General features: G+C 40.4%; 8 protein-coding genes across 12 annotated transcripts; 4 read left to right on the top strand and 4 right to left on the bottom strand.

Annotated features, from left to right (window-relative positions):
* Positions 1-21,801: 21,801 nt before the first annotated feature.
* On the bottom strand, positions 21,802-50,854 carry CAPN8 (calpain 8). Its single transcript, XM_005015488.6, has 21 exons — positions 50,549-50,854; positions 48,434-48,503; positions 40,629-40,747; positions 39,455-39,588; positions 39,124-39,292; positions 37,978-38,061; positions 37,283-37,368; positions 35,816-35,890; positions 34,633-34,793; positions 33,741-33,916; positions 31,653-31,664; positions 29,729-29,940; positions 29,092-29,128; positions 28,347-28,412; positions 27,375-27,432; positions 26,878-26,942; positions 25,702-25,770; positions 24,588-24,666; positions 23,565-23,681; positions 22,900-22,958; positions 21,802-22,037 (listed from the first exon to the last, which is right to left on the bottom strand). Exons 1-21 carry the CDS (start codon positions 50,783-50,785, stop codon positions 22,014-22,016), a joined length of 2,109 nt encoding a protein of 702 aa, XP_005015545.2. The 5' UTR covers positions 50,786-50,854; the 3' UTR covers positions 21,802-22,013.
* A 4,260-nt stretch (positions 50,855-55,114) lies between these two features.
* LOC101799042 (calpain-2 catalytic subunit) lies at positions 55,115-76,901 on the top strand. The gene is made up of 21 exons (XM_038176430.2): positions 55,115-55,509; positions 55,598-55,667; positions 60,709-60,827; positions 61,167-61,300; positions 61,537-61,705; positions 63,493-63,576; positions 65,151-65,236; positions 65,619-65,693; positions 65,876-66,036; positions 66,525-66,694; positions 67,548-67,559; positions 68,892-69,103; positions 69,730-69,766; positions 70,561-70,626; positions 70,883-70,940; positions 71,575-71,639; positions 72,794-72,862; positions 73,538-73,616; positions 73,762-73,878; positions 74,397-74,455; positions 76,172-76,901. The coding sequence occupies exons 1-21, from the start codon at positions 55,273-55,275 to the stop codon at positions 76,193-76,195; spliced, it is 2,103 nt and encodes a 700-aa protein (XP_038032358.1). The 5' UTR covers positions 55,115-55,272; the 3' UTR covers positions 76,196-76,901.
* Positions 76,902-77,688: 787 nt separating this feature from the next.
* On the bottom strand, positions 77,689-124,355 carry TP53BP2 (tumor protein p53 binding protein 2). 4 transcript variants are annotated; one of them, XM_038176428.2, is made up of 18 exons: positions 123,857-124,355; positions 104,873-105,020; positions 100,356-100,469; positions 98,367-98,446; positions 97,331-97,432; positions 94,677-94,851; positions 93,121-93,302; positions 92,564-92,728; positions 91,920-92,157; positions 90,127-90,249; positions 89,607-89,743; positions 88,291-88,780; positions 87,201-87,982; positions 85,252-85,389; positions 84,513-84,646; positions 83,175-83,341; positions 80,862-81,061; positions 77,689-78,471 (listed from the first exon to the last, which is right to left on the bottom strand). In XM_038176428.2, exons 1-18 carry the CDS (start codon positions 123,881-123,883, stop codon positions 78,430-78,432), a joined length of 3,444 nt encoding a protein of 1,147 aa, XP_038032356.1. In that variant the 5' UTR covers positions 123,884-124,355; the 3' UTR covers positions 77,689-78,429. The 4 variants fall into 4 exon arrangements, with proteins under 4 accessions (XP_038032356.1, XP_038032355.1, XP_071891641.1 ...); XM_038176427.2 differs by having other exon boundaries at positions 90,121-90,249; XM_072035540.1 differs by lacking the exon at positions 123,857-124,355 and adding an exon at positions 123,201-123,351 and having other exon boundaries at positions 90,121-90,249.
* A 7,973-nt stretch (positions 124,356-132,328) lies between these two features.
* FBXO28 (F-box protein 28) lies at positions 132,329-146,034 on the top strand. Its single transcript, XM_027453067.3, has 5 exons — positions 132,329-132,587; positions 138,527-138,636; positions 139,614-139,752; positions 142,144-142,339; positions 144,302-146,034. Exons 1-5 carry the CDS (start codon positions 132,375-132,377, stop codon positions 144,694-144,696), a joined length of 1,053 nt encoding a protein of 350 aa, XP_027308868.1. The 5' UTR covers positions 132,329-132,374; the 3' UTR covers positions 144,697-146,034.
* Positions 146,035-150,992: 4,958 nt separating this feature from the next.
* DEGS1 (delta 4-desaturase, sphingolipid 1) lies at positions 150,993-156,451 on the top strand. The gene is made up of 3 exons (XM_027453068.3): positions 150,993-151,213; positions 151,831-152,573; positions 154,640-156,451. The coding sequence occupies exons 1-3, from the start codon at positions 151,132-151,134 to the stop codon at positions 154,784-154,786; spliced, it is 972 nt and encodes a 323-aa protein (XP_027308869.1). The 5' UTR covers positions 150,993-151,131; the 3' UTR covers positions 154,787-156,451.
* Positions 156,389-194,829, bottom strand: NVL (nuclear VCP like). 2 transcript variants are annotated; one of them, XM_027453066.3, is made up of 23 exons: positions 194,688-194,829; positions 194,165-194,238; positions 192,982-193,034; positions 192,797-192,896; positions 191,813-191,876; positions 191,008-191,274; positions 190,042-190,165; positions 189,679-189,755; positions 189,234-189,368; positions 187,518-187,619; positions 185,418-185,535; positions 184,834-184,978; positions 183,820-184,090; positions 181,525-181,743; positions 180,834-180,938; positions 180,030-180,092; positions 178,475-178,594; positions 176,994-177,093; positions 169,288-169,394; positions 166,986-167,062; positions 165,400-165,488; positions 161,320-161,390; positions 156,389-160,207 (listed from the first exon to the last, which is right to left on the bottom strand). In XM_027453066.3, the coding sequence occupies exons 1-23, from the start codon at positions 194,745-194,747 to the stop codon at positions 160,163-160,165; spliced, it is 2,586 nt and encodes an 861-aa protein (XP_027308867.1). In that variant the 5' UTR covers positions 194,748-194,829; the 3' UTR covers positions 156,389-160,162. The 2 variants fall into 2 exon arrangements, with proteins under 2 accessions (XP_027308867.1, XP_021125156.1); XM_021269481.4 differs by lacking the exons at positions 192,982-193,034; positions 194,165-194,238; positions 194,688-194,829 and having other exon boundaries at positions 191,008-191,207; positions 192,797-192,861.
* Positions 194,830-202,096, top strand: CNIH4 (cornichon family member 4). Its single transcript, XM_027453070.3, has 5 exons — positions 194,830-194,971; positions 196,092-196,160; positions 197,189-197,301; positions 201,192-201,332; positions 201,895-202,096. Exons 1-5 carry the CDS (start codon positions 194,903-194,905, stop codon positions 201,920-201,922), a joined length of 420 nt encoding a protein of 139 aa, XP_027308871.1. The 5' UTR covers positions 194,830-194,902; the 3' UTR covers positions 201,923-202,096.
* Positions 202,097-205,629: 3,533 nt separating this feature from the next.
* On the bottom strand, positions 205,630-238,853 carry WDR26 (WD repeat domain 26). Its single transcript, XM_038176704.2, has 14 exons — positions 238,344-238,853; positions 237,017-237,116; positions 236,831-236,887; positions 229,869-230,005; positions 229,165-229,262; positions 228,206-228,362; positions 223,824-223,962; positions 219,640-219,780; positions 218,122-218,241; positions 217,180-217,325; positions 216,560-216,638; positions 215,870-215,999; positions 212,087-212,272; positions 205,630-210,698 (listed from the first exon to the last, which is right to left on the bottom strand). The coding sequence occupies exons 1-14, from the start codon at positions 238,709-238,711 to the stop codon at positions 210,673-210,675; spliced, it is 1,884 nt and encodes a 627-aa protein (XP_038032632.2). The 5' UTR covers positions 238,712-238,853; the 3' UTR covers positions 205,630-210,672.
* Between the last annotated feature and the right edge of the window lie 27,643 nt (positions 238,854-266,496).

Genomic DNA, 266,496 nt, shown 5'->3' on the forward strand with positions numbered 1-266,496 from the left:
AGACCCCCTGATGTGAAGACAAAACCAAACCAAAACAAAACCTTAGATCTAACAGAAAGAGAAACACAACCCTGTCTCCCTTTTCGCCATGTCTTCACACGCATTTTGCAAAATGCTGCTGTGAAGGTCTTCTCCCACTGCAGCTGTTCTACCCATCACTGGTTCCCCCATCTTATTCAATCAAATTCTCACATACCTCTCATTTAATTTTGGGTACCCATCTCCTAATGATCTACCAGATAAAGCCTTATGATTGTTTGCCATAGGCAAAATTAATTTTTTCTTTCACAAGGGAAAGCCTTATTCACAAAACAATTCCTCACCTTCATGCTAGAAAATCTCTTGCTTCTTGTTTTCAAAGTCTATCTCTCCACTGGTGGTCTCTGTTAGGGCCTGGTTCTCCACTGCTGTGGACACTCATTTCATTCATACAAGGCATATAAAGGGTAAAAAAAATAACAGAAAATCAGAACACATGCTTTTTGTATTCATCCAGTACTAGCCTGAGGACTGTGTGAAAGCACAAGCCTGGTGATTTGAGGTTCCCAGCTCCAAGCATCATCATAGCTCTACTCCTGTTACATGCTTTTTTTTCCCCTTGCCATGTCTAGATTTGACTGTATATTCCCAGAGGAAAGAAAGCAGTGATATTTACTGGGTGTTTTCTGTTATTGCTGGTGTCTGGGACAAGGAACAATTAAGTGCATACTGGTATTGGTTCACTTTGAGTCTGGAGCATTACCTTCCCATCAAGGGGAAAGAACATAATGCAGCTCCCAAGAAATATATGTATATATTTAAGATCCCACTTAAAATAGCATTTCTGTAAACAACAAGGTATTTAGTTTAGTCATTCTGTGCAAACTGAATGAAATCTTCCTATTGCAGCTCTCTCTGTAATCGATAGGGACTGCATCATTTCAGGAAAGAGGAATGTGACCTTTTCCCTGCCAGGCAGTAGTATTTAGCACTTCTGTGAATGTAGCCTTCCATTTTCTTATCAAATATAGTAATAAATTCAGGGCACCTGTCACATCTAAAATTGTTATGGAAATGCTTGTTTGCTTGGCTCTAATTTGGGGAGCTCTTTGTCAAGCTTTTCCAAGAATGTGACTATGAACACTACAAAAAACATTTAACAAGACATGCGGACTCTGTCCTCATTAGTCTAAACAATAGAGGAGAAGCACCAGATGCATGCAGAGCAGGCTTCTCTGAACAACATGAACTTAATTTGAGCTTGGATGAAGGGAGTCTTTGACCAGCAGCCAGACCTACATACTAAAGGGCACTGATGTGAACCAGCATGTGTGAGCCCTCAAACACATTGCATTGCATATTCCTGCAGTGTCCTTCATTGGAATCTGATTTTCAAACACCCTAAAAAGCCAGAAGCAATTGGATCAGGAATTTTAGATCAACCTAATTTTGTAGCCATTTTAAACCTGAATTCACCAGAGAAGATATTTACATAAGATACATTCACAGCTCTCACTATCATAATGTTCTCCAATGCATTTTTTTTCCTTGCAGGCTTATTGTATTATTGCCTACATTTTACAGAAAGGGGACAGAGATGCAGGGGGAGATTTTCTCAAGGTCTCACTAGGCTTGTGTTGTGGAAATGGCAAAAGGACAGAAACAATGAGGTAGAAGTGGGTCTAATCTAAACAGGAGGTACTCAGATAACAGTGATATTACAAGCGTTTATACCAAGACTGAAATGAAAATAGACTGCCGAGACTATTTGCATTATCTCTTCATTTTATTCTTACTACTAACAATGATGTGGCCTGAAAACAGAATTACTCTGACCCTAAACATTGTGCTATACTTCACATACACTATAATTTGTATTTTCCTTGGGGATTTTCACCTTCTGATTATTATTCCTTACACTTTCTTTTCTCATTTTTCTTCTTCTCAATTTAACTGTCATTTATTTGTGACACTAACCACTTCTGAGCAGCCATGATGTATCCTCTGAACAATACTCCCAAAATAAATTCCACCAAGTTTTAGGAGAACAACTCTACCTTCATCTGGCATCAGCTGCCTCTCTTTACTTCAGTAAGATCCAGATACAGACCTAGTTTTAAGACAAGCTCATGAAACCCAAGAGGTTGCATGCAGCATTTTGTACAGTGTCTTTAAAATAGGCACCCTCTTCCACCCATGTGTTGTTTTGCCTAGAGGCAGATTGTTAAGACAGTCCAAGACACAAGCCTCTGAGACATGCCACAATTCTCTTCAGGACAACAGGTCTTCACAAGGAGTGCCCAGAGTTAGTGAGAGCTGTTGCACTGATAGTATGGTAGATGGTGGAGAAAGAAATCCTGTTTTGCTGTTAAGAAACACAGATGCATTAATGAATGGGCAGTATTTGGAGTCCCCCTGAGAGGCATTATGTCTGTCTCAGCACAGGCTGATATAGAAAAAATCCTATTTGGAAAAAGTAAATAAATATAAAATAAAATAAAAATTATAAAAATTTAAAAAATATGAAACCTATATGGTCTACAGAAGAGAACAATGAGAAAGTGCCTCTGTAATGCTATAGCCAAAGCTACTCTCCCTCTGTGGAAAGGCTGAGTAAAACCATACATTTTAAATTGGTTCCTTGACAAATGCATTGTCTTTGTTCACCCCTCTGACAGGACACAAAGCATCAGACTGGGTCATGTAGTACCTCAATGTACTGTGAAATAGAGCCATTTGGGGGATGTCCCAAACATATGTTAGCAACTAGAGAGTAGAAATGAGAGCTGAGGGTTACAATACCTCTCTTTCATCTCTTTTCCTGACACAGGAAGCTGTGGGATTATGTGAGCTAGAACACAAGTTAGAACAGCTCCTAGTACTGTTGCAGTTTCTACTTTGGACAGCCCAGGCCTCCTATGTACTCAAAATCAAGGTGATATAAGAGTTGAGAAATTCTTGATTTACTAACAGCATTGTGTAACTTCAGGGGCTTTGATAAAAGCATATTATCTTGAAAATGTTTCCCCAACCTCAATGTAAAAGTAGCCTCTACTACAGTCTGGACTTCAATGCCTCTGTGGATGTGCCTCTTAACTAATACAAAACACAGAGACGGAATGAGTAAAGTGTGCAGTAACCTTGCCTGGAGAAAGTCAGTCTTATTAAAAAGAAACCCAAAAGCAAACACTTCCTTTTGCCAGCATTTCCTTGCTGTAGGCCACGTATCTCTCTATTATGTCTGTGTAACACGGTGATTTTTCATACTTGGTCTAGGCAATAAAGATAGCAATTTAATTCTGATGGCAAATAACCATTTTCCCTCCTGTAAGCCATCTTTGTTCTTTGTCAGCTGTTATACATCCATGACCACATTAATCATAACCAAATTCCTTCAGGGGAGACAATGAAACATATTCCCATCAACTAGAGACTCAATTCTATAATTCAGTCTTGCTACTATCAACCTTGAATTCAGATCAAACTTTTTGAGAACATCTAATGGCAGGTGCCAATTAAATCATTAGGCTCGGTTATCTTAAACAGATGCAAATTTTACTGGAAGGAACTATAAAGTAAACAGCAGTTGAGAGGGGAGATCTCTTGTACTACAAGCGATAAAATAGTGCTAATCAGATGTTTCATTTTCCTAAAGTAAAAATGTAACTGTTGGGAAGTTACACGTCACGAGGAATCTGATGATTCCTGCAACTCCTTCAGAGTGACTGTGTGTCCTGAGCTTTGCTTATCCCTTTTCTTCTTCAAAGTATCTGCAAGAAGACATATTAGTTACCGTTATGTTTCCCTTGAAGCCCCTCATTGAATGCAGCTAACAATCTGAAGAGAGAAAATCTGTCTTAGCATTGATCCAAAGAATGACCAAAAGGATTGTTGTAATATGGTGTTTCACAAGTAGTCTGTGATGGCATCTACTTGCCTCCATTGGTACCACTAGTTTCAACACTAGCTTACAACTGATCATATTTATTTCATAATAACATACTTCAGCACCTTGCAGAGCACATAGAAATTGTCTTTTCTTCTTAACTGAATGCAGGACACAGTATCTTAGAGAACACTGTATATTTGGTGAGAAAATCCTGTATATTGTATCTGTTGCTGAGTGACGGTCTATACACACTTCAGAGAAGGCAAATGCTCCTCTACCTCAGGCTTAGCCTTGTCATCCTAGCTAGACAACTGCTGGGAGTAGGAAGTGCTGGTACACACATTCTTCAGCTCCCACCAAACAACAACTGAATTCTCAGTTTAGCTTTTTTTTTTTTTTGGTACATGGGATTCCTGGGCTTGTCTTTTCCTTCATCATAGAAAAGTGCTTCTAACTCATTTAGAATCATAAAATCATTTAGGTTGGAAAGACCTCTGAGATCAAGTCTAACTGTTAACCTAGCACTGCCAAGCCTAATACTAAAGCCAAGCAGCACATCTAAATATCTTTTAAATACCTCCAGGTAGGTATTTAACAGTGGAGGGTCCTGCCCCGGTCTTGCTTTCTCCCTTTTCTCCCTTTACGCTTGCCCCCTTTATTTGGCATCCTTAATTCATGCAGAGTCTCATTGCCAGAATATTAGTTCTTCTGTAGCTTGAGTTCCAGTGCCCCGGGAGTGGATGCAACCCTCCAAGTTTCAGTAGTTACTGGTCCTTTTATTCTGGATGCGTGGGTCCAACCCCTTTCTGCTGTGAGGTAGTAAGGAAAACAAGGTACGATCCCTCCCGTCGGGGGTTCAATGATTCTTCCCTCCAGGTGTTTATTAAGACCTTGTCTCCTGGTTGTATTTTACAAATGGCAAATCCTCAAGGTGGTGTTTGAGCCATCATTCCAATTTCTCTTAGCTCTTGTAGTCTCCTTCCAATAGTAATTATACATTTCTGGATGCTACGATCCTCAGCTACATTGTTCCCTAGAGTCATCCCTTGAGAATAAGGCATACCATATAACATTTCATACGGTGATAATTCAGTCTCACTGTGTGGTTTAGTTCTTATGTTTAAAAGTGCCAATGGTAAGCATCTCATCCAGGGCATTTGTGTCTCGATCGTTAGTTTAGCCAATTGTTGTTTTATTGTTTGATTCAGTCTTTCTACTTTCCCTGAACTTTGTGGGTGCTACGGAGTATAGTATTCCCACTGAATACCTAATGATTGACATAATAATTTTATTATTTTAGTAGTAAGGTGTGTGCCCTGATCAGAATCAATGTACTGGATTATCCCATATCTAGGTATCAGGTGTCCTAATAGAATTTTTACCACCATTTGTGCCGTAGCTCGTGCTACGGGATAAGCTTCTACCCATTGTGTTAAATGATCTACTATTACCAACAGATATTTTATCCTCCCTACCTTAGGCAATTCAGTTAAATCAACTTGTACTTTCTCAAAAGGCCTATAAGCTGTTTTTTCTCCCTCCCGTGGCTGCTTGTCGAAACACTTCCTTATTTATCTTCTGACAAGTTAAGCAACTTTGTACAATTTGCTTTGCTATTTCAAAATCCCAATGCAACCAAATTGTTTAAGTAAATGATCACTTAATGCCTTTGTACCCCAATGTGTTTGTGCATGTAAACGTCCCAATATTTGCTTTGCATACGCTTTTGGCAATATCTCTTGCCTGTCTGGCAGTGTCCATTTTCCCTGTTCTAACTTAGCCCCTATTTTCTCCATTTTGTTTGCTTTGTTTTGTTTTCCATTGCATTTCAGAGTCGGTCCAAAAATTCCATAGGGGTTTCTTTTGGATCTTGTTGGAACAGATTCTCAATTCCCAATTTAACCAGATTTTGGTACTTACCGTTCATTATTTCCGGGGTGGCTATAGTCTCAGTGTGGGGTCGGTCAGGGGAATGGAATTGTCAACAGTTCTCTGAGCGGTCCCATTGGCTATCTGATCTCGCTCATAAACTCAGGTTGTTTTAAGAGTTCGTTGCTTTTCTGTGTCCATGACAACTCTCTCACACCCATCATGGTCCCTCTGCCCCAAAGGGCTCACACCGGTGATTTTGAGATCACAGCCTCCTGTGGAGGCAGAACTATTAACACTCCTACATCCTCTTTCCCTGTTCATTCAACTTCAAACAGCTCTGTCAAATACTACTTGCCACACCTTTAACACCTTCAACAACTCTTTAAACCCTTCCTTTATCTTTCTCCAGCCTGTACTTTTCTCATGCCAACACCAAAGGCTCAGTCAGGGGCCAACTTAATTCCACTCCTTTTCCCTCTAAGATGCTGGAACAACATATCAGTATAATACATTTCATCCTATTTTCCTTCTCCTCAAAAACAACATTAATTGCAAGATAGTGTTATAGTCGATTGATCCATAAAGTGGCCATTTAGTTTATACATTGGCCACCATTGATTGCAATACTTAGGGAAAGTCCTCTTGCTTTCTGTGCCCCCAGTTCTAACAATATCCTTCCAATGTACCAACGTGCACCCAAGGAGGCTTTCTTTAAAACATCTTTGTTTTGGATATTACTCATTTCCTTGATTTCCCATTCCCTTTTATTTATTTATTACTATTCCTTACTAGTTACTGTCCTTTGTTTCAGATTCCATGCAAGCCTTTTTACTATGGGTTTTTACTATCTTTTCCTAATCTTCTTCCCAGATGTCCCAATTCTCTGGGATTAAACGCTTCTTCCCACATACAAACTTTACTATTTCAGATTATTAATGAGCACCATTCAAATCGAAAATCCACGGAACTTCAGGAAAACAGCTGAAGCACTCAGCCTTCCATCTTCTGCACGGACATTACCACCTTTTCCACAAAAATCCCCCCAGATATCAGAGACTTCAAGGAAAAGCCTACAAATACATTTCCCTTCAAACTCTCTATTGACACGAATTGCTAAAACATTCCTTTGCAAGGTACAAGAACTACATACATGTACATTAACCACTCTGTTTTTCTTAGACTTGTGCTTATAGAAGAGTCTGTAGGACAGAAGGTCACATTCATCATACCATGCAGCCCTAGCATTGTTCCATACTGCCATAGATCAGATGAACACATTTGACACCACTGCCACTGTTGAAGACAGGGAAAAACTTCTGAGCTCTTCCATAGGATTGTCTGAGGGCTCCTCAGAGAAGGTAGCATTCCCAATCCCACGTCCAGTATCCTCTTCTTGCATGCCCCTGGGGTAACAGTACCTTGTTGCTTCCCTAAAGTGCCTGGACACCTTGCACAGAGGAGGGGACCCAGGAACTGGGGACCCAGGAACTGGGGACCCAGGAAGTGGCCCATCTACAAGAAGGGCCAAAGGGCAGACCTGGGGAACTATAGGCCTGTCAGTTTGACCTCAGTGCCAGGGAAGCTCATGGAGCAGATCATCTTGAGAGTCATCACGTGGCACTTGCAGGGCAAGCAGGCGATCAGGCCCAGTCAGCATGGGTTTATGAAAGGCAGGTCCTGCTTGACGAACCTGATCTCCTTCTATGACAAAGTGACGTGCTGGGTGGACGAGGGAAAGGCTGTGGATGTGGTCTACCTTGATTTCAGCAAGGCTTTTGACACCGTTTCCCACAGCATTCTCCTCAAGAAACTGGCTGCTCTTGGCTTGGACTGGCGCACGCCTCGTTGGGTTAGAAACTGGCTGGATAGCCGGGCCCAAAGAGTCGTGGTGAATGGAGTCAAATCCAGCTGGATGCCAGTCACTAGTGGCGTTCCCCAGGGCTTGGTGCTGGGGCTGGTCCTCTTTAATATCTTCATCGATGATCTGGACGAGGGCATTGAGTGCACCCTCAGTAAGTTCACAGATGACGACACCAAGTTAGGTGCGTGTGTCGATCTGCTTGAGGGTAGGAAGGCTCTGCAGGAGGATCTGGATAGGCTGCACCGATGGGCTGAGGGCAACTGCATGAAGTTCAACAAGGCCAAGTGCCGGGTCCTGCACCTGGGGTGCAATAACCCCAAGCAGAGCTACAGACTGTGAGGGGAATGGTTGGAAAGCTGCCAGGTGGAGAAGGGCCTCGGAGTATTGGTTGACAGTCGGCTGAATATGAGCCAGCAGTGTGCTCAGGTGGCCAAGAAGGCCAACAGCATCCTGGCTTGCATAAGAAGCAGTATGGCCAGCAGGGCTAGGGAGGTGATCGTCCCCCTGTACTCAGCTCTGGTGAGGCCGCACCTCGAGTACTGTGTTCAGTTTTGGGCCCCTCTCTACAAGAAGGACATCGAGGTGCTTGAGTGAGTCCAGAGAAGGGCGATGAAGCTGGTGAGGGGCCTGGAGAACAAGTCCTACGAGGAGCGGCTGAGGGAGCTGGGCTTGTTCAGACTGGAGAAGAGGAGGCTCAGGGGCGACCTTATTGCTCTTTACAGATACCTTAAAGGAGGCTGTAGTGAGGTGGGGGTTGGCCTGTTCTCCCACGTGCCTGGTGACAGGACGAGGGGGAATGGGCTAAAGTTGCCCCAGGGGAGTTTTAGGTTGGATCTTAGGAAGAATTTCTTTACCGAAAGGGTTGTTAGACACTGGAATGGGCTGCCCAGGGACGTGGTGGAGTCACCATCCCTGGAGATCTTTAAAAGACGTTTAGATGTAGAGCTTAGGGATATGGTTTAGTGGAGGACTGTTAGTGTTAGGTCAGAGGTTGGACTCGATGATCTTGAGGTCTCTTCCAACCTAGAAATTCTGTGATTCTGTGATTCTGTGAATTCCACCTTGCTACAACCTACTTTGAGGTAGTTGTAAGAGTGCTAAGGTCTCCCCTGAGCCTCCTTTCATCCAGGCTAAACAACCCCAGTTCCCTCTGCCACTCCTCATAACACTTGTTCTCTAGACCCTTCACCAGCTTCATTGTTTTTCTTTGGACATGTTCTAGCACCTCAGTGTCCTTCTTGTAGTCAAGGTCCCAAAACTGGACACAATGTTTGAGACGAGGCCTCACCAGAGCTGAGTACTCCTTTTAAGTAGTAAAAAGCTGTGATTAGGTCTTACTGGAGTCTCCTCTTCTCAAGACTGAACAGCGCCAGCTCTCTCAGCTTTTCTTCACAGGAGAGGTGCTCCAGCCCTCCGATCATCTTCGTGGCCCTCCCCAGGACCTGCTCTAACAGTTCCACATCCTTCTTTTACTGGGGACCCCAGACTTGGATGCAGTACTCCAGTGGGACCTCACAAGGGCAGAGCAAAGGTGGACAATCACCTCCCTCAACCTGCTAGCCACTCCTCTTTTAAAGTAGTGGAATGGATTTACAGATTTGTTTCAACACAGAGGCACTGTTGGCCAAAGGGAAAAAATAATAATAAAAATAATAATAAATAAACGAATTAATAAAACATTTTGAGGAAATGTTTCTCAAGTAGCTATTACAGAGGTAGGCTGAGAGCCTTTTACTCCAACCCTCCTATCTGGAACTTGTCAGTGCCATTTATATCAATGGAAAATTAAAATAAAGGGACTGCTTTGTCAACCAGCAGACTCCAGGCTTACTGAAATAGTCAAGGGAACTGCTTTGGAGCATAACTGCATAGAGGTGACATAGACTGTGTCATGATATAAACACAGTTGCAGGCACCCTTCTTTTTCTGCCCTAGAAAGACACTCAGCATCAGCTGTTGTACAAGCACACCCAGCTTTCACTGTAAAATAAATCTATTCAATCCTGACAAAATAATTCAAGAGAAATGAGGAGTCAAACAGAGCTGGTCTTATGAGGATGTAATATAATTAATTTAAAATTACTTATTTAGTGAAACTGTAATAATCTGTGTTACGTTATCTCTCCAGATGACAGGGTTATTAGCTTCAGGATGCCTGAGGGTATGGAATAGGAAAGAACTGAGGTTAAATAGTGGACACGTACATTCCACAAGTAACACATAAATACCCTCTCCCTCTTTCCTCCCCCTCACACCCCTTGGCCATACCTCCTTGGTCTTTTACCTGTTTGGCTCATGGTATGTATTGAAAAACTACCAACAATCAAAGTTCAGTACAATCACTTATTACTGTCTGTGAACAATATTAATCAGAACTTAATTTCAGCTGCCACAACACAGTGTAAAATACAAGTACTGTCTTCAAATACTTCCTGAGTTTGTCTTCCAACCGCCCAGGCTTTCATTAAAATTACCCAACTGAACTGCATCTTGTGTTGTTTAGGTCAGACACATTCGATGTTTATCAAATAAGCAAAATAAATAAGTAAGTAAATAAATAAATAAATAAAAACAGACTAAGAAATGAATATGCTAATGATATTAAATGTTGGCCTTGGGGCACAGCAAAGGCATAGGATTCAAAACAGCAATAAAAAAAAAAAAAAAAAGATTTTGTTTATCCTTCAAAATGTAAACATTTTTCATTGTGACATTTAGCTGCTTATAAAACACAACACTATAATCCTTAGACACTAATAACACTCCTCAGTACCTTGCACCTGAATTTCTAGCAGCTCATCTGCTTTCACATCCCATGCTGCTCTGCCCATAGGACCACAGGTCCTTCTGGGAAGGGGCCTGGATGACATCTCTCCAGCTCAGGTTCCTTGCCATGGAGTGCAGAACTGGAGGACTTGGCTAGGGATGCTTATGTCACCTTATCCTTGCCTGGGATCATTATTATGCTGACAGCTCCATACTGCACTGAAGAGCCTCTGTATAAAGCTCGAGCAAGCAGGCATGGGTAGAAGACACTGGCAGCATGGCTGTAGTGAATCCAAAGTCAGGGGCACTCTTAGCCATGGGCAATACTTTATTCTAAACATCTTTTTAGGCATCTTTAATCCCTCTATCATTTTGCATGCTTTTTTTTTTTTTTTTTTTCCTGAAGAGAAAAATAGATGCATACCTACTGTACTCAAATTCAGTTATCATAAGCTTTATGTTATTATCTGAAAAGTCACCTATAATTTCAGTAAGTTTCAAATTCTATTTTAAAACAAATTCACTGAATTATTTGCAAGAGGCTCAGAAATTAGCTCTAATTTAGCATTCAACATCAACAAAATCAGTACCCTGTACCTTTAGCAATCTGTCCATGTCAGTTTAGAGAGAGGAAGTACTGCATCCAGAATAGAAATAGACATGTATTCCACACGTATGAAAGAAACAGAGGTAATTAGAATTTGAACAACAAAAACAAGAATATTTCAGCAAGAATAGATCAGACTGAATCACTCAGAAGTATCTCTGGGAAAAGAAATACTTATAATGCCCCTCCATCATTCATATGTCTTTGGCTCTTTCTGGCCACATTCCTCGTATCTCAGCACAGAAACTTTAAACATAGGGTGGACGTTCCTGCAAAGGTCTCTCACATCAATTCTCCTCTGGTACTCACACCTAGCTTGTTCTGAACTCTGAGGCAGCCCATCTCTCTCCAGTGCCACCGTGCAGCTGGGTCCTCGTGCAGGCTCCCAGACAGCAGGAAGCACTCAGCAGCATGTTACAGCAGAGCCCCAGGGGAGCTGGAGCTTTCCTCTGTTTGTGAGCAACTCAGCAGGAAAGAAAACTTCCAGAAAAGAACTCTACTGAGAAATGTCCAGTCCCTGCCAAAAGGAGCTGGCACATTACCATTTTAATAGTCCTGCCATGCACGAGTACTCACTGGATCTCTGCAATTAAACACTTCTAGCCTTGAAATTGCTTTTGAAACAAGTCATACTTACTCCTTCATCTGGGTATGAACTGGTGATATCCCCTTGACTTTATCCCATTCAGTGAGTCATGGTCCTTGTAGTTCAACTCATGTCCAAAGCAGAAATGAATCATTCTTACTGTTTCTAGAGCTAACCATGGGCACTGGCACATATGAGTAAATTCAGCAAGGATGCTTTTAGGATTAAAGCATCCTTCTAATCAGAACTGGAAAGGATGAACTGTTTTATCAGCTGATCTGGCCTTTAAAGTCAAACTTATGACTTCGGTGATAACTCACATTTTATTGCCTTTTATTCCTCTCACTCCTATAAACCCAGAAAAGTATGCTCCAGATTTTATTGCCCTTCTCTAACACCAGGGGAGTCATTTACTGAGTTTCCAAACATTTATACTTTGCAAATTAACTTAAGGCAAAGATGCCACTCATGGTCTAGGCTGAAAAATAAAACCAGTACCTCTTTTGTTTGGTGGAACCCCAATTCATCGTGGTATCCTGAGATACCTGACCAGTTTGATGGGTGTCAATGAGAAAATTAACAACTCTTGCTTAGAAAATAAGCATATAATTTCATATGGGTATTATGGGCAACAGAAAACATGGGGATCTGCCAGTCTGCATGCACAGGAACTTTTCATTTTTAAGAGTGCTTGCAGGGTTGGCATCGGTTGCATTTCCAGTATGTCAGCCTCTGTTACATCAACAAAGTAGTTGAATCTAGTGCAGTAATGTAGACTGAGCAGCAGTTTAGGCCTAGATCAAGTAGAAGGGAGTGCCAAACTGTAGAAGAAAGGACAGAAAATATGGAAAATAATGAATTCAGAAGAGATTAAATGACTTCTTCTCAAAATCATGCAAGTCATTTGCAATAGAACAGAGAGACGAGCCCAAGTCTCCCAAGTCCTAATTTAATAGCAACCATCCTTTTCTTTTGCAGCCTGCCTTCCTCCATTTACACTCTCAGAAAGTACAATGGTGGGCAAGCCACTGGCAATGCGATCTGAAGTGCACTGCAGAGAGCAAGACCAATCCTCAGGCTTGGGCAGACCTTGCTGCTGTTTTATACTAGTGCTAATCAGACAATGCTGAAAGGCAATTTTTGGATTTCATTGTTTGTGCAGTGTTCATGGATGCGGCACCTGGTACATGTCATATGCAATTTGAAAGCTGATCCGTCACACAGATCTTGGTTGCTAGAATGGACAACAGAAAAAACTCAGGCTGAAGCTATGTGCTAATGTGATTGTGTTAAAAAGGTTAGATGAAAAGGAAGCATTATAGCTCTTATTATTATCATCACTAAGAAACATGCTTACAGACAGAAATATTTGTCCCTTTGGGCACCCAGATGCTTCCCTTTTGGGACTGATCTCTACCAGGACACCTATTTCAAATTCTACAGGAAGGTTATTCCATCCCACAAGTAATTTTGTAGAGCTGCTGGAAAAGAGGACTTATAAAGGGATTTTTTTTCAGGTAATCTGGGAACTACAGTCACCATTATCATCACTGTAATCAGATCTGGAAATTAGAGCTGTGGCTTGTCCAAGTGCTGCACTTTGTGAGGGAGGTCTTGGGACAGAGTCTGAGACCCAGAGAGGTTTTTCATAACTGACAGAGATTGAGGCTATACAAAATATTTTTAATACATATCTTAGTGCCTTCAAGCCTGTACATTGTAAGTGATTTTAATTTTATAGAAAAGGACAATTACTCTTTTATAGGTTGTCCTCTTAGACTAGTTGTTACTGTTCAAGCATATTTTAGCCAATTCAACATCTGGCCAGAACAGGGCTTTGAAAGTACAATTCATGGTCTCTGTTGCCTTATAAGTCCATTCATAAGGAATAAACATATTATTTACTACTCAGCTGCTTTTATTTAGCATGCAGTGAGAGCAGAAAAGGAAGGTGGAAGAGAAGTGAAATCTTTCTGAGAGGGTGCAAGTTTTTCCTGATCTATGACATGTCAACTCCTCTCCGCTCAGCAAAGCAGCAGCTTACATTGGGCTCCTAGCAATGGCAAAAGGAGAACAGCAAAGCACCAGTGGTAAGTGCACAACAGGTGAGTATGAGTCCAGTTGATATGTGAAGGAGACACCAGTCTCCTGGAATTCACCTGTGGTCCATCCAATGGACCATTCTGTCTCAGAGTATCCAAGACCAAGTGTTTCAGAGTAAGCGCACTGATAGAGGGATACTTTAAACCTCACAGTAGATCTGCTCTCTATCTCTAATATTAGAAGTCAGCTCAAAGCCTGAAATCATGAGGTTTCATAATTTTCCAAAAGCTGTTTTAGCAATAATTATTAAAACACTGAATATCCTTTTTTTAACCATACATACCATATACGTATATATGAGCTCTTTTTGTGTCTTGCCTGATAGTTTAGACCAACAAGATCCAGTGACAATAAGCTCCACTGTTTAGTTAGCATTCTGTAAGATAGATTTCCTTTGATTAGGTTTAAATTTATTACTGCAATATTATATTGAACATCTGCTTCTCCTTGTGTGAAGCAGATGTTTTTAGGAGAGCTCCTAATAAAGCCATTGGCTAAGAAGTCACGTCTTACAACACTTGAAAATAAAGGAGGAAAAGAGTTACAAAACTTACCAAATATTATCATGAAATTTTTAGAAGTTTTCAATAAAATCTGAGGATAGGACAAAAAGGATACAGACTTCAGCTACTTTCCAGTAGTGATGGAAACCCAGAGGCACCAAGGCTCTTTTAAAGCACGTTGGTTCCATTAAAAAACAAGGAATTCATTGTAAGCGTTTAACCTCAGTCTTATGCATAGCCAGGCAAAACAAAGCACACTACTGCCCAGCCAATTTATTTGGCAGTGCCGTGGCATATGTTCCTTCAAAAAACAAAAGCAGACTCTTCACTCTGGGATTTTGGATTGCCTGTTGTGTACATGTATGTCTGTCACAATAGCTGGATAGTTGTGGAGGTGTCTGGGGACATGGAGCTGCTCGTTTCTGTCAGCATCACATGGGAATGACTAATTTTGGTACTGATTGTGCTCAGTGTTTCAGGAGCACGCCATCTGTTGATAAGAACTTAGTTACTCCCCAAATTAGACGGCACTCAAGAAGCCATAGTCTAGCTCCTGGGTATTGTAGGACCAATAAAACTGTGCTTGTGCACTGTGAATGAACAGCCTCCTCTGGCTGTTCTTTGTATGAGCTCTTCACAAAGCCCTTACATCGTGCAGTAAGTGTTTCCGCAGTAGTGTCACTGATTTCAATGGCACTTACTCAAGTAGTAACACAGTGTGAATAAGGGCATCCATCTGGTCCTTGGAGATGTAGCTGCATCAGCTGAAGGATCTGTCAAGCATTCCCCAAGCAGTTTGCTCGTAGACATAAAGGCTAGCACAAAATTAGGCCGGGGAGTATGCCGATAAAGCAACAGACAGAACAATCTGAGCAATAGATAAAGACCCTTTTACAATCCAAGAGTGGTTCCCCAGTGTAATTAGGAAGTGCACTGTTATGCAATTAAGAAAATTAATTAGAAGTAAATGTTTAGGGAGTGCAGGTTGAAGACATGTTGCAGCACAGTCTTGTCTAGCTTTGTAATACTCTTAAGATCTTCTGGTGGTGTAATTGGTGTTACAGTGTCTCTGAATGGACTGCATTCCCAGACTTCTGTATTGACCACTCCAGTGGCAGGTTGCATGATTTACTACATATATCAGAATACTCTTTCTTACCAAAACCAATACTGAAACATGCAGCTCTCTTTTTGCTCAGTGCAGTAAACCCTTTTGGTCTGACAAGGTTCTGAATAGTTCAAACTGGACACCCTCAAAAAGGTCTCTATTCTAATTTAATTGCCTCCATCCATCAATGGTTTTGAGTTTAAGGATGGGAACATTTCCTCTTCAAGCATCCTCAAGCCAATTATCATTATGTTGTCATATACTTTTAAATGAAATAAAGATGTCTGGGCAACAATATTCTATGTACTTCCCCCTCTCCTCTCCCCCCAAAGGAATCCCAAAACTGAAGTGTTCATTCAGAGTAAAATAAAATTGCAACAGAAGAATAATACTCCTGGCATTTGTGAAAATTTTGTCTGTTCCATGTGTATGAATTCAGAGAAGCAATGTCCCAGCTTGACAACTATCTCATTTTCAAGATATGCTTTTGTGTATGCTGTTTACAAAATGAACCTTGTCTTCATATATGTACATCCCATTTGACAATAAGGCATCACAATTATGTATCACCTTTACATCACAGAATGGTGATAGGACATCAGGTAGTGATGAGAGCAAGAGCCTTAAAACTTGAATAATATTAGCAGTCCTATGGACAAAGCTGGCTAAAGGTTTATTATGAGAATGAGCAAAATACATTATATCAGTGACAGTGTTTCTGGCACCCCCTGAGGTGCAAGACCCACAGACCTTTGCCAGTGAGTCATTTGTGTTAAGCTCCTGCCCTTGGTTGGCCCTTCTTTTGGGGTCAAACCTCAGGCTACACTGCTGAGCCTCCCAGTGGGGCTCCTTCTTACTCTGGCTTTCTGTTTTTGTGGTAGGTGAATATTTGCATTTGCTTAGTGCAGTGGCATTGCTTCCAGGGAAAGAATGGAGAAGAGCCTCTGCTGCAATATCACTGCTGGGCTACATGGTAGACCCCAGCCTGGAGACTGGAGATGCTGACTAGAATCATCTGCAGAGAGAAGGGCTTGAACCAAAGTTTCTCACATCCATCTTAGTCAAATGCTTAAACCACTATACCACCGTGTAGGGGAAGAGAGTGAAAGTGGCAGGGAAATAACTTCTCCATAGACAGGTTTCAGATGAAAGCAGTGCTGTCACTATATTTCGATAGGAACTGGATTCTCCTTATGTACTTCAGGCATACTCTGATATGTCTCTTGGACTGGGTCTCTCAGGGGACGTCTTTCTAGAAAAACACCTCATACTTGGAACCTGGTTGGCCTTGAGTTTGAGCTAGATGCCAGAAACTAAAAACTGTCAAAACTGATAAATTTTTGCACATGTAGAAAAACACAGCCTTCAGGGATGTCAGCAGCTCCAGCACAAAATCTGCAGCACATTCAAGCTGAGACATCTCCACAGGCAAGTGGCAGCTGAGCACAGGCAAGTCTGAGCAATGCAGCTGTGGAGATAAGGTCTAAATTCAGGTGATGGGAAATTTAAGTGAGTGGAGCAAAGATACCCCTGAAGCCACTAGCGAAAAGGAGAACAGGACCTCAAACTCCTAATTCAGAAGGCTACACTTCTTTCTGCTAACTTTCTGCTAACTTGGCAGAACACAAGGAAATCCCTCGTGTGACCCAAACCATTTTTAAAGTCCTGATTTTTTACTCATTACTGGTATCACCATATGAAGCTTCTTTTTTGCTTGTGCACTTGTCAGCTCGGAAACTAAAATTTGATTAGGTAATTCCTCTTTCAAGTTCTCATACACCAGACCAGCTTGTCTAAAATTCAAATGTTATCAGTCTGTGTAAAAACACACAAAAAAAATTCCAACCCCAAACCAAGATGAGTTCAAATTATATTAACTTGTAGAAGGTTGGCACTCTCTGTTGGAATCAACTGCACATTCATTATTGGCAAGCTCACAACTGCTTCTTCCTATAGCTTGTTCTCTCAGGACTTTCACTAAAGGTGTGCTACAGATTAGAGGCCAGATTGGTACTTCATCATTTCCTCATTTTCCTTTAATTTCCTTTCTTCTGTTTCATTAATTCCTTCCTGATTCATTCTGAAATTGGTCATATTTTCCTCTTCTCCTGTATTGACAGTTCCATGTCCCAGACAAGGATTCCCCAGCAGAAGAGGCCACACAACACAGTGTCCTTCAGAGTCTTTGTGTGACAGGATCTGCCCACCAGAACACCAGAGAAGTGGCCATTGCAGCCACAGATGCTGTTGCTCCCTTGCACGGAGCTGCCTGGAGATGCTGCAGTGGCTCACATAGCCTGGCTCCAGCACAGAATGAGAATAATTCTTTGTTGTATGAGCACTGTTTTTCTTCATCTCTAACTCACCAAAAATTAATGGAAAAACCTGATGAGCTTTTAAAACACAATTTAGCTTAAACTGTGTTGATCATAGAGCCCCTTAGACTCCCAAGAGATCCTACCTGCTTTGGCATGTGTGCTGTGTAAATTTACACAGCAGTCTAAGAGTATGATTACGGCTTGTGAAAATATGCACAGCTTTACAAATACATGCAGTTTTAAGCTAGCTAGCTTAGTGAGTGTGCCAGGTATCTTGCTGATATTGATGATCAAATAAAAGGTTTTCTTTCTTGGTCAAGCCTACATGGATGGCATTAAAGATGGATGATGTTAAAACCCAGGTGTCCAGAGAGCTGTGCACACAAGCTGGCCAAGGAGTGCAGGCTTAATTAGGCAGTTATGTTGTACAGAGCCAATAAGACACAGGAGTGAAAAATCTCAGGAAATCCCAAATTCTATGCTATCTGTATCTAGTAGGTTTTTTTCACATTTAGAGGAGGGTAAATAGATGTAGACAGTAACGCTTGCAGAGTTTTCCAAATAAAAGAAGACCATTTGCTTTTCTGAGTCAGAGCTGTGTATAATGAAGACAGCGCATGTGCCTTCTTCCTTGTAAGAAGCAAGAGTCAAAGAACAGTTTTCTCCAGCTCCTGCCATCATTTTGCTCCTGCACTGCTGAACACCTGATTCATTCAGCTTCTTGGCTGTCCTCCCAGCACTTGCTCAGGTGCTTCTTTCATCCATCTCCCAGAACTGTTCCTACGGATTATTTTTTCTGCCACACTCTTTTGCTGGCACACCCATCCCTCCGAAGGAACCATACCAGCAAGCCCTTCTGTTCACAACAGCAGGTGATTTAGTGATATTATTATTTTTTTTTGGGGGGGGGCAGTGTTTCAGGTGAGACCTGCAAAAATTTTTCAAAGACAGAGGAAGGAGTTAATGAGCGGCCAACAGTAACAACTGGAGTAATTTGCTCTATTAAAGAATGAGAGGATTTTTATGCTGTATGTGCCAGTTACACAGAGAGATACAGACACCATGGCAACAAGCTTGTCAGGCAGCAGCAGGGCACTACTTTAAGATTAACTATCACTAGGGACATCATTAGTGGTGGAGAAACTTCAAAAGCTTTGGAATTTTGGTTCCTTTTGCAACCACAATCTCACTTGCTTTTATGAACTTCATTTGAATTTCCAGTCTGTAAACTTAAGATGGGATAACAATATCAGCAGACTGGGATTTTGGATGCATCCTCAATAAGATGGAAAAGAAAATCATGTTCATAATATCTCAGCATTTCCAAGCCCGCCCAGTTGTTTGAACTATACAGAAAAGAAGAACCAAAACATACAGTTGAGTCAGATTCAGCAGGATTGTCTGAAGTAAAGGAATGAAAAGGAGTTTGAAGAGGACTGTACCTTCTGTGCGTATTCATTAGCCACGAATCTAACCATTACCTTGTAGTGATGTGAAAGGAGAGATCCCTCCGCAGATCTCCCATTCTGGGAATATGAGCAGGTAACAAATAGCTGCCTATACAAGGTGGATTCCTTTTATACTTCTAGCTCACAGGCAGAATTCCAAATCCCAGTGAGTGTCTTGCACCTCGTACAAATATTTACAGTGGTGCAAAGCTGGTGTCAGTTGCTGATGTGGTAAGAGTTACACCAACGGAAAGTTCTTCTGTCAGGAACCACAAGATGATTAATATCGGTCTAATATAAATTATGTTTTAGAGGAGCGATGTAGAGACTTCGAGTTTTCAGTTTAGTAGGTTGCAGTGCACATGAAAACATTTCTACAGGGAAGTGGAGAGTGAAAGAAAAGCTTTGAAAAACCATCAAAGAATTTCTGTGGGGTCTCTTCTGCCCCCACCTCATTTATAAGGTGTTGATCATGCCACTTAGCAAGGTTTTCATTGTGACAGAGAATGTATCACAAATAGGTGAGCCTTTGTGTTTTACCTGCATTATAATTCCCCATAACTGAGCTACTCAAATCTAACAGGAGCAACCAGCGCTTCTCAGATGTGATAACAAAATATGGCCAAGCACCAAGGCACAGAAGTGCAGGGAGTCCAGACACCCACACCCTGGCTCAGCCCACCAAAACCCACTGCTTCCACAGAAGCTGCTAGAGGCACTTCAGTCAATAGGCATTACAGCCCCATCAGGACTAACTGGGAGATTTAATGAGCACAGACACTTGTTCCTCTTGCTGCACAAGCAAGGAAAATAGGGGGACTTTAATCATCTTTTTGCAGATGCATCAAGTGAAAAAGGGAAGTGTATTCAATCCCTTGAAAGGGCTTATTTTTGAGCAATTGTTGTCTGAAACCTGATACTCAAACGCTGTCCTCAAAGAATAAATGAAAGAGGAGGTGGCTCCTCTGGAGCTGCCTGCTTCCCAAAGATAAAGGAAGATGGAGTGCAGCACTCTGCCCATCCTGTACAGGAGGGTGAGAGTCATTGAGATAACTGTGAGAATTACTGTGGTGGGGGCATCTTGTTTGATGCAAGGGGAGAACTGGGATCATGCAGTGGGTTTCTGTGTATATGAGAGTTTTCCCAGTCCTGTTTAGAGAGGCTTCTCTGTGATCATAATTGGAATGAACTCATGAATAGTGCATGTGAGCAGAAAGCAAATCCGAAGCTGCAAGCTGTTAGCTCACCCTGCTGCATGGTAAGTAAGGAGACGTGTTGCATACTCAAGATATAGGGCAGGGAAGGACAAGTTCATCTTACCAAACAGGCAGAGCACTCACTAGAAAATTCTCAAGGTTTTTGAGACCTCAGCTTGCCCCAGGCTGCTCTGTTTTCCAGGCAGGTGGAGGTATGTAGTTGTCTATTGTTGCTCAGGAGGCAAATATCTACCCCAAGAAACTGGTGGCAACCCAAGACAGCTGTGTGCATGTCATAGCTGGTGATAAATGGACAGCAACGGCAAGGTAAAACCTACAGTTCCCCACTGGCTGATTTTATCCTGCATCCTGAACTAAAAGGTATTTATTTCTCTTTTACTGGGAGAGGGCTTCCAAATGACAGAAGTGAATACCGTCGATCAGGAAGGTAGAGGGACACACTGCTACAGGCCGTGCTCCCCTTTTAGTCAGACAGCTGTAGCCAGTACTAGCAAGAAATGCTCAGAGATGCCAAACTGAGGCTTGGGGGCTGTCACAAGGCATTTCTTCCTGCTTGAAGAAAGAACTCAGGAACAAGTGGGTGTGGAGAAAGGCAACTCTTAAGCACACTCTTGGAGGAGAGGTAGACAGAGCCTTAGCCCCACGTCTGCCCTGGGGACACAACCCTTTGCCTGCACTCCTCAACTCCCAGGGAGAAGTGTCAAAGATATGTCACCTTGTCAGATCATTACTCGAAGTTACAGAAATACTTTTCTGATTGCTAAAAAGACTCCTAGATTATCTTGATTGCATTGCTGTGCTATTATCTGCTCTTCATAATACCATGAAATTAAACACAGAGAATTTTATACTTTTAAAGGTTTTACAAGATTTTAGGAAAGCATAGCACTGTTATCCAGTGACTATTAGCTTCTTCTCTGAATCATGACCCACATCAGTACATCCTTCATACACTCGAGCTCGACAGCTCTCTACATGCACCTGTCAGATTCCTCCCCCTATGCTTGCCTTTATGAGCTTCTGGGCTTCCATCCTCTTCTCCTAAAACTCCAGACCCCACCTCTGGACACCAAAATACAACTATGGGCAAGAATTCAAAGGAGAAAATGTCAATTGAAGTAACTGTGGTAACTTGTGGAGGAATTGCAATATGTTTACCTAATTCCCTGCTCGGGTTTGGGGCTGTGTCCACACCCAATTTCCCTGGGCTCTCAGCAGCTCATCTGAGGCTGAGCTCTTAACCCCCAGCTTCTGCGGGCACTTGGCATAGCCAAAGAGGACAACTGGCTAGTAAGGGAGTTAGTCAGAGCAGCAACACAAATTTTTGGCCACACTCCGAGTGTGGGCTTCTCTCTGTGAAGCACATGCTGGATATTGCTGTCAGCAGAGATCCCTTTCTGGATTTTGAACTCTGCTGAATTTCATTGCATAGTTAGAAGTCAAATCAAAGCCATCTGGGTCAATCTGTGGTATCTGTGGTAAGTCAGAATTTGCGACAGTTCAGCATAAAAAAAAAAAAAAAAAAAAAAAAAAAAAAAAGGAGGTTAGGATTAGGTTTGTTTTATTTATTGGTTTGGGTTTTCGTTCAAGAGTGTATTTACTTTCTAACTGACAGGAGATCACTTCATTTTTAATGGGCTTAGAAATAACTTGCCAGTAATAAAAAACAAGTTTCTGTCTCTGCTTTCCATAACAAGAAGAAGTCAAAGTAGCGATGTTGCATTCAGAGGTCTCTGCTGAATTCATTGATCGTAGTTCAAACCAAAGTGCAGCACAGCCACTGCGGGAGAAGCAGAACAAGAAGTCAGACCATCTGGAATGTCCATAGGGTGCCACCAGGGCACTCCACGATGGCTCTGGGAGAAAAAGCTTGGAAAGACCGTCACCGTGTTGTAATCTGCTTTATGTTAAGGGTCCATCTGCTCTCAAACTTCATGGAAATTCTTTGCCAGGATTGGCTTCAGACAATGCAAGTGGGGCCTCTTTCAAGGCAGGACCTGTTCTGCAGGGCAAGCTGCGTGGTCTTTGAAAAATTTGAGATTATGCAACATACACTTTCAGCTAGATTTAACTAACTGTGACTGAAGGTCATGGGGCTTCCTAGCCATCGTCTTCCCTTTCAGTCAGTCCTCATCTGGAAGGATTAATTGGATAGACCTCTTGGGGTCTCTTCCAGCTGTTTCCTGAGATATATTTGTATTCTGCAAAGGGAAGACTCAAGCTGATTGCTTTTATAAAAGCTTCAACAGGAGAAATTTGCATGAAAAATAATAGGAAAAAAAAGAGACCTGGCATTTTAAAAGGCCTCTTCTAGTTCTGGCAGATTGTTCAGTTCATTCTCTGCCAGACAAGAATATTTTCTTGCTGTGTGTTTTCTGATGAGGTGACCACTGCCTTCCAAAGCAGACAGTGAAACACACTGTGTAAGCACCTTCCCAAGAAACCTTAGGTATTTTGAGTATATAAGGTAAACATTCATTCTACTACTTCAGACAAGTCTTCTGAGCTGAAGAGCCTTGCAATATAAGAGATGTTTCCCTTTGAATCATTGTCATGTTTACTACTTTATGTTAAAGAAATATTCTACTCCAGTCCATTACTGTATCTTAAAAAACATGGTATTTTAATCCAACCAACCTCACCTCTGCTAAAGAGAGCTGGACAACACCACTCTTTTCTTTATCTAGGAGACGGAAGAGTTCTGAAAAGGAGAAGAGATTAAAAAAAAAAAAAAAAAATAGATGTAAACCACAGAGTTTGGCATGTCTGACAAAATGTAGAGGACTGGCCTTTTGCCACAATCTAGACGGGTTCTGTGAGAGAATACTACAGCTGTTCTTTCCCCTTATAAGTAATTTGTATACCACTTCATAGGGTAGAACAGTTAGATTTACAGCGGCAAACTGAGAGTTTGGCAGCAGGACAAGGACAGCATCCGACGCAGTAGCATCTGATATGATACAGTAACAAACCTGTAAATCAGATCTGAATGAGGACTGTAAGTGATAAATGGTACCATCTGTAGGAGATGCGAAAACTTGGTGGGCAGAGCACTGAACATAAAGTGGAGGTAACTGTAAGGCAGAAGATCATGGTAGGTTATGAAAACACATATCCTCACACTCCATGATCATTCAGCCAGTAAAGCTTTTGCTATTTCTCTTCTGATTTCTCAGACAAATGCATTTTTGCTGGCACTCTCCCATTTCTGTGCAATCTGTTACATTCACAGTTAAAAAAATCAAAAATTTAATGAAAACCCAAAATTGTCAGGAATCCCCCTTGACTGACAAACAGATGCACTTACTGAACAGGGTCTCTAAGCGGATCATACAGGCCACAAAACCATCAAAGTCAATGGTCAGCTTGCTGCAGGCATAGCGGATGGCAATGCTGTGCTGCACCTGACTGTTGAGTGTGAAACCTGAAGACATGAGAAGAACAAAAATCACTGCCACAGCAGATTAATATGCTGTCTTTGATGCGACTTATCCATGAACTACTGCAGCTGCGGGCAGAGCTGGATTGAGGACTGTTCCTCCCAGAAGGTCTGCTGGACTCCATCACTCACCTCTGCTGTGGGTCCTTTCCAAAGCCCATTGTGCTGGGTGAAGAGAGTCATGAATTTCTTCCACAGCATTTTGTCAGACTGCATATTTCACATTGTTTCACAGCATAAGCAGTCCTATGTTCCCCAGATAAACCCCTAATTAGTCAGTCTTGGTGCAGCATCTGAATAGCAGTGATTGCAGTAGAGCCAATTGCTCACATAGCACATTGGGTTGTATTCAGGCCCATGGTAGTGATATTTCTGTCTCTGGATCTTTCACATAGACTCCACTGAGCATGAAAGATCAAAAAATAGTGGTTCTGTAGATACCACTGAGCTGGCTAGCACTGCTCCGAAAAAAGAGGATCTGGCTTGGTCATGACTTTATCACACTTGCACCTTCTCTACGGTAGAGAAAGATGGTGGGAGGAAATAAAGAAAAAGGAAGGCTTGGACATAGTTCTGAAAAGGAACAATTATGTTAGGAAATAATGAGGCCAAATATAGAACAAGCAATAATCAGATGCATAAGCAATGATCGCAGCATGGACAAAAATATCAATGGTTCCAAATGCAGAACAGAGGGTGGGTTTTGATGTCTATTACAGCAAAAGGACATGGCAGTGTGTGACTGTCTGGACAAGAGAATGGCAGTTGCAGTGCTGTGATCTAGGAGATGGGAGAGAAGTAAAGCCGTGAAAAGTCTCTACTGTTCTGCTGGTGCTTGTTTTTAGTGGAGGACAGCATCAATCTGATGGTGTCCCTAAGCAGTGCACTCACCCGCCTCTCTGAGGGCATTTTGCATCTCGTGGGCATCGATGGTACCGGAGTAGTCACTGTCCACCTTCTTATAGATTGCCTGCAGCAGAGGAATGAGGGAACTTGGAAATAGGTCTTCAATTACTTGCAGATACAACCTCAGGTTCCTGATGTCTGGGGCCAGGGGCTGCCCCTACCAGTCAAAGCTCTTTGAAATGTTAATGAGCAAAGGAAACATTTCAAGTAGCTACTGGCAAGTAACGCAGACTGGGAAACACATCCCCATGGGCTGGCAGTCTGCCTGCCTCCATGTTACATGGTGGCAGGCTGTTGAGGAAAATATCCTATCATTTGGCAAACACTGCAACAGACAAAGTCCATTTTGCTTAATATTTCAGACAAGATGACAGATGCTTCCCACTGCCAGCAGGTTTATTATCCAGAATTAGAAACCACCCAGACCTACAGCTCAGATTGGAATTGGCTCTCAGGGCTCACTCTGCAAACACCAGCCCCAGAACAAAGGAGAAATGAATGTCTCTTTGTGAGCCTCCAGGACAGATGCTCTCTGCTGACCACCATCAAGCATGATAGCAGCAGACTTGTCTGAAAAGGATGTTATTAAACAAAGCAGGTCCAAATTTGATGTTCCTTTAGACTGCTTGATTCTGGGTGAACTTCTTGGGATATTATATATTTAGTCAGAAAAATAAATAAATAAATAAATAATTCTGCATTTGTGCAAGGTTTTAAAAATACAAAGACAAGTTTTTGATAGGTCCTAAAAATATGTTTCTTGTGCATGCTAGGGCTCAGCTGGCAATGTAACATACCTCAGCAGCAGAGACATGTTCATATGAGCTTTAATACAGCAGGCAGCAGAGAGCTGTCTATGCCAACAACAAAAGAGCATTAATCTGGTTTTCCAGAAGGTACTGTGGATTATGGAGAACCGTAAGGAAGTGAAAGAAGATCTGCTGGTGCCCTCTTAAATCAGAGATGCTTCTGAGCCCTGGAACAAACTTCAGCTCTGAGAAGGAAAACTTCCATATACATATCTTAACCCTTCTCATTGTTCTGCATCTGCACTTCAGAGTTGCAAGAGAAGAGGGAAAAGTCAGAAATGTTATGTTACCAAATACTTTTGAATCTTCATCCAAAGAGTCTTGAATTCTATAAGTCCCAAGGAGCCAGTCCCATTAGTCTGGGTATGTTAAGGAATGGTTCAAAAGTCAGGATTTGTCTATCCGTAGCAAAACATGAGAGCAACCAGTTCAGATAAAAGTAGATCACCCATGCCCACAGCTTTATATTTCCTTAACTACAGGTATGCCTAGAATTTCAAGGCTATATGCAGTCTCAATTAATGATATATGGATTGATAAATATACAAGCACAATTTTATATAGTTAACAGTAGGTTTAGGTCCTCTGGAAAACAAAGGACTTTGGAAAAAAAAAAAAAAAAAAAGGATTGGTTTTGTAGTGGACAAGTGTTAGAAACCAGGGAGAGGAAGGAACCGCAGAGAGAGTCAACAGTAGGCTACACAGTGCTTCCCCATGTCTCTGAACTTCCCTTACTATGGGAAACCATGCAGAAACAGCGAGTTGGCCCCCATGATGCTGTACTTTTTGAGCTGCTCTTTTGGTTTGGGAAACTGTAGAGTGCAGGGCAGAGGCATCAGTTCTCCTAATAGCCAGTGCTCCACAGCTGATCCCTTCTGACCTCAGCACAAACACATCACGAAAACAACACTAGTACAATCCTGGCAGCACAACTCTTGACCCTCCTACTGCACTAACTGCCCTCCCCATGCATCAAAGTAGAACTGTTCAGACAGGCTGACCTCCCCTTTCCCTCTGACTACTCATAGATCATTAGCTCCCATGTGTCCCACAAACTTTAAAGAAGGGGAAGAGCTCTCCAGCCTGTCTCTGCTGCTTTGAGCTCTGTGGTCTGTAAGCAGTACCTGATTTAGAGATAGAAGCTGGGGGTGTGCTTGAAACCTATCTCCTGCCAAGCAAGCTGTGTACATATCTGAAACTGTACCAGTGGTGCATCCAGGCAGAAGGTTCCTGCTTCTCTTCCTCTATTTTTTGGAAAAAGTTTAAGCAATGAGAGACACAGAGCAGGTGAGAGAAACAGCTGAGGATTAAATGGTTCAGGTTTCTGACACCCTAAGCATACAGCTGCTTGGCTCAATTTTATGTTCCCAGACAATAGAAGTATAAACTTAGCCTTATCTTGTTAAGAAGTTCTGCTAAGGAATTCCAGAAACTTTAAAGAAGACGAAATGACGTTCAAAGGATACATCTAAAAGGCTGATCATCTCCCTGCAAGTATTAATGTTGAATCCATCACTTTTAATATCCTTTCCTGTACAAAACAGAAGTCAAAGTCAGAAATACTTTTAGACAAATACTTTTCTGCAGGCCATCCAGGTGCCAGCTGCCTTAAAATCTTGATAGTAAAGCAAGTGCTCTGCCATTTCTTCCACTATTTCCTTCCAACTGATTTACATGGATTTTTAAACAAAGAAGCAGGAGATGATCTTGGTTTTGGGAGTGGTAAAAGTCTATCACCCATATTAGAAGTTCAACAAGCAAGGAAAAGCCCAGCTGGGATGAAAACCTCATTTTTTTTCATTGTCCTTAGCTGACAAAGCTGGGTTTTGTAAGCATAGATCCCATTTGTGTGCTAAAATACTGACATGAAGATGTTCACTCTGGAGAAAAGAACAACTTTGTCTCATCACTTCAGCCCCTGCCTTTGAGCTCCATTCAGTGCAAAGCACATAACAATACTCACTCTTCGCCAAAACTCTATTTAGAATAGTTTGAAGTTCAATTGCAGTCACTTCGCAGTCCTGGACAGAAAACAAGTTTTAGGTGTTAGCATGAAAAGCATTTGAAGCAAACTAAACTCATTCACTGTCAGACATCAGCATTATTTTACTTCCATCCCTACCTGAGGGCAAAACCTTCTATTCTTTTTTTAACACCACCATTGCCAGCTGATATCACATAGATGTTCCTCAGAAGCCATGAATATTTCCTACCCTTTCAAATGGGAAATACAAGGTTTTTTAGGTGCCATAGGGACATGACTGAGTAAATGTTAACTTTTTAGCAGGTTTGACTGAGTTGAGGATTTTTTCAGCTATAAAAGTTCAGAAGAGTATTTGAGATTTTCCAGGCTTAAGGAAACTACAATCAAAAAATAAAATTCCCCTCTCAAAACTCACAAAAGCCTTCCTAACTAATAAGGTGTTTTCCCTCTTCATTGCCACTGGCCACTTGTTCATTAAGAGCAAATCTGAAGTGGTAGCCACAGGTTAGCATACCAGCCAGCAGATACTGAGGTTTATAAAACACAGTAGGGAGCGAACATTCAGCCAACAGCTTTCTGATTCCTGGACTTCTAAACCAAAAGGAAGAAATTGGCCAAATAGCCAATTGTCAGAATTATATGCTAGCTCCAAGAGCAATTTATTTCACTATGCAATAATATTTTCACAGTCCTCACTCCCATCACCCATATTTTCAGTCATTGCATGCCAGAATTACTATGGGAACAAATCACATTTTGCACCAATAAGAGGGAAAATGTAATAGAGCTGTTCTATTGTAAAATAAATTGAACTGAAGCTGTGAGTTAATAAAAGGGGAGAACGGCCTGGTTTTTGAAGACCAGACAGTAGGAGGAATTGGCAGGCCAAATATTTGCATAATCATAACAGTGAGAGGTCCCATTTTTTTAATTCCATTTTAATCCACTTACCTCTCCAGAGAGTTTTTGAAACAGAGTCTTGAACTCATCATCTATATCTTTGTTATCGACATGAGGCTACAGGAAGAAGATGACCAAGAGTCTAATTTACAACATGGTTCTAGAAAGCAAGACGGGCATGTGGTAAAGCACCTTTACAGGGAACAATCTATGACAAGGGAAAATGAGCACTTGCTTTACAGAAATAGCAAGACAGAAGCAAAATCAAGAAGAGTCAGGGACTGGCTTTGTTTGGGAGTAAATACTTTCTAAAGTTGATGAAATTTTTTTCTTCTGTTACCAAGATAGTCTTATAAAATAGCTGCAGATAAAATGTTCCTGCACATGGCCAGGGCAATAATGTGACTGTCTTAATTCAGTACTTTCTTGGAAGTCTGCATTTGCAGTTTCTCTCAGGCTTTGGGAATACTATTTATTTCTATGAAAAAGATCACTCAATTCCCTCCTCACCTTATTCTACTTGTACAGGATGAAAGGACAGTTTAATGTATTTCAACCAAGTCTACAAGGGTGCAGTTTCTGTGCCATGTGATCCTAGGTACATGAAAATACATGTGAAACTAAGCCATAGAGATAAGTAAAGAATCAATGGAACCAAAATATATTTTTCCTGAGCATAAACACCTACTGTGATCTCAGCTCAGGAGAGAAATAAAAATCCTGCATTAATTTTTCTTTCAGATAGTGGAGCAAAGTCCATTACAAAAAAAACAGTCTGCCCAGTTAAGGTGTTTACCTCATATGGTTTTGCAGCCACCGTATCACCAATCATCCTAAGAAAAAAAGAATAATAAAAAAAAAAAAAAACACAGGAATGATGACTGTACCTTTTGCACTTAAAATCACCATTAAAACAAGCTGTTTTAATAGAAGTTGTTAGCAAACGCACAAAACAAGCCTCCAGGTTCCCTGTTCCCTGCATTCCCCATCCTTCCTCTGTCTCCGACTTTTTTGACAATATTTTCCTTGACAAATCCAGTCTTGTTGTTCTTATCTTGGATCCTGGCTCCTGTTTTTTTCACTCAGCGGCTGCTGTTGAAACAACCCTTCTTAAAAACATTATCCTACTCCCAGGTCTTTCCTCTGCACTCTTTAGCTGTGGGAACTTCTATTACATAGACCTGAGGTATCTAGTTACCACATCAGTATATGCTGTAGGCCACTTAAAGGTCCATGACTTTGCAACATGGATGTGTGTGTCACATATGGTAGGCCACAGAAGAAAACAGGTCCTAGAAATGGGCCTATTTTGCTGCTTACTGGCTGGTAGATAGAGCACAGGATGTGGGTCTCTCACACAGAGTGCAACATCTGACCTTTGCATTCATGTGTCTCACCAACAGAAGAGGAGGCTTTACAAAGAAGATACTCACTGAGTTTTAGCCTGTTTCTCAGAAAAAACTCGAAGGCAGAACTCTCCATTTTTGTAAGGTTCAAATGTGGATGGCACAATGAGGTACTCCCCCTTGGGCAATTTAATACGGCTGGAGACCTCACGTAGGTTGACATAAGTCCCAGACTGGGCTATTGGTTGGTTCCTTGCGAAGAAAGCACGGTTCAGATGAATATCTGTGCTATTTTCCAGCTGTGGGAAATGCGTTTATGTTAGAAACCATTTGACAATTCACTTGCAAGCCAGACACCCTATTTAAATTTCAATGCTTAAAAGCTATCTCAAGTTTTTCTTAGCATAAAATAATAAACCCTCAAGTGATGGTATAAAAGATAACCACCAGGGTTCTGTCATGGGAAACAGTCAGGCAGATAATTAGAAGAGATATGTATCTTTCTCTATAAAGATTATCTTTTCATGTGTCTTTGTAATGTGTGATATAGAATAACTAAAAAAATCATAATGTGCACTCAAACCTGGTCAAACCAATACCTATTCTTACTGAAGTTGTTCGTCTATTGAGCATTTTTTGCTTCCAAAGGCTTCATGTAAAAAAGTTTAAATTGTTGAATGTATTTAAACCATTTATGGTAAGGGGTAGATGTTCTAATTGCATAGGAGTTGTAGTCTCTAATTTCTTTAAACAGACAGAAAAGAACAGTAAACAGGACAAAGTAGAAATCATAAGGGTGAGACTTTTGGAGCTAAATTAGATGATTTACCCTACTTCTGTTAGCAATACTAAAGTTATTGCTTTGGATTATGTGGAAAATAGTACTGAACTTCTCCTTGATATCAATATATTATTAAATGTGAAACACTAATAGCTCACAAAAGAGAAAACTGATATAGCAAGAAACAGTAGTGTATGAATAACATCTTTGCTTTAAATCTCCTATTCATTACTTTAGCTCCACGGGGATGTCTTTCAAAAAGTGTGATTCAGTGATCCACAATAACTGCTACATTGTTGACACAGAACATAAAACATTACACACAGATAAGATTTCTGGCTGTGTAAGATCAGAGCATAGAAAGATGTTATCAAACATTTTAAAATAAATCAGTATTTCTGTTGTAAACTGTAGAGTAATATGCCCTTTTCCCCTCTTTTGTTCCATATATAAGATTGGATTTGGTATTTATTCAACTTTCCACTCTACCATAAGCTAAGTGGGAACTGCAAAGATTAAGAAGTCAGATCCCATATCTTTTTCAACATGTAAAGCTCATTTTCTCTTTGCATCTGCAAGGCTGTTAAAAGAACATACTTAATTGCTACAAAACCACACATTCATTAACTGAGAGGGAAGAATAGGGTTGAAAAGCCTAGGAGAAATTGGCAGTACAGAGTGCTGGACCTCAGTAATGAGTACAGACTATTCCTACTGCCAGACATCCCTGGGGTCTCTTTCTTCAGGAATGAAAAGTCTCTTTAACTTGGTATTGACATTTGGGAGGATTAGGGAAGGTTGAGCTGGTTTGGTTTTTGTTTTTTCATTACTAGGAGCCCCAACTCAGAACTATAAAAGGAATGAGTCCACAGAGTCTGGCAGTTCTTCTAAACAACATCAGCTGCATTTTCTCAGTTTTGGAGTGCAAAGACTGTGCCTTCACCTCTCCTAAACAGGCAAATTCTGACCTCTGTTGTACACAATTAGTGGAAGCCAAATTTCAACAGGTATAAATGAGATCAGGATTAGGACTTGGATGTGTGTAATAAAGCCTCATGCCCCACAGTCCCTTGGAAAAGGTTATTCAGAACATGAAATAGTTATCCTGTGATAGAAGAACAAAGCTCTCCAGAAGAACTGTCATTAGTAAGGAAGAAATCCTCCAGGTAGCTAAATTGACACAGGAGGTGCTCATCCGTAGGCTAGAAGTCTTCCACAGCGATTACATACCTCCTGAGGAATCTGAAAGGAAGAGAATTAGTTGATGTTAAAGGGTTGGTACACAGGCACTTCTGTCATTAGAAATAAAATATCATATAAAGTCTCCTTCAGACACTTACTTTTCATTTCCACTTACAAACAGGTTGTATAGTATTAGTTATACGTGAAGTTCTGGCTTGCACTAACTAGAACTGTTCCAAAAGAAAATGTGATTTTCATCCAGAGGATTCTACACAATTGCTTTTCTCCAGATACGGTATTGTGAATGATACTATCAGTTGGATATATTTTGGTAAGCCTTGAAATGTTCAGTCAGGAGTGTCAACAGGTTAGCCCTACTTTGCTAAATGAAGACAAACAGAATTTATTACAGCAGACTCTGCTAGCCTGCTGTTACTGGAATGCTGATGAAAATATAAGGTTACTGTCACCAGCAGTTAGCCTGAGGATGACTAGATTGTTGTAAGGCAAATAAAACAAGTGACAAATTTCAAGATTTGTCCCTTCCTATATTAACTAAATATGTACAAATTTGCACCTTCGAATATGTTAACTTTTTCAAAATCAGTTAGTGGTCTTGGAAGCAGAGATTCCATTGAAAGCCAAAGAGAGTGTGCTCCTAAATCCCAGAAGAATTTTTGGAAATATCACTCACACAGTGCTTCCAAACTGCCTGAGACGGCCTCTGGGGACCATGGATCTTGTTCCTTTTATCCAACACACTAGAAGGCCAGAAGCTCATGGATGGGAACTTTTACAGTAATTGTCACTACATAGTTTGAGCTACATAGCTTACAAAATCTTTGCAGGACAGGTAGGTTTAAGCACACGCATTTTCACCTTCTCTTATACAGATATCTGCTTTAGATCACCATCCAAGTTGTTCTAACTGGACCTTCTCAGACACAGCATCAACTGCAATGATATAAATCTGCAGCAGCACATGGCCTGAGGAACTTGGATGATATCTGCGTGTCTACATGAGATGATCTAGTAGCTATTTCTTTCAAAAGAAATCCTTCATCTTGTTAAGCGTCACTTAGGTCTATCTAAGTTCTATCTATCTTAGGTCTATGGAAAAGGTCCCAGAGGAGGCAGATGGGATGAAATAGATGTAAATAGAAAGAAATAGATGCTCTGCTATCTTCTCCAGAGGTGTACTCAGTGGTATGAGCAGGCAAACATCCTTAATGTGAAAATCCTAGGATGCCAATAGCCTGAGGTGCTTGACGTCATGCAGATAGCAACTCAGAAACGTACACAGTGAGAACCATTTACTTCAGAAACTAGGAAAAACCCTTCAGAGTTTAGAACCATCCTTCACAAGATTTATTAATAAAAGTCAGCCATTCCCATCTGCGCCCACCTGTGATGTTTAATAATTTCTATCCCTTTATCCAGAGGAATCTATACAACATTTAATTGCTTTTCTCCAGATATGATGTTGGGAATGATAATACTGTTTGGAAATTCTTCCATTTATTTCTCTGCCCTCACATCACAGAAGTTAGAGGTGGCACTGTAGATTTTTTCCCTACATTATATTTATGGAGACAGAAGAAACACTGTGAAAATCAAAATAGGAAAAAAAAAAAAAAAAAAAAAAAAAAAAAAAGAAAGAAAGAAAGAAAGAAAGAAAACCAAAAACCCACTGAAACAGAACAATAGCATCATAGACAATGAATCAAAACAATTTTCAAATAAAAGGGGAAAGAAATAAAGAAAGCAACTACTGAGCACTAATGATAAGCTGTAATCAGAACCACTTATCTGGAATTGCCAGGCACCCTGAGCCTGTTCCCATTCAGATGCTGAAAAGAGAAGTCTCTCAATGAGACTGTTGCTAAATTAATTGCCTCCAGTTTTACACCTCTCTCCTGTTAAAATGGGACAAAAATTGAACCAATTTTTTTCTGAATCTTCCCATATTATGTGAGTCAGGAAGAAATGAGAGGTGTTCAACCATCTTGTAAAACCCAGTTCTTATTGCATTGTAGTGCTGAATGTCAAGATGTAGCACATGGCTAATTTTTTCCAGGGTAACAAAACAGAGAATAAAACCTTAAATGAGGAGGAAAAAAAAACCCAAAACTATACCTGATAGAGTGAATAACCAATACTAAGTAGACCTTCTCCCATTTTCTTCTGCCTCCTGCGGTTCTTCTGCATCAAGCCCACCAGTATAGTACAGCATGGCTCATTCAAACTCCCGTCATGGTCATCATCTGGTTCATCCAGACGGATTTTAAACTGGGGATTGATCCAGTATGTTGCTAAAAATACCCAAGACAAGACAAAAAGGGTAAGATTTTGTTATTGTAGCCAAAGTGGTTGTCACTAGAATTACAGATACTGTTTGGAAAGACTTTTGCCTGGATTATATCCAAACCTTTCCAGTACATACGTAACATATGGTTTTATAGTTCTACAGCTATGTTGAATATCAATTGGAGCCATGGCAAATCAAAGCACCGTGGTGTTTCCTGGGGTGTAATGACAAAGAAGGAGGAACTGATACCATTAATTCTAGCCAGCCATTTATCTACAGGAAATATCCTTGGCTAAGGCTGATATTGCAAGAGGACCAAATGCCAGGCAGCCTCTCTAGAGGTCTAACCCAAAAATGAACATGAAACAACACTACAACACTGCCACAAATCTGTGCCACTTTCCTGGCCTTGCTTTCTCTTTGGAGGATTGCTCCAGTCAGTAGCAAAAGCTATGTAAGCAAAGAAAGCACACAAAGAAAAAGAAGAAAAAAAAAAAAAAGAATTCTGCCATGAAGCTCAGTGAGCTGACAACCCCTGATGAGGAAATAAGTGTGAATTAGATCTTGGTTTAGATTGCCAAACTTCTGCTTGCTATCTAAACCCCACAGAAAGCACTGAACCTCCAAACCTTTCCCACCTACGGCAACCCCCTGGTTCACAAGCAGTAATTTTCATGGGTTTGTTGGTTGTTTCACCAAATTACTAAGCTGGGTCTCCACCTGGGTAGTTCTGGCAACCCCCAGCAGTTGAACCCCGTCTCCACTGTCCATTGAACATGGTCAGGTCCCATTTGTTGACTTGGTTGCCTGTTAGTGTGTCGGGAGTCAAATTACAGATCTCCAGTCGTGTGAACTGCCTTTGAAAATCAGAAAACGCCATCCTGGTGCACAAAAAGATCAGGGTTAGTTCATCAGCCTGTTACGGTCAAAACAACTGCAGATGGATGTCTCTCCCAGTGGAACAGCAAGCATTGGCCCTACAGAGCTGCCCAAATCCCCATTTAATTGAACTGTTAAACTTATAATAGGCTTTTGGGAAGCAAAATTTCCCACTCCCTGAATGAACTGTATCTTGTGAAGACAACCGTTCTCAACAGCTGTTACACATTATGTGCTCAGTTGTACCATTTTCCATCATCCCTGGTCATGGGCAATACCTCGTGGATTTGTAAGTAAACTTAAACTCACTAAAACTGGTAGATCAAAACATGCAGTAAGATGCTACTTAGTGTGAGCAAGATTTGGTCCTTAAGAGTTACTCTGCAGAAAAATCAGCTCAGTTTGGTATTTTGTTTTAATTCACTTGTTGATGTTTGTTTTTACCATTCCTAGTAGGTCTGCATGAGTGATAGACATTGATCACCCCATGCTGCAGGGAGAGGTTTGTTTGCTTTTGCTACCTTGTGTCTCACACTGCTGATTGCCCTGAAAGATGATGAGCAATTACCTTTCTGGTCTAGGACAGAGTGACGTGGGCTCAGTGCTGACCCACAATAATCATCTAGCTCGGACGGGCTTTCCATTAGGTCTGGGTAAACAGACTCTTCCCCTGCTGCCAATCTAAACCTTTTCATTAGTGTGTAGCATTTAGGGAAAAAAAAAAAAAAAAAAAAAAAAAAAAGCCTCAAAATATAGAGCATCTGAGGTTCATTCTTGCCACATCATTAATTTTATTACCATCTGGTCTCTATATTTTGGGTAAGCACTGAGTTATGCAAGCTCTAACAAAAGGTAATGTTTGAATGGGAAGGGAGATAAACAAGAGGCTAACAAACAACTCAAGCATGACACTATTAACTCTTCTGGTGCTGGCAGTTTCCCTCCATACAACTGAAAGGACTGCTTAAAAACTATACACGCACATAAAATGTCCAAAAGAATAAGCTAACTGAATGATTCTCACCAAAACTCTCCATCATCTATTTGCTTATCCAGAGCCTGCTTTTGTTTGGGATCAATATAGTTCCATTCAGGAGCACTGCAGACAAAAGACAAAAGCAGTATTGCTCAGCTGTATTTCATTTTGCAACAAGATCAGACAGTTTCTGCTTTCAGTCACACCTGACAAAGGACTATGTATTTCTGCAACAACTAGACCTTCTGCCCCTTCCAGGGGAGGTACACACTGCAACATACCAAACAGGGCTGGAATCAGACTGCAACCATATTTTCAACAAATAAGCCTTGAATTGAATCATCATTGTCAGGTGCCAAAACGTACGTATCACAGACTGTCTGGATTAAGTAACATGCAGCCTGAAAGTTGGGCAGAGCTTCTCAATTGTAAGAGCTATTGGGTTGCCTCATATTCTCCCTAGGGAAATGATAAAAATCTTCACTGCTGGGGTCACCAATGAACAAGAACACAAAAAGACGGAATTAGAAAATATGATAAAAAAAAAAAAAAAAAGTATTGCCTCTTTCCCACTCCAATACTGTGCAACAAGCCAGATTCTGATTCAATCTGCTCCCACGTGGCTGTGCAGTTTGGTACCTGTCTCATCAGGGTTGTCCCATGGTTAAACAGGTGCAGCAAAATCAGGATATGGCATGTGTGTGCTGGAGGCACATTATCTTGGAACCATAGAATGGTTCAGGTTGGAGGAGACCTTAAAGATCTTCTAATTCCAACCCCTCCTTGCCATGGGCAGGGGCTGAGCAAAGCATATCTGATAAAGATATGAATAATTCTGATGTTTATCTGTATTTTCTACATCAGCACCTGCACTGTGGTTAGGAAGGGAATATGAGATCTCAAAACAAGTGCTTGCAAAAAATACATCTTAGCCCAAATAATAGTAAAATCCATGCCATTCTAAAAATAAAAATAAATGAGGGGTTGTCACTGTCACTCCCAAGAGATTCCAAGCCCTGACAGCTTTCAATAGCTATTCAAACTTCTGGTCCTTAGCTGAGTCAACATCCCCATTTCTTTCATGATTCTCCTGTAGAATTCAAATATTTGCCAGATTTAGAGCCCAGCAAACTCAGAGCTGAAGCAGAGGCACAATGTTGTAGCCCTGCTGTATTTTTCAGCAATGGAATTAGTTTGCCTGTCCTGTTAAGGTCTTGGCAGTATCAATCGGATCAGTCCGAGAAAAGTCATCTTGCAAAATGACATGGGTATAGCTTGCATTAGACTGCTTGCAGTTAAAACTTGGACTGTTCTCTCTTATTAGAAAGCTCTGCCTGAGGCAGAATGGATCAATACCTAACTTTCCTAACAAATTAATAATGTTTTATTCCAACTGATTTACTATCTTTCCTAAACATGCTTTGTGATTTGATTAAACTGCATACTCCTAATTTAATTTTTAAAAGATACCAAAATATACTGAAGAGGGAGAGGCATGAGCATATAAACACCTACTTATCGCTCCAGGCTCCAGTCCATTCCACTTCACCCCAGGGATTTCTAAGCCTCACAAGTTTCTCTGGCCATCCTCGGTAATGTACCTAAAAGATCCACAACAAACAGAACCTGAGCACTCCCATTATTCCAATCATCGTGGAGCAATTGCTTTTCAGAAAGGATAAAACATGATTTGTCCTTGAGTGATGCAGTCCATTACAGTTTGCAATAGTTAGATGTCTTCCACCCTAATTTTTACATTATCCTGTGCCACCAAGTGAGCCATTAACTGCAGCATTCACCATTTCATATAATGACAGCAACCTGCAAGGAAAAATATCAGCTACAAAACAGTAGAATATCTACATCCTTAAAAGATACTGTACAACATAGCAAGGTTAGAAAGAGATTACTTGGCACAGACATCTCTGTAATGACTCCAGTTTCAGAGAAATGTGAATATCTGTGGCAGGCTGGGCAGGTGAGACTGATGGAGTTGTTCACTAGAAGCTTTGACTCTTTTCCCATTAGAGTTGATTGGCAAAGTACACGCTCCCACCTTATGCAGCATGAATACATGAAGCATTTTTAATTGGTCAGTCACAGAAAGACATCCGAAAGTTGAAGTCACCACACCGTTGCAAGCTGTTTTGTATAATGGCTGGTACAAACACTTCAGCCAGTCTGGATGAGCTGCAGAAAAGCTGGCTTACCTCCTCTGCTCCAGTGACAGAATAAGCGTGTCCCTTTATCAGCTTCAGACTTGTGATTGCTTCTGTTTCAGATGCACGAGTTACCTTGGGCATTAAAAATATTCACACTTAAGGCCATATATTGTGTACTAACACAGCTTTCATTAGCAGGTTAATATGGGGGAAGATATACGAAGTGGTATTCACAACAAGTATAAATATTCCTGATGCAATGTATATTAAATAGAAGTGAGATTCACAGCAAGAGTTCACCTCCGGAGTTTCATGCCCTCAAATATGCAGTCAGAGAGTCTGAACAGCAGAGACTTAATTAAATTTAAATCTAGAACCAATTCCGCTTTCAGGTAACAGATCCAGTCACCTGCAGAGATATGCACATGTGAACTCAGCTCAAACCCACCTTGGTTAGGATCCAGCATATCAAAATCAGAGCTCTGGTAATCCTACATGCCATAAGCCAGGATTCAAAACAAGATTATGAAACAGCATATGAAAAGCATGGAGTTTCCAAAACACATACAGACATCGTCTGTAACTTGAGAGAGTTTGTAGGTATCAATTATTTTTTTGATTGAAAATAAAAGCCAGAGTCAGAGTACAAGCTATAGCAAAGTACCCAAGTCAGGTACACACCAAGGAGTGTATGGAGCTGACATTACGCATAATTTGAATGGGAAAAGATACTCAGAGAATGAGAACAGAGTTCAGGAAGACCAGTCCCTTGCTCATTATTCTAAGCATTATAACAGACTGTCTTATAAAAAGGGAGGCATGATGGGAGCTCTTTTTTTGGACCTTGTCCAAAATTTTTATAACTGAAATCAATTAAGTCTGCCACTGATTTCTGTTTGCTTTTAATTCAGACCTTCCTCCTTATGCCTAACATTGGTACAAGCCTTCATTACAAAGAGAAGGGAAGGGAAGGGAAGGGAAGGGAAGGGAAGGGAAGGGAAGGGAAGGGAAGGGAAGGGAAGGGAAGGGAAGGGAAGGGAAGGGAAGGGAAGGGAAGGGAAGGGAAGGGAAGGGAAGGGAAGGGAAGGGAAGGGAAGGGAAGGGAAGGGAAGGGAAGGGAAGGGAAGGGAAGGGAAGGGAAGGGAAGGGAAGGGAAGGGAAGGGAAGGGAAGGGAAGGGAAATGGCAGTCTCACATCAATGGAACAGCCGAGAAGTGACCCAGCTCTCAGAGCCTTCTGGATGATTTGGTACAAGTTTGAAGGAGCCCTCTGCAGATTATAGGACTCAGAGATGCCTCCAGTAAAATCCTCAAACCCTTCTATAGTGGACCCTCCAGTGAGAGCTTCGTAAGAGCCGTTTAGCCTGTGTGAGGAAATGACAGAGATATGTATGGGGCCATCTCCACTTGTAAGCATGTGCACTGCAGAAAGAAATAATTGATTATCTGTAGGTCTGTCTGATCATCAGTGTGATCAGACAACTTTTGAACACCCAGGAGTGCTACCTCCCAGCCAGCCACCATACTTGGCATAGGCCTTCTCCAGCAGTGCACTCCAGAATTCGTTGCCTTCCTCCGAGTGCACAAAGAGCAGCTTCCCATTCTTCGTAGGCAGCCGGTCATCCACCACAACATCCACCCACTCCCCGTACTGCCAGAACTAACAAAAAGAAGAGAGGAAGAGATGGTTAGGGCTGATGTATAAATAATGACTCTGCACTACCACCTTCCTCTTCCTTGAAATTGAGGCAAATCCCTGTGAAATGCTGAGTAGGCTCCTTAAACACTATTAAAGAGTTGCTGATAGGTACCATTAACAGTAACTTCTTCCACATAACATCTGGAATAGCCCATTCTCTATGCAGAGATTACATAGTGAAGGGTCCAGAAAGCTAGTGAGTTGACAGGAGTCTCAAAAGTCCTATTTTCTTGTCTAGTCTTCTAAGGCCCAATCCACGGTGAAAAAAAAAAAAAAAAATCATGCCTCTAAAAATGCTGCAAGGAAATGTCACCCAAAAGGGGAAGCACTCAATAGTGCCAGTGCCTTCTGAAAATATTGGGAAATGTGTGAAACACTGCTAAGACTAATTTTTTGCACTAGCACTTGAACCATTTACAGTTCATTTACAGAATCTGACACAGTCCTGGAGGGAAAAGAAAGAGGATAATAAACACAATAACCCCTCTATTGAGATGAGCAGGAGGAAGGTATAGGTATGTGCTCTATAACATCTGTCCTCACCCAAACACCTCCTTTAGTTTTGCAGGGTGAATCCACACTGCTCATGCTTGAGTCTAACTTCTATGGTCTGCAGGCAAGGAAATGTAGACAAAGCAGTGGAGAGGGAAGGGAAGAAGTAACCTCATCAGCCTAGATTCCCTCTCAACAGTCAGCAAGACAGATGTTGGCATGGCTCTCATGGTATGATAGTTTGGCTCAGTTTACAAAAACTGTGTAACTTGCTACAGCCCTATCAGCTGTAAGACAGCAGAGCCTACCCAGTGAGTAAATGTCGATTAACATTATACAGCATTTAATTCTGTTCTTTTCTTCACCCCATCAATTTCACTTACACACTAATTCTTGAATATTCAGCCTGTGTCTATGATAAAAAAAAAAAAAAAAAAAAAAAAAAAATGGTCTCAGCTAAACACTACGGTTTTCCTCTTTTATTCTCAGTACCCTAATGAGAGAGATACCTGGAAATGAAAGATGCCAGCATAGTCCTCCTGGAAACTTTGAGCTTTGGGAACAACACGGTACAGAACATCTGGATTCAAAGTCAGAGATGCAATGGCAGCCAGGAGCCAGCAATCACCTAAAAACATACACAATCCAAGGTGGAAAAGTTCATTAAAAAATAACATTTCACTGAGCTGGTCCTTTCACCACTATATCACACTCCTACATAGACTAAAATGCCAGCATTACATGTTTTGCAAGATCCTGTCAGATTCTATATTGGTTCAGCAAATAATTCTTGTTTTGTTGTGTATTGTAGGGTCTCTGAGGATGAACACGGTGGTAATTTTAATGGTCTAATTAGGCTTTTGCTATTTTGATTTTTTGATGAAGCTGTGAAAGCAGGCAGTTTTAGCTAAGCTTTCTAATACCTTCAGGAAACAAAGAGTATAGCCAGAGAGAGCAAGCATTAGGGTTTGTGGGTTGCAAAGCCCAGCTGGGTGGTGCAGAGTAGATAACCTGTGCTACCTTAACTAGTCCCAAACCAGTGCAGCTAGGAGAGGCAGCGGCTTAGAAGGTGAGCAGAGGGTAAATGCTCAGTGTTGCTTGAAGGGGGGTGCTGGGTTCTTCATTCCTTTTTTTTTTTTTTTTAAGCTGTTTGCTGGGTTGCTAGCTTGTTGTGGATCAAAGGTTGGGTAGGTGGAAGCCTTTGCTTGCTACTGGGAAATTCAGAGACTCGTGGATTTCTTGGTGTATTTGCATATTGCAAAAAGTAGGAAGCGTTTCTGTGGCTCTGTGTTACTTTCTGAGGTGTGCACAAAGTCTAGGAAAAAAATTTGCTCGAAAAGTGCTAAAATTATCCTGGTTCCCTGTGGATTATTTGTGCCCAGACATAGTTTCTTTGTGTAGGTGCATATACTGCAGAATGAAGTGGCACAACTCTTGCTTCATTGGAAATAAGATAATGGAGAAATCAAGGAAAGAGTTCAATACGTAGCATGATTTAATATCTTAGAGCAGTAGATAACAATTTATATTGACTTAGGCTTTATGTTTCAGTACCATGATTGTAAATATAAGATACTGGGACTTTTATAGTGCTTTCTGTTACCTGTACTTCCTGGGAGGTACCTGGATGCCTCCTATGAGCTGACCCAGAAACAGCTGATCCCAGACAGGCATGCAAAAACTTGTGAAACACCTGAAAAAAGTGCCCCTGGTGTGATGGCCTGTAACCACCTGAGCTGGCTGATCTGATTGATAGAGGTGACCCACCCAATGTTCATAGAACAGGCATTCCCAATGGGGAGAGAAAATGTGCATGTATCACCAGCCTTCCCCAGCACTTCTCTGTGCCATCCTGGCTGCTACATTCAGGGAATAGCATTCAAACTGGAAGGGCATAGAAGATGTCGAGGTTACCTTTTTATCCCCATCTATCTGCATTTCTTATTAAAAAAAATAATAATAATAATAAATTAAAAAAAAAAAAATCTTGCTCCTCCTATTCAAGTTTAAAGAGGAAGTGTGAGACAGGACCTTGCAAAAAAGCTGTTTCAGCCAAGAGCTCTTACTTGAAAGGTAAGGTTCCCCTTGCAGAAAAGAGGGTAAACCACAATAAAAGCATCATGAAATGTTTAAATTAGAAATAGGAAAAAAGTTGCTGCTGTACATATAGAAGAGAGGATCAAAAAGCTTCAGCCTCTAGAGCAGCTATGACCAAAAACCTTCTCAAGCTCACCTTCAACCTAATTATTTTTGACATTACTATGCATTCAGTGGGACAGGACCTAAGTCACTGGCTTGGAAGGTTCCTCTTAGCCCTAGACATCTGTGTGTGAAGTAAGTAAAACTGGAGAATTTAAGGTGGTGTGAAAAAAATATAAAAATAAAAGAACCTTCTCTCCCAAGAAAACATAGATGCAGGGAAAAAATGAGAGTGAGAATGCTCAGACTTGTTTTGTAACTATTTCTTTGAGTCTTTTCTTGGTACAGGTGTATGCCTTATGCTGTTATAATTTCTGCCTTTTCCTTGTAGATGTAGAAATAATGGTGGTAAGTTTGGGAAGTGGCCCTTTAGAGGAAGAGGGAAAGTTTTATAGGGTTAGACTGGAAGACCTATTTTTTCCAGCTTCTCCAGGCATTCTTGTTGTTCCTGAGTGAAGCACAGAAAGCTGTTTCTGGGGACCTGGCAGAGCAGGACTCCTGGTGTCCCTGCCATGTCCTCCATACCATGGTGAAGCCAGAGGTCTGTAGCAGTGAGGAGTTGGTGCTTTCTCAACAAGCAACATCTGTAAGGGGTTCCTCTTTCCTGTTTCAGGCCCAGTTTTTACAACTGGTGAAAGGGAAATTGCTCTGGGCTTTGCAGAGGATAGCACATGTTTGATGCACAATTAGGCAGAAGAGTCAGTGAAATGAGAGGGGTATACTTAGATGTGCTATTTACTTCTCTGACTCAGGACTAAGCAATTTCAGAATCTCATCCTTGCAAGATGCCAAATGCAGCATGAAATCCTTTACAGCTCTTTTATGGTATGAATTAACATCTTAGCATCTGGGAGAGTGAATGACATTGGCACTTCGGTCTCCTAAAAACTCATCGTGCAATCCAACTTCCTGCAGAAGCACTAGGGGCAAATCTGTTTAACATGTGCTTGGGAAGAATTGTATTGGAAGAGTTGCAGCAGTGAGCTTGTCCTTAAAAATATCATTGCCTGCCTTGAGCAATGCAGAGCACTGTCTCTAAACCTTACTTGGGGGTGTAATATCTTTGGCTAAGCTTGTGTTTGAGCAGCTATTAACCTTCCCTCTGACAGGAATCAGCTGAGAATTGGCTGCTCTGCAGTAACTTGGTAAAATAAGATGCTTCACATGGGGTGCCTAGATGTGAATGGATTGGGGCCACCTTTATATACAAGTAATGCATTATGTTCAGGTTCCTGTGATGCCAGCATTAACACAAATCGAAGAAGATACAGTAAGCTGTCCATATCAAGGAGCTCCCAGGGTGGAGCCTGAATTGTGCAGGTTGCCTCTTCTCATAAATCACAACGGGATCCTGGCTTAATAATAAGGCTTCTCAACCCGTGATAATGATAAATCCTTATGGCTTTTTTTTTTTTTTTTTTTTTTTTTTTTTTTTAATAAAAAGGCGGGGGGGGGGGGATATCTACTGACATCTCATCGTGTTTGGTTTGTTTTGTTTTCTCAAAGTTCACCATTGCTTTGCTGGCAGCAGCTATTACTGTTTTGTTTAGCACTAATAGTGCTCTGCCTGGAGTAGAGTGTGGCAACATAAGCTCTCTGGAAAGGCAGCTGATGTAGGACCCCTAAAACTTGTCACAGTACAGCTAAAGGTTATAAGTCAATTTCCAAATTGTGAGGAAATGATTCGATTTCCTTCCTAAATGAGTGAATTTTGGAGGGAGAGGAAATGAGGCCAACTGGCCAATGAATTATATGTATAATTAGACTATATTTCCCACACAATTATAGTCAGAAAAATGACAAGTTTCTGCTCACAACATACATTTTAAGTTGTACCCTTTTAGCTTTTAGAAATGAAAAAAAGTCTTCTCAGTATTAGACCTGTGAGGCTAAATCACCTACAGGCACATATGCTACTTCCTGCTCAGTCTCATATTTCATGAAGTATTAGACAAGTGCTAATTACAATGTTTACTGCTGTTACTGCTGAATGTGCTAAAAAGAAGCCAGACCGATTCCTGGATCCAAAGTAATTTGTAATGTTGGTGATACCCTTTATTATTATTTTTTTGAAATGGACAGTTATGACCTTGAGTTTGAGCTAGAGAAGGTAAATGTGAAACCTAGCTGTGGATACACATAGATACACATACCTGTATACACATACTATTTTGAAACACTGTTTTGACTATTAGCCTGCTTGAAATACTCTCTCTGCCTGCACACAAACGCAGTGAAATGACCTTCATTCTCAGCGTTATGTAGGTGCTTCCTGGTTCAGTGACAATCACGTTGCTGTAATGGATACACAGTCTTTGGTGATGTTGGAGCTGTGTGGCTCATCTGTGTTGATGATGTTTACCCAAGTACACTGCTTGCACAGGAGCCATAAATTTAATGAGAAATTTGATTAGTTTCAGTTGCTATAAAGCAGCACTTGGTTTCTGTTTAGCTGCTATCAAAGTGTCTATGCTCAGAACATCTGCACTTTTCAATGACATAGTAATGGAGGAGTTTAAACCAAACGTCCAAGTGTTGAGTTCCACGATCTAAACAGACAGCATAGGAACACTTCTGTACTGCATCCTCGCTTGTTGCCGGGTGCAGCAACAATGCTAGGTGTTTGGAAGGGATCAGAATGCAATACTATTGCTCTTGCTTCCTGCTTTGTCAAGCAGATTTAACTCTTGACTTTACTCTCTGCTGGAAGGGCTTGTTGAGAGCCCCTAGTACCTGGAGCATGCTACCAGGCACCACCCTCTTTGTAATTTCTGGCAGTGGAGGCTTTATCTGATTTGAGGTTTCAAAGAAAGGCTTCCTGTAGTGTTTTACGGAAATTAAGATCTGCAGCTGTGTACTGAACAGCAAGGGACCACCCAGCAAAGGAACAGGTTTTATTCTCTTTGGGACCTATAGTTAGCTGTGAGTGTATTTTGTAGATCCAGGCAATCAACCCAGTAGAACAAGAATACAAAATACCCCTGGACTTGTGGAGCTGAACTTCAGAAGGTACATACGCAAATGTTTATAGCAAAATTAGTGAACAAATCCAGTACTATAAAGCACTTTGCTGCCTACAGGAGCTCCAAAGACTCCGTTAATAAGTATCAGATCTATTGTAGAGCTGCTAAGCTTTGGATTGGTCTCCAGTCTACCTGGAATCTCCTCAAATCTGCCTTTGAGATAAGAGTAAGACAAAGCATATGGGTTGGGGTCCTCAGCTGAGGTGCACTGGCTGCAGCTGCATTGGCTTCAGAGGACTTGTGGTAGCAGCCTAGGTCAAGGGAGCTGCTTCTTGAGCCTTCAAAACAAAGGTGCTCCATGAACATAACTTGTGTGGATCTGAAAAACTATATCAATCTGAGAGGCTTTTGAGTATGTTTTCTATTCTTTAAATTAAATTTATACCACTTCCTTCCTGAGACCCCCTGCAAACAATTCTGCAGCTAACTTATTCAGATAGCTGCAAGGAAACTTTCTAAGTCACCTTTAATAATGAAGACTGTGACTGCATTTCAAGTTGTTACTAGGCTATCAAAAAGATATGGTTCAAAGCACTTTTAAAATATTTCAGGTCTTTCAAGTTCCCATGAAACTTCCCAAGCTGATACTCATCTAGCCTATACTGTTGTCAAAGAACTAAGTTTAATGGAGTGAGACTGACTATGGGGTTTTTTGTTCCTTTTGTTCATATAAACCCTGACCTGCAGTGTTATTTTTAAAAGAAATGAAATATGTCACAGAAGATTATTAAAAATAGGCTCTGTTTCCCTAAAGGACTAGTTAAGAGGTCACACACATGGCTTATGTACATATGTAATCAGGGTCTGTTTCAACAGAAGTGTTTCACATGACAGCTTTAATAACAAGTCCTTTGATATTTGAGGTACTGGATCAAATAACAGAAAAGCATAGTATACACCTCTGAGATGTAAAGCAAACACCTAAACACTAAAAGGGAAGTCCCGTGCCTCTATTCTGAAGTTTATTTTGTAAAGGATCAGTTTCTGTAAAAGCGATTGTAAACTGCCCTTCAGAAACAAAAGTAGATTATATTTGTCCCCTCTTTTTTGGTCTTTCTGCCTGTGTGAAAATATATATAATATTCTTTTTCCACTTTTAGTGACAAAGGGAAGCTTGTAATAGAAGCAGAAGCAAATTATTGGGCTTTTCCTCCAGACCTGGGGGTATTTTTCAGAACCAGCATTTGGGCTGCAGCCCACCAAAGGCTGGTTGGAGAAATCCCAGGAGCAGGCACCCTCCCCAGCTGCGTAGGAGCCATTTGGGCCCAGATCTGTTGCCACCACTACTTGGTGCCTTTGGGCACTGCCCTGTGAAATGAAAGCCTGTTTAGCACAAAGGCCTGGGACTCCAAAGAGATGTTCAGGAAGTGACAGAATTGAAAAGGGGCTGAGGGTATTTGCATTCAGCTTCTAGGCTTAACACAAATAGTGCATTAACCTCTTCTAGTTGGAGAGCATGTAGCATTCTTCAGTCCTTTAGCTTGTAAGCTGTCAAGGAAAATGAGGTTGGTTTTTTTTTTTAATATTGTTATAGAAAAATTGTGAATTGGAGATGACGAGAAATGTTACTTTTATTACTTATCTGAACAATTCTCCTAGAATACAGTAAGTGATTCCCTGTATTCTGTTCCAGCATCCACCAAATAAATATCCTGGAGCTAGCAGATTGGGCGTCTTATTTTTAGCAGCTAGCATACAGGCCCACACACCAGGGAATTTCTTGGTGATTGCTTTAATGGTGCTGTGTTTACAGGAACAGCACTGGTATTATTTATTGTCAATAACTTGCTGAAATTGTTTGAATCTCATTTTCACAACAGATGGGATGGAGAAGCGGTAAGGTCAGGAGTACCATGGTAAGCAACGCAGAAGGGAGAAAGGCTGATTTCTCCCTGTCTCATCTATTGAATTCTCATTACAAGAGTTTCAGCCTTTTTGGCTCTGTATGCAGTCAGGAGAGGGTGCTGCCGCTGTCTTCTGCAGCTGGATTTTATCAATGAGGCAGGCAGGAAAGAGGCCAATGCATCAGCTCTTGGGAGGCAGTGGGAGGAGGTGGATAAAAACCGTTTGCATAGGAGCTTTGTTTAGGTGATAGCAAGCACTAGAGAAAAACGGGTAAGAAAGATGGTTTTGCTATGGTGGGTCCAGGAGAGGGTGACTGCTGTCTGAGAGACATCTTGTCAGCATCAGGCCCCAATTCATAGAGCTGGGCAGCATTGCTTTTTTTTGTTGTTGTTGTATTTTTCCACAGCATGCATGGTTGTTCCTTCCTTGTTCCTTCCTGTGTTTGCTCACAGCTCTACCCAAAACACTGTACAAACAGTAGGAGCATTCAACATAAAGGGCTTGGAAAAATTTGCTTGTTATGGATGACATTACAAACCTGATGTACTCCATTCTTTTTTTTTATTATTATTATTTTTTATGATGTGGTCCATGTTCCTAACTCATGGGCCATCCTGCTTGGCTTGAAATGGCACATCATAGCTCCAGCCCCTGTACTAAACCAGTTCCTACTCTGTTTCCTGGTGATTGTGTATTTTTTCCTTGTGTGAAACTGTGGCTGGATCTTGTTCTGCCTCCCATATAAAAATCCTCAATGACTAGGCTAAAGGGTGAAACTTCATTGGTGTCCCTTGGGTTTCTGGAGACTGCCTTCCTGGGACAGGTATGAAACCAAGTCTCTTGCTTCAGGGCAAGTGTTATAAGGTTAGTGTCCAGCTCTGTCTTAAAAGGTTAAAAAAGCAAGGAAGTCTTGCAGTCCACCAGGGATAATCTGCTTACTACCTGCAGGAGACAGTTTGGTGAGTGCCAGCTTTGACACAGCTCTTAAAAACCTATGTGCACCCTGTCCTAGGCAGCAGTGCTGGTTGTTTAAGCGCCTTGATGGGAAATGAGCACCCTCGTTGGGTGTCTGCCTTCTTTCATACTACAGCCAGGGTGCCTGACTCAGGGCTGTGAACTAGATGCTGGGACGCTCAGCCTTAACCTGTCTATAAGTAGACAAGAAAATCATCTGTCAATGAGGAATTTTTAAAATAAGCTTCATGTTTTGGAAGAAGAAAGGGGGGGAAAAAAAGTGCTGTACGTACCCAGCTCTCCTTGGCAGACATCTGTTCGAGTAGCTCCTCCAACTATAAACTGAGGGTTTGAGCATAACTCCTGAAAAGACACATTTTCAAAGTATGCATTACCCCTTCTGGTCTGAAAAGTTCCTACTTCTTGTTCATTGTTTCTGTGTAAAGGTTCAATAAATATTAATCAGTTTTATCATTCCTGAAAGTATTTATATAACTTTTGTCCTCAGGAAAAAAAAAAGCCTCCCCTTCCTCCTAGGCATTCCCTGTGAGTCTCTTTCTAGATGGCAGAAATGGTCAGTCCTCAGGAAGCTTAACTTGGTGCCTCACGTTGAGAGCAGCTCAGGCAGCCACTTGAACTTGCAGAAAGCAAGAGTTGTCAGCTATGAGCACAGCTGTCTCGTATGTGCCCCATGTGTCTGGGCTGTGGAGGCAGGAACAACACAGGGCTTCTTTTTGCACGTGTGTCAGATCATGAATCTCTCTTCATGGTAGGTGTGATCTCAGCAACATCCTGCTTGCTTCTGAGGTTATCCAGCTGGTCAGCTGCCTCACAGATGTCTTGGCTAGGAGGCAGCAGTAGGTTACCTACCACACAGAAAAGATTCTTTTTTTTTTTTTTTTTCCTCCTCCTTTCCTCCCTCCAGACTGGTGATCTGTCACAGCACCTGGAGACAGTCATCTGTATATATGACATAGGATATGGCATATCACTCACTTAGACACCTGTTCCTTCTGAGCCACTGCCAAGTGCCACATACACCTTTCTCACAACTGCATCACCAGCTCTTCCTCTTGTATTACCCAGTAAGTCTACAACAGTGGAGTGTTTGGCACTTGCTGTCTGCAAACCAGCAGGCACAACCCACTGGGAGATGACCTTGGCAGTAGATGTTTATTTTGCAGGGGGCCATTTCTTCAGCAGGTCTCCTCCAGGCCCCCCACAACTGAACAGCGATCCCACCAGCCTGCAGCCACACGCACTGTTTGCAGAGGGAGGGCTGGGATTCGTAACCCTGCCAGAGTTCAGCCCTCAGTCATTGCTAGCCATGCTGCATTTGTAATGGCCTCCACCTGCAGCAGACACAGTTTTCTTGCATGGGAAGCAAAATAGAATTTAGTGAGCTATCTGAGGTTTCCATTTGCCCAAGACAGGCAAAATCAAGGGGTACATTCACACTGCTTGTTGCTGAATCACCTGGTGATGTGTTGAAGCGGGTTTGCAAGGGCAGAAACTCAGAGTTACTGAATCTGCAAATTTCTTTTTCTAATTTTTAGGTAGGGAAAAAATTAGGGCATGAACTTTTCCTGCATACTCCTACCTCCTACCCCCCATCAGAGGAAGGTAAATTAATTTTGTTGTTATTTTTTCCTTCTTCCTTCTCTTCTTACTTTTTCTTGATGTTGCCGGGAGGGGAAAAATGATGGAGGAGTAGCAAAGTATGTACAGAAACAAATGATTGAAAAATGAAAGTGCATAAAAATCTTTGAAGTCCAGATTTTGTGGCTTAAAAATAAATAAATAAATAAAAACACAGTGTCTTAAAAATTCAATGCATTTTTTTTCCTGATGAAAATGACTATTTTAAATGAAAAGCCATTTAAGGGATGTGTCTGGGCAATAACAGTTTCAGTCAGCTGCCTTTCATCTCTTATAGGTAGACTGAAATGGGGCAGATAGCTTTTTGGAAATATTAGCTTAATTTCCTGGGGTGCCCAGCAGACCATGGTGTCGGTACTGTTGCAACTGACGGTCAGTGGCTCTTGGGCTGCCCTGCTCTGCCTAGATATGCAGAGGGAGTTTGTGTCCTTCCTGGATTGCACTCTGAACGTGTGGCTCTGAGGATCAAAAGGGAGAAATCAGATTCCCAAGAGGTGGTTATAGGATTACTTGGTTTATGAAGGGCTTAGAAAATGCTGATTTTGGTGTTTTGTTTGTTTGCTTTCCCCCTTTTCAACCCTGCTTCTGTTTAAAACCATGAAGATAAGGCAGGATAGAATAGAACATAGAAACAAAACATACAGGAGCAGCAGGCATTCAGCATCAGCACTGTTCTAGCGTGGATGTGTCCAGGTGAGTGTTGATTAGACCTGACCCCAACCAAACATGCCATGACTAAGCACTCTTACCGTGGGGCGCTTCCAGATTATCCCCTGGGTCTTGAAGGAGTAGGGTCCCAGGTCACAGTAGCCCAGCGCAGAGGGACAGGCTGGGAACTCCTCATCCTTGAAGAGAGCACCAGCCTGAAGGCACCGCTGCTTCAGGACCTCGTAGTCCTGGTTCAAATACCTGACTGCCTTCCCGTAGGAGCCCAGCCCCTCTGGGGCTGCTCTGTCTTGGCACAGCCTTGCTGCCACCCTGGCCATGTCTGCCTGGCAGGGCTCCCTCCTCAGTCTCTGCTGGGCAGGAGGAGGAGGATGGAAGCAGGTCGCAGGCTGGGGTGGAGCTGGGGCTGCCCCAGGGGAGGAGGCTTAAGAAGTGTAAATATGTACCTGAGGCAAGCAGGCAGCCAGCCTGTGTTGCTGGGGGAGCGGGCACTGATTTGTGTGACTGCTCAATGGTTTGCTTAAAAGCTTGTGAACTCCCGGCTCGTTTCTAAAGCATGTTTTTAACAAGGAGCAAGAGAAAATTGTGTTCTTGCAGGCACACCTGTTTGCACATTGAGATAATTGTACACTGAATGTCAAGCTCCAGGACCAGGTCTTTAAGTGCCCAGGTAAGGATGCTTCAGACCTCCTTTCCTTCCTTCCAACATCTGTCTCTATGCTGTTGGAGGGCAGAACAACCACAAAACCTAGGGCTGGATGTCATCTGCATGGCTACGGAGATGACAGTGTGTTTTAAAAAACTGAGTAGCAGCAGCACTAGGAACTAGTTTCTTGCTTAGGTGATCTTATTCTAGACAACTGTCTTCGGCACTCTGAAAGTAAAGCATTGGTATGAATGAATTTATTGGCAGCAATAGGTACAAAAGGCTTTTGGGACCTTAAAGAGAAGCGATTCCTGTTTGTGTCATTCATCTCACGCTGATACATGGGTGCACACCTCCTTGCTAAGTTGGCTTGAAACGTTTGTAGGCTCGAGAACTGAAGCAGGAGCAACTTTCTGCAGGGCAGAGCACAGCTGCACTCTGCTTTCCTATTCCATGGTCAGTTTTCCCTAGGAAAGCCCACTGCTTGTACAGCTGGGAGCTGGGTAAACTGTTGCTTTGTTTGCAGGAGGACATGGCTGATGACTACACCTTGGTACATTTAAACAGAAGGTGTGGGAAAGGGAAGAGCGAATTTTTAAGGCAAGAAACTTGTTGAGATAAGAAATCCAAACATAGGCTAGCCGAGTTTCTTGTCTGCAAATATTTGAAGAGCATGAATGCAAGAAAGGAAATGAAATGACTCGGTCAGTCCCAAGTGGGCACTGGTAGGAAAGACTGGGCTGGGGGAATTATGCTGGATATCTAAAAACTAAACGAGATGCTGTTGAACTAGAGTAAAGAAGAGTGGTCAGTATTTCATTTCTATTACATTTCAGTATTTCTACATCTGTTTGTGTATGGAATCAGAATGAAATGTCGATTAAGAAAGGGCTGAAAAGGGTGGGTTTTTTTCCTCTATGGATTTTTTTTTCCTGAAAAACAGACTCATTTGGAGTTACCCCCTTTCTCTGATCATGGGGCAGAATACTTGTCTCACTCACTCCCTGCACCAAATTCTTACTCTATTTCCTATGTTTTTGTGGCCCAGAGAAAAGCTTCCATTTTGCTGTGATTGCTGCAAGCCTTGGCAATGTTGTACATGGAAAAGCAAGGTGCTCTGGTATTTTAAAATTGCCATTTTGGTCAAGAATTCTTTGTTTCCCATGTATGGTTTTGGACATACAGAGCATGCAGCGTATCAAATGTAACTCCAGTTGCCACTGGATGTGAGTGGCCCAGAACGGGTGAAACCTACAGCATCATTAGCACACTGAAGTGTGATATGATGCAAATATAATCAAATTTTAATCTTCAGAAATGGCAGTAAAATATGCCATAGGATTTTTCCCATTCTGCATCTCACATCTGGGAAGAGGCTGAGGACAATTATTTTCTCTGATGGAGGCTTGAACTGGGTAGCCACCCAGTATGTCCACCACAAACCACTGCTCCCAGTAATCTGTAGGAGTGCATTTTAAATCCATTTCCAAGCTTGATTAGCAGCAGCATGACCTACATATGATACACAAGCACCATCTAGAGGACATAAAGAAGAAGAAAAGGTGATGACACTACACTTGGCTTCTCTTAACTAACATATGTGCTATAGCAGGGGAAAGGTTTTAGGTTTTCCATGACTCAAAATTGCTGCTAGAGTGGTATTAACCCCTACGGGGAAAAAAAAAAAAAAAAGAAAAAAAAAAAAAAAAGATTAAAAAATTATTCTAATGTGTTACCTCTGGGACTTACATATTTTTGTCCAGCTCATCATGCTTTTCTTCACCTTTCTCCCTTTTTTGATAATAGCAAGAGGGTGAGATAATAGGGAAGAACAGAATGAACCAGGAAAAGGCATCATCTTGGTTTCAAAGAAGAATCTGTGAATTATATTAAATCAAAACTGTTCCATATCTGTGGAAATCCTTAGAAGAAAATAACTGCCACTTATCTAATGGTTCTAGACATTTTTGCTGTAGTGCATTAGAGGGAAATGTCATAGCCCTCCTGCACTGCAGCACTCCGCTAATGAGAATTAAAGCAGCTTAGCAGTATTGTAGACCTTACACTGTGAAAAGGGATTAGCTTGACTTAAAGAGCTCATATCCTCGTGTTCTGGATATATGGGCTCCTATGCATCATTTTACTCTGGAAATAGAGTGACTATTAATAGGCAGACCAATGTCAGCTATGAAACAGCCTAAACGTGTATCTATAAGGTTATTCTTTTACAGTCGTTGCCCAAGATATGAAGTTCCACAACACAGAGGGGCTGATCCAAGGGTGGAGTTACAGCCCTGCAGGGAGCTGGGAAGTGCATTACACATGACCCAGGCCGTGCCACCACCTCTTGCTCTCTTGGCTGGTGCTGCAGTCTTGCACTGATGAAAAAACCTCTAGCTCCAGAGGAGAAAGCAATTCTCTTTGTTGTGAAACATCACTGCTGCAAGCCTCCTCCTTTGGGACACCACCCTCATGCTACTGTGCTCCTAGGGGAGGACAGCAGGAGCCCAGTAGGTGCGTAGCCCCATTTTCCCCTTCCCTGGACCATTGGCCATATTTTCTCCTCTATCCTCACAATACTGGACTGACTCAAGTAGTACTCAAAAACACTTCTCTCTCCCGAATTGTGGACTCACATATCCACACCTGCTGCCAGGCTGGAAGCAGCTGACTTGCCAACATAGCTGGTTGCGGAGGGCTTGGTGGGTAGGCTGTTCAGTTGGCTACTTACACAGTCAGCTTCCCACAGAGTGAGTGAAATTCTGCATTATACCAACATATCCTTGTCTGTCATCAAACCACCTGGGATAGTACAGTCCCTGAATGTTTGCGGCCACCCTAACAAGCCTTGGTGGCTAATGTCCTTTTCTGCACCATCTCAGAAACCTCTCCCACTGCCTCCTGGTTGAGTTCTTGCTGGCTCAGTTTCCTTCTGCCTTTGCTTCTTTCTGTTCTCCTCTCTTTGGCTCTGTCTTAGCCCCTGTCCCACTGCAGAGATTCTAAGAAAACTCTGGTAACTTGACTGCACAGAGAGACCATGTAAGTTTCTTGTACACACTTGATCTTCTTGATCATTGTCCAAGCAAAGGCATTGGGCATGCTGTAGCAGACCCCAGAATGGTCTGTGAATGTCACCTATGGGGTGCAGAGTAGATGACTAAGAAAAAGAGCTATTATGTGACAAATCTTAACCTCACTGAAACTTCTGCATCTACTGGAAACTGGCCAGAGGAGTTCACAAACCAAAACTGGTTTTGTAGGCCAGTGAAAACCACTGCTTTAAACTGACCCTCGTTTGCTTTTACTGCAGCTCTGGAAAAAGAGGTCTGATCTGTGGCAGCTGTACAGATTTGAGCCACTGTGTGGAGCCAAACAAATGCCTTTTGCGCAGCACTACGGTTACTGTATCCCTCACAGTAGGATGCAACTGGCTCATTGGTTAAATTATAAAGCAGTGAGTTATTATTGTCTCTTTTTTTTTCCTGATTAAGTAAGTGGCCTTCTTGCTTATGAAATCCAAAAAGTCCAAAGCCACCAAGCAAGCAGACAGAAAGTGGCCCTTGGTGCATCGATGAAGAAAAACAACCACTTTGCAGTTTTCAAGGAACAATTCCCACCACATCTCAGCACACGGTATTTTATGATTCTTTACACATTTTTCAATCAATAGCATTAATTTTAGTCCACTAGAATGGCTCTGAACAGTTCTTCGGTGCGTAGAGGCCTCAGGACATGCCTCACCAAATGCCGTGCCTGTCCTTCGGAGGCAGCCAGCCGCCGAGTGCAGGTGGTGGGTGCAGCTACCAAGTGCTCTTAGCCTCCCCACCACCGCCTGGGGAGCGCTCTGAAGGCATGAGTCAGACCTGAAACATGCAGCAAACACTCTGAACCCTCCCTGCGAGGAATGCAGCGCTGTGCCGGTGCCAGCAGCAGCAGCACAGCCCGAGCTGAAGCCCCTCTCGCCCAGCACCAGCTGGGGACGGACGAGCACTGACAGAAAACCGGGACGGCACGGCAAGCCGTAACCGCTCAGTGTGATAGCAGCAGTTATCACTTCAGCACCGGTTTGGTTTGGTGTGGTTTGGTTTGGTGTGGTGTGGTGTGGTGTGGTTTGGTTTCCCCCTCCCCGTGACGCGGGGCAGGGCGGGGCAGGCCGCGGCCATGGCGGGCATGGCGGAGGCGCTGGCGAAGGAGCGGGCGGCGGCGCTGGGCGCGGGGCGGCACGGCCACGCCGTCCCCTACCTGGGCCAGCGCTTCGGGGAGCTGCGGCAGGAGTGCCTGCAGGCGGGGCGCCTCTTCCACGACCCCTCCTTCCCCGCCGGCCCCGCCGCGCTGGGATACAACGAGCTGGGACCCAGCTCCTTCAAGACGCGGGGCGTGGAGTGGCGCAGACCCACGGTAGGTGCCGGCCCCGGGTGGGTGCCCGCCGGGTGGGTGCCCCCCGGTGCTGCGGGTGCAGTGATGCCGGGCTTGCTGTCGTCCCCAGGAGCTGTGTGCCAGCCCGCAGTTCATAGCCGGCGGAGCCACGCGAACGGACATCTGCCAAGGGGCCCTAGGTAAGGGAGGACACGCAGAAATCTGAGTTTTCCGCGCCAGTGCTTCCTACATCTCTGTGCATCCTGCCGGATTTCTTCATGTCTGGTTGAGCAGAGATGATGCAGACTGGTTTTCTGGCGCGTCTCTGAATGCGGCCAGCTCTTGCAGCCCTGCAAACCTGGCGAGTCGCAGAATGCAGACAAGAAGGGACTCCCTGCTGCTTGCCAGCGCTCAGGAACAGCAAACATGGGCTATCTGGAGAGGAACGGGTGTACACGCCCAGCCCCACCTGCAAGCTCTCTGCTTTTGCCATGCATGCTACTGAGTTTGTACGGCAGCGCTTTATTCCTATAAAAGCAGCAGGGAGAGCTTTCAGGATTCTGGATTCGACTGATAGTGCAGTTGAGGAAAGCTCTTGGTCTCAGTGTGAGGAAACGTGAGTAGTATGTTCCGTTCATTGAGCTTTCTCAGTGAGAGTGGCAAAATAATGAAGGTGACGGGTCTGCCTGTTTGCTTTTCGTCAGCGTAAAGTTAGGGATGTCGTGGCTAGTTGGTTTCTAGTCCTACTTCCAGTTTTTGATGCAGCTATTTGTGTTTTATTGTAAAAAACTAGGATAGGGAAGCGTATTTCTAACGCTTTGTGCTCATGTTTCCTTTCAGAAGTTATTCAGGTTGGTACTTTAACAGTAAGATACAATTTGCATAAAAAGCACTGAGACTTAAATAAACCCTTATGTTGTCAATTCAATTCTCATACCTCAGTATCACCAGTTGCATGGATGAGGCTGCATTGTGTGTCTCAGGTCCTTAGCATGTCACTGGCATTGCTATGTCAGAAGAGCAAGCTGTGAGCTTTCTGTCAGCCTCCTTCGTGTGTTCTCCTTCTGCTTGGTAACACGATGACTGCTTTGGCATAACACACGTTCAAGTGTGTAGCACACATGCCAGATACCTGTCCTCTATTTTTGATGTGAAACTTTACAGCTAAGTTACTGTTCAACTTGACATTGCGGTCTATTGTCATTCCATTTCAGCAGCTACCATTTTGCAGAGATGAGTGTTTCCAAAGGCACTTAGTTGCTTTCTGCGTTCTGCAGGCTTCCAGCTTTTCTATTCCAATGCTGTCAAGCAGCAGTACTGCGGGGGGGGGGGGGGGGGGGGCGGGATTGGGGGGAAGGTAATTTAGTTTGCAAATATTGGAGGTGCTGTTGCTAATGCTGAGCCTTGCTGTAAGTTGAAGAAAGCATTTGTTGCCATAGTGGACCAGTCAGATGTTTTCATGTGGTTGTATAGTACCACCAAAGATCATGAACTGAGTCACAGATGGTATTCCTTTATGTCCTGAAATAATATTTGAATAGGAGAGTATTAGTGTTCATGTGTGTGTTCCTGTTTGCAATGTGACTAACTATTGCTGTGACTCACCTCACTATCTTCATATAAATCTAGGCAGAGGAGTTGTCTTCTGTGTCAGCTGTTGATTAAAAATCGGATGCTATTGATCTTTTCCTCTGCATAGCCATCGAGTTACTAAGACCTTGTGTTGAGCCTGTGCTTTTTCACACGGTGAGACTAACAACTGTCCCATGCAAATGCATTTTTTTTGCCACTGCTTCACTCAACAATCACACTTGTACTGAGACATTTGCTTAAGCGTCCATTTGCTTGAACTTCGTGTGTTGACACTGATGTCCCATCGCGCTTGGGGATATTCTGGAGGGCATTGTACTGGAAAACGTCAGGTGCTCTTAGAACACCATACTTGGTGTTGTTATGCTGCTTTTTTCATAGAAAACTTTTGTAGTCTATTTATCACCCAGAAGGCTTGACCACAGAGCAACAGACCTGTGCTCACAAGGAGCACTGTAGCTGTTGCTGAGCCATTCGGAGCATCTGAGAATATTGAAGGGTCAGATCAGGTGTCCAAAGCACATGTGCACATCCCTGCTGTGACAGGCTTCTTGGCACAGGCCATGTAACCAAACAGTTTTATCAGTGAGCAGAAGTTTTTTTTTACCCAAGAGCCTTTGGTCTGTGGGCCAGGTGTAGCTGACAGATTTGTTTCATGGGTTTCGATGGGTGCTGGATGATGCTCTGACACAAAAGGTGTCCTGGGTTGCTAACGCAGAGCAATAAGCTCATTACTTTCACTAGATACCAAAGTTCTTCCCCTTCAGCTTTGGGTTATCCTTTATTCTGTTCCTGTTTGTTCGTTTTTATAAGAAGCTCTTTAAGACAGTTTTGGAATCAGTTTTGCAGTATCAGGTCTGAAGTCAATTATGCTATTTGGCCAAGAACAGCAGCAAATGGAATTGGTGACTCACTACAGCAGAGGAAAGAAACCAAAGTCACTGCAGAGAGGAAGCTTATTCACCCTTTACCCTGTTCTTTGGAGGGGATGTCACCATGGTATCACAACACTGGGGCATACAGAGCACGGTATCTCTTAGATACTGTTAGACACAGATGTCTCCTCCTTCAATACAAATGTGGAAAAGATAGTAAATTCAGTAGGTTGAATTTAGAAAATTATATGCATGTTTTTCCAACACTGGGAACCACTGTACTGTTGGTGTGTTGCCACAGCCTATTGTTTCTAGCCAGACAGCTTCCTGGAGTCCCAGGGTGTTAATATAAATACATTCAGATTTTAAATCAAACACCTTGTGGCTATGTACATGTATGCTTGCCTTGCAGTAGCATTTTTTTGTTAACATTGTTTATAGCTGGAGATTAGGTAAATAAACAGTTGAATGTATAGAAATAAGAAAAAAAATATTGACGGCAACACACAGGAAGCAAGCAAGAAAAAAAAAAAAAAGGAAAAAGAAAAAAAAATAAAATTATTCCTAAATTGGGTTTAAGGGCTTAGAGATCCTCTGTGACTTTTCTGAGATTAGTAACACCAGTGTCAGCCTCTTGTAGTGGCCAAGTTGAGCAAAGCTCTGCAGTATGTAAAATTCAGGTTTATGCTGCAGATTGAGCAACTGGGAGGAAAGACACCCCCAACAGGAGGAGCAGCAGCATCTTTGTTCTGCTGTGTAGGTGTACTCTGGAGGTTGCTTATAAAGTTTAGAACTGTCAGCTCAGATAAAGACGTTTAGCTCCTATATATAGTCCTGCTGATAAACTTTAATCCAGGGACTTGTAACTCTGAGACTGGTAGGTTATTTGGCATCTGTGCTGAGGTGAGACCAATTAATCTATCAGTTTATGGTTTTTGTGTGTGGTTTTTTTTGTTTTGTTTTGTTTTTGTTTTTTGAGGTGTTTCATGAATGTTCCTAGTGTTCAGGGTGCTTTGAGATTGCCTATTTGTTATAAATTAAATGTTGCACTGAGGCTTGCTAACTTTCCCCAGGTATGAATGTGTGTCCGTGCTTGAGGGGCAGTGGCACAAATGAGAGGATGAAGATCCCAGCTCTCTTTCTTCTCTTAGGATTATGTTAGTCTTAAAAACACCCTAATTTGTAGTTGTTCCTGCAGCATTTTGCTGTGCTTAGGCAGCTGATCTGGTGTACATGTATATGTGTACATCCAACCCCTTCTCCCACTGCCCACAGTGTCTCTGGTGTATAACAATTCTACTGTAAGTCCATAATAACCCGCTGTTCTCTTGTGGTAACCTCCTTTAACTCAGTAAGCCAACAGAAGGACTTTTTTGTCTGGGTTAATGAATTGACTTGTTGTGTAGTGAGTGCCAGTGGTAGGAAAAAAAATGTTAAGGAGGAAGGGGAGGAGGCAATAAGGTATTAATTCAGAGGTGGTAAGGTGTTCATTCAGTTCAGCCACGCAAGGGCCCCAAAGCGCCAGGGCTGTTCTCTGGCAGGGAGCTGTCTCTAGGACTCTCTTTCTGTAAAAGTACTGAAGTTCACAATCTGTTTCGGAGATTTGAAAACAGGGATCCTTGGTACCAAACAGGTCTCTGGGCATCATCTCCCAAGTGCTTACTGTGTTGCCAGGTTTGTTTGAAAACAACTTTGTTGAAACAAACAAACAAAACCCAGCAATCCTTCACTCCGCGGGCAGGCTGTGCATGGGAGAGCACAGGTCTGGGCTGCAGTTGAAGTCCCGTTGCCTTTTGATCCAAGAGTTTGCTTGCAGAGCCCTGCAGGGTCCTCCTCTGTAAGGAGAACTGCCGCCAAGGGTCACTACTGAGGCCCTCATGCAGCTGCAGGAAAGAGGGTCATGCCCATGGTAAATGAAAGGTAGCCACTTTGTTAAAATAACATCTGTTTCTGAAAATAATTGCAGAAAAACAGAGGTAATGTTTATACAGTTGCAGCCTCCTGCTCCATAAGAGATGGTGTGGAAAAATACTGTCCAGACAACCGGGACCCCGGGGTTCTGGCCTGCGGGCTTGGTGTATGTTGGCTCCATCCCAAGAAGGATGAAGAGGTGTGTAAGACTGGCAAACAGTGCCTGCCTTCAGACCTCTCCTGATTCTCTGGTGGCCAGCGCCAGAGTTGGATGTTGGACTAGACAAAGAGGTCTCTAGCAAGAGCCTCCAGAGGTGTATAAAATCAAAGGAGCTCCTGTTTGGTAGGAGGCTGGCAAGCTCATCCCTAGGGTAGACCTCTAGATGGCAAGTGAATAAGCATTTATGAAGCATGGAGAAGGGAAAGGAAAGCAGCCTATCCTTCAGAAAACACTGGTCTTTTGAGGAAAAAAATGCACCTCAGAGTACCTGTGTGTGCCCACAGGCCCTGTGCTTTGCCTTTTCACCATGCTGCTTCCTAACCTGCAGGTACTCTATTGAATATTAAATCTTCTTTTGAATAGTCCCAGCATGGGTGCCTGTTTGTTTTGGTCTTGAGGAAATACCACATTTGCCTGTAAATGGCATGTATTTGTGTACATACACTTGATCTGTTTCAGAGGTAAACTGATGGAAAGGATCATCTCATCACAGCTGCAGTGATTCATCTTCTGAGTGGCGATCAATTGCTTCAGCAGTCATGGTGATCCTCATGCTAGTTACAATGATCAATCCCTAGGCAATACGTAAGTTAGAGAATAATTTTGGATAATGAGTTGTCAATTCTGTTGTTTTTTTTCTTACAGGGGACTGCTGGCTCTTAGCAGCTATTGCCTCTCTCACCCTGAATGAAGAAATTCTGGCCCGTGTTGTTCCCAATGACCAAAGCTTCCAGGATGAATATGCAGGAATCTTCCACTTCCAGGTATGAGGAAAACGGTCTTGCCTTCCCCCGGGTGCTGTTGGCTAGGAACCTGCGTGGTTGGCCAGGTCTATGTGTGGGACACCTCTTGCAACATCTTAAGGAATGTTGAAAAGACAGGCTGAAAACACAGAGAAACCCTAGGAGAGTGACAGTGATGGAAGGAAAAAGGCCACTGATCACAGAGCCACAGGAGCAGAGGCTCTGTCTGGGGTGTTTGTGTATTTGCAGATCCAGCTTTTAGGACATTGGCAAAGTTACTGCCCCAAGGCTTGCATTTCCTCTCAGAAATTGGTGTTGGTGGGCATGGGACAGTGACAAGGAGTTTGTGCTCTCTTCCAGTTCTGGCAGTACGGGGAGTGGGTGGATGTCGTGGTGGATGACCGGCTGCCCACCAAGAACGGGGAGCTGCTCTTCGTACACTCAGCAGAGGGCAGTGAGTTCTGGAGCGCCCTGCTGGAGAAGGCCTATGCCAAGTGAGTAAGGGCCAGGGTGGACATCTTTGGGCAAGGGAGGCTGCTGTGCTCTGCTCAAGAACTCCTTGTGCCTCTGTTTCACCATAGCATCTGCCACTGTGCAGATACTACGCATTTGTAGCTGCCATGGTGCTGCTGGAAGCAGAAATGCTGTGACAGTTCACACAGCAGAATGCCTGTCTCCAAAAGAAAAGGAGAATAGAGAACCTGATGTGTGTGCACGTGTTTTCACGCAGGCTGAACGGATCATATGAGGCTCTCTCTGGTGGCACCACCACTGAAGGCTTTGAGGACTTCACTGGTGGAATTGCAGAATGGTATGAGCTGCAGAAGGCACCACCCAACCTCTTCAAAATCATTCAGAAAGCACTGGAGAAAGGCTCTCTCCTGGGCTGCTCCATCGATGTGAGTTAGTGGGCTTATTGCTGGACATTTGGCTGCTATGTGGGTGGTTGGCTGGAAGGTGGACCTGTGCTCCATCTGCAGGTGCACAGAGGATGTTCTCGTCTGCGTCTTGAAGACCAGTTCTCTGCTCCCTTATGCCTGGAGAATTTGACCCATTATGCATGACACATGTCAAAAGTTGAACAGAGATTAGGTTGAATCATAGATTTCATTAGTTTGTATTTCATTAGTTTGTATCCTTGCCTCACTTGTTGTTCTTCCTTGAGACCTAAAGTTTCTGCTGTTTCATAGGTTCATGGTGAAAAACCGTATAAGTAACTCATTAGGGATCCTGATCTAAGTCTTTGTTCTCAAGAAAGACTGTTGGCAGCAGGCTATCGCAGGCTAAGTGGCTTTGGATGGAAAGCTGCTGCTAATGGTTCCTCCAGTTGTGCTCAGATGGAGCAACCTCAGTCCATCTCACAACCTGCTTGTTGCAAAGATTGCACCAGAAGGTTCCAAAAAAAACAGCCTGGGGTATTCTCCAAGCAGGGAGGCTAGGGCTGTTGCCAGTCGTTTAAAAGGCTTTGTCAGAAAACATGTTGCCAAAATCTGAATCTGCAGTGTAAGAGGAGCTTTGGCTATGCTTACAGCAATTGAGCATCACTTTTAGCTCCAGTGAGATGAATTTGAGTATTGTTATGGTAACCAACATACTCAAAGGAGATTAGATCTTAGTTATGGCTAAAGGGAAGGTAAACTGTTGACAAGAACTCAATTCATAATGCAGACTCAAGTGTTTTTTCCTATTTTTTTATGTAGAATCCAAGTCACAAGAGAGGAAAACTTCACAGTAGGACAAGTACTTTGTTAATGTCAACATGTGACTTTACAGGACCTTCCAGACCTGTTTTACTAGTCTGCATTTATACAAGAATGTGACATCTGGGTTTTTGCCCCAGAATGATATAAATCTCTTGTTGGGGGTGGCAGGAAGTAAACATATTCCTTTGTTGGTGAGTGCTGCTGCTTTACGTATTGTAAACTGATTGTTGGTGACTTTAGTCTCTGAAAAATCCTCTAAAATCTTTTCTTGTCTGTCAGAGAAACAGGAAAACACAAATTAAGCTCTGTGGATCAGTAATAGGGCAGGAATTGGCAGCAGGAATCCTGTCTGCTAGATCCCACCCTCTTTTTTATTTTTTTAAGCATCAAGCTTGTTCAAGCATTAAGCTGTGCTTGTTTAAAGATCATATGCTTTCTGAAAAGGTAGAAGGAGAATTGCAAACATGTTTAATAGAGGCTGAAGCGGCTTTAGAGCAGGATATCAAGCAGTCACTTTCTAGCAAGAAGCGATTTTTTTCTGCAGTGTTCATAGGCCAGACTGCACAATTATTGCAATAGTCACGAAAAGAAGAGACAGTGATGTACCTTCAGGTATGAGTGGCATTGAAAGTGCAGCCTTCTCCCTTGTTGCTGTGCGTGGCAGGCCCTAGGATACTGGGGAAGGGAAGGGGAGCCTCCCACTCCACTGTGGAGCTGAAGGAGGTGTTTTGGCCTAGAAGCAAAGCACTGGGGCTTACTGGATCTGGGTGCGATCCCTGGTGACACCTTGGCAGCCTCAGACTGGTTATCCCCTGTGTTCCTGCTGGTCCCTTGACAACACTCTGGATTGCTCTCATTGCTGCTGTGCAGCAGCCGAACCACCCCTGACACATCCCAGTGAGATGAAAGCTCCTGTAGAGGCTGGAGTTTCACCTCATTGAGTCCCCCGGCACCAGGCATGCTGAGTTTCTTTGCTCTTCCAGATCACCAGTGCGGCCGAAACGGAGGCAGTCACATCCCAGAAGCTGGTGAAGGGACACGCGTACTCTGTCACCGGGGCAGAAGAGGTAGGTGTCCTGCCCTGACAGGGTCAAACGTGGCAAGCCCTGAGCATAGTCCTCCCTGGGCTGTAGCAGCAACAGATTTGCCTTCAAAGACACAAATTCTTCAGTCTAACCCTTTTTGCAGAAACAGGTTTTTGAGTCTCTTTCTGAAGAAATACTGAGTTAATCCATGTGTTTTTGAAAAACACAAACTTGACTTCTTGGAGTTTTTGACCAAAAAAAAAAATACGTGTATTATATTAAATATTATATACATGCACACACATATATGTATACTCTCTGCTGATTCCTAGTAAGCAGGGAGGTGAGAAGCTGTCTGCAGAGGGCACACTACCCTCTGATGGCAATGTGGCCCTCAACACGTCTTTGCAGTGGGCGGCCTTAAATATACAGCAAGGTGTGTGAGACAGGTGCCAAGCAAAAAATAATAATAATAATTGAATTATTGTTGTCCCTTAAATAATAGCAAGCAGTGGCTTTCAGCAGAGCACAGTGTTTGAAAGGCAGGTGCTTATCCATGAGTAGGTGACTGGTGAAGCTAAGGTGAGCAAAACCAGGAGAAAGCAGACAGGTCGTGGCATCCTTCGTATGTGTAAAGGACTTCTGGTCACCTCAGTCATTATTTGTAAAGTCCCTGAAACAGTGAGATGCATTGAGTCAGCAGCCACAATGCTGCATGGGGGTGACCAGCATTAACAGGCAGGTTGGTGTGCTTATACTTGGTCCTCCTCTCACAGCAGCAGCAGTGAAGAGGGAATTTGGCCTTAATTCACAAATGGACATGACTTATGCAAGCTTTTCCTTTGGAGATATTTGCAGGCTTTGTAAGGAGACTTCATCTTGGACACTGGAGCCCCATCCCTGGACTTCTGTGCTCTGCCTATTCTCTGCTGTTTGCTTTGCTTCAAGCTCTAGCGGTGCCCCAGCTCCTGCCGCCAGTTGGTGCTGTGTGTTCCCAAAAATAATGGCTGTTCCTATTGAAACTCATAACGCTTTGTTTGGCCCGGGCTCTGTGTGCACAGCGATCAGCAGATAACACGCCAGGGCCTCTTCAAAGAGCAAGAAGGTACTGCTGCACTGCGGGGCGCATGAGTGGTCAGAGGGCTTGTGGCTGACAGCACCAGGGCCACGCTGAGTACCCCATCCCTTGTAATTGATTAGTTCAGGTCGGGGGGGAACATTTCAATGTGAGCGGGCAGTTTTTAGAAAGATGATGATTATTGAGAAATATCCCCTTGCACGTGCTTTTTGCCAGTCTTGGAGTAACTTTACATTATTTCTGCTTGAAATCCTCTAAGAGGTATTTCCTTAGCAGCACAAAATGGATATTTTGGTTGACTTGAGCTTTGATTTGTGCATGCTGTAAACTTTCTCTGGACATGCTTGGGGGCTCATTCAAAATCAGTTTAATTCAGGGCTTATGTCTGTGGACTAGCTGAGTGTGTGCTTGTGCATATACGTTATCGTGTGTAGCACTGAAATATTTACTCTGCCATGTCCTTTAACTCCTGTTAAAAAGATGGAGAGGAGCACAGTGCTGAGTCACTGGGTAACTCTACATACATTTCTACCCTCAGGTGAACTTCAGAGGAAGTGTCCAAAAGCTGATCAGAATCCGAAATCCCTGGGGGGAAGTGGAGTGGACTGGAAAATGGAATGACAAGTGAGTCAGAGGTTTGCATGTTGCCTACTAGTGTTGGCTGCAGGGATGTGGCTCTATTTCTGCTGTCCTCTGTTTTCTCCCTACCTAAAACTCCTCTTAAAGTCATGTCTGGTTGTGGTGATCACTTAGAGCTATTTAAAAGAAGCATCCCACTACTGTATCTCCCACCAGTCCAGCACCCTCTGTGCAAACACCTGCTTTTGTCCTAGCTGCAGTGATTTGGTTGGTGATTCCTGCAAGCATTTGTGTAGTTTCTGCTTCTTTAACAGCCCAAACAAATTCAGTGGTGAACTTCTGACAACTTGAGAATATGTTGAGCCAGATCAGCTACATTAGGATTTATCCTTTACTAATCTGTAGCTAATGCGGGTTTGTCTCTCAGCTGCCCAAACTGGAGTGGTGTTGACCCGGAGGTGCGGGAGCGGCTGACAAGGAGACACGAAGATGGGGAGTTCTGGTAAGTAAGCCTTTTTTCCACACATAGTACCTTCTCCCACCACACTCTCAAAAATGAGTGAGCAAATTCATCCAAAATCTTAGTGCTAAGTTGCAGCAGGAGAGGGGGGAGATGGACAAGGTGGCTAGCCGGAAAAACTGTCCATGCTAAGGAGAGGCTCTCTGTGGCATTGCCTCCCACAGGATGGCGTTCAACGACTTCTTGAGGCATTACTCCCGCCTGGAGATCTGCAATTTGACTCCAGATACCCTGGCAAGTGACAGGTACAAGAAGTGGAGCCTACTGAAGCTGGATGGGAACTGGAGGCGAGGAGCTACTGCAGGGGGCTGCAGGAATTACCCGAGTAAGAGTGCGGAGACACTGCTCTCCTGGAGAAATGCTTGCTCACCTGCTTGTTCTTGCTCTGGGAGCTTCAGTCTCCGGGTGGTTGTTCTCCCAGTGCAAGGGGCTGGGTTAAAGCCATGGTCCTGGTGAAGCAGTGAGAGACCTTTCTGCATCTGACCTGGTGCCGGCTTTGTGGCATGGTCAGCCCTGCATGCCTGACATATCCCTCCTGCCCAGTTGCTGCAAATTCCTGTCCTTCATATTCACTGGTTTGGGGTGTACTGTGGATGTGACTGTGAGGTAGTGGGGACTGATGTCCAAAAAGTGTACGTTCATGGAAGACATAGCTCCCTGATAAGGGTCTAGTTGTGGTTGCAAGGCTGGGAGGAGAGTGTTAGTCAGAGCTTGATTTGGAAGCCAGAGCTGCATCTGTCCTAGCTGAGATCTTTGAAAGCAGCCGTGTTGATAAACAAAGCTCTGAGCAGTTTGTATAAATCCACTTCCCAGACACTTTCTGGACAAATCCACAGTATTTAATCAAGCTGGAGGAAGAAGATGAGGATCCTGACGATCCTGAGAGGGGCTGCACTTTCCTCATTGGCCTGATTCAGAAGCATCGGAGGAAACAGAGGAAGATGGGAGAGGATATGCACACTATCGGCTTTGCAATTTATGAGGCAAGTAAGGTACACGGGGAGGAAAAGGAAAAAAAACTGGGCTTTTGGCCCAAACTCAGCAGGGCTGAGTCAGACACCAGCAGACGCGAGGAAAATTCCACTTATATGTTTAGAAAATTAACCTCCACCAAAATACTGGTCAAGCACAGGGGTTTGTAGGGGTTTGAACCAGATGATACACAGAGACCCCTTCCCACCTATTGTTCTGTGCTTCCACATGGAGGAGCAGAAAATTAATTTAAAAATGGAAAAAAGAAAAAAAAAAACACCTGTAAAGTACAGAAATACAGTTTGAGCTTTGTTTGTCAGGCTGTGGTAAAGAGAGGCTGAAGAAGAGCAGTTGTAACAGGGATGTGACGCTAACTGGGACACCTGCACAGCTTGCGAAGTGTGAACCCAACAGTAGAACCAGCCAAAACACCTGCAAAACCCTTTCTGCTGAATAAACGTTCAGGGGTGTGTCTGTGATAGCTCCTTACCCAGGACATTTTGTTCAGAAATACAAAGCAGCACTTACCTGCCACTGGAAGTAGGAATAATGGTCTTGCCTGGGGTTTGCTCTGTAGCTGTAGGTGATATAAGTAATTGCTTGCTTTCTCAGTATCCCAGATTAGGAAAAGGTTTGCCAAAGAATCTGGTACCCAGAGGCAAATAAGGTTTAATGCAGAAATAGGTTCCCTGGTCCTGTAAGGAAGCAGAAAACTGCAAAGAAACACAGGGGCTCAGTACTCACCTTCACTCTCAAGCTTTTTTTTTTTTTCTTGTGTGGATGTAGCTGGTAACCAGCAATGAAAAGCAGTAGCCCTGGAGCCCTGTTCAATACACAACTAACACCATTCTTTTCTCCTTGCAGGTGCCCCCAGAGGTACGTAGTGTACATTGGTGTTCAAGGTGCAGAATTGGGGCTGAATGACTTGTGGGAAGAAACAGTTAAGAGGATCCTCCTTCACTGAAGGACCATATTGGCTATGCAGAGCCTAAAGTTAGTGGCCTTTTATTCTGGTAGTGGGCTTGAGCCCATGTTGCATTTTCAAAATGTCCTGGGTTGAGGTAAGCACTCTCTGTACAGCGGAAACTCACAAAAGCTCCTCTTTCATGGGTTTTCTCCCAACTAAGACCCACACTTGTTCCTGGTTTGCACAGAGTTCATGCCTGACACAAAATTAATGTTCCACAGAGGTGTTTATTCCCGTTTCCCTAAGCACTGTCCTTCTTTTCTCTCAGGTTGTACCTTCAGGTGGTTAATAGCATGCCCCAGAGATCAAAGAGGGGTTGTATAGCTGTGCAATATGAGGCAGGGCTGTAGACACCTCTGAGTCATTGCTCCTCAAAAGAATGAATGAGGTTGAGCAAAATGGCAGGGTGACCTTAGGCCATGGCTTCCTGCACCTGTGTGGGTGCACACAAATCCCTCTTGAGGCACAGGAACGGCATGTGGCATAAGTGGCTGCTATGTAAAACATGGTTTCACCAGAAAGGAAATGCTGTGCTTTTGAATCCTTTAGCAATATTCTGTCAGCCCCTCAATTCTTGACATAATGGTCCAAAAATCCGATTCGCATTTAAAAAAAAAAAAAAAGACTTGAACTACAGTCCCTTAACTCTCCTCTCCCAACATCACCACAAACAGGTTTGAGGGGTTTTGCATTCTTAAAAATCTGGGCAAAGGGGAAGGGGATGTTTCTGAGCTGTGCGCATTGCTAGTGATTACTTCTAGATCTGAGACAGCCAGACATTAAAACCCTGCGTATTCTGCATGTCACACTCCAAATACACTTTTATAAGATGCAACTTTTATTTGATTCCCAGAGCCCTGCATAACTGGGCTCTCTGTCAGAAGGCAGCCTGACTTTGCAGGCGGAGCAGAGCTGCGGTACCCTCGTGGCACCAGCTTTGGGGCTTGGAGAGATATCAGCCGTAAGACATCCAGCCTTCAAGATGTGCTGTGGAAGAGTTTGCCAAATGTCTTCACAATCTGCAAAATAAAAGCATGGCCTGAATATCTTACATGAGATAGTTTGCACCTACAGCTCAGGAGTGTTGTGGTGTGAGACACCCACCCTCTTCCTCTTTCCTCTTTCATTTTGGAGGAATGGACATCTTTCTTTTCAGACCTAGCTGTCATCTTTATTTTGTCATTTATAAATGCAAATACATGCAAACAGTGGGTTTTCTCTGTTTCTTTGCTTTTTGTAAGTTTTCTGGCCAGACGAATATTCATCTGAGCAAAAACTTCTTCCTGACAAACAAAGCAAGAGAAAAATCCAATACCTTTATCAACCTCCGAGAAGTGCTGAACCGGTTCAAGCTCCCTGCAGGAGAATATATTATTGTGCCATCTACCTTCGAACCCAACAAAAACGGAGATTTCTGCCTCCGAGTCTTCTCTGAGAAAAATGCAGACTCAAAGTATGTAGCTTTTTACTTTGGATTATTTACTAGGAATGGGATGATTTGTTGGTTGTTTTGGTTTTTTTTTGGTGGTAATTCTTGTCTGGGCAGATGCTTTTTGTTGTTGGACTATAGCCAGCTGGGTCCCAGAGCACAGGTTACAAACAAAAAAGCCCCAGGGAGAGGGAGCAACACGTGTGCTTTCTGTTGTTTGTGAGCACACTGACCACAAGAAACAGCTCACACCTTTGAAATCATGCTGGAAAAAAATTCAAATGAATTGCTCAGTCAGATGCTATCTTTGATAACACTAAACTGGGTTTCAGTAGGGCTGGTTCAGAGCACACTGTTAGCTGTAGATGTGTCTTGTCCTAGAGAGCATGTGGGCTGAGGCCTTGGGAAGGAGTATGGGATCCCCCGTAGCAACTTCCCAGCAAGCACAAATCTTTCTACTATTCTGTAATCTCTCCTTGCATATTTTCCGTAGCAGTGAAAAAAATGGGATGCCAGCTCTGTGTCTGTGGTTCAACACTCCAGCTTTGAACATGCATTATTATTACCATAATTAAGAGTTTAAATATTGAAGCAAAAGTATCAGAAAAGTGACTTTTCTGTTTTTAATGTCAATTTCTTTATCTTTCTAGGGTTATAGATGATGAAATTGAGGCCAATTTTGACGAGGTATATCTTAAATATTTTAAATTGAGATATCTTTGCCATAAATAAATGGGTTTGGCTTGTCTTGTTCCCTGCATGGCTTAGTCAGGTGACATTTTTTTGCAGGCATGGTCAAGAACTGTTTTCCCACTTTGGAAACAAATCTTTGGATATGCATAGTTCTATGTCTAAAAAAGAGAGTTGTAAGCAATAATGGAAACAACTGTTGTCCCTTTTCTGTGCTGGTGAACTTCCAGGTGCCCAGGATCAGGTGCTGTCTGCAGATGCAACTGAAGCCGTGGGAAATTCCCTTTGCTCTCAGGGAATCTGGAAGCACAGGCCTTTAGCCATAGGTGTGATTTTGCATGGGATTTTGTTTTCATGAATAAGAATTGGATCACCGTTTTTTCAGTCATGCCAGGGCTGAGAATGTCTTCCCTCCAGTACTGTGTCTCTGTATGTCTATAGGATTTCTTTTTTTTAATCAGAGCTTAATTTTTGCAATCTTTTCTTAAAACGAGGACAGCTAGTCCAACCGTAGTAGCAGCAATAGTAAACTTCTGTAGTTGGTTGTATGTCTTTTAACTTTTTTTTTTTTAATTAAAGCTATTGCAAAAGTTCTTAGTTCCTGCAGTGTTTGCAATACCAACATTTTGAAGAAACCCTAAAAAAATTGATTAAAATCAAAGTACATGCACTCCATACCTTCAACTTTGCCATTTAAGTTGTGTTTTACTGGGGGCAAGGAAATGTGTCAAGTCCTTCTCAGGCAGAAAAGTTCCTCCTTGCCATATTCCGAGTTTGTCTCTCTCTTCTAGACTGAGATCAGTGAAGATGACATTGAACCTAGCTTCAAAAAGCTTTTTGGACAGCTAGCAGGAAGTGTGAGTATTTTGTTATGTCTTACTGGGGGCACAGCTGAGTGGGTAAGAGGAACAGCTCTCAGCCACTTGAGGGCTGGTGGGGTCCAAACTGTCCAATGCACATGGTGCAGGGTTTCATGGGAGGTAAAGGTAGACCCACATTACTGACAGAAACTCCAAGAGATGCTAATCTTGACCAGCAAACCCAACGATGTAGGATGCTTTTGAGATGGTGTCCACAGCTCCTAGTGAAGGCTTCTTTTCTTCTGTTCCACAGGATGCAGAGATCTCCGCCTTCGAGCTGCGCAGTATCTTGAATAAAATCATGGCTAAACGTAAGTACCTTGCTCCAATAGTGACTTCAGCTGGATACCAGTAGGTCCATGTTGTAGCCATGAGATCAACACATGAGCAGAGATTGTCTATATGGCCAGGGCCACATGTTCTGCTCCTTCAGGGGGTTGCAGAGAAATTTGGACTGTGCCTGAACTGTTTCACAGGTTGTGTGTGCACTTCAGTGAGGTGTGTTTGGGTACCTGGTGCATATGGGTGCCTTTTATCCCAGTGCCTGCTACAGGGAATTGACCGCCAGCAAGAGGGACTGATTAAGTGATGGGACTTGGTAGGCCAAGCTGATGGTTGGACTTCAGGATCTTGGAGGTCTTTTCCTACCTAGATGATTCTATGATTAGAGCTTGATAGTAATCAAGAGATGCTATTGTTGGTACTTGGCATTGAATCGTGCAAGATCTTTACATCCTTGCAGAATCCTGCCATGAGAGCACTGTGCAGTGATGGCCATAAGGGCACCTCCTGCTGCTAGTGCCTCAGTGACTGTAGTTACAATCCCAGTTTGTGTAGTTGCAGAGTCCATCTATGCCTCTGCATACGGGGTGGGCGGGGGAGGGGGGGAGAAAGAAGAAACAATATTAAGAAACATTAATCCTGTCTCTCGCTCTTTCTTTACAGGCCAAGATATTAAATCTGATGGCTTTAGTATCGAGACATGCAAAATAATGGTTGACATGTTAGATGTATCCTTTCAGGCTGTTTCTAGATGCTGTTTTTCTGCCTGAAGTAGGTGAGCTGCTGCCTTTGCAGCGAGAGGTCCATACTATCATATCAGTGCCTCCTGAGGCAACAAAGTATGTTTCCTCTGATTCCCCCAAATAAAAATGGTAGCCCTTGTTTTAGCTGCTGACCATGACGAGTGAATCCTTTCGGGTGATGGGGAAAGTCCATTTCCAGACAGGGCCACCTGCTTTGAAGTCTTCCTAGCTGTTGCGTGTTACGGTTTATCTGGTGACAGAGTTTGTGCTGGGAAAAGGCACTGGCTTTCAGCATGGTGCAAACAGCCTTGGCTGGTAGAGTTTGAACATGCACTTAACTGCTTTTTTATCTGGCTGGGGTTGGTAAGGGCGTTATAACATCAAAAGGACCTAGCAAATAGAAAATGAGGCAAACAAATACCAGGAGCCAGAGAACGTGCTGGCTTTTAGGAGCTTCTGCATCTAAGAATAAGTGTGAAAGTGTAGGATGAAGGTCTCAAGCCTAAGAATAGTTGTGTCCAGCTTCTCTGCGCAGTGGGAGTTGAACTGTGTACTCAGGAAAGAAAGGAAAATTACCAAAACAAAGTGATGCCCTGCTATAATCTGGTGTAAAATACAGCAGTCAGGGACTCTTTAGTGGTTTTAGGGAGAGAATCAATGAGTGCCCAAGTTCTTTTGTTAGCTGTTTGTACAAGAAATCTCAAAATAGAAGGCTTGATTGTGGCTTTTCCTGTTTATAATCCAGACTTGTAAGTCGTACACCTACAACTGTAGATGTTGACCAGCTATGCAGAGCAAAATGGCATCATCTTTGCTTCTTTATATGTATATTGAAAAGATAGAAAATTGCTAGAGGAGGAGCAGGAAGGGCTTTTGAACTGATTGTAGTTTAAATGAATCAGTCACTTTATTGGTTTAGAAAGACTAGAAGCCTTGGGGAACAGCTGTGTAGTTACAGGATGAGTTTGTTCAAACAAAGCAAACAAACAAAAAACTGCACACTTCAGAGAGGACTTGCATCCTTTTCTTAATTGCAGGGTTTTTTTTTAAATTAAGTCACGTGTGTCCCTGTAAAACCCAGCACAGAGAAGGAAAATCCTTTTCCTTCCTTCCAAAGAGATTACCTTGACTCAAACAAGAATGATGGGAGTGGAAAACTGGGACTGAAGGAGTTCCACACACTCTGGACAAAGATTCAGAAGTATCAGGTAAGACACAACTTCTTGGGGTGAACATACAATAAAATGTATAGGTGGTTGTAGATTGCTTTGTCTCTTATGATATATAGGTATTAGAGAGTTTAACTGTGAGTTTCTGTATGCTGCACCTTTGTGTATGGTCAGTGCAAGCTGCGTTTTACTCTATCAAAGAGTCAGTAAACGTCTTTCAGTCTGAGAGATGAAGCCTCTCCCCTGCCAGTGATGTTAGTTTCAGAGGATCAGGGCAGAATGGACAAGGAAACAAGAACAGCATTTAAATGGATATAGTAAACCCAGAGTTATTTAATCCCCACATCTGTCCTACTAATTGACCAAGTCAATTACTTAGCAAAACCACAAGTGCAACCAAAAACTCCCCCCAAACAAAGTCTACCAGAACATAAGGCAGTAGGAAATAAAAATTGAGTTTTCTTGGGGCGTTTTCCTTGGCAGCCTGCTGTCTGCTTGAGGCCAGAAGTTGGGTGCCTGTCACAGTTCTCAAGGCAGGGACACTGCTGGGCAGGTTCATAACTCACCTCCCACCATTCACCCACCATGCATTGTGTGTCCTCAGCTCCCAAGGTTTTAGCCCTCAGTGCCCATGGCTATGTCAGCCTTGCCTTCAGACTTCTGACTAAAGCCAAAACACACTCTGAATTTTTGACAACATTTTGTGTCCTGCAGAAAATTTACAGGGAAATTGATGTGGATAAATCCGGTACCATGAATTCGTATGAGATGAGGAGAGCGCTGGAAGCAGCAGGTATTTGTATTCATAGTATCATAGAATGGATCGGGTTGGAGGGTAACCCAGAGCAGCTCACTGAATTTCTGGCAGCATATAATATTTTTTTTTCCTGTGGTTGTCTTTGTTTGTTTTGTTTTAAATCCTTGTCATCGCATTTCAGGGTTCAAGCTGAACTGCCAGTTACATCAAATAATCGTGGCTCGTTTTGCTGACGAAGATCTCATCATTGACTTTGATAACTTTGTCCGGTGTTTGATTCGTCTGGAAACCTTGTTCAGTGAGTACAGGTTTAATAACTAAACAGACTCTGTTGCTCTGCATTTTCAAGTCCAGGTTATTTTATACAGAAAGCTTTCTACTGGCAGCTTTAAGCCGAGATACAAATCCTGCAGCCCATCCCACATGCTACTTCTAGAACCGGGCATCAGTATTTTAGGCCAGGCTGCAGAATCAGGGTCAGTCTTCTGCGCAGACAAGTAAATGGTGATTTTAAAAATATAAATATGCTTCTTAACAGCTTTATGTTGACAAAGAGTGTTAATATTACAGACTGAACCATGAAAAACATTCAGTCTCCTTTTCTGCCTGTTTGGCAGGTAGCTCACATACGCTGTCTGCAGTTCTAATATTTCTGTCTGAAGTGAGATGACTTCACAGTGGCCCTTTGTGGCTTGGGTTATAGGCTGTTGTCATAAACTTGTAATCTGGGAAAACATTCCTCACAGGGAAGAGAAAATCTTCCCAGTTATTGTTCCTGTATTCATTCTTGTCTGTCATCTCTCTCTACTACCACAGAAATGTTTAGAAAATTGGATACTGAGAAAACTGGAACAATAGAACTGAACCTTGTGACTGTAAGTTCATTTAGCTCTAAATCGTGGGTGGTGGGGATTAACAGTAGAGACCGTTTTACTCTATTCTGACTGGTTATGGTTGGTTATGTGTTCACGTGTATGATGGATTTATATAGCTTGTGTATTTATGAGCAGCCTGAAGAAAGATGAGCCTTATTTAAACCGTACCTACATCACGTCATGTTCAGGATGGGTTATTTTAACCAGAAGTCACTCATGATTTACTGGAAGTAATTTTGGCTGAAACTTATGCATGTCTCTTCCCTGTTTTTTCTGCCAGTAACACAGTAAAAATGTAGGCATAATAGTGACTCATGGTATTGACCACATAGGCTTTCTTCACCATGTGTGACCTGCAGAGGACTGTGCTAGAAGAAAACTACCCTCCTGCATGTGTTTGACTTGCTTATTACCTGAACCTAATTTAGTTCTGGACCTAAGTGAGGAATGTGCACATCATTCCAAAATCCCTCTGCCTTAACTGAGATATATAATCAAATCATTCAGGCAATATCCTAAAATTACTCCTGTGATAATATTTATTATTAGGTCAGCTTGGCTGAACAGGGTTCTTCTAGTGCTTAGTCAGGAAAAAAAAGTGTGAGGCCCCCCTGGAACTGAGGCTGCACAACATGGGAGGACTACAGAGAGTATTTGCTATTGTAAGGAGAAAATTTGTGTGGCCAAAGTTCAATTTGCTGAAGCTGGCCAGTACTATGGGGGTCAATAAAAAGGGTGGGTTTTAAATATGTTAACAGCAAAAAGTAGGATCAGAGATAATATTAGTTTGTTACTTCATGGGGATGGTCACCTCACAAGTAGGACAAAGACAAAGCAGAGAAGTTTAGTACCATTTTTGCCTCTGTTGTCTTCAACACTGACGATAGACTGTGGGACCCCTGAGCTTGAGGACTGTGACTGTGGTAATGATAAAACTCCCAACCAACCCCAAAGTTGTGCAAGATTCTGCTGCTCCAGCTGGATGGGTTTGTGTCACTGGTCACAGCCAAGATGGGTTCACTAGGGGAAACTCCTATTTAACTTATTTTCCTTTTATGACAAGGTCACCCTTCTTGGTTGATCGAGAAGCCAGTTGTGATCTTCTGGATTTCAGCAAAGCTTTCGATACCATTTCTCACAGTCTCCTCCTGGACAACATGTGTAGCATACAGCTAGATAAACACATACATAATACAATAGGTGAACAAGTGGCTGATGTGATGGGTTGGGCTCAAAACATTATAGTAAATGCGGTTACACTGGGCTGTTAGCCCATTACTAGTAGGGTTCTGCGGGACTAGAGAAGAGGAGACCTCATCGTGGCCAACAGCTTCCTCAGGAGGGCAAGCAGAAGGGCACGCACTCTTCTCAATGACAGCATAAAGCTATGGCAGGGAAGGCTCAGACTGGATGTTATGAATAGGTTCTTCACTGAAAGGGTGGTTGGGCACTGGACTAGGCTCCTCAGGGAGCCTGCCAGAGTTCAAGAAGTGTCTGGACAACGTTTTCAGACATATGGTTTGCTTTTTGGGTGATCCTTTGTGGAGCCAGGAGTTGGACTTGATGAGCCCTGTGGGTCCCATCCAATTCAGGCTATTTTATGATTCTCTGACTTAAGACTTTCCTCATTATTCTAGAGGTGGAAACATGCATACATAGTACATTTTTGTTTGTTTGTTTGTTTTTTTAACTCCATGTCATTTTCCTCTCTCATAGTGGCTGTGCTTCACTGTCATTTGAGCTACTGCCATAAGCCCAAGATGCTTCAAAAAGATCAGGTGAAGATAATCAAGCAACATACAACACAAAAACAATAATATCCTAAAGTGAATGTGCCTTAACTTACAAATATGAATTTTGCATATCATTAGAAAGAAGAAAAAGGGCTAGTGCAAGAGCAGAAGAATCTGCAACCTCATTTTATAGGCTTAACAGTCTTTATTTGCTACTATATATCCTCTGTACAGCTTTAATTCAGTATAAATTCTCAGTCTACCTTTTAAAAATATTGCTTTGCTAATATATTTAAGATGTTTTACATGAATTCTGGAAGAAAGCTCAGACTAATGGGCTGGTTGAGTAAGTTCTTTTTGCATAGCAGCACCGCAAGGTCCCACCTATCTGAAGTTAGAAAAGGGATGGTGTTGCATTATCTCAGCATACAGATGGTTGGACAAGATCTGGGTCCCCTGGGTGTTTTCTATTACGGTCTAGCATTATTTGGGTTAAATATCCTTTGAAGGATTTGACTAACAAGTACACATTTTAACAAACTGAAGACAGGACTTTATATCCTGACTCCTTATGTCGCTGTAGCAGGAGGCTGTTGGCAACCAGACTCTTGCAAGATAAAGCACGTGCTCTCAGGTTTTGAGTTCCTGTATCTTATTTATCTTCCTCTGAAATACAAGAAAGAACTTAAATAAAAAGATAACAGTGGAAATAAGGCTTGCAAGACCATTATTCCTTTTGAAAAATAAGCGTTTTCCTAAGGGGCTTACAGAGCATATGCAGAGCTTCAGTTGTCCAGGACACTAAGTTTCCCTTTTAAGAGGGAAAAACAGCATTCCAGAGCTGATGAGGCACTATCAGACACTGAATGTGTATCAGTTAATGCAGTCTTAGCCTGACATGTGATCAATGCACAAAAGGTCAATGCTCAAAAAAATGTTTCCAGGAAAGATTATAACTAATACATACCCCATTCCTGAGCTATCAAAATTATAAAGTTGTGAACATGACCAGAGGTCTCACTACAGCTGATGTAATTTCATCCACTTGAGGAATTATATCCTCCTTCATACGATTTCTTGTAATTCCATTTCAGAAAGTAGTAAACTTATTAAGAAAACACAAGCCTGAAGGTGAGTAAATTCCTTACCTTTAAGGAAAGATTTGATCTTCTGTGTTAAATAATATTTATTACCAAATGGTTATTTCTGAAGAGATAGCTATGAACATTTTTTTCTTTCATTTGGAAAATATTTGTACCATGTTTTTTTGTTGTTTTTTCTTCAAATGTGTCCTTTAGAAGCTAAGGTTAACAACAGTTATATGCGAGTATCAGCTATGGCTTAATTTCAGATGCAGAAATATCATTTTAATGAATGGGAAAGGAGGGATTCAATTTAATACAGAAAGTAGTCAAATGTTAGCATAATGTAGAACAGCAGTATGACATTGTTAACAGCTTCAGATAGTCTAATAAAAACTTGACAGGAAAACACACAGAGTTAAAGTTCAAGAGGAGACAAAAGTTTAATGGTATCACGGTAAAATAAAAACGAGTTGTCAAGGACTACAGAAAATTTCTACATTTAGTTTTAAAAGTAAAAAAAAGTAATAAATACATGAGTCTCTGTAAAAAGAGGAATCTAAAACTACATTGTTATAATATTTTGAATACATGGAATTACTAAGATACTACAGTATTTTAAAAGTTATTGCTTAATGGATAGGTCACGTTTTTCACTATTCAAATGCACTTCAATCTTAGCTTCTGTAGCAAATGTTCTGCTTCCAGCAATAAGCATTTGGGTGCTGTGCACGTACACTTGCATTTCTCCCATCTGGAAAAAAGCCTCAGGATAGATTTGCACAAAGCTAGTTGTCTGTCTTATGACGATCCCTCCAACAGTAAACTGAAAGGATCCTTGTATTTAATGCAGAAAAATGTGAAATTCTTTTCTGCCATGTTTGAAGAAATCAGAGTGGGTACTTGAACATTAGGTTTGCTTAGGCCAAAGGCAGAAGAATTTCATTTGCCTGTAAAAGCATTATTTCAGCTTGTAGAATGCCCTCATCCATTTGCTAATATATCAATCCTTCATTTGTTTTCAAAGCACATTCTTCATAGCTTTCAAATTACATTGTCATTGAAATAAGTCTCATGATACTGGAGCCAACACAAAATGAATTTTTTCATTGTAAGTCATCCATGATTAGTACTTCAAGAATCTGGCTTCTGTACTATTTCATGCCAAGCTTCTTTGTCTAGGCTTAATCCTCGGATACAGCTGAGGGTAAAACAGAAATGAGATAAAAAAATTAGTGCTTTAAAAGGTTACTTTTTTTTAAACCTCTCTTTGGCAATACACTTCTATAATATAATCTTTAGTGGCAAAAGCATGCTTATAAAAAACACCCAGAGCACTAACAAAAGTAAATTTAGTATTCTTGGGCAAGCGTAAAGAAATACTTACCTTGTCAGTACAAATGAAGGCACTGAAAAGTACATATACTTCAGAACCTTCCTCTCTACACAGATGGGTGGTCTAGTAAAAGTGTGTGACTTTGTAAGTTAAGAGACTTTTGTGTTCAATCAAGTATGGGATTTTATCCTGCTCTATAAATGGAAATAGAGAGGTATTAAAGTGTTTTGTTTTCTCTCTCTGTGCATATCAGCTTTTATTGATCTAGCTTTGGGCAAGCTGGACACAGCTGTCTGCACACAGACCCTGAAAATGTAGATGCCATGCTTTAATGGGTGGCCAGTTGCATTCACTTTGCTGCCTGGCTGTAGATCACTATCAGCCACTCTGTGGCCCTTAAGCTGTGTGCCATTTACATGTTCTGGCTGCACACAGAGGTATGGAGGCTGCCCCTGCTTCAGCTGCAGGATGATGACGGATGGAAGATGGCTTGACACAGCACACAGCAGTGTCAGGTGCTTGGGAAGCTCTTAGATCTCAGCAGCAAAGGGCTTTGGGAACAATACCTGCTCTGTAAAACATAGTTACTGGCATACAAAAATAGAAGGATGAACTTCATACAAGTAGGAAGGATGCATCCTCCATGCTCTAAGCTGTGTTAAGTGTCTACATTACATCTTGCTGTTTTTCAGGTAAAGTTCTCCTTAAAGATACCCTCTTCCCTATACAACCAGAATTTAGCTTTCTCCTTTCTCCAAGTTAGCTACTGATGATTAATGGAAGACCAACAACTTCACCTAGCAAAGACTTATCTCAGCCAGTTCAGAGACTGACTTCAGAGATGAAGTCAGTAAGTTAACAGTAGTGTAAAACCTGATAGTCTTCAAAAGATTTCATTTAGTATTTAGAATTCAGTATTTTGACAGTATTTTCCTATTTGCATTTGGTTTTAGAGCTCTTGCATAGTTTACGGAGCTAGTGAGTCACTAAGGGCAGAGTACAGAGGCAGATTAATTCATCTTTGTTTTTCTTCAGTGCACCTAACTGCAAAAGGATAAAAAATGCTGTGATAAAAGTACAGCTTAATATAAGAATATAGTGAATGACTAACTGTTTTTCTCTGGGCTGAACAGCTTTTCCTATATTTCAGGTGCAACATGAAGAGTCCAGTAGTTAACAACTGAACAGACACAGGAACATAATAATTAACACTGGGTTTGGGCAGTGCTCCCAAAGGTTCTGTTGGGATTGTGTTGTGCAAGGAAGATCCTCGGTCTGAGCTCTGCTGCCTTGTGCTTTTCAGTACAGAAGCACAGGGGTGCCTCATGCACTCCATGCACACCTGCACTAAAGGCTGAGTGCATGAGTTCATGAAGAAGCTGCATTTGCACAATTTACCCTGGGGCAGAAAAAAAAAAGGACAAAGCTTGTGTTTCTGACCTGATTATGCAGGGCTGATGACTGCTCTCAGTTTAGAAATGTTTACATTTACATGGAAAACTAAGCAGAAGTACTATGTTAGGGCAAATTTAAGAGTACATCGTGGGTAAGTATGACCTGAAAGTGATACAGAAACGAAAACTGATTTCGCATTAGATAGAGTAGCCCTGCAAAATCTAACCAGCTTAGGAGTACAAATTATCTGCATGAGGAGAGAGGTTCAGCCTCCTTCAACCATCATACATCAATCAGCTGAAATTCACGGTAGTTAATCCTTAGCATCAGCAGAACCCCTCGTCTCCTGGAGCAGGGCTAGTGGATATGTCAAAAAAAATCTTAATGGAATTTTTATACATGTCCATCCACTGCAGTTTTCTAGCACCACAAGGAGATATATGGGGAGATAACTGTAAATACCTATTATCTGTACACTGTTTTTTTTCAAAAAAAAAGGTAGCACAGAAAAGGGTGAGGAAACAAAAGGCCACTAACTCAAGGCTTTTGACATACAGTAAAAATATTATTTAGGACAAAACCCAGACTATGATCTGTATTTGACCATCTGGTTGCTTTTTCAACACTACAGAAAAGATAACCATAGAACTTTGCAGCACATTTCTTTTAAATCTCCTAGCACAAGATGCACCCTGAATACAGACAGGGATGGACTCAAGACTCAATACAAGTGGCAGTTCTGAAGGTCCTTTGTACCCATGTATAACTTCTGAAAAGCAAAGAAACCCATTTCGCATACTCAACAAAACCTTACGTACACATCATGTTCAGGTAAAACTCCAGAAATGCCAAGCACTCACCCCAAGCAGGTTGCGGGGAACGTAGCCTTCCTTGTCATTCAGCCGTGCCCACCACCACTCAATTTCATCTTCATCTTCCCGGCGCAGGATTGTCATGCAGTCTCCCTCTTTCATGGAGAGCTCATCATCGTTCTGAGCCTCATAATCCCACAGTCCATAAATCACTCCTTTGTTCATTATTCCCATTTTCTCCTGGACTCCTGAAAAATGATAAAAACACAACAGCTCAATCTAAAAACAAGACAGTTGGAAAGACTGCTGTACTCTTATGGGACAGCAGTTCAGGAAAAAATACCTCAACATCTATCACGCTTAGCTCCTTGCTGTCATCAGTCTACTGGAAGTTAGTCCTGGAACAGGGGGTACTGCAGTTAGCCACTGAACACTGCAGACATTCCTTCCTTACATCGTGTTCAGAGAACACAAGGTAAACAGGGAGGAAGCATGAGAGGAGCACTGATTGGTAAGAGGTAAAATTTTCATGCCGGTGTTCACATTTCCTACATATAAGTGATGAGCAAGAAACACTTGTCTGCACTCTTAGCTCATCAGTCATCTCTTTCTGCCAGAAAGAGCGATACCTGCATATGCTGACCACCATTTTCATTTTGTTTCTTGGGTGTCATTTTCTGCCAGTGTCACTTTTATTTCTCAACTTCAAAACAAGTTGCACCTCAGACCTATGCCTGAAAGGTCTGCCTGCTTTTGGTTAAGTCAAACACTTAACTCACCAGTTCTTATTTTCTGCCACTGTATCAATGATTTTTTAAACACTGACATCAGAAACACAAGTCTGTTAAATTACTGCTAGACCAAGATAATTCATAGTTACATGCACAGATGTTTTTTAGAATTTTCTCATTTTCCAGCTGTAAACAAAGGTGAAAAATTACTCTGTACACATTCATCAGCTTATAAGCAGAAAACAGAAAAAGGTATTTTAATCAACTGTTATATGAAATCCTTTTAGCTAATTATTCCATTTTAAAGCAGTGAATCCTGTGGTTTTTTGTTTGTTTGGTATTGACAGGAGCAAATACATTGTACATGGTATCACAAAACCTGTCATTTCCCTTTCTGTCATTTTGTACAGATTTTTACCAGTGTCTGATAAAGAAAGTATCTGTTCAATTGAAGTTCTTCATTTCTGCTAATACCAGCTAATTATGTAAAATTAAATCAGTCCCCATAACGTTTTGTGAGCTCTTAACCTGAATTTGAGAATTAGTAAAATTCACAAAAGAAGTATCTCAAGGCCTACTGAACACAAAGACAATATCTCTTAACTCATTTCAGAGTTAAAACCAGTACGAAATATTGGATAACTGTTATGATTGTTAATTTAGTCCTATAACCTTCCTTGGGCATTTATCGTTGATGAGAACCCATTGGAATCTGGATACATAATTACCATATTTTTGTTTAACACACAGATTTTACTGCTAGTTAGATAAGCTTCTTCCTTTCATAGGGAAAACTGTATATTTGGCACCAAGCCATGTGAGAACAGCTTGGGCTGTTTTGAAATACACTGTCTGAGCAGCTTACACAAACTCAGACTTCTCCTGTTACACAAAAACAAAAAGCTGGTATTTTCACTGCTATTACTCTAACCTCTTACCTACAGATGATACTCTAGCTGGTGAGTGACAAGGTGGGGGGAGGACACAAGAACTACATACAAAACACAGAAAAGTAATCTAAAACCTCACTGACTCATCATCATACTTGTTCACTCTCTCCAATTAAAAGGTTTCCCTGTATTCTTGAATAAAACCTAAATTTAATATGGGATTATTTTTTTCAATGTAAGAAAAGAAAAGCAGCAGAAAATCAAATTCAGTGTTTATTATCCTCAGTTTAGGCAGAAATTTGGCAATACTTTTCCTGGTTCTGAAGTTCACTTTAGGAAGTACTTCTCATGTAAAAGACACTAGGCAGCACATACGAACTGCCTACCAAGTGATCTATATCACTTTTTTTTGTATGTAAAAATATTTACATGCTGGAGTTCACCTAACCATCATCTCATATCAATGCATTTGTTGATACACATACTTAACCCATTTCAAGGTTGTATTAAAATAGGAGAATGTTGTTACTCAGATGTTCTTCACAGGCCCAATGTTATGAAGCTAGTCTCAGTGGGCCTCGTTCTGTCACGGTAAGATGGCCAAAACTTCTCTTTCCCAGGGGAATTTTAGGCATGGGTACACAACCCAAGTATGTGCAACTTTCCACTTCTCATCCAAAAACATACCAACAAGTGCCAAGTCCCTGATAAGCTCCAGTACTCAGCTGTCATCAACATACCGTATAAGAACTGGGAGCACTGTGTGTAGCCTTCCTCCATTTCCTCACACTTGTCTGCTGCTGTCTGCATGTCACTGTAGGTCATAGCAAATACAGCCGCACCCGACTCCACCAGGAACTTGCACACCTGCACGTTATTGCAAGATGCTGCACAGTGCAATGGGGTCCTGCAAGCCAAGAAGAAAAAGATGACACAATTACTTTTATTGCTCATAGCAGTGTTTACAGGCTCCCTTGGGCAAAGCACCCTCATGTGTGACCTCCAGCAACTGGTACTCTATCACTGAAAGCTTCCTACCCAAACTACTTACACCAGGATTGTCAAGAGCAATTGCTTTTCACAGGTAACAGGGGTTACTAAGAGCTGCCTGAGCCTTAAAGCTGGGTTTCCAAATGGATCTCTAGTTATTCTATCCTCTTCTAATCCGTCAACATTTTAAGAATATTCCCCAGGGCAAGAAAGGAGAAAAAAAAACTTCAAACAAACAAAACCAAAACCCCACACTCAGAAATCCTTCTGAAATCAAGCCTATTACAGTCTAGACAATGATTTCAAAACCTGACTTGGTGACAAGTACAGGTAACTGGAGTAACTACTGAGGTGGAGGAACAACAAGCATCTGTATTCAGCCTCAGACCTTAGATGCTTTTGTTATAGGTAAAAATAGTAATAAATCACCGCCATAACCTTTTAATTGATAAGCTATCTAATACCCTTTAGAACACGTTTGTAACTCATTAACAGTTAACAGGCCTGGCTTGTAGGCTGTAGGCTTTCTGCTTTCTTTCACTTTTAAGTTGTTTGAGTATTGGACAGAAAACTAAGGAAAGTTTGTGGGGCTGTACACTACTGCCCATAGCCTACAGCTTACATGGTTATCACACAGAGAGGACGCTGGGAATTTCAGCAAATGGCTCATTATGCATAATTTGCCTTCAATATTTAAAATAAATTGTTATGTCTATTTCCTGAAAACTGGGCCTCAAACACGTACTTTTTTCATATCAGAAGTATCAGTATAATTTACCTATTTTCCTCTATGTGCATTTTCATATAATACACCACAGAAAATTGCTGTTGCTCTACTGTGGAAAGTTGTTCCTACCTCTGTAGAAGCAAACTGAAAGCAAAAGCTCAATTTTTTTCCACTAAATCCTCTTTTGATGTTGTAGCAGTCAAGTCCCTTTTCCCAGGAAAGGGGAAAATGTTGTCTTTTATGACAGGCAAAAAGCTAGCCAGACAATCCTCAGCACCACTACCTTCAGAGGGAGCTATGGTAGCCCCGAGCTGCAGCTCTGTTGCAGACAGGATTCATAAGGAAGCACTAAAAGCCTTACCATCCATCACTGTCTGCAGCATTCACATTCACTCCGAATTGTACCAGGAACTTCACGATCTCTGTGTGCCCAGCACACACAGCATTGTGCAGCGCAGTAATCCCTTCATCGTTGGGCATGCTAGGATCTTCAACCTATTCAGCCAGAGAAAGGAACCATTTGCGTTCTGGTGAAATTATAATAAAAATAATATCCTTGTACAAAAATCAGTTGGCCTATTCTGAAATAGGATTTTGAACCGTAATTCTCTTAAGTGTTTGAGCTACAGAAAGAAAACTACAGCAGTAACCAATCCCACAGGAAGATTCATGTATAAGTTTGTAGGCTCCCTTAAACAGCAAGAAGCTAAAATGGTTCAGAAAAATAGTATCCTGATAACTTAGTAAAAACATTTATAACAAATTTCAGACACTTGCCTACCTAAGCAAAACCCATGTGAATTTTGTTTATCAAATGATTTGATAACATGACAGATAGGGGACAGAACACTACATAAGAAAATGAGGAGAAGAAATTGTCCTGCAAATTTACTGTCCTGGTGCTAAATTTCCATTTCTGATTTAACACATATAAAAAACAGCCTTCAAATGGCCATGTCATGCTGGGATTGCTTATCATCTCAAGGGCAAACCTCCATCGTGCACTATTATTTTAGCTTCCCAGCCCAGTCCAGAAGAGCTACTGCTTTCCAGTTTGAACTGGGATTGCTGTTCCTTCTGTTATAAGACAACATTTGTACCTCATAAATGATTCTCTGCACAAGATCAAACTCCCCCTCCAAAGACGAATCCAGAAGCAACGCAAGGGGGTTGAACTTCACTCTCATCCCATGCGCGATTCTCTCAGAGCCAGTTTTACGCAAGTTCGTCCTCTTCCCCTGTGAAAAGGGTAACAATTACAGGACATTTTTTCCAGGTTGAGCAAGAATACAAAATTGTGTATGTGAGAATGACAGCAGAAACAACCAATTAAGACAGTGAAATTAATGAAATTTAGACTATTTTTAACCACTTCCCCAATACATTACAAATAGAGGAAGTTATGAACATTACAAAAAGATCTCTGCCTTCATCTCCAGGCAAAGACTTTGAAATCATCAATATCATAAAATTCCCAAATACCTGATGGTCAGGAAAACAATGCATATTTTTTGTATTCAAATTTTTTTAGCGTTAACTCTCAGGTATGTTACACAAACCAAAAAACTTGAAAGGCTCTACAAAGCACGCTTTTTCCTTAAGCACGGATGCTTAGTTCCTAACCTTCTGCGAAGCTTAGCAGAGGTTAACAGGAACAAAACCAGGGAAAATGGTTAGGGAAAGAATGTAGAACTAAGTGTAGAACAGCTTTAGATGCTCCCAATGATACTGGAAAGAAATTATGTCTATATAGCTGAATTTGTCCTCTTTCCTATAGAGAATACGCATACATTAGATCAGCGCTCTCCCCAGCTGGCTGTGCAGCAGCAATAAACACTATTCACAAGGCTATGCAAATTTCCAACAGATGTCCGAGCAAAGATGAATAGAAATGAGTCATGTTTTGCAAAAGCAAACATGTGAAGCTAAGTTTTATAAGAAATTCCTAGAAAATACTCTTTTGCCTGTTGGTTTATACGCATATCAGAAGTACAGGCTTTTTAAAGAAAGACCCCGTCAGCACAACCCAAGTCTTTAAATACGAAATTAAGAAATTGGTCTGCTTTCTTATCATCACAGAATTATTACAAAACCAACCAGAACAGAGTTCTTACAATTTAAGAAATCCTACCACTCGAGTTTCCTTGTAAAAGGCAGCAAGGACACAGTCTTAAAAGCATGAAACTTGCAATGACTATTCCAAGGCTAAAAAAGCATGCTAAAGCTTTCAGCTCCTCTGCACTGAAATGATGGAGGAATAAGCACTTTCATGTACCTGGTTATTAAAATTACACTCATGATAGGTTTTAAAGAAACTATGAGGAACCAAAAGCATTAAGCATTTCGGATGTACAACCGTGAGATAACACCATACCACACATGTATACACAAACTTCCAAAACCAAACAAGACTAAGATGCCGCCTACACTTAGCCCAAAGGGCTCCATTTTGATGCAACCTGAGAATTAATTGGTGTCAAATTCAAGTTCCAAACAAACAAAAAATAATCAGAAAACATTTGAAAAGTTTGCACTTGAGAAAGTGCAAGCAGCTGATGTCTACAAAGAGCTAGTTGAGCAGAAACTAAATAAGTCAGTTTCCCAGTTTCCCCATACTTTTCAAGGAATGCACTTTCAAATAAACAAGTGCAATCCAGGATTAAGATAATTAATTTCCATCCCAGCAATAGAGGGAAACACTCTGAAATCTGTATGGCTCAGAAAAAAAAAAAAAAAAAGTTTTGACTTTGTATAATAGGTAAACTTCTATAAGGGATACTTTTTACAGCCCAGAAGTGCTTGCACATAAAATTTCGTTTTAAACTTTTCATCATGTCATTCACTTTAGAGTCAGAGCTTTTCATTAGTGGCATTCATTTTGGAGATAACAAGTATCACACAGACAGAGCAGACACCGAAAGAGAGACTTCCAGCCTGTTTACAGACCTGTTCTCCCACATACGCTTCATCTCTGCAATAGACCCAGGATATATGGCAAAGCTTGAGCTGACTTACAGAGCACTGAAGTTGTAGGTTAACTAATACTCACAGGAGGCAAGGAAAACTGTCCAGTAACTTCAGGAGGCCGCATATTGAATGAGTCCTCTCCCAAACTCTCTGGTTCCCCTGACGGATATGGGGGCGGTGGGTACGGAGGATACTCCTCTATGTATACTTCCAGCGGCAGTGAAGCCTCCAGGCTTGGTTCTTCTGTTTTTGGCTGTGCGGGTTCGTCAACATCCGAAACTGCCTCAGGTACCGTCTCCAAAGCTGAGGAGGGAAGAACAGCTTCGCTCTCATCCACTGGTGTGTTTTCTGCTTCCTCAGCAATGGCTGGTTCTGGCATTGAAGAAACCATTTCTTTCTCTGATTCTGTACTTGCATAGGGGTTTGGGATTTCCACTGGGCTTTCAGGACTGACAGCTGATGCCATCTGTTTGGAGGGATGTGATGGAGCTGAGATAGTCTCCATAGCAGCCAGAGTTGTCCTCTGATACAACAGCTTCTGAATGTTTGGGCCATTAGGTCCTTCTGGCTCGGTGATGGAGCTACGTTTCTTCAGTGGTCTGGGTGCGTTGGAAAGCTTTTTCCGTAGTGCTTCCAAATCAGCATCGCTCTGGTTGCGGTACGGGTTGGACAGGAAAGGCAGCAGTTTGGTTGGGCTCAGGGGACGGGGTATTCGCTCAGTTTCATGATTCTCATGAGCAGACGTTGTTGTTTCTGTCTCGGGCTCTGGGCTGCCTGGCTTGCCTTGGAGGTTTGAGTAGACATTCTCCGACAGCGGCAGCTGATTCTGCACACCAGCTCCTGCCATCACAGGCTTTCCATACACTAGAGAGCAGTTCAGAGAGGGGTAGAAAAAAAAAAAACAAACAACTGTGAGTATCTGATCAACGAATATAACAAGAACACACAACCTGATTCACCTACCTAAGGCAGAGAAGCACAACAGCAGAATCAACCAAACAGAACTAAACCGTTAACAAGGTTTACTGTTAGTATTTAAATAATTTGCAAACAGACTACAGATGCTCTGCACTCCTTGTTAATGCTTACATACAACAGACAAGATCCACCTAAGATTCTTACAGCTGCACTAACCTGCTTAATTCCCCCAAGAAAGAAAACTACAGGCTTACCACTCGGGAAGTGTGGTCCTCTGGTCTGTGCTCTCGTCAAAGCACTTTGCACTGCCTGCTGGAAGTTCTTCCCAGGAGTCTGCTGTTGTGTGTACATGCTATAAATTGAACTTGCAGCCACAGTTTGCGGCTTTCGAAACGGTGGCAGTGAGGTCTCTTTGGATGGCTGAGGGGTGAAAGGTCTCACAGCTGCTGCTGGGGGACTTTCCTGTTTGGAGGAGGGAAGGATTTGTTCCTGGCTAGAAGAAGGACCTACAAGTGGTACTGAAATTCTTTGCTGTATCTGCTGGGAAGGATGAGAGGGCTGCTGTGCCGCTGGTTTTTGTTTGTTCCCCATAGTTACGGCAGCCAAAGGCAGCTTCTGTGCGTTTCCATCCAGCTTAGTATCAGGAAGTTGCAGATGACTGGCTTGACCAAAATAAGGCAAGTTTATCTGTTTTGGTTTAGTAGGAACAGGTGGTGGTACCTTTGTTACATTTTTATTGGCTGTCTGAAAGAAGAAAGAAGTTAATTAAGATTAAATTGGAAAAAATAGAAAAAAAAAAAACAAAAAAACACTTGTTTTAAGAGATCTGCCAGAAAGAACCAAAGATCTCCAAAGAACGACATGGTATCTAGCACTTGTACTCTTTCTGCAAAACTGTTTACAACCTCATGGGAATCAAAGAGGCTTCTCAAAACATTTCATCACAGTTATCACAGTTATTTATACTTTGGAACCTGTTCTCCTGTAGCAGCCATGCTTAGAACATCAAACGATGACTGGGCACACTAACTTCTCTAAAAGCAGAGGTAGACAAGAATCTGTAGGCAAGAAGCTTGCTCTACAATGGAGCACCCGACATCCCCAGTTCTCCCATGTTACTTTACCCCTACGCAATCAAATCACACCCTTGAGTCAAGATTTAGGGGGGAAATCTTGCTGTAATCAAACATCTGAAGGACTCTGCTGAATTAAACAGTACATAACTGATTAAAAAGGCCTCATGCAAATGCCTCTGTACATAAAATCTTCGGAAAAAATATTTGCACTCACACTAGCACAAGTAACACAGCTTTTTTTTTTTTTTATGTGATCAAATTATAGATTTTCATCACAGTATGGAAAGACTGAGTTACTGGCTGACATTAAAAGCCTAAAATACATTGTTCCTTAGAAGTTGTCTTTTAAAAGAAGACCTAGTTACTTTTCAAAGAGCTTCCTGATAGCAGTATTTGTAAAGCTATGTAGTAATCTCTATCAGATGAAATACAGAAAAAAACAGGAAAGCTCAAAGCTGAGCAGAGTAGCTGAGTAGCTTGTGCTCCCTGCATACCTGTGCTTCTCGCAAGAGATCTTCGCTGCTCTGGTTCTTCCTCAGTGAGCCCAGCCCAGCAGACTGATCCACAGAATCAAACATTGAAAACGGCCGCACTTTCTTCTCTTTGTCTCGCAAGAAAGCTTCTCCTTCAGCTGTTAGAGAGGGAGGAATTTTTTTTTAAATAACAACACAATTATAAGAATTAGAATCCTGTTCTGTGCAAAAATCAAGACTGCGTTCTTAAGGGATGCTTATTGCCCTGTGCTAAGCACCCAATGGCATGCCAAATGCTCTGTCTTGCAAATTGAACTGTAGCAGTTTTGAAGGCATTAGTATCTACTTTACCACCTGAAATAAGGTATTAAAAAAAAAATCCCTGCAACACCACACTACAGTTTGCATTGCAATAGTATTTGACTTTTTTGTGCTCTAAAATTAATTTTACTTTTTACTGAGGCATTTAGGAAAAACAGATGTCGTTAACTTGGTTGTTCATATTTTAAGATTAGCCGAGCACATAAGAGAATACCTTGACCTTCACCAGCCACAATTCCTTTTCCTGAAGTTAAGGCTGATCCTTGAGTAACATGATTGTCTGTATTTAAGCTATTCCAGTCAGCAGCAGACAGGGAAGGTTTTGAACTGGGGACCACAGAACCTAGGAGAGAACAAATGAAACAGGTTTGCTCAGTCAGATAATGACAGGAAAAGGGGGAAGGGTTTTAAACTAAAAGAGGGATTTCGATTAGAGGCTAGGAGGAAATTTTTCACTAAGAAGCCAGTGAAGAACTGGCACAGGTTGCCCAGAGAAGCTGTGGATGCCCCATCCATGGAGGTGCTCAAGGCGAGGTTGGATGGGGCTTTGGGCAACCTGATTTAGTGGGAGGTGTCCCTGCCCATGGCAGGGGTGTTGGAACTAGGTGAGATCTTCAAGGTCTCATCCAACCCAAGCCATTATGTGAGGTTATGCTAAGATACTGCTTTGTTGACTTATTAATTACAGGATTTTGTTTTGTTCGTGTTTTTTTTTTTGGTAGTACTCAGGTCTAGACAGTATACAAGTATCACACCCAGGTTAACTGCTACAAAACCTATCACTTAAGGTTTTAGTTCATTTCAGAGAATCATTCAGGTTGGAAAAGACTCAAGATCACCAAGACCAAACATTCACCTAACTTGCCAAATCCACCACTAAATCATGTCCCTGAGCACCACAAACACACATCTCAAACACCTCCAGGGATGGCGACTTCACCACTTCCACGGGCAGCCCATTCCAATGCCTAATTTCCCTTACCATGAAGAAATTCTTCCTGACATTCAATCTAAACCTGCTGCAGCGCAACTTGATGCTATTTCCTCACATCCTATTGCTTGTCACTTGAGAAAAGAGGCCAAGAAACCTCTATACTGCTTGGACCAGAGCTAAAATCCATTCCAGTAGTTTTATAATCTAAACCTAGATAAAACAAAATTGTTCCCCATCCTCCAGCAGAGCAAAAGAAACCTGATAGTTCATAAACATTTGCTGACACTGGAGAGAGGGGAGGAAGAGAAAGGAACAAAACTGCTCTACCAGCACAGCCTCCATTTTTCCTTTTGGGAAGATTTGAGTTTCTCCTATCTCCCTGTTGAAAAGCAAATCTGAAAGATATCACAGAAGAGATATCTGCATCTCTCCAGCTTCTTCTGACTTTCACTGAGCTGAACTTTATCTCATAGGAGAAAGATAGAGAAGCCAGGTAAACCTCTATCAATGTTCACAGCAACGGAGGCCAAGCCTCACGTCACTTGTTGGATTTATGTCTCTTTATACTCCTGTGTCACCAACATGTCAGTAAGCTTATTGCTATTTCTGTGCTGCAATCAACTACAAGAAATGCTGTAAAGAAGGCAAAGTTTGTTAATCTTTTACATGTCATTTCAAAAATGCATGATCAGAAAACTTGGCGTTGTCAGTTTATAAGCCCACTCTACATGTTGTTAATCATGTCTGCCATAAGACTGTCTAGGAAGTCGAACAAACACTATTATACAGTTTTTAGGAGAGTAAGAAAAACACAAGGGATCACTAATTTACAGAAGAAGCCCCCTATGTTCTGTGCAGTATAACAACTCTAATTATTCACTGGGACGATTACTTAATTTATAACACATTGAATCCTATAGCCTCAGTGTTTATAAAATATATTCACTGGATCAGGGAAATTGCAAGGAGACCTCCACATAAAATAGTATTTTGTTTTAAAAGAAAAAAAAAATCAGGGCTGGTAAATTAGAAGAAAATGAAACAGTTCTGGAGAAGAAATCTTAATTTCAAACTATTACCTGCAAGAGCTTTAGCTTGTGAACTGCTCCCAGCTCGCATGTTTGGCAGAGTTTGTGTTTTTAGCGGACCATCAGGCGCCTGCAAAGTTTGTGTCCCATCTGAAAATGCTGGCTTCACCAGAAGTTCAGGTCTGGAAGCAATACGTGGCATAGTAGAGGACTGGATGTAAGGACCAACTGCTGCCACTCGACTTGGAGCAGAAGCCACTGGCTGGGGTAAGTTCCCATCTGAAGAAACCTTAAAATGTTTAAGAAAAAAAAAAAATAAAGAATTTTATGCTGCAGCTTCCATGCATCAGAAAGTTAGAGCTAGAAGTCAAGAAGGATAAAGCAAGTGAAAAAATATATTCCAGTATAAAAAATTAAGCTTTTTTTAAAACTTTAACAGATATAAATATGATGCAGTAATAAAAACAACAAAAAAGATTCCATGACAGCATAAAAAAACTTGTCTGTAAACAGTAAGTAGGTTAACATCTATGTACCATGAAAAGTACTTTAATAATACAAGACTTCCACCACAAACAGATAAAAATCACAATTCTAGCATCTGAACAGCCCTCCCCACAAGCAAGTTGTTACTTCAGTCCATACGTGCCACAAATAATACGCACATATTTTTAATTAAAACAGCCAGCACTTACTGGTACATTCTCTTTCTGTTGCAGAGCTGCCTTTTTCTTCCAGAGGCGCTCCCGCAGCTCATTAACACGCTTATCCATGACTGCCACCTCCGAGTTGCGCTTGTTCAAACACTCCCTCTGTTGCTGCAGCTTGGCATTCTGCTCCTGGTTCAGTTTGTTCCTCAGCTGAATAAATTCGGGGGGGGGGGGGATGGGGAGAGGACAACAAAACCAAAACAAATTAACTAAATTAACTTTCAGGATGAAGGACAGGAAACAGCTACAAAGGGAAAACCCTTCTAAAAAGTCAAGCCTTGCTTGCAAACTCCTGAGATTATAATCCCCTGAGAAAATGCTGGGTAGTCTCCAAACTGTGCTCAGGAAAGAGGTGCAGACTGAAAACCCCATCCCCTGACTGCCTCGAGCACAGTGCCTCCAGTCCTCCATCTGCAGCACCTGGGCGACTGCGTGGCTCTGCCCAGAGCAAGAGCGTCGGGATCTTTTCCCAGCAAGGCAAGAAGCGACCCAACCAACTTTCCACCCTTCAAGCTGTGGGTCAGCCACAAGCCCTGCGTTACCTGCAGCTCCTTGTACAGGCGGTCGAGCTCGGCTACGGCTGACTGGTTGTCGTGGTAGCCATCAATCCGGCCGTTCTTCAGCATCTCCAGCTGCCTGGTGAGTTCCTCTACCTTTGACACGGCCAGCACTAGCTCACGCTGCTTTTGCTGGAACAGGCTGTTCATCTGTTCAATCTCCTCCACTGAAGAGGGCGAGAGAGCACAATAGTCGCCCTGAGAAACAGCTGAGCGTGGGCTGCTTCCCAAGCAGCACGGCGGGGGCAGAGAGCGCCCTGTCGTCCCCTGGAGCAGCGCAGCACAAAGGCTGTGGCCGGCTGCTGCAAGCCCAGGGCCTCTGGCAAACCAGCTCTTCCTTGTGGGAGCTGCACATGCAAACTTGGTAGTGAGATTATGGAAATCCCAGCTACTTAAAGTACTCATTGGGGGGGTGTTGCTAAAATTTATGTAATGCTCAGATTCCACAAGAGGACACTCACTCAGCCACAAGGCATATTTATGATGCTTATAACTCTGAATTTCAGTCATAGGGAAGACAAACGACATAATGATAAAACACTCAAGCTGTTACATTAAACGAAGCCTTTTTAGAGTTTACTACACACAGCTGTCATCAGCTGTTCTTACTGTCCAAAACTGTTGTATCTCAGAACAAAACCCAAAGCAGTAGCTGTTCAAGCAAGTGCCACGACCAGACCTTCTGGGATGGCACAGGGAAGCAAGATCACACATGCTCTCAGATCTCAGCTCGTGTCTTTTGTGTTACACTGTGGTGGTCTTCCTTCAAACTGAGTTGTATCGAACAAAATAAATATCAAACAGATAATGCATTCTCCCCACAGAAAATCTTTTGGTTTTATCTGGAAAGCACTACACCATTTTTATCTTTTTACTCTAATAAAGCAGTATTTTCATTTCAATGCACATGAAAATGTCAAGTTCAGTATGACACAGACACAGAGGTAGGAAGAAAAGAGAGGCAAAAGAACGTATGTTGTCATGAAGTCTGAAATCAAATATTTAATACTGCACCAACTTGCTGAACTGCAATCACCCAACTAGTACTGTAGAAACACAAACACCAGTCTAATTTTTGTGACTAAAAAGAAAATACACAGCCACTTTGGTCATTAAGTTACCTCCTGCATAAGAGGCAACACAGGTAACATGCCAATCACATCTTTTTTTTTTTTTCAGGCCAAGAAGAAAATAACAGTCTAAATATATGTGTAGTTTTAACATAAAGAGTGGAAAAAGTTACTGTGGTACACAAAGGTATTCAAGTAAGGAAATAACCTACACTGAAATTAAAGAGCAGAAACACTAGGCTCAAAACAGGCTACAAATGCACTTATGGGATATTTTGAAATATGATAAGAGAACACTTTTTGTTCTTGGTCATTCAGGAGTGCTCTTGGTAAATGTGAGATGTGAAAACAAAGATTAATTTTTCTTGGAATACTGCAAATACCTCATCTAAATCACTGAAATCACCACAGATTTTAGACTTCCAAGAGCCATGCTCCATGAAAAATCATAGCCTACTTTCTCCAACTCACCTAACTTTCCATTGCTGAGTCTTTTTTGCTCCACGTGCCCTTTCAGTGCTCTCACTTTCTTCAGTTTGGCTTCCTGATTCTCAGCAATTTCCTTTAATCGCTTAAGTTTTTCCTGTTCAGCAGCTTGCTGTTGCTGTCGCTGATCTTGCTGTTTGAGGAATTTCAGACGCTGTTCCTATAGACGAGATAAGGAATTTATTTACTTACTTATTTTTAAAAAGAAATTATGGTAAGGTATTGACAGCAACAGTGTCAAAACTTGTATACAATTGCCATTGCAGCTCAGATCATCAGTTGCTACAGCCCAGTATCCTGACTTCCCAGAGTGACAAGGAGAGCCTGTGAGAACAGGGCAAGCACCTCCTGATACCCCCATACATGTGCCCCAATACCATCCTCCATTCAGTAATGCAAGAGCCTCCTGAAACCAAGCCATGTCTAACAGCCCTTAGTACATTCTTCTTCCATGAAATTGCTCAAATCCTTTTAAGCTAAGAAAAAAAAATAGCATTTATGTTCCATGATGTTTGTGAGTTTCATTTAATCACTACTTTGTTCTTCAGCTGCAAGAACTAGTGGTTATTTCCTCTCTACCTTCTCCATGCTGTATGTTACGCTTCTCTATCATATGCTACATTTCGGTAGTTTCCAACATGACCTATGGTCATTTAGATATTGTATATATATATAAGGTATTCCATAAATTATTGATCACTTGTCTCACTCTTTCTACTTTTTCCAGTTCAGTTAGAACTTCCTTGAGCTTGGGAATGACTGCACAGCAAAGCTCTGAAATTTTACCATTTCCAGGTAATAATCACCAACATCACAAAACAGAATTCAAGACATAGGAAAACCTTTATAGTGACCTAGCCCCACTTACACAACAGACATCATCTCAATGGAGAGGATTCTTCTCTCCAAGAGTGTACGAGTAGGGTAGTGCACTATTAGTCTCCATATATATAGAAGTCTATAGTTCAGAGCTAAAAGAAACCACTAGATCACCTGTAGATGATCCTGTAAGTACTAGCTGTATTTTAAGTTACTGGCTGCTAGGTATGACTGTCAGTTCTGGAGATTATAGGTTATTCCAATTGTAGGAGAACTACTAAGACTTTCCCAAGCATCCAGCCAAAGACCAACAGCCACAACTTTCAGCGGCTACTAACATTAGAACATTTCCTCCAAAAGAAAATATAAAAACTAATTTGTGGGGGGAAAAAAAAAAGAAAACAAAACACATACCAGTCATATTTAGAAACATGGATTCTTGTGCATTTTGAATAAAAAAGAAAGAAAAGCATGCTTGCTTTCCAGAGAAAACCAGGCAGCACCTGCAGTATCTGCACTTTATACAGTATACGCTATATTTTCCAATACAGGAAAGAGTCAAAAAAATATATTACAGCCCACGTCTAAAAAGAAAGTGTCTTTTTCCTTCTGAATCTATTTTTAATACTGCATCTGATTTCAGAAGGCAGGAAAGTGGCAATGGAAAGCCTCCCTTTAGAACAAAAGAATGAAAAATTAATGAAGAATTCTCCAGTGGGACAACCACAAGGCCACTCCGCTTGCTACCAACCACAGGCAACAGACACCTACCTGATGGGTGGGCATCCATACCCAAGCTCTTAACTATTTTTATTTTTTTTTAATGTCTTGTATGACTTCCTTTACACCAAGCGTATAAAACATTTGTATTTCTGGTTCTATATATACAGTGACTACAATTTCAGAGTTATTACAGAGACCTCAGAGCTATCTTACAAAGATTATCTTACTTTCAGAGCTATCTTACAAAGACCACGTGCTATTACCATCACCTGAGTGAATCAGCCAAGAGAGACAGGGCTTCCAAGACAGGAAGAAGAGTGAGACAGGAGCCCCAGCAGCCTTCTTTGCCACCAAAGCACATTCTGAAGGGCCAGGGAACTCATCTACCCAGACAGTTAAACGTTCCTTAGGATGGGCTTGCGTGTAAAGATTCTCTGCCAACAGCAGCACTGACAGTGGTATTTTCAAGAGTAGTGTGCAGCAAAAATGCTAAAGCCAAATACAAAATCCATGCTACCATTCTGCAGATATGTTCAAAATATTTTTTTCTCTAAACAATTCAGGAGCAACCCGTGTGCCATCATTAGCTTTTCTGTTATTGTTCAGCAAGCATTTTATAAATCACTGTCCTAGTTACTTCTATCACATGCACGCCGTCTTTTCCAGACAGTTGCCCCAGGAAACCAGGCACACTGAACTCTATCAGTAAAAAGCGAGATATCATTACAGGACAGCATTATACCCAGAAACAAAAGCATTGTTCAGTGATCAAGCTGGTGAATGGCTGGTCACCACACTGAACAAACAGGGCTGGCAGAGGCGCCAGGATGAATGGCAATATTAATGCTATACGCTCCATCATTTTAGTAAGCTATAGGGTCACTTCGATCACTGGTATTATTTTAATCTTTTACTACAGGATATTTGTATAGATTGACTTTCAAATTTAAAAAGTGGGAGCCAAAGAAATGGAGACACCTGTTTAAAAGAGGTGGGAAAAAAAAAAAAACAACACACAAATCTCTAACCTTCCCTCTACCTCATACAACTCCTACTGCCTTTGTTCTTGGCTGTAAACAATCTTATTCCAAACTCACCTTGTTAGCCAGCATTTGCTGTTGAGCCTCAATTTGTTGCTGCTGACGTGATGCCATTTCCTGAAGTTCAGCCAGTGTCATATCCATCCTTGGAGCGCTGATCTGTCAATGAAAATCCAGAGCATTCTAGAATCTCAAATTGGGCTAGCATGCAATTCAATGGAGCTACTGCAGAAAACTATGTTTAAAGTCTTTAAAAATAGTAACAAACTAGTATTTGATAGAATAATTAGAAAGAAATGACATATTATAATTTTAAAGAAATAACTTTTAAGCCTTAAAAGATGTGTGCCTCAATCTAGCAACAAACGTAAGCTAACATTCTTGAAAAAATAGTATTTCCAGCAAAAAAACAGCAGCATTTTAAAGTGGCGTTTCAGAGCCATTTATAATTAAGCTCAGCATGACTCATCTTTGACTGACTGAGCCCAGAATGATCAGCCCATGGCAGGATGGATTGGTGGTTACAGGTACACCATTGCATTTCAAAGCACTTCTACTTAAGTTGAAGAAACTGGAAAATTTAAATTGGGGATGGGGGACGTGGGGAAATCAAAGGTAGTACTATTACATTAGTCATCTGTTCATGTCTTTTCTTAATCTAGATTCTATCACATAGCCATAATTGTATCTTCTAGAGCAAGAATAAATGACAGACACTAAGACACTAACTGGTTTCAACTTGAAACCTTGAACTATGTCAGGCCATTTCTCTGACACCAAACTGAATGTGGACAGGATCAGTGAATTGAAGAAGAGAATTGTGAATGGGAGTAGAGGAGGGAAAGTGGTGCTGAATTTGCTGCTCTAAGATCATTCATACAGACACATATCTGGCAGCTAACAGATCTCAGAGAGATCTGTTAAGATCTCTTAAGAACTGAAAACAAGGGCGATAGCTGTTAGAGGCTTCATGTCTATTTTAGAGCAGTCATTAGAAATCGTCTCTTAGTTTCCAGGGTAGGGTTTGCACAAGTATCTTAAAGGAAGGGAAGCCTCTGTTTTTGCTGTGCTGTCCATTACATCAAGCACTTACTCCATTCTCCATTCTTCGATCACCAGGCACTTTCACACCATTTCTTTTTAGGGATGGATCTTGAGACCTCTGCCCAGTCCCTAGATAGAAATACAGGGTAACATAAACAGTAAGACATTTTGGGATTTTTCTTATCCTTTTAAACATAGCATTCAAATATAAAAAAAAAAAAAAAAAGGAGAAAAGGCTCAATAATTCTTTGTTTATAATCTGAACTATTCTTCCCATGTTCTTATCTCTAAGATAAGTTTAAATGATGACACAAGATATTTTATGAAGAGGCTGCTGTTCAATGTCGACATTTATTTTAAACCATAAAGCTGTTCAAAAACAGGCAAATGAGAACAGCTTAACCAAAGGTAGGCTATTTCAATATTTCTCCTGTGATCAACAGGCAGCTGGCCCCTCCTAAGTCTGCATTAGAAAAGCATTCTCACAAAACTGGGTTGCCTTCTGCAAATGACATTGCAAATGGCTAATTCAGAGAGATGCATTTGGACCAGTGTCTTAAAACCAAGCATCTAGATGTTCAGGTGTTGTGTTTTGTTGGTTTTTTTTAAACTGTCTCACAGAAAATATGAACAACAGTTACCAGTCACATAACATGAAATATGCACCATTTAATCTGTAGTTAATTATTTGCACATAGGGTAAAGTTTAATATCACAAAATGTTTTCATTGTGACAGTCATTCTGACAGGAGAGATGCTACTTAACTAGAATCCTACTTAAATGCTTCCATCAAATCACATACAAATCGTGCTTAGATGCCTAAAACCAAGCTCACTAATTTCCCTGTAGGACATACACGCACTACAGGATGAAGCCATCTTCTGTTAGCTTTTTGCCTAGCTGAGCAAATCCCTGCAAGACTAATAAGTACAGCAGATCTCCTAACTATTCATTTGGTCCTCCTCAAACATAGTGCTTAGCTATGTTATGGACAATAAAATGCTTATAATACTTATATTAAGAGTACTAAGCACATTGAGCTTGAAACAAAATAAAACCTGACAACTAAACTGTGCCATAGCATGTCTACTATATGGAAGTGGCATAGCTTTAACTTTTCATGAACTCATTCCATCGTCATTACACATTTCAAACAAAGATATGTTCAGCTATTTTAAAATATGCTGGGTACAATGCCACTTAACACAAATAAAATGTTTCCGAAACAAGGGAAGATTACTGAAGACTAAAAGGAAAAGTGGAGGAGGAAGAACCCAACAGATTGATTTAAAGGTAAATGTCTTAAGGATTTTTCTACTGAATAGATTAATATGGGATATATGGAAAACCTTGAAAAGCAAAATGTCTTATTTTTTATAGGATTCAAACTTAAGATTCACAATGCAGTGTTATTACGTTTGTAGAGAACTTGGAGACTAACCATTTTGTTTAATTATATTCCTGAAACTAATACAAATGTTTTGATTGTGGGAGAAACACCAAAGAACTCTACTTTCTGATAACTATGCTAAGTTTATCTCCCCTGTAAAATATTATCCAGGTGAAACACACTAAGCTCACATAATAAATGACATTACCAGAAAACAATGTAGTCACTAAATTAAACGGCAGAGATTTCCATTTTTTTAGGAGATTAATCACAGACCTCTAGATATTTAACTCTGGCTAATACATTTAAACACAGCATGCCTCTAATACATTTAAATACAGTATGCCTTTGGATGCTATAGTAATTCTGAGCTCTAGAAAAGCTACTAACTTCTCCATTCATATATAACATTGCCTAGACCAGGCAAGGGAGGATGAAGTCTTTACTAAAAATGACTAAGAACCCAAAGGAGAGCAAACAGTAAGAGCAGTTTTCTGTTACTAGCATTCCCTATTCATAAGAAAATAAAGGTCAGACCAGAAAGGGTTGCAACACCAACATAAAATATATTCATGGTGTTCCCTTAACCTTGAGGAATGAAATGAAATTTTACTTCAGCAAATGAACCAGCTGAGACCAACACATACCTGATTCCCAGCAAGGAGAGCGCTCATGTCGAAGAAAGAAACGAACCTCACTTCTCTGCATCCCAAAGCGCTGCAAAATATCCAGCATCCGTTCATTATCGGCTATAGGACGTTCTGAAAGATAAAAAGCCAGCTTACTATTGCATCCCTATGTAGCTAGGGCATGTAACAAAACAAAAATATCTGTCCATCATCATTCACTCCAGCACTGTTATTACTCAGGTTCAGTGTGGTCCTAACCCTTGCCCTCATCCAAGGCATTTCTAACTTTTCTTTGGCTCTGCACCACACCCTTGCTTCTGAAGGTGAACCAACACCTTTGAAAAGTAGATAAAGCCCTTTAGAAGTCTAAAGGAAGGAAAAGCTGAGGCACCATTGCAGCCCAAGGGAACACAAACAGGCAATTTAGAGCTATTGGCTCAAGTGCCTTAGTTTCGTATTTGCAAATCACTGTACCCACTCACCACCACAGGAGTAAAACTGGTGGACCTGTTGCCCTACTTTTGTGGTACCTCAAACTTACTGCTCCATCATTCCTCTTCAAGGGCTCTTCACCCCAATTCCTACAGGTGCCAATTTGCTTTGTGAGACAACACAGTGACTCAGGTAAGAACCAGCTATTCTTTTCAGACAGTTGAGATAAAGTTTCTTAAAGTTACATGCATGAGTTCCACTGAACTGCTTTTCTTGCTCTTGTTCCCAAGTTCAGGATTCAGTCCCACCTTAATTTTTAAGCTTTACTCTTTGCCTTTCAATATCACAGAAATCCAATGGGAGCCTAAGCCAATGGCCTTCATTTACTGACACTCCTTTTCTGTATCACTGTTCTTTCAATTTTTACACACTTCATAGCTGAGCATTCACAGGCAGGATACAATTAAATTACTTACTGTCCTTCAAATATTTACATAAAGGCAATTGCTTTTGTTCTTCTAAACATTTTAACATATGTTTTTATGCCTATTTTAAAAGTGATTGCAGCTATGCAGTTGACTAATATGTTATAGAGGTCAACTTTATGTAGTCAGGATATTGTCAGTATCTGAGAGGCTCGTGATCAGGTTAGATCCATTTGCATGGAGTACCACTTGAACAAGAGATATTGCTTCCATTCAGAGAAACAAGACAAAGACTGAAATTAAATACCACTAGTTCCATTTGTTCTGACAATGGTTTTTTGGATATTTCCTTTCATTACTTAGGCAAGGGAATAAGAAAAAGAAGAAATCAGAGTAGAGTTCATTCATATTCAGTAGAGAGCCTTTCAAAGCAACTACCTTAATAAAGAATAATCATTTCACGGACAAAATTGTTCATGTTAAGAATAAATATTTTCACTTTCCTAAGAAGAGGAGCTACTAACACGTTTGCAGCATGTGAAGAGCTTTTTCAACATAAAAGGGTTTCTTCAAATGAAATAAAAGTGCTGCAGCTGTGCTCAAGCAATCTAGGAAGGAAAATTTCTGGAGTCACTGTCAAAAGAGATTAGCTTTACAGAATAAGCAAGTAGGTCACTGTTACAGAAGAAGCAATCTCTTGGCAGTTACTTGTCTAGACAGCTAAAAAAGCTCTTCATCTGCTAAACCTTAATTCCCCCCTCTGAGAAGAAAAAAAAAAAAACTGTGACTGTCAGATTTCCATCTTAAAGAATATACAACAGGCTTATGAGATAGCTTTCTAGCAGCTAGGCAATACTTCAACTGAAACTCTATCATCAAGGGAGATGCCCTTTACCCAAGGATTCTGTCAATACCACTCAGTGACTTCAAAGGAAGGTCAATGAGATTTCCAAATACCAAACAAAACTACATTTGAAAAGTTCAGGAAGAAATTATCAGACCTCAGTTTTTATTCCCTGCCCCTTTGGAGGGGAAACAAAAAAAAAAGACAAAAGCCTTTACATACAGAGACATACTTTTGGCTGCTTTCTGTGGTCAAGGTAGTCATCTAACAGAATTCTGATGATAATAGAAAGATCAAGAAAGCTTGCTGATACTCATCAAATTTCAAGCAAAACTGGGAGGACAGGGAGAGCAGTAAACTTGCCCTCATTCAGCAAACTGAGTGCCTCAAGCTAACTTTCAGCAATGTTTCAAAGTATGTTTAATACGGTCTGACAACAGAAGCTAAAATTCCTCAGCATGCATCAGGAGGGAGGGACAAGCTACCTCAGAACAATGTTAGTAATTGAAGTCCAAGCACTCATTTTTCAGCATACATCTTCCGTTTCTACCTCGTAAGGATGGCTGGCATGTGCCATGTTTATTTTAAAATTAAGTTTAACTTGTTCAGTGTAATAGAAGCCACAATACCATCTTGGCAAAATGAGACAGTGAATTTCGCTGACACATAAAGCAAAATAAGGTAAAGTTGAGAGCATTTTTTTTTTTTTTTCAAAAAAATAAATCCAAAATATAAATTAAAATACAGTCTGCAAATGATTGCTGATGAACGTTATGCAGATGTTTAAGAAAGGACATTTTTTATTAGAAATACACATATGCTCCAGCCAGTAGTCAAGTCTTGATGGCATATGATTTGAAACTACTGCATTTGTTACCAAGTATAATCTGAAACTGGACGGTGTTGCATGCACACATACATGCACCGGTGTCCATATAAAGAAATATATAATTAGTCAATATGACAGGACCAGTGAAGGGAACAGGAGTAATTTGATTTCTAAAAGGAGTGCCAATATTTTTATTGTATAAACAAACAATACTTTATTGTTTGTTTTTTTTTTTGGTATTGTGACAATAAACTGCCAGTAACCAATAATAACCATATAACATAATGAGAATAGGCCTTGCAAAGAAAAGAAATTTTGCTTATCTCCGAAAAAAAAAATTCTACTTCACTTTGTTTCTGTATTCCATTTTATTTTCTTCTATCTCCTCAAGCACCAGAGAGGCTGACAACTTGATTGTGTAACTGTAAACAGGCTGTCCTTGACATATCCTTCACGGGCACCTCAAAAGCAGATCAAGAAGCCAGGTATGGGAAAAAAAGTGAGAAACTGCTCACACTTCAGTAGAAGTCCGACTTTGGTAAGGAGGTTTTGGGGGATACTTTGGTTTTGGAGGACATTTACTCCTTTCCATCACAACTTCTGCTCCATAATAGAGCATGGAGCTAAGACTAACCATACTTTCAGAGTATGAAACTACACATATATACATGTACACCTAAACCTTTATTTTACTTGTCTTCCGTTGTAGAATTTGATACTGCATTGATTTAGACAGACCTGGACAGAGATATACAGTAAAACCACCTTTCTAAAATCTCTCTTTCCACATTGGGTTGTGGTTTTATTTTACTATCATTTATACAGAAAAAATGTTTTCTTTTCTTTATGTCTTTTTAAGAAGGAAAAAAAATCTATTGTATTTTTTAAAACTTAGAAGTATCAAAAACATCACATCTGCACCAGAAATGACTAAAAATCAAGAGACCAGACTCGAGTATCTCATGCAAATATCCATCTCACCAAAGACTTCTTTAAAGAGGTAGAGGCCTGAGACAACAGCAGAGAGACAGGAACATTTGTCCTTATCGTCTAATTATTTTATAATTTTTTTAAAGCATCTCAAAATAACTGGATCAAATAACATAATTTTTCATGACTTAAAAATCCTGACAGTGATTCATCTTTTCTACACCTCTGTGCAGCTACCAGGATCTAATGAGTACCATGGAGACAAGAGGTAAGAGTCCCTTCCTATTTAAGCCAGACAAGTTAGCCCTACTTCAGCTTTTGAGTTGCTTGTTGACACGTTCTTCGGTCCCAACAAAGCACTACAAGTTATGGAGACCTGAATTTCCAAAACAAAAATCAGCAAGAACACAGAAAAAGAGTGAGGCAGGAGAGAGGGAAGAAAACCAACCACAAACATAAAATCCTCTTCCACCAGCTCAACGGACAAACTACTTTACTGACCTGTCCTCATCTCATCCCTCCTATCCGCTATATATCTTCTTCAGAAAGTATTTCATACTTCATATAACTGCAGCTGCTTCCAATAACACTCCTTCCCTCCCAGAATCAATTAATGTCATCGTGAACAACAAAGTCAATATCTGAAAAAGGAAGTTTTCCTTTGCCAAAGCAATTGAAAATGTCTATGGAATTTAGAAGACCGTCTATTCCATAGAACTAACAATATTCATCACTCCAAAAAGCCCACACAACCCACTTGGATTATACCACTGGGGAGAAGAATAAATAAAAAACAATTCCCCTACACCCTTCACAGACTCATTTGAGTTGGAGAAGAGCTAGCTGCCCATGTAAAAGAACATCCACATGCTTGGCTCTGCTTCTTTTATTTTCAATCATTTTTTGTATGTGCGTACCTTCCTGTAGATGTGTTATTATACACCAGTTTGATGAAGAGAGTAACAAAAATGTGAGGCAGACACTCTCTGGGACAGAACCATGTCTTTCAGGTCTCTGTACCCTACAACAGCAGCAGTGAATGCCCAGCAGGTGACAAAGCAGGAGTTTAACCTACCTGAGCCACACCACACTTCAGCCAGGTGGCACTCGCTTTCACCAGGCTCCTTGCACAGCTCCACCACATCTCGGCACGTTGTCTCTGGGGTGACTGGCACCTCTGTGAAGTGCTGTTCATTGTTGCTGAGGTATACTGTCAGAAACATCTGGAAAAGACAAAGACAACAGCATGCTTAATTTAGAACACAAAACCAGACTGCATATCAACGGCACAATTTTCATTAATTGCATTATTTTCAACATAATAGTACCATTCATCATGAACTACTGTGCATATTGAATTTCAAAACAAACCCAGATTTCTTTTTCAGGTACAAGCCAGTGAGATGTTAGAAGTAATCCTCTGCACACCTCAATTATGTTACTGAAGTATTGTGGGTTTTTTTTGTTTGTTTGTTTGTTTGTTTTTAACTGGACCTCCTGCTCCTTCTGTTAAGGTAATGTTATCATATTTCTTCTACCTTACCATACTTAAATACTACACATCCATTTGTCGCAACAGACACCTAGAGTTCAGAAATTTTCTTTATTGTGAAAAACAAGGGAAGTGACATCTGTGGAAGATGACTGGACCTTCCAAAAAGGAATTGGCATCAATTTGCACTTCCATAACACTTAGCATTAAAAAGTTTCTCAGAAACACAAGCTGACTTGCCCTGCTTAGGGACATGACTTAGTGGTAGACTTGACAGTGCGAGGTTCACGGTTGGACTTGATGATCTTAGAGGTCTTTTCCAACCAAAACAATTCTATGAACACAAAGTGTTCCCCCCAGGTGCCACTAAGAGGAAAGCAGTGCTATTTTACTTGGCTTTCTCTTCACTGCTGTAGATGGATCCTTTATCTTGGGTTGTTATTCTGTATAAACACACCACACAGATAGATGTTATTCTTGCTCATGTCTTTCCTGACACAACTAGAAGACACACATTTTAAGAATTAGTTTCCTTATTTGATCTTTGATAAAACATATTGATCACCAGTTACCTTGCTCTATGCTATTAATATTAAACATCCAAAGTTGAGCTGCTAGCTAAAAATGAACATCAATTTTCTTCTGAAATCTATTCGGAACATCAGGATCAAGTGCCTGCTCATCATGTAACTCCCAGCATCATAAAAATCAGCTAAATGTCTCCAGAAAGCAATTACTCCACTATAAATTTCAAGCAAAAGAAACCTTATCAAAAGGCTACACAATTCAGCCTTTTTCACACAGATGGAAAACCTGTCTATGCCAGAAAAAGGCACAAATATAACGTTAGAGAATCTTTGTGCCTCCTCATTTTTATAGAGGGTAGAAGGGGCCTACATCTTCATGAACAATGGTTCAAGCGTCAAAAAGAGTCTGATTCAAACAAGGCAAAAGAGATGCATAAAACGTTCTTCTAAGTTTAAAGAAGAGGTCATTGCTACAAGCAGTTATGCTGTGATTTTGTGGGAATACTCTGGAACAAGTCATTTTTGATGAAAAGTGGAATTTAGCCCATTGTCTTCACAGTTTTACAAAGCTCCCCTCAGTGACTCCACCAGCTTAGAAATGCAAGCAGCTCTCAAGTCTCCAAAGTAGCGGTCTTTCAAATGCCAAGACCCCCTCCACTCCTATGAGAGAAGCCACCTTTATTCTTTTGAAGAACTTCTATTAATACATTTCCACACTCAAATATGTGCTAATATACAGAACACAAACACTTCAGAAGAGCGTTTCAGGCCTTGGGACTGCACCAGATTCAGCATCAGCAGCATACACAGTTTCTGATCTCTGATTTTACACAGCTCCCCAAGACAATGCTTTCTGATAAATTCCTATATACCTTCTACAAACATTCACAAAAAGCAAAAAGCCTGCAGAAGGAGAGCTGAAAACTGCCCCTAATCCTTTGGAAACCCTCAACCATTTCCTTGTTGCGTTATAGCAAAAAGTAATAAGAACAACTCGGAGCTTGTAAGGGGAGGAATGAGTAGAGAGAATGTGGAAAAAAAATGCATAGGTAGCAAAATTGTTTTTTGTTTTGCTGACCAGGAAATCCTGAGGAGGGCAGGACGGCCGACGGAGTGGGACACGCTGATTTCAGCTGGACTGAGGGCTGCTGTTCAGTCAGAGGGGAGCATCCCGTGCACCCCACCTGCCCCCAGGACCACGGCTGCTCACCCACATGCCTCAGTTCAGAGGTTTGTTTGCTGCTACTCCCTCCTTGGTATGCTTTGTGTGGGCCAGAAACACACCACAGGCATGCTGGTAGGATCAGCTTACCACATGCCTATTATTACTCTGGGAAGACAGGCACAACTGTTGTGCTGTTTACCGTGCAGCATGCTGATGTACTGACCTAAATTAGGAGACAAAGCTTTCCAAATAGCACCTCCAATATTCTGCTTCGGTCCTTCTTCACTGAACACTTGTGTTTTTTTAGATTTAGGATTTCTCAAGGCTGACGGCAAGAGATGTCGTATGCAACCAGGTAAAAAAGCCATTTAATCACAGAAACTGGGGCAGAGAAGTATAAAATAAAAAATAGGCTCTCAAATAGCTTTAGAGCAGGATTACGTAGGAACGCAAAACACAAACGCTTCACATTTAACGCTGGATAATCATACTCACAACAACACTAAACGGCACAGGTGGCGTGTCAGCAGTAAGATATGTTGGTTTTAAAAGAAGAGCTTATAGATGAGAATTAAAAAATTATACCGAAGCATGGCATTACACAAAAAGCAGACCTAATTTGACCCTAGCAGGGCTGTTCGCTCTCCAGTGTGCCTGTTTATCTCCAGCCGTTAATCCCTAGGATTTGCCAGCACAGACAGCTACACAGGAAGGATCACGAGTTGTGATTTCCATCCACAATGCTCAAGATAATTACTAACACATTAGGCCACGAGTGCTCAAACCTGCTGTGTGGAGGCCATTTCTGAGACTTGGTGGTATCTGCATTAAATCTACCAGGTGTGTTCTTGGGATCGGGGGTGAGAGGGAAACACCGCTCTGGGCAAATTCCCTAAAAACATGCCCCAAATTCTGAAAAGTCTGGAGTAACTAAAAAGAACGCAAAATGGATGAGACTTTTGCAGTTATCTCCTTCCATTTCCCCGTAGCTCCAGGGACAACTCTGAGACCATTTGGAAGTCCACCAAGCAGTTGTGCCCCTCCTCTCTCACCCCAGTGGCAGTGACATCTATCTCCATGCCTCCTCTCCTCCACTATCCACATTTCCGTGAGGACTCCAGCCAGGGGTAGTTTGCATCAGACTGGCTACATCTGAGCCTAGGGAAAGGATTTAGTAACTCACCCTTCCCCTTGGAAGGGTTAAAATAAAGCATCCACTAACCACCCTACCAGCTAGTTTATATTCCTGTTTGATTGTTCTGCAGCAACAAAAGAGAAAAAATAAAAAGACAACTCTTGTGACACCTTGTTTGGAAGTTTGAATCCTGTACCTTACATCAAGCTAGAGTAAAGTGGTCATTTGTTGCTCCCTGAAACTGAAGATGTTAAAACAGTTGCAAATAAAAACCCAGGAATATGGAAAGAAAAAAATAATAAAAACAACATGCAAAAGGTAAAAATCAAACTCAGTTTCAAGGTAGGCATAAGTAAGGCACGTACTCAGCAGTGGTGAGGTCGTACCTGGCATGACAAGAGGCAATGGGGGCAGACTGGAACAGAAGGGTTTCCATCCAAACATCAGGAAACACTTATTGACTGTGCAGGTGACAGAGCACTGGCACAGGTCACACAGAGAGTTTTTGGAGTCTCTGTCCTTGGAGATCCTCAAAAGCTGCCTGGACATGGTCCTGGGCAACCTGCTTTTGGCAACGGTTGGACCAGATGACCTCCAGAGGTCCCTTCCAACCTCAGCCATTCTGCGGTTCTACAGAGCAGACTAAAGACACTAAAGACACACTAAAACAAGGGGAAGACAAACCTCATTCAGACCTTACACTTTATTTCAAAAACAGCATCGAGGCAAATGCTGAAATACCTGACAATTCCATATAGTCTTGGATTATGTTTTTTCATTCTTTCTAAGGACTGTGTTTTAGGAATGCCCAGAGAAGGCTGAGAACTTTTAATCAGGGACCTGACTTTAAATTCTAAACTAAGGGTTTAAATTCTAAACCAAGGATTCCTCCAGTATACTTCCTCCCCCCGAGATGTATTCACCGTTTCTAAGTACTGAAAGGCTTTACACCGTAGAAGCATCCCAGTACTGCAGCACACTTGCAAGGCACCAGGGATGTGTTGTACATCTAGCAAAGCAGTTCCTTTTAAAGTCACACCACAAATTTCAGCTGACTCGGCTACAGCTTCGAAAATAAAGTTTGCAGTTATGGAGCCACCAAATGAGGCAGTTCGATCGGGTGCACCAAGGGCAAACAAATGACCAAGGGCACATGAGCTAAAGCAAGAGATCATTTTTGCAAGGAATGACTGTGATGAATGACTTAGAAGCAACTGGATGGTTAAGCAGAGTACCAGACATAAAGGAAGACTAAGTCTCAAAAAAGCCTGACATTTAAGACACAAACCTAAGAAAATCCAAATTGTCGTGAATTACAACTTTAAGTCTTCTCAACATAAAATGTATTGTTTTGTTCCAACCTGTATTATTTATGCATCACCTCCAAATATAGCCACCAAGTCTGGACTGTAACACACCCGGGAACAGGAAGAGAACGTAGCAAAAAAAAGCAACCAAAATAAAGGAGGTCAGAAGAAGGTATCAATTAAAGCCAGTCACACCCCACCTTATAATCCTCCACCTCTCTCCTGCACGCCAGTTCCAAATAGCCTTACACTTGACAATCAGACACGTGTGCTGCAAGCTCATCAACAGGATCATTTCATACAATTGCACTGACATTAAATAAACCATAACACGTCTCAACAGCTGCTAATCAGTTTCCAACTTAAGTGAGATAGCTCTACAAAAGCAATAGTCTCTGAACACACTGCATTTTGGCTCCTACTTGGTGACATTAAAAACAAAGAACAGCTTCCAGAACTGTTTGGAATACAAGTCTGAGCAAACACATGCCTTAAAATTTATGCCTATCCAGCAAGATATCTTTTTTTTTTTTTTTTAAATCAATCTCTCCCTTAGGTAAGAAGGCCTCAATTACTGATTAAGATGGAGGAGACACAGAAATGCAACTTACTTTACTCTTGAGCTTTGAGAGTGTTTCTGAAAGGATCAGAGATATCTTACTCCTTAACTTTTTGTAAAACTGACATCATACATCTTAGCTATTAAAAGGCTGTGAAGTTGGACATTTTCCAATTAATATACAAACAATATTAAATTATGCTGCTTAAATTATTTAAGCAGTAATCTCAGAGTGCACATATTCAGTAGAAAACTCCATTATTTTGTATGACATGGTTTCAAATAACAAGGTCTTGGTGAATCCCTGAAATTACCTTTGTTTAAAGGATAAGCATACTATTTTCCCCCCAAAGATCTAATTCAGGTCATTAAATTTCAACAATGGACAACAATCTTCTAGAGCAAAACTCATTAACTTATAAAATATTACACACAAATAGACGGTCCATTAAAAATACCAACTTACCCCTGTTTTTCACTATTTCCTTAATTCCTAATCTACTGCAATCTTTTCCTGCATACCATGCAATATACAATATGAACAGTGGCATCTATTCATGTACTATTTTTCATCTTCAAAGCATTTTATAACCAGGAAGTCCTGACACAAGCAAGCAGTTTCCTACTTTACAGACTGGGAGACTGAGGCATACAAGGCAATGACAGAGAAAAAAACGTTATTTGCTTGCCAAACAAGCACACTGCCTCTGAAATCGTGATTCATTTTATTATCTTGCATTAGAGCTAATAAAATAATTTTTGTGCCACATTTCATATTCTCTGTGGTTTAGAGTGATCATTAATATTCTTGAATCACACAATACTCCTGTTGCTGGCTGGTTGTCTTAACTCGCATAACAAATTCTTAGATCTCACCTTTAAAGATGCATTAAAAGTCACTCTTAAGGTTGACAATGCAACGTTTTACAGCAATATTCTCTCTATTGTTATCTGAGTTATGCCTATTATATGAAGCCACAAATGGTTCAAGATAGACAATATATTTTCCTACAACATGGAGAGCATATACACCTGACGTGCTGTATAAACAAGCCTCCAAAAAAGAGCTCATTGCATGTCCTTCAACAACTTCACCGCAAAGTATGATTACAAAGCAGCAATGTATACCACTGAAAAGCCATTGTTTCAAATGCAAAGTAGCTTTTTGAACAGCATATGGGATGGAGAAGAATGACAACACAATTTACATTCTGAAAAAAAATATATTTTTAGAAGATAATTTTAGTTGGCTGAAAAATTAGCACCACAGTTTTTACAATGAATAGATTATCAGATTTTAAGTATAGATAACAAATGAGAAGTAACAGATTCCACCCACAGACCTGATACCTAAAGTTTTAACTACAAGTCAGTTTTTCCTAATATAAAATCCCTTCAAACAAAGAGTTTTACAAGGAAGCACCTTACCTAACGGGAACACTGACGCTGCACCTTCCTAGATTGCCATGAAGGAATCAGCTGCTAAAAGAGATATTTTTGCTGACTTGATGCAACTTTCTAAACAACAGAAGACAGGCTGCACAACTGCAGATTTTCATGTTCTGAAAAACAGCATTCAGAACTGGCATGCAGTTGCGGGGCCTCAGTTTGATTTTTAATGCAAAATATACCTTAATAAAGTAAATCAGTGAGCCTTTCACATGAAGTTCCTCATAACCTTAAACCAGTCCTTTAGTAGGCAACGTAGTCACTTATTGTACCAGAAGATTAAGTTAAGTGGAAGGTTATATAATAGACTTACTAGAAGACAGGCACACAGGACGATTGCTATCCCTCATTTTTTCGCATGCAGCTGTTCAATAAAGTTAGGTTCAATAGAAACGCAGAGTGAAGTTTAATATTTACCTATAGCCACACCCAAATACAGCGAGTCAGGTTCCTTCTGTCTCATCTGCAGCACACACTAGCCCGTTTATATTGTACTGGCTCTTAGCCATAAATGTGAGAAAGGAAGTTATGATGCAAGGTAGGTGGAGTACTGTAGGAAGCACCATAGAATTGTTCAAATTATTCCCAGTCTATATAAAGCATGGCCTTTTTCCCTCTCAATTGTATCGCAGGAGAAAACAGGACTCAGCCTTTACTCTCAAAGGCATGGTAGTTACTGCTTGTATACTTTAAAGATAAGTTTATTATGTATTTGTATTTTATCTTTGGTAAACTTGTCGGTTTTTCCAGGGTTTAAAACATAATGTAGACTTTCATGCACTTTTGTTCATGAAAAAGGGAGTAGGAAACAGCAAAGAGAAAGCTGCTTTTCTTTTCCCCCTTTCCTTTTTATTTAAAAATCCTTCAAATAGAGAAAACAGAAAGAAAGCCATCTGCTTTTGGTATACATTAGTACACTGGGCAAAAGCTACAGCACAAACATCAATCTCTGCCATATTACATCTCACTATCAGGCATGTTTCTGAATCATCATTAAGGGAATTTGAAGATCTGCATGGAAAACAGGCTGAGTTCTGGCCAAGCACTGTTACCATCTGAAGTTACTGGATGTGGGTTTGGGACCCACCTACTTCATGGGCTGCAACTCCAAAGACTAAATTCAGTGCTTCAGTTCAGACCTACTGATGAGGAAGATAAAATTACAACCTTCCTGCCAAATTTAACAGAAAATCATCATCATCCCAGTTTAGCTGGTTTAGTTTTGTAAAATCTGTCAGACATAGCGCATGACTGGTAAATAGAGGGTTCCTAACTTACACCCTCCTCTTTCAGTAGTGCATTACACATAAGGTCATTAAGAGGCGATCTTTCCAAACTAAGAATTTCACTCTGAATCCACATTACATTTTTCCTGACCTATTTTCTTCCATCATCCCTAGACACAAGAACAGAGCAAAAGTCCTCCCAGAGATCTGAAAGGTCCAGACAAACAAAGCTTATGATTTTGGATGAACACCAAAACCAGGAGCACCACGCTTCTGCACACTCCGCACACCTAGGGTTAAACCACCACGTAGCACTGAAGGCAAGGGCGTCTCAATTCAGTGGGAGATTGAAAAAAAAAGCCACTTGTACCTTAATGCTGCAGGTATTTATCACAACCTTGGCACTGAGCAGAAGGAAATGTTCCAAAACATATGGGCCAGTTTGTTTGTTTTAAGGGAGAAACAAAATTGGTTTCATTAACATATGTTAGAAACCACAGCCTTTTACTGAGCACCCATAGCTGCCAACGTGTCACGCATAGATCATTCTGTTCAGACCTGAATCCACGCTTTCCACACTTGGATTTACACCAATTTTGTTAAACAACTGCAAGACTTCAGGGTAAACAAATCCTGACAATGTTCTTTACATCGTACAACACCACAGCATGTTCATGGGCCTCTTCCCGTTACCATCTGTGCATTGGGGTTCCTCGCTTTCACATGTTCCCCTCAAGTATTCTTCCCCTCTCCCCATTCAGAAGCTCTCTCCCCAAATCCTTCCGGATGGCTCCTTAGAGCCGCCACTTCCATGCTGTTAGACATTTCACAAAAAAACACTGCAAGCTGACAGGCAGAGAAGTCAGCCTACATGCAGTGTTTGGACTGCCGATGTCGGCGTCTTGCTTGGAGCTTGCTCCTCCTCTCCTCGTGGAGTCAGTGAAAGGAGGATTTGGTCTTTGGAGACGGGCCCCTTCAGTCAGGCTCTGCCTTGTCATCGGTGTTCAACACAGCCACGAAGGCTTGGTATACATGAGGAATGTCTTGTGTGCCTGCAAGTGATACACTTCTACCTAATTCTTACCATAGCTACTACACTGGCAAACATAACTGTCTAAATCCTGTAAACTACAGTGAGGTTCACATTTGCTTCTCATCTGATTCCTCAGTATCACAACACACAGCACCTAGCAGAAGAGCCTAAAGCCAACACAATGTCCATGCATAATGAATGGGGTTATGAACTCCAACTCAAGGCTGAATCATCTCAATTTTCTGTGCTTGCACCAAACCCAGAGACAGTCTTTGTAGTAAATACATAAATTAATTAAATCAAAAAGAAACTAAGCTGTTCTTGCTGTTCTAGAACATTATATCCTCCCGTTGGAAATAAACATTCTTGTTAGCTCAGCTTCCTAGACAGCCGGAGGCCTATGAGAAGCCATACCAAGTGCTCCCCACTGGGACACCTGAGAATGACACCTCTCAATATACCCCATTAAGATGCATGTATATTCTTACAATGGAAATATATATACACTTTATTTTTTTTTTCCTGCTAGAAGTAGTAGACTTTGCATGAGACAGGACTCTTTCACAAAGGAAAGTGAAGGTACACCTGTACCACAGATGAAAGCATATTTAACAGCCTACACCTCAAAAGAGCAGGTAGGTTATCACAGCAAAGTGGCAACTCTACTACCCACACCATACTGCCTGCTGGCTAAGGCAGCAATTTGTTCTTGGGTTTAAAAATACCAGTTTTCTACTCTTCCAGCCAACGTATAACAATCTCACCAATTAAAAGATGAGCAGCGTTCGTACCCGGGAGCACTGTGCCTCAGCCCACCAGAACACGCAGGGCGAACCCACGTTCATCAGGTGACGAGTGCTCAGCCCACACACCGAGCTCATTTATCACCTCCTGCTTACCTTCTTTTTTTCCGTGAGTTGGTATCTATATCACGCAGTCTCAAAAAAAAAAGAAAAAAGAACAAGAAAAAAAGAAGTACAAGTTCTGCAATTTAATAGTAAAACGAAGCAAATTATGTAGCAGGTTGGAGGTTTACTCCATTCCCAACTACTTCACAGAGATGAGCACCAGACAACTCTGAAAATACCACTCCTTACATCACGTTAAGACACTCCTCCAGGAACACAGCTGTCAAAATCTTGAGTCCTACTTCCATGACAAATCTCTGACAAAACGAAATGCTCATGACCTGCAGAGGTAGGTCAGTGAACACACCATTTCTGGAACCTGAAAAAATGACACACGTCTAACCACGCGGGTAATTTTGGTGCAGGAAGAGTCATAGGATATACTGTTTGGGCTGCTCTATGATACAGGCTGACCAGTTTGCTATCCAGAAGTGCATTATAATGTGAAACTCCAGCATTTTAGTGCACTGCCCCTGTAGTGCACTTTAGTAACATCTCCTTTATGCTGCAACTCTAGAACATGCTGTTCCATCACCTTCCTTCAGGACAAATGGAAATGAAAAAAACAGGAATTTCAGACCCCAGAGCACAAGTCTGCATGCTTTACTGCTTTCAAGGTCAGCTCTGGCTTCCTATATACTGGCTGCCAGGGAGAGAAGGCTTCCTGCTATACGAGCTTCTCACTCTCACCAAGATAAATATATGTTTTAGTCCAACTTAATCCTTGCAGTAAGTGAGAACACCCAAAGGTGGTGGAGAAACACCCTCTGTTACCATCTCTCAAGACAAGATGGAAGTCAAGGAAAGCATGCGGCAGCAGCCTGACTGCTACCGCTTAACCCACCTAAACAGTGAGCTGCCCGAGGCAACCGTCGTGTCCTTCTCCAATTCCCCCATCAGGTCAGATCACGCAGCCACATGGCAAATCACTTCCATTATTTGAACTTTTTTTGCTCCTTTCTGCCTTTAGTGCAGGTGTTTTTCCCCTCTCACTCCACTGTCACCCAGCACCTTGCTAAGTTCAAGGAGAAGCTACAGAAGACATGTGGCTTTGGGTGGGGATGGAAATCAAAGGAACAAGAGCATCCATTTGAGCAGCACCCTACTATTAAATTAATTAGGTGTAGCATCACACCATACCCTTGGAGCAGGGTAACCCTTTCCAATTTACCACCAATTCTGGGTGGGAGCACGCTCCTGTTTCAATGGGAGTGTGCCCTGAAGAATGACCTCCACTTGTCAAACTCAGATGACTGCTACTTCACTAAAGAGCTATCTGCCCATGGATGGCAGTGCAGGCAACCAACACAGCCACCAGTGTCTCTGTGTCAGAGACAATCACCAGAAATGTCTATGCTTGGTGACCGTATTTGTTTCACAACAACTGCACTTCTTATCCAAAGCCATAAAGAAGAGCTTTTGTCCTAACACTTCTGGGCTGCAAGCATGCAGGAAGTCATTAACAACCATGAATAAAATTGTACGATAGTCATATTCAACAGGCACAGAAGACACATTGAGCTTTTGCACCAAAGCATAGGGATCTTTTTATTTTGAAAGAAAAAAGGGACTGGTGGGGAAACGATGGATAGTCAACCACATTGTAATAGGATATGTACAACTCACCAACTATAGCAGAACCACAGGAGAAACCTTCCCCACCAATCTGTCACCCCACCAAGCACCTCCCTTGATCAAACCCTTGCTCCTGTAACGCAGAGCTTCTCTAAAGTTCACGCTTTTAACTTTCATCAGCAAACATTCGGCTTCTACAGCACTACGACAGGAGCTGCAGAAGGCTGGCAGATTGTGCAGCTGATCGCCGTCTGACGGGTTTTATTTAAGAACCGCTCACTCCCAGGGCCCTCTCCAGGCAGGACCAGGCTGTACGCAGACCCCAGCTGAGAAGGCAAGGCAGGGAGAGCAGCGAGGCAGGGAGAGCAGCGAGGCAGGGAGAGCAGCGAGGCAGGGAGAGCAGCGAGGCAGGGAGAGCAGCTCACCAGCACAAGGCAGCGTGGCACCCTGTCACGAGCAAAGTCGCGACAGAGGTCCTCACAGATGGCTGTGTGTGAAATGGTGGGCACTGAGGTGATGTCTCAGCAACTTTTATTGATAATAACAAAGTAATGAGGAGATAAATTAAATCAACATTTGTACTATGCAGGGTTCTTCAACAGGCTGCTTTTACCCCAAGAACTCCAGAAATCATCCCCCTCGGCTCATTAGTATTTGGTCATTCTTTCAGCTTCCCTGGAGGTAGGAAATATTTTCTCTACCCCAGCTTCACCAACTGCTGTTTGCACGGAGCTCTCTAAACAGCGATGGTTTTGTGCAATAGTGGGAAACCACCCTGCAGAAAGGCCTCGTGGGCAAGACCTATGCACAACAGCACAGGAACAATGCTGCACGGACAAGAGGCATGCGGTTCTGCTCCCACAGCTTCCTCACCCAAACCTTTACTTGTAGTAAAGTCTGCTCTCAAAATGCTGGAAGATACACCACAGGTAGGAGTGAGGAGGGGATCACGTTTGTGGTGTAACATTTGTCAGGAATGCTGCTCACACGTGACCCGTGGCAGTGTTGCTTTGTCGTTTTTCCTGTTTCACAACAGAGCTTCATGGAGACCTCCAAGGGAGTCTGGAATACTTTGCTTGGCCCCCGAGCTCCCTGCTTTTCGTGACTCTGTGACACCTCTTCCCTTCCCCATCTGCTTGCCTCTTGGAGCCAGAAATCAGTCACAGTTACTGCTAGGTCAGCAAGGCTTTCCTGTAGCGCTTCATTACCTTGAGAAACAGTCTCACTGCAGCTGAGATCAGAGTATCTCTACCAACTTGCAGGAATCCCACTTCATGGGGTTTTCCCAGCCCTGCAATGCTCAAAGCCTCTCACTCTCCTGAGAAGCCGGGGCAGGAGCTGTGGATCACTGCCCTGCGTGACCCAGATAGCAGTTTGGGTGAGGTTCTGCATTTGGGGCAGCACACACTTATGTCAGGTGGAAAGCAGAGTGAAGAGAGGTGTCCGGACACACTGAGAAAAAACAAACCACCAGACAGACTGCCACTTTCAAGCAGCAAGGAAATCACTGATTTATAACTGAGCACAGCGATGACAGGAGCAGCTGAAGAACAGCTCCAGCTACAGGGAGTATGATTCTTCTTGGACATTTCTGCATAGTGTGTTGGCCCAACCCATTTGCACAACTCTGCAATCCCTTTTGCAATAGGGATGCTCTACATCAGTGCCTGAGTCTGGTCATGTTTCTGATTTGCATGTTGCAGCATACAGGTAGTTCAGTGCAGCACTGGGCTCAGATGGGATAACAAAGACTCCATTAAAAAAGAACCCTCTGAAGATCTGAGAAAACATGATTTTCCTCTTTTAATGACAGAGGGAAACCTAAGATAAGAAAAATACACAACTCCTGAGACTCTGCCTTAACTTTCAATTTAAAGAAACAATGGGATTTATTGCAGTAGAGGGAAACTAGTAATCGAAGCCAAGATCTAAACTGTTCCTTAAGCAGTTAAGCCTCACAAAATAAAAGTATCAGAGAACAAGAAAAAAATCACATCTTGCCAAAAACAACAAAAGAAAAAACATACACGTGCCTCTTATACAGTGAAAGGGGAACATTCCCTTTACACACACGTAAAAGATGTATGAACAAACATCTCTTTTGTGGACTGATCTCAAGCATCAACAGAACAAACCATCAGGCTTTTTTACCCTACAGAAGGAGGGACACAGGAGATGTAGGCACCAAGGAGACAAAATTCCTGCAGACAAGTTCATTTAATACTGCAGTACATATTTGATTTTAACATTTGTGTGTCTTAATTTGCAAAAAGATTATATAAAAATATGAGAGTAGGATTTACGTAAGAGGTCACGGCAAGAAGTGTTCTAATTCCCCTTTTTTAAATTAGATGCCAATAAAAGCTAGGGTACAACACAGCCATTCATCAAAGGTTCGGATCATGTGAACACCTGGAAGCATCACTGTAGCATAGAAGAAATCGCTTCCGAAACAAGGTTACCATCCCACTAATGAAATACTTGGCATTAACACCACAGCAACAACAACAACAAGGCTCATCATTTATACATAACTGGATTTGAGCTAAGCATCCACGTAACACTATTACTATGGTGAAACAACTGATGAGGACACAGGCATGACTAATTAAACACTCAGAGAGAACCGGAATATTAATGATTAACAAAAAGCAAATAACTAAACCAAGTGGAAAAATGCTTTCTGCCTTTTAGCCTGCCCAGCATCACGGCAGTGTAATGATTACTGCTCTTTCCCCAATTCATTTACTGTGCCCTCTCCGTAAGCGTTAATCCCAAACCACAGCATGAGTTATCTGACACTGTTTTAAACAGCGTTTCAGGTCTTTCACGTTCCACTGAAACTCCTAAAACAGGTAAGCAACAGTGACTAAGGTAATTAGGTCTCTTTCATGTGACGTCCAGGAGTTCTGGTGACCTTTATACACATATCATCTGACTCTCTGAGAACTGAAGATCAAAAAAAAATTGTTTTGCCTGACTCAGAAGTGACTCAGCTGCGAGAAAGCAGGCCTGAAGATAATAAAACTGAGAGCAAGGAGGAGAGCTTTATCTGCTCATTACCTTGCGATGTAATTACAAGTTCCTTTCAGTTTCCAGAGCATTAAATAAGTTTCTGCAGGAAGCTGACGGTGCCCAGCTAAGAGTCCTGAGGTGCCCTGTGAACCCAGGCAGAAGCAGCCCTCCCCGAGCTCTGCCACCCAGCCTCGCAGGGCAGCTGCACTCAGGCTCCTCGGGGTGACAGCGCTGCCTCCTCCAAGAGGCTGCACGGCAGGACTCTGACTGGCATTAAATAAACAAGCTGTGGGAGAGAAAGGAGTCCCCGAGGCAGACTGCTAACAGGGACAGCAGGCTAAGCAAACGGGGCATTTCCATTTCCGAGACTGTTTCTCAATCAATAGCCTGAAAGGAACGCTATGCACAACGCCATTTCCACTCTGCTGGGTTATTCCTCTGAGGCAACCTTTGTACCTGCCCCTTTCAAAGTCCGACTGACTTGCATGTAAATTCATCTCACAAAACAGACTCGATCACTAATAAAGCAGAAATCCCATCTGGGGGAAAATAAATCCCATAAATTATCCACCTATCCCAAACCTCACCTCTGCATGCTAGCCCTTGAAATAATAAATGCAAGAGTCCCACAGGGCACTGACACCCTGAGCTGTTGAACAAATCAGAAGCAGCATAATTAACAGCTCTCCTGGCCTACACAGCTTGATCTGGCATGAATTCGCAATATTACCCTTCCCCCATTTCCGATAAAAGCCACATGAAGAAACAAAAGGTGTTCAACATACAGCTGAGTAATTTGGCTCAAACGTTTCAGATGGAGGGCTAAGGTGTTTAAGAAAGCCACCTGAGAAGCTAAAACCATTTCATATAATTCATGAAACAGAAAAGATCACATTGTAACAACATGAAAGAAAAAAAAAAAGTACCCTAGAAAACTCAAGGCAATGTTCTCCTATCATTAATAGTGACGGACTGTAAGAGAAGTGTGAGAGGTAAGAAAGGTCACCAAAACAGCCCCCTAAGTGTCATTCAGCACTCCAGACAAAATGCTTTAAACACTGAATACCACGTGAAAATGTTTGAATACAGCTGCAATACTGCCACTTTTAAATGTCTAACAATACCCAGAAATTCAGTTAAAAGAACATACAACAGATACTAAATCAAATTAGGAGATAAGGCACGTGCTTAGAAGAGCTCACTCTGAAGTTCCATTTACGCACTGAAATCCATGGAGGCAGATGAGAAAAACAGCGCGATGTGGTTGATAAACTTGATCACTGCTTAAATAATTCACAGACTACAGGAAATGGGACTGAGATGACACAGATGACTTGCTGGTATCGTAGCAATCTGTTAACTCTACCTGGGGGTCAGTTTATTTATAGACTTATAGATGACGCTCGCCTGAACATGAGCCGGCAGTGTGCCCAGCTGGCCCAGAAGGCCAACGGCATCCTGGCTGTGTCAGGAACAGTACTGCCAGCAGGAGCAGGGAGGTGATCGTGCTCCTGTACTCGGCTCTGGTGAGGCCGCACCTCGAGTGCTGTGTTCAGCTTTGGGCCCCTCACTACAAGAAGGACATCGAGGCCCTGGAGCGTGTCCAGAGAAGGGCTATGAAGCCGGTGAGGGGCCTGGAGCACAAGGCGTGGGGAGCTGGGGGTCGGCCTCTTCTCACAGGTAACCAGTGACAGGACTAGAGGGAATGGCCTCAAGTTCCACCAGGGCAGGTTCAGGTTGGAAATGAGGAGACATTTCTTGTGAGAAATAGCAGTCAGGCACTGGGACGGGTTGCCCAGGGAGGTGGTGGAGTCACCGTCCCTGGGGGTGTTCAAGGAAAGGCTGGACGTGGTGCTTAGGGACATGGTTTAGTGGGTGACACTGGTGGTAGGGGGATGGTTGGACCAGATGATCTTGGAGGTCTCTTCCAACCTTAACAATTCTATGTTCATCTTGCAAAGTACAAGACATTCATTTCTTTTAAAACTTCTTAAACAGTAAGAAAAGCATTTCCAAAGAAAATCACCCTAGATGGACTAGCACTACACTATTTCAGTAATTCAGGATCTATACAGCAGTTCCAATTTACTGCCTGTTGGAACAAGCAAAAAAAAAAAAAAATATATATATATATATATATAAAATAAACCTTTTACATACATATATATGGTTTAAGATATATTTTTAAAATGCACATGTCCACAAACTGGTGCGTACTGTGATGAAACTCCCTATTTTAATCCCTACTTTAAAAAGGTGCCTGGTGGGCATAGCAGTTCAGAGAAGACCACTGAGAACGACTGGAATCTTGTCTAATATTTAAGGTGTTTTGATCCAAAAACTTCACTGGGCATTAAAGGGTAACTCAATTTCTGTTACCTCCTACAATCTGAGAAAAGCCTTTATCCAGCACGCATGACGCAAATTATTTTTCAATACATACTCATCTTTAGGGTAATAATGTAAAACCAGGGAGAGAGACCAATTATGCTGAAAAAAAAAACATGCTATTTTTGAAAGTGTATCCAACTCCTTTTCACTACTTAGCAGTACCAGTCACACTCCCACAAGCCTTTGGCAGATGAAAGGTAAGACAACTTCACACAGCTTGACAGTGTTAACCCTGTTATTACCTTCATCAGTACAGCTACACACAAATTACTTCGTATTACACTCTTACGCAGACTATTAATCACATTGTCTTGGCATATGGTTAGAGCAGCAGTTTAGCTCCTATCTGTCATCACCACAAGGAAAACGTTCCAATTTCAGGGAAGTCTCCAAAGAGTACAAGTAGTTATGTTTGTTACAGCAGTTTCCAAGCTTTTCAGAAGCAACCAGTACAGAGGTGAATTCCTGTTGGGCTTGTGATTACTGTGATCCCTACTCGGGGTCACAAGCCTTGCTATGCTATTTAATCCCTTGTCCACATTACCTTCTGGTATCACATTACGCTGCTCCCTCCTGACTTTCTTTGTACCTTTCTTTTCTTCCCACACCAAACTTTCAATTTCTTTGTAAAGAAAAATGAGAATGAGTTCAGCCATAAAAAATAAAAAAGCATAGAAAATAAGAGGATTTGAAAATCTGCATAAATACTTCATTAAAATAGTAGTGATTACTTCTGGCATTACCTCTTCCACACTTTTGTATTCACATGAGTATATTTACTATAAAATGATGTTTCAAAAGCGGCAAGTGGCTGTTTAGGCACCCTACAGCCAATGGACCACAAAACTTTTGAAATACCCTTTTTCACTCTAATCGTCGGAAACCTTAACCCTCTGAAGACTATACCCAAATTCAATTTGTTTGGGTTTTCAGTTTGATTTTTTTGTTTTGTTTTTCAATAGGTGGATTACAGTAGTAGTATTCATAACACTTGTATTTTTAATTCCTGCAGTCACATTCAGCTTTCGCCAATCTTTCATTATCCACAGTAAGCGCAACATGAAAAGGCTGTATCCGTCCCTTTGTTTAGGGGTTAAAAACCAGGATCACTAACGAGTTGAGTCATCTGCCAAAGAAGAGCCTGAGCCACAAGGGCAGTGCTTGCTCCAGAACTCGCCACCTGCCCGTGCTGGGGGGATGAGACGGCTCCTGCTTGTTTTCTCCCTGACTTGAACTCGGTGACACGGAATGGGCCAGCAGCAGCATCTCTTGGAGGTTTTGATTTCATACAGGGGTGCCTACCTAGCTCGGTTTCGACGTGGGTTGAATTAACACCTCGTTATCCTTTACTGCTTGTTTTCTTTGGAGCTTTCACGTGCCGACAACACCACGGTTGCTCAACACGTTGGCTGTTTCACCCGCAGTTAAGCTCATATTTTGTCTGTTCCTCCCTCATTAGCGACAGCAATAAAGTCGCCCAGCCCTCTCCAGCGCTCTGTGCCATCAAATTATCGCTCGTTATTTCCTCCTAATTGCACAGGCAGCGCCCCACGCCGATAGTTAGACACGGCGCTCACAGCATCCCTGCAACACCCCTGCCCTCACGGCACGGATTCCTCACCTCCTGGGACAGATCACCCCTGGCTGGCTCCAGCCAGCTCCTGGGAGAGTTAACACGGAAAATTCCCTGTGATAAAGGGGAAATACCCTTCACAGAGGATCACACGAAGCCGTCCTGCCGAGCTGCCCCCTGCCCCTGCCCCTGCCGGGGCGCCCCCCGGCCCCGCCTCCCGCCGCCAAGATGGACGGACACCATCTTCCGCCGGGAAACAAAGCCACCCCCCGCCGGCAGGCGCGGCACTTGGCGAGCCAACTTGAGGAACTTTACCCCAAGATTCATTACTTTTTTTTTAACAAAGAGAGTGAACAGCGGAGGCGCCCGCTCCCGGCGGGACAGCAGGGGGGGAAAACTTTGCGAGCGCTCCCTGCCCCGGCTGCCCCCCGGCGCTGGCCCCGCTCCAGCGAGCCCGTCTAACGAGTCGGGCCCAGCAAGAAAATCTGGAAAGAGGGAGAAAAAAAAATAAAAGAAAGAAATCCACCAAAAAAAAAAAAAAAAAAAGGGAAGAAAAGCAGAAGGGGGAGGGGAAGTCCGAGGAGGGGTAAGCGGGGGCAGGGTCTCCTCCTCCCGCAGCGCCGCGGGCTCCATTTCTCCATTTTCTGCCCCTTTCTCCAACTTTCCCCCCGAGCCGGGCCCCCCCGCGCCCTCCCGGCACTCACCGGCATCATCTTGGAGCCGAACCGCATGGGGGCGGCCGGTGCCGGCCCCGCCGCTCGGAGCGGGAGACCGCCGAGCTGGGAGCCCTGGGGCCTGCGCTGCTGCTGCCGCTGCTGCTGCTGCCGCCGGGACCCGCGGGGGGGGGAACCTGTTGCGGGGCCGCCCTGCCCGGCCGCTCCTCCGCTTTGTTCCGCCCCCGGCTCCGCTCCGAAGCGAGCCCCGAGCCGGCGAGGAGGAGCCGCGGCGCCGTGCAGCGCCCCGCCCGCCTCCGGGAGGGGCCCAAAGTGCGGGGAGCCCGCGGGGGGTCCCGGGGGGAGCCCGTGAGCGTTGGAGGGGCTCCGGGGGTGGGGGGGAGAAGTTGGGGTCCGCGGGGCGCCGTGCGGGGGGCTCGCGGGGGCAGCGCCGGCAGGGAACGCGGCGCCGGCTGCTCCTCCTCCCGGGGTGAAACCTGCCCCGTAACTCGACGGGGCGGGGGAGGGCCAGAAGTTGCCGGGAGAGCGGAGAGCAGAGCCCAGGCGGAATCTGTATAAGCGTTTATTTCATAACAGCGTTAACACCGGGCGCTCCGGGGCCGGCCGCACGGCGGCAGCGGGGCCCCGCTCCTCAGCGGCCGGAGCCCAGCGGGCGGCCCCGGCCCCCTCTCTCCCCGCCCGGCCCCGCTGCCAGCGCCGGCCAATGAGGCGGCGCCGCCCGGGCCATGACATCACCTCCCCCGCCGCTGATTGGGCGCCGCGGACACCCGCCCCGCGCCGGCTGGCGGACGGAGCCCCCAGGGGCGCGCGTGGTCCTGCCGCGGGGCCGGGCCGCGGGGCCAGCGGCGGGCAGGGGAGTGCGGGTAAAACGGGGTCACAGCCACCGGGAGGAGGGGAGAGAAAAGGAGAGAAGAGAAAAAAAGAGAGAAAATAAAAGAGGAAAGAGAGAAAAGAAAGAAACGGAAAAAAGAAGAGGGAAAAAAAGAAAAAGAAAAAAAAAAAGAAAAGAAAATAAAAGAAGGGAAAAGAAAGAAGGGGAGGAGAGAAAAGAAAAGAGAAGATAGGAGAGAAAAGAAAGAAGGGAAAAGCAAAAGGAGAGAATAGAAAGGAGAGAAAAGAGAAAATAGAAAGGAGAGAAAAGAGAAAATAGGAGAGAAAAGCAAAAGGAAAGAAAAGAAAGGAAAAAGGAGAGAAAAGAACAGATAAAATAGAAAGAAAGGGAAATAAAAAAGGGAATGGGAAGGGAAAGAGGAAGGGGAAGGGAAAGATATACCAGAATCATTCTTTTTCTCTCTGTGAGTGATCTACTTGGTCTGAACTGCAGCAGCCTGCAAAAGCAGGAAGGTGTTACAAGCAGTAGTTGTAGTGATGGTAAGTAGAAATCATCGGCATTTCTTGCCCTTAGTCTTTTCATTTGATGGATCTAGGTGGGAGGCTGGGAGACACTACTGTATTTCATGCCTTCACCACGCGACTCCAAACCTTCAGTTAATTTTCTCAGAGCAGTGTCTAAGCAATTTCCACAGCAACTTCTCACACTCTTTTCTTCTTCAGTGTGCCTAAAACTGTCTCCAGACCAGTCTTCTTTTACAGTCCCTGACACGACTATGAGAAGTATCAAACAGCAGACATCAGACAACATCTCTTTGTAATATCTTGTCATCATTTACAATATCTTATAAACTTTTTTATTATATTTATTTTCATATGTTGTGCCCGTCAGTGGTTTATATTGCTATAACCTCTTGAATTCTTCAGGAAAAAGGCGGTGAACCTGTTTCTAACACTGTTTCTATGACGGTAATTTGATAAAGAGTTTGTCAGAAGTCAACACAACATCAGTGCAACAGGAGGAGGAGGTCAACCGCTTCAGCTTTGCTACCCATTGCCACCTACCGTTGAAATCGCACCATATCGAACTTCAGAGCTTTCGTTTCTGAAGGATGAAGCTTAAGGCTACAGAAAGAAGGGAAAGCTTCTAAAATAAGAAAGCTGGGAGAAGAAGAGAGCAAGGCAAGAGAATTGCTCACCAGAACTCAACGAGCTGGGACACAGCAGTCTTCAGAACATCAACACTAACCATAAACCAACAGCTAACCCCAAACCCAACACCAACTCTAATCCTAACCCTAACCATAATGACTTTAATCTTAACCCTAACACAAAATGAACCTACCCCTAATGCCTAACACTAACCCTACAAACTAATACTAACCCCTAAGCCTAAACTAACCCCAAACCCAACACCTAACCCTAAACCCTAGCCTTAACACTTAACACTAACAAGACTAACCCTAACTCCTAATGCCTAGGAATAACCAGAATCCAGTCATAATCCAAACCCTAACCCTAGCCTTAGCCCTAATGCTAACCATAAACCCTAACTCTTAACCTAATACTAACCAGAAACCATAACCTTGTCTCTGACACTAACGAATCCTAAACCAAACCAAAGTCATAACACTAACACCTAACGCTAACCCTAACCATAACCCTAACTCTAACCCCTATACCCAACACCTAACCCTAACAATAACACCTAACCTAAGCCCCTAAATCTAAACCCTAACACTGACCATAACCCTGACCCTAACACCTAACCCTAAAGGCCCTAACCATAACCCTAAACCTAATCCTAACCTTAAAAAAAAACTAACCCTAAAAATAAACTTAAGCATAACCCTGACCCAAACTCTACCTAAATAATAATGAGAAACATAACCTCAAAACAAATCTGCTACTTAATCCTAGCCTTAAGATAAAACATAATTATAAAAGTGTAAATATAAAACTAAACCTAAACCTAGCCCTAAAATTAACTCTATGTCCAAACCCTGGTCCTAGCCCTAACACTACTCCTGGACATAGATCTAACACTACCTCTAATCCTAACTCCATCCTGACACTAACCCTAACCATAACCCTAAGCCAAACCCTAAACCAAACTTGAAACACAACCCTAAACCTAGCTCTATCTGTAGCCCTAAATCTTAGCTTTAACTACAATCCTTTCACTAAAAAAAAAATTAAACCTAAGCAAAACATAAATATAAACCTAATGCTAAACCTAATACTAAACATAATCCTAAAACTAAACCCTACTCCTAGCCCTAACACCACTTCTACCAGTAATCCTAACCCTAATAATAATACTAACCCTAAAACAAGCCACTACACCAAAACATAACCAAAACCCTAACACTAGCAATAAACCTAACCTTAACCCTAAAGCAAATGCTAGCCCCCCCCCCCCAAAAAAAAAAAACAACAATATTCAAAACCTGAACTCTGACCATAGACACAGCAAATCCTAACTCTAAACTAAAAACAAAACCTAGCCGAAACCATACACCAAAACCTACTTCTAACCCTAGGACTAACACTAACCATGACCCTAACACGAATACCTAACTTTAACTCTAACCCTAACTCTAAACAAAACCCTGAACTTATCCCTAACTCTAACCCTAACTTTAACTCTGAGACAAACGAACACATAACCCTAACCAAAAAACTTGCCCTAGCCCTAACCCTAACCTTAGCCCCCTAACCCTAAATCTATCTGTTATATAAATATACCCTAACTCTAACCTTAATCCTACTGACCATAAACTAATGATAAAAGCTAAGAGTAACCCCAACCCTAAGGCTAACCCTTACGCTAGCAGTCACCATTACAACTAACCTTAATGACACAACTATAGCCCTAACCTCTAATCCTAACACCTAATTTCTAGTCCTAACTCTAAAACCTAATGCTAAATTCTAATTTTAACCCTAACCATAGCCCTAACCATACTCCTTACATTAACCCTAACATTTACACCAGTAAATCCACAGCCTCTCTGGCATGCATCTCGAGGTTCGGCAAGCCTTTTGTGGCCAAGGTCCTGTGCTACCAGACACCCTCTGGAACTTCACCAGCAGCTGTATTGCCCTTGTTCCTGAATAGGTAGGTTCCTAGGCCGGCTGCTACACCAGACCAAGCAAGCAGCACTGTGCAAGCACATCCAGGCTTCTCTTTCTCTGCAGCACATATCACTTTTGAGTACAGTTGTCCCTGAGTGCAGCTGATGAGCCAGTGCTGAGCAATCAGCTATGTGAGAGTCCCCAAGCAAGTCTTCAAAAAGGGCAAGAACCCAGGCAAGACCAGTCAGCCTCACCCCCATCCCTGGAAAGGTGATGGACCAGCTCATACTGGAGGTCATCATCAAGAAGGTGATCAGGAATAGTCAGCATGGATTCACCAGGGGGAAATCACGTTTAACCAATCTGATATCCTTCTGTGATGAGGTGACTGGCTGGGTAGTACATAATTCTGCAGCCCTCTTTCAGGGAAGGCTCTTTGACTCCAAGAAAATAGAAAGGTTATTTGCCTGAAAGCTTGTCTTTTTTATCCCTTAAGTACATCAGCTTCCCTAATAAATGTATTTCATGTCTACAAACCCTGACTCTCTTGTGGAGCTGAAAACACTTTTTTGTTCTTTTTTATTTAAAACAGAAAACTATAAAAAAAAGCCTGACTGTGCAACATGCCTAGCCCACAAAAGCTACTCAAGATCATACGGTCCCCATACTTTTAGCTGAGAAAATCTACAGAGAATGTGTTTTCTTTCATCCTCACTCTTCTTTTCAACTTCATTGCATGATTACTATCAGATACCTTATGTATGGTATTACAAATAAATCACGAGGCAGATGTAGATTGTAGAGGTGGTTACTCAACCAGCTTTTTATACAACATACGGCAATACTGGGCCTGAAACTAGTTAATCTATAAAGCATCTATTTAAATATTTATACTGATTTGACGGAACTCATATTACATTCATATATGAAGCTGTAACTCCAAATGATTCTAAGTTACCTTTTACTGGATCAAAAGTTTTAGTTGCAAAACATGAATCTGTGCAAATTTACACTCTGGCATACACTTGTTAAAAACAATTTAAAAGGAAAGTTCAGTGTGGTTTCTTTTTTATTTTTATTTTTTTTTTATTTCAGGCTCAAAAATCACAGTCCCTGGATATGCCCAGATGTAACTGTTCTCCGTTATAAGCCAGCCATGCCCTGTGTTTTGTCTGAGCCTTGGACTTTACTCCGCCTCAGTATCCAGCAGCCTGAATGAAAATACGACTTTTCAAATATAACAGTCTGCTTTCAAATTTAGCACCTCTTAAAAAAGTAAGATTCATAAAGTGAGCAAACTGCTGACAGCCCAGAAAAGAAAACCTGCCTTGTGGGAAGGCATTTTCTATTTTTCTATTGATTACCCTAACTTGATAGAACAAATCTGTTTTCCTCCCACACAACTTCTGCTCTTAGCCTTGATGTCTGAGCACATTACTCCTCTTTGCTCCTATATTCCCCATTAACATCCCTGTTCTTGACCTAGCTGCACACCTTCCTTCAACCTCAGCTCCTGCTACTAGAATTCTTTCCTTTACTGTTGTCTTCCCAGATGTCCACTTCTTAGCTCCTGCTTCTCACTCTCTTTTTCCCCTTCACTGAATTCCTCCCCTTTTCTCACATTTGATATTTACAACTTCCCTTGTATTTCAGGTAGCCTCCCTCCGCTTCCCCATGCCTCTTGGCAATGCTTGCTGCCACACAGAGCACAAAGAAAATATTCGATGTAGGTAAAATATTCTATGTAGGTTCAGTAAAATTTCACAGTCCCTGCTGTTCTGAACAGACCATACTCAGATCAGTTGGGAGCACAATAAACATGGTTTTATAAGGATGTAGTAAGCTGCAAGAGGCTGAACCTGTTCAGGGTATATATGCCTAAAAATTTCTCCAACAAATACTTAGAAAACTAATGAGATTTGACAAAGACTTCTGAGTACAGAAATGTACAGATTATTACAAAGAAAGCAAAATACATACTCTTGGCCCAAGTGGCCTTTCCTTTAAATCTCATATTCCTAGTACAAAGTACAGAGGCATCTTTAAAGGGGCAAAGTAATATATTCCCCCTAACATCTTTCTTGTCAGTCACTGAAATGTTCCCCTCAAAACTTGGTCCAAGTATATTTATCATTATAACATGGTATAATGAGAACTAAGGTTATTTCAAGATTTTTAAAAGTCTTACAAGCACTGCAGAAACCTAAAGGAGCAGCAACCCAAATAAAGGTATGTATCCTGCTGTAACTACAGATACTGTCTACAGAGATTGCATGTTACTTCATATGCAATGGAATTTACATAACACAATATCATCCCTTTCAGGGACTATTAAAGTTATCTGGCTTCACCCTATCCCATAGTAACTGAAAAGATAAGGGACAAGTGAATCTGTGACAAGGATTTTGTGAAAGTATGTGTGGTGTGCATTTCTGCAAATTAAGACAGTGATGTACGCTCAGAAAAATTATACAAGATACCTCATACAATTATGTGAATCAAAACCTGGAAGACAGCAGAATTATCTTACGTGCTGAGACAGACTTACTAAACAAAAAGTCATTTATGTAGTTGTAGCTAATAATGTAAAACATGTAGTTTATACCATTAATACACTATACTTACTAACATAATAAACATATAGAAAATGAAGTTTATATATTATTAAACATAACATCAAACATAAAGGAGTACCTCAAAATCTCAAATTTCTCAAATTACAGGACAAAACAAAAAGCATTCTTGAAACTATTTTAAATTATATATGCTTAAGAAGAGGGAGAAAAACACTTGCTTTTAAAATATTAATGGACTGCCAGCACAAACTTCCTGTGCCAAGTCACAAGTTTATTAAGAATTCTCCTAAGTGTGTTTTAAACTGCTGAGTATGCATATGAAAGGAGATCAGGTCCTAAAACTACAGCCATTAAAAAAAAAAAAAACTTGTTCTAAGATAGCCAGTTTTACAGCAGCATTGACAAGTTGGGGTGGGGGAAAGAGGAAAAACATTTCCAAATACATACATGGCACAAATTGTTTTGCTTCAAAAAAGGAAATACCAAGTGTACATTTTTGGAGTGCCATTAGGATGACACACATAAAGGCTTGCCCTTGCGTTTCCCCTGCTTCCAAGTTATTTTTTTTTTTTTTTTTTAATGAATTTCTTTCTTATAAGAGAGAGGTTCCAGGTGGGTTTCTGAGGAAAGATGAAAGTTGCAAATAAAAAAGGTCACAATTAAAATTCAAGAAGAAGAAGCCTAGTTAAAAAAAGTGTAGGGATGCAGGGGTGCTCCAGGCAGATAGTGCTTTAGTTCTGTAACAATTAAAGCTGTTCTACCTTGTAGTACAGTTACTGTAATGAGCAGTCCCACTCGCCACAAACATTTTATGACTTTTTCCCATATGCTTTTCTACTGTCACTTCCAGCATTCATACAGTGATTTTTTTTGTTAAGTCAGTTTTAAGGAGCACCAGTTTCCTAATGAAATGTGCATGTTCAACACTACTGACATGAAAAAGGAAAACACCAAACAACAGCAGCTGAAGGAAAAGAGGAGACTGCCACTGTACTTTTCAACAGTTGGGCCTTGTTCTGTTACAAAAACGGTTGTGAAGCCATGGTGCAAGTGCCCATGACCATACTTGGAATTATCTAGGAATATTCTAGAAACAGCCCTTGGTCCCATCCCTTTGCTGCTCCAGATACAGCTATTATGACCAAGAAACCTCACTAATATCTACATAACTCTTACGCTGGTAAGAGTTACGTAGTTGCACCTCACTTAGGAGGTGCAGACATGTTTCTCCATACTGTAGCTCACTCTGGAATTCTATCTCATTGTACCGGGCTGCAGCTTTGCCTGTGCAGCCGCTGCTATTCCTATAGTGCTGGAGGAGCCTTGTTGGCTTCTTGCTCAACAGCAACTAGGTCTCCTTGCAGCTGTTACATCCTTGGAGGCCCTTCTTATACAGTTACCACAGCATCCTTGACTGCCTTACTCTTGCTTCTGTTCCTCTGTAGAGTAAAAAAAAAAAAAAGAAAACACAGAAACCTGTAGCTTTATGACTGGTGCAAGACTAACAAGGGCAAAAAACAAACACAAACAGGGTCGTGCTGCTGGTTTATTGAGCTCAGCGTGCCACCTCCAACTGCAGTGGCTGCGTTACATGCCAGGTGTGAGGGACCCACCAGACACACAGTGTTATTTCCCAGCGCTTCCACACACCGTTATCAAACTGTCCTTTAAAAGCAAACAATTTGTACTTTTACCCTCCACCACACTGGCTGACACGGGCTGTCCTGCTTCCAGGGCACGCTATGCTTAAGACTGCTCCCAGTTATTCACTTGTGGTGCGTGTCCCATCACTTCAGGGCAGCTCCAAGCAGCAGCCCCCACCACACCCGTGCCACTACAGGCCCCCTTCCACAGCGGCCCCACGGGGGGTCTCAGTGCCCGGCCACGCCTTTTTTCCCCATTTCCCCTCCTGATCCCCCGGGACGCTGCATACAGCCCCCCTCCCTCCACCCCTGCCCACCGCCCTCTGCCGCCCCTCAGCGGCAGGGCGGGCAGGGCGGGCGGAAGCGGCGTCATCGGAAGCCCCGCGCTCCTCCCCCGGCGGAGGCAGGCCGGGCTGCAAGATGGCGGCGGCGGAGGAGCGGCTCCTGTCGGAGGGGGACGGCGGCGCCCTGTGCGCGGCGCGGCTCTCCCCGACCCCGCTCCCGCCGGCTCCCGAGGCCCCGGCGCTGCTGGAGCAGCCCCCGCAGAGCAACACGCTGATGGGGCTGCCCATCGTGGCCATCGAGAGCATCCTCAGCTTCCTGTCCTACGACGAGACCAGCCAGCTCCGCCTGGTAGGGGCCGGGCCGTGGGGGGGGGGCCCTGTGGCGGCCGGGCCCCGTGCCCGGGGGTGTGGAGGGGCCGGGATGAGGCGGGAGGGTTTTTAGTTTCTTACGGTGCCCGCCGCTTTGTGGCATCACGGGGGGCGTGGTGTGGAGGGGGCAGCGCCTCGCGTCCCGCCTGGGGGGTTCTTTCTGCTCAGGGGGGGGAGGCCCCAGGGGTGCCGGGGGCGCAGCCCCGCCTGTGGGGCGCGGAGCGGAGCCCTGCAGGCCCGAGGGGCCGCCTGCTGCTCGCCTCCGTGCTGGCGGGTCGAAGAAAAGGTGCTGCCTGCGCTGGCAAGCATCGTCATATCAAAAAAAATAACAGCTCACGTGTCAGCGAGGAGATCGGCGTTTAGCAGTCTTGAACAGCCTGCGTGGAGCCTCGTGTAAACCCTGGTCGTGATGTGAGCATAACGGGAGCGGCTGCTGCCCTGCTCCATTTCTGAGGAGATCGTCAACGGAAACACAGCAATGGAACTAACATGGGGCATGTGTCGCCCTCGGTGAACTTGCCTGTGCTGCTGCTATTTTAAGAACTCATTAGCTTAAACTAGGTAGTGTTACAAGCACATTTCTGCAGAGAATTGGGCTCTGCTTGTCCTTGATCAGCAACCTGAAGCATGGCAAGCTGACTCTACCTTTAAACTGAAAGCTCTTCAAGCAGAAACTCTGTTTTTATTTGGACTGCGCCTAACACGCTGTGCCTAAATATTTCTAGCATGCTGTCAGCCTAGTAATCTCAGAAGGCTTTTGCTTCTTCTCTAAGAGTAGGTAGGGGATTTGTGGAAAAATACTTAGTACAGCTTTTTTTGGATTGCAGCCTTTACAGCTTGGATGACAAGAAGTCTGTGTGCTGTTTGGGTGTGCTTAGTGCTGTATGGTCTGTATTGCCACACTGGGCACTGTTCACTGCAGTTTTCCCATTGCATTTTATAAATGGTAGCTGTGAGAACTGTCACTAGTCAGTAGGAGGATTTTTCGTCTCGCAAGGCTAACTTAGTGTTTGTAAGCAATGCTTTGTCAGCAGGGAAATTCAGAATAGGAAAAACGCTGGTGTAAGGGATAAAAGAGCTGTTTAACTCTTTGTGCTTCTTAACAAGTGAAACACCTCTGTCATGTAACACAAGTCCGTTGTTCAAGAAGACTGTCATTTGCAGAAGCTTTAGAAATGGCAAAACCAGACTGGATAAGTATCGACTTAGACACACATGGAACAATACTAGATGTAAAACGAAGGAAACTATTCAGTTGATCTTCCCCTCTTTTTATTTTTGAGTGACAGCCAAGAAACTTAATTTGCATCACATTCCATATTTTACCCTTAAGACACATCAGAAAATGTGAGAATTATTCTGAGATGAATGTACACTTGCCCTCGCTAATCAGCACTAATGTCAAGAATCACCTTCTGTCAAGAAACCCTTCTTTGACCCAGGCAAAAGTGTGGCTCATAAGCACGTCTACTTGGATCAGCTAGGTCTTCTGGTTTGCCACGCAGAACTAAAAGTGTTCTTATGGCAATTCATGCAAGTTAAAAGTGTGCCCCAAAATGGACTCCTTATTGCATGTAATGCCACATTGCAAGGGGTTGAAATACCTTGGAGAAGGTAGGAAGACGTGATCCAGGACATAATTGACCTAAATAAAGCTTGATCATACATATATTTGGCAGTAAGCATGGGTTCCCTAAACAGATCAATTTGAATGCATTTTCTGGGGCTCAGCGTTGAAGAAAATGGATGTCCTAATCCTTCTCTTTGTGGATCATCTTAGTGATCATCTTGACAGATGCAAACAAAGTCTTTTGAGTTGAATGGGTGTTGAAGCTAGTGCGTGCGCTAGACTAAGGAGTTGGCTGGGTGGGAGGGGACAGAACACCAGCAAGTTTTCAGATTAAAATAGAGACGAGAACCTGCATTGTTTATGTAGAGTGCAATGAGGTGTATAATCTAAGGCTTAGGATATGTAAGTCTGTTTCAGAGACTGAAGAATGAGGTAAAGGATGTTTCCTGCTTATGATTACCATTGGGCAAAGCAAGAGCATGGGCCTGCCCGTGTAAGAAGAAGCACCTGTTATACTTAACACAATGCCTTCTGCAATGCCTGATGTCACAGCATTTTAAAGCATAAATGAGGTACCTAACTGGTTAAACAGAGGAGTAGAGCTAGACTAGTGGAGACTAAACGAGTAGGTATTCAGAATGCAGTCGTGTCTGAAATTATGCCTTAATGCAAATCTTGAGGTATCAAACTTCTGTTCGGAGAAAGTGAATGAGAAGCAAAGGAGCAGCATTTTACTTTCTGACATTTTGAATATTTACTTAACCTACTTCCTTTGATCTCTTGTCATAAGAGGAATGCAGAAGCCCCAAAGATCATTATGGCTGAAGCTGTAATGCTCAGGAGGAGGTAAAGCCAAGTATGCAGGCTGATGTGGAAGCCAGCGTGCCTTCCAGCTTTTGAATGGTTATTTCACTGTAATATTTTTTAATGTCTGTACAGAAGCTTTAGAATTTTGACCATGTTTTTGAGATGGCAGAGCAGTTCTGAGACAACAAGATTATTGGAAGGCGGTCAGAAAAGCAAGTAATGCACGGTTATTCAGGTCATAAGCATGACAGGGGAACACTCTTGCTCTATTCTGTAGGAAGCCTTATATGCTGTGGATAGGAGAATGGCTGTAGGTTTTCATTCATGCTTTGGCATCATCCTGGAACAAATCATTTTACTGAATTATGCCTTATTCATGTTATGCCATATTCACGTAAGTTAGGCCTCCACCTAGCCAAATAAAATGGAGCAAAATGTAAAATGGAGTCAATACTGCCTTCTGTAAAGCACTTTGAATTCTACTGATAAATGTATGTGTGTGATTTCTTTCTATTAAATAGGGTGACATCATGTTTGGAAGAAACACTCCTCATTTTGAGATGAAACACTTGAAATGCTCGTTCTAGAGAAGGATGATCGGTTTTGAGCATGGATACCATATAACAGTTTACAACGGTGGTGATACTGCGATGAACTTTGATCAGTTGACCTGAAACAGTAGAATGGGCTTGTGCTGCTTTGTTATCTTTAAAGATGCAGTCAGCTAAGAGGATGAGAGGTGGATGCTTCCAAAGTGGGGTAATAACGAAATCCTTAGTCTGAGCTTGGAAATAGCACTTCCATTCAGGCTGTTACTACAGTGAGCATGACAGAAAACAAACACTCCGTGATTAAAAACAATCTATAAACTCCTCCTATGAAGATAAGGTTATCATGGATTCTGAGACACATCGTAAGTGTCTTAAATTCTCCAGCCAACCCGCATTACTGTTCTGCAGAGCACAAATGAGGATGGACATCCTTTGGACGGCACAGCTTTAATCTTCACACAGTTTCAGTAAATCTGTATTTACAGGCATTTCTATTTTAGGTTTCTTGTTGAAGTCATTAGCATTTTGTTGCTCTACTCCTTCTTCAACTTAGGAAGGCATTATGAAATAAGGGTCTGTGTAGCCTCTAAATACTTAATAAGTACAGCACGTAATGAATCTAAATAATTTAGTTTACTTTTTTGCTTTCTGTTTTGGCAGTGGTCATCTGTTAGTGAAGCTGGGAAGAAGTAGGACATGCTTGAGGAAAGGGAAGATGGTAGTCCTCTACTAGATTGTGTCAGTTTGGTCACAAATAAAGTGGAAAATCAGTTCTTTTATAGAACTTGTTATTGGATGCAAGTCACCATGCTGAGAAGCAGCTGCATTCTCATTCTGGATTTTGTGTGGACCTTGGAACAACTTTTTAACACTGGAATTTGAACACAGTATTCTAGTTGGACCTGACATTTGAGGAAGCTTGTACTGTTATAATTTTATGGCTAGAATAAGAAAATATTCCAAAAATTGGCAAAAACAAATTGAGCAAATTTGAACTTTGTAATTTCTTACAGTCTATTGACATGGCCTGTAGCTGTCTTGGACCAGCGTGATAATGCTGCTTTATATAGGACTGCTAACTATGCAGTCTAAAAAATGTATTGTTCTTACAGCTTCAGATGCCGTGTTTTTAAATGGTGCGATCAAGAACCAGCTGAGAGCTAAGAGGTGACTGGTAAAATAAGATGCAAAAGCTTCTGTTTTCTGGTGGTATCTGCTTAGTCTCTTAGGGCTCTAGTCTGTTTATATGACAAATACGGGCGGTGTCCAGAAACTGGAGCAAAGAATTCTTCATGCTGAGAAGTGTAAGCAAATGAGGTAGATTGGAAAAGGCAATGTTTAAAAATCTAGTGCAGTTTGTGTTACCCATGGCAGCTTACCTGCTCGCTTGGATGTGGGAGAGCTTCAACGCAGTAAAAGGTACTTTCTGCCACCAGATGTCAGTATAAACATGATTGATATCTCTGCGCTTCTAAAGTTTGTCACTAATAATGTATCTAGGATTGCTTGTGTGTTGTGTTTGTTTTTTTTTCCTGCTGAGCAATTGCATAGGTAACGTAGCCCTTGTGAGAGTATTCATTCCTGTTTCAGTTGTTTGATGTCATTAGAACTAAATGTAAGCTGTGAAGTCTTATACTTTAAAATGGTGTCAGATCGAAGCATCACTAATGCAGTTAATATCTTAGAAGAAATGTGAGAATTTAATCCTTGCTGTAGTTGAAGGGCTAGCATTATGTTTCATCCACTGGAAATAATTTAGCTAATTCTAGTGAATGTGGGGGACGAATATACTGAGACTACCTCTGGAGTTAGCCTGACTGGTTATCCTCCTTCAGCTACTCACAAGGAAGATCTAATGTGAAGGAACATGGACAGACTGACAACCGTTACTTAATGTCTCAAAGACAAATGTGTTTGAGAAGAGTCATTGCTTACTCAGAGAACTTAGACTAGCTGTGACTAGAGAAATTCTCTTTGGTTAAGAGAAAGCAGAACTTCTCTAAGTAGTACCTTCCATAGAAGCAAAAAATAATCGGTGGCTTTTCTAGAAGTGAGAACCTTCTTTCTCAAGATACAAACTGTGTAGATTTCAAAGTTATGAAATGAGTACTGGATGGAGAGCAAGGAGTGTTTGTGTAAATAAATTAAAAAAAAAAAAAGAGCAAAGCTGTTCAGTTGGAAAGTGGGGTCACACTTGGAGTTGTGCACTTTCATGTAAAAAAAAAAAAAAAAAAAAGCAGTTTGAAAGGGCAGCTGGTTAACCAATCTCTTGCATCATCAGAGCTGTGAATTGCAAATACTTCAGACTTTTGTACACATCGGCTTTGTCTCGTGACTGGTTACTTTTTAAGGTTTAAATGTAGTAGCTGGTTATGCCATCTGCAGCTATTAATGCCCTTTCTCCCTAAAGCTGTGAAAAAAATGAGGCTATCAGTATGCAACATAGCCAATAAGGGAATCTCTTAAATAGAGAGGACTTGTATACAAAACGGAGTCTTGCTTCATGTGCACTGTAGTGCTTAACTCTTTAATTTTGCCTGTCTCCAAAACCTAAGTGCTAAATGTTGAAGGAAAAAACAGACTTTATTGGTTTTAAGGCATCTTTTTGAGACAACAAAATATTAACTTTATCTATCAAAATCACTCTGGAGAACAAGTTAGAATCTAGATACAGGCATTTGCAATTTTGATTATTATCAGAGGGAAATCATGTCTAGTTATATACGGGTGGAACTTGGACTACTGTCACTTGTTAGGTAGTATCAGAAGATTCGTTTATTAACTGTGGAATGGAGCTGCTCCTTTATGGGGTATCATGGTCACTGTTAGAGATGGTGATACATTAAGCTGCACTGCAGTTTCTGTGTCTTGAAATGGAAGAAAGAGAATCTTGTACTGCTCAGCAAGTATGGATAAGATAAAAGTGACTTGTGGTATTATTTGAAACTTAAGGGGTGTCTTGTGTGTGTGTTCTGTTTTACTTAAATACAGGTTTGTAAACGAATGGACTTGGTTTGCCAGCGAATGCTGAATCAGGGATTTCTAAAAGTGGAGAGATACCACAACTTGTGTCAAAAGCAAGTTAAAGCTCAGCTTCCAAGGTATGTACCAGTTAAAACTGTAGCTAAACCTCAGAGTGCTAAATTCTTTTCAGCATAATGCTAAAAAGGAATTTCTTGCTGGCTAATTCAGCTTAAATATCTTGAAAATTTGAATGTTTTTTCCTTTTTTTTTTTTTCCAAACCACCATAAACCTAATATCTAGTAACAAAATAATGTTGTGCGTGAACGTAACTTGTGGTATACAGTCCTAGGAGCTGGAATATTGGAAAATGTGTCATAGAAAAGAAGGGCTATATATTACTCAACCCTTCTGGCAAAGCCAGGAGGGGCTCTTAGGAATGGATAAATGCCATTCTTTTACAAGACAAACTGCCTTTGGTGGTGATTTGTATGTGACTGATTAAAAAAAGCAAGTTTCTTCAGTGCCAAGGATTAAACCGGGGAAAGGGAGGGGGGTTAATGTGTGAGCATTACTGGGAGCTTAAGGTTCTCACTAAGGCAGTGTCTTTTCTCCTCTTTCCAGAGAATAAGCGCAGTTGCTGCTGCTATGTCCTGTCAGGTTTCCCATTCAGGGTGAAGAAACTAAATGCTACTTACTGTTGTGATCCTTTCTCAAAAACTTGTACCTCAACTTATATTTTGTAACAAGCAGTAATATTGTATTAAATTTGTGTATTACATTGAGATACTAACTGTAGGCATATGCCAGGATAAAAATATGCACCATGACTCAGTGTCTACTGCTGAAAGCCTGTTCTTTGGGTCCTAAATTACATACAGAGTTTATGGATCATGTAAGATGTGGTAATTATTTAGAGAAAATACTGTCTTAAAAAAAGTGTACTAAATAATTACTAGCTGATTTTTAATCTATATCACTTTTTTTCCTATGCAGACAGAACAATGTTAGTGGTTGTTTTCAAGCCTCTAAAGGGTTTTAAGGATAAATGAGTGTTAGAGTTTTATTTTGTTGACTCACTGTTAAATTACTCTCACTTAATGGTCTGTCTTCTAGACGGGAGTCAGAAAGAAGAAACCATTCATTAGCTCGTCATGCAGACATCCTTGCTGCTGTAGAAACACGACTTTCTCTGTTAAATATGACTTTCATGAAGTATGTGGATTCCAATCTCTGCTGCTTCATACCTGGAAAGGTAAAATGTAGACTAAATTATGTGAATGTTTATGTTTTTACAAAACATGATCATGTAACTTAAATTTGTCCCGGCTGTCCCATGTTGTATAATGTATGTTCATACTAAAACTGTTTCTCATACTTAAAACACACAAGCCGATACTCTGCTATAGCAGTCAGTCTGAAATGAAAGAACCAGACTGTCTCAGTACTATTTTGAACTTGATTTATATTTTCCCTTAGGATTTTTATGAGAAACCAGGATACATAGGATTTAATTCTGAATTTTAACTGTACAAAACAGTTGGAGGCTAGGTCATCAGAGGATGTAATACCTTAGACCATGTATACACTAGGGACTTGGTCAATGAAGAAGACTGCAAGGACCTTTCTTAAGGGTCTGAGCACTTCAGGTTAATTAAATTAAGATACATAGTATGCAGAAACTCTGTTCATTGTGATAATGAATGAGTGTCTGTACATTAGATGGAATAAAAGTTTTAAGTGTAGATAAACTTTGTTAAATAATATTACTACTAAACAATTCTGGTGTTTCAGACTGCTACCCCAACAGAAAGTATAAATTATCCAAATGAGATGTATGGCAGTGATACCACTATTTTATAAGCTGTGAAAATGAAGGTATACAGAAGGAAACTGACAAAATCATGATCTGAGGAAGGCTGTTACAGCCTAGGGTTGAAACGAGATCTGTGAACATAAGCCTGATGTTCGATTCATTGATCTTTCTATGTGAGGTTAGGATCTGTTGATATAAATTTTTAAAGGGAAGAAAACTGAATCGCACTGGGACAAATGCGAGTTAGCTGTTGGGTTGAGATGAAGCATGGCAGGCATTGCTGCATTCAGTAAGCGGGATAGGCTATCTGCATGATTTTTTTTTTTAATCTTGAAGAGGTAATGATTTCTACACACAGTTGTTGCTTTGATACTAAAATGATTAGTTTATTATATTTACATTTATTTACATTTATATATACCGTATGTATATATATTTAAAAACACTGTAATTTAATAAAAGTCAAATAAACTTAAGGTCTTGGTACTCACATTCTTAATAGAACACATAAAAGAAATACTAGCCCTACTTTTTTGAGGGATAGACAGAAAGGCGATGCTCAAGCTAGACCTGGGGTGTGCAGGAGCTGTGCCAAATGAGCTTACCAGCTGTTTTCATTCTGGGCACTGAGTCATAAAGGCCTTGTTCATATTCTGATGTAACAGCTAAAGAGATTTTTATAAATTATTTACTTGGTATACAAGCCTGATGCTGCTGCTTTCTCTGCACAGTTATCAATTCACCAGAAAATCATGTTTTGGTCAAGCCTATTCAAGGCTTAGTGTTTACTTGATGTGTGTGGTTTCCCCAACCTGTCCTGTTTCCCTCAGGAAATTTCCATTTGAAAGAGGAATACAAAACTTTCAGGATGTTAATTTGTGTTAGAACATGTGAATATTCTGGTGAATAAAAGGTAGATAAAATTAGAGAAGTCTTTCGTAAGCTTGTTGCATGATGGCACATTTCAGTCATATCTAGGTTTTGCAACTTTTTAGCTAAGCTTCCTTTATTAAAACACAAGATCCAGCTGTGTTGTCTTAACGATGATTCTAAATTCTTATGATCTTAAGCCGTTCTTAATCATGTGCAAAATACCTGGCTCAGTAGTTTCTGTACTAAGAAGGCAGCACTCCTATCTGGACATCCTTAGACTATAATTCATTAGATCAGCAAGGCAACTTTCATCTCTCCTAAACAACAGGCTTGCTTTTCAAGCATATAAAGAAGGTGCTTATGGTCTCTGCTAGTTGTGGATTGTTATTTAATAAATTAATACATTGTGCATGTAATCTGAATTTGCAATGTTTTGGGATCGTGCAGCTGAATTCATGTAAATATATAGAGCTCTTCAGACCGACATGACTATAATTACTGCTATTCCATTCATATGTTTTATATGTCTCACGATTGGCTGTGGGAATGACTGCTCTGTTGCGTGGCTTCCAGTATCTTGCTTATCCAAAAATAAATCATTATGCTCTACTGAGCACATAAAACTCAAGTATGGATGCAGTAAAACAATTTCACACACAACGTGTTATTTCATGAATTTGAAGAGAGTTGTGATATCTCAAGTGCATGGTTTCTCTGGTGTATCACAAACAGGACTTTAGTTCTTTATCAGTGTTTTGAAATTAAGTACATCGTGATATGCAAGAGTAACAGTTATGTAGTAAAGTATGATACAAATAGCATATTTGATTTTGCATTGCTGTTGGTGCTGCAGAAGGTCCTGGAACTGGAATATGCCTGAATATGCCAACACTCTTAGAAAGATGTGAAATAATCTTCCTTTTATCAGAAAAAAATAAATATTCTTAAATGTTTTAGGTAATAGATGAAATTTACCGTGTGCTAAGATACGTAAACTCTACAAGAGCTCCTCAGAGAGCTCATGAAGTTCTCCAGGAACTAAGGGACATTTCTTCCATGGCTATGGAATATTTTGATGAGAAGATTGTTCCAATACTGAAAAGGAAGCTGCCTGGGTCAGATGTATCAGGACGTCTTATAGGAGCTGCCCCAGGTATTAATTCCAATGTGTAGTTGAGGTGTTTTTGTGTGTGTTTTGTTTGTTGGTTTTTTTTTTTTTTTTGGTGTGTGTATATGCAAAAACTCACAGCACTGTCTTTTTAAAGCTCCATCCCTTAAATAAGTGAGCTTTATCACATAAGTATTAATGATACTTGTTTCTTAAGAATGCCAACTGTGAAATTCATTTGCTTTGTAATTTAAGGAGGCTTTGTATTACCAAAAGAACGGTCACTTGAATGTATGTTATAATTATGCATAGTGTGTATGCGTTAAACAAACGCTTTTGTGCCACCAATGAATGAGACTTTCTTATTGCACTTGGTTGATATTTGGCACATGAGATAGCAACTCAAGATGCCTTTTATATTTAGTATGATCAGCAAATTAGCCTAAGATGTTATAGTGCATACAGAGCTAGAACATACTTGTATGTGCTTTTTTTCCACTTTGCCAGGGCACTAAGGCATATACTAACAAGCAAAACACTTGTGAATAATGCTGAAAAGGCAATTAAGATAAGTCTATAAATAAATAAGCTGTTTCTTTATATGACCTGTCAGAATTTCTGTAACTTTTGTCAAACAAAGTTTAACATAGTTATCCCATCTAATGGCCAGAAGCAAAAGTTTAGTAGAACTGCAGTGTTTTCCCTTTACTGAAGTTTGTCCCACACTGTTGGGTAACCTTAGGAACTGTGAAGTAAATTCTCTGAAAAGATAACTTAATAAATAAATAGACCCTAAGCAAAAATGATAGGCCTAACTGTAGGAGCTGCTTGTTGTTTCTGGTATGTTCTGTCAATCCTTTTAGCCATAATTGTGTATACCACCTCTTAATTAAATCCTCTTAATTATATCTCAGTTTCACTGAGTCTCTCAGCTGTGGGAGCAGTGCCCCAAACCTGTATCAATTGGTTCTCCAAACCCAAGGCTTTATGTGGCATAAACATGCCTACCTTGGGTTGAGGGAAGAAATAATCTACCTAATGGCAACCCTTTAGTGTCAACTAACCAAAACTATGCTGTCATCGTAAAGAAAAAAGAGGAGGAGGATGCCTGTTTAAGGCTGTTCCAGATTGTTCTGTCTTCGTAGTGCTTGAAAGTTGTATCTTACTTGTACTGCACTGATAGAAGAGGAAAATGATAGAAAAAGTGATCAATCCAATTTATGACAGGAAAAAAAATGAAAGAAATGATGCAGCAGCTGTCAGTGTCCTTGATTTGCAGGAATTTTACCAAAAACAACAAGCCCAAGCTCAAAACCCCATATAATTTTAGGGTTTAGGAAGAATAAGCATACAGCAATGTGGGGAAAAAATTCCCCTTCCTGAACAAAGGTAAAACTGAAATACCTTGTTAAAGCCTGAAACACAATTTTTTATATTTTAGCTGTATACAACTATGAGAGCAGAATTGTACTGCTTTACTGAAATACTTAATATAGCAGTTCTGCAATACACTTAATTTATGGCCATGTTGCTGTGGGTTTTTGACATAACATTTGTGACCCTAAGTCTAGCTGAGAGCATAATCCCTCTATCATTTTTGACACAGCAAAAAGAGGGGGGAGGGGAGTAATATTTAGATTTTCAGTAGTACTGAAAACAACTTATCATTCATTTTCTAAGTATTTTATATTAAAGTAGTTGGGCCCTGAAATACCATATGCTCTCATTAGACACTTAAGTAGCTGTAAGTCAGTTTACATGTTCACCTAACTTCCAGACAATATTCAGATTCCTATTTGGGGTGTAGAGATAAAGAAAATATGGACACATACAAACTGGGACACAATTCATACTTTTGTCTAGAACCCAGCGTCCCCCCTCCCAGAACCCAGCACCACCCATTTTTAAGAGAAAAGCAGAAACTGTGTCCCAGTTCTCATTTTTTGTGTTCCAAGTTTTCTTTTTTTTTATTATTATTATTTTTTTTAATCCCAACTTTCTCTGCAGTTCCAGGGCCCTCAGCAGCACTAACAACCATGCAGCTGTTCTCCAAGCAGAACCCTTCGAGACAAGAAGTCACCAAACTCCAGCAGCAAGTAAAAGCCAACGGTGCGGGCGTGACAGTGCTCAAGCGGGAAATCTCAGAGCTTCGCACCAAAGTGCAAGAGCAACAGAAACAACTCCAAGATCAAGATCAGAAACTGCTAGAGCAAACACAAATCATAGGCGAACAGAACGCCCGACTGGCTGAGCTTGAACGCAAGCTGCGAGAGGTGATGGAGAGCGCAGTAGGAAGTTCTTCAGGCTCTGGCTCAAACGAACAATCTCCTAGAAAAAGGAGGAAGGCGGTTGAATCCACAGACTGTCCTAGGAAATCTAAACGCCTTCGAAACAGAAAATAACTTGGGAGGAAATGACACCTTCAGGAGGATACACTGCTTCAGTAGCCCAAGCAGCTCTGCTTGTGTGGATACTGTGACTAGTTTCATGGTGTCCCTTAGGCTGCTGGCTCTTCAAAACACCACTTAGACTTGAACAGTAATTTTCTTTCATTAAGACTTTTCCCCTGCTTCCTGTATGGGTGGGCCTAATGCACAGGATCTTTAAGATTTGCAATAGATACATACTAACCAGACCTGCTCTGTTACATTTTGAAGGGTTAATTTTTTTTTTTTTCTGTGCAGATGTGTTTAAAGTAAACTTATTTGTGTTTATGCATATGTTCACATAAACTCTTAAATAAATTCAGTCTTAACTGACAAAAAAGTTAAGCTTAAAAACAGATGTCCTGTTCACTTGAAGAAAAGACCCGCTTTTAAAATCCTGTTTTAGAGAACTTGACCTTTTTTGTTACAAGTGACCTTGTCTGGAATGTCTGAAAAGCAGTTAATACTTTTTTGGGATCTCTGTAATGAGTAAAACTGACTTCTTAAGCTACAGTACTGGCTATATATTTTTGTAAACTTAACAAGGAAGGGCCTTCTATCCAGTCTTCATGTGCGCACACCCTAGTAATTCTTAGGTCCTGGGAGCCATATTCTACGTTTGCATGGATAGATGCATGTACAGCTTAGCCTGATAAAAGCTCTTGCCTGAAATTGTTCTAAATTCTGGGAGAGAGTACAGAGACCTACAAAGCAATTTCTTTGTTCCTCAGCCATAACTTAGCATCAGCTTTCAGCACAACTGCTTTCTTCAAATGAGGTTGTCTTACGAAGCTAGTTGCAGGAGGACTTGAACCCAGGCTGTCTGCCACTTTCACTGCCTGTAAATTGCAGGTGTTGCTAGCCAAAGCTGGAGAATTGAGAAGCTGCCTATGCATCGCTTGATTCATAGGCCAACATCTAAATAAATATTAGACACATTGTCCCTACAATAACCAAACTCAGGGGGACATAATTTGAATGAAATGCTGTATTATGGAAAAAGTTAAACTATTTTGTGTGTATGTGTTCGGGGTGGGGTGGGGTGGAGATTTCCTCTGTAATACTGATGACAATATTCTAGCTTTCTTCATCCTAAAAGGTAAATCACTTCAGACAAAGCTTTAATTTCTTTTGCACTTCTGTTTTGAGCTTGTAACTGGAAAAGCATGTCTTGCACTGTTCAGTCTCTCTGGTCACTTTAACAACCTCAGAGTTGTGTACAGTGATTTCTTTTCCCATCTGTATATTTTTGGAATCTTATACAAATACCATTGTCCTTGTTTTTGTTTTATTGTACTAAACTATGTAGCTTTATCATTTGACTTATGTTTTTTTTTTTTTTTTTTAAATCAGCTGCTGGTTTGGGCTTAGGTGGTACTGAATTCACCTTGATGTGGCAATGAAAAGCACAGATGCTGCTTTTATGGCTGTTCAAAAGCCTAATACTATAACCAGAGAAAATACTATGCTAATACTATAACCAGTGCAGGTTTTTCTTACGGTTTGTGTAGCTGTCAGCATAACACAGTAGTTATACTAAAATCACCAAACAAATCAGAAATCTTCTGATCAAATGTTCTGGATCTGTAGAACTGTCATTTTTTTCCTGAAACGGAAGCTACAGCTTTTGCTTCTGGAACATACTAACTCATATCAGAAGTAACACTGCAAATGCCTAATTTTTTTTAGCAGACATTTGATTTTCAAATAAACTTGTTTGCCAGATTGAGGCTTTTAAGAAGGTATGTTTCTTAAGAAAAGCGTGGAGCAAATGGTACAAGGTTATCTGGGGGAGAAGTTGAACTGTTAAAAGGCTGACTTGCTATTAGTGGTCTTCCATGGCTCTTAATTTTTTTACTGTTATAGGTCTTTTGAAGAGAGGTATCAGCTGTGCAGTTTTAAAATAATGGCATATACTTCTTTTAAATCGTAATTTTGAATGATTCTAAAGGTCAGCGTAAGAGCTGTAATTACTTTGTGTCACTCGGTACAAATTCACTTAATGGTCTTTCATAATGACAAATTCATGTAATAGTCTAATTACCAGATGATGTTTGTGGTTAAATACTTCTAAACAAGTATAAACCTGTGAAGTACATTTATTGAAAAGACTTATTTGTACCTATCTTAATATACTTCAGTTTTAGATTCGTTATTCACTTCTACAAGATGCAACGACATTCCTCCCTTCACAACATACAAATAGTTTCAGGTTAATGGGGAGTACTGTTTATTTGTATGTCTGTGAACCTCTAGCTGTGGAAACTGAGGTGGAAAGAACGTCCGTGTATTTATTGTTACATGAAATATTCTCTGTGAACAGTGCCAAGTTGGAACCTTCAGCTCAAGGAAGTGCTGTGTGCTGCAAGTCAGCAGGTGCATCCTGCTCCTCTGCACCCTGCCAAATACAGTCAAACTGAACCAAGCCCACTGAACTTCACGGACAGAGGGAAGGCTTACAAACAAGCTCTGATAAATGCCATCAAGTACACAATGAAGGTGTACAACCTATTTCATTTCCACTTCCCAGGGAGGGGGAGAGAGGTCAGTGATGGTCCTGAAAAGGTGGGAGTATATACCAGTACTACAGAAGTAATGATAGTTTAGACAAAATAGCTGGAACACGAACTTCTGATGCTGTCTTTTCCCTTATTTAATAATAATAATAAAAAAAAGGCATTTTGCAATATATGAACAAGTTGATAAATAGGTTGTAGTAAAACTAAATCACAATTTTGCAGATTTTTGTGCAAATTCACAGTGTTTAGGATGTCAACCTACAAAAGTGCAGTGATAGCAGCTATCAGTGATTGTATCAAGGAAGAACCCCTCACTAGGGAGACTAAGATGTTTTAATGAAGTAACATGAAAACATTGTTTTATTTGCAGCCAACTATCAGATTGTGCAACAAGTTTTATGACATGGAGCAAGGGCTGAGACAGCTCCTCAGAGTTGAAAGAGAAAGTGATAGTACTGGTCTTCTGGAGTTAGTTTCTGAGAATTGCTTAAAACTGAGGCTGGCCATCCTTTTTGACCTTTTTTAAAAATAATAATAATAATAATAATAATAGTAATAATAAAGAACTAGAAGTTTTCATTTCATAGTTTTTTTTTTTTTTTATTTAAAAAAAAAAAGAAGTTTGGGTATCTAATGAACATGGTGAAAATGCTATCAGAAGACTAGAAGCTGCACAGTGATCCTTTTTTGAGGGAAAAGCCGTTCGCAATCATATCTTGCTCCCCAAATTGAACAACCTGTGATTTTTCTGTGAATATGTAAATACAGAAATACTATCACCTTCTGAACAAAGGGTAATAGATATAATAGGTGAAAGCCCTGAAGGAAGAAAGACACTACCTACTTAACAAAATAAATTTCTCAGATTAATGACCAGACAGAAATAGTAACTCCTTAAATTTCTAACACTCTTAGCATAGCACATTAATTTAATCACAGAAGTTTATTAATGTTATGAGGATGTCTTTTCATAATTTCTTAATGTGAAAGTTAAGTCTGCATTGAACAGAACTTAGTTGCTCTTACTGCAATCTTCCAAGAGTTAACTATGGCGAGTGCTTAGATTACCTAGGGAATTTTGTACGTTAAGGGCTTCTTGAAAACAGTATGGCATGGGAGCTGTAAAATCCATCTTCAGAACAGAGAAGACTACCCAATTTGTTGGTAATCCTGATGGTTTTAAAAACGTAACTGATCAATTACAGTGATGGATCATTCATACGTTCACCAGTAAATTTAGTTTGGGATACTTTATAGTGATTTGCCCACTAGTTGTGAGCTATTCTGATACTCTGCAGTTCCATTCCTGCACTGCTTTATGCTGTATCTGGACCAACCCTGTTGTCCACGTGCTCTCTGCTGTTGCAGAGGCGTGCTGACTGCATCACATCTTCCTGGTTCAGCAGGGATGCGCTGCCAGGTTTGGTTTATGTGTAACTAAACACTCCGCGATTTCTGTTCTAGCCTTGTGCTGGCTGAAGACGTGCTAGGTACTGGACCTCTCTGTCTTCTGAAGAGAAAATGCCAGGTACAGATACTGTTCGCTTGCTGAAGACCTAAAAAATCTGGATTTGTTATGTGGACTGCCTTAACCAAAGAAAGACTCCGTGATTACATAGTAAATACATAAATAAACAAATATTTGCACTTGAAGATGCTTGGGCAACTAAATTTTCTAAAACTCCCATTTAATATCTTTCCCAGCTATTTAAGCCATGTTTGTCTGATAGGTCCATTTAGTTTATAAATCTGGAATCTTTTATCAATTTTCCCTCCAAAACTCGTGACTTCAGAAACCCACAGTGCAGTAAATATGCCTCAATGATCAACCACCAGAACGATCATATTCTCCCTCTCCTCCAGCTATCACCTTTCTTACCAGCAGACGTTCACACTTTTATCAGTATCATTCCAATGGATGAGAAGGCCCTTGGTGCAATGACGGATAGCAGTGCTAAACCTGGAAATACAACTGTAAGAGAAAATTTGCAGAAACATTACATACAGTGTTTAGAGTGCAGCTGAGTGAAACACGCATGATCTTGGCAACTTTGCACTCGGTCTTGGTACTGATAGCACAAAAGTACTTCCCGGCCTAATATGAAGGAGTCAGTGAACAAAAAGTAAAACTTTTTCTAAACGTCCCTTGCCAGGCCAAAGTGCCATGATGAAATTTAGATATCTGTTTATGCTGCAGCAGTCCTCAGAAAGACTACAAAATTAGATCATGTGGCTAAGCAGAGAAAAGCTGTGAGTTAACTTACCTCCTTTTTTACTTCTATTTCATATTTTAACATACACAGATTAAAAATGCATGCAAACAAAACCATTTGCTGTTACGTTTTACAGATCCTGTGCTTTGTCCATTACTTTAGATCATACCATCTTCAAGTGGGGATCACATTTCCCCTGTTTTCACAGCTGCACCTGTGACTTTTAGCAGCTTGCATGTATTGGCCTTTTTTATTATTATCAATAAATTTTAAGTGAGTCAACATGAGCCTTGAGATATCTGTTAGTGTCATGAATAAGGTCGTACTTTCTTTGTGGTAACTTCTGTTGTTGTTATCACTGCTGTTGGTTATTTGAATATCAATGGGTTTATGGACAACTAAAATTCCAAGCAATAGTCGTTTAACTTCTACATAAAGTAATCTTTGTAGTCAAACTGCTCACAGTTAAGTGTAATAAGAAAAATAGATGCAGGTGCAGATTACATTGAGTTTAGTTCTTACAGAGCAGTTTGTCAATGAAGTTCCTAAAACATCATAGATACATTAAGGTTGGAAAAGCCCTCCAAGATACCTGGTCCAACCATCTCCGTACCACCAATATCACCCCCTAAACCATGTCCCCAAACACCCCGTCCAACCTTTCCTTGAACACCCCCAGGGATGGTGACTCCACCACCTCCCTGGGCAACCCATCCTAACGCCTGACTGCTCTTTCTGAGGAGAAATGTCTCCTCATTCCCAACCTGAACCTCCCCTGGTGCAACTTGAGGCCGTTCCCTCTTGTGCTATTGTTTCTCTGCAAGATAAGCAGTCTTCTCAGCTCCTCACCACTTCCTTTCAGGTAGTTATCTTCACAATATGTGAATAAAAAAGACCTTGGTGCAGGCATTTTGAATGGTAATTAGACATCTTTAGGCACCTTACAAAAATTTGTATTTTGGCCAGAGGCAGCTAGTCCTTACAGCCACACACGAGTTACCTCTGGAGAAGAGAAAGCATTTTTTCAGGAACCACTACACAGTGCTGTTGTATGCTTTTCCTATTTTCAGCCTTGCTTCCTAAGAAAATGAGTCATATGAGACTTCATTGTCTCCCTATGTACGCCTAGTGACTTTTGGACACGATGCCTGACGGAAACCTCACAGATAGTTAAAACCTCACGAGTTTAACCGAAGCTGGCAGGCGGCTGGGCCAGATCAGCGTCTAACTAAAGGGAAAGGCAGAACCATCCTGCTATGCCTCAGCCCGGCTCCAGACCTGCTGCAACGCCTCCGCCTGTGTCGCCTGCCCCGCTGAGGGGCGGAGAGGAGCAGGCGAGGGGCAAACCCAGCGCGTGGGGCTCGGGCGGCGCCTTCCTCGCCCTTTCGACCATTTTGAGCTACGCGACCGGCAACGAAGGCGCCGCCGCCTCAACCCTGCTGCCTCACAGCCCCCCGGAGGCCGTTGCCGGGCTCTCCCCACTGGATTCCCTTCCCCTAGCAGTGGAAGCGGGGCCGTGAGGCGGCCGGGCGCTGCCTCCCCCCCCCTCGGCACCCCCCTCGGCACCTCAGGGCGGCTCCGCCCGGCCCCGGCGCCAATCGGCAGCGCTCAGGGCGGGCTCCTCGCTATAAAGCGCCGCGCCGGGGGGCGCCCGCAGCCGGGCGGGCAGGGCAGCAGGCATGGGGAACGCGGTGGCCAGGGAGGACTTCGAGTGGGTGTACACGGACCAGCCCCACGCCGACCGCCGCAAGGAGATCCTGGGTGAGGAGGGGAGGATAAGCGGCGGGAGGGGGGTGGCGGAGCTCCTCCGTGAGGGCTGCGTGGCGAGGGGGGGATCCCCGCAAAATGGCTGCCGGCCCCGCGGGGGGGAGGGAGGGGAAGGGAAGGAGACGCGGAGGCTGCTGCTGGCGGCGGGGCCTGTGTGGAGCTGGGAGCCGGCTCTGTGGGGTGAGGAGGAGAAGGGAAAGGGGAAGGGAAGGGAAGGGACGGGAGGAGCCGGGCCCGCTAGGGAGGGAGGGAGGGAGGGAAGGAGCCGCGCGGTGTCCGCCGCGGCCACGTCCTGCGGCCGGAGGAGCCGGGCTCACCTCAGGGCCGCCGGCGCGAAGCCATTTCCTTCCCGGCCCCTTGGGGTGACAGCGCTGCTCGTCACAAAATCGTCTGGCCGCCGAGCAGCGGAAATGTGGTGAAATTGCTTGGTTCTGGGCTTAATCTGAAAGCTCGTTATAGCTATAAATGTACCACACGGAATGGGGGTCTCTCCTTCCTTAATTAGGAGGAGGGAAAGGAACGGTTATATGCCCCTCTGCTATCTAATTAGGGCGGCATGCTGTGATGAGAGCTTATAAATAAATTTTTTAATCGAATTCTCTCCCGTGTAGCTAAGCATCCCGAGATAAAGGCGTTGATGAAGCCAGACCACAACTTGATCTGGGTGGTTGTGCTGATGGTCCTGGCGCAGCTGACTGCCTTTTACCTCGTTAAGGACTTGGACTGGAAGTGGGTGGTCTTCTGGGCGTACGTGTTCGGGAGCTGTATTAGCCACTCCATGACTCTGGCGATTCACGAGATCTCCCACAACAGTGCCTTTGGCAATAGCAAAGCCATGTGGAACCGGTGGTTTGGAATATTTGCCAACCTCCCTCTTGGTCTCCCGTATTCGATATCCTTCAAGAGATACCACATGGATCACCATCGATACTTAGGAGGCGATGGAATCGACGTGGACATCCCTACCAACTTCGAGGGCTGGTTTTTCTGTACCCGCTTCAGGAAGTTCATATGGATTGTTCTTCAGCCGTTCTTCTATGCCATTAGACCCCTCTGCATCAATCCCAAACCAATTACTCGACTTGAAATCATCAACTTGTTGGCTCAGCTTTCCTTTGATGTCGTGATATATTATTTATGGGGAGCCAAATCCATTTTCTACATGCTTGCTGGTTCAGTACTTGGACTCGGTTTGCACCCGATTTCAGGACACTTCATAGCTGAACATTACATGTTTCTGAAGGGCCATGAGACTTACTCCTATTACGGGCCACTTAATTTGCTCACTTTTAATGTTGGCTATCACAATGAGCACCACGACTTCCCCAATATTCCTGGCAAGAGCCTCCCACTGGTAAGTTTACTTCCCAGGTTGTTCTTTTTTCTTCAAATGAGCTTTACTCTAATTTGAAAATCAGGTTGAACATAAATAGTTACAAGAAAGGAAGTTACAGTGTTACAGCCCTTGGAAGTTAGAATGGAATATGGCAATTGCTTCTCTAAAACAAAAAATGGGAGTAGATTGATGGGGAGAAGCCCCAGACAAACTTCTCATGTGCTATCTGTTCTAACCCCTTCCGTAAAAGGAGAGGAAATGCATGTCTTGCTGTCTTGGCTTTATGCTTTGTACTGACTTTAGGCCTCTGTTGTTATGGACAGCCTTTGGTATTCTTCGGTTTGGAAGTATGCAGAAAACTAGTCAAGTTTCAGGCACCTTCAGAGGCTTGTCATCTCTGTTTCTGAAATACTAAGTAAAACATTGCAATGCATGCTTATCCTTCAGTCCCTTATCAGTGACATTCTCTGGTGGGGGAAGGAGATACGGTTTGAGGAATGGCTGGTGTTTGTGTTGTTGACAAATGCTTAATAGCTTTCTATTCTGGAGCAGCTCAGTCTTTCTCTAATGAGAACCTTTGAATGCTAAGTAAGTATCAGCTGTACAATGGCAAGGCTTCAAAACTAAGATCTGTGACATTTGCATAAGTCTAAGTAGCAGATGTAAAGTTTTGAATTGGTTCTCTCCCATCTTAGTCTTTGCTAGTTGCTTTTAAGTTGGAGCTTAATTCTTTCTTTGTTTCTCAACGAGAGTACAGGTGTCCAGGACTATACCTAAAGGTAATCTTCAATTAAATGTGTTTTTTGTCACACTAAATTTGTAGTTTGACAGAAGCTGTAGTGTTGGGCTTGTAGCTTTGTCCTTGTGGTTGGCAAGTGAGACCTGGGTAAGACTGTGCCTTAATTGGAGCCTTAGCTCTTTTTAAAGAGAAATTACATTTCTTAAACTATATTTGGAAGATTAAGTCTATGAATAATATGTGTGAGCTCACCTAACTCACCATTGATGTGTAGATCTGTGCTGGTAAACCAAGTTTCACTTCATGCACCAATACTGAAGTTCCAAATATGGAATGATTTTTTTTCAAGCATTTCATTGCAGAGAGAAAAACTCTCCTCTGCTACAGGACTGTTAGTCTACAGGTTTGATGAGAAAAGTCTTTTCTTTGAACAGCTTAGCTAATTTCATTGGACTGGACTCTGCTATGCTCTGAGCTTAAAAATTGCTGAATTAATGGGGGCGAACTTAAAATTGAAGTTTACTGGTTAGATGACCTGTTTGATAGTGTGATGATAGATCAAAAGCATCTTCAGTTCTGAACCAAGCATGTAAATACCTTAATTTTGCTTGTTGTTTATAGGCATTGATAATAATCTGTCTGAAACTGGAATTTAGTGAAAGCTCAGTCTTGTTCTGTTCAGGTTTTAAAGGTGTTAGCTGGCTGCAGGATTTCTGACTGAAACTCTGGTAGCCTCACTTTAAAAAAGTGTACTGTTTAAAAAAAATAAATTCTACATATAGGAGTAAAAAGCTTTAGAAGGACAGGCATTGAAGAATGACTATAGAAACAAGATATTCTTCCAAGGAACAAGTTTTTTCTGAGTGCTGAGGTGTGAAACTACGTACTGAAAATGGCTGTTAACTCCTCTTACAACTTTGCTAAGTCTCTTTCAGTGATACTTGTCTGTGTTTGTGTGTGTATATATATGTGTATATATACACGTGTGTGTGTGTTTATATGCACACACACATCAGCTCTGAGTTGAGTCCCTCACCTCAACTAGCAATCCAACTGCTTGCTTGCTTGGAGTTGGTGAGCTGCATTGTTCCTTAGGTAGCACAATGAGTGTTAGGCTTAGTTTGTCCTGGTTAACCTTCACAGTGTGTGAGCTTCACATGAAGGAGGTGATGAATCACCAAAAAGAAACTTTCACATGGTGAAAGCACTAAGAGCTTTTCTTCTAGAATCTAACATCTAAAATAAAACTTCTAGTCTATCTGCATTAAGATACAGGTTGGAGATAGTAAAGTTGTCATGATTGGTACTAATATAAATAGTAAATGAACCTTGTGTTTCTCTTCAGGTGAAGAAGATAGCGGCTGAATACTATGACAACCTGCCACAGTATAACTCGTGGATTAGAGTGCTTTATGACTTTGTGATGGATGACACAATCAGCCCATATTCACGCATGAAGAGGCAATTGAAGGGTGAAGTGAAACAAGATTAAAGTTCTGGCAAACAAGAAACTTTGAAATGTCTGCTTGCTTTAAAGTGACTGGTATAAAGTCTCTTGCTAAAGATGTTGACTAGTGTCCTGAATTAAGATCTACAGCAACATAGCAATGCATTCTTAAAGATTTTGTAGCAGACTATTACCAGCTGTAACATTCCTAGCAGTCCTCAGATTCATTGGTTAAATGTATGTATGTTTGCCTAAAGATCAGTGTTATATGCTTCATGCTAAATTACTTTGTTAAAGGATTTACTCTGGCAGGTGTTCAGTCTGTACAAAATATCTGTTTCGCTCTCAATATTTTAAAGGTTCCCAGTGTAGCACGCTGCCCACACCGTGCTGTTTAGCTGACTGTAGTAGTAAGATGCTGTACTTACCTGGCAATTCTAACATGATTTGTTAACTTAAATCTTCTGTTGAACTTGTTTCCTGATTCATGGGTAGAACTAAATTCACACAAATGTTAAGTCCCTTTTGTTTAAATATTTAATGCCACTTGAAGTATTACTTGGAAGTGCTACCTGTCCTACAGGAAGTACCTTAAAGGAGCATTGTATCACTTACATGAAACTGGCATGATATAGGTGGCTTGTGATATCCCTGTGAAAAGTTGGGGAATTTGATGGTATCACGACCTTTGAGGGTCTCCATCTACTCCTTCAACTGCTTGTGTTGGCATGTAGCTTGAGCAGGCAGCATCTGGCATCTTGTGTAAGCTACAAGGTAACTGAGCAAGGTTTTTGCAATATGGAAAAAATCTCAGTTCTGTGATCTGAAGTTATTCTCATCTGTGGAGTAAAATGACTAGGTGGGACCTAGCTGTTTCTGCTGTTACTGTGCTTTTAAATGCTAATATTGACTCTTGTTTGGAAACTTGGCTTGTATGGAAAACTGAATCAGTTGAAGCAGATACTGTTCTGGCAAACAATGCTAGCTACAACCACTGGCAACTCAGCCCTTTAGGTGTATGAGTCACTTGTGTGCACAGGAAGGTGTTGCTAAGTGTTCTTGATTTTTAAATCAACAGCATCCTACGTAAATACTGGCTTTCATGCATATTAAAATGTGGTGAGAGCATAGGCGATGCTATTGAATTTCTTTCTTAAGAAGTTCTTGAAGTGGGAACAGAGAATGGAGACTTACTGAGCACAGGAGAATCTCTACATACCTCAGCGCAGTATTTGTCTTCTGTCACGTAATGCATTGGTGATAGCTTTAAGCTGTGGAAGATGGATACAAGTCACTATTAAATCTCTTAAATGCTATCCATCTTCACTTTAAAAGATGGAACCCGATGAAGGTAAAAGTCTCAGGCTCCTGTCCATACTGGTCTGCTGTAAGTAACTTAATTTTTAGATATCGTAACTTCTGCATTTTTATTTTCAAAAGAAGCTGAGTACCTAAGAACACATTTACATCTGAACCCTCAGCTGACTGTGGTCATGTTTTCTATTAGATTTTTTTTTAAGGCAGGGCCCTTATCTGTGGTTAAGTAATAGAAATGGTATGAAAGTGTGCCAACCACTTACAAAGCAACTTCATTGTGATGCCAATGATACAGTAGCTAGCCAGCATATTATAGCTCAGGGTACAGTGTAATGTCACTATATACTTTATTCAGTATTTTTACATGTAATTAAAAAGCAAAGATTCAAGTAACACTGGGTGTTTTTTTAACTGGTCCCCTAATGCTACAGGACTGAACTTTTAGATAAAGCATATTACTGAAGCAATTGCTAGAAGGCCTGTCCTAATGAGTGGTGGTGTGGAATGATCTGAAGAATTGCTGCCTCTTCTTTCTACTCAGAAGAAAATTGACTTTGAAGACTTGAATAGGTTTAAATTGCAAAGCAGTCACTTCTTAAGCCCTCAACTCAGGAACTGAATGGTGGTACTAAATATCTTCAGTGTTGATGGCTCACCATAACAAGAATGTAAAGTCCCTCCAAAATGTTTTGCAGTTAAAAGATAATGTGGAGAAGTTAATTCTCTTAAATACTTATCTCTGAAGACAGATCAGATATGTACTTTCATCCTTAGGCTTAGATACCTACTTCAAATTCTGATTATAAACACACTTTCACTTTAAAAGGTGCAGAATAGCAGGGAATTCTGAGAGAAATGCCTGTGCTTGCTGTAGGCTTTCTGAAACATCTGCTACGGGCTACCATTTGGAGAACGTGTATTGGACTAGTTTAATCTGGGCCAGTAACATGTTTGAATCTAAACCATCATCTGACTTTTGCAAGCATTGGTAACCATCATTTTAAGATAACTTAACTCCCATGCATTGCATAAGAGGTGTCTGCATCTGGCTTCATTAGCAGGGATTTTGCCAGAAGCAATCTGAAAGCTGGAGGAAGCTCTGACTAACTGCAAAGCAAAGACCAAACAACCTAAAGAGCACTAAAGACCTTGGCAGTCTTTTTAAATTATATTCAGATGGAACTGGTTAACTTCACCATTTTTCAACATGCTTGTTAGGGTTATTCCTTCCTGTGTAATTAAACCATCTTCCTGGCTTGTCAGACAAAAACATTAAGCACTTCTCACAGCTTTTAACATTCCCCTCTCCCCAAAATTACTTGAAGTTGCTTAAGTGCAGTAAGTAATGCATCCTGGAGTCTGATACTTGGCATGAGTTTTCCCACAGGACAGGCGTGGATGTATTCCCCTTTCACAACAATCTACAACAATCTTTGCCTTTGGCTTTCTTGTTTTGTTGTTGAACCTGTCTGTTCTAGAACAGCAGCCAATTATCATGGATTAAATGGCTGCACCTTCCTGGCTGTGCAATTCCACTTTCAGATCCAAGGCGAGACTTTTTACTTAGAACCAGTGTCAGCTGAAAAGTAGCTATGACTTTTGGTTCTGTGTCTGTAGTAAGGTTTCTGTTAATCTTTATATGCAGTTAGCAAGCACATGACACATTTAAAAATAAAAATCTCCAAATACTGGGAAATTGATCTTTTCTAGGTAAATTGCAGGCTCTATCACACTCATCCTATTGGATGAAGAAGAGAAAAATTCATTTCAGGTAGTGAACTTGCCTGGTAAGTGGTCCAAGGCAGCTTTTAGCAAGTGTACTCCTTTGTAAATTTAAAAGAACTAAGGCAAAGTAAGTACTTCTGTTTTTAATACTTCTGTTTTTAACCTTGCATGCTGCAAAGCACAGAGCCCCTTCTAGGTCTACCAGGACTTTTCCTGGGACTGTCTACAAACAAGCAATCTGATAAGTACATATGCCTAAACCTTGTAGTGGTTTGCAGATTGCCCTTGGTATTGCAGTCGGCAACAGAATGCTACATATGCAATGCTCTATCAAATCCTCTGTTTCATAATTGAACCTGCAATGTAAGGAAGGACAGAATTGTTGAAAACGTTTCCTATTGAGCCAAAACCAAAGGCAGTGAATTGTGTTGACAGTTCCCTGGACTGGCTCTGATGCCATCTATGCTTAAGTTACCATCTGACATGCCCTGCTACAGAATCATTACTGTGACTTAGATATGTGACTACCTTCAGGAAAAGTGAGAGAATGATGAGATACTTGGTTTCTGTTGGAACAAGATCAAGATGAGGACTAGAGGGACGGCTTCTTCCAGCTCCATCTGCTAGGAAAGAAATAGCATTTGTAGAACAAGGTATTGGTCTCTGTATTGTATGAATGCCTGTCTTCTATGTACAGGCACACGTGATCTTGTGTTTTATCACTTATCAAGCTTTTTTCTGATGAGTATTGTAGCCAAAGCAGAATTTCCTATTAGACAAAGCACCCACATGGGTGCAGAACTTTCTTGTGTGAACAGTCAAAAGTTCAGTTGCCTGCTCTCCTGCTCCTTAATGATTGTAGCCGAGACAAGGTAAGCAAACAGGATATGGGTATTTATCTCTTTCAATCTTTCAACTTTTCTGGTAACTTCAAACCTTCCTGCACCCCAATGTTACATTTTCAAGGTGTCTTGTGATCATTCTTCTTAATATTAAGGCATGTTTTGTTGGCAAGGCTATACTGTTATTACTACTTGAATAGTAATGCTGTTCAAGCAGTAGTAATATTACCTCCTTGGTCTTGTTCCTACCCTGCTTGCTTGTTCCATATATGGAACAGGAATAATATTCTTGTAAGAGGAAAGAATGAGAAACTTCTTGGTGGATATGCCAGGGCTTGAGGACCTGACTCATTCATAAGCTCATCCTCATTCATAAGCTCATCAGCTACAGCTATACTGAGGTCTGCTACAAGATTTTCCTCTATACATCCATAAAGGAGAAAACATTCATGTGGCTGTTTTCAATTGTAAAACAGTATCTTGCTTGCCATGCATTTTTCCAAGAACGGATGCCAAATATTTCTTAAATTGTATCACTGAAGTTGCGTCACAGATTTTTCTTCTGTTCCTGATCAAGTTTTTATATGTAATGTATTTTTTGTTTGAAAGCAATGTATGCCACAGTTTTTTTTTAAAGCTATAATTCTACAAAAATGCAGAACTGCTTGTGCTTTCAAACTTGAAAGTAGCATACTTGATACTTGATATCAAGATACTTGAAGTAGCATATACTGTTTTCATATGGCTCCAGATGGAATTTTTTCCATTGTTCAGCTCTTTCAAATGGTTAAGTGAATTAAGTTATTGTACTAAAAGGCTTCACAGCTTACTTTCAAACAGTTGGAGCTCTCCTATAAAGCAAAATATTTATTCTTAAATGTAACTAACTCTACAGTTGTAGAGATAAAACAGAAAAAAAAAATTAGTTAACGTAAGTTGCTCTTGTTTAGCTCTATACAGACTTATTGTCTCCTAGATAATTGAGACAGTTTGCTTAGCTCTGGATAGTTTCTTTTGATAACATGAGAAGACAGCAGAAGCTCTGAGAACAACTGTATCTGGAGAAGGCACAATTAATGGTATGGTAACAAACCATGCAACACCTTCCCAGTCTACTTTCACAGCTCTTTTCTTTGTGTAATTCTTCCAGAGTCCTTGTTCTTGAAAAACACAGCTGTTTTCATTAACAGTTGAAAACAGCTAGTAGAGCAGCAGAAATGTTGAAGGGTTAGCCTGTGTGCTTCTGAGGGTTTTCTGACTAAGGGCACCAAATATGGATGAAAATAGCCTCTGATCTTGAGCACTAAAAGTGTTTTTTTTTTTTTTCATGGTGACAAGTAGAAACTGTATCTTTTATTCTCTAAGTAGTTAAATTAAGGATTGTTTACAGCAGTAGATTACAATGACTTTTTTTCAGGTGCTGCATAAAAAGTTGAGGGAGATGTGGTACAGCTTCTTTCCAATCTGTCTCTTGAAATCTGGTGCAGATATTAAACTCCACGTAGAATAAGACTCTTCTAGTAATTGTCCAGATGTATCACCTGCACAGTGACTGACGCAATTCTTCATACATTATTTGATCCTAACAGTGCCAAGATAAGAGGGGAAAAAACACTTTAGACAACGCTAAACACATGCAACACTTACAGGTTACTTTACATAATTATTAAATATGTGAAATAATGAAAACCATGAAAATCTAAGCCTCTATCTCTACTCTAAAATATTGACCAAGAAAGCTTAACTAAGGGTGAAAATAATCCTGTTGCCCTTGTAAATGAGGTTCTCTACTCATAGTCACCAGTGGTATGCAATCAGCAGAAGCCTTTGGCAGAGTTATTCTACTTAATATTGCCATGCTAGACTTAGAATTCAGCTTTGCAAGAAAGTTATAGCTGTTGTTGCCAGGTGAGTTACCAAACTCTCCATCTACTCACTCATCCATGTCTACCAAAAGGAGGAGACAAGATCGTCTTTTGCTGGTCTAAGTAGGTTAAAATAGTTACCTTGTTCTCTGGCTATAGTTCAAGTGAATATATTATTTTGACTGCAGTATGCTCTTGGCTGTACATGAAGACCTATTAAGTAACTGCAACAATAACAATTTCAATATTTACTGCCTTCTAACTTACAGTAAGATTAGTGAACAGATTTAATTTCAGATGTTAAAAATAATTAGCCATAGATAACCTTTAAAGCATGAACTTCCTTGACAAATGCAAATCAGGAAAAAATCAGTTATCTCGATTCTTATCAGTCTTTTCATATCTCAGAATGACGTCTTTTGCACATTAACAGAAATGGCTGAGCACCTCCTGGGTGCATGTCCAGAAAGGTGGTGATAAAGTCTAAAGGCCATGACTTCTAACTAAATATTCTGCAGATGTAAGAGGTGAGGATCAGGTGAGTAACTGATCTGGAAAAGGCAATTAAAAGTTCAAGGTACTACACTGAAAGCTAACTGACAGCAGGGTAATCCGTCTACCACAATGCATCATCTGCAGAACCTGCAGGTGAAGAGACTTCCATTTCTTCACTTCTCAAAAATATCAGAAGTATGTTGGAACAGAGGTAATGTCATGTGCTAGAATGCATGCCAAGTGTATTGCAACCATCAGTATTCTCACCACTCCAACATATAAAGAGCCCCTTTTAGGGGGATGATCATACTTACATAATTGAAGTTATTCTTACCTTTTTTGATACTGAAGATTTTACTTTCCTAAAAGCTTCTTCAAAGTGTTTATGGGAAATCCTGATTTCTCCTGAAAGAACAAAGTGTAAAACGTTACTAGACAAAACTACAGGCAAGTGACAATCAAATGCTGCATTGAAATACATGCAAAAATCACTTATGAAACCAAGCTTAACTCCATGTACTAATCAGTTGCATGAGATCTAACTGAATAATTGAGATCTGAATTGAAAGAACACCTCAAGTGTTACATTTAATATATCCTGCTTCTCCTGAGGAGGTAGAGTGAGAGCGCGGTTGTGGTGGAGTTCAGCTGCCTAGCAAGGTAAAACCACCACAGAATCATAGAATAGCCTGAGCTGGAAGGGACCCACAAGGATCATTGAGTCCAACTCCTGGGTCCACACATGACCACCTAAAACCAGAACATACATCTGTAACCATTGTCCAATGCTTCTTGAACTCTGGGCTGGCTCATTGCTGTGATCACTTCCTTGGGGAGCTTGTTCCAGTGCCTGATCACGCTCTCAGTAAAGAACCTTTTCCTAATATTCAGCCTGAGTCTCCCCTGTCACAGCTTCATACTGTTCCCTTGGGCCCTAGCAGTGGTCATTAGAGAGAAAAGATCAGTGCTTGCTCCTCTGCTCCCCCTCAAGAAGAAGCTGTAGGTAGGCCACCACAAGGTCTCCTCTCTTCCCTAGGCTGAACAAGTCACTTCAGGCACTCCTTATATATTGTACCTCAGGCAAGTGCTTAAGCCCCATTGTCCCTTGTACTTTGAAAGAACACCCTGTTTGTTTGAGAAAGCTATGTTAGTTATTAATGTTTCTATTTGCAGACTGACCCTTTCATTGTCAAGGTGTCAACAACATCAACTTCAGTTAGAATTCACATCCCTCATTCCCTTCTAGAAGGAACTTCTCATCCTGCTGCTTCTACTTCTATGCTTTACCATCTATACACATTTAATATTAAGCTTCTCTACATAATTGTATTTAGTAACTATAAAACATTATCCCAATTCTACCACAAGATACTTACTTCCTAAATAATTCATATCATTGTCTTGTTTGACATCACAGAACTGAAAGCTGTTTTTTGCTTTTTCAATTGCCTCTAAGTTTTTGTAAATCCCTTCTTTGATTCTAATGCAGCTATCTATTTTTTTTTTTGTTTTGTTTGCTGTTGCCATTGTTTGGTTTGGTTTTGGTCTGCTAACAGGTAAGCACAGCCTCAAATAAATCATGGATCCCTTTGCTCTCAACAAGTGAGACGCTAGTCTAGACTCAAGAATCCCAAGATACCACTATTCAGAGTCACTACAACGCTAAAGCTCATGTATCACGTGCTAGAAGCAGATAAAAATGTCTAGATTCAATTTGCTGCATTTTTTATGCATTCAATTAAGATGCTTTTAGCTTCCATGGGTATGTACTGTCACTACCTTTATGAACATCTTTGTAATGTGAACAGGATGTACAGATATGAAAAAATTCTTAAGACTTCTCATTAATATATTTGATATATGAGGTAAGAAGAATTTTCTTCTAAGTTCTTCTGAATAGCAAAGAGACTACACAGCAGATGAAGGTCCCTAAAGATGATGATTTGTTTAAGATGCTGATAAAGTTCACTGAAGTAAATATACAACTTTGCTGCATTTTCTTATCTCAGTTCTCTGAAGCTTTTATTCAAGGTTTCCACTACCATATAGTTGTGCCAGTAAGAACAAACGTGTACATTTAAAGTTTGAATGTAAGTATTTTAATTTATTTGCCCAAGGCAACACCTACTATTAGTAAGAAAAAACTCATCTTAGGTATTTCACAGAAGCCAAATGGCTTTAACAATGACTCGTCAAAACTCCATTAAATATTAAAAGAAAGCTATGAGAATTTCATTTCACTTTCGCTTTTGTTTTGAAGTCTCTTAAATCAAATTATGAAAGGTAATATAGTCTGAGCTACAGGGAGGGGGGAAGGGAAGGGAGAAAACAGCATTAGTCAGCTAGGAAGACAATTAGGACATGACTATCAGTAACCGTCATGGTGAAACAATATGATTCAAATTTAAGTGTATTAGCTATGGCTAGGTGTAAGTATGCTTTTACCTACTGCTAGGTGAAATAGTTTACCTCAACAAAAGTAGGTTAGGCTGCTTCACGTGTATTGTGTTATAAAATTAGGCACAATGCTTGCTAATGTGAAGTTGGCTGTCAGTAGCCTACACCTTTGCTGCTTGCATTATTTGCCTTGATTTCTGAAGACAAAACCATTTAGTCTGGATAACTAAGCAAGAATGTCTTATGTTTTAAGACAATTTATCTTCTCTTCAATGATGCATTAATATTAAAGTATACCAGCAGGTATAGTCTTTTTAAAATAATACTACATAGTTAAAAATTGCAAATTAGACTTTTGACCTACATGAGTGGAGGATAACTGCTTCCCTTCTTTTAATTTAGAAGTATCAAACAGGGATCAGATCTTGCTTTTTGAGAGGGGGTGCAGTGTTGGGGAGCGACACTGGAATGGTGAGCCTGGGGGGGAATTCAGGCACAAGGAAATAGGAAGGTTGCAAAAGAGGTTTCTACAGAATCAAAAGAATCAGCCCTGATCTCAGCAAAGTGATTCTGGAACTGAATGACAAGGGACACGTAGCACTCATCTACAGCCACATTATATCCTGTGGGAGGGGAATCAGTTGCGTGTGTCCTGTGGTAACACTGGCAGAAGAAATCCAGTCTGTGTATGCACGCTACTCATCTGAAGATATAAATGAACAGGATTTCAAACCAGAAACTACCGTAAGAACTTCCAGAGCAGCCAGGGCTGACATCTTAGAATTCAGAAAACAACATCCCAAACAAACAGCCACTACACACATGCAGATCAATCTGTGCACAATTTGTGGACTTGCTGTCTGCCAACAGATCCATATAATTTAGTGGTCAGGTTGCAATCCTAAATTTAAAGACTGAATTCCAGTGAGTAACATTTTTGAATCAGACCTGCTACACTCAGAATAATTATAAAAATCAAACAAATTTCTGAAGTTTTCCTATCTAAAACTGAGAGCTTTTTATTCCGTCTACAGCAAGCAAAATGGGCAACCAGTCCCATCCCTCCAGATTAGAATGCTAGCTCCCTTATAACAAGAAATACATAGTCTGCTCTGCTTACCTACTGTTGCTAAAAACAACTAACACAGTACACGTTAGCTCAAAAGGAATGAGTCAAAGCTATTAAAAATCCAGTGTGGTTCTCAGAGAAATAATAAAAATTAATAACTTTTCTAAGTCCAACTGACAAGTCTCAATTCCATCTTAGCTTTACATTTTGACTTTTAAATGTAAAAAAAAGTTCTGGAAAAAAAACATGCACAGACACTACATAAAGGGCTCCAGTTTCCAGCTACATTCTCCTATCTGTGTGCACAAAACAGAAGAACAGGAAAAAGCAACTTAGAAGTGCTGAGAGATATGGAATAGGCAGAAATAGTACTTGAGACAACTTACAACTCCCTGTTAAAGTTCTGGCAAGAGCCACTGCTAAGCTAAACACCTAAGATCAAAAATCGCTCGCAGCTTTTCCTAGCAACATTACAACTAGATACACATATTCAATTACACAATACAACTGTGTTCCAAAGGTATGTGATAAGTATGTTTACAGTAACAGCTATACACAAACATGCCAATAGGTCAGTATAATTAGTCTTTGATAATTATGTGAAAATTAGGCAAAGACATAATTCAGTTTAGCATAAGAATTATCATTTTGCGCTACTATTTAACATCGGCTTTTCTTTAAGATTATGAGGTTAAATTTTTTCAGTAAAACAATTTATGCTAAACCTCCAGCTTAATTGTTTTTTTCCTGTTACTCTCCCCTTCAACTACTTCAAAGGCACTTAACATTTTCTGAAAACAAATATGACTTGTTTTTTGTTTGGATGGAAGTCATCAATCACTTACACACCGCTCGCATGCCTCTGTGCTAGTTATTGCATTACATTAAACACTTTATACTCCATTATCTTCCTACTGTTCAGTTAAGATTTCTGTAAAGCTTTCTTACCTTTCTTGCTTTTACTATCACACAGGGCCATTTCCTGTCTCAATGCACAAATTGAAGCCTCACGTACTAAAGCAGAAAGGTCTGCACCTCTGCAGATAAAAACAGAACAATTTATTTTAGGATAAATTTATCTCGTCTTTTTGGTAGTGGCATATAGGTAGACAAGACACTACAAATAATCATAAGAGACTGGCAAAAGGCAAGGGAAATTACAGAAACCTCTTAAAAAATCCACAATATAAATTATTACATTAAAAAATACGAAAAATCAAGTAGTCACAGCAATTATGCTTGAAAACCTATAATACCTTACAGACTAAGATATCTAAAATCACTTAGGTGCAGAGCTAAATACATCAACTGGCTACATTTCCCTTTTCTTTCCTATACACAGCTGCATTCTTCTATCTACCCAACAGAGAGAGTGCAGCAAACCTACTGTGTACCTTAGGAAGGAGTTAAATCCTCCAGATTTTAGCCTCAGATTAAGGTCAAGCAAATAAGAAGCAAGGGAAGAGGCAAAACCCACCCAGTGTCCTCAAAAATGCCAAGGGATTGTTCAATATTGTGCCACTTGGCGGGAACACGATAGATTGTTTTGGTATTAGTCTTACGAAAGCTTCAAATGGCATCACCCATTATTACAAGAGAGGTGGTTGCCAAAAGCTAGATAAACCAACATGCTCCTAATAATAATGGCCTCCACAGAATCTGGTCTGCCTTTTGAAATATTTGTTTGCAGTTTCCAGCTGTTAAACTTTTCACAAGCCTTCAGACTGCTGCAAGTCGCTGAACCAAAGAACAATGTTCACAGTTCACTTTCTGTGCTTCATTGATGATGATAGGGATACTACTGTATTTAAACACTTCCCACACCCCTGCTTGAGGACAGGGAGAGAACAAACACTCCTCTTTCCTAGATCTAAAACATGGAGAAACTGAAAAATCATTACTAATAGTAGCCTCCATTTAGAAAAATAAAAAGCAATAGTGATAAGCAGCATGTCAAACCCTTTGTGACCTCCAGAAAATCATTAACTATTAATAAATCATTTAACAGATTAAAACTTTCTGAAGTACTGTAGAACACTTACTTTGCAAGTTACTCTGGCAGAGATGGCTAACAAGCTTTCCTAAAAAAACATACCTTGGTATTCACAAAGCACAAGTTGGCATAGGCCCTCATTATTACTGTGTCAAACACATTGCTTTCAGCTGTGTGAGAGAACAAGTTAGTTCTGGTCGTTTAACCTATTTGCTTTTATCATCATTGTACATGGATCAACAAGTTAGAGGGCTCTTTCATCCTCAGCTTATGCAAGCATTATAAAATAAGACAAGCAAAGCTAAGATGAAAAAGCAGCCTCTACTGATCTGTATTTGCGAGATGAAAAGGGCTATTCCAGATGACAAAGTTTTTAGTGTCCATATATTCCTACTGAGCTCTTGGAAAAAAGCACAAGTTAAAGCATGAAAAATAGCGTAAGAGAAAAGATTTATAAACCCTGAAAGTTACAAGGTCCTCTTGATGAATTATCATGCATCACTGCACATTAATATTAAACTCAAAACCAGAAACTACTCACGTATAACAATCACAATGTTGACTGTAAGCGATTTCTTCAAGGTTTACATCCGTATCAAGTGGAGGCCGGGTGCCATCCTAAATAAATCAGAGTAAGGCAGAGTAAGGGAGCAATACTGAATGAACCTTGAGCAGAACACCAGTTCAGAAGGGAAGAAACAGACAGAAAAGAACAGCCTGATTTTGAAACATCTTGAAAGGAGAAGAGACTGACATGGACACAAGGAGGCTCCATACAATTTCATACGGGATATTTTAATATTTATTGTAAAAGACTGCCAGGCAATGAAACACCTCTGCTAAACAAGAAACATTTTATGAGTGGAATGATCTGCCTGCTCTGGGTACGAGCACCAGAGAAGCTGATACAGCTTGCAGGAACGTAAGTACACTAGTAATTTAAGCATGTGAATACATGCTTCTCTTGCACAATTAATATGCAATTCAAAAATGACCAATTTGTACAAGTTAACTGATTTGTGCACGTTAACAAAACTCTTTCACAACAATACTTCACTTTACATCTCATCTGTGCTGTTTTCCTAGCATCCCATTGCATTTCTTCCTTATATCTTATCTAAATCTACCCCTCTTTTAGCTTAAAACTGTTACCCCTCGTCCTATCTACACTCACTGATAAGGAGTCCCTTCCCAGCTTTCCTGTAGGACCCCTTTAAGTACTAGAAGGCTGCTTTAAGGACTCCCAGGAACTTTCTCTTCTTTAAAACAAATAACCCCAACTTTCTCAGCCTGTCTTTGTAGGAGGGGTACTCCAGCTCTTTGATCATCTTCATGTTGCCTAAATTAAGAGTTGAGAAAAAGAACCAAATAAAAACTTAACACCTCACTCACTATGAAGATGTGTAGCCAAAATATTAACACTAGTATGAATTAAATATGCTTGGCATATGTCTGGCATTCCAAAAATAACACACATTGATAACTAAAGACAGGATCCACAGGAATCAAGCTCCTAAACACTGAGTAATGTGTGTTGCTTATATGACAACAAGGAGGCTCATGATCAGATAAGGCCCAAGCAGAGATGATTTGTCAGCAGACTTGTGCTCTGATAACAGGATGATGACAATGTTACCACATCACATATGCCACTCCTCTTGGTGTTATCCCAACAGGAAGACAGACTACATCCTTAAAATACCCAGAAGGAGGGAACAAAGACAATTTGCAGCAACCTCGCCCAAGATTTATTGCTGCTGAAGTAAGCAAGATTCTGAATTTTTCATTCTTAAAGGGAACCTAGAAAACATTTTTCTCTGTTTGCCATTTTGCCTGTCAAGAGGAAGCCAAGAGATAAAGCAAGGTCACAACACCCAGAATTACTTATCATCGATGCTGCGCAGAACTGATTCTGTCCCTACCACTTGGATACATGTATCTTGGAGACTACATGAGGCTGTGAGAGTGTGAGCAAATGGTATGTATGAGAGTGACAAAAATCAATTTTATTTAATACCACTTTCTCCTTCCATACAGTTTTGCACCAAGCTTTGCTGCGTTATTTTCCTACACCGCTAATTAGAGTTAGTGATATACTAACTTGAGACAGTTACATATCTACAAAGATTCTCCAGCAAAAAATAGGGAGAGTGAGACTTAACAACTGTTAAAGAAAAAAAAAAAAAAAAAAAAAGAGCAAGAGAGAAGATAAGAGAGTAAGTGTAAACTTTTGTAACCAGAGAATCCTTCCACTCTGTTTATGAACTCTAATGACTGACCGTTACCACCCACTTCTTCCAGAAGAAGGAGGTTGTTCAGAACAATCATACAATCATTCAGAAGTCAGAACAATCATACAAGCCCAAATTAAAAAAAAAATGCTTCAAGTTACCTTTAAAAACAAAATAAACAACCTCTATAACAAGCTTCCCATTAGACCTAAAGGGAATTATTATGTGTCACAATTAAGTGTTGAGCAAATACAGCTGGGGCTAGTGAATCACATTCCTGAGTGTGCAGAAACCCCCTCCCCCTCTCAAAAAGCTTACAAAACACTTCTAGGCCCATTACTCACACAGATAGGAATCTTTTAATTAAATCTCTTCAAATTGTGACTATAAAGGCAGCAGTTTCTATGCTTAACAGGTTGCCTTACTCAAGATTTATCAACCCTTTGCAGTCTCAGAGCAAATTTACCAGCAGATGTGGCTGATTTTTGTTACTTTATGTTATAATTCAAAAACGTTTCATGAGACAGAATTCTGCAATTCTTCTGTGAACCTTCATTTGCATTAAATCATTCCACTAAGGTTCAAGATAATGATTTGTTTCCAAATACTCACTTTGGTGATTGTCTTTAGAATAGCGAGTCGATCTTCAGGCGGTGGCAAACCCACGTAGAGTGTTTTATCCAGTCTACCAGGACGCAGGATAGCTGGGTCAATTATATCTTGGGGAAGAGAGAAAACGACACAATTATTCAAAAATGATATATACATTTAGGAAAGTGTACACATGAGAAGTAATATACACATACTTGTCCAGAGATTCAAAAAAGCATTGGTGCAATGTGCAGCTCTGAGCGTTAAAATAGCTGACTGAAATAGTTTCATCTCTGCTGGGTAAGAGCCTTTTATTACCCAGTACAGGTAAGCCACATCTGGTCAAATATGGCTCATAAATACTAGTTTCATCTGGTCACAAATGAAGACAAGTCTCTGCAAATACAGTAGTAGAACGTTTTTTTCTATCATAGCTTGCACAGTCAAGTGAGGAATTCCATGGTAATGTGTAACAATGAAAAAAAAAAAAAGCTTACCCATTTGCTGAGTTGGAAAGAACTCTACCTATATTAACCCCTGCACATCTGCTTGAAGGCCACCACAATAAGCTAAGACTCAGAAATACACAGGGTCAATCATAAGCACCCCCCCACGTAAACTTAGTTTTACCTGTCATTTGCATATCTACAATATATTAATTTTCTAGATAGTAATATAGGATAACAATGAAAACACAAAAAAGAGATGCAAATTACAAAATTTGTTCCCCAGGAAATACGACAGACCCCAGGTTTTATTACATCCAAAGAAGTAAGAAACCAAAGTCATCATAAATGTTCTCTAAAAAACATTCAAAACTCAAACATAATAGAAATCTCAAGCAGCCTTTTAGCACCACAGGCTTCAATATTGTGCTTCCATGAACAGCAGACAAGAATGTAAATACTAAGGACTACTGGTACAACAACTGATACAAATAGGGTATGTTAACAAGGGAATGACCTAAATTGCTGTCGTTCCTGCCCATGTTTTAACACAAACTGCCTGGATGATCATTCTAAATGACTAAACTTCTTGATGCCCTAGTTTCCCATCTACAAAAATTAGAATGGCATTACCTGCTCTGTTTCACTAAGGGATTCTAAAAATCCACATCCTGTACACTGCAGTAACGTGAACAGCGAAATCACAGAAGCACCCACAGAAGACAAAGAAAATTGTATTTTTAACATAAACTTTTTTGATGTTTGTAAGGTCTGCAGATGTCTTGGGCAGCAGCTATTGAAAAAAAAACTTATCCAAAAGTAAAGGTTGAAAGTTATACCTAAGTGTTCAGCTAGAAACTACAAAAACTCCAAATGAAGCTGTTAACACCCTTAGTTAGATCCTCTTGACAAAATGTAGGTAATAAACAAACCACATGCATTCATGTATATTAATGCAGAAGAACTGGTGAAGGTTACCTTGTTGATCCTCACTGTAGGGATGTTTAAAAGCAAACAAAACAAAACCATGCACATGGAAGCACAGTTGTCCCCCCCCCCCCTTTTTTTTTTCAACTGAAAAAAAAACATTTGCTTAAATCTATCGAGAGTCCAGCTATCTGACCCTACCACAATGTGATCTCTCTTCCCTTTTTAAAGATGTACAGAACTTTGTTCAAATTATACCGACACCTGTGCTTAAAGGGCAAAACACAGAACGAATGCATACTTTAAAAATTGCTCCACGACCTTTTTCTCGGGCAAAAAACCTTTTTTTTTTCCCAAGATACAGCAGTCATGACCAGAGACATCTATGTAGGCAAAACCAGCTACTGATAATGTGACAAGAATAGTGGGAAAGTAACAAAAAACCCTCTAAGATGATATATTAATTTAACCCAGACAGATGAAACATGGGTTAAACACAAGCCCTGCCATGGCAGGCCCAGACAAGAACATCTTTCCTGTACCGCTGTGCACAGTGCTATATTTGCTATGTTATCTTGCTTTCAGCACAAATGCACTTTCCTGTTTCTGTATCTCTGCAAGGAAGTTTTGCCACACATTAAAATGAGATTACAGAATTTACACAACATATCAATTACAACCATCAAAACAAATACTCTCAATAGGGACTGTATCACAACGCCATGCACTTCAATGTTCAATTCTAAAGCTCTTAATGATTTTAATATGGAAAATATCATCCCCATTTTACATGCTGAGAAAATTGCACTTGCTATTTGTCCAAAATTTTAAGTTAGTGATCCAGTCTAAAGATACATTCACCCATTTGTATGTAAATATGGCTTGCGTTCAAAGACAACTCCCACTAACTCAATAAGCTGCAGTCATGGAGGTTGACACAGTGAAGTCCATCCTGCAATTCAAAACACAGATCTACACTTCCCATTTTCTTATGAGTAAATTCACGTCACTCTGTGGGTTCAGACCTGAGCCTTTCCTCAAGCTTCTGGGACTGAAGTTCTCTGTAAGACTTGAAAAATCAAAACCACGTAACACAGACATTCCTTTTTCCTCTTTGCTCAAACTCACTCATTAGATGCACTTCATATTTGTTTAAATGAGTAAGTAATGCTGCCTTTTTTGGAATTTCATAGCATTCTATCCTGATAAATTATAACATTCTCTCCATATTTAATATCTGGAAACTTATCTAAACAGCATATATTCAACTTTAGATTTAACGTTTTAATTAATTATTTTAGATACCTGTTTCAAAGCGCATTATTATCTTCCAAGTTGAAAAGTAAAAAATATTATCTTTCAAGTCTGAAACATGGAAAACTGATGGCACACAATACTTCTTTCCCAAGCAGCTGTCTCAGGGAGAAACTACCGCCTTATTTTTATTAAGAGAAATGTTTAGTTAGTAACTTCCTGTCTTGGTTTCCTGATGCAGTCAATGATGTTGACTATGCCACTGGAAGACAGCAGTATCCTTCTTGCATGTAAGTTGGCAAAGTGACAGAAGGAGACATTTAGAGTACATCCATCCCTTGCTTTGTTTTTGCAGGTTAGAACAGGCACTAGCCTCCAGAAAATCATGTCGTATTTCAGGTTACTACACTGCTCTCCAAACTACTGCAAAACATTATCTTCTTCATTAAACTCTATTGAAAATTACTTTGAATGGAGGCCTATAATGTGACATTATGTTGTCCTATAATAAAATCTATTAATCTCACACTCATTTCCAGTTGATCATTCATGACTTATCTTAATTATAGACAAGTCAACAAAGTTAGGGAAATTTTTGCACATCCTAGCAAAAAAGACTACTGTGTTGAGTCCAAACTTCTATATTCACTACAGCATTTTAAATTATATTCAAAGTATACAAGATCTAAGTCCTCACATTCATAATGCTCTGGAACATAGGCTCAGAAGCTCTACAGGCGTTTCAGAAACTCCACAAAGATGCTCCCAGCATCTTTGGTCTATGTTACCAAAGTCTGTGGAAGATATACAACAAAATTTGTGTGAATTAAAACTATCATAAAAGAAACTGTTCCCTGTATCACATATTAAGTAGGTTTTTAGATCTTATCTTGCCTTTAACTCAGCAACATTTATAAACAAAACAAAAAAAATCACAACTTGTCATAGCAAGGAAAGACTAATATTTTATTATGCTTTAAATTGTGGTTCAGATGAACAGCTCTACAAAACTAACATAAATCTGCTAAACAAAACAGAATTCACTGAATCTGGGACCATGTTTTAACATAACAGCAGAAGGGGAATTTTACAAGAATTTGAAAAAAGCTAGAGAAAAGACCATGAATAAAACTTTAGACATCACTGCAATTATGTAGAGCTTAAATCAGTATAAGCTTGTGGTGCTTCACTGATTACTGGTGTTTTCTCAGGTTAAATACAGTTCATTGGATTCCATGGTAAGCACTGCTGATGCCTTGGCCAGCACTTCTCTAAAGAGTCTATAAATATTCAAGGCCTGAAGAAGTAAAAAAAAAAAGAGAAGAAAACACCAGTATCCAGTAGTGTAACTCACACTTGTATCTAAAAACTTGTGGGAAATTACAGACCTTACTTAACTGTAGTGCTTGATGTTCTTCTAAGTGTTTAGTCTCGGATTTGAGGAAGGAAGTAGACTAAAAAATAATACATTTATTCTGAGCCAGAAAGTTTTTAACAAGACATGTCATTTCTGCCTCTCCCTCTCTTTTTAATGACATTGAAGGCTTTAAACATTTTATCGTCTCAGGCAAAGTTTGACAGTGTTCTGCATTTAGGTGCAAAGAGATTGAGTTGGGAATAATACTGCATCCCTGCCCTGCTAATTTATGGTAGTCAAGATAGATTTTCAAAGGATTTTCAAAGTCACTTTGAAAGTGCAAAAACCATTCAAATATTCTTCTTTTAAGCACTGATTAAAGGTTTATTTCAGTGACACCAGAATAAAAACTACCACTTGCAAACTGTGTAAGATAAACAAAAAGAACTAACGTGTGGTGCATGCCCTTTTGACAAAATGGGAATCAGACAGTCCAGGTCCTTAACAGCTACTGTAAAAAACAGAATTTGTCCGTCTTCAGCCATGGGACCATTGTGCAATGGACTCCCTCCGTGGGAGTCGCCTTACTGGAACAACTGTGCTAGGAACATATGTTGATGCTAAAACTGGCTGAGCCACTACTACCCTCTTACTATTATTCATGATAACAATAATACTGTGAGGTAAGACTCATCTTTTGGTGCCACTGTCTCTGCAACTACAATGCTGACAGCATACACAGTTGTTATGAACAGTTACATCAATAAAGTATAAAAGCTACCATGCAAGCAGCCATTTTAAAGAAGAAGCAAATTGCAAAGCTGTTTTGTATCCCATTAAATTACATTAACATGGATTTAAAAAAATGATGATATCTCATACTTCATAATACAAGCCTAGTGGGAGAATTCGGGAAGTTCTGTGGGGACACATTATTTAGATTTCTATTGTACAAAAACCCACCATTTCTGCTCACCCTAGCTATGTCAAGAAAATCTTTCATACAAATGTCAGACTAATGAAGAAAAAGCACTACTTGTATTGTTTGTAGGAAGTATTTAACTGCATTTGCCAATGTAAACTACCATTCCCCTTCAGGTTTCTGCTTGGACATTTAGGTCTTAGGGCAGTAAGAACATGGACTTCACTGTTACCTACCAGCACTGTCCCCCTATTAAGTAAACAGATGACACTATCAAAACTTCTTTTGGTGAACACTGCCTATTCCTAAGCCCAATAATTGTTAAATAAACTACACAGGTAAAAAACAATTTCCATGGTTTAACCACAACTATAGTAAAAATTGTTCTGGTAAAAGCTGCATCAATTGGAAGCTGTATTTCTTCACACTGACAAATCCAGGTACCACAGCAGAAGTCTGCAGTGTAAATGTATCCGAAGTGTTATTCATATACACAACTGATATCCTTCTTAAGTAAGAGATCCATCCTATCCAAAACACATACATAATTGCATCCTCTAGGAAAAGTTGGATGTCCCGAGCTTTGCTGTTCATAAATGAACATTACAATGTTCATTGTAATTAAACATTATAATGAAATTACATTGGCAAACTCCTTTATGTAATTCATTTCCATTTACAAATTTTGCAGATACATGTAATCATCAAATTGAAGGGAATAAATTTGCTATCCTTGTCTTAGGATTTTATTTATGCAAAGCATTTTTACTTCATAGTTGCTTTTACATCAAGGTCATTTGCTAGTAATACACTGCTTAGTTCATGCCTTACAAATCTCCAGCTTTCCCTTATTTCAACCTTCTTTTCTCAGGAATATTTTGTAATTTTAACTATTCCAGTACAGTAATATGTTAAGTCTGTGACTGAACAAGACAACAGTCTTGTTCAAGAACAAGACAACAGCTGAACAAGACAACAGTAACTTTTAACTAAAAAGTAAAAAAAAATAAATAAATCTGGAGATTATACCTACCAATACACATACCAATACACAAAGGTAATATATGTCAATAGAAAGGTAAAACTGCATCCCATGTGAGGCTTATAAAGTCACAGATTTGCAATTGCATAGATGTATACTTCATATATGCATGAAAGTAAGACCCACAACATGTACAGAGTTGGTGTAAATCGAAACAGGCAAAGCTGAGAATTAGTACAAACCTGCGACTCAAGTTTTCATGTATTACAATTAACATCTGCATGGCATGCACTCTGAACTGGCCCTTATAAATCTACTAAACTACTTTGAAATCTGTCAGTTCTTCACGATCTTCAGCCATAAAAGACTAGGCTATCCCAGATAACAGAACAGTCAGACCAAGATGCAGAAGGAACATTGTGTCTCTATGGGAGGAGTCATTAGCTCAGAGCAGTGACACATGACATCTCAAAGTATTTGCCTCATTTACACTTGTGCTACATCTGAGATGGCACTGCAGGAAGTCAAGTCGGATGCTTCCTCAACTACAAAAGTTGGAATTCTCAGCTCAAGTTACCAGTTAGAGATCATTACAAGTTGACTGTAATCAGCAATTAGGTACCTACTTCTAATGAAGCCCTCAAGAAAATAACTAATAAATCAACCTGCTTAACACAAATGATTGCACTAATATAACTCATTTAGTGAGAGATCCCTTTTCTAAGGAACCACGATGACACTACTACCAGCACCCTTGGTACTTTGAACAGTATCTGTATATAGATTTCCTATATTACACAACCTTAATCCTTTTTTCAATATGGGATTAGGTAGTTAACAATCATCATGCTCATGCCAGGAAAACTTACTGCTCTAAGTCAAAGAATTTCTGCAAGTAAAGACAGATTAAGTATCTACTGTTCATACTTCACCCTGTAGACAGCTTGATAATCTGTCATGGTGCAAAGAATTTGAGACAGAAAGATTTACCTCAAAATCTTTGAATTTTTGACTATTGGAAAATACAAAACCACCACAAAACTGTCTATTCGAAGTGATTTCATACCAAATTTCCATAGTCTATAGGACCCAAGCACTTCAAGCATTTTAACTTCCTCATTTTCAAATTTACATCCAAAGCAGCTATGCTACTATTTTTCCTTGCTAAGTATTTTTTTTTTTTTTAAGAATTCTGCGGTTTGTCCTTATGTAACACATGGATATATAAAACAATTAATTTTGTCCTGTTGTTACAGGTAATTTACCAAACACACAAATACTCATTCCAAAATTCTGCTACCTCCAACCAGTACGTTTTTACTACGATAGACTATTAACCACGTATTTAATTTCAGTTGCAATATTCAGAACAATGTTAATAATTGAGGAAATGCAACCTCTTCAGGAATGTTTTTTTTTTAGTAACAAGTTTCTTTACTCATAATTCTTGGCATCTAGATGGAGCTTATTAATTAAAGATTTTACAGGAATTGCAAAAGCTACCAAAAAAATGAGAAGCCAGCAATCTTTTATGTTCCATGGAGATATTCCAAAGTTCAATTAAGTCACAGGTCTTTCTAAGTATTTTACAGACGTGGTATCAGGTTCTAATTAAGACATGTTTTAAAGATGTTGCTTTATCTCAGGCTGTCACTTGCAAAAATGCAGAACAGACTTAATATATTGATAAGAAGAAGTTCAAATTTGAAGTATTGTAATTTTAAGTACGGAACAAGGTTAATTACTGAATTTAAACATGTAAGAACACATGATTTCATTACAAGAGAATTAATAATGTTTCATTTGTTGTTTCTCTTCCTTATGTTTTCGGGTGCTTACCTGGCCTGTTTGTGGCAGCCATAATGAAAACCTGCTTACGGTTCTCCAGACCATCCATCTCTGTGAGTAACTGGTTAACTACTCGAACACTGGCTCCTGACTTTAAAAGAAGAAATTTAAAAAAAAGTGAGAATGTAAATATTTTCAAATAAAAGAAACAAAAGATTTACTAGCTCCCCACATTTAAATACTACTTAAAAAAATCAACACTTTTTAGCACCTTTAATATAGTTGCATTTTGAATTTCTACTATCATACTCTCAGCTTTTTCTACCCCAAATTTATGCTAACTATATGCTTGCCACACATATTACACTGGACAAACCTTTTCTTCCCTATTAAAAATTAAGAACTCACTTAAATATAGCTACACTAATCAATCTCCCACCTACCTCAACAAAAAGGCCCAAAAGTTCCCAATATTCAGGCTTGGAAAAAAATATGTTGTATAATATTTAAACTTCTGAAACAGCTATTTCCGCAGCTGAGCTCACTGGAAAGGAATGACTCATAGTCAAATGTTGACCCCATAGTAATGAGATTATAGAGCTATAGAATGGTTTGGGTTGGAAGGAACCTTAAAGATCATCTAATTCCAACCCACCTGCTATGGGAAGGGGCACCTACCTCTAGACCAGGTTGCTCAGGGCCTCGTCCAACCTGGCCTTGAACAGTTCCAGGGATGGGGCATCCACAATTTCTCTGGGCAACCTGGTTCCAGTACCTCACCACTCTCTGAGTGAATAATTTATTCCTAATATCTACTTTAAAATCTACTCTTTAGAGGGGGAGGTGATTCTCCCTCCTCCTGAATCTACTGCATAGAGGGGGAGGTAATTCTCCCCCTCTATTCAGCTCTCGTGAGGCCACACCTGGAGGATTGTGTCCAGTTCTGGGCTCCCCAGTACAAGAGGGACATGGTACTACTGGCGAATCCAGAGGAGGGCTTATGAGGTGATTAGAGAACTGAAGCACCTGTCGTATGAGGACAGGCCCAGAGAACTGGGCCTGTTTAGCCTAGAAAAGAGAAGCCTGAGGGGAAACCTCATTAATGTATATAAATATCTGAGGGGAGGGTGTCAAGAGGATAGAGCCAGTCTCTTTTCAGTTGTTGCCAGGACGAGAGGCAACAGGCACAAACTGAAGCACAGGAAGTTCTGACTGAATATGAGAGGGCATTTCTTTATTGTGAGGGTGACAGAGCACTGGGACAGGCTGCCCAGAGAGGTTGTGGAGTCTAGGTCTTTGGAGATATTCAAAACCTGCCTGGATACCATCCTGTGCAAGGTGCTCTAGGTGATCCTGCTCAGCAGGGGAGGGTTGGACTGGGTGATCTTCAGAGGTCCCTGCCAACCTCAGCCATTCTCTGATTCTGTGAGCTGTATACACAACTATTAAGCTTTATAAAATATTTCTGTGCTAGCACAATGCCACAAAAAACACAACTAAGAATTTATTTATGGAGATATTTTGAGACTTACTTCACGGTCAGATCTCCGAGGGCACAAAGCATCAACTTCATCAAAGAATATAACACAAGGGGCAGAATTCCTGGCACGTTGGAATACCTGACGTACAGCACGTTCGCTTTCACCAACATACTAAAACAAATGACAAAACACAGTGAAACAATGTAAGACATGAAGATTTTACTAGGAAAAAAAATCAGTTCTAAACACAATTTAAGATGCTTTCCAAGGGAGAAGGACCACCTGCTAACTCCCTTCACCAGCTTTGTTGCCCTTCTCTGGACTCACTCAAGCACCTTGATGTCCTTCTTGTAGTGACGGGCCCAAAGCTGAACACAGCACTCGAGGTGCGGCCTCACCAGAGCTGAGTACAGGGGGATGATCACCTCCCTGCTCCTGCTGGCTGCACCATTCCTGACACAACGAGGGTGCCATTGGCCTTCTTGGCCACCTGGGCACACTGCTGGCTCATGTTCAGGCAAGCATCAATCAGCACCCCCAGATCCTTTTCCTCTGCACAGCTTTCCAGCTGCTCTGCCCCAAGCCTGCACCGTTGCATGGGGTTGGTGTGCCCAAAGTGCAGGACCCGGCACTTGGCCACGTTGAACCTCATCCCATTGGCCTCTGCCCCTTGACCCATCCTGTACAGGTCCCTCTGCAGGACCTCCCTACCTTCCGGCAGACTAATACTTCCCCCAGTTTTGTGTCATCTGCAAACTTACTGAGGGTGCACTCAATTGCCTTATCCAAATCATCAACAAAGATATTAAAGAGGATTACATAAAGTTAATGAACTGCCTGAAGTTAATTTCCTGCCTGATAGCAGTATTTGAAGTATACAAAAAAGTTTGAAAAAAGAATAATCAAATCTAGTATTTTATTTTTAGTTTCCATATCACTGATAAGCAGGTAACTGCCATAGGTTTCTGAGATACAAGATGCATTTTGTTCAGTCCAACACATTCCCTTAGCTCTAGAAAACACTGAATATACATTACAACAATTCTAAGCCCAGTGCTTCAAAAACTCAGACTACAGCATTTTTATCTGTTAACACTTACAATCTTTAAAAGTTGCTCTGATTACCTAAAATAATTGCTTTCCAAGGTTTCAGTTTTCTAGTAAGAAGCTAAAGTGACTGACCAAACACATTTCCAAACTTGAAAACTGAAAATTTTGATTAGTGAAAGCTGCTAATTTGCAGTTACTGACCACCAACGCTTCTCAGTGTTGCTTCAGGGTTTTTTTTTATTTTTTTTTTATTTTTCCTGATCTACGTAAGAGCAATGATGTCTGCAGTTGATCATTTAGAAATCCTACTTTACCCTAGTGAAGTATGCTTAGTATCTGACTAGACAGGTAATTTAAACCAAGATATACTTAAACTACCCAGTCAGCTTTTTCCCTTTCATGTGAAAATTTTCACTGCTAAAAATTTTAAGCAGTGGGGTAAAGAAGACATCTTCTGCTGCACCAGTATCAGTTGTGTAATTATTAGGAATTTTGTTTGCCCGAAGCTTTCAACAAGCATTCTATAAATAACAAAAGCACAATGATCAGTGCATACCATATTTAGCAGTTCAGGACCTTTCACAGATATGAAGTTCAGTCCAGACTCATTTGCCACAGCCTATCAAAAAAGAGAAAGAGATGTACACAGAGAAAATCATTTTTTCATATATTCTTTGCTTCTGTCCACAGAGCTATTAAAAAAAAAAAAAAAGAGAATAAGCATAGTTGTCAAGTGCTTAAAACACAGAAAACAGTACAAAGTATCGCTGTATAGAGTTAAGAGTGGGAAAAGTTGAAGGATTTAGCAAGGTGTTCTCTCTTTAATGAGGCAGTGTGGGATTTTATTTATCACATACTAGCTGAAGAATTCTCAGTGATTAATGAGAGTTAAAAAGAAATTCAACTACATACAAGTTCAAGTAGTAATCTGGAAACCTGCATGATTTACATCCATATTTACAAGGGGAGGCTGTAAGAACTGAAATGCTCAAGGAGAATTATTTACAGTAAGATAAATACAAGAAATAAAAATGCATAAAGTGCAGAGTACTTGCAATTACATTAGTTACAGTGAAGTATTTTACAGAAATAGATATCTAAAAAATTAGTTTCTTCCTTACTTTGCTACTATCATAATTAATTTAATACTTCAACTTTTACAATTTCTCCTCATTTAAGCAAAACTGTAACTCTATACAAGAAAATCAACTTCAGCAGAGAGACTCAAATTTAATTTTCTGCTGGGAATCAGAAAAGTCCTGCATCGGGCAGTATCATCCAGGCTCAGTCATTCCCACAAAAACATCCACTTCAGCAAGATTCTCCTGTATTTTTAGACATGTTTAGAAAAATTTATTACCTTAGCCAGTAGCGTTTTGCCACACCCAGGAGGCCCTGCAAGCAGAACACCAGCTGGAGTAGTCAGGCCCAGAGCTTTAAACTGCTCTGGGTTCCGCACAGGTGCCTATACAAGAAAATATCATAGTTATCTGTGACAGAAGGCTAACATTAAACTTTTGATTTCAGTTAGAGATTAATGAAAATTTGTTTAAAGTAAGTTCTTTATTCCAACTCTTTACAGGCTAAATGAATAAACAGTCAGTCAGCGTCTTATCTTGCATTAATAAATACCCCCATCATTATTCAGAAACACACTGTATCTATTCAAGTTCTCAGCTTAAGGCGTTAGTGTTAATTATTGATCTGACCAGCAGTGAGGTTGCTAACTGTCCAGCTAAGCAGTGCCAAATTCTTCATGTAGCAATTGTCTAACTAGGGTTATTGGTACAAAACTTTCAGAATACTTGAAATTTAGCAATAATGAAAAATAAAACCTTGAATACAACAAATGAAGTGTTTAATACATGCACTAGGCTTGTAATAAATTTGAAAGCAGGTTATAGAAGTCTATTTTAATTGAAGATGTTGCAAAATTTCTATTTTGTAGCATGCTATACCTTAAACAAATATGAACGAAGAAACTGAGATATTTTTATTTTCTGCATAGGGGGAGGTGTGAAAAAACCTTTGAAAGTAGTGTTAACACATACCAATATCGCCATAGTCAGCTCCTCCCGAACATCTTCCAGGGCTCCAATATCTGCCCATGTTACATCAGGAATTGTGACAAAGCCTTCTCTCTTGGCAGAGGGTTGCACTGATGACAATGCAACAATAAAATCATTCATCTCAATGCACAGTGTCTGCAGCTGCTCCTCAGGCAAGGGGTCTTGCTTCTTCAGCAAATCCAAAAGTCTCTGTAATTCAACCTGAGTGAATAGCAGAAAAAAGAATGGCAGAGAAAATAGCAGAAAAAAGATTATGCAAGCAATATTTTAAGAATATTTTTAGGGCTTTTTCAGAGCAATACTTTCTGCAAGTATAATATTAATTACTATAAAAGAAATTATTATGTACAATACACTTAGAATGTGTAAGATACCATTAAAAACTAACATTAATGAAAATGCTCCAGGAAAGCACTAAATTAATTTACCATTTATTCTGATTTTAGTATGAAATGGCTCTAAGAAGAGAGCAAACAACTCTGCTAAACAGCAAAACCTTAACAATTTGTGGAATATTTGATTACATATAAACCTTTAAAATTCTTAACGTACACTTTTCAGTCATGATTGTTTGCTTAAATAATCTGATTTCAAGTCATCAACTCATTTCCTCAAGCTGATTAGACCTGGTTTTGTAGCCAGGCCCTTATAAAGTCTGGGAAAACACAATACAGATATAGCAAAATGCTTTTCATTTTTTTCCATCTTGCAAAGCACAGTCTGCCAAGAAGCGTGGGGACAGACAGGTATGTTCTAATTATTGAAAATCGGACCCTTGTTAGGGAAAAATTATCTGAGAAAATACTCGATCAAAGAAGTTTATACCTTCACAACATAAATATAACTCAGTTGTAATATGGAAAGGCATTGTTAAAGCAATGTGATATTGCACCTCAAGCAAAACCACTCTGGGATTTTCATTAAGATAAAGGAAATAAAAAGCTGCAAAAATCTTTTTAGTTTCTGTATTTTCCCTATAGCAGAATATGGGATATAGCATTTTATATCGGATGCAACTATGATAGCCCACAATGTAACTGACCACAACGGAGAGTTTACAATGCACAGTACTCCCTCTTTAAGCCCTCCCTCTTCTTCCTAACAGAAGCATTACGAGAAACTGTGAAATAGCCGAGACCACTGGGTTTGTTTATTGAATTGTGTGAATTATTTTTAAAGGTTTTTGTAAGTTTATTTTTCTATGATAAATATAATATCACTGTTTTAATGACAATACCCTGTATTAGACAATGTCAGCCAGCTATCAAAATACGTCTCTGTTACAATTAGACTTCCTTATCCTTAGCAACTCCTTTGATCAGGGTGATGTTTTTAAAACTGCAACTACCTGTCCCTCCCCCTTTTCTTTTGGCTACTTCAGGTCCCAGGAGACACTGGGAGGTATGCAGTATGACCACATTACTCTAATAAAAAGTCTTGCTAAAGGTTTTTACACTGTTTTTTGTTAATTACATTAACAGTTTTCTTTGACAGTCCTAAAAACAGAATCCAATTACAACGTGCATTTAAAAACTCTTCTCTTTTACTTCTTCAGACAAATTTACGAATTCAACATATAATACACAAGCAAGAAATATGTACATACAAACTCAAAATTTTGAACAGTAGGTCCAGAAATCTCTATATAAAGACATTATGGTTCACTGGCAACAGCACGTCACTTGTGGCGTAGATTAATTCTGGCACTGCAAACAATTTTTTTTTTTTTCAAGATTTCCAGCTGTGCTGCATGTTAATAGATACTTTCTCTGCAGCTCAAGTTTCATTTGCTAATACAACTTCTCTTTTGGATGGTTCTTAAATACCTCTTCCTCAAACTTGCTATAGGTACTACTGCACGTGATTTAATTCATGTAAACGTGTAGCTGGAGGGAAAATGTAGACAGCATAAATATTTCTAGACTTTGGCTAACTGTAAGTATACCAGGTCAGAGAAGAGACTGAGGCATCGTGACAACTATTTCACTGAGGGCACAGCAAACAGCTTGGTAAAAAAAAATTACAAAACCACACACCTTGTGTAAAACACTAACATCATTTTTAGAAGGCCTAGTTTTGGGGAGTCTGTTGTTCATAACCATTATTTGGGTCATTAGGGATGAAGGTTCTGGCTTCAGAGCTGATAGATCTATAGATAAATTGATAAAAACATCTCACTGGCCAAAGATGTTTAAAGATTTATGAGCAAAGGCTTTCACAATTCTAAAATAGTTCATCTTTAAGACGTCAGAGGTAAACACTTCAAAGAACAAATACCTTAGAAGGAAGGTGTAGCTGTTTGGCATCCTCTTCCACCTGGATTTCTGTTCCTATTCCCACGCTTTCTTCAGCTGTGTTTCCTCCTGCCTGTACGAAGCTTTTTTGCCACTTCCCAGATTTTATCAGGACCCTGTTCACCGTGCATATAGCTGCCTCACGACAAAGTGCCATCAGGTCAGCACCGACATAACCTGGAGTCAGGCGGGCTAAATGAAGAAAGTCAAAGGACTCTGGGAGCTTAAGTTTTCGACACAATGTCTGAAGAATTCTGATGAAGGGAAAAAAAAGAACAGTGAAACAAAGATGCATCTGTGGCCTTTTCTTACTTTCATACAAAAACAAACAGCATTTATTTAAGGTCTCTTTCAGCTCACATGAACTGAGAGAAGACTTCTAGATCAGCTGCCCTTGTCCTTAGGGGGGGCTTCAACCTGCCAGATGTCAACTGGGGGTATCACCTAGCTGTGACAAACAGGCCCAGGTGATTACTGAGGCACCCTGATGATAACTTCTTGGTACAGGTATTAAAAGAGCCAACTAGGAGAGGTGCCTTCCTAGACCTGTTGCTTGTGAACAGGGAGGGTCTTGTGGGCAAAGTGGTGATAGGTGGAAGAAAGGTTGGGTGACACGGGAGGACTACAGGGATGCTGCTTGCCTTTGTAGGGAGAGAATTTGTGTGGCCAAGGCTCAGCTAGAGTTGAAGCTGGCCAGCAGTGTGGGGGACAATAAAAAAGGCTTTTAAAATTAGGTTAATAGGAAAAGGAGGACCAGAACAAACATGGGTCTGATAACTGATGAGGATGATCACCTCATATGCAGGCATAGCTACTAAGACAAAGAGTAGATGTACACTTAATTTCTTCTACAATTTTCAATGTGTGTTGGGATGTATGTGTGTGCAGGCAAATAAAGGATTAAACACAATGAAGTACTTTTCCTTAAGTTGTTAATACACTTTTTTTTCTTTTTTTTTTTTAAATAATAAAGAAGATTAAACTTTATAACACATACTTTTCTCTTGCTGCTTCATCCGGTATCCCTAAACAAATTTCTCGATCAAATCTGCCAGCTCGCCTCAGTGCAGGGTCCAAAGAGTCAGGTCTGTTAGTTGCTCCAATAACAAGGACCTGGGCAGTGGCAGCCAAACTATTCAAGTCTAAAGGAAGGAAGGAAGAAAGTTAATGCCCATAATCACCTTCTCAACTTTATTCTGATATCTATGCTACTGTGTTTCTGGTAGCACACAGTAATACTCAGCCAAAATAACCAACAGGCACACCAAACTGATGCTCATCCTTATTTCTACAACTTAGAATAGGTATGTTTCAAGCAGAAATATGCATTTCAAATAATATTTGACATATTTTCCGTTAAAGTTTATTTACACAACAGAGAGGCTGTGAAAATGTACTCATATTCACTCGAATTTATTAGAAGTTTTCCCCTCCTACCTCATAGAGGTAAACTGTGCCAAAAGATGAAAAATGATTAGCACTACCTCCACAGAAGTAATTAGGAGTCACTACGGAATGAAAGAACATAATGAGACTGATAACTAGAAAGTTTAGCTTAGTACACAAGTTCCTGAAACTGACCGTCCATACAAGTTAGGAGCTGGGCAACAATTCTCCGCTCCATGTCCTTCGATGCCACTTCTCTTTTTGGAGTGATCGCATCAATCTCATCAAGGAAAAGGACACATGGTGCATTGGACTAGGAACAAGAAATATTAACAATTACCAAGTTACGCTGACATACTGTATTACGAGAGAGAAATCATTTTTCAGATTTTGTTTTATAACTGTTACTCTGAGACTTCTGCATGCACTGAACAATCAACCTCTCCCAGAATAATTTTGTTGTCATTTACTATCTGGAGAGCTGTCAGATTATGAAACTGCTGAACTGAGGCTGTGAGACAACTAAGGCAAAGGGATTCAAAATGTCCCTATATACTGATTAAAAATTAAATATATCTCTATGTTGCTTCATGTTTTCTATGATTATTATTCAATTGTTACTGCTTATTTGCTTAAGTCCAAAAAATAAAACCAGGCAAAAAAGGTCTCTTCTGTGTATTTGTTTTTTAATATTAGGTCTGTGGAACTTCAAGAACTAGCATTAATGACACCCATGATGAAACAAAGAGCTGCAGGTAGTCACGAAAACTTAAAGTCTGTCAACTTCAAGATTACTGTAGAGATCAACCATGTTCAAAGAGTAAAAATCACAGTGAGCAATGCTAGGGAGTGTTCTAACACTCCAAGCACTTCACATTGATAAAAAGCCAACGCTAATATAAAATAATTAGTGTAACTAACAGAAGAGTGTTTAACTGACATAAGATTATTAACACCATCGATAAAATACTTGTGATGCAGAGGAATACTTAAGGAAGACACTAGAATCATCATCAAAAAAGTCTAAACTCCAAGACAAAAATATAGCATTTTAAATCCCAGCCGTTTTATCAGGCACCAACTGCGCCATCTAGCTATCGTTCAGTTTTTCCTTCACCTGATAGAGGAAAAAAATACAACTAAACCCTGAAGATTCCACAGTATGTGCGTAAGGTACGGGTGAACTGTCTTTTTTTCTTCTGCACAAAAATTTAGTACAAAAACCAAGTGGAAAGGCCACTTAAACGCAAGGGACTATAACAAAGGCAACGGTTTTCATTTTTTAAAATGTATTTCATACAATATATTTATTCAAAAATAACTTTTATAGCAACTACCATACATACAAAAGGTATTTAAATCTAAATACTCACTTACTATTTTTCTTCAACACAATATCTTATCAAGGCTTTCTAAAAAATTAAGTTGTAATAGAAACCCAAAACATAATAATCTAACAGCTTCAAAATTAATTATTTTGCCCTGTTTAGCATTCTTTTATACGTACTTTAAACATCAACATACAGCTGTGGGGGAGGATAGAATGAAGAAGTAAAGTGGGAAAAACAGAATATTCTCAGAGATCAGAAACAGAAAACCATCCTCATGAAACAACAAATTAACCCAGTTAACAAAAAGAAAATCTGCATTCATTTCAGTTAAAATTACCTCAACCTGTCTGCTTTTCTTTGCTTCTTAACAGGTCTGAAAGTTGCATCAATATCTTATTACAAGAGTGGCTAATCACTATCAATCTGAATGTCTGCCAAGCAGCAGCTTAGATCTCCTGTGCTTCTAATGCTGATATTAAGACAGAGCAAGGCTTCAAATAGGTTTTGACACTGGAACAGGACTTTATTCTTACTCTTTGATATCTGTTCCAATTTATTTTTTTATGCCTAAAGGCCCAAAGTCTTAACTCAAATGCAAAACCAGAAAAAAAAATAAAAAAAACAACTTGTAACAAAAATGCACAGTAAACTGCCCTTACATCTTTTTTAATTTTTATAAATCATTCCAAGCAGCTCCAAGTAGGTAAATAATTTATGTTGCTCCCATTACTTTGATATGATGAACTATCTTTTGTCAAGAACAGCAATCTTTGTGTTCTGTGATGGCATGACATTTAGTACAATGGAATTCTGGTCACAGCAAGGGAGACACTATGACTTGTGTGCAGCAATATAAAGATTCAGTCACTAATAATTCACTCAAATTCAAACCACAGCAACGAAGGTTGAACCTTTACAAAGAAAAGGACAAAGAATTCAGTATTATTTCTCATGGGTGTCTCACCACAGCCTGCTCGAACAATTCTCTCAGTTTCTGCTCAGATTCTCCTGACACTCCAGACACCATTTCTGTTGCTGCCACTTTCAACATCGGGAGCTCAAGTTCCTAAAAGAGACAAGGAACGTTGAATGATATATCCACAGGTTAGGAATGCTGGCTGTCCTACAGGACAAATATTTTCCAATATAATATGTCTTATACCTGAAGATTTTGTAATCAAGAGTAAATCTGAAAGTTATCTTAAAAAAAGACGAGTAGCATCCTCCTTTTAACAACAGGTCTAAGACATTTTGCCAAATGAACAGAAATGAATACAAAGGCCAGGTGTCCTTGATTCAGTTAGAGATAGTTTTGTACCTTAGTCCTTAATCCAGTACTTCACAACACAGATATTTCAGTTCATGCTTCGTCTCCTTTGAGAAAATTGTCTATTTCTATCTATAATAAAACATTGCTTATCAGTATGGATGAGTTCCCACCAGGTTTCATTCCCTTAGTCTTACTCTAGAAGTGTATGAGCAGGATAATACGATAAAATACTTGCAAGTGTCACATCCAAGGTTTTCTCCTACTAAAAGTAAATGAATAAACCTGTAACATTGATAGACTAATGCTCACATTAGTGCCTATTTCAAGCTCTTTGAGCTACATATAAGAAAAATCCAGACTTACCACAGCTGCCAGAGGCCCTACATGGGGCCTTGAGGAGATATTTTGCCCTAAGCAACACTATACACAATTATGGAAATTAATATAGCAATATCTTTCCTAACAAAATGATTTAAGAAGTATTCATTACATTTATCTCGTCCTTGAAATTTTTTCACTTGTCGTGTTCCATCCCCCAGATACCTACCAGGACACAAATGCTCATTGAAGTATTCTATAACACAGATTCATTCAATTGGCAAGATTTCACAGTAAGATATTAAAAAGGAAAATAAGCAAACCTTTCCAATCAAAGCATGTGAAATATAATGATAGAAGGATCTAACCAACATTGAAGTAATAAACATCAGTGCTTTCAAAGGTTAAAGCTACACTACAATTGTTTGTAGTTTTATATATAACTACCTAAATCTAAGGTTACAATCTAGGAAATTTAAGAAAAAAAGAGCATTAAATACACCATGAAAAAGATACAGCCTTGGTTAACACCGAATAGCCCCAAATAGCCCCAAGATTTATATCCATGACAGGCACAGAGCAGTACTGCAGCTTCACCGCTCACCAAGTTTTACACCAATAATGTTACATGCTCTTGAATCATCAGCTTGACAACAACCAGTTCTGGAGTTCAGAACTTACTATTTTAGTAAATAGTAAACTGGGATGTCACCCAGTAGAATTAATGTCACCCAACAGAATTAATGTAGTAACTCATAAAAGATGGTAGAGACCAGACTTAAAATGTTATGGTAATTTAAACCAGAAGCATATTCCACTTACAGCTTTTTCACTACCCATGCCTATATTGCAGTCCTGGGAATGCCTCAACACAGTGAAGTCAAACATAAAACCCCGTCACTAGATCCCTTCTTCATATGAGGTTCTATCAAGTACAGATTTGATAGAACTTAAACAAAAGGAAGTAAAAATGAATACAGTTTAGTCTAAAATAGGAAGCAGAAAAAAAGAGATAAAGAGGAAAAAAATGAAGGAGGATTATTTCTTTTCTGTCTAAATACAATTAAGAAACTAAATCTGGAGCTAACTCACCCCAGCAATAGCCTGTGCAAGTAGTGTCTTTCCACATCCTGGTGGTCCATGCAGAAGAAAACCCCGAGGTGGAACCACACCTAAGTGGTTATAGACTTCGGGATGATGAACATGGATCAGCATCTTGCATATTTCCTGTTAAGGACAACACAGACCTCCATTTAAATGACAAAAAATAGTATTATAAATTGTTAATAGTAAACGCAAGCCAAAACAAAAAGAGGTTCTATTTATTAATACAATTTCAGTGACTGCTTTCAGAAAGATTAATCAAAGGGAAAACAAACAAACAACAAAGTAACAACCTTTGTTGCTGTTGGTATAAGTAACTATTCTCAGTGCCACAAGTGAATTCTGCTACATTTGCTACATTTCCTGTTTGTCATTTTTCACATGGCATTTTATTCAGAGTGCATTTTGTCCCACAATCTACATGCTAACTAACCTTCAAAGTTTCATCATTGCCTCCTACATCCTCAAACTTCACTGAAGGGTGGTAAAGCTCTGGTCTCTTACTTGTAACTGTTAAGGAGGAAAAATAAGTTATGTAAATTTAGACATAGCATAATGGTAGTTGCCAATACCAAACAAGAAAGAATTCAACCTAAACAATTAGCTAAATACACGCAGCATTATTATTTTTGGTAGCAGACACAGGAATGGAATATTTTTTAGTGCAATAAAAAGATTAAATTTCTTAAACAAACACTTCTTTACATCTCAGAATATTAGTAGTACACTAGTAATTGATTCCGTGGTCACACACCACCTCTGTCTTTAGAGAGGCATGCCAAAGATAACTTCTTACCTTTCCCTTTAAGTAAGATGGAATTAATTTCTCCGTCCACATCTGGAACTTCTTTTTTTCTTTTTGCTCTCTTACCCTTTGTACTCTTTTTTTCACTCTCCAAGACAGAAAATTCTGTTGACTTCTAGTGTAAGAAAACAGAATTGTATAGACAAAACCTTCAGAGTCAGTAAATTCTTGCAAATACTTAACAGAACAAAACACCAAGACATCTACAATGCTTAATATGTATTTTATGCAGATTTATTTAGATTTTGCCTTCTGGATTCCAGCCCTCCCCCTCCTCCCTTTTTTTTTTTTTAGATAGCACTTATTTTTAAATCGTTTATAAACTAATGCAGTTTCCAAGCCTTTCAATTTCCCTAACCCCCAATCCATTCAAAAGAATTTCAGCTTTTCCCAGGTTCACTGAGACTTAACCACTTATGGAGACTACATGCTATGGCTACAACAAGCTACGTGTTTGTTGACTAGTTAGGCTGGTCACTAGCAAACAATAAATAACAGCTAAGTTCCACTTACCCTTCTTTCAGTAGGGGCACTACTCTGGGGTTGCCCTGCTGCTGAGCACTACATTTTCCCCCAAAAAATGTACAAGAAAGACTTTTTAACTTTAAGACAAACATGCTTGAAATTCACCAGAAGGCTCAAAAATCACTTCTGATAGGGCAGAATAATGGGCTAAGCCTTGTCATCTTCAGAAATCAAGCTAAAAGTTAGTGCTCTACTGGGCTTAGGCCAGATCTTCCTATTTAACATTAATATTCCTATTTCTTCCTATTTAACATTTTTGCTGTATTTAATATAGAATGCATATCTGTAATAAAAATGATATATTTTAAACATCCAGAAAGAACAGACAGTCTTTTTGGTCATAATACCATACTTCAAAAGCATGTTAAATTCCATAGCAATTTATACTCATACTTGCTACCTAAAACACGTTGTGTTTGAAAAACATGATACCTCAGAAGTCAATTTCTTCTCATCTCCTTCTCCATCCTCAGAAAGGTCAATGAAAAAGTCTTTTCCACCTGGAGTTTTATCAATGAACCAGCCACCTTCAGAGATCCTAGTTACAGCACAGGATCCTGATGAAAGGGTGCTTCTTTGAGGTGCTGTTTGCATAGGAGAAGAGGTTTCCACTGGTTCGGTTTTTGGAGTGGCTAGAACAGAATCAGGATTTCCTTTCTTGTATAACATCAGCAGGGAATTGTTCATGTGATTTGTAGACTGCAAATTCATGCATTTTTAAAAGAAAATATACAAGTTATAACATGGGTTATTTATATAAAGATACCAATGAAAAATATTTCATACACGTCAGTTATGAAAATACAACCTCACTGGAAAAAGTAATCATTTATCTTCCATCGCACTCTTCTGCATATCAAATAACGGTAGACAAAACTGTATCTGCTGGTTCAACAGGCCTTTGTGATTTACCCTAAAATAACCCCTGTTAACTGACAGTTATCATTTTAGCTATAGCCAGATGTGTCAGTTCCTTCAATCGCTTCATTCAATTGCTAGCCAAGTTTTTTGGGTACCCAGCATTCTTTTGTCAAGAGTGATTCCCCACCACAGGTTCTTCCTTTTATGCCAGTAATATCCACCTTTCAGCTATACTACAGATTCTCAGTTGGAATGGCCAACTCTATCTGCAACTCGTCTGCATCTCCACTTTTAAACTTTTCAAGTGCACTGCAATTTTACAACACATAATCACGTGTTACACAAATACGAGCAATCATAATAAAACACAGCTTACTAGATCTTCTGGATAATCATCATCATCATCATCATCAGAGATATCTGTGGCACTTCCTGCAGTCCTTTACATGGAAGGGAGACAAAAACTATTAATGTATCACAAAACTGCAAGCGAAACACGCACAAAACAGAACAAATGCAATTTCCACAACATGGTTCCTCACAACTATGCAATGTGGCATAAAACCAGAAACAAACTCCCAACTGGCATGCTCTAAATGTATTGTTATGAAGAGTTTTAAAATTCTTTCCAAGGCTGCAATGAGTTGGATCAACTTGACAACCTGGCTAAATGGCAGTCCTATAAAAAAGTGATGTTGGACCAACTTGATTGTGTAGTTTCATGGTGAGCTGAATCACAAATGTTGGCACAACAGGGGATGTAGTAGCAAATCACTGCTGAACTAAATCCTTCTGATACTAAATCCTTCTGATTACAATGTCTTAATTTCCCATGAAATTATTGGTATCTATCACAGGTTAGAAACCACAATGGTCCATGAGACTGCACATAGCTTTAGGAGTTAAGAAATCTTAATTCCAACATCATACCTAGTGGTGACTTTCTCTGAATAGCCTGTCCTGTAGTCTTTATTAATCACATTTAGGTAATATGCATCACACCCAAGAAAGATTAAGAACAAAACAAAGGAACTGAACCATTTCCAGGACTGTGGCCTTACATGGAAAACCATAATGTAAACCAAAAGAATATCCACTCAGGGCTGTGAATTCACTGCAGCAGAGAAATTACAATCTACTCTTTAACATCTGCTTGTCTTAATTGAAAAAAAAAAGAATGTTTCAATTAACTACAGGTAACTCCTGAGGAAGACAAGTGTACGGAAAATCAAGGATATGCCAGTAAACTTAAAACTACCGAAACTTAAGAAGTTTCTTAATATGAAGACAGAAAGATTTAAAGAAATGTTAAATATTAATGACATTACTGAAGTCAGCTAATGATAGAAATTCTTCTTACTCATTTTTATCTTCTCCATGTCTTGCTTTTTTTGCCACATGTTCAGCTTCTAGAACTGTTAAATCTTCATGTTCTTTTTCATTACTGATTATTTCAAACACTGAAGAAAAAGTTCAAGCATTAACAGAATAGCCAAAGTATAATCAAAGAATTTGGCATCTTGGACGTAGTACTAACAGAACTACCTTTTTCAACTTGTATTCTAAAAGCATTTCTTTTTCTTCGTCCATAATCGGCACTGAAAAAAAACCAAACAACACAAAGTAGCAGGTTACACCAAGTGCTTTTCTCCCAACACATTGTTATTCTCAGTGAAAAAAATACATTGTAAGTTGATACTCAAGCTTTTACATAAGTTCTTATTAAGAACCAACTTGAAAACGTGATTGTTTTTTCTGAACCCTACAACTCTGTGATAGCTGGGATGAAAAAACACTAGAATTTACTCATCTCTAAAAGGATGTTTAGTAAACGTTATTAAGGTCCTCTCTGCAGCGATGGAAAAGCAGCAATGTACAAATGAATTCTATTGCACAACAACAATACTGATTTTCTTATTTTAATGTAAACAAGAACATATGGACACGAGAGTATGGTCTAGAAAGCACAGTCCAGTACGGAACAACTGCAATAAGGAATAACAAACCAATATGAGAAAATCTGATTCAATGAGCACCCTTACCTGCAAACAAACATCATTAACCTTTCATTTTCAGTTACGGAGCAAACATTTTGTTTGCTTTTATGCAACAGGTGACAGAGGAAAAATAAAACATAACCCCAAAACCCACAAAAGTCCACAGCAAGAGTTTGGGATCCTTTTCTCTAACAACGCACAAAGAAACAGATTGCAAAAACATTAATGTACTTTTCTCCATTCCTTTACTCTCGCATCCATCAATGATCTGCTTTGATCTCACATCCATCAATGATCTGCAATGACCCTTCTACCCACAAAGAAAGCCTTCAAATGATTAGGTGAGGTAGACTGTCCTCTTAAGCAACTAAACAAGATTTGTCTCACAGAATCCTGTCATCCAGCCCATCTGCCTGCATCCAAGTGTTATTTTCTCTCATATTTTAAACTCAACACCTGTATAAGGACCAAAATGCTGTAATGTGTCTGTAGCTGTTTAACAGCAACAACAATTAGCAACTAGATCTCGCAGTACTGATGCAATCATAAGAGATAAATTACTAGATATACCAGCAGAGGAAAACACTGGAGTGGAAATGATCTGATTGCTTCAGTTAACCTCAACAACCATTAGAGAAGGTAACAAAATTAAAATTTTGACAACATGCAAATATAAAATAACATATTCCATGTTCTGAATGTGGAATGTAATGATACAAATCTTTGCTCACCTGTACGTTTTCTGCAAATCCGACGCTAGAATCCCAATGTCAACATACTGGCCACATCTACTGCTTGCAAGGTACTAAAATGAAAAATGTTAAGAAGCAAAATAAAATCTTTGTCAATAACCTCATCGGAATAGCTAGGTCTAATATGCCTGTTTCAAATTCATAATATAAAACGCATATATATTCAGCAATAAAGCTCAAACATGCCTGTTTCAGACTCAATGTCCTGGCTGAGTTTGTGAACTCAAGGCGCAAAGCCAGGACCCTGAACTTCTGAAGAGCGAACTCCCAGCTGATTGAAGACCTGGTGGACGAGACCCCCTGGCCCACTGCCCTTGGGAACAGAGAAGCCACCAGAGCGGGCCCCTCTCCTGAGCGCACCACAGGAGGTGCTTTCTTTCTGCTCTATAAAACGGCGAGCAGGGCACACGCCTGGAGCCGCGCTGTGCTGCCTCACGCCGCCGCGCGCAGCCATCTTGCCGCGCGGGCCCCGCGCCTCCCCCCGGGCCCCGCCGCCCCGCACCTGCTTCACGCGCTGCTTCAGCCGCGGGTCCGCCGCCCGGGGCCGCACCCGCACCCGCATCGCCTCCGCCACCCGTCCCTAATCCCGGTCCCGCTCTGCCCGGTGCAGGAAAGCGGCCGCGGGGCCTGCGGGTCCCGGCGTGCTGCGCGCTGACTCCGCCACAGCAGGGCGGAGCGGGGCGGGGAGGCTGAGGGGCGGGCGGCGGCCGCGCCGCCATGGAGTCGGTGGTCTTCATCTTCGCGCTCATCGACTGCTGCGCGCTCATCTTCCTCGCCGTCTACTTCGTATCCTTACCGGGGCGGGGAGCGGGACGGGACGGGCTCGGCACCCGTGGTGCTGTGGGGGGTGCCAGGGCTGGGGTCTCCATTTCGGCCGAGAGGCCGCGGCCCGGTGTGTGGGGGAATGGTGGGGGCCCGGGTGGGAGCGGGGCTGGGTGCCCGGCGCTGAGGGGGGGGAGGAAGCGGGTTTTGGGCCCCCACGGGCCTAAAAATTGGTGCGGTGCGCTCTGGTCACGGAGGGCAGCTCGCTGGGTGAGGTGGGAGAGGGTGGGAAGGGCGTGCGGAGTTCCTGAAGCAGGGTTTCTGCGTTATTGCTACAAAAGTGCCTGCAGACTTCGTTGGAGGGTGTTGTTAGAGCAGGACAGCACTGATGCATCCATTTATGTGTCTGGATTGAAAGGGAAGCTGCCCTCATGCTCCGGTCCTGGCGTTGCTTCCGAATTTACCTGGTTGTCCTAACAGATAGGAGCCCAGAAGTGCCTGAAAGAATCACCCACCTCTTAAGGACAGAAGGAAAAATGCATGCTTTCCTTGAAGAAAAGGAACACCAGTGTTACAGGCTATAACCTGTCGATGTGCACATGCTGTGCGTTAAGTGTTTTTTGATAGGGCTCTCTGAAACCTTTGTATTTCAGGTGCTGAAAGTTCATGTGATAACGACATGAACCTCTTCTTTCATAGCAAACCGGGAAATTACCCAATGCTACTCTAAATGTAAAATAACGAGATCTAGTTCTTGAAGCTGCAATAGCCAGCTTTATTGTGAGAGTTTAAAAGGTGCATCAACCTTTCCCTGCTTTTAAGGTTTTGCTCCAAGCACAGTAATAATGATTGTGATACCAAAAATATTTAGTTTGCCTTCCTGGTCTGCTTTTAGTGTTAAATTGAACTTTAGCACTTGTGCAACAGTTGCTGCTGGAAAAAGTACCATAAAATCATTTAGCCTGATAATAAAATATGGCCTGTCCGTCCACCTAAAGTAGGACTGAGTGGTGGCTAACTGAAATATGCCTTTGGCAGATTTGTAGAACAAGACAGAAGAGCGCTCATCCCAGCATACTGGATGAAAATAAAGCTTAGAATATTTTGACTTCCTATACAATTTTTTCCTTATCCTGAACTTCAGATAATTACGCTATCAGATTTGGAATGTGACTACATTAACGCGAGATCTTGCTGCTCAAAACTCAATAAAGTAAATGATTATTCTTTGCATTTAATGGGGTTTCAAAAAAAATAAAAATCCATCATCTCAGCATCACAAATAATGGGAGTTTAATGTATATCTGAAGAACATGGATTGGCAATACTTATTCAAAGCATTTATGTTTCACCTCAGTCCACTTGTCTTTTTTGGGCTGCTTCCAGAAAACTAGCCACAAAACGCTGTTCTGCTAATCTTTGGTGCTGAGATGGGCTGCTTCTCTGAATTTGTGGGACTCTTCCCAGAGCTCTCAAAGTTTTCCTTTTTGTATGTGTGCCATTAAGTAGCGATGTCTACTCCTGGCTAAACTCAGATCTTTCTAGCAACTTTCCCTGATACTTGTATATAATTCTTAATGTCTTGAACAGCAGAGTGTTTTGCTGTGATAAGGAAAAGTTCCATTTTAATCAAATCTGCTTGAAGCTGTTCTTTTGAAATCCGTGTGACCCACCCACATGGGTGTTCACTTTGATTTAAAGGTCTTTCTTAATGTAAGAGAGAACACTGCAGGATGCTCTCAAGCCAAAAATGTCCTCTTGGGCTGACCCGGTTTACCAATGTCAATTTTAATATTGATCAACTTTCTTATCCGTACCAAGTCTGGGGGTGCTTATACATGCTGTGTCTGTGTGGACTTATGTGCTTCTTATGTGTTTCTTTCATTCCTACATCAAATGTTCTCTGCAGTGACTTCAAACGTGCACTGTATTCTTTCTTAACTCGCTCTCAGGTGCGTGTGTAGTATAACTGTTGAAACAATGTTGTGTTTCTTTCTGGAAATTGCTGCGTTAAACACAGTACCTCTGTTTTAATACCTTAGGGCATGACTTCTGGCTTACTCATGTGCAATCTGTCTGAAGGTATTAATTTCCCTGCATTGTGATGAAATCACATGGATCTGTGAATTTTGTCAGTTTGATGTGATTAGAATCAGATGATAACTCCATATTGATTTTTTTTTTTTTTTTTTAAGAAAGAAATTTATCCTTATAACCTTTTTTTTTCTTCCCTTTTTACAGTGGGTCATCCCAGAGGTGATTGGCCATGCTGTTGTAACTGTATTAATGCTTATTTCATTGCACTGGTTCATCTTTCTCCTTAATTTGCCAATAGCAACATGGAATATATACCGGTAAGTGTGAAGGGTTGTGTGTGCTTTTCATTCCCTGTTGCTGGTTTAGCTTTAAGTGTAATATGAAGATAATATGTCATAATGAGAAGTTTCAGTTGTGTTCTTCAGTTCCTAACAGTCTTCTGGTTAACAAAACTCTCCTCTCCTTGCAATTAAAAGTAGAAGAAACCCAGCGGAGTAAATGACATAAAGCTTTGGGCCTTTCCTTGCGTTCTCTCTAATGCCCAGGAATCTTGATCTGTGAGTCACTCCTGAGTTTGTGGGAAATAATGGCATGTTAGCTGGGATTACGAGGTAGCACTGCAGACACGGTCACTAATGTTTCATTCTTTGCCTATGTGCCTGGTAGTGTTACCAGCACAAAAGCATTTACATCAGTCTGAGTGATGGTTGTAAAGCCATCAGACTGTGGTGTTATCCCAAACACCCTCCTTTTGTCTGCAGTCCTGTTTCTCCCCCTTGTGTGTTTGGACCCCTTCTGGGTCCACTGTCTTGCCTGTTTATTTTTGGAAAGGTTTCCAGACTTTTCATGTTATGATAGCTGTTAGTGTTACTGGTCTTTTCACCCTGGGCTGTCTACCACTTTGAAATGGTTTGCTTCCCACTAGAAGTTTGCATGAGGTAACGCTGGGACTGTTGGTTCAAACTTGTGCATTTTATTTTGTATAATTGTGAAATGTTTGGTGTCACTTAAGGCATAAAAAGTTAGCTGCAATTCTTTTTTCTCTGTACCTTGTTAACACTATTTGCAGGGATGAGTCATTTTTTGAATACAAGAGGTTTCATAGCTCATAAAAGAGAAGATTCCTTTACTGATATTCTGATTGTTCTTCAGCAAAATATAATTATGTACTTAACGTCTTTTGTTTTCCACAAAACTTCTAGTAAAGCCTTCAAATGTTTCTCAGTTGGAGAAACATGAGGCAGTGTAACTTTTACAGTTAATGGCTGCATATTGCCTCCATGCACAGGTGGGGATAGTTTTGGCCACCTGTACAAATGTGTGTTTGTGCAACAGTTGCACAAAATGAGTGATGGTCCCTTTGGTACCTGGTGAGTGTAGTATTAGTATTTGGTGTTTTCTTTTTTTTGGTTAGACTGTTTCTACACAGACACTGAAGGGAGGAGGGAAGAGAGAGAAAATGTATTTTATTTGAAATTTTGAGGATTTCTTACACTAGTTTCCCCTTTGCTTCCTTCTAATATGTTAAAGCAACATAATTTAACATTCTGTTAATATTTAAAGTAGCCACTGGCTTTCTCTTCTCAACATGGTCAGAAGGAATTTTAAAAGCTATTGATTTCTGTTTCCATGCTTCAGGCAGTAAGCTTTGAATGTTGTTTCGAACTGACAGCTCTCATTTTGTATTTGTCATTTGGAATACCCTAAAATCCTGATGTTTCCTCAAATTTAGATGTGTAATGCATGTAATAAATGAATATGACAGTGTAATACTTTGCCTATGCTGCCATAATAAGTCAGAATGTTAAGACACTACTATTAATCCTACCTCATTTCTGAGGATCAGGGACTTTCACCCATATTGGTAGCCTAGAGTATCCCATTCATGGTGAAGAAGCTAGAAGTTGGCAAAAGCAACTAAACTATAAAACTAAACTACATGTTTAGTATCACAAAGGGAATCTGATTGATGGTGTGGGATAGAACTTATATTTGACCCAGTCATTTAATGGACAAAGGGTATGGTAGTCAGGAAAATGATGGATTGAAAAGTAGTTTGAATAAAGTGTCAATGACTAAATTACAATCAAGTGGGAACAGATTGTGTAAACCTGTTACTGACAGCTGCAAGCTTCCAGCATCAGGTGGGTGTGTTTGAATTGTCTTCATGTGTCACAGTATTTCAAGAAATAATTTCTGGAGTGAATTTCTGCAACAGGTCTAAGCGCAAGGTGCGGCACCTGGGTCACGGCAATCCCAGACATGGGCACAGGTCGGGTGTCAAGAAGTCATTGAGAGCAGCCCTGCAGAGAAGGACTTGGGGGTTCTGGTGGACAAAAAGCTTGTCATGAGCCAGATGTGCAAGCTTGCACCCTAGAAGGCCAACTGCATCCTGGGCTGCATCAACAGAGGAGTGGGCAGCAGGGTGAGGGAGGAGATTGTCCCCCTCTGCTCTGCCCTTGTGAGGCCCCACTTGGAGTGCTGCATCCAGGTCTAACTCCCAACCCCAAGAAGGGTGTGGAGCTGTTACGAGGAAATTCTTCACTCAGAGGGTGCTGAGGAACTGGAGCAGGTTGCTCAGAGAAGCTGTGAATGCCCCATGCCTGGAGGTGTTCAGGGTCAGATTGGATGATGCCCTGGTCAGCCTGATCTAGTGGCTGGCATCCTGCTAACTTGTGTTTGTCAGCATCTAGCATCATTGTGTCCATGACTACAGTTCCTTGGATGTGTAACATAAGCTAAACTAGACTGGGGGCCTCTTGGAAAAAATAACTCCCAAGTTCTGGAAACTTTAATTTGTGTCATTTAAGTGTCACTGCTTTTAAAACACAAATCGAATAAATACTATCTTTATGGTACTCATATCCTAGAGATGTAAGGAAACGGTGCACTATATATCTTATTTCTAGGGTCAAATGATACAGGAAACTTGTATACTTCCTTTTATTTCAATAAAATGTACTCCATTTCCATGAAAATGGAAATTAGTGTTAGAATTATAACAACAGATCAATCACTTAAAGCTTCAAATTTAGAAGAGACTTTGAAATTAATAATTTCACGAGCTATTCTTAATGGGACATAATTGTTATTAGTTAAATACGTGTCAGTACTTTTTAATGTTCCTGTGAAAATAAGAATAATAACGTTTATTTCCGCTGCTATAGAACCTCTCTTTCCCTCTTATTGCTCCTATTACTGCAGTGAATGTTGCAAGACTAGGGGGAGTGCCTTTTCTTTTGCTTGGTGACATTCTTCAAGTATATAAAGAAAATCTGTTCAGAGACCTTGCTCTTGCTCGAGGTCTACGACTAGGAGTTTAGGAGTTAAATTGCTGCATGGAAAAGAGCATTTTTCCAGGAAGGTAGAAACTGAGATTTAAGTGAAAAAAAACTAATAGTACTGTTCTAGATGGGGCTCAGCTGAAGTGACAACTTCAAGTGCTTGCATTTCTTCTCTTGAGAAATGTGTATGATGAATGACCATGCTGTTGCTTGAATTTTCACAAGACAGACACTTACTGTGCTGGTTTTATTCTTCCTTTTGCTTACATTTCACTTTGTTTCACTCAGCTTCTGTTCTTATGCGGATTTAGACAATAAGTACACAAGTAATTCAGTCCTGCCCACTCTTTCAACCTGTCAGCCATAGGAAAGTTGTGTATTTGCTGTGATAACACAGGATAGTTTTGCTAAAAATGGAAATAATACACAGATCCTATGTCTTTATCTGCTTTTGACCATTGGAGTTTGTGACTCTATAAATTTTTTGTTTAAAAAATGATTTTTTTTGTGAAAAGAATGTATAATGAAAACACTAATTCTTACTTTTTTTTTCAGTCTCTTTCAGTTAATACATCTTTTCAGTGTGGGTAGAGATTTTCTTCCCAACACTGAGTAATCACAAACTGCAATTAAAATGATCTGGAATTGGCTTTTAACTGGAAATTCTCCCATTTATACCTGGGAAGCTGGGCTAACAGTTTTAATACTGCTTGACCTCTGGATTTTAATTGTGGATTGTAGTGGCAGGGATACATACAATATCCTGAGACTGAAATAGAATTTTTAAAAAAAGCTCCCTTATATTTAACTAGGAAACAAGCTTTAGAAAGTAACTTCTATGCAATTTCTTCTCCCCTCCTCCTGACGCTCCTTAATGTTTTAATGACTATACTTCTGTGTTTTTTTTTTCCTTAAACTTTCAGGTTCATTATGGTGCCAAGCGGAAACATGGGGGTATTTGATCCCACAGAGATCCATAACCGAGGACAACTGAAATCGCACATGAAGGAAGCCATGATTAAACTAGGCTTTCATCTGCTCTGTTTCTTCATGTACCTGTACAGGTTAGTTTTAAAAATTGCTTCCAAGGAACAAAGAAAGTGTCTGCCAGCTATTTTTACTTCCCCTGTTCTGCTTGTGCTGGTATTCATAATTCTGATCTTCTGCTAACCTTCAGTAATATATTTTGATAGCTAACCGCATGCTTATTACATGCTTTCTGATCAAACATTGTTTGAAAACTCAGACTACTACTTATAGTAGTTTTGAGATTAAGTAAATACAAAACTACATGATTTTAGCACCTAGAGTAAGCAGCCTATTTAGACAGGGTAATCTTGAGGACTAAGTTTATTTCACAGATTCTGTTTTAGAAAATAAAGTGGTCAGGTTAAGTTACAACCTGATGAGTTCTGTGATAGGGGCACTTTCTGCAAGGTAGAACTATCGTTCTTCTACTGCAATATTACTTCTGCAGTCCTCGTCTTCATAAATAATGCAAGTGGCACAGTTGCCTTGACTTTCTATTTCAGAATCAAGTGCAATTTGCTACTGAAAGTGATAGCTGTTCCTACTTGCCTATGCTTCAGTAATACACTGGGTCTCATGTTTTCTGTTTTGTCACAGTATGATTCTGGCTTTGATAAATGATTGAGAAGTTGACAAAGAACCATTAGCTGCCAAATGGGGTCATCACTCCAGTGACTGGTTGTGGAGCCACAGACACCTTCTGAACATACCTAGACCAGTGTCGTCATGCAGTATATTTTTCCTTTTTGAACAAGAAATATTTTTCTGTATTTTTAACATAAAATATTTTCAAAAGACATTGGATTTGTGTAGCAGTTGTTTTTGTTCCTTCTTAAAACCCAAATGGCTGTAGCTGCTGCTTTGGTTCTGTAAACAAGGATTTCACTACAAATCTTGTGGGAAGGACAAGATGAGAGGGAAACTCATTTCAACTGCTTAGGCTGACAATAGTACTAATTCTAGAACAAATTTAAGAGCAGTTATAATGCTTGTTTCTTACCAAAAGTGTCAGGATATGCCTCTGGCAGTCAAGCTGTCCAATTAGCCTGGTTTGAAGCTGTCCTTGGAACATCAATTTCAAAGCAGAACACTAGCACAGCTTGCATCTTTATGTTGTTTTGTGCTCAGCTAAAAAGTAATGGAATAAAAGTTGTGCTTTTTCTCATTTTCCATTCCCTCTCCCTCCCACCCCAACCTGTATGAAGTCTAGTGTATGGCAGAATTAAGGTCACTGTGACACTTGTAAGAGTGGAAAAACGTGTTGCTGCAGATAAACGTAACACTTGTGAAGCAAGTAATACTTGTTTTTTTTTCCCTTCAACTCCTGTTTTGTCATCAAAATACATCATAGACCTCCCTGTAGAGTAAACAGTGCATCAGGGTTGGAGTCAGTAATGGAACAAAAGACTATAGTCACTACTCCATCAACCTGCTTTAATCATATCCAGTGAGGTGAATCAAGAATGTCTACTTAGAAATCTACTTAAGAGAGATGGTCTGTTAAACCATAACCCAGCTATCCCCACATTTCTGATGTGATTCTGCTTCAAAGGCACCAAGAAATTTCAGTTCTTGAGCAGCTCTCTTACATCACCGTCAAGTATACAAACCTGAGTTCGTACCCTCACTATCCAACTTTTTTATATATAGGCATAAAAACAGATTTTTTTAAACAAATGTACCAAGTGAAATACTAAAAAAATCCAAATATTTGAAGTCCTAAGAAGGAAAAAACTCAGATCTTAAAAACATGTTGTAATTTACTATACTGCTATAGTTAGCATATTGTATTGGTCTTAGTGTGGTATCTGTGTGCAACAGCTTTTGTGAGCAGGTGGAAAAAAGACAGCACTGAAGCTTGATTGCTGTAGGTATCTTGCACTCAGTATTTGTTTTAGGATAAGCTTAGCCTTAAATTTTTGACAGATGGAGTCTAAGTTCAGCTGTTGTAAAGACCAGAAACTACTGAAAAGCATGCTCATTAGAAAATAGCTACCACAGCTGCATGCAAGTGACTACCTGACACCACTGCAAAACAAAATTACAGCAAGCATTGCTTTGTAAAGCTTTATGCCAGACAGGATATAGATCTGTAAAAAGGAGAGAACAAATACAATTTCAGAAGAGAAAAGTCACAGACTTCTGTAGCAGCTCACAGGGTAGGTATCTTATTTGTAGGTGAAGACAATTTAACTTAATTGACTTATAGCCTCTTGTATATTCCTGTGAGGAAAAAAAAAGCCCACCACATACCTACACTTTATCTATTAGAAGGGCAAAGTTAGTAAGCTGCTTGAGTTAAGTCCTTGCTGTAGCACCAGCAGTAGATACATACACTTCATTAATGAAGTGTAAGTTCCATGCTGAGAACCACGACAAGTAACTTGTAATCCCCTCACTTAAACTAGCAGGTTTTTTAAATCTTATTCTAAAGATGGATTTTGAGATAAGGACTTTATTAGTACTTAAAATATTTTTAAGATGCAGTAGTTAGAAATCATTGAAGACAATTACAATAATGACATTAGCTAGGGCAGACACATTCCCTTCTGGAACCAGTAAAAGATCTCACACTCACTCTGAAAAGCTCCTATTCCCCTCTACTTCATGAAACATTTCTTCAGAGATGGGAGGGGGATATGGAAAGGTAAAGGAAAAGAGCAAAAGCTGGGGGGTGGAGGGGAAAAGGGGTAGCATGCATCTTAGTTCAGATGCCTGACCTCAGGAATGTTATAGTGGATTCTTCCCCGCTTCCCTCCTTAAGAATGAATTACTAACCACAACAGAACAAGTACAGCTATGTATGCTGTCCAATATTAAGCAAACTGTACTTTTAGATGAATACAAGTTTCCATCCTGTTTTTGAATAAATTCTCTGTTCATTCATCTCTAACAACTTTTTTGAATTGTAAAAACCTCAGAAGCAGATTCTGGAGACCACAATTCTGCTGAGTCATTACACAACTAATTTTTGAGTCTGCCTTGCTGCGTAAGTCATTTTCTGCCTTAACAATGACCTTCACAGAGCTCAGAGTCAACTCAGAGTCAACAACAGGAAAAATGTAATAAAAAACCCTTGAACTACAGAGATCCTAACTTTTGAGCAAGGTTGTTAAGCTCTTTTCTACACTTACAGTCTAGAGCCTAGTTAGCTTGCTACAGTGTCAGTACTTCAGCTGCTTACAGTGACTGGGTAGCTGTTGTAGTACTGCAGTTGGGAGTGGAGGATTAATTAAGATAGGGGAAACGTGCTAATCAATCAATACGGTTATGGACTGTTGATTATTTAGCTAGTTTTATTAGTGAATGTACTTACCTTCTCACCTTTCTCAAGCCAAAAAAACAAATTTCCTTCATCTACTATATGGATAATTTTTGGCTGAATTGGGTCAACTCTTCTACAAATACTAGTACCTGAGGGAAGCAGGAAGAACAGGTACATGGAAATGGATACGGCATGACATCCTGTTTGCAGCTGCATTTAAGGCACAGTTATGAAAACACTGCATAACTTGGAGGGAATAAAAGTTGATGGAAAGGTGCTACTGGAGGCCATAAAGACCTTTTTCTAATCAAATACAGAAGCTGAAAAGAACTGAATGCATTTCACCACAAGGTTTGAGTTTAGAAAACCTACTTGATGGCAAATTTAGGCACAGCTTTCATTTAGCAGAACATTAGCTAATAAAAATGCCTACAACACCAGTATATGGAAAATGCAGGACAAAGACGAGATTCCATTCTGCTGCACAAGGAGGAGAGACAAGGTTAGTTGGAACAAGAAAAGCAACAGCTGAGAATCAGCTTCAAGAGCTACAAGAGCTGCTTAGGTCAACCACAGATGAAAGAGGTCCTTGATTTCTAGTTACTAGTAGTTGGCAAGAAACATCTGAGCAAGAAATGGAAGTACTTTAAAAGCACCTTGTTAATTATGGGAGAGAATTTTGTAGGTATATCTGAGTTACAGTTAGCAACCTGCGTAAGATACCTAAGCAAGCTCCAGGATTAAAGAATCAAGGCTCTCACTGAGCCTCAGAGGAACAGATGTTCAACAATGCAGATAAGCACAGAATGGGACACAGGCAAGTAGTGTGCTAAATGGCATAAATGTGCAGTCAAAACAGAAGTGTTGGGTAGATTAGAGCCAGGCATCAAAAATTGGAAAGCCTGCACACAACAAGAGGGAGCTCATCTTCAGCTGAACTGTCACAAATGATTTTTCGTCTCAAGGAAATGAAATGCTACAAACAAGGAAGAATTCTACAATTAGTGATCAAGAAATGAACATCCCAGTGATAGTCATGTAAGTGAAGTTTAGGAAACTAAGAACTATTCATTCCAGTTATTTATTCTGTTTATTGAATTGAAAGAAAGGGAATACAAACATTTCTGTTAAGTGCTGTGCACCAACATGGAAAAAGTGTATTTTTTTAAAAATCCTAATAAAAACAAATCAGAAGTTAATGTAGTTCCAATTGAACAATTTGTAAAGATATGTTTAAAATACTACACATTTATAAAATAAAAAAGTTAAAACGGTGTTCTGTAAATAATTAGTAAAACAAGTGAAAATAAATACGAGACCCAAAGTTCTTATGTTTTTAATGTAATATAGCAAAGAAATTTTAACTACTTAATATAATCCAAGGAGAGTAACAAAAATCCAGAAAGTTTTAAGAACGCAATCCTTTGAAACATTTAATATCAGTCCATAGCAAATAGTCATTACATACCAAAAGCTCTAAGTGTTAAACTAGTTCCACCACAACTCCATATAAATCTTGACAACTTAGAAATCTTGAGATCAACAATAAAGTTCTTTTCTTGATCTCTACAGCTTGGTTTGTAAGTACATACATGCTTTGAGGATCCATTTTGTCCCATATTTTTTCAAGGAGCCAATAGCTTTTTCCATCTGTGCCTAAAAATGTTAAGATTCATATCTACCACATATACCCTAACCATGAAAAATGTTTAAGAAAAAGATGGGGCACAATGAATTTCAAATTTATAAAAATATACTGATATTAACCAAAACCTTCAGGTCAAAGGACACTTCACATACACACGACTTAAAGTATGCAATAAAACATGACAAGTACCTAGAACATTTGGTTCTATGCCTGTTTATGTAACACATGCACACACACATTCATACCAGATGGGAGGAACACTCTCACAAACTTTTTATTGAATCCAGATAATCTGGATAGATAAACAGAAAACTTGTCTACAGTTTATTTCAACAACTAGAGGCAGCTACTGCAGCAGTAGTTCAACACTGCACACTTCAATCAAGTCCACCCTGTTTAGAAAAGTGTCAGAGTTAACCTTTTTGTTTCCTAAATATCGTTAAAAGTAGCAGTTTTCAAAATTAAGTATGGCAGCTGAAAATGGTCTCGAGCCAATGTGGAAAAGACAGGGTGAAGTAAAAAGGAGGGTTAGCCATTTATGGGATGAATGTTCCTCTTAATTGTCTCAAAAAAAAAAAAAAAAAGCCAACAACAATGAAAACCATTTAGCAAATACAGGTGTATTTTGTAGCTAACAATATGGACAAACTATTGAAAGTGCATTTTTCCTCCTCCCCCTTGAGTTACAGTAGTTTGTCAGTAAATCCAGCTTTTCGTGTTCATTCTTCTTTCTCTGCCTCCTCAAATGGGTCTAACAACATCTCCCCTTCAAACTATAGCTAATTATAGGAGTCCTTGTTTCGTACTAAGGAAGCCTTGCTAACTGATTTTGGGTGGGAGCATTGCTTAGCAGTGTAAGGAGATACAACTAGACCCAACCTCCAAGAGCATACTGAATTTTATTAAACATTACCTGTTCGAAGCCAACTTGAGAAGTAACTGGCAAGATCTGGATAGATTTCTAGCTTGCATCTTTGCTCTAATCATAAAAAAGAAGTCAACTTTAAAGTTGGAGAACTTGAGAAAAAACAGGGAATTTAAACAAAGGTGTAATTGCCCCCTATTACCTCCCCCCATACCCAAAGGACAAATTTAGCATGACTGCTTATTTTCCCTTTTGTGCTCCATTGTGCCTTGAAAATTACTTACCTGAACAGCTAAAGAGCATTCAGATAATAAAATGCTTTAGCATTTTTATTTATTAAAGAGAAAAAAAAAAAAAAAGATCTGCCTTTAACAATAACCTGCAGCTACTGTATTTTAAGCTAACAGCTTACCAAAGTTACAAAAGAGTAGTACACACTTACAGTATTTTCCTCTCTAAAATTATAGGTTTGTTCACCAGAAATACAGTAATTTATTGCAGGTGTGCAGTTGTTCCAGCCTTAGACTCCAGCCTATGAACATTTTTAAGCACATGGAAATCAACACATTGCAAGTGAGCAAGCTTATTACCCCATCCCCCACCCCCCATCTCATTTTATAGTCTGTGCACAAAAAGTATTGGTACTTTTCAATTCACATAGTGTGAATACGTGACATGTTAGAAATAATCTTGGTTCCTCTTTAATCGACATTTAGAATGGTTCTCACTACCACTAGACCTATAGCGTAATCACTGTGGGACCAGGTACTGTGGTCAAATAAAGTTTACTCTCTCTAATCTCCACACATCATCTGTGATAAGCAGAGATCTATGCAATATGGTGTTATTTAGACACTGGAAAGAATGCTATCTATATGATAAAGGAACTTTCCCTTATATTGCATAGTTTTACCACAAAACTAAATTAAAGCAGAGACACCAAGAGTGTATGTTTCTCCTTAACTTGCTTCTAAATCCCTGATGTGTTTTGTTTTTTTGTTTTTTGTTTTTGTTTTTTAAGAGGTACATACCAAGTCCAGAAGAGAAAACCCAGAATGGAGGTCAGGTTTTGATAGTAGTAAGTTTAAATTTTTAATTACAATGCATTGCAGTAGAAAATAGGCATCAGGTCATACATACCCCCACATAGCTTGTACCAGGTAAGGAGTCTTGGCCAGGTACGGCCAGCCATATTAAAAATGCCTGTTGAAGTGGATGTGAGACTTCAAATCTAAACTTGAGACTTGATCACCTTGAGACTTCAACACCTGCCTATATTTCCTACTAAGTCCCGTGAGTATGAGGTAAGCAAATAGTGCGAGTTGTACGCAGTATCTTTGTTAAGAGACACCAAAACCAGGATTATTCTCCTCCCCCCCGCTCTCCCTAAGTAACGCTTTGTTTAAAAACATGAGGTCCAGAGTAAGACAATACAGGGATAACTTCCAAAGATTCACATACTAGCATTGCTTAAGAATTATACCATGTTTCGAAGATAGAAAATACTGCTTGCAATTTAGGTATTCAATATTTATTTAAAACCTAGAGGTTTATTTTACTAAAAATTAACCTTAGGAAAGTTGTCTGCTTCTCTGCAACACCGATGCCACAGACAAGACTGACCAATCTTACGCTGTCCGAACTAGCAACAGAAACAAACAGCTCCTTCTAAAACTAGCTAATGGAAGGAGGAACTGATTTGTAGTCTTCAGTTTACATACATACTCCCAGTATGCTATAACTCCTTTAATTGCTATCAGCACAATTCCCCTTAAGAAAAAAATGAACTAGGTTGAAGATAAGAATGTTAAGTTCCTATTTCATTTTGGAGGTACTAAACCAGAAATGAGTACATCAGATTCAGGGCTGGTTTCAACGAGAAGATTGGAATCTTCAATCATGTTTCAGATGGCACATAGGGCAAGGAAAACACCGCCACCTGATTGCTGGAATCTAAAAAAAAAATCCAACCCATTAAGTTTTGTTTCTTTGGGAAAGAAAAAGGGACTGTTTATGTTAAACACCACATTCCCAATCAAAGCAGCTACACTGCTCTTCCCAGGAACTCTGGCAAACCTTCCCCCACCCTTCTTCCACACATGACTAATGAGGTCACTAGATTACCATCTCATTAAAGGATGAAGTCCACACTTCCATTCACATCATTCTTGGTGACATGCCCTTTCCTGCTCCCTCTTTACTTCACAGCACTACCAACACTACCTTTCCACCCATGGTAAGAAATGGACTCCAGTGCCATCCCAAAGTGAATTTGTGTGTAGTGCAGAAGCATTGAGATGTCAGGCCATCTGTTTATTGAGGACAAAAACCACACGTGATGTCTTTCTCTTTTCTAAACATGGCATATTAGTGGAACTGTTCCTAAATGCGTTAAGATGTTCACAGCACCAGCTTGCAACAAGGTCTAGGAGAGACATTTAAATTTGAAAACTTAAAAGTATATTTTCAGAAAGAAAATCTATACATCTTTGTTTATCAAATAGAGTTTTCCTTCATAACACAAGTGTTACTTATGATTTGAATGTTAATTACTTTTACAAGATGTTGACTTTTTTTGAATACTTTCTTCACATTCTTTTGTTGTGGTGTAGCCTACCTTTAATCCGTATTGTTGCATATATTTATGTAATTAAAAAGAAGACCTTGTCTTGTTTAAACTCTTAATCTGGTGGTGTACTCTGAACACTTCTTTTTTTCGCTAAATAATACAATTTTATCTGTTAATATGGACAGTGAGTTTCTCTTTCTAAAACAACCTTTACTGACTACATAAAGTTCCTTCCAGCCACTGCTTTTGATCGGGTTTCAAGACACTCTGGAAGAGCATCAGTGATACCACATTTTACAACACTTCTTGCATCGTTTTAGTTCCAAACGTATACAAATGAAGTCGTTTTAATCCTATAAATAATTTATTTTTAAAAAATTGTGCTGTTAACCCCTTTGCAGGGCAACGAGCTATGTGAAAAGTACAAAACTTTTTGTCAAATGTGATATTCAGAGTGCTTTTGACATAGTTCATTGGTTTATCTCAATTTATATGCGCAACGGGCAAGGCTAGAATCCATGAACCAAGCTGCAAAGATCTCAAGCTAAGTAAGGCGGAGAGATTTGAGAAACAAGAGAAGGAAATACTTTCCTATCCAATGTATACTCTTCAGACTAAAGCACTCTTTCTATCAAGCCTTCTAAACTGTTAAATAAAGTGTTCCAAACAAGCATTTAAACTTCATTACACAGAAGAGCAACAAGAACAGTAGCCTGCCAGACAAAAAGGCAGGAGGGAAAAATATATAGAGTTCAATGGTTAGCCTGAATGTAGCACAGTTCTTCACAACCGATGGGGGGGTAATTTCAACACGGTGTCCAACAACGTTCTAACGACGTGCTTCATCTCGACTGGTTACTATGAAGCAAGGTGGTAAATGTTTGGCCCCAATCGGGCTTCAGAAATGGTTCTTTTTCATGACGAGCATGTCTGTCCAGCTATCAATCATGTTTGTTTGCACCAAATCCCAAGCCATTTAAAATACGACTAATTAAGTTAAACTGAAGTCGTCTGCTCCAAATTCGCCATCAACTATCCATGCTACTGCATTCCTCTGAACAAAAACAAAAAAGAGAAAAAAATCACACCTTGAAGATTTTATCAGTAATTAACATTCCTATTACAAGGTCTCTAATACAGTGTATTTACATAAGTTTTACTGAGCATGCATTACTTAACGGAACTAATAGTGTAACTAAATCCTACATTAAAAATTAGCAATTTTAGGTATCATCATTCATATTAATTTAAAGGTTAATTTGTCATGTTATCTGTTGGTACAAAGAAATCATCTTTTGCAGAAGATATCAATAAATTACATACATTTGCATTTAAGTTCCAGGGGCTCATGCTAATTACAAAGCTGTCATCCATTTAAGATTCCTAAGTTGCTGGACATTATTCTCTGCACCTATACCTCTTATAGATGCACTGCCGTGAGAAATTCAGTTTTTATCATTTTTATTTTTATGAAGTTTACAAGCTCATTTTCTGGAGAAAATGAGAAAGAGTAAGCAGGCAAGTAATTGGGAGAAAACAAAAGCAAAAAAAAAAAAACAAACAACCACAAGTAAAGCCAGCTGGAGGATAGGCTCCGAGTCCCTACATGTATGTTCAAGATGTTACAAGCAGGACTGGCAAGGCTGGTCCACCTAGTCCAATACTAGAAGCAGATGTGTCAGAAAGCACAGTAACAGCAAAAGGAAGTAATCCTTCTATATATCCTTCCAACTTTCAGCCACTTTCACCTAGTGGACATTCTAAACTAGAGGTGTTCGCTCGTCTACTCACACTTCATGGATTTCTCCTTGATTGTTTTGTTCAGGTTCCCCTTGAACTCATGTCCATGCTTAGTATTCACTGTAAGTTTTTAGCATGAGATTGGATGTGTAATGACAGAAGCCTATATGCTGCAGAACAATCCCCTAGTCGTCATCTTGTTAATAGTTCCAGGGGGGTAGGTAAGAAGGGTTGGGAGAAAGTGTGCATTTTGACAGTGAAAAAAGTTGCACTTATTTCAGAAGCATCACTCTCCTGATAACATCAGATGGTTAGGAAAAAATCAGTGGTGTACAGATTTTAGGGTGGAAAAATTTCAGTCTCCACATTTTGGAGATTACTTTTATAAGCACAGTAACACCACTATTTGGTTTCCAGTGTAGTCAGAATACACTACTCAAATTTTAGTAACATTGCATGCACTTAAAGCATTAAAGGTGGCATTTCTAAGAAGTCTACCTAAGTCAGTTAATAAAATACTACGGCCTCAGTTGACACCACTGTTTTCTATAGGACCTTTCTGTAAAGGCAATGACTCTAACCCAAGACTTGTGGGCATTTTTGTATTCTATTTATGACAAAGAAAATCAACCAAACTAGCTGCCTTTGACATGCATTTTTAGTAATCAGAAAACATACACACATGCACATACACACTCTTACCTTCAATATCCTGGTTGTCTACGAATGGCGCTGGTCCCCATATTCTAACAGTACCATCATCAGAGGCACTGGCCATCATGGATGGAATCTGCGGGTTCCAGCTCACACAGTTAACAGTACGTGTGTGCCCTGTCAGCTCCGCAATTGGCAGCTCGCTACGCTTGTGCCAAATATATACTTTGTGATCTAAACAAAATATGCATTTTGAAAAACATGAGAAACATTGCTCCACACAAACCAATTTGTCATATCAAATAGCACTTCCACACCTAAAAAAACATTAATGTTGTCAATTCTAAAACCCACATCTGTTGAATGTGTAACGACTCTAAACATTTTCTTCTAAGAACGATCAAAAGAACATGGGCAAGGTTCTACCACAAAGGGGCATGCTTCCTTTAAAAGACTTGCAAGAAAAACATTCAACTGCAATGCAAATAACCTAGAAAGACAAACTGAGCTACTCTTAAATTAAGGACATGGGGTACTAACATTATTCAAAAGGAACACTTGCAGAATTTTTTTTAAACAATCATATTACAGATTAGTACACGCATTATAAAGTCACAAGTATTAAGGCAGGATATTGACAACAGGATATTAGGAATTGGCTGGATGGCTGCACCCGGAGAGTTGCAGTCAATGACTCTATGCCCAGGTGTCCCTCAGGGGTCTGTATTAGGATCAGTGCTGCTTAGGATCTTTAAAAGTGACACAGACAATGGGAACAAGTGCACCCTTGCAAGTTTGCAGATGACACCAAGCTGAGTGGGGCTGCTGATATAACAGAAGGAAGGGGTGCCATCCAGAGGGACCTGGACAAGTTTGAGAAGTGGGCCTATGGGAACCTAATGAGGTTCAACAAGTCCAAGTGCAAGGTGCTGCACCTGGGTCAAGGCAATGCCAGACCTAAGTATAGGCTGGGAAAAGAACTCATTGGGAGCAGCCCTGCAGAGAAGGAAAAGCTTGACATGAGCCAGCAGTATGAGCTTGCAGCCCAGTAGGCCAACTGCATCTATCAACAGAGGAGTGGCCAGCAGGGTGAGGGAGGGGATTGTCCCCTTCTGCTCTGCCTTTGTGAGGCCCCACTTGGAGTGTTGCTTCCAAGTCTGGGCCCTCCCCCACCCCAAGATGGATGTGGACGTGTTGGTGTAGGTCCCAAGGAGGGCCACAAGGATGATCAGGGGGCTGGAGCACCTCTCCTATGAAGAAAGACTGAGAGCTGGGGATGTTCAGCCTGCAGAGGAGGTTCTGGGGAGAACTCATTGCAGCCTTTCAATACTTAAAGGAGGCTTATAAAAAAGATGGAGAGTAACTTCTTACTCCAACAGATAATGACAGGACAAGGGGGAATGGTTTTAAACTTAAAGAGGGGAGAGTTAGATGTTAGGAGGAAATTCTTAACTCAGAGGGTGGTGAGGCACTGGAACAGGCTGCCCAGAGAAGTTGTGGATACCCCATCCCTGGAGGTGTTCACGGTCAGGTTGGATGATGCCGTGGTCAACCTGATCTGGTGGGTGGCAGCCCTACCTATGGCAGGGGAGTAGAGCTAGATGTTCTTTAAGGTGCTTTCCAACCCATGCCATTCTAAGATTCTATGAAGTTCACAGCTCTACAGTTAATGAAATGCATCTTGGTACTGAAGACCTGGAAATATTCCACTGCAAGTGCAAACTGAGAAAGCGAGTGATGACAACAAGGCCCAATGTCTGAAATCGCAAGCTATTACCGGCTGACAATTAATTCTTGCGTTGTATTCAGGATATTGATTTGTACTTAAAGCAGATGCAATAAACAATGCCACAGATCTTATTTTGTGATAGGAAGCTTTTAATCATTTTTCTTTTAGCAAAATGCTTGAATTAGAATAGTGGAGTCAAACACTCCATTGCATTTTGTTTGTTTGTTTTTAAGCATTTTATAACCAACCACATTTAAGAATAAATGACTAAGGAAGGATTTTTTTTTTTCCCAACTGTAGATTATCAGCCTTTAACAAACCTATGGATTGATCTCTCTAGGAATGTCTTTGGAATATTCCAAACATCTTTTTAAACTGAAAAAGTATGTGCCACTAGTATTACACAAAACCTTAGTATTTAGTACTAACAGATGAAAATACTTTAATTCAATATATTTGGATGGTTTCAATGCAGAAGTCATTCTGAAGACTTAGCAAACAAGTCAATCTTTCTCTATTCCTCCTCCTCCCAATCCCTTACAAAACAAACTCGCTCTCTGACCTACCTGCTAGAATAGCATCACGGAATCATGTTACAACTTAACTGTCTTCTGCTGAGTCAGCTCATTTGAGTACAACACCTTTATATACACATGTATGCAAACATTTTGGTTGAGTTTACATTCCACTTACGATTTCAAGAGACTAAATATCCATGCTATTCATCAAATAACACAATTCACTCTCTGCTTTAACACTGGACACGCAAGCCTCTGCTGCCTGGGAGAATCAAAGCCTAAACACAAACCAGTATTTTGGTGCTTGTCAGAATGCCTGTATTTTGTTTTGGAAAAAAAAAAAAACAACAAACAAACACAAAACAGTTAACTAGATTAAGGCAGCGGTCAACTTCCTTCTCAGAAAGAGACCTCCATTTTCTTCCCATTGATGAAAGTGTTAGAAAAAAAAAAAATAGGTAGCTGACAAGGCATCCTCCTAAGTTCAAGAGGTCACCACAATGTAATCTGTTATGTTCTTGTTTGTTTCTTTGCTTTATTTTGTTTGTTTAGACATAGAGAATGGTTTTCTGAGTAGCCACATTTTTCAACAGTTACAAGTTGTCACAGAGACAACAGCCTCAGACAGTCCAAACCTAAGTAAGTAGATTTGTCTAAGTTGATCTAAGTAACCCTCAGCTTCTACCAGTGCTAGGTGGTTTTAGACACCAAACATCTAAATAAATAAATAGAAAAAAAATAGGTGCACTGTAGTATTCACACCTACACATTCACAGCATCTTTATGACTCTCAACAAATCTTGAACTTCCCGGTTCTAAGGCCCCAAACCAATAATTTTGTTCAACCATGAAGAAATTCACACTGAATTGGAAGTACTGTCCTTCAGTCATTACCTTCCAGTGGGTCTGGTAAAGAGTGAAATTTAATTTTGGACGTATTTGCTATTTAAAAAAAAAAAAAAAGGGAACGAAAAAAAAGGATAGTAGTAACATCCTAGGCAACACTATGTCCTAACAGCTGTGTGTTACAAAGTACTAACAGTAATTACATACACATTTCAAGTATAATTCTTAGCCCTGCATAGGCTTGAATATTAAGTGACCTCCACAGGAGGTGATGGCACTATAGTGACAGAACCAAAGCAATTCCAGACATGACCTATTAACTAATTTCTTTTCTTGCCACAGACAGTTGAATAAAAATACACCACAAAGCCTTTGATTACCAAGAAAACTTACTAGACAGTGTCAACAACTGCTTGATTTGAGATAACTACTTTGTAATGAAGCTGAATCTACTGAAATTAAAATAATCTTGCCACACCTGTATCTTCAACAGGGGAAATGAAGTATTTCTGATTCAAACCATAAGCCTAAGAGTCATACCACAAAAATAAAAGAGCCCTCAAGAACATCCCACCCACTTTTAATTAAAACAGTTCAGATGCTTTAGAGGAGTACGTGAAAAATTTGTTCCAGTTGCTCGCTTTCAGAGATGACAGCTGCTAACAACATTATAAAACTAAGGTATAGGAAGGAAGGATAAAGTGTTCTAGTTTTCTGCACAAAAAGGCATGATACTACCTTCGCTGCCACTTGCAATGAAGTCTTCATTATGACCTCCAAAACATGAGTGAATTGTGTAAAATCCTTGTGTAACACCTTGATACTTCCTCACTAAAACTCTGTCTTGTAAGTCCCATAAGTGAACTCCCTGGGAATAAGAAGTACAGAGGATTTTTTTTTTCCAATTGAACATTATCTATTGCATTCTTTTGAAACAGTAAATGAGTTTAAACACAATGAAAACATACTTCAGCTAACTTCAGTATTTTTACTAGATCAAGAAAGTAAACATACCAGATTATTAGCTTTAACTTCCAATCTACGGTCCCTTCTATTTTGAAAACTCATTCTCACAGAAGGTTCCCAAAGTAGAAATAAAATTAAAAACAAACAACCCCCCCCACTAAACATAACCTGCCACAATTCTTGCTGCATCTGGCTTCTCAATGTTATTGCCAGGTACTAAGATTTAACAATACATTTTTCATAGTATCAAAGCCTTTACCATAAAAGTCAAAAATTCAGTCTTAAGAATAAGATTGCCTTCTTGTCAGAGAATGTCACAATACATTTATGAACATTAAGGCCTCCTATTAAATAAATACAACTATATAACAGCAAATATTCCAGCTTCCATCAAAATACTTAAAAACAGTTAGTACTTGCAAGCAGGCTTATTTGCATTTCCATTTATTATCACCAACTCACCTGAGTTGCTACATTTAACAAAGCTAAGCGGCCATTTTTTGAAATAGTAAACGACATTATAGGGTGATCTTCTTGTACTCTGAAATCGTAAGACACATCAATGTTAAGAGTACACTTAACCAAAGAATAACGTACACCAAGACAAAAGGTATGTCCTGTCTCTGCAATATTATTGTCAGGTAGAGATAGTGTTGAATTTGAAATTGTATTTGAAATTAGGTGTATCTCAATGTCAATACAAGCCAGGACTGCAACAGTTTGTTAGTTTGCTAATACTTACGATAAATCCCAAGACCAAAAGGGACCTGAAGGCTCAAATAGCAGCTCCTAACTTTAAAACAGGATCTACTAAAATATGTCAGGAATTCTGAGGTAAAGATCTCTTAATGATGGAAGTGCCAAAACACTGAGAAGAAACTTATGCCAGTGCATAGAAAGTTATTTCTAATACTTGATCTAATGCTTCTAGCTGCAATTGGAAATCACTTAATTCTTGTCCCATATTATTCTCCTCTTCTTTTAATACTGAGAGCATTTTTAAGAACTTATTTCTCATCCTGCCCCACAAACCCTTTCTCACACTAAACTAGAAATTTAAAAGCAAAGAAAGAGGTACTTACATGTTCCTGTCTGTAAGATCTTCAAAGTTATAACCCCGAATTCGCTGGTGTGTGTCTGATGCTAGAACAGTTTTTCCATCACTTAAGCACCAAAGGCATTGTACTCTCACCCCTTCCCAGGAGTCAAGGAGATTACCATCTAAATCCTGATTAGAAAAAAATAAATTGAACTGTTAGGGTCAGGTTTCTGAGGAGTTCTCTGACAAGTATCTTTTTTACCTTGTGTTCACATGGCTGCTACAGAAAGCAATCTTAACCTTTAGCAGAGAGGGCTTAATAAATTAGAATACGACTTGTGTTAACTCTTGTAGGTATCAGTCCTGGAGAGCTGTGAATCCCTTTCTTTGCACTATCAGACGGAAAAAAACCACAACACTACTTCATGTCAGGGAACAGATCCGCAAGCTCATTTGTGCGGCGTGTGAGGTTTGCATACTGCTGCATCATTCTGAACACCAATTCAGATGACAAATAATCAAGAGTATGGGTGAGGCTTCAAATCACTATCCAAAATCAACTCTATTTGTGTATTGAAAATTTCCAATTTCTAAGCACTAAGTAAAGACAGCATGCAAAAAAATAAGAATGACATAGTCAAAATTCTGTGGAATAAATGATATCTGTGGGCAAAGGCATAAACATGAAACGTTTTCATTAGCATATTTTCTAGAGCAGTTATGACAAAATTCCAGCCCACAAATCCTCCTTTCAGCAGAGCAATCTCTTTGCAAAAAAAAGTTCTTGAACCCTTCTAACTATTACACAGAAACAGAAGTGCTGCAAGGATCAGAACGTTTTTGTTTTAAAAATAAACTTTTATGTCTGAAAATCAAGCTAATTTTTAGTATACACACACAAGAAAAAAATAAAACCTCAGATTTGACTGTGACAAAATGTTTCTTTCTAGCTTTATTTTCAGTGGGACAGATGCAGAGAACTTACACACTGATAGAACTGTCCACGCTGACCTCCTGTTACAAAACGCTTCCCATCAGGATTCCAGGCCACACTTGTTAAACTGTCTTCATGAGATTGGCTCATCTTTGTCCTCAGCTCCCCAGTCTAGAAAATAAACAGAGCAACAAGGTCTTATACCAGCCAGGAGAACCCTCTCCCCAAAAGACATTGATAACTTTATCTGACATACATAGGGTTTGGAGGTACATAAATTTAAACAGTTTTGTTAAAAAGCAACACAAAAATTATGGATAATGCAATAAAAGGGCAAGAGCTACCACAGTATTTCCAGTGACCTCAGATTTGATTTAGGGATTATTTTTTGTCCCTCAGATCAGGACAGATGAAGTAGTGGGTATGTCAGACAACTGTAAGATTATAACTTAAAGAGGGGAACTCAAAGAAGTTGGGCGAAAACCTAAGTACAAGAAGAGACGAGTTAAAATAAAATATGGAAAGTGAGAAGGCAGGAGTAGGCCAAAAGAAAACAGAGGTGACAAAAATACAATTTAGTAAAAATAATATTTACAACATTTTCCTCCCTGAGCTGAAGCTCTCCATGCCAAAATTTAACTTTCACTCCAGCTCATAATGTTGCTGCTTCACAAGACACTGAGCCAACGAATGGCTTACCACTGCCAAAAGAGTAAGGGCTTCTCTCTATTCCCTTGTGCCAGCTTGAGTTCTCCCCACTAAGCCAATTTATTTCACTAAGCCAATTTAATTAATTAAAACAGGCAAAAAAAAAAGCATTCAAAGGATGAAAAAAGGAAACTTTTTGTTTCTAGGTAACTAAATTAGTTCAGAGTCCAAGACAGAACAAGACTATATAGCCTGCAATTGAGGCAGGGGATGCTTTTGTATCAGCCCAACTGCCCATAAAAATCAACAGCGGGAAAAGGTTTCCAAAGTCATAGAGGAAGTCAGAAGAACTAGACAAACGCCCTAGTATTTGACTGAAAGGCAAACTTCTGAAATCTGAAGTCTAATCCTCTATGAACCTTTCACTAGTACCACTGGGAGGGATACACAAAATAAAAATAACATCTTTTACTTTGTTACTTGTTAAGATCTTCAGCAATAAATTTCTCCCCTTAGATGATAATTCTGCTATCTCTTTCTCTTGATTTCCTTTTCTTCTCTTCAGCAGTTCTCTATCATCCTTGGGATTTCTGCAATCCCTTCTTAGACATTATTTATCTAGAAGAGATGCACTAGAATTGCTGCAGAGTCCCGTGCAACTTGAACCCTATTTTCAATATCTGTGCAAAGCAAGTACAGAATTTGTAGACTGACACAGTTTTTCTCAAATTAGGGAAAGAAGAATCAGTTTGTTTTTTTTTTTTTTTTTTTTTTTACACTTGCACCTTTGCACAGCAAGTTTTGTGGAAGTGACTTCCTTCATGCTTTTTATACAGACATATATATTTATTAAAAAAAAAAAAAAAAAAGGCAGTAGGCTGACCACAAAGTTTTATTTTGTAACTCTTAGTCACTACTTACTTGTACATTCCAGAGCCAAAGCTCAGAACAATCATCTGGGCCACAGGCAACAAGATAGTTGTCATCTGGACTCCAAGCAATATAAGAGACACCATATGAGTGACCTTCTAACGTCTTAAGTAGTTTTAGCTGGTGAGTATCCTGAAAAAGAAAGATTCTGTTGAGACAATAGAAACAAGCTCCTACTAACTTCACATATACAGCGTGTCCAAGCACAGCAAGGACACTTGGCTTTTTGCATTTTGTCAGTCACATGAACAAGTCCTCACTGAAAAAGCAGCTGCTAGTTTACAGAGTAGGACCTTAAAGTGAAAGCTGCTAAAATCTGATGTGCAAAACAAGAATATTTGGAAGATTAGAACAAAATACCTACATGATTCTGAATGTGGAGCTTGCAAAATGTCATTGTGTACAGAGTTGTACATTACATTATACTTGATAATACAGAAACCTCATATGCTAGAACAACTCTATATACCTACTGGACTATAAAAGTACTATTACCCACATTGTATGGAATTAAGTTAGTTCTTAAACATAAAGCATAATCATGCTGGAAAATTATTATGGTTAAACAGAATTAACCAAAACCTTCACGCTTGCTGAGAAGGGAAAACTTTCAAGTGCTAATGCTTCTATAAACTGTATCTTGAGAGCATCTTACGTGCTGCTCAAGAAAAAGGTTTACAGAAAAATATTTTTAAAAGCATACTTGAGGTGTTTTTTTTTTTCTAAATGCTGCCTACAGCAAGCTGTGCTTTCGTTCTGCCAGATTTAGTGAATGAAGCATATTTTTCTCACACTGACTATCTTACATGACCTTTACACTACAACTGTTCTACTGATGACTTGTCAAAGGAACTTTACTTTCAAGCAGCTTCTTATGAAGGTAATATAGTTATATACTGTGAAACCATAGCTTCCAAATGAATTTGTAGACTGACAAGCTTCCAAAACAAAATACAGAAACATGCTGCATAGAACAGATCTCGTTAAACCGCTTACAACAATTTTTGTGAAGTTGCTTGGAAAAGGTGGTTGTGGGTTGTTCTTTTTTTTTTTTTTTTGGATTGGAAGGGGGTGTTGCTTATACCTCATACTTCTCCAAAAAGGAGTCTGACTCATTTGAAGATGTAGCTTGATTTCTCAAATTCTCTTCTTTCTTTTGTTTTAGCATTAATCAGCAGAGCACCTCTTGACTTGGGATTCTATAGGAAGAACATTATCAACAGAGAAACAGTCTGACACAAAGGTCGGTTTCCTAGGACCAGCTGCGAGGGATTCAGTGATTCTCAGTCAGCCTGCAGCTTTGATAGTTCTGCTAGCTAGAAAACTAAATTCCTCAATAGAAAGTAGGCTAAGAATAATCTTCAAAGAACAGAGAAAATAAGCAAGTGCATGGAACTCCTCAAGACCCCTTTATTATTCCAGGTCTGCATTAGATACTGCTGTGTCTCTTGCTGCACTGATCTGCAAAGAAACTGAGTCACATCTGACTTCATCCCACATCCTGGGGCTTGCCTGCAACTGCTGCATTCCTTTAAATTAATCTCAGTGCAAGGGTAGGCAGCCAGTTCTACTGCACCTCATTGGAGAGGCAAGAGGAGCAGGATGCATACGGTATTTCTCTTCTAATAATAGGACCTGGGACTATCTCCCTCTCACGCTGCTCTCATACTTTCCTCCACATATAGCAGAACTGCTATACTGTTTTGCTCTCACTGAAACAGCAAGTCAATATTTCAGACAAGCGTCCCCAATTTAGTCACTTTGCTTCCCACCCTCTACCAGAAGCAATCTCAGTACTTCTATCCCTTACACACAGCTTGCCAGATTTTTGTTATGCAGAACAAAAAACTATTCAGCCTACCAATTTAAGTCCATAGTAGTTGAGCAAGTCCTTGGCTGAAAAGCAAAACACCCATCAATAGCTTTGAGAAAGAGCAGTAAAGAAGAAAAGTTTCTGTAGGAAACAAGTTAAAGGAGAGCTCTATCAAAGAAGATGCACGCTAGATATGCCTGCTGTGCCCATCCTTTGTGTTCTAGAGATTCTGCTGCACTTTGTAAGTCAAATAATGCATTTCACACACAAACCTAGCTCACTCAAGATAGTATTTAATGCTGCTGAATCTGCATAAGAGCAGTGAAGTGAACAAATGAAAATAGAAGCACAGGATAAGAGTTTAGAAGGGATGTAGATAGGTCTTAAAAAGAAATAAGAAGTTAGTGTCATGAAGAAAAAACAAGGAAGCAAGGTTATTATGCTTAGGAAGGGGTGACGGAAAAAAAGGGGGAAACAAAGGATTCTTTTCACAGTATAGTAATGAATGTGTGAAAGAATACTTTATTTGAAATAGTATGCTCATTTCTCTGGCCTAGAGTTGTATGGATGCTTCCTTATATCCTTTATATACAGATTAAAATAATTCTAAACACGTAAAGCCTTGAAAACCCGATTAAACTAAACTGTTCAAAAGACATTGTCAACAACGGCTACAGGAAATTTGTTCTGGCAAATATGAAATCAATTAGAGTTATCCGGCTTGATGTTATTTATAAGGCTACCTCCTTGAAATGGTTTCAATGTTGTTGGGTTTTTGGTGTTTGTTTTTTTGAAAGTACTCAAATACAGAAGATAGAACTCTATACAGCTTTCCTGTTATTTACTACAGATTTTGTTCCCATAAAAACCCATGGGTCAAAGTGTTAAAATAATTTAAACACTCACAAAACATTTATTTGGCTCAATTAACTAGATGTTAGCTAGCAAGTCACTATGAAACATACTACCAAGCTGTTGTGTATTAAAACCCACTGATATAAAAGGAAAATGTGCATCTACAGTCAAATAACAAGTCAACAGCAAAATCATTTGATCCTCAATTTACTTGGAATTGATCTGTCTATTAATAAAAATCAGTAAAAATCAAAGTACAAAAGTCAGATTATGCAGCTGTGTATCTCTTGGCTCAGAGCACACTGTCTCCAGTAACAAGCCCCAACAATTCTACTCCTGAAAATTAACACTTGTTAATTTTTAAGAGATATATAACAATTATATACAAGCAAAATGGTTTTAAGTTCTCCTATCTTCATAGGAGAAGAAAGGACTCAAAATTATATAGCTTCCTAACCCAGAATGGGAGAAAAGAACCAACTTCTGTTCTTAAATCCTACTGAAAGCTAGTATGGGACTGCAAAAGCCTTTCATCTTCCACTTAGCATTCCAGTCTGCAGATGTATAATTAAGAACTAAGAATCTTATTTCTGATAATGTTTTACAAGCATTAACTTCAAATATTGTATGCATACGTTCTAGTTTATTCACAGTTGTCAGTTGTTATGAACTATATGGAAATACTCTAAGATATTTCTAAAACACAATTTAAAACAGTCTTAGATTTACTGCTTAAGCTTTTATTTACATAAGTATAGACATAGGTAGGAAATATAAATTTTGTATCAGTATAGATATTTAATATAAGAGGAATAATGCCGCATGTGAATATCAAAAACTAAAAACATGGTCTGTATGGAAGTGGCTGGGTATACCTTTGTGTGTCAGTGAATTCTGCGAAGTGTTTGAATCTTCATCTCAAAACAAAGCAAATCATACAACAGCAACTAGCTAGCACAAAGTGGTATAACAATGCAACCTTAAGCAGATACAATTTATTACTCAAATAATGTAATAAATGGTGAAATAGATATTTAAACTCAAATACTCTGGTAATAACAGGATAACTGAAGAGGTTTAGTCACCTATTTGAAGTACTCTTAGTGAGTGACTTGGAAGTTCTAAAAGAGATCATTTCTCATCACTGCCATGCTCCTTCCACTCTCACCCTACACTTCTCATGGCCTTCAAGCTGAGAAGCGCCCCTTGACCAGCAGGCTCTACATAGCAGTGCTGGTTAGGTGCACAGGATCTCCTGTTCCAGGGCAGTCAGTGTTTCAGGCACTATAATACCTGGTACATTAGGGCATCAGGTATTCAAGTGCCTTAACTAACTTCTACTGACTGTGATCTTCGGTTTTTTATATCCTAAATATGCTAGTCAGTAGGCTACAGTACATATTAGCCTGTCCTACAAAATTCAAGCCATCCTACCAAGAGAAAGTAGAGATTGAAGAGGGAAAAAAAAACAGAAGTCATACATATTTAAGACATGCTGCACACTTACTGGATCAACCTGCCATATAATAACAGTTGTGTCCTTAGATCCCGTTGCTAGTTTAGTGCCATCATTGGAGAATTTACAGAACCACACTTCATTACAGTGCTCCGTTAGTATCTGCTGTGTGTAGCATGGGAACTGTTTCCTAGGAAAAAGAAAAGGACACATTAAACAGGTTAATAAGAAAGCAGTAAGAGATAGTTCTTACTAGCTAGATTAAAAAACCACAACAAGCCAAAAATGTATTTAGAAGCCAAACCACTTGGAAAGTCTTCAATTAACAGCTGCTTCAAATAAGCACAGAACGAAGTGTCTTATCTGGTAAAAACCTCTTATCACCAAGCAATCATAACTAATCTTAAGAGCTTAGAGCTACTTTTCTTCCCCTCACATAATTCATTTTGCTTCATATAACTTGGAATAAAACTGACCTCATTATGGCAGTAACAGCTTATTAATACAAACTTTTGTGACGTACAGAATATACTAGAGTTACATACTCATTGAATCATACCTGAAGTATTTTATTTACATGTAAACTTTTTTTTATTCATCTGAGCTATATCTTGCAAAATCCTTAGAAACAATTTTAGATATAAGTTGAATAAAATGATAGTCTTTTTCTTGAATGTGATTTTGCAGTAAGTTGTGTTTGTTTTTTATACTTTCTTTGCAGAATACCACACGCAACTTTAAACATCACAAGATAGAACCTAGAACCATAGAACAGTCTGGGTTGGAAGGGACCTTAATATCATCTAGTTCCAACCCCCCCCCATTCAGATGGGCTAGCAGATAGCTGCCTAACCATTGACACTTTTTTCTGAACTGCAGGGGTCCTAGAGGGATTTAGCCTTATGATGAGCTTTTATGTTGCCCAGCACAAAGCAACGCAACTCTACGGGGACATGAAGGGACTACTGTAACAACAACAATCTATGTGAATGTATGGTTTCATTTATCACTGGAGATAGATAGCCTAAAAAAAATTACTTCTACATTTATGTTTTAAAATGCATTTCGGTGGTTGCAAGGCTGACAGACACCTGGAAAATGCTTTTTTTAAAGCAGGAACTTCTGCTTAATATGGTGACTACATTTTCTCAGTCTATTTTCTTTTACTTGAAGATGCTTTCTAATGTATGCTTGAACACCATTGAGCAACACTAAGCCTCCATGCTGTCCCTCACTCCCAGTCTTATGATGGACAAGGATAACCACATTGTGTATATACATGTTTGCGTTTGGCTTCCTTGGGTATGTTTTTCTACAAAAAGAGGTCTACTTCACCTTATTCTGCCTTAATCTGACCAGGAGCTGTCACTAGAACTACCCCAAGCCCTAGGTAAAAATCCCCACACATGAAATAAAAGTTTTTCTTCCTTGAAGCCTAGAGGGAGGTTAGACAAGTCCTTACACAGACACGTATACCTACAGGTTTTTTTATTATTTAGCCATATTACAATAAGTTGCTGCTCTTAGGAAAAAACATTAATTCCTTCTGGAAAGTAAGATTCTTTATCCGTAACTCATACAAAGTACAAGGGGCACACTGTGTCTCAGGAAAGTCTTTTCCATATATTTCATTAAAAGAAATACTTTATAGAAAAGAAGTGCTTGTATTGTAAAGGTTAAAACCTTGGCTGCTTTTCTTAAAGACATGGAAAAAAAAGCAGTGTAATGCTGGAGCACATAATTTTCAGAGTAAGGTGGCATTTAGGTTTCTTAAAAGGGTAGCAAGCACAGTTGATATAGTTGGTGCGTATATATCCCATGTTGAACCATGCTACTCACAATCCAGTCAGAACTTTCTGTGGGAGCTGTGATCTAACTAATGAAACAATCCAGCACATTTGGCTTCACGAACAGCAAAGAATACATTAAATAATGCTGCAGTCACTCAACAGTTTCTTGTCTAGGTAATTAGATGCTATTGTAGCTCAAAGTTTTGGAATTTTTTTTTTGTTCTATTTCCAATTGTTCTGTTCAGCACAACACAGTTGAGTCATGTTGTTCACATACTCAAAATATCTAATATGTTATCTACTATTGAATACAAAGAAATTTAAAATTCTAAATTTAACACCAAACAGATGCTTTTCTATTCCCTTTATGTAGAATGGAAGACTTACTTTTCAATTTCTGCAACAGTTCTTTTTCAAAAATGCTACACTGACCTAGTAGAAGCATGCATGAATGCAACAGCATTCACTTCTCATTTGGGATTCATTATTTGTTTGTAAATTCAGACTGCAGTATATTTACATGAAAGCTAGAAGAGAGAATTCTGGGTGGAGGGAGGAACAAAAACAAACCACATAGCCTGAAGACTCTCAAGGTAAAAAATAAAATTTATATATATATATATATATACACGTACACACATATATATAAACATATATATAAATAAATATAAATGCTCACCCCCAAGAACATCAATTCTGTTACCAAAATCTGATGCACAGTAAGATTGAATGTCTCACCTTCACTCCCAGCAGCTTCTCCCTTCTACCTCCCACTCTTATGAAGTGATTAGTGGAGAGTTAGTTAAACATTTTACCCATTAGTGCAATTCAAGCATGCTTGCTCAGAATAGTGCCAGAAATCCACAACATATTGATTCTAACTAACAAGGGAAAGTTGTCAATGTTCCATCATTAAGATATTACAGAACTTAAATTGTCTAAACTAGTAGACTACTGTTACTTCTGTCAGTTTAATCAAATTTTGGCTTCCACTGTCTTTAACTCACCTCATTATGCCCAAGCATTGCAGCATGTACAGCACACCACATACTGATCTCAGACCCCTGCAATAGGTAGGTACAATAGGTTGAGTTGAGGACAGAATGGAAGCCTTTATTTTGAAATGTTTTGTTTGTTTGGTATTAGTTTGGCCAAATTTTTATGTCAGCAAATAGATTCATGTAGGTGGAAATCAAGTCCAGCTTTGTCACATATGGCATCTTTTATATCCAAATCTATTTAGTCCATCTTCAGTACACCACGCTCTTTCCAGCTGACTTGAATGCTTTTTAAGGTTTGATCGATCACTTTAAACCCCCTACAGAATATCCAGTGCTATTTATGGACTTGGGGAAAGACTAAGCCACTTTCTGTTGGTCTGATTTTAAGACTTGCTTCTGAAATAGGGAAGCCACAATTCCTGTGTCTAACCATTTCCAATAGCTCTTAAATTGGGAAATATTCTAGCAGTTTCTTGTGTGTGGACACTTGACTAACGTGACGTAGCCAAATATAAGTCAGTCTAAAAAAAGTTTCCTGAATGAAGTACCACCTATAACAATTTTAAAGCCTTAAGACAGCTTCAGTGAAGACTGCATCTTTAAAAGCAGATTCCAAACAGCCAAAGTAGCTGAGTTTAGAAAGTTTCTAAAGACAAAGTTTATCAGACAGTACCTAACTTCCTCAGATGAACTAACCTTAACTCGGAGTCCTCCATAAGTCCAAGTGTTAGCCTTCTACATGAAAAAACATGCAAGGGTATCTATCATATGTGATCATATATGGCCCCTGTTTTCTAGGTGTCCTAACCCTTATTCCTGTATTACACCACTCAGAGCAGTATTCTATAGAAGCTACATGTAGTTTTTAAGATCCTTGGCCAAGTTTTCAATGGATGAAGAAAACCATTCAAGTCAGGTATTTGTTTAAAAAAAAAAAAAAAAAAAAAAAAAAAGGAAACACACCACCCCAACATCATCTTGCTTATGTCTAGTGTATGATATTTCTAACGTTCAGAAGCAACACTGATATACATGTAGATACATTCAGCTCTTACTACCTTATAAAGCACTACTTTCACATTTTTTTTTTTGTCATTCATACTATATATTAAACACAAGTGTTTTCTGCACATTTCTATTCTGTTCAAACTTGTGTCTAAAAGCACCTCTCTGTTTACTATCAAAAGCTGAAAGTTGACTTCACAAAGTGTGCTTCAGTAGTCTTTCTGCATTCCAGTAAGCTTGAACGCAGATTTTGAGTATGTAAAGTAAAAGTGATTCTCCAGTCAAAACAGAAGTCATGTACTTATGTATAAACAGACCGGCTACGCAAAGTAATAAGCAACGAGCAGTTAAGGCTTAGAATAGTAATATATTCTATTCATTCATACCCACCTGATTAAAATTTTTTAAAGCTTCAGTCTGACCCCGTTAGCCCACAACCAGCTACCAAAGTCTTTCATACACAGTTTCTACTCCATCCCCCCTTCACTCATTTATCAAGAACTGTCTCTTCCCAGTCAACTGCTGTTGAACCAAAACAGAATATTTTTTCATGCTTCTGTAAATATTAGGTACAATTAAATTACTTTAAGAAATAAAGACATTGCTGTCCAACTTAAAAGTAACAAGGGCTTCTTACCTACTACAAACATGATCTATAAGCAGCGAGACAGAATCTAGATTACTATCTAGTTTGGTATTATGATATAGGCACCGGTCCCGTTGTAGTTCCACAGCCTGACGTAGCAGGTTCTGTAAACGCCTTGGAGGAAGCATCACTGATGGGGGCAGGTATGCTTTAAAAAAAAAAAAAAAAAAAAGTAATTGAAGAATACATTTATCAAGACCAAGTAAAAGCATTTCTTGATTTGAAAGTTTTTAGAAGAAACTTTAGTAAATAAAGCTTAAAAGCTACAAGAGAGCACACAGCTTATCATATTTACAGGTATACACCCAGAATTACAAGCAAGAACTTCTGGTAAGCAGAGCTGTATACAAGTTATTTGTAGTTACAGTATATACTGTCCTGGCAAACAAGCATCATTTACACAAATTCACTCGCAACACAGTATTTAACAAAACCTATCAAATTATAAAACAGTATCAGTTGTGTTCATTTGAGGAATTCTCAATTAGTACTATCAAAATGAACAATTTATTTTACAGCATAGTATTCTAGTTGCAAAATCCATGGTTTTACACCAGTCACAAGAAATGAGAGGAGAAACCAAAATCCAGAGACTACAGTCTCAGACCACTATTAGTCAGTACTGGTATTCACAGTGGTTCCAGGACACACTTAGTTTCAACCTTTCAATATAGCTGGCATTTACAGAACAACCTTCCCCCAACCCCAAAATATGCATTTAATCATCAACTTGTATTATTAATGCATGCAACAGAGCTAAGAAATGAGAGATGAAGATTAGATATAGAAGAACAAAGTGTTAATTGGGGTGCCTTTAGGTGCCTTAACCAAGAGCTAAAAAGAAACAATTGGTAAATGCAATTAGAATCAATTCCCTGGAATACATTATTATGTAATGTGTACTGTATTTACAGAGGCGGGAATAAATTCTAAACACCAGAACATCTTACTCTGGAGTTTGTCCAAAAGTTTAGATCTGGAAGCTGTTCCTTTTCCTTCCCACTCTGCTTTTGCACGCAAGTCTTCTGCATGGCTACACATCAGATACCTGTTAAAAATAAAGAAAATAAAAAGCATACACACACACCAACAAACCGAGTCTTTTTGGAAACATTCTTCCCACATGATAAATAACGCTCTCAATTTGATTCCAGTTCATGTCTTTTGAAATCACTTAAGCTTAGACGGATAGGAACAGAGGCAAAGAACACATACACACATTTCAGAACAGATAGCTACAAATTGTCAGTAGAAAAAAAGAGCCCCAAAGAGGTTTTTGGAAAGTTAAAAACGTAGGAGTTTCATCTAAGAACAATCCAGACTATTTTCACCTACCTAAGCATGCTTATTCGGTTGTACGATTACAAACTAACAATTCTCAAGATCAGATGAGCACACATGTATTCATTTGGATTCCGATACATAAATCACATTGCTATTTTGATGCATATAAGACAGAACATTATCTACTGAACGCTTTTCTTTACTTACCACTTTAGATAGCACATCTCACTACTGGTTATTTATCAGAAGGGTAATAGCTTTAAAATTTTTTTTTTTTTTTTTTTTTTTTTTTGGTTAAGAGACAGCATATCCTAACAAAGCATTTCTTCAAAAATTCCATAGAAAGAGCTCTCAAAGTCCGAACACTTACCCACTGAGGACATGAATGCGTTCTGTATTATATTTCAGAGGTGTCAGTTCACAGCGTAGAACTTGAAGTGCCTCCAGGACCTTGCCATCCTCCAGGTACTCCAGGTACTTCTGCTGCAGCAGCAAAAACTTCATCCTCTGACATGACAGAAAGCAGCAGTCAGGGGAAAAAGGTTGACTGAAGTTTCAGAAAACGTTTGAGCCTAAACAGAACAGTAGAAACCATTCTACTATGCCCTTCAGAAATCAAGCTATACGTAATGTTTCATCACTCAATTTCTTTTTGTTGGATTTCAACAACACTGTAGCAATTAAGTTACTGATGTAGGTATCCTCCTACCTCATTTCTCAGATCCCCCCTTCAAGTTGTCTCAATTTCATATTCACACCCTTTTCACTGTTTTCCAAACATGGAATTAGACAGGCTTCCCAATCTTAGATTCTAACTAGAAAGAAGCAACTGACCCCATATTTAAGACTGCATGACAGCACAGAACACAGCAGGCCAACTCAACAAGTTCTCAAACTGCTTACACCAAAGCGGACATGGATTGTTTGCATAGCTGCATAACATAAGACCTCAGGCAGTGTCATTTTTTTTTTATTGTCATGTTTTATAATTACATGTTAATTTGTTTTCCTTGGGTGTTTTATCATTTTTCAGGAGTACAAAGGAAAAAAAAAATACAGTTTCCTACACTTAGGAATCATTTCACTTTTCAGTTATCAGAAGTAATCACTGTTATTCCACAGTTTTCTTTTCATCTTGTACAATTTTTGATTCTTTAAAAAAAATAAATTATAATAATCAAGCCTGCTACTCTAACAACCAATATCTATGAATAAAAAAGCAGGCATTAATTTATTAGGTTCAAAAAGCCAAAGTCCTGGAAATTCCTATTTATACTAAGTTCTTAGATAGTTTGAGTGTTTCTGAACAAAACCAACTAGTCAGTGTTTGCATATTTTTATATATATATATATATATATATATATATATATATATATATAATATGTAAAATATATGAATATTTATATATTTGTATATATTGCATTGCAGTGTTTGCAAAGTAGTCATAGTTTACATTACTGCTAGCAGTTGATTAGAAATGTCTTTTTCCTCTTATAAGAAGACTCACCAAGTTAGAGGAAAATGTACATTCTTAAACATACCAGTGAGAAACAGAACAAATATCAAATGCAGCAAATTACATCTGCTTTACTAATGAATACACAGCCATTTTAATTACCAGTTTCCTTTGCTTCCTCAGATCTCAAGTACCTCACTATTTTCATGCTCATATTTGGTCAATGTTTACTTGTTAGTTTCAAACACACTGCTAGCCTCCTTAAATAAAGGGCTAATTGGGAAGTTTAAGATGTCCCTGTCCTATTAACATTTACATGGAAGTTTAAGGCTTCAAACCTGTAAAAACTAAAGTTAAAAAACAAAGCAATTTCAACTTTCAGAGACATTCAGTTCTTCAAAAGAATAGTATTTGTATATACAGTGCTACTAAATTACCTCACCACTCTGTGAAGCATAACACATCGCATAGAAAATTTGTTATTTTATATTTGTTATATAAAAATTGATATGTTCAAACATGCCTGTAGCACTATGTTGTCCTCTATGTGACATGCATTCCTGGATTACATCCCCTATCCATCTCTTTAGTTTATTTGGAATTGTTAGAACTATGTGTGAAAACAGAGCATAACTGCACAGTTGTTTTTTTTTGTTTGTTTCTTTCTTTCCCTCCTCCAGGTAAAACAGCAGCTTTATACTGTTTTGGAGATATGTACAGAACTAAAACCAAACAAACCCAAAAAAAAAAACCACACTGACCTCAGTGGTTGATTCCATGCACTAGGCCAGCAGACCTCACGCTGTTTGCTTATACAGCAGCAGCAGGAGGGAAAAGAGCTTCCTTTCCTAGCTGCATACAAGCTCAGAAGGATGCATGAAGGTGCTCAGACAGTAGTCACATACAATTTTTCTTTCCTCTTTGTCACCTGACATTGATGATAACCACGTAGAAGTTGCCTCATATTTCCAGTTTGTAACAGAAACTATAATTCCTCCAACTCTTCTTCTCTAGTCACTACATAGAGTGCTTACTAAATTTATATTGTCTTTTTCCTTTAAGATAGATACACATATGGTTACTAATTACTCCCTCTCATACTTTTAGAACTTGGCATGTCAATTTCATTTCTTTAGAGGAAAGTTTAAAAAACAAACAAACAAAGAAAAGAAAAACCTACAAAACATTCTTTGCATTGACAATCCCAACTCCAATTGCGTGGAACCATTACAGGCACAGTACCATGCAAAATGCTGTTGCCAAGCCATCCAGAGAAACAGAACTTCAGTTTGGGTTTAGAAAATGTAACTTCCAAGAAAAATCACAGTGCCATGTGCAACTTTGGCATATTAAGAATACAAAAGCATCCAAAACAACGTAGTACCATACACTTCATATAGAAATCTACTGTTAACATAATGGAGAATAAGAATAAAAGAAAATCAGCTTTAAATTGTAGAACTCAGTCCCTGCCTTTATGCTATCGAAAGTGTTGACAGGGAAACTAAATTGGTTTCCATATGCTATTTTGAGTGCTCCAAAACTTACCCTACAGCATGCTCAAACAACACTATGAATACAGCCTCCTTAAAGCAAAGAGTCAGACTTCAGTGACCTTGTATTTCAAACCATTTTTGATATCAGGAAATTCCATCCCTCATACCGCTTATTTTTGTGCAACTACTGTCTCTTGTCTAACAAACATTTCACTGAGTAAGTTACTTTTGCCTTCATTATCTCTCAACTACTTCTATATGCCCCAGTAATAGCGCTGCTAATTACTTGCAGTACCATTTTCTCAGGGTAAATAAGACCACTTTGAGTGCAACATCTTTTCTAGAGCCCAAGGAATTTCTTCTAGGATGAAAAAGAATCAGTTATAATGTTAACAACTGTGGAGTAAAAGCAGAAACCCCACTATTTAAATGGAACACAATGAGCATAAAACTGATCAGATGCAATGCACACACAAATACAGCTTACTCATTATCCAGATTCGTTAGCTGACTTCTGAAAAACGGAAATGAGAATTATTATAATCCAAATTAAACCACGTACAACATAACAGAAGGGCCTGGGATTTGTTGTTCTCATTTCAGCGTTTGCAATGGAAATTCAACATCATTACACTCCTCACTGTTGAACAACTTAAATCCAGACACTACCATCACTTAGCTTATAGCATAGATTCTTCAATCTACAGAAGCCATGGAAGAATCCCAGTGCAACAGTATCATCATAGCAGTGTGACTATTCTTGTTCAGTTAGTACCACTTCATCCTGCCTTTCAACTCTATAGAGCAGAAGAGGATAAAGTGCATCACTTCACTGTTTCCAGAAGCTACTATACAAGTGTAAGCTGAGCCTCTGGTCATCCCGGGACAAAATGAAGACAGAATTAATAGAACTAGAGATGTGTTTTTGGTTTGGTTTAAGTGTATATACTATTAGCATTTTGCTTTCTCTGAACTACAGCCTTCAATTACTAACATGTAGGTTTAGTTCTTTACTATTTGTAATAAAGCCCCTTGCAGAACTTAAGTTTTATATACACCAGCACTAACTGAAGCACTATTTACCAGTACTAACTGAAGGCAAAAGCCTCAGCAAAACAACAGTAAAAAATGACAGGACAAGAATCCCACCATAGTCAAGAAAATAAGCCATTCTGATCACTGGTTACAGTAGCAAATCTTCAGTAGTTTAAAGACTAAGATGCATAAGAACCTAATTTTAAGGATTAGATTTTGTTATTTATGACCTCCATATCTTGACAATTTCCAAAACAATTTCACTGCTGTACTAAGAGTCGATAGTTCAAAATACACACAAATGCTGCTGAAACAACTCTTTGTTGAAATAAAAATGATAACCAAAAAACATGCTCAAATCATCACCTGTTGTTTCAAGACATACACTCAACGCAGTAGCTATCTGCTTATAAACCTGCAGCACTAAAACTCCTGTTTCCATTACTTTTATCTTTAGTACTTTAATAGTCCTGTGAAAGTACAACACAGATAAATAAAAACACTTAAAACCATCCCAAACCTAAATGTAAGATTTGATAATGTAAGAATAATTAAAATAGAAATAATAAAAAATAAATAGAAATAATGCCAGACTATTTTCTGCCCTATAGAATTTAACAAGGCTCCAACCACACCAAGTCTTGTCACTTAAAAAGTAATTCACTCCAATGGGGAACTGCCCCTAATGCTGGTAGCAAGAGAGGCACCCTACAGGCAGGTGGAGCACTTCACTCACATGACAAGATAGGTAACCTATGTTGTATTGCCTGCTGCATGTTGTATACTTCCAGAACTTGGGGAAAACCCAAAGAAGTGAAAAGAAGTAAAGCGCAGACAACTGAAAAGTATATTCTAGACTATAATTACACGCGTGATCCCCAGATTCCTTCCCACAGCCAATTAGTTACCCAAGAGAGATGTAGTACATCTGAGTAGCCCTACACTAAGCAAAACATTGGGCTGGCTTACAGCTGATATTTTCTACGGGTAACCAAAGCAAAAATTGTAATTATACTTGAACCAACTCTGAGGTTTTCCTACAGTTTGTCTCAAGACAGCTGTATCTTATATGCTGGAAAAATAAACATGACTAATCAGACTATACTGATAGTATACAGCCGTCAGTTGTGTTGATGCAAACAGAAATAGTAGACTTCCCACACATACATCCACACACCACTTTTTAAAACGCATCAAAAGCTTACAAATCGAGAGCAGACATTTCATCATCAGTGCTATCAACTGCAGAACTTTTAGCACCTTGCAGAAACACGGAAACTAAAACAGAAGTAGAGTTTTCAAGGTACATGTATCACCCCTCCACTGAATAGACAATTCAAAAGAAGTTATATATCCTGGTTATTTTGACCAGGTCATATAAAGAAAAAACACACATACAAACCACACACACCCTACTTTGTTAAACACTGCGTCATCTAAGCTTCTAGGTACCCATTCTTCTTGTATGCACACATTTTTAAGACATCCAGTCATACAGTATGAGTAACAGGTCAGGAGTCAAACAAAACCAAAAATCTCATTTTCTGTTTTTGAAAATGAGCAGCAGCATCTTGTTTGGACATGTCATCTTCATTAGCTCTGTCTTCGCTGCAGTCTGGATTACCTACAGAGTATAAAGCATCCCTTCTTACCTGTAATGGTCTTGTACTAGTTTTCCAGTTGCTGACTACAACAATTCCCACCCATCGTCTCAAATCACATACAAGAAAATAGGGAAGAAGGGGGGTGAGGATAGAGAGAACTGTACTTATCCTTTCAAATTAATATTGTCGTATTAAGGAAGACATAAAATGTTTAAAACTTATCCGTCTTCAATCAGATAAAATTTAGATAGAAAAGAATGACTTAAATAGTTAATATTTGGCTTAGGTAAAATTCAGTTTAAATCAAGTATCTGTATTGTACCAAGTTTTATTCAAGCAGTTAAACATCAACATTAAAGAACAGGAGCATGCTTTCAAAGCTGTCCAAGACAGCAGATGACAAGTGTCCCTTCCCCCCCCCCCAAGTTTTTCTGGAGAGTACAGTGGTGATACACAGTCAAACCCTCTCAATTCTCAGAGACATAAAACATTTGAATACTATGAAGAAACTTGGTAACTTCCCAAAGTTAGAAACATGAGAAAATTTGCTTCAAATGACCACCTTCATATTCATGCACAGTGGTTTTATACTTTCAGTCTTCATATGCTATCAAAAGCTGCATGCTATATTCTAAACTATTTGAACAATAAATCTTACTTTCATCAAGTCTTTGAGCTAGGAAAAAGTGTACAACTGGTCTAAGTAAGAAGTGTTAAGTTTTGGTCAGATTAACAGAGCAGAATGCTAACTTTTCAAGTCGAACTTCTCTGATGTTTTGTTAAACATCTGTTTTCCCTACTTCACTTCCTGTTCTCTCTCTTTCTCTCCCTCCCCCACCAGACAGGAAATAGTCTTGACAACAAATGAATCAGCTAGAAGTAGAACTAAGCAGCCATCAGCTGATTCTTCATTGTTTACAGGCACAGACACTTCAAAAAACATTGCCACTTTTTTTCGACCTAAGTAACCATGGTTGTCCTAACTTCATGTCATTAAAATCAACAAACAAACATAGCAGAACAAGCAGTCCACAGAGCTAAGCAGTCATTTTTGATTTCAAGGCAGAAAAAACAAACCAAGAAACACTTTCCTCAAAGTAACAGAAATCGTAACAGCCATTGTAATTGTCAAGTCACGGGACCTGTCTATTTCTAGGTTCATCTTTGAAAAAGGCCACCCAAAGAGAAAAAGCTCTAAATAAAATCCCAAACAGCAATACAAATACATTTGCTCTTTAGAAGCCATCTGGAAAAGCAACAGTATTGTTCATGTTCTATAGCAGCCTCTATATGCCTGGGATGTGCTATTACAATGCCAACTCCACATTTGTATTACTTTTACTTCCAAGTTTTTATCTTTCCTTAAGAAAGCCTAACTTCAATAAATACAGCAATTGTGAGAATTATTTCAAATTTGAAATTAGCATTCAATGCAAGCAATTTCTATGGAAACTGACTTATTTTAGGACTGTTAGAGGATTTATATTTTATCAGTTAACGATGCCTATCAACATTTAAACATTCAGTACACTAAATACTAGTCTTAATACTTTTGGGCCTCTATCTCACATTCCAAAAATGAATTAAAAGTTAAAATTATTGTGATGTTTGAGACAGCATGCAAGCCACTTTAAAAAAATTAAAACAAGGACTATGGACAACTAGCTCCATAGTACAAGATTATACTACTACAGCTAGTCCAACTATTCAGCTCTGAAAGAGTTCAAGTGTGTCTCTTACCACAATTGCATGCGGAGAATGCACTAAGGCCTTAAGTTCATTCAGGTCGTTCTCAGCCTGCAGAAATTGGCATAAGAAAAAAAAAACAAAAAAAAGAAAGTATATAAGGAGGGTGAATTTTGAATACTCTCACAGATACTATGAATTTAAACAGTGGTTAATACAGTCCTATAATCCCTACGTTACCTTATCCCATTCTCCTTCCATGACATGATTGCGGAATTTGGTAGCAGAAGGATGTTCTAAACGACATCCTGACTCTTGCATGAGAAGATCAACAGTCTGGCTGCAGGAGAGATACAGTGTAAAAAAACCTGACCAGTTTTACCCTCACAAATACACCGCCTGCCATGATAACAGTTAGCCATATTCAAACGTAAGTTTAATAAAGTAAGAACACTATAACCAGATTCAGACACTTGTCCAAAAGATTATCTCAGTTGCCTGAGACATGTAAACAGCTGCCTACGTCTAAAACATGTCATCAATTAGTTTGAGAGCTTTACTGAAGTACCATGAAGTATGTGACTTACCAGCCACCACAAACAGCCAGCCCTGCATAGAAGATAGGCTTCATGAAGGAAGAGACAGACCATAAACCTGTTAGCTACTGGCTACTAACCCCTGCCCCCCTCCCCACCTCCCATAAAACAACACAGAGAGCTACTGCATCTATCACAGGCCTAATTTTTTCTTCATCGTGTATTAGAAGCCTGGCTCCTTAAAATAAAATAAACAAACTCGTGAACCTGTAAGCCCTCCCCCTTTTACACTAAAAATAGCTTATTTACTGTGGTGTCGTCTATGAACAGTCACGAGTTGTCTGCTGCTGTAAACTTGCTTCTTGTGTCAGGGGCAATTTATTTTATGTACTAAGCTCTTTATAATTGACCCATCCCGCAGTGTTTTGAAGACTTGTTTTGCGGTAGCTACGTGAAGACTTTGGATTCCTGCTCCAAAATGACGATGTGTTGCCCTTAGCTTTACTCACGCAGACGCGCAAATGTTGTGATTAAATTCTTAGGCCTTCTTTCCTATACCATAAAATTATTTTCCTTATCCCGATCTCAACAGCCAACACGCTCGCTCCCGGCCCCCAGATAAGATTATTATCAAAAACATGTGGCCGGAACAAATCTGCAAAGGCCCTTCACCGTTCGCAGGGACGAAGAGGCTTCCCGCAGCACCCAGCCGGCCTCTTCCAGCGAGGGCTTCAATCCCTGCCAGCTGACAAGCCAAACCTCGGAGCTCATCTGCAGAAACCCCCCTCCAAAACCACCACCACCATCCCCCCTCTCTCCGCCCAGCTGTGCGGGCTCCATTCCGTTTCCCAGCTAACTTCACCCCCGCTATCGATCCGCCTTATCGGCCTCGACTTCCATTTTGCCGGCCCAGGAAGAAGCTCCCGGCCTGGCCCTTTCCGAGGGGCAGCTCCATTTCGGCAGGGGCCCTACCCCTACCCACCCCCCCCCCCCTTCAAGGGAGGCCCCATCCCGGCCCCGCGGCCACTTACTTGAGGCCCAAGCCGTGGAGGTGCTGCCCGATCAGCCGGATCACGTCCTCGTCGGACTGCGACAGCCGCTTCTTCTTCTTCAGGGCGCTGCCACCACCGCCACCGCCACCACCTCCCCCCAGCTCAGCGGCGGCCGGGCCGGGCCCCCCGGCGGCGGGCACCCCGTTGTTCACGCTGAGCCCCCCGGGGCTGTTGGCCGCGGGCAGCAGCCCGTTGGCGTGTGCCAGCTGCTCGCCGGCGGCCGTGCCCGCCGAGGCCTCGCCGTTCTGGGCGCCCAGGCAGCCCAGCTCCGGGCCCTGCTGCTGCTGCTGCTGCTGCTGCGGCGGCTGCTGCTGCTGCTGGCCCCCTCCTGCCCCGTTGGCCTGCATGGCGCTGTGAGCGCTGCTGCTGCTGCTGCTACCGCTGCTGCTGCTGCCTCGGAGCGGGGCGGCGGCGGGGGCGAGCCCGGCGGGGAGCGAGGGGGACTGGGACGAGGTGAGGCCTGCTCTGGCCGCGGAAGCCCCGGGCTCTCCTGCTCCCTCCGCCGCCGCCGCCGCCGGGGAGGCCCGGGCTTTCTTCCGCGGGGGCGGGGAGGCTCCGCCGGTGTCCGAGTCGGAGGAGGAGGAAGCGGAGGCCAGAGTTTCCTCGCCGAGAGCGGCCGTGGTGGGAAGCCGGGGGGAGGAGGGCGAGGATAAGGGGGGAGGCGGCGGGGGTGAGGGGAGGCGGAGCGGGGCCCTGCGCCCCCGGGGGTCCCGGAGGCAGCGCCGCCGCCGCCGCCCGCTCGGGGCTCCCTCTGCCGATGGCCGCCGCTGCCCTGAGCCCCCCCCGCCCGGCAGCCCCAGGCGCCCGGCCCGCTCCGCTCGCTGCCCGCCGGGTCTGGCTCCTCGCAGCCCAGCTGCAGCCTAATGGAGTCCGGGCCGGGACGTCACAGGAAATTCCTATACTGCCCCCTACACACACTTCCGCCGCCCGAGGCTGGGGGTGGGGTGCGGGCGCTATAGGGGCAGGGGGGCGAGGGTGGCTCTAGGGCCGGCGGTGGGGGAGAGGGGTCCGGGATGGCCCCGGGGGCACCGCCCCGAGTGTGTAGGGTCGGGGCTGGGAGGGGGGAGCTGGGCGGCCCCGGGGTGCAGGAGGTGTGAGGAAAGTTCCTGAAGCGGTCAGGGGGGGTTTGGGGGTTGCTTGGGTCTGGTTGGGTTTAAAAAGGGGGAAAGGTTTAAAAAGGGGAGATGTTTTAAAAGGGGATACGCCAAGGGTATGTGCAACCACCCCCTGTTGTTGCCAAGGGGGTCACTGGAAGGGCTAGGACTTGGGTATGGCTTCCACAGTCATGATGTGACTTCACACCAAAAAGGGAGAAAATGGTGTTTCTGCATGGGGTCTGATGTTTTACAGCACAGAAGCATTGAGGTGTGGGGTGTGTTTGCCAGGAGGAATACAATGGGGTGTTTTGGGGTTTCCATGTTTTTCCTCAGAGGTGTCTTTCTGTCTGCCTCCCGTGTGATGGCAGCTCAAACCCCCAGCCGAGCCTCTGGTCAAAAGTCATGAGACAAGTAAAATCCTGCTTGAAAACAGCCTCGTGAAAGAATACGTTGTGTGGTGTTTGGTTTTACAGCCCGGAGTTTTCGTCTTGGATGCTTTCAAACTTTCCTCCAAAGCGCAGAGCAAAATAAGTGTTTTCATTAATGGGAGCTGAGATTAACATCTAATCATCTGCTTTCAGGAAGCAAGGTTTAAAGAACACTGGATATTTCCAATTAATGATAAAAAGATAAGTTTGGACAATAGTGCTTTCTTCAGAGTACAACTGTGAAGAAGGCTGACTGAGGGAAAACACCTCGAGACCAGTGCAGAAGTTCGTGAAGAGACAAAATACTCGAAAAGGATGAAACTAGAGAAAACCAGACTGCATGGGGGCAGTTGAAGTAGATACCATAGCTTGCCCCTGTTTATAGGTCTCAAAAGCTATTTGACTAGCAACAGCTGAAGCACACTTAAATCAGAGGGAGAGGCTGGAAAAAGCTTTGTCACACAGAGTTCTGCCCAGGTGTGGCTGTAGGATTAAATTCAACATTGGTCTTCCAGAGAGAGAGGACTGTTTAGGTTTTGTATTCCTTAGTTCACCAGCCACTGCTGGAGAATGCATTGCTTATGTTTTAGCCACTTTAGCACAGCTGTTATCTCTTCTCATCTCCATTGCTCTGTCTCTTCTTCATTCTTGAGGTCATCTTCCTCATTCCTCTCGCTCTGGTTGCCACGATTGAGCCTATAATCCAATGGTTTGGGGTAAGGTTGCAGGAACAGCACCCAGAGCGACATAGAGCCTGTGGAGATGCCTTACAAAGCCAACTAAGGAGCAATATGCTTTTTCTTTAGGAAGGTAAAGTTGCCCGTTTTTCCTTCCTGTTCAGTCTCCAGGGGATGAAAGCCCTTTACCACCATTACCAGTTTGTGAGACTGTTCCTCCAGCTGCTTTAATCTGCCGTGCGCCTCTTGCAGAGCCTGGAGAGCCTGGCCTTCCCTCATCAGTCACTGCTTTGATCACCTGCATGTAGCCTGCTGCTCCCACACACCAACTCCTGTGCTGTGTCAGTCACACTGGAGGAGTTGGAAGGAGGAAAGATGCTGATGAGTCTGCGAAGAGCACATCTGTGATGACAGAAGAATCCCTTTACTGTAGCTGGGTGATGTATGGATAAGCAGCTCTATGTACCTGTCTGTGGTGGGAAAGGCTCCTGCAGAGTAGCAATGTATCCCACTCATTTCAATTAAATATTCTAAGGGAGTAAGAGCGGTGTTTGGAGTTGAATCTAAAATACCGCTTTTAAGAGGTACATATTGCTGCATTAATCACGGTGAAAGTTCTTACACCCCCCCACCCTGCCTCGTTTCCTTCCCTGGGGGAGGAAATATCCCAGCAGAAACACAAAGAACTGGAGGAAGAAACTCGGTGTTGGAATGGCACAGGCCCTTGGCTTCCGTGCCAGGGGAAGCTGGGACACGACATTTGAAAGTTTCTCAGGATCCCAGCTGACACAGAAGTGTAGGAGAATGATTCAGAGCCCCTGGTGTGGAGAGCATGCCTCAGCCAGATCCTAGCCCACGTGTGGAAAGTTCCTGGAGCAGTTCCTGCTCCTTTCCTCTTCATCGCCAAGAGGGGATCCTGAAACAGGTCTGTGGCTTAGCAGACCTTCCTCCTTATAATGCAGAAAGGAAAAGGAGAACTGGGAAAGGGACAATGACACCGTGCTTGGGAAATGTGTCAGTAGTTGAGCACTGATTTGGAACCTTCTATTTCACACTCTCATGAGAGACAACCAATTTAATGGCAGGCCAAATAAACACGCTTCTACTGAGCAATTTGGCAAATCAGCAGTTAAATACAACGCATCTCATTTGTGTCAGAAGACTTTATTATGAAGTATGCATTCGTCGTACCCAGACAACTTCAGAGTTTCCCAAAAGTAGAGAAGAGATGTAACAGTACACCAATGAAAATTGACAAATTTATGAACACCCACAAGAGAAAAAAAAAAAAGAAAGAAAGAGGCAACCTTAAATACAGCTATGATGATATCAACCATATTACTGAAGTACAGTACGTTTTGCTTTAGAGGATGGGGCAGGAAGTCCTGATCTGAATAATAGGAAGGAACTCTTTCATTAAGGGGCTGGTTTTTTGATGGTAATCATATGAAGCTGCTTAGGCAGAGCTGAAATGCTACAAAATAGAGAAAATCATGGAGAGATGGGTTAGTAGTCAAAGCTACACTATGAGCATAAGGAACCATTTGATTCCTCTTGTCAGATGTATGTGTGTATACATAGGATCATAGAACGCGTTGGGTTGGAAGGCACCTACCTTAAAGATCACCTAGTTTCAGTCCCCTGTGCCTTACCACCACCACTGTACACACAGTTTCCTTTTCCTTCTGCACTGAATTTGAGGTTACTGGAAGCAAAACAACTAAAAACAACAAAGGAAGAAAGAATGGTTTAGAATAATGGCATTTTGCATAGTACCAACTAAATAGATGCTATAAATAAATAATAGACACCTGCCTATGCTTGTAACTTTCAAAAGATGAGACACAGGTGAAAAACAACCACTTTTCTTGGGCAGCATTCCTAGAAAGCACTCAGTAGATAGAGGATTTAGAAGCAAACCACACTGGGCCATTGCCTTCTGCAGAAGATGGTCACTATTTTAGTGAAGGAGGAGAGTCTGGAAAGCCAAAGCTTGGCTGGAGCTGAAACAGAAAAAGAATAAATGTGAGGTGCAACAAAAAGGGCTTTTACAGAAGCAGCAGCAAAAGGAAGGTGAAGAAAAATGTGGGAAGGAAAATTTGCTGCAGAATTAGTCACTGACCTAGTGATAAAGAGCAAAGAAAAGGCTGAGATTCTCAATGCCTCATTTGGCCTTTATTGGAAGAAAATCCTGCATTTTCCTAGCTTCTGTGGCCAGTAGCAGAGTGCAGAGAAGGAGACTAGGAGGCTGCCCATCCTGGTGGACAAGGGAAGTTCAGCATGGGAATTTCAACAGGTGTTGAATTAGGGCTGCATTATCACTGTACCCAGCAGGTATATGCTCTCTGTGCGTCACTGGTGAGTCCACATTTGATATCCAGTGTCCAGTTTGGGGTCCTCCAGTACAAGAGACATAGAGCAGCCTAGAGCAAGGTCAGGAGAGGCTGCTAAGGTGGTAGGGGCTAGAGCAGGTGGTGTACAAGGAGAAGCTGAGGAAGTGGGTTTGACTGCAGCGGGATCTAACTACAGTGGTCATCTTCCCCAGGGCAATCACAGAGAGAACAACACAAGGCTTCTCTTCAGGGTGCACACCAAGAGGACAAGAGACAAAAATCAGAAGTTGCACCTGGAGAAATTCCAACTGTGCACAGGAAAAAAAGTCAAAGTGAAAGTGGTCATATACTGGAACAGGTTTCCAGAGAGATTGTGGATTTCCCGTCCATGGACGTACTAAAAACTGGACTGGGCAAGGCCTTGGTCAAAGCTCTGAGCAACCTTGTCTAGCTTTGAAGACAGCTAGAGGTAGAATAAGTGACCTGCAGAGGATCTCTCCCAACTTTATTTTTTGCTATGATTCTAAATATACTTCCTGGAAGAATCCCTGTGGTTTGAGGGAGCAATATTTGTGACTCAATAAGTGTCATGGCTCAGGGGTTACTGATACTATGCCCCAAAGCTTCCGTAAGGATGCTGTGTTGGCAAAGATAAGGGCATTAGAGCTATTGTTGCAACTTAATTAAATATTAGGTAATCACACTCTGTCTTCTGTCCACCAAAGTCATGTGCATTAGACTGATGATGACCTCTGCACTCTCCTAGGCAATCACAACACAACATGGTAACAAAAATATCAGAAAGTGATGAAGATTCCATGTAGTATGGAATATCTTTTTTAAGACAATCTGTCATGGTCAATACAACTTCTCATATAAATAACATACATGACATGTATTTTCCTGTGTCTTTCTGGATGCCCAGGATGCCATGTATTGGGGCAAGTCGAATTTATCTTTATGGGCAGATAAAGCATGGATCTGCAAGAGGTCTGAAGCTAGGCTTGTACTTACTGTGCAACTTCTCCGAGCATGTACAGCAAGACAATATCACATATGCTGTGACTCTTATGTGTCAGGCTTGCTTTGCATGCATGATTTATCTGTCTGGGACTATCCTAGATATCAGCCTGCAAAATCTGTCTGTGTGTACTGTGTTATATCAGTCACGTTGAGATACACTAGAAAGTTATTTGTAGCCTGGATTTGGAAAGATGGTAGGTCACCGAGAGATGTTTCCACACTTGCAACGGGCAGAATAGCAGCATGCTTGCACTTTTTTTTTTTTCTCTTGACACCTTAATAGGCGTAAATGTTAATTCTAACACTTACTGAATCACATTCTGACTTTGTGTGCAGTAGAAGCTGATTTCATTCTGTGGGGTTTTCCAGGCCCATTGTTTAGAGTGTCTCCTGTAGTCTGTGTAGTCCTTAATATTAGCGTGTAGAGTTCATGTCCAGAACTCAGATGGGTTGCTGGTGTTTATGTGCAAGACTAGATTTATCATTCTATTGTTGCAGTCAGTTTGCTTTTCCTACTTGCGGGTTGCTCCCCTGCCTTTTACTTTGTGCTTGCTCTCAAAGCAATTGTTATTTCAGGCTTGGTAATTGTGTCTGCCAACTCTTACATAGCTCCTAGAGCTTAACCCTGAGTGGGGTAACACTGTGCTTTCTGTTGCCTAGCCACTGAATTATGCCCCGCCTCTCCCAGAGTGACATGTATGGTAGTCCTTTCTCTCTCCTTTTTCTGTTTTCTCTAGAGGGTTATATTGCAATGAGCTCTTGCACCTGGAACTAAAAATTCAAGACCAGGCATGTTGGCTGTAGTATCGCATATCCACTCTGAAATGGGCAGAGAGGGGAAGTTATTACGTAATCACCAGCAGATTATATCTTAATGTTAAGATTCAGAATAGCTCCTTGGAGCCCAGGGATTATTTAGTAATCTTTTTTTCCCCTTCTTAATCAGGAATATATGGTTTTCCAAACTCCATGTTTAAAAAAGTATGCGAACCACCAGACCCTCCTTACATGCTTTGGAAAAGAGATTAAAGATTATAGTCACAATGTCATTGCACTACTATTTAGGTGCTTGCTCCTTATTTTAAGGTGAAATCACTAGTTTTTGCTGCAACTGTGTCTTTGCTTAAAGCACAACTTCTTCCACAAACTTCTCCATCCTTGTTGTCGCATATTACTTACATTAGAAATAAAAAGCCATGAAGTTACAGAAAAAATGCATTCACATGGCTCCATACATTTACATGGTAAAAAATCTTCACCACTTCACCAAATTTGTAATAGTTTTACAATGCATCAGCTCTGACACTACTATTCATACTTAAGACCTTGTAATGTTTCAAATAACTGCTATTTTTTTAATTTGTTTTTATTTTTGTCTCTGACAAAAATATTTGGGCTTTACATGTAGGTAATGAAACAACCTGGTTTCTCAGATAGGAAAGGTAATGTTCCCCAAATTTTCTAACTTACTTGGCTGTTTCTTGTTTGTTTGTTTTTCAAGAGGATACAGTCTGTGGAATATAGGTGGACATATTTTTTTACTGACATTTGTTTGAGGTGACTAATATGAGTTATTTGAATCTTTGCCTCGTAAATAATATAGTCATTCCAAATACATGCAAATTAAACCTTTATGCTTTTGTGGCTTCTCTCTTAAAGAAGAGTGCCAAGAGAGTTTTTGAAGCATGGCATGATAGGAGGGCTTTGCTAACATTCATTTGGCATTATCAGTTTGACTAATAGGGAGGACACTCTATATATTGCCATTTCTATTTTTATCTGTCACTGCATGTTAATACAAGATAGTCAGTTAGGCCTATAAAATTTCTGAATTCATTCCCAGTTCTCTATAAATACCAATGTCTTTTATTTAAGCACCTCCTATTTAATAGCACTTCTTCCGAATGCCACATCTGAGAGTAGAGCATGTCCTGCTGGATCCACACAGCACTGAGAGGCATGGTGGGGACTAGTTCCAGCTGGAAGGGGGAAAGGAAGATTTTCAAAATTGGGACCAAAGGCATGGTCCCAAAGGCATATTTCAGTGCCTACATAGACATGCTTCCATGTGTAGTACTATTTACCATGTTGTCACAGTTGGAACCTAGTGTTATGAATTATAACAAACCTATCATCTGAAAGATGTCCCCCTGTACTCAGCTCTGGCAAGGCCACACCTTGAGCACAGTGTTCAGCTTTGGGCCCCTCTCTACAAGAAGGACATCGAGGCCCTGAAGCATGTCCAGAGAAGAGCTATGAAGCTGGTGAGGGATCTGAAGAACAAGTCCTACGAGGAGCGGCTGAGGTATCTGGGCTTGTTCAGCCTGGAGAAGAGGAGGCTCAGGGGCAACCTTATCACACCCTACAGGTACCTTAAAGGAGGCTGTAGCGAGGTGGGGGTTGGCTTGTTCTCCCACGTCCCTGGTGACAGGATGAGGGGGAATGGGCTAAAGTTGTGCTAGGTGTGGTTTAGGTTGGATATTAGGAAGAACTCCTTTACCAAAAGGCTTGTTAGGCATTGGAATGGGCTGCCCGGGGAAGTGGTTGAGGAGGTCTTTAAAAGACGTTTAGATGTTGAACTTTAAAACGTTTAAAAGACGTTTAGATGTTGAACTTAGTGATATGGTTTAGTGGAGCACTGGTCAGTGTTATGTCAGAGGTTGGACTCGGTGATCTTGGAGGTCTCTTCCAACCTAGATGATTTTGTAAGACTTAACTATTGCTGTATTGCACACTGTGGCCACTTGAAACTTCACAGTACATTCTGAAATGAGCTCTGACTTTCTTTCCTGAAAACAAAGGCTCCTGTCCCTGAAGCTAACAGAATCCCCATGTGCTGTTAGAAGTGTGGTGCCAAAGCTATGTAGTGCCAATGACACAGCTGAACAGGATGGCTTCCATTTTGCCAGGAGCATTGACAGAAATACTAAGTAGGTTGTTTGAGAAATCCATTTTGCTCTTACTGTTGTAATAGCAATATTAGCAGGAAAATTTTGACAGAACTTTTTTAAAAAACAAAAAAGCAACCACAACAACAACAAAAAAATTTGATATTCATCTCATCTGACTCTCTATATCTGTCAGTTAAGCAACTAGCCCAAGCTATTTTTCTAGGTATCCTCTGGAGAAATGGAGTCACTTACAGAGGTGATTCATCCCAGATACTTATTTTAGGATGGGATGAATCACCTTCTGGTGCCTCTCTCCATTGACATTAGGGGGAGCCTAGTCCAACTATATTAGACTACATCACTGACTTGGTGAGTAAAGTTAAAAGAGGTATATTCTGGCATAACTTCAATCACTTTAATGGTAGATTTGAATTTGCAAAGAGTGTCATCATGGGTCAAAGATGCCAATATGACACTGACGGTCACAGTAAGGTATGACAGTTGAGCACCTACTCCCATATTACTGGGAGGCCAACCTGTGGCTCATGAAATGCATGCAGTTCACAAACAGTTCAGAGCTGATTTCTGTGTTGGAGCCATACTGACACATCACTTCTCGGTGATCTGTCATTGTCTATCTCATTTCTCTTTTCCTTGGTAGAAATAAGAACAGTGGCAGGTATCAGGTACCCCGTGTTGGAAGGGACCTCAAAGATCATCTAGTTCAAACCCCCTGCCATAGGCAGGGACACCACCCACTGGATCAGGTTGCTCAGGGCCTCACATAACCTGGCCTCATTTAACCTGAACACCTCCGGGGATAGAGCATCTACAACCTCTCTGGGCAACCTGTTCCAGTGCCTCACCATCCTCTGAGTGAAAAATTTCCTCCTAACTTCTAATCTAAATCTCCATTCTTTTAGTTTAAAACCATTCCTCCTCATCCTGTCGATATCTGATTGAGCAAAGAGTTGCTCTTCACCTTTTTATAAGTCCCCTTCAAGTTCTGAAAGGTTACAATGAGGTCTCCCTGGAGCTTTCTCTTCTGTAGGCTGAACACCCCCAGCTCTCTCAGCCTTTCTTCATAGAAGAGGAGCTCCAGCCCTCTGATTATCTTCATAGTTCTGTGGACATTCTCTAACAGCCCCACATCCTTCTTGTGCTGAGGGGCCCCAGACCTTTATACAGCGCTCCAGGTGGGGCCTCTCAAGGGCAGAGCAGAGGAGGACAGTCACCTCCCTCTCCCACTGGTCACTTCTCTTTTAATGAAGCACAGGATGCAGTTGGCCTTCTGGGCTAAGCTTTCTTAACAAAACATGTCCATTTGTTCCCTAAAACAATTCTCTTTTTTCATATTCGTTTTTAAATTTAATAAGGTCATTTACCCCACAAGAGATACTTAAAAAGCCTTCTTCAGCAATATTTTAGTGGCGTTATTTCAATATTGAGAAAAGACTTAGGGGAATCTACTTCATTGTTATAAATGCCTGACCATACAGATACCTTAAAATGTCTGGTATCAACACATTATGACTTTGTAGAAATCTTGTGGGATACTTATCGCTAAAACATCTTAATCTGTCTTTTCATACAGAACTAGTATATTACTCTACTGCTTACTTTTATCATTGATTAAATACTAATCTTTTAATATCATTAACAAAAATTAATATTGTTAACAAAAATGTATGGCATCTATTACATGAAATATAGACCATGTTATTTTAAATATTCTCTAAAGTTTGTCATAGGAATTACAATTTCATCCATGCCTCCCAACATCTAATGTCTTTTATCATTTTACCTATGTAACAAATGTATCTATAAACGTGAATTTAAATTATAAATACTTTAATGTATGAAACAAAACTTGGATACTTTGAATACAGTAAGATGAGGCAGACTCAGATTGTTGGCAGTACTGCTTTCATGACTTCACTTTTGAAGCAAGTCCTTTTGAATAATATTGCATAGGTGTCTGTTGTACCACCAGGCAATTCCCAAAGATAATTAAAATATTTCATTTTTTATTGAAGCCTTCTAGCAGGTTCAACCTGCACAATTTTATATTGGGCCTTTGTAATTGTTAGAGAACAGCACTGCTCCAGGTTTCAAACGAGAGCATTTTCAGGGGCCAGGCACAGTAAAACCTCTGAAGTGGGGGAAGTTTTGCTGCTTCTGTAAACATAATCAAAGTAAGATGTAGAAATCATCTCTCCTGTGTTATTTGACCTATGCTGATCTGTGCTTTTCTTTACTTAATCAGTGGACTTGTATCAGTCTTTTCGTTTCTTAGGATATTTTCATCAAGAGCTGTCAAATTCAACAATCACTTTTATTTGTCATTATATTCTATTTGTACAGATCAGGCTGCAAATTTTTCTTTCAGTTGTTTTACAGGTTTTCAAAGGCAGGGAAGAGAATCGTATTGTTCTGAGTGACACTGACATGGAAATAAATAACACTGAAACTTGGAAGAGTGTTAATTAGAAATTATTATAACCTGACTGACCTGGCTTGGCATTATGGTATCTCGCCAAACTGGCTTTTTATTCTTACGCGTGTCTGGTTTGTTTTTGTGGTGAGAAGCTAATGATTTCATGGAATCATTTGGCTTAATCCTGCTTTTCTTACAGTATGGAAGTCTTATGTGAGGAAGACTAAGTAAAATCAGAGCGAAGTTCACTGGGTGTGACCTATGGTGGTTAACCCAAATGATACTTTGCATAGGTTTCTATTTGAGTAAGTTTATATATGGTATATTGGACCTGTTGTTTGTTTACTTAAATGAGATTTACATTAGTTTCACTCTGAATTCTAGTGTAAGACTGGCTAGCACCTGTGTAATTCTTCTGGCTTCATTGCAGTTGTGTTGTTTTTTAATTTCTTAGTGGAATTAAGCCACCAGAGAGTCCACTGAAATAAGTGACCATTTTCTTGAATGATGTAATGAAGCAATAACAACACGAGACCCAACCTACCGCAACTTTTAATCACATTGCCATCCTTGTAGCTCTGCTGGGAAGAAGAAGGATGGCTGTGCCTACCTGGACTGGAATCTGACCTAAAGAGGTCCCTCAGCCAAAAAAGAGACAGATCTTTACATCCATATGCCTGACACAGACGTCAGAAGGCTATTTCCTAGAGTCTTTGAAGTGAGGTGGGTTGAACATTCGGCATACTCCTCACTCCAGTTCTTGCAGACACTGGACTGTTGGCTAGGCAGTGGAAGCAGCCAGTCTCCTAGAGTCTCCTGGGGCAGTGGGAGCAGCAGATCCCTGGCACTTGCTGCCTTCCGAGCTGCTGGCCATGCTCATTAGTCGGGTGGAGTGCCCTGATGACACACCTGTACAGCATCTTGTTTTGGAGTTAGTTTGGTAGGAGTGCTACGCTGAGGCGTGCTGTCATATCCTACATTTAACTGTAGGTTTAAATGAGTAATTGGTCAGGTAGCTAAACCAAATTTATTCAGAATATGTAGCACGAGTGACGCAAATACCAAAGAGGTGCCGCGGGACCCCGCTTTGTGGCCAGTGCTGTGTTCAGTAATTGTCAGTGTGGTTTGACATGTGGCTGTAAACAGCACAGGAGCATTCCCCGTATGATGTATCATACCGTGCTTTTTGTATCTAGTTTTTCACAGTTGTTTTGTAATTTTGAGGAAGAATTCCTGGAGGATTTTTGTTTTGTTTTGTTTATTTTTTCAATTCTCTTTGTAAGGTATGTAGTAATAACCACAAATTGACATTTCATCCCATTACCTACAGTATGTAAACACAATGGGTGTAATATCTGTGTGCCAATAATCCCTATAGGACAAGGCAAGATGAACCCTATTTTCACAGATATTCAGTACAACATTGGCATCAGTCTTTCAGACTATGGGATAGGAAGCTATTATCAAGGAGGGATGGGAAGGGGGAAAAGGAGAAATAGTGTCCATTAGTGTGAATGGAAGGAGCAGAAAGAATAATTTTGAGTCAGAGGAGCTTTTGGTAACTGACTGTATAGAAGTAATACAATAGCAAGGGGAGAAGAAGTCTGTGGGTAAATCATGAGGAGTCAGTCCAAAATTTCAAAATACGTTGTTGATGCTTGCTGGCAGCTTTTAACTTCAGCTGAAAGAAAAGAGCCTCTTAACTCAAAAAAAAAAAAAAAAAAAAAAAAAAAGAAAAAAAAGGGGGCGGGAGGAGGGGAGAAAAAACAATTAATCCATAACACTTTCCTCCTCCAACTCAAGTGACTCATAGTAAGGGAGCAGCTTTCAGACAAGGACTCTGGACCGAGTCCTGTTTGGGTACAGTGGAAGATTTCCAGCTGTATTTTAAAACACAATTCACCTCTTGTGTCTGAACTGTTAATGTGCAGTGGGGTCACTCACAACTTACACTACTGCTAGGACATTAATGGTCTAAATAACTGCACCTGCTATGTTAATGAAAGTGTGCATAATAGCTCCAGTAATTTAGAAAATTAGGTATTGTGTTGGGGTGGGGAGGAGGACAAGGAGGAGGAGACAAGGGTATAAGGGGCTAGAACTTGGTCAAAAGAAATACAGATTTCAGATTACTTGCTGTTTTATTGCTGCAAAGTTATCAGTGCTGCTAGTACAAAGCTTTAAGTATTTTAATGGCTGTATTCAACTGTGCACTTGAATATGTTGAAGAGTAGGAGGGCTTTTTTTGGGTAAGGAGAAAGGGAATTGGGATTATGATAAATTAAAAAAAAAATCTGCCTATATTTTTGCTGTGACATTTGTTTAAGTCTGACCACTGGCAGAATATACACCATCACCCTTCCTTGGATCGTAAAATCACAGGATAACAGGACTGGAAAAGACTTTGAGCAATCTATTCCTTGCACCAGTCTGAGGGCAAGTATTTGAATACGATTCCTGATAGATGGTTGCCCAACCAGTTTTTTAAATCCTTCACAAATTCCTCCAGCAATCTATTCAAGTCCTTAACTATGCCTAGTGTTAAAAAGCCATTTCTAATATCTAATCTAAACCTCCCACCTGTGGTTTACACCTATTACTTCTCATTGTGCCATGCTGGGCACGAACAGCTTAATTTTCTTCCTTTCTGCATCCATCTTTTATGTATTAGATAATGCTTACATTCTTTTAAGTGAATATAGTGTAGGCCTTTTTGTGTACATTTAGGCTCAGAGGAAAATAGGTTAAAGGAGAAAAGTAAGAAAAAATATGTTTCTAGCTGAGAGTCTTTTTAGCCAATTAGGGAGCAAGTGTCTGAGATGGAGCATTATGTAGCTACCAGTTGGAAATGCTGGGCAGGGCACAGAGATTTGCTTAAGGCAATCTAGGGCCCCAAACACATTGCATATGAGAGAGGCTGATGCCTGCCATGTGTTACACATCTGTTATGACAGAGCTTGTTTGGCATTTCTGTCTCACCTGCCCATGTCTCAGCCTGTATCTTGAAAGTGTCACCTGAACTGAGGCCAGCTGCTTCTGTTGAGCCTGATTTTTAGGGATTAAGTTATTTCTCTGCTTCCTTTTTTAGTTCTCTCACTTCTTGAAATAAGAGATGGGTAAGAAAAAGTAGGAAATGAAAAATCTTGGAATGTTGCAGCAGCTACAAGTTGCCCAGATGGTGGGGACAGAGACTGAAGGGTCAGAATTAGTCCCAGGCTCCTTCATTCAGCCCTCAACTGTTGAACTCCAGCATATGCCAGGAAATGCCTTCCTCCTTCCTTCTTCACATCTTGTACGTCCTGGCAAAGATCCCCAAAACTCTGTCATCCAAAACGACCCCCACCATGAGTCCCTGACTGACCTCATCATGCACTCCAAGCTGCTGTTCCTCAGCACACATATTGCAGGTACTTTCCAGGCATCCTGCAGACACCGCAGTGTTCCTGGGCAATTAGGAGCACCGGCCTGCTTGTCCTGACACACTTCAGCCATCCTGTGTGCCTGCTCCCAAGTGTCCATAGCCATGAGAGCCCTTCTTGGTGGTGTTTCTTGAGAGTGACTGGAGTATGCACTGAAGCTTAGTGGTTAGACGGATTAAAATTTAAAGTATGTTAGTCTGTATGATGGCAAATAATTTACTTTAAATGCCACACATTGTGCTTTCTACACTTTGGATGCAGGGAGCAGCTCTCCAGTACACTTACAAGGTCTGCATGTGGGTGAGTGAAACCAGCACATCTCCTCATCCAGCAGGATCCCTGGTGGGGATAACACTGGCTGGGCCCTTTGGAGCTGACAACTGTACGAAGACATGAAGGAGTTCATACTATTTGAAGTTGCAGTCTGTAACCTTGAATAGGTGCTGATTATATTGCGGTCACATTTTCTTTTCTGTGACACAAAGTTACCTGTAAATTTAAAAATATGAGCTCATGTACTTGCATGACTCTAAGAGCTGGGACATGAACCATAAGGCTGGATTGTTACATACACTGCCAAAATGGTTAGACTTTCTTTGAGTGAGTGGGTTTCTTAAAAAATGGAGAGGAAAGAAGTGATTCTTCTATCACAGAATTTTTGAAGTGGAAACCGCTCCTCCAGCCAACGAAGTCTAGAATTGTCTCATTCCACTCCAGTAGAGAAAATACTTCACAAATATGCAGTATGATAGGATCTTACAGCTAGACTCAATTGAAAAGACAAATTTCCATTTCGCTATCATTTCTGGGAGAACACTGTTGATATTAACACTAACGGATTTTTATTTTTATTAAGGAAATCGTCTTCTAGTGTTGGGATGGGTCTAGCTATGAATATTACGGGTGCAGGAACGGGTATTATCTCTGATAATATGACTGTGTTTTGAAAGAAACCTGCAGAAAACCTCCAAGTGCAGTTTCCTGTTGATAACTGTGACACCCAGTGGTCATTGGAAGAATGATGGAAATATAGTACAGAATGACTGCAGTGAACCTAAAGGCTGCACAAAATACTGAGGTTTGCACAGTAAATGTGTGCTACTAAGAGTACTACTCTTTTCTTTGATAATGTGTACATATAGTAAAAATAAACTGTTTTAGAAGTCATAAATTTTTCATCTACTTAGTTTTGTTTTAGGAGTCATAATTTTTTCATCCATTCAGTTTATGCTTTAGTATATATAACGTATATATATATATGTATTTAGTCATACAAAGCGTTTTTATATCTTGTGATGCTGAGTTTACAGCTCAGATGTATGATAACTTTAAATAATTTATCACTGCAAAGTACGTAATGGCTTTTAATTCTTATTGGCAAGTGCAGAACCCTGCAGGACCTTCTTTCCCCTCCTTTGTTTGCCATTGACTCATTATGTGACTTAGAGCAAATTGCTTGTGTGAATGGTTGATAAGTACTTCAGTCAGCATGTTCATAAAGGTGTGAGGTGTAATTAATATTAGTCTGGCAGTCATTCACTTCCAACTATTTGTGCCATTTATTCTGTGCTGAATACATCACATATATACTATGAACCATAATGTTAATTTATATGCTGTGTTTTATTGCAGAGCACTGGATACAGATTTAGTCCCATATATGCAGCAAACGAGAGATTCAATTCTATTTTGTTTATGGGTCACTGAACATAAAACATTTTTTCTTGGTGATGTTTTAAATAAAAAAAAATACCATCAAAATTCATAACATCTAATTGCAGTGGACCGAGCATCACATGCTCATTATATATATTGTTCCATCTGTTGTTTGGGAATGTCTCATGGAACTAAAGAAGCTTCTCCTTGCAGGCAGAAAGAGTTACACAGCAAGAGGATCAACATCAAAAGGTACCCAGTTAAAAAACTGGAGATTAGACAAGGCTGCAAAGTCAGTTATTGCCTAGGGCCCTCTTCTTGGCTGTGTTAGCTATGTATATAGTGTGTGCCTCAGGAGTGCTTTTCAGCTCCCTGAGTGTGTGCCGTTTCTACACCCAGAATTGGGGTGAAATCTGAATTCCACCAGTTATTCATCTCTACTTGGTTTCCATGCAGGGAAACCACAGCTAATATTACATTTTTCACACCATTTTTTTAGTCATTGATGGCCATAAATGTTTCACATTTAATGGAAGCATATGACAGAAAATATTTAATTGTAACCAAAATGCTTTAATACTGAACTCAAGGTAAGAATACCTTAAAACAACTGCACATATTGAAGCTAAATCAGTTTAAAAGGAAAAACACTTTTCTTTTTTTTTTTTTTTTGCATGTCGTTATTTGGATTCCTGTAAACCCCACTTGCTCTGTTTTCAGATCCTGTTGTCCTAATCTTTACAAGGACACAAAGAAAAGTTAGTCCTTACTCCCAAAAGCTTACAGTGTAAAGATACCATAAGCAACAACAGATGGAAATGGCTAGAAGAGAGCACCCCAAGAAAATGAAATACTACTTCTAAAAATGCATTGTTTACTACATCGACTAAGATTCTCACATGGTGTTCTGAACTGCACTACAAAGAAAAAGCAGAGTGGTTGTCTTCCACCTTCTGATAAGAATAAAGGGACATGACATAATGTTCAAACAAGAATGTATACTGATGCTTACTGATGTACGATGCATGTCTGCAGTTGGTGCAATTCTGGTTTAGTCTTCAGAAGCAGATGGTGAATGGATCTTTTGCTCTTGATAAATCCTGAAGCAGGGATGTTTGCTACCAAAATTTGTTTTTGCTTTGTGTTCCTTCACTGTTTATTCTATATTTAAATGACTTGAATGCTGGGTCTAGGTTATCAACAATGCCTGCTCTTATTTCTTTCATATTACAGGTAGCTTGGTTCAACCTCACTTGCAGTTTTTGTGTTTGTTATCATTGCTTTTTCACCTTAAAAAGCTTGACTTTAGTCCTCACAGAATGGACAAATCATGTTAGAAAACAGTTTGTCTTTTACTTTATTTACAGAATTTTTTTGCTAACCAGCATAAATGAAGTCTCAGGCATCTTGCCATCCTATTCTAGGCAGGATTTTAATGAGTGCAGTAAGGTCAAGATCTTTTGTTTATATTGTGAATTGTGTGTGTGTTTGTTTGTTTCTTTTCTATTTATTTTATTTTTTAATCTGCATGGTTTTGTATTCTTTATTTCAAAAGTGTTTTCTTGTCTTATGAGTAAGAAACTACAATTGACATTGTGCAAATTTGCATTTTCAGATTAAAGAAGATATAGGTATGTGCTGGCTGGAAGAGTCATGTTCCAATACTTGACTTATAGAAAAAAGAATATGCTGAAAGAATAATGAAATCTGACATGTATGTAGGTATTTACCTTAGTTTATGTGTTGGGAAGAGCATGTTTGGAAGAGCATGAGTATTGTATTTTATTCCTTCCTGCATACCAGGCCTGGCATGCTCAGGAAGAGAATTTCTGGTTAATTTTTATTGCTTACTATGATGTAGCAGGCCAGTGGTTGATGGAGGCTCTCTGATGTTTCACTGAAACAAAATGTTTCAGTTACACACAAAAATATCATAAAATACACTTTTTTCAATAAAGCTGCACCCCTACTGATTAGCTGGTGCCCTGAGACCTAGAGATAGTGCAGCCTTCTGCCTTAAACTTCTAGACACATCCCTCTTCCACACTACACTTCTGTGACAAACCAGCACTTTGCAGCTGATGGCTGCTAGATGCACATATTCATTTATTAATGTATTTCAGTGGGAAAAAAAAAAAAAAAAAAAAAAAAAAAAAGGTGAAAAAAAAAGGTGAAAAAAAAAGGTGAAAAAAGATAAGAGCTTAGGACTGAAAAAAAGAAAGCCATAAGGTGACTGTGGGAGCAGCCCCAGAGCTGAGAGCAGGGTGAGCTGGAGAGCTCTGTCAGGAGATCAAAACAAGTGGGTCCACCCTCATAATCTGCTTCTTGCACAACCCCTGACAGGGCTGCATGTGAATGTGAAGAGGGGTGAAAAGAGGACAGGCTGCTGACTTACACAGCAGTCACAAGAGATAGACGTGAATGTTAGAGTTGGCTCCTGCAGATGGTACACAGAATAAAATAACAAGTGTAGAGTACAGAGCAAGCAAGCTGATTCTTTATCAGGATATAACATTTAACAATTACCAGGTAAAATTCCTGCCTTCTTGTGTTTTGAATATTGAGGTATAAAAATAATACATGCAAAATAGGATTTCTGGACACTGGGTGTGAGCAAGATTTTTTAAAGTATGTTTGTTTAAATACTGCTACAGCAGATGTAATACAGATCATGCCATCTTACTAAGTCACAGGAGTTCAAAAGTTGAAAATGGCTTTTTAGGGTTGGTGTATATAAATAAATGTCATAGAAGATGGATAAATCCTTTTTTTCTCGAGGCTGAAGGACCTTCTCGGACCCCAAATGACAGAAATTTCATCTTGCTCCCCAGAAAACCCTCCTGGAACATGCTGTGACTTGTAGTGTTGATGTCAGTCTGACAAGCTTTCCATCATGAGTTGAATGTGAAATTGTGATGTATTCTCTGCCACACATCCACCTGAAGCACAGTGCAGTGCCTTCCTACTACCAGTGTTTTCTGTACAATCATTTTGCCAAAAGGCACATGCTCAGAACAAGTCGTGGTCACTGTGCCGTGTATAAGAGCAAACATTAATTCAAAGTTGCAAACAAACTTGGCTGGAGCAAGTGCAGCATTTGGTTCAGGAAGATTTGAAAACAGTTTTGTTACATGGAGGACTTGCAATTCATGAGCTTAGAAAACACAACTGAGAAAACAAATGTTTTTGACAGAATTTTGGATTGATCAACTCATTAGTAATCAAGAAAGGATCTTGTGAGTTGTAAATAGTGCTAGAGTGGAAGCTGCCAGGGAAAACAGGTGCTCTTCTGCGTTACTGAAACACATCTATGTCAGCAAGGCAGGACTGTCCCTTCTCTTTGCTATTTTTGTGTGTAGTGTTTTTTTGTTTGTTTGTATTTCTTTTCTTTTTTCTTTTTTCTCTTAAAGCACAGATACCAAAGGGAAGAAGTAATGAACTGACCAATTCATGGCTGTGACTACTGAACAGTCCTGTTTAAAGAGAAATCTTTGAGAAAAAGCACACAAAGTTACTGGTTGCTGATTGACAATAGAAAATCATATAACCAGGCATTCTTCTTCAAAAAGTGTTGTCTGCTGCTCTGCTCCAATGGGGTACTGTAGCTTTGCTTCGTCATCTCTTAGATTGTGTACTGTTCCTGGGGAAGTACAGGGAAGGAGGAAAGAAAACAATGGAGAAATTTAAAGTTAGGTATATAAAATCTAAGCCATTGATCACTCAGGGATTTCAGCCCAGCTGTGCTAGAAATGTGCTGTATTAATCTGAACATGCCATTGCATCTGTTGGCACCTCACATCTTTATTTGATTTAGGGCAGAAGTTTCAGATTAGTTGAAGCCAATCTAGGACATGCAATAATGCTGCAAAAAGGGACATTCCTCCCCCTCCCCCTTCTTACTCACGCAGTAAAATTGACCTAGCTAAAAATTAGTATTTAATGGAGTCTGTAACTTAAACAGGCCATGTGTGCTGACAGATGGTTGGTGGTGCTAGGAAAATGGATGGACTGGGAATGAGCAGCTCGCAGAAGGGAAGGTTAGACAACTGCCCCTGGCAGCAGTGACATTCAGTGGGGGAATGGTCATCTATCTACAATACTACCCAGTGTGGCCCAAGAGGATTGGGTCTGTAGAGAGAAACAAGTTGTGCTGCCATTCTGAGAGCCACATGGTATGCATCGGAGGGGTTTTATTTTGGGTTAGCTCTAGGTTTGTCCCGAGCAGGAAGTGGGTGTGTTGGGTAGGCTTCTAGGGCTTGTCTTCCAGTTCAGTTCATTAGAAAGTTTATGCAGATGTACAAGCATGTAGATGGGGATACCCTGGCGCTAATATTTCTTGAGACATATTTCTAGGCACTACCATAACACAGAAGTATTTGGAATCTTTTTAAACTTTCCATTTGGGGGTAAGAGGTATGACTATAGCAGGTGCATTGCTGAGTGAGGAAAGACAGACTGCCGATATTTCACACACTTGTTTTTTATCACCACAAGAGGCTCAGCCTTTTCTGTGCCTGCTGGGAGCAACGGTGTGCCAGGGCTGAAGCTCAAGTCTCCGTGCTGCTCTCTTCGTTATTCTACCACCACAGCACTCTGCTCTTCATAGCTGCAGGATACCGCACCCAAACAGCATATGGGCTCACACTCCATCTTAAATGTGTCTTTTTGTGCAGCATCCTTTATTTGCCCTTTGGGGACGTTTTGTGCAGTTCAGTGTGAATATTTTTAATCAGTCATTCTGACAGGAAAAGAAGAGACAGCAGGGGGCACCAAATCTGCATAATTCTGTTAAAACGACAGCATTCAGGGCCGTGCTTGTAACACTGACATGGTTATGCGTACCGACAGCTTAATTCCTAGAATTTCTTTACACCAATGATATTTTTTAAAACACCTCTTTTCTTCTCAGGAGCTACAGTAATGAAAGGGGGGGTTGAATTTCTACAAATGTAGAAATCTGGCTAGTAGAACACCTTTTTCCTGTCAATTGTCACCCTATTTGCATCACCCATTTCCCTTCCCTGCTTTGGTGCTGTAGGCTTCAAAGCTCACACACAGAAAGTTGCTATCTCTAATACTAAATTTAGGAAGGCATTTCTTACAACTTATTTTTTTTAGTTTAAAATTTTCTACAAAAGAAAAATGAAATGCAAATATGTTCCTGCATGGTTCTTTGAGTATTTGATTTAAATGTATACTGTGAGGAATGGATCTGATTCATAATCCTTCTTTATGTGAGTGGTTCACACAGAGTATCTGTGGGAATAGTCTGAAAAGTAGATCTATTATTTGTGTATGTAATATATACATATTCTTTATATTTGGAAGTGCTTCAGGATTTGATTTTTATTTGAAAACATGCAATGACAAGTAGCATTGCAGTTAGGCAGACAATCTGAGAAATCTATTAATTGGGAACTACTCATGGAATCATTTACTTATCTGAAGTGTAAGTTCAGCTGGTTAGGTGCATGCCTAAGTAAGTAGTTTTTTCTTCCAGGCTTGTTTACTTACTTTAAATGTAATCACTCATTGGATAAAATAGGTAAATTCTAACTGCATACCTTCTAACCCGTACAGAACAGGATGTTCTTACAGGTAATTGCTATTGTTTCAGACAGCAGGAAAATATTTTCTTCTTGTCAGATGATCAAAACTTGAAAAGTAGAAAACAGATCTGGGTTGTCCCTTTATCATCTGGAGGGCCGCTGGATTTCTTCTGCCACCACAGCTCAGAGACTGGGACCCTCAACCCCATCAGCTTCATCCTGGTTTTGACAGAGTTAAATTTCCTCCTAGTAGCTGGTATGGTGCTATGCTTTGGATTTAGGAGGAGATTAATGTTGATAACACACTGGTGGTTTAGTTGTTGCAGAGCAATGCCTACACAGAGTCAAGAACTTTTCCACTTCTATTGCTGCCCTGACAGCGAGGAGGCTGGGGGTGCACAAGAAGCTGGGAGGGGATAGAACCAGGACAGGTTCTTGGTAGGCCATGCACCTTCACATTTGGTGAGGAATACCCAGGACAGCATTTTGCTAGCACTGTTATCATTTGTTAGTGCTACTGCAGTAGGTATACTTGTCAACGGCAATTCAGAATCTTGTATCTGTCACCCTATGAAATACTTTTGACTTTGCAAAGCTGTCTCAGTGAAAGTCTTTAGCAGGGCTCTGAAACGGGCAAACATTTGATAAGTCTCCTTTAATGCAACAACTCGTTTTCCATGTTAATGAAAGAACTCCTTTCCATGTTTGATGACAATTTTCAGTTGTAAAGAGTGTACCTGTCCAAGCCATGGGCTGCCAGCTTCTCCAGGAGAATGCTGTGGGAGACCATGTCAAAAGCCTTGTCACCTTTGCTTCTGCCTCAAGCCCAAGCCTGTTGACTTCATTAGATTTGGTTAACTGAATAATATTGCTTATGATAATTGTTTCAATAGATACAGGATTATTGTCACTAAAATGAATGCTTCAGAAAACCAAATAACCTCCCACCTAGATATTTGCTGGAAAAAAAAATTTTAGATAGCCATGTAAAAGTCCATAAGGAAAACTTGCCTGAAGTCGATTTGATCTTGAATGTTGCTTGAACTGCAATTAAAGGAGACTCTTACATCTGTTAGGTAAAAACAAACAAACAAACAAAAAAACAAACCCCCCCACCCCCCCCAAAACAAAACAAAACAAAACAAAACAAAACAAAAAACCAACCAACCAAAAAAAAAAAAAAAAACAACAACACAAAAAAAATAAAGAAAACAAAACCCCACACGCACTAGGTCAACAATTTATGTAACCTGGTCAGCAAGAAACATAGTGATAGGTTCTGCTACTCTGACTCACTTAGCTGGGTGATGCCAGGGCAGTTACATTAATGTGTAGCTGCTAAAGGTTTATGTAGAAGATAACTTAGTTTCTCTATAGAAGAATTAAATACCTTGAACTAAGAATTATTTTTTGTGTGTGTATGCAATACTTGTGAGTCATGATAGTTTCTTAAAGGCTGTTTAACTTTATGAAGTTGACATGAGTCATTGTTCTCTTCCCAGGTAATGATTAGTTAAGATCACATTTATCTCTTCCATTTTTCTTAGGCTTGTGCTTCATTGATCTTCCAGTGAACAACTGCTTCAGAGTACTGAGTGACAAGTAAAGTCTTTAAGAAATAACACAAGATAGCTCCATTTGAAAGAATGGATGACTAGCGCTGACAACTGTAGCTGCTTAGCTACTTTTGCCTCTGAAATTAAAGTAACAATTGGTTTAACAAAAGTAAGTGTACCTTGTCCTTTTTGATTAATGTCATCAGTCATGAAATAGCTACAGAATATATAGAACTTGGCAAAAGGCATCTCAGAATAACATAGATTTTATGATTTCCAAAAATAGATCAAAAGAGGGAAGAATTGTCTTTATTGCCTGTATCACAATCACTGTTTCTTGTAGCTATTTCTACCATTAAAATGAGTATTCCAGATAGCATTCTGAATATTTGCTAAAGATCTAGCAAATCTAGAGCTAGACCCAAACATTCATTATCTGACCTTGTGATCTAGGCAAATTTATTTAGACTTTTCAGCATAACAGGAAAAAAAAAAAAAAAAAAAAGTAGAGAATCCAAATAATCCAAATGAAGAGAATATATTTGTGGTATAAATGGTACGAGAACCTCCAGCCAGGATTTCTGACCTTTTCCTTCTCTTATTTGTAAGAGATGGATAAATCACAAAGAATCACTTACTCTTGCTGCTTCTGCTTCAGACTAGGAGTATTTCATATGTTGTTAAAAACAGGATGGTTAATGTATTGAAGATTTATATTTAGAATAGGAATGATCTTTCAGCACTGCCATTCTCATGAGACTTCTTATTAAACATGTTCCCACTCCTCCATTGCTACCTCCAACCTTTTCTTCTGGTATTTTCTCAATTTACAAATCAATTCTTTGGCTCTCATCAAATACTAAAATAATTTTTATGAGGGACTTTGACGGAACTGAAATTCAAAGTGGTACAGTGCTACACCATTAGTTTAACTCCTATAATTAAAATAAAAAAAAAATCCCCATTTATGGTCTTTTGGTTTTCTTGCTGGCAAAACATGATGAATATGTTTCAAAGTTGCAGGAGCTTAGGGGATCAGTTTGGACAATCTTTAAATAAATTCAGCATTTGATAATCTCTTCTGGTATTGTTATGGTAATAGTACAACTCTTGGGATTTGAGATATATTTTTTTTCTTCTTTAAAATTAGATAAGTAAAAACTGATACTAATTTATCAGATGGAGAGAACAACGAGGCAAAGCTACAAGGTCCTGAGCTGATGGCAACCAGTCCATTTGTACTGACACTGCAGTATGTGCTGCTAATGTCTGTGTAGCCTCTCCTTCCTTTCACGTTGTGGATGTACCTACCCCTCATAAACCTGTGGCAACACACTTTTTAAAATAAATAAATAAATACAGACATAAAGTAATGCTTATGTATTCATTAGTCAACACTTATTTATGAACACCATATTGAAGCTACTCATTTATGCGAGCAAGTTAAAAATGACTAAGACCATGAACTGAGATAGAACACATATATCAGTTTGGTGAAATACTGAAAATTCTCAAAATTATAGCAAAGACACCAGCTCTTTGTTCTACTGCATTAGTCTGTTGTTTTCTGCATAATAGGGATGAGCATGCATTAGCAATAGCAGTCTCTGTATAAAGAGAGAAAGAAGAAAATTTCATTTAATGTGAGAAAATTTCATTTCCTTCTGAGAAGAGCTCAGAAGAAGGACATCACATGTTTGACTTAGTTCTGGCTTCTTTCTTTAGAATGATGGGGACATGAAGTGGAACTTAATTGTGTCTGCAGTAGGCAGGAGCAACCAGCAAGGCTCTGCTAGATCTTCAGTGACGGGTGAAGAGTTTCTCGTAGCTTATTTATTCACAAAATTTATTATTCCATTTTCAGCTCTGAAGGAATTCAGCTAGTCAGAAGTGATAAAGCCAGAGATTCCTTGCAAAACAAGAATTAATTTGCTGCTTCCTATTGGCAGGAAGATGTTTGGCCACTGCCAGGAAAGCGGGCTCATCATGCATAACAGTTTATTGGGAAGACAAGCACCATCACTCCACACATCTCTCCCTTCCTCCTTCTTTACCCCAGTTTTTGCTGCTGAGTGTGCTGTCATGTGGTGTGGTGTATGTCATGGGTCAGTTTGGGTCAACTGTCCTGGCTGTGTTCCCTCCTGGCTCCTTGTACTCTTCTAGCCTGCTTACTGGCAGGGCAGCAAGAGAAGCTGAAAAGTTCTTGACTCTGTGCAAGCACTGCTCCACAACAACTGAAAACACTGGTGTGTTATCACCACTGTTTTCATAAAAAAATCCAAAACACTGCATCATACAAGCCTCTAAGAAGAAAATGAACTCTATCCTAGCCAAAACTATGACTATATCCACTGCTTATTCCATGCCTCTTTTGTCGTGCTCAGGTTCCACGTTTCCAAGACATTCTCATTAATCACCACCTTTCAACGAATACACAAATATCATTCCCTTAGTCTATGGACCAACCCAGTGAGATGTCCATAAAATGTCTGCAAAATATCCACTGAGTTCTTTTAGCCCATGACTTAGATTCTTATATTTCACTGTTGTGGTGGTCACTCAGGATGGGAGAGGCACTGTGTTGTGTGCAGTAGATGGACATCACAGCCAGCTCAGGTCAAGTCACTGCTGCAGTAGTTCTGCTTCTTGTGATGCTCGTGCTCTGTTGGTTTGAATGGTTCCTGCTATGTGACAGCCTATAACATGAAATAAGATCATGGTTTACAACAATGTAAAGGTATATCCATCAAAATCTCCACCCTTGGACCAGACTGTATCGTTTAACATCGCAATTCCTCTCCTTCCCCTAGCCTGGCTAGCAGCAAGGGGTTCCTGCGCTAGGACTTCCTATAACATGCAGCTCAAATAATGGATTACAACATTTTAAAGTTGCATCTGTAAAATGCGATTGTAAAGTCACCAGTGTAAAAACAACAGTTTTGAAAATAACGTTTTCTTTTTCTAAAGGTGATCATATTCTGTGCATCTGCTGTGTTTATTCCAGATCCCTTCAGTTGATAATGCAGCCCCCTCAGCTCTCAAGCCATCCCTTCTGGTCTCTGTGATGTGCATTACTTCAAAGGAGAACAGCTGGGTCCTGGACTATAATTTCTCATGCAGCTAGGATCAGAACCATTAGTTTATTTGAAGGCTAGGACTAAGACCTTAGAAGTGAATGTAGAGCTAATAGACAGTCTTATGTTCCTGCTGTGTTCTCAGGGCTTAAGCCAGTGAAAAAAGGGGCAGGCACATCTAAATTATTTTCACCTTTTGCCTCACTTACCATGATTTGCAGAAATCTAGTTCAGAAATGACATAGAAATGGCTCCCTGCTGTGAGGTCCTCATCATACACTAAGTTGTAATGAGTTTCTAATGAGGTGGAGATAAGGAAGCCATTTTTAGTGATTACTGTGTAGCCTAGACAAATCTCAGAGATGTACTAAGTGACGGCAGAATCTTCCACTGTTTTCCATCAGTTAAATATCTCAGGATACATAAGATATCCTTATGGTATAACATAAGAAGGTGATAGGACAAAAACATATTAAAAGCATCTTGATAGCTTTTTCTTTAACTTTTTATCAGGAATTTTTGTAATTAGTCAGTCATTAACAATGATTAATGATTAGAAGTATGGCCAATGGGAAATACATGTTTTGAAATCAATATCAGGAAAGACTGTGCAATATTGGAAGCATTTGGCTGTGGAACTGTCACTTTGCAAAATGAGAAACATATTTCACCTGTGTGTTCATCAAACAGCTCCAAATACATAACTGAAATGTAAATGAGGATAAGAGGCAGTGGAAAACAGGAGAATATTTACCTTATATTCCAAATTGATACTTAATCATTGCTTCCATGTCTGTCTTTAATGATGCCCATAGTATATTTTTATTTATATACATATATGTGTGTGTACATGTACATGCTCATAAGTGCTCCAGAAGGAAACATTTTATTTTTGTTTTCCTGGAAGCATTGGGTACTCTGTGATGAGTCTTAGCATAGGTAATGTAAATCTAGGTTTTAAAGCAACCAGGACAAAATAAAACAAAAAATACATAAAATCCAAAGCTGCTTCTGTAGCTCATTTTCAGCTCTTTTTAAAATGTGTGGTTATGAGTAAACCCTTTACTTTCTCAAGTCTATGCTCTGCAGAATTTCAGACACAAAGCAATTAAAAAGGTCAAAGAATTACAATACATTTACTGCATCTTTGTATGACAGCAAAGCTCATTATTTGCTGTGTTCTGTCCTTCTTAATTAAATCACCAAATCACATGCACATTCCAGAGCAGCTCACTTATAAAAGGTTATTTCCATCAGTTTATTCCTGATTGGTTTATTAATTACCAGCCTTGACACTCAGTTCAAGTCAGCACTCTTCCCTCATGGTAGAAGTGCACATTTTATTTAAAATTCTATACCATAATTTTAACCAAATTAGTCCCTCCCACCCATAGATAGAAAATAATGCCATGAACTGAAATTCTTTTAAGTTTTGTAAAGACTTTGGAAACATATAGCTTTCATCCATGGTTTTCAGAATATTTTTAGATTAGTCCTCTGGTAGTTCTGTGGTATTTTCTACTGATTTTCTGTTTGTTCGTCTGCAAACCTGCTGTATTGCCAGCTGCTGTGGTACAAAGAGACAGAAGAACTGGCTGTAAATCTTAAATAAACTCCCTGCAGAAACGGCTAAGGCATGTCTGGAGACACTATGGGAGCTGTCAAAGACCAGGTAAGCAGGAAGAGGCTTACCCTTCATTTTAAACATGTATTTTAGCTGTTTGGATATTGCGAATACCCAGAAGTCACAAAGCGCAATCTCCCAAATTGTCGTTTAAAACGGCTTTGCCTTTTATTTACCCTATCTGCAAATATCCTTTTCACCTTGTGGGGAAATATCTCAGGGTAGTACTTTGCTGGGCGGCTCAGTTGCAGTCAGATCGCCCCTGGGCCGTTTCTGCCTGTCCTCCTGGGAGGTGCCCCCTGGCAGCTTTCGTCTGGCCATGCTCTCCTCCTCAGAGCGGCCTCCTCGGAACGGATTTACCTCATCCT

The sequence above is a fragment of the Anas platyrhynchos genome, chromosome 3 (genome assembly GCF_047663525.1).
Source record: "Anas platyrhynchos isolate ZD024472 breed Pekin duck chromosome 3, IASCAAS_PekinDuck_T2T, whole genome shotgun sequence".
Lineage (NCBI taxonomy): Eukaryota > Metazoa > Chordata > Aves > Anseriformes > Anatidae > Anas > Anas platyrhynchos.

Coding starts and splice junctions, on each gene's coding strand:
- LOC101799042 (XM_038176430.2), top strand. CDS start 55,273: ATGGCGGGCATGGCGGAGGCGCTGGCGAAGGAGCGGGCGGCGGCGCTG. Junction 55,668..60,708: donor CATCTGCCAAGGGGCCCTAG/GTAAGGGAGGAC, acceptor TTTTTCTTACAG/GGGACTGCTGGCTCTTAGCA. Junction 73,617..73,761: donor GAGAGCGCTGGAAGCAGCAG/GTATTTGTATTC, acceptor ATCGCATTTCAG/GGTTCAAGCTGAACTGCCAG.
- DEGS1 (XM_027453068.3), top strand. CDS start 151,132: ATGGGGAACGCGGTGGCCAGGGAGGACTTCGAGTGGGTGTACACGGAC. Junction 151,214..151,830: donor CCGCCGCAAGGAGATCCTGG/GTGAGGAGGGGA, acceptor TCTCCCGTGTAG/CTAAGCATCCCGAGATAAAG. Junction 152,574..154,639: donor CTGGCAAGAGCCTCCCACTG/GTAAGTTTACTT, acceptor GTTTCTCTTCAG/GTGAAGAAGATAGCGGCTGA.
- WDR26 (XM_038176704.2), bottom strand. CDS start 238,711: ATGCAGGCCAACGGGGCAGGAGGGGGCCAGCAGCAGCAGCAGCCGCCG. Junction 223,963..228,205: donor ATAGATCATGTTTGTAGTAG/GTAAGAAGCCCT, acceptor TCTTTTTCCTAG/GAAACAGTTCCCATGCTACA. Junction 218,242..219,639: donor TTTGGCTCTGGAATGTACAA/GTAAGTAGTGAC, acceptor TTTATTTTCTAG/ACTGGGGAGCTGAGGACAAA.
- TP53BP2 (XM_038176427.2), bottom strand. CDS start 123,883: ATGCGGTTCGGCTCCAAGATGATGCCG. Junction 105,021..123,856: donor TCGGCTCCAAGATGATGCCG/GTGAGTGCCGGG, acceptor TGTCTTTTCCAG/ATGTTTCTGACAGTATACCT. Junction 78,472..80,861: donor TTCCCCGCAACCTGCTTGGG/GTGAGTGCTTGG, acceptor TTTTACCCTCAG/CTGTATCCGAGGATTAAGCC.
- FBXO28 (XM_027453067.3), top strand. CDS start 132,375: ATGGCGGCGGCGGAGGAGCGGCTCCTGTCGGAGGGGGACGGCGGCGCC. Junction 132,588..138,526: donor AGACCAGCCAGCTCCGCCTG/GTAGGGGCCGGG, acceptor ACTTAAATACAG/GTTTGTAAACGAATGGACTT. Junction 138,637..139,613: donor GTTAAAGCTCAGCTTCCAAG/GTATGTACCAGT, acceptor TCTGTCTTCTAG/ACGGGAGTCAGAAAGAAGAA.
- NVL (XM_027453066.3), bottom strand. CDS start 194,747: ATGCGGGTGCGGGTGCGGCCCCGGGCGGCGGACCCGCGGCTGAAGCAG. Junction 191,877..192,796: donor CATGGAGAAGATAAAAATGA/GTAAGAAGAATT, acceptor TTCCATGTAAAG/GACTGCAGGAAGTGCCACAG. Junction 184,979..185,417: donor GCTCCTAACTTGTATGGACG/GTCAGTTTCAGG, acceptor TCCTTCCTTTAG/ACTTGAATAGTTTGGCTGCC.
- CAPN8 (XM_005015488.6), bottom strand. CDS start 50,785: ATGGCCAGGGTGGCAGCAAGGCTGTGCCAAGACAGAGCAGCCCCAGAG. Junction 33,917..34,632: donor GGGTTGCCAGAACTACCCAG/GTGGAGACCCAG, acceptor GGGTATTTTTAG/CAACATACTGGATCAATCCC. Junction 22,959..23,564: donor CCGCTTAGAGACCCTGTTCA/GTAAGTGCATCT, acceptor TCTCCTTTTCAG/AACTCTTCCGTCTCCTAGAT.
- CNIH4 (XM_027453070.3), top strand. CDS start 194,903: ATGGAGTCGGTGGTCTTCATCTTCGCGCTCATCGACTGCTGCGCGCTC. Junction 194,972..196,091: donor TCTTCCTCGCCGTCTACTTC/GTATCCTTACCG, acceptor CCTGAACTTCAG/ATAATTACGCTATCAGATTT. Junction 196,161..197,188: donor GCTGCTCAAAACTCAATAAA/GTAAATGATTAT, acceptor CCCTTTTTACAG/TGGGTCATCCCAGAGGTGAT.